Raw genomic sequence first — 279,448 nt, 5'->3', positions numbered from 1 at the left:
TATATTTTAATGAATAAATTTTGTTCATTTGCTTTTGGGGAAGTTTGTGGTTTGGAGCCACACCTGGTGCTGCTCAGGGCTTACTTCTGGTTCTGCACTCAGGTCATTCCTACTGGGACTCAGGGGACCATAAGGAATGCCAGAGATCAAACCTAGGTCAGTTGCATGCAAGGCTAATGCCTTGACCCCTGTCTTCCCACACCAACACATTTATTTGGTGTCTAATTAGGACTACTTGGAAGTTTCCTCAAGGGAACTCAAATTTTACAGGCAAAGAATGAATACTTCATCACATATCGGTTCCAATAGTAAGTACAATCCATGCCAAAGAGTTGCTGCTGGCTGTGCACTAAGATGAATAAGTTGAAATGCAGAGTTTACAAACTTACTTCATGGGCCTGAAGAGAAAGCTTAAAGAGCTGATTACATTCATTGCAGATGATTTTGATCTTTAGCACCACCTGAAGAAGTATCAGTGAGTAAACTGAAGTTGCATAAGCCACAATGTAGACAACCAGAGATGAGCTCATTTCCCACCAGCAAGTTGTAAAAGCAAGGGTGAGGGCAATAGTACAGCAGGGAGGGGATTTATCTGGGTCTGATCCTGGCATCCCATGTGATTTCCTTTGCTGGCCAGGAGTCATCCCCTGGGCACCACAGCATGTGGCCCAAAGACAAAACAAAAAGAAAAAAGAAAGTTGAAAAATCAGGAAGAATTTGAGTTCAGATCTAGTCAACCAGAAACCATTTTTGGATATGGGGTAGAATAAGACCTGAGAAAAATTGTGTCTTGGAAAATGAGCACCTATATGAGGCAAATTAAATTATTATTGTTTGAATTAGAGCTGTCCACACAATAAAATAAAAAGGAAAAATCCACTTTCCTTGCAGAAAAGGCCTGACTACTCCACCAAGCTCCAAAAGAAAATAATGGACACTGATCCTTCTCAGGTTGCCCAATCCAGGCTGATACCTCTGTGACATCCTCAGAAAGGAGGAAGGCAAATTCCTCTTTTTGCATTAACTATAACAGCAACACCTCACCCTACTCAACAGAAATAGCCAAGTTCTGTGACTGAAATCAAATAATATGAACAACTAAATGCTCTCAAGTGAGATCAGATGACAGGGTTGAAAACTTTAGGACTTTCTTTTTGGAAGAGGATTGGGCAGAGCACCTCTTCCCAACCCATTCTACCAACAGACAACCCAGCAGCCCCATCCACAGCTGCCATCATCCTGACAAAAAAAACAACAACAAAAACCCAAAAACAAACAAATAAAAAAAAAACAACAGCTCAGCCCCTCAACCAAGCTCCAAAAGAAAAATAATGTCCACCAATATTTCCCAAGTAGCGCATTTCGAGCTGATAGCTCTGTGGTCTTCTCAGAAAAGGGTGGGGGGGCAGATTCTCCTTTCTACATGTACTACAGAAGCCCAATGCCACACACCATAACCTCCAACATAAATGGTTCATCTCTGCCACTTAACCTTACCTTCCAAGCCAGCAAATTTGTTTCAGATCTATACTTTCTGAGCTGTGTTGCCTCACAACAGCCACATGCACCTCAATATTTTATAGTAGTATTTGCCCAGCAGTTATCATAAAAAAAAATCTGATGGGAAAGTTACATTCAAATCTATCAATCTTAGTGAGTCTAAACAGTATCACAGAAGATTTAATCAGTACCAATCACAGTCCAGTAAATTCATAGATACTGAGTTTAGTAACACCATGGAGGAATATATTTTAAATTGACCTAATATTTTTATAATTCCATGTGTCTTTGTGTTATAACAAACAATATGAAGCAAATTTGTTCATGCCTACATGGAAGCACCCTATGGTGAGTGAGAAACTGGGAACGCTGGTGAAGGAAAGTTCCCACTGGTGGTGAGACTGGGTTTTGCACATTTAATGCCTCAAACAAATGTATATGAACAACTTTGTAAATCAAATTATTATAAAAAAAAAGTAGGAGGGAAAAAGATGTAATTTAAAAAAACAATAAATAAATAAAAGAAAAACCTTAGAACAATTCACCAAAACCCCAGAAAGGATGTTAATAGGTGTTACAGTGATTGGCACCTTCCTAATCCTTGGGGTATATGAGGTCTAGAAATGGAACAACAATGTCTTGAAATTCAACTTCAAAATCACCAGAGGAAGAAGACGCATTCCCAGAACCGATGTGAGCCTTGAAACCTCAATACCAAATGTGAGACACAAAAGAGAACATAGACTATCAATTCCACTTCTAAGAAATATTCAGAATAGACAAATAGAGGCAGAAATGAGATGTGTGGTTGTTGTCTAGCACTTGGAATGCATGAGGTAGTGGCAACTAACATGTGCCTTCAGTGGAGAGAGGTTATCTGATGAAAATCTCTCAAAGGGTTTCTCTCTGTGATGACAAGAGTGTTCCAGAACAAGACTTTGATGATCATCGAAGCTCACTGAATTGAGCATGTTAAGTGACTAGACCATATGTGCGCAAATGCACTTCTGTGGAGTTGTTAAAGAGGTTCTTGTATAAAGTGGCTGCAGGAGCAGACACTATGGGGGAATGAGGGTGAGAGAGAGAAAGTCTATTGGGGACTGGAAGGTACAGAATGAAGTAGAGGAACTTAAATGAATCTAGAAGAAAGGTAGAATTCCTACACTTTCCTACACCCTTCACAAGCATGGCTATTCTGCCAGAAGAGTCACAACTCCCAAATCAGGAGAAGCAGGAGAGGCCCATATGAAGTGCCCAGTGAGGGTTTCAGGTCAAATCCAACAGGAGTGAAGAGTGGAATTTCCTGTGAGCACAGGGAAGGCAGTGGGCATGAGGAAGCTTCCCAGTCTAGGACTGGCAGGGGGATCCTCATGAGCATTCTCACTAGGTATTCACAAAACACCCAGATCTCCACCAGATCTATACCTGGCAACATATGACACAGGCTGGCATATGAAGCCATGGGGACGAGGTGCTTCTGATTCAGAACTAGGCCAGAAATGGTTATGAAATTCTTCTTTTGGAAGGGCCATAGATTATAAAGTATTATAAAGCTGCAGATAGAATCCTAGAGTCCCATATCCTGGGCATAGCCTCTATTTTCTATGACAATTAAGTTATTCGCTACCAGTTGTGAGACCTAAAACCGCATGTGTGACAAGGTCACTCTCATTCTCCAGCTTTCACCACTTGTCCCTCTTCTCCTATTCCAGTACAGCCTATCCTAACCTCTCTCTCTTACAGAAATTGTTGTAACAATATCACTGAAATATAGTTTACATTTATTCGCCCATAGTCAATTCATCCTTCCTAATAGGTTTGTGTACCTTTAAGGATATACTGTCACCTCCACTAGAGATGATAAAAAAAAATCTACTTTGCCTTCCTCAAAGTGTCTAACAAATAAAAATACATCGTAAATTGGCAAGTTCTGGGACTATGTTGTACATAAGATGAATGAGTTACACAACATGTTTACAATATCTACAAGGAGGAATAACCCAAATGTCTGTCAACAAAGCCACGAAAAACCAAATGAGTCTATAGATAATAATGGAATAAAACTAAATTTAATGAGGAATAGAATTTTGGCCAGGGAGACAATGACTGAGATTGGAGTGCCTGGCTGATATTTGGAGCCATTTCCAGATGTCACCAGGCATGGGTAGAATCCAGCTTGTCAGGGTAGCCTCATTATAACCAGCCTGAACATTTAACCACATAGAATACAGCCTGCACAACCAGATTGAGTTTTACCAGCAATGCTTTTAGGCACCTAGAACACTACCTGGAGACCCACAGGAAGGAATAAGCTGCTGCTACCTGCCATCACATAATATGTCATAGATGAACTTTAATAGCATGCTGTAGAAACCAATAGTGTAGAATACACTTAAATTCAGACAGAGATGAGAAGACTTTTTTTGTTTTTTGTTTGCTAGGAAGGAGTGAGAAAGACTCAGTGACACACAGGGGTCCTTAGCCTTGAGAGAGGGCCCAATTCCACTCTTGGTTTCTGTTGCCTCTGGGCATTTGTTGTTCCTCTAGCATGTTTCTTTATCTCCCACATATTAAAGAGATCATTTTATGTTTGTGCAAAGTCCTTTGGAAAGAGAGCAAGCTAGCAAGCCTGACAGCCACAGTCAATAGACAGATTTTCCCTAATGATCCAGCCAGGAATTTAATCAGGAGGTGTCCTAAAAAACTGTGAGGAAAAGAGGCCCAGAAGGATCAGGGTAGGGTCCTTAATATCCCAATTCTAATAGACCCTCTTGTAAAAATTTCAATATGGGAGGTGGTATGGAGAGGCCTGGGTACCATACTGTCATTCTGTGGGGCCCTACTTCTTCCTCTGTGAAATGGAAATCTCCAGGAGGATTTCTAGGCTGTTCTGTAGGTTTGTGTGGCCTGTTGAGCATTTGAGATTTGATGGATCACAGCCAGGTTCTTCTGTCTCAGAGCAGAGGCTAACCCCACCCCAACCAGACTTCAGCCACCTTCTCCCCATTCTCCTGCCTAGTCCTGTCCCCACAGTTGGAGGCTGCCCTGTCTGTGAATAGTGACCTCTGACACTATCTTCTGAAGTATGGGTCCTAGGACTTGGAGACAAAAGACCTGTTTGTATCTGGGGATACACAGAAAATGCCCATAAAGTTTGAAGGTTGCTTAGCCTCCCCTTGTGGCCAGCAGAGGGAGCAGTTCTTTTCACCTCACGAGCCTACCATTTTTGTGGAAATTTCTGCAGGCCTGGCTAGACTCCAGAAGTTGATAGGTTCAGGCCTTCACAGTGCTAGCACTACTCACAGGGACCTTGCACACACCCCACCACATGAATGAACCTGAGATAACTTATTCAAGGAGGGCAAAACTTGGGTCCAAAGCCTAGAACTCCAGACCTCCACCCCTCCTTGCTCTCCCAAAGGGTATTTGAGGAGCCAGTCCCTCCACCAGGCCTGATGCCCCTTTCAGTCAGGCCTCAGCATGTGCTGTCCACTGTGTGGGCAAGACCCTGAAAGTATGCCTACTGGAAGTCTGTGCAGTGTGATTGGGGAGAAGGGCTTCCACCTCTAGCCTTCCTCTTTATACCTACAATTCCAGAGTGAGAAATTCTTTTTTTTGCTTCTTTACTTCACAGAACATTTCCTCTTGCTGTTCCCAGGAGACAGAGATGGAGCTGGGGTTAAATTCAGAAAGGCCTTTTCTCAAGAGTGAAACTTGGGGAAGAGAGAAGGCCTGGGCCCTGTAGAGGATCAGAAATTGCTGGAAAGAAATCAGGGGCACACAGAGGGTTTCCTCCTCTTCCTCACAATGAGTATGGGGGTTCCTTTAGATCTGGAGAGGGAAAGATAAACCACTATTGTCCTTTTGTGTTAGGAAATGAACAGAGTGCTTAAAAAAAGACTTGAGTGCTGACTTGGTGATGACCTGGCTCTGTCACCAGCTCAGCTGGATTCAGACATGACTTCACAGTGCCCACTGCAAGGTTTCCCTTCTATAAAAACACATATTGAAAAGGGGGTATTGTCAGGAGGCAATTCAAGGCACCTAGTCCAGTAGTTGAAATTATTATAGGTGCCTTCCCAGTGGTCTTGGAACACACCTAGGAATATCTGACTTGGTGGTTTGTTCCACACCTAGTGGTGCTTGGAGGCCATGGCCTCATGGTGCCAAGGTTTATACCTGTGACCTTGAGCATGTAAATTATGTACTCTAACTTCTCCAGATTCCTACCTGGCCTGGCCTGGCCTGCACATACTTGTTGGTCTGCACCAAGAGCTGCAGAAATTGTCCTTTGGTTGAAAGCAAGAGACGCTGACTGGGGCTTATTAATGGAGCAGAAATGCATTAGGAATTTCTTGGTGATTTAGCTCTGCTAAAGAAACAAGTCTAGAAAAAGAAATGGTCTATCAGGCAAGGAAGAGAATCCAGAAGCTCTGTCATTGGGGGAAAGGAACTGACATTAGAGACGTTGCCCACCTGCCCTCTTGCTAGGTGTTTCTTATAGGAGATTTCAAGTAAGATATTGGACAGACTGGGAATCACAGTCTCCCTCTGGGGCCCTGAAAGGGACAGTTTGTTCAGGGCTTTTGTACAGGGAAGCAGAAATTCCCCAAAGGGAAACAGAACTAAGAGACATTGGATGGTTAAGAAAAACTCAGCTTAGGTGGGAATGCTGTCTAGTTCAACCTTTATGGAAAGCGATATGGAGATTCCTCCAAAAACTGGAAATCGAGCTCCCATACGATCCAGCTATACCACTCCTAGGAATATACCCTAGGAACACAAAAATACAATACAAAAACCCCTTCCTTACACCTATATTCATTGCAGCTCTATTTACCATAGCAAGACTCTGGAAACAACCAAGATGCCCTTCAACAGATGAATGGCTAAAGAAACTGTGGTACATATACACAATGGAATATTATGCAGCTGTCAGGAGAGATGAAGTCATGAAATTTTCCTATACATGGATGTACATGGAATCTATTATGCTGAGTGAAATAAGTCAGAGAGAGAGAGAAAAACGCAGAATGGTCTCACTCATCTATGGGTTTTAAGAAAAATGAAAGACACCCTTGTAATAATAATTTTCAGACACAAAAGAGAAAAGAGCTGGAAGTTCCAGCTCACCTCAGGAAGCTCACCACAAAGAGTGATGAGTTTAGTTAGAGAAATAACTACATTTTGAACTGTCCTAATATTGAGAATGTATGAGGGAAATGTAGAGCCTGTTTAGGGTACAGGCAGGGGTTGGGTGGGGAGGAGGGTGATTTGGGACTTGGGTGATGGGAATGTTGCACTGGTGATGGGTGGTGTTCCTTTTATGACTGAAACCCAAACACAATCATGTATGTAATCAAGGTGTTTAAATAAAAAAAAAATTAAAAAAAAAAAAAAAAAAAAAAAAAAAGAAAAACTCAGCTTAGTCTCCAGATGGAATTTCCCACACAGATGAAGATCAGCCGTAGAATTTATTTTTGCATTTCAGACACAGGAAAAACTCCAGTATTAGAAGGCCAAGAGAAAGCCCAGGTTTCCATTTGCTCTGTCTTGTATCCCCAGGCCTGGCTGGCATGGGAAGTTGCAAAGCCACAGACAGTTCATAGATGGGCAGTCACAAAGTTCAAATCCCAACTCTGGCTGTTTTCACTTTAAACTTCACTCACTACTTCTGCAAAACAGTGCTCATTCTCCCATACCTGAAATTCAGTGAAAACAGATATAGATGATTTTGCTACTGCTTTTGCAAGGGTTCACTTATGGCTTGCTAAAACATAAATGAAATCTGGGCATGGGATCATGTGTAACCCAGTCAACATTACTGATCTACAGTCCAGAATGCAAGTCACATAGCCATCAGGACACTGCACCCTAGGCCTGACCTCCCACAAGTACTTTACAGAGACTCATGATGACTAAGGAGCTAGCATACTATTCTAACTCTGGCTCCTGCTGGTTCTAAGCTAGGGTTTCAGTAGGGTGGGGGACTTCCATGACTGCTTCCTGAAGGGCACCAGTGTTATCAGATGTAAGACCATATATAGATGAGTTTTTGCTGCAAGTTGTGCCTTTCTTTTGAGAATTTGATGAGTCTATGGCACTGGCTGCTTGCACAGACATGGGTGAAGACTCTTAATCATGGGTGTGGTTGTTGGGATTTCTGGAAGTACAGAAGTCAGGTGAGACATCCTGCCCAATACATTTTTAAGTTTAAAATATAAAAAAAATGTGTTGGAGCAATAGCTTAGTGGGGAAGGTGTTTTCCTTGCAAGCAGCCATCCCGGGTTTGATTCCCATATGGTCCCCCGAGTCAGCTAGTAGTTATTTCTGAGTGCAGAGCCAAGAGTAACCCCTGAGCGCCACTGGATATAACCCCCCCTCAACTTTTTAAATTTAAAATCTACATACACATGTACATATATGTATATGTAAACATATTTCTAGCATTTTATTTACTTAAAAACAAAACCTAAAATATCCTTGCCTTTAATTTATTCTTTGTTTTGTTTTGTTTTTGTTTTTTTTTAAGTCTCATCCAGCAGCTCAGAAATAGCTCCTGGCAGGCTCAGGGGACCATACAGGATGCCGGATTCAAAGCACCGTCCTTCTGCATGCAAGGCAAACGCCCTACCTCCATGCTATCTCTCCGGCCCCACCTTTAACTTATTCTTTTTTTTTTTTTTTTTTTTTGGTTTTTGGGCCACACCCAGCGGTGCTCAGGGGTTACTCCTGGCTATCTGCTCAGAAATAGCTCCTGGCAGGCACGAGGGACCATATAGGACACCTTCGAACCAACCACCTTTGGTCCTGGATTGGCTGCTTGCAAGGCAAACGCCGCTGTGCTATCTCTCCGGACCAAACTTATTCTTAAAGCTTTGAAGCAGAAAGACTTTTCCAGTTGAACCAAATCTCTATGTTCTTCTTTCCCTCTCTCCCATTTCATACTTCAGTTCCAAGGGGAAACATGATGCTTTATTATTTATTGACATAAATCATAGATTTATCATAGTAGCCACATAAACTCAGCAAACAAAACCAACAACAGAATGCTCAACTAGCAATATACAGCTTATCAGACCTTCTCTTCAAACAATGATATAACAATCTCATTGAGAGATATGACAACTTTCACAAATTTCTTTGAATTAAATTTTTGTTTTGTTTTGTTTTGGGTCACACCCTGCAGCACTCAGAGATTACTCCTGGCTCTATGCTCAGAAATCGCTCCTGGCAGGCTCCGGGGACCATATGGGATGCCAGGATTCAAACTGCTGTCCTTCTTCTTGCAAGACAAATGCCTTGCCGTTGTGCTATCTCTCTGGCCCCTGAATTAAATTTTTGCCAATAATTCCGTTGCCATTTAGATGGACCAAGTAATATTAAGTAAATTATTCATGCCTGCCACATGCCAAATGGCAGGCTTTGGGGAGTTTGAAAAACTAGTGACAAGGGTGGAGGTAATGCTACAATGGGATGAGATTAGTGTTGGAATATTGCATGCCAGTAGTAACTGTTTTATAAAAAACTCTGTAAACCACAATGACTAAAAGAAAAAACTAATTAAAAATGTATTATAATTTATATACCATGTTACAATACTGTTAATGTTTATGGTTTTTTACATTCAACTTTTGCACCTTCATCACCACCAAAGTGCCCCAGACCTCTGACCACTCTCTAGTGTCACTTTCAGTTTACCTCTTTCTTCTCCTCCAATCTCTTTCCCTACTGAAAAAGGTTTATTTTTTTTTTACAAAGAAGCATACTTCTAACTTTTTGTGTGGTGTGGCCCCCACTTAGTCATTTAGTGAATCATATGGTCTTATCTTAGAATAACATTTTACTATATAAACTAAAATAAAGGCGATGAAGAGGAAATCAATTCTATATAATGATAAACACTCACAAAAATATTTCTTGAGAAAAGAATATGTAATAGTAATTTGTTTGCTTACCGACACTTTCTGAATAACAGAACCTTGTAGGAACCAGAAATTTGAAGTGATATTGAGAAAAATCATATTTTGAGATACCTGTAAGAACTTACGATGTGATAAAATAGTTATTAGTAGCACAGTCATAGAAAAATAATACCACCAAAATGTATCTCTGAATTCATAACTGAAGGGAACATTAAGTTTAAAACAGGGACCAGGAATAAGAAATACATAAGCAGTGCTTGGGACCCAAACCTTTAAGATTTTATGTTTTCTCCTTAGTGTCTGGAAAAATAACATAGGGGTACTTATTCTACTAAAGGTCAAATGACTGATATATCCTCTTTGCCAAGGGTTCCGAATCTAACCTGTCTCTATCTCACTGTCCCTCAGTGATGGCCTGGGATGACCCTGGGTCCCAAAATGTTTAAATGCTTTTCTTGCCATTTTTTCCCTAAAGCAGAGGCATTTCCCTCTTGGTGTCACTGGAAAGTTCCTTAGAGCTTTGTTAACTGCCTCTCTGCCTGATGAATTCTAAGTCAGAAAACAATCTCAAACAAGGACTTGGCCACTCTGACTGCCTCCCCAGCTGGTCTGAGCAGTTTCCCAGGCTCCCAGATTCTTCAGTGTAGGGAAGGGCATTGGGTATGGAGTGAGGGTTCTCAGTGCCTTGCCTACCTCGTTGCTATGAACAGTACTTCATGTTGCTGAAATCCTTAGGGCAACCCAGGTGAGTGGAAAGATTTGGGTATGAGGCAAGATTTTTGCAGAATTACAAGAGTATCCCAGGGACCTCAGCAATAGAAACTGAAGAGAAAGGCAGAATTCAGATTTTGGATTCAGCAGGTTGGGTTTGTTTCATTTTATTTACTTATTAGTTTTTTATATTTAGCCTTCCATATATGAATACCGTTAAGCAGTATTTGTTTTTCTTTATCTGACTGATTTCATTTACATAAAAACCCTCTAGGTCCATCCATGTTGTTGCAAAGGCAGAATTTCATCTTTCTAAAGGCTGGACAGTGTCCCACTGTATTTTTATATTATGTCTTCTGTGTTCACTCATCAGTGGTAGACTCTAGATTGTTTCTAACTCTGTAGATTTTGAATAATGCTATGATGAATAGCAGATAGCTCTCAAAACTGGGGAAGAGTATTGCGGGGGAGGTTGGTTTTTGGTTCACAACCAGTGGCACTCAGAGTTTACTCCTGGCTCTGTGCTCAGAAATTGCTCCTGGCAGGCACGGGGGACCATATGGGATGCTGGGATTCGAACCACTGTCCGTCCTGGGTTGGCTGCGTGCAAGGCAAATGCCCTACTGTTGTGCTATCTCTCCAGCCCCAGAACTGGGGTCTTTGTATTCTTTGGGTAACTATGTGGAAGTAGAATAACTGGATCTTATGAAATTTCTGTTTTTAACTTTTTGAAAAATAGTTTTCTTAATGGCTGTATCAACTTTCATTTCCACTAAAAAGGACAGTCTTATCAATATCTTTTTCACTTATGCCTTTCGTTTGTTTGAGGCTAACAGTACTCAGGGCTCACTCCTGGGGGTCCTTGGGTGGCCATAAATATTTACAAAGATTGAACCCCAGTTGGAATCATACAAGGTAAGTGCCTTATTGGCTGTACTATCTTTCTGGATGCCCGCTGTTGTTTCTTCTCTGTCTGATAATAGATATTTTCACAGGTTGAGATATGACTCACTCTGATTTGCATTTCCCTGATAATAAGAGTTGATGAACATTATTTTGGTGGCGGGTTGTCACACCCATTGCCACTCAGAGGTTACTCCTGGCTCTGTGCTCAGAAATCGCTCCTGGCAGGTTAAGAGAACCCTTATGGGACGCCAGGATTCAAACCACTGCCCATTCTGGGTTGGCTGCATGCCAGGCAAACATTCTACCACTATGCTATTGCTCCGGCCCCTAATTAACATCTTTTTATGTACCTGTTGGTCATTTTATGTCTTCTTTTGGAAAGTGTCTAGTCAGATCCTCTGCAAATTTACTAAATTGTGTTAGCTATTTCCTGATCAATTATAAGAGGTACTTAAATCCTTTGGATGTTAACCCTTTGCCAAAAACATGACTTGGAACTATATTCCACTCAGCAAGCTTGTCCAATCTTGCTTTGACAGTAGTTTTTGTTACGGTGGATAAAACTTTTCTCTCCCTGTCCCCTGTATTTGAATACACAGAAACATCCTCAAGTCAGGCACAAAACATATCTGTTTTCTTTCCTGTAATTTTATGATTTTAAACATTATACTTAAGTCTTTTATGCATTTTGGATCATTTTTGTGCCTGGTGTTGAATAAAAGTCTGGTTTCATTATTTTATATCACCTTTTACTGAAGAAACTTTCCTTAATCCATTGTACGCTCTTTCTCCTTCTACAGATTCAAATTCTGGCTCAGCCATTTACCATGGTGAGCCAGGTGAAAAATGGTTTAATAATTCCTCTGAGTCTTTAGTTTCTTATCACAACTCGTCTCCTTAATAACAGGCTGTTGGGAACTGGAAGAGGGAGGTAGTTGAAGGATCCAGTTGGAAACTGGATCAGCTCAGTTGGAAACTTCAAACTCTAGTAGTATTGCTGAAAGTGCCATATCTAAAGAGTAAAGGAATAGGCTCCAATGAGAGCACATGCCTCATGTGCATGATGCCAGATCTCCACCCCTGCACTGCCAGGAGCAGTAAGAACAGAGAGTAAAATCAACCAAGATATCTGCCAAGTAGTCTTGGGCTGGATAGCCACAAATGAGCTAGGTGGACATCAACCATTTTTTGGCACAAGGAATGAGGGCTAAAAGCTAGAAATCCCATCCTCCTCTCCTGAGATGTTGCCTTCCAATCTCTCATTTCCCTGCATGTATGTGGATATGTCCTCTTACTAGCCACAAATTCCCAGGAATGAGTCTAAATCCTGGTTATAGGAATCTCCCTCTTGTTTTTGTTGCAAGAGATACAGATTTGACAATCACGGCTGACTGAAAGAGAACTCACTATGTAATAGTCAAAAGGTCAAAGGTCCATTTTTTTTTTGTTTTTGGGCCACACCCATTTGATGCTCAGGGGTTACTCCTGGCTAAGTGCTCAGAAATTGCCCCTGGCTTGGGAGGACCATATGGGACGCCGGGGTTCGAACCTTGGTCCTTCCTTGGCTAGTGCTTGCAAGGCAGACACCTTACCTCTAGTGCTACCTCGCCAGCCTCCAAAGGTGCATTCTTTTTTTTTTTTTTTTTTTTTTTTTGGTTTTTGGGCCACACCCGTTTGATGCTCAGGGGTTACTCCTGGCTAAGCGCTCAGAAATCGCCCCTGGCTTGGGGGGACCATATGGGACGCCGGGGGATCGAACCGCGGTCCTTCCTTGGCTAGCGCTTGCAAGGCAGACACCTTACCTCCAGCGCCACCTACCCGGCCCCCAAAGGTGCATTCTTAAAGGAAAAATTATACTCAGCAAATGACTGTGTGCTTGCTGAAATAGATGGAAATATTAGTGATGGAAATATTAGCTGAGGTTTCTCAAAAATATATGCACATATACACACTTAGATATACTGGGTATATGCTCAAATTACCTTCTTCTTCATGTATTAATGTATTTTCCAGTGAATGTGTAGTATATTTACAATAAGTAACTAAATTGAGTTGAGCAAACATTTTCCCTTCTATGATGATATCAAGGTTATTGTTGGCAGGTGGAATAAGACTTTTTGAGAAGCACAGAATACCTGGCCCATGCTCCTTGTTCATTCTTGTCCTGTAAGTCTGTGGGCTGTTCAAGTCCCTTTGAACCCATTTTAGACAATCCAATTCTATTGGAAAGTCCTCAACATTTCCTGAATACTGTGTAGACACACAGTATTGACTCTCAGAGGCTGGGAGGGGGAGTTAGACTGAAGTCAGGTCACTCACCATGCTTGGGCAGTTTTAAAGGGAGAAGATAAATCAATGCTGCTACTGTTTTCCATTCAAAGGATCAAATTTTCTGACAAAAGAGCAGAAAAGCAACTTCTCCGGCTAGTTGGTGGGTCCTCACAGCTATCCCAGGACCTCCATTTCCCCAAGTTTGTCAAGGCTTGCTGTACCTAGGTGCTTTGGGGTTTCTGGTATCAGAGACGACTCTCCAAGTAGAATACTCCTTCTCTTCTCTGTCTATTCTGAGACATTTATATTGGCCTCTTGAAAATGAACATGTGGTGAGCAGCAACTGGATAAGGCTCGTCAGACTCTCTGCACAGCTTTCTTGGGGCTTTATGGCCATATTGGCCCAGAAGAGCTGCTTCTTGCCTGCCCAGAGGCAGAGGAAAGTAGCTGTCCTTGGGCCTCAAAGAGAAGCACTCTTGGAGACTAAATTGGACACATCAAATCTGCCCTTACTTGTCCTCACCTGTCCTCATCTGTCCTTGCCTATTCTTACTTATCCTTTCCTAGTCTTACCCAACCTCACCTGTCCTTACCTGTCCACATCTGTTCTTATATGTCGTGCTCACTTGTCCTTTCTACCCAGGATCAGAGCTGACTCCCAACAAGAATCTCAGGTGAGCCCCAGCTCATCTACCCAGTCTCTGTAAATTTTGGTACCTAGTATGTGCCAGTTGGAGAAAAGTTGTTTGTGTGGAGGACAGACTGCCAGCAGTGCTCAAGAGGCAGGACCACTCCTAGAAGTACTCTGCTTGACTGTGCAGTTCAATGTGCAGTACCAAGGTGCTGAAGGCAACCACCATTTCCCTAGAGTGCTAAGGACATTCAGTGCATTTCCATCTGTCCTGGCCCCTTTCAACTATATTCCTAGTTCCAATATACTCTTCGGGGTTTGTTTTAAATGTTTTGAGCCCACCTGGCAGGGCTTGGAGTCTTCAGTGATTAGAGTATCATATGGTGCCAGATTTCTATCTTTCCAGCATGCAAAGTCTTGCTCCACTCTCCTGGGTCACCTTCAGGCCCTTCCTTCCTTCCTCCCTCCCTCCCTCCCTCCCTCCCTCCCTCCCTCCCTTCCTTCCTTCCTTCTTTCCTTCCTTCCTTCCTTCCTTCCTTCCTTCCTTCCTTCCTTCCTTCCTCCCTTTCTTTCTCTCTTCCTTCCTTCATTCCTTTCTTTCTTCCCCCTCCCTCCCTCCCTCCCTTCCTTCCCCCTCCCTCCCTTCCTTCCTTCCCCCTCCCTCCCTCTCTTTCTCCCTTTCTTCCTTCCTTCCTTCCCCCTCCCTCCCTTCCTTTCTTCCTTCCCCCTCCCCCTCCCTCCCTTCCTTCCCCTTCCCTCCTTCCCTTCTTTCCTTCCTTCCTTCCCCTTCCCTCCCTCCCTCCCTTCTTTCCTTCCTTCCTTCCTTCCCCTTCCCTCCCTCCCTCCCTTCTTTCCTTCCTTCCTTCCCCTTCCCTCCCTTCCTTCATTCCCCATCCCTCCCTTCCTTCCTTCCTTTCTTCCTTCCTTCTTCCTTCCCCTCCTTCCTCCCTTCCTTCTTCCCCTCCTTCCTCCCTTCCTTCTTCCCCTCCTTCCTCCCTTCCTTCTTCTCCTCCTTTCCTCCTTCCTTTCCTCCCTCCTTCCCTTTCCCCCTCTCCCTCCCCTCCTCCCTTCCTTCCTCCCTTCCTCCAATAAGCACATAGCTTCATGGCTACTTGACTATTTGACAATACAGGCACTAAGGTCATACACTTAGGCAGAGCCAAATCTTACACTTCAGTGACCTAGTGACCTAGCTGTCCAGTTTATGAGCAACACAGAGAACCCAGAGCCTTATTTCTCCCCCAGACAGAACTGGAACCCAGTTTGCCAGCAAAGGCACCAAAAGAAAGCATTTTCCCACCACTGCCACCTACTGTCCTTTCCCCCACCCTATGGTATAAAAGAGAAAGCCCTGGATGCTTGCCCCTGGAGGCCAGGTACTCCAGGATCCTGAGGAGCAGGAAATCCAACACTCACACTCTCCTTCCAGATAAGATCAAGGCTTTATTTTATTCTTGTCAGGAATAGAATCGACTTTGCCAGGTGCCAAAAATGCTAATGAGATCCTCAAGAACTAGCCCTGCCTAGTGCAGCATACAGAATGAGGCTCACTGATACCTGGAAGGGTAAGTGCACAAATCAAGTCACAGTAGAGCCTGGCTGTGGAGGGCTGCTGGAAAGATGGCGAGGCAACACTGCACAACTTAAGGCCTTCCAGAGACAAGAATGACCTAGTGACAAATAAAAACAAGCCAGGAAAAGATGAGCACAGTCCAGGGAGATAGCTGAGGGCAATGCCCCACAGTGTTTGGTGCCTGCTCTGGGTGAGAGGATTATGTCTGTCTTATATTTGGTTCCTTTTTTACATTTTCTACTTTATGGCACATGTGTCTAATGCTGTAAAGCAGATCAGCCCCAAACTTACAGCTTGTAGCAGGAATGGGTCCTGACACAGCTCTGCAGGCCAGCTACAAAGTGACTGAACACTAACCCAGGGTGGGTGTGACTGGACTTCTCTGTCTCAGGTGTGGGACACTGCAGTTTGGGGCTGCCCCACAAACTATATTCTGAGCTCTTGTGTAAAGACCAGCATATATCCAGGGCCTTCTTCTCCTAGAGTCTAAGATACAAAATGAGTAATATAAACACATGGAATACCTCTGCTCACATCACTTCATTAATTTGTCATTGACTAGGACAAGTCCCATGTTATCACACTCCATATCAGTGGGGTACTAAAGTCAATACCACCTCACTGGTAGGAGGGAAGCTACTAAAGAACACCTCACATCAATTATTTTTCCTTTTAGGATAAGTTCAGCATAATATGCTTTGTGAGTTTTCATATTACCTATTAGAGAGACCAGAAGATCTCATGCTCTGCAAACAGGAAATCCAGTTCCATCCTCAGCACTGAATGCTCCCCTGAGTACAGAGTCAGGGGTCTAGGTGGGGGGGCAAAATGGGTTTAATCCTTGCACCACATAGTCACTGAACACTGCACAGGAGCAACCTCTGAACACAAAACTAGGAGTAGAAAATGGAAAACCTTTCCATCTGACTTGCTGGCTTTACATTTTTTAAACATTCTGACTAATTCCACCCGGGTCAGCTTTTCAACTGTAACCCATGGACCAATTCTCAGTGTCTGTCTATGTGTGTGCTGAGGGTATGTCTTGGCACCTCAATGTCTGTCTAATGTCTGTCTGTAATACACATAATATCTGTCTATGTTGTATCTTGTCCTTCTCCCTGTGATATAGAACCCCTCTCCCCATCTGCTTACCACCTTACAAATCATTTTCTTTTTTATTCTTTTTTCCTTTTTTTTTGTTTTTGGGTCACACCCAACAGTGCTCAGAGGTTCTGGCTCTATGCTCAGAAATCACCCCTGGCAGGCTCAGAGGACCATATGGGATGCTGGGATTCGAACCACCATCCTTACCTCCATGCTATCTCTCCGGCCCCGAGATCACAATTTTTTTTTGTTGTTTTTTGGACCACACCCGGCACTGTTCAGGGGTTACTCCTGGCTGTCTGCTCAGAAATAGCTCCTGACAGGCTCAGGGGGCCATATGGGACACCGGGATTCGAACCAACCACCTTTGGTCCTGGATCGGCTGCTTGCAAGGCAAACACCGCTGTGCTATCTCTCTGGGCCCGAGATCACAATTTTTAATAAAATTAAATTAAATAAGAAAGACCTGGGGTCAGAGAGATAGCACGGATATAAAGCATTTGCCTTGCATCCAGAAGGACGGTGGTTTGAATCCCGGCATCCCATATGGTTCCCCGAGCCTGCCAGGAGCGATTTCTGAGCATAGAACCAACCAGGAGTAATCCCTGAGTGCTGCTGGGTGTGACCCAAAAACAAAAAAAAAATAAAGAGAAAAAGAAAGAAAGGAAGGAAGGAAGGAAGGAAGGAAGGAAGGAAGGAAGGAAGGAAGGAAGGAAGGAAGGGAGGAAGGGAGGGAGGGAGGGAGGGAGGGAGGGAGGGAGGGAGGGAGGGAGGGAGGAAGGAAGGAAGGAAGGAAGGAAGGAAGGAAGGAAGGAAGGAAGGAAGGAAGGAAGGAAGGAAGGAAGGAAGGAAGGAAGGAAGGAAGGAAGGAAGGAAGGAAGGAAGGAAAGAGAGAGGAAAGAAAGAAAGAAAGAAAGAAAGAAAGAAAGAAAGAAAGAAAGAAAGAAAGAAAGAAAGAAAGAAAGAAAGAAAGAAAGAAAGAAAGAAAAAGAAAGAAAGAGATAAAGAAAGGAAAAGAAAGAAAGAAAGAGAGAGAGAGAAAGAAAGAAAGAATGTAAGAAAGAAAGAAAGAAAGAAAGAAAGAAAGAAAGAAAGAAAGAAAGAAAGAAAGAAGGAAGGAAGGAAGGAAGGAAGGAAGGAAGGAAGGAAGGAAGGAAGGAAGGAAGGAAGGAAGGAAGGAAGGAAGGAAGGAAGGAAGGAAGGAAGGAAGGAAGGAAGGAAGGAAGGAAGGAAGGAAGGAAGGAAGGAAGAAGGAAGAAAGAAAGAAAGAAAGGAAAGAAAGAAAGAAAGAAAGAAAGAAAGAAAGAAAGAAAGAAAGAAAGAAAGAAAGAAAGAAAGAAAGAAAGAAAGAAAGAAAGAAAGAAAGAAAGAAAGAAAGAAAGACCTCCATGGAGTCCAATCTAAGTGTCTATCTGGTCACCTATGCTTCTACCCACTCAAAGAGACTAGAAATGATTATGCTCATCCTCAGAGGTGCCAAAACTTATTCGGCCTATTTCTCCTTTTTTACAAAAAAAAAAAAAAAGAAAAAAAAGAAAGAAAGAAAAAAAAAAGAAATCACTCAATAGAGCCCTGGAAACTTTATATAAACAAACACATGGAAACTGGCCCCTAATTGTACAGAAAGCTGCTATTCCCATTTAGGCATATCTATTTAGTGTTCCTTGACCTCAAAGGAGGGGTTCAATGGTCTTATACTGTATGTCTGGAAATAGGAGAAATGGCATATTAAAGTTTTACTAGACGGACAATAATATAGTCTACTTTCCCAAAGCAGACATGAGAAAATGTGAACTTAAAAAACACACCACTAAGAATAATTACTTTTTTGTTTTGTTTGTTTTGTTTTTGGGCCACCCCCGGTGATGCTCAGGGGTTACTCCTGGCTGTCTGCTCAGAAATAGCTCCTGGCAGGCACGGGGGGTGTGGGGGGGTGTGGGGGGGTGTGGGGGGGCATATGGGACACAGGGATTTGAACCAACCACCTTAGGTCCTGGATTGGCTACTTGCAAGGCAAACACCGCTGTGCTATCTCTCCGGGCCCAGGATAATTACTTTTACTATCAAAAACATGTACTCAACCCCCACTCTGTCTGGTCTGAAGCTAGAAGAAAAGGAAGTAAATCCTGTATTCAAATGCCTTTAGAAAGGAAATTCTCTGTGCCGTAAGTATAACATTTGATTCACTTTGTAGAAAAAGTCTGTTTGAACAGCTTTTCAGGAAGTGTGCCCTTTCTGCACTTCAGGGCTCCTTTATTATCTGTAGATAACTTAGCATTTCATTCATTTGGGTTACAAATTCTGCAAAGCACAAAATGTAGATGAGTATTGTTGTAGAGAGAATTGTTTAGACCTTGGGCAATGGAAAACTTAAAATGCAGAGGCAGGTATAAAAACACATCTGAAGGTTTATTCTCATGAAAGAATACTCCAAGACTTCCTTATACATGGCATGTCTGGGGATGGGGAATGAATAGTAGCCAGAGGAAACATAAAGCTCTCCGCAATCAGGGTGAGGGTCAACACCTGAAAGGAAGCAAATGAGGGGAGATGGTGGGGGGGGGGGTTTACATGGTAGCTACGGACCAAATCAGGCGTGAGAATTGGGCACAGTTGTGGAGCATAGGCCTTGCACACACAAGACCCTAGGTTCATCAGTGAAACAAAAATATATTAAAAGTATTTGTTTGGGGCCAGAGAGATAGCACAGCAGTAGGGTGTTTGCTTTGCATTCAGCTGACCCAGGAGGGACCCGATTCGATTCCAGGCATCCATATGGTCCCCCAGCCTTCCAGGGGGAGATTTCTGAGTACAGAGCCAGGAGTAACCCCTGAGCACTGCAGGATGTGGCCCAAAAACCAATAAATAAATAAATAAAGTTTAAAAAATATTTATTTGTGTTTTATTGTTGGTTAGGTAAAATGTTTCCAATATTGTTAATGTATGTGACTTTGACAAACATTATTTTTTTTGTTTTGTTTTTTTTTGTTTTTTTTTTTGGGGGGTGGGTGGCCTACACCCAGCGGTGCTCAGGCGTTACTCCTGGCTGTCTGCTCAGAAATAGCTCTTGGCAAGCACGGGGGACCATATGGGACACCGGGATTCGAACCAACCACCTTTGGTCCTGGATCGGCTGCTTGCAAGGCAAACGCCACTGTGCTATCTCTCCGGCCCGACAAACATTATTACACCTCTACCATCACCAAAGTATCCAAGACCTTCCACCCTCATCACTATCTGTCATCCCTCCTCTACCATCTTTCTCTGCTTTTTAATATATTCTTTTTTTTCGGCCACACCCATTGACGTTCAGGGATTACTCCGGGCTATGTGCTCCTGGCTTGGGGGACTATATGGGATCTTGGGGAATTGAACCGCGGTCTGTCCTAGGCTAGCATGAGTAAGGCAGACTCCTAAAGCCCTGCGCCACTGCTCTGACTCCTAATATATTCTTTATAGGCACTGTGATTTACACAACTGGTCATAATTGAGCTTTCACATTCAATATTCCAATTTCAGTGTCACCACCAGTATCCCTCTGCCAATATCCCCAGGTTCCCTCCAAACCTCCATCCCACCTCCTAAATAGACTTAGTTAAAAATTTAATTATGTAGTTTGGGTCCTAAGCTAACAGAAGAAATTGGTTCCAGAGTGGTTATGATATATACATTTACTTGCTTCTACATCAATTTCCTGTCCAAGGTTCCTAACCATTGCCCCTATGTTACCTCCAATCTGCCTCTTTTTCACTCCCTTCTCCATTTCTCTCCTTCCTTGGCATTTTCATGCCTGTAACCTAGAACCAAGCGTTTGTCTGCTGTTGAATCAAATAAATAACGATGGGGCTGGATGGAAGTGGATGCCATCCTAGGCCACGTGGCTCCGCAACCCCCATCCAGCCGGCGGGTCCCAGGCCTAGGTGAATGGCGGAATCAGACTCATCCAGAGACAGGCATCAGGAAGCATCAACTTTATTCATCCCTATCCACCACATGTGTGGCCTCTATCCTAACCTTTCAAGCACAGCCATTCTTAGGCAGCCCTGCATCTTAACTCCTTTCAGCCATCTTTCCTTTAACCTCCATCCTGGTCAAAGACCAAAAGAGGCAAAGACCCAAAAGCCAGAGAGCCCAGCAGGGCAGACCCCCTAATCCTCTCTCAAAGGCTATCTACCTTTTCCAAGACCCCTCCCAGGACTGCATGGGGTCTTGCATGTAAGGTCACACATAATATCTGGTTCCCAAAACCCCTCCCAGAAATGGGTCTCAGGTAGCTACACCTAAATCCAGGGTCTCAGATAGGTACACCTACAGTCTGCATTTGAAACTTTTCATCCTTTGCCTTACTATTTTGTAAATGAGAATATTCTTTGGACTTCACTTAGCATGAGATCATCCAATTCCAAGTTTCCCTGAATTGCAAATTTTATGATTTAATTCTTCCTTGTGGCTGCATGGTATTTATTGCATGTGTAAGACACAATTTCATTAATCACTCATATGTCACTGGACATCTAGATTGTTTCCTAGCTACTGTAGTAAGTGCTGTGATGAAAAATGATGCAAAATTTATATTTTCAAATAAATGTTTTTATATAAATAAAATTTATATTTTCAAATAAATGCAAAAAATTATACCTTCAAATAAATGTTTTCATGTTTTGGGAGTAGATACCAAGACCTGGAATTTCTGGGTCATAAAAGAGCTCTAGGAAATAAATCTTTAGAAATAAATCTCCAAACTTTTGATTTTGAAAATAAATATCCACTGTCTATAGGGGCTAAAGCAGACAACATTTTCACCAGCAATGACTAATAGTTGTTTGTTTGTTTGTTTGTTTGTTTTGCTACCTACCTACAAATACCGCTTGCTTGTTTTAAGTCTTTTATATATTCCATTCTCAGTGATGTGAGTCTGTCATCTTTACTTGGATTTCCCTGATAATAAGTGGTTGATGAGAACTTTTCCATATGTCTACTGGCCATCCTTCTGTCCTGTTTAAGAATGTCATTCATCTCCTCTCCATTTTTTGATAAGGTTATTAGATTTTGTTGTTGATCTCTGTGAGTGCCTTAAATACCTTGCCCACCCCATCACCATCACTCCCTGCAATACTCTAGGGATCACAGATTCTTGGTGTGCTCTCTTCTGTGTTTCCCCTTTCTTCCTATATTCTTTCCATAAATTCTGGCCTTTGTGTTACCAAGTACACATCTACCTGGTGTATCATTTACTCCCTCACTCTCCTGGAGAACTGCTTTTTTTTCTGGCCCATTTTTTTTTTTCTTGCTACAAGCTTCACTACTACAAGCTTCACTCCCTTTCTTTGTCCAGTCACTGTGACTAGAAAATAGTAATGTCAATATCTAAAAACTTAGTCATGGTTGGTTGTAAAAATAAAATTAAAACCATGAGAAAAGCACTTTGTGTAGATCTGTATGTATGAGTATTACTGTTGGCTGTAAGAATGTGCCCAACAGACACTATTCTGTGGCTAGAAAATGCCTAGAGTTTGAAATTCAGTGAGGCAGTGTGGAAAGACCAGTGGTCTCAGAGGCGGGGTTTCTCTGCAACTGGTATATTCCTCTGGGTCTTATTTTTCTCCTTTTGTGGGTGTGATCTCCAGGATCCCCAGACTGTGGTCTGACTCAGAAGCCTTGAGCTTTCTGGTTTCACAGGAGCTCCAGGACCCCTCCAGAGCTCTAAGCTGGACAGCTCCCTGGTACTTTGGAGACAGTGAAGGCTGCCAGTTCTCAGCATCTGGACAGCAACTCAGGGTGGTAGGTTGAAGATTTCAGGGACTAGACTTGAGCTTCCAGGGGAAAGATGGGAAAGTGGGACTCTCTTCTGGAGAATGTGGAAGGGTGCAGGGAACAGCAGTAGTAAAGAAGTAGTCTAGGAAGATCCCAGTTCCTAATCCAGGAATCAAGAGTCTGCATTTTAGAGAATCTACTTGCAATTGTAAAGGTCAACATTTAGGCCCCTAATGCCTAATTGCCTCAAATCCAGGTCAACATTTAGGCCCTGAATGCCTAATTGCCTCAAATCCTCAAATCCATGCCTCAAAATTTAAGATTCTCATATGATGCAATAGAAAAATTTTCTATTATAACTAATCATAATCTTATTGTCAAAGGTTTGAATACCCCATACAGCAGAATTATATATAATGTGGGTCCTTGGGTTTGTCTGACAATAATTGACAGTTAATTTTAAGAGTTGGCCTTTCGGGGCCAGTGAGGTGGTGCTAGAGGTAAGGTGTCTGCCTTGCAAGTGCTAGCCAAGGAAAGACCACGGTTCGATCCCCCGGTGTCCCATATGGTCCCCTCAAGCTAGAGGAAATTTCTGAGCAGCTTAGCCAGGAGTAACCCCTGAGCATCAAACGGGTGTGGCCCCAAAAACCAAAAAAAAAAAAAAAAGAGTTGGCCTTTCCATTGTGCTTCACAACTTCTCATTGAATTACCTTGTTTGTTTGTGTTTTTTTTTTTTTGTGGTTTTTGGGTCACACCCGTTTGATGCTCAGGGGTTACTCCCAGCTCCAGGCTCAGAAATTGCTCCTGGCAGGCACGGGGGACCATATGGGACACCGGGATTCAAACTGATGACCTCCTGCATGAAAGGCAAACGCCTTACCTCCATGCTATCTCTCTGGCCCCAAATTACCTTGTTTATTGCTTTACTAGTACCCCAAAGATAGCATGTTACATTAAAATGCTAAAGCTGCACTTCTTTCAACAGATTCTACATTTTTTATATTTCTATGCCTTTCATCATTTGTGAATGCATCAAGTATCTCCCTAGTGTCTCTATATGTCTACATTTCAACACCTACCATATACTTGAGGTCTTATAGTAACCCCTAGAAAGCAGAGATGGTTATTACCTGTTTAGAAATTAAGGAAATACCACACAGAGAAATTCGGTAGCTTGCCCCAAGGATATATATGTAAGTAAGTAAACCAGGATTTTAGCTTAGGATACAAAAACACCTCATTACATCACACTGGCTGCTTCTCACTTCCCAAGATCCTCTCATCCTTATTATAGTTCATATACCAGGTCCACTACAATTTGAGGCCGAGCAAATAGTGAAAGTAAATACTAATGAGTAAAGAATTACATTTTAGAATGATTTTATCCACTGTGGATTATTTTCATGTACCTATTTGGTGGGAGGCACTTCTGATAGTGTTCAAGGATGAGGGCTGGAGAGATAGCTCACTGCTGGAGGGCACACATTTTATTTTTTATTTTTTTAAACTAATAACTTTATTTAAGCACCATGATTACAAACATGTTTGGGTTTCAAACATGTTGATAACTGAAACAATTGGGTTTCAATTAACCAGTTCAGTGCCTGCCTTGCCTGCGCTAGCCTTGGACGGACCGCGGTTCGATCCCCCGGCGTCCCATATTGTCCAAGAGTGACTTCTGAGCACATAGCCAGGAGTAACCCCTGAGCGTCAACGGGTGTGGCCCAAAAACCAAAAAAAAGCAAAAAACAAAAAACATTCCCACCACCAATGTACCAGTATTTGAGACAGACATCATATCTCTCTCACTTATTAAAATTGTTATGATAGTTCTTAGTGTACTTATTTCTCTAGCTACACTCACCACTCTATTTGGTAATCTTCACATCATGGGCCGGTCCTTCTGACCCTCATCTCTATTGTCTCTGTGTATTATTAAAATAATGTCTTTTATTTTTCTTAAAACCCATAGATGAGTGAGACTATTCTGTGTCTATCTCTCTCCCTCTGACTTATTTCAGTCAGCATAATAATTCCCATGTCCAGCCATGTTTAGAAAATTTTCATGACTTCATTTTTCCTGATGGCTGCATAGTATTCCATTGTGTAGATGGGTACATAGTATTCCATTGTATAGCTGTACCACAATTCCTTTAGCAACTCATCTATTTTCAGGCATCTGAGTTATTTCCTGATTCTGGCTATGTAAATAGCATTTCAGTGAATATAGGTGTGAGGAAGGCATTTTTGTATTTTGTTTTGGTGTTCCTAGGGTAATCCCTAGGAGTGGTATAGCTGGATCATATGGGAGCTCAATTTCCAGTTTTATGAGGAATTGCCATATTGTTTTCCATGGTCTGGACTAGATAGCATTTCCACCAGCAGTAAATGAGAGTTCTTTTCTATCCCCATTCCCACCAGCACCGATTATTCTTGTTCTTTGCGATGTGTGCCAGTCTACATGGTGATAGTACCTCATTGTTATTTTGATTTGCATTTCCCTGATGGTTAGTGATGTGGAGCATTTTTTTCATGTGCCTTCTTGCCATTTACATTTGTTCTTTGAGGAAGTGTTTGTTTATTTCTTCTCCCCAGTTTTCTAAGGGGTTAGAATTTTTTCTTGTTAAGATCTTTCAGTACCTTGTATATCTTAGATAATTGCCCTTCATCTAATGGGTATATGGTGAATAGTTTCTCCCATTCTGTAGGTGGCCTTGGTATCCTCATCACTATTTCCTTTGAGGCATTGAAGCTTCTTGGCTTAATATAGTCCCATCTGTTTACCTCCTCTTCCACTTGTTTGGAGAGTGCTGTTTCCTCCTTGAAGATGCCTTTAATCTCAGTGTCATGGAGTGTTTATCTATGTGTTCTTCTATACATCTTATGGTTCTGGTATGATATCACAATCTTTAATCCATTTGGATTTGACCTTTGTGCATGGTGTTAGGTGGAGGTCCGAGTTCACATTTTTTGCATGTGGCTAACCAGTTGTCCCAACACCACATGTTGAAGAGGCTTTCCTTGCTCCATTTTTAATTTATAGCTCCTTTATCAATGATTAATTGATTGTATGTCTGGGGAACATTGTCTATATACTCAAGTCTATTCCATGATCTGAGGGTCTATCTTTATTCCAATACCATGGTGTTTTAATGACTAGTGCTTTGTAGTACAATTTAAAGTTGGGGAAAATGATGCCTCCCATCTTCTTTTTTTCTTAGGGTTGCTTTAACTATTTGTGAATGTTTATTGTTCCAAATGAATTACAGGAGTGTTTGATCCACTTCTATGAAGAATGTCATGGATATCCTTAGAGGAATTGCATTAAATCTGTACAATGCTTTGGAGAGTATTGCCATTTTAATTATGTTAATTTTCCCAACCCATGAACAGGGTATGTGCCTCCATTTCCTTATGTCCTTTTTAATTTCTTAAAGCAGGGCTTTGTAGTTTTCTTTGTATAGGTCCTTCACCTCTTTAGTTAAGTTGACTAAAAGGTAATTGAGTTTGTGTGGCACTGATGTGAATGGGAATTTTTTGTTTGTTTTTGGGTCACACTCGGCAGTGCTTAGGGGTTACTCCTGACTCTACACTCAGAAATTGCTCCTGGCAGGCTCAGGCGACCATATGGGATGCCGGGATTCGAACCACCATCCTTCTGCATGCAAGGCAAACGCTCTACCTCCATGCTATCTCTCCAGCCCCGGGATTGTATTTTAATGTCCATTACTTCTCTATCATTATTTGTGCATAAGAAAGCCAAAAATAACAACAATAAAAAGAACATTTTTCCTTTAATTTAAAATATACTTCAGGGCTAAAGAGGTAGATCCCTAAGCTAAGCACATACTTACATCTAGGTTGTTTGATCACCGCACTGCAAGGTTGAGGGAGAACCCAGAGAACAGAGCCAGGAGTACTCCTAGCACTACTAAATAATAATAATAATGATGATGATGATGATGATGATGATGGTGATGATGATGATGATGATGAAAATAAACATACTACCAGTGGTCCTCAAACTATGGCCCGCGGGCCACATATTGTATTTACATCTGTTTTGTTTCTTCATTGCAAAATAAGATATATGCAGTGTGCATAAGAATTTGTTCATAAGTTTTGTTTTTACTATAGTCAGACCCTCCAGTGGTCTGAGGGACAGTGAACTGGCCCCCTGTTTAAAAAGTTTGAGGACCCCTGCATAGATATTTAAAGGGTAATTAGACTACTTTAAGAAACTCTATGCCACAAAACATGAGAGCCTGGAAGAAATGAATAAATTCTTGAACTTTTATCATTTTTCACAGTTGAATCAGGATTATCTAGCATATCTAAACAGACTCTACTATAGAAGAAGTTAAAATAGTAATCAAAAGTCTTCCCAAATACAAAAGCCTAGGCCCAGATGAATTCACTAACAATTTCTTTCAAACCTTTCAATAGAAACTACTACTTTTCAGGCTCTGTTAGGTAATTGAAGAAACAGGAACATTCCCAGATAGTTTTTATGAAGATAAAATTACCCTGATATTAAAACCAGATAGAGATGCTATAAAAATACCAAACAAATAAAAAACTACAGACCAATATCCCTGATGAACACATATGCAAAGATCCTCAACAAAATCCTAGTAAATAGGATCCAATGCCTCCTCAAGAAGATCATACAGCATGACCAAGTGGGTTTCATTCCAAGAATACAAAGATAGTTTATCATATTTTAAATCAATGAACATAATACAGTATATAAAAACAGAAAAATAAAATCCATATGATCATATCAATAGATGTAAAGAAAAGATTCTATAAGGTTCAACACTCACTCATGAAAAACTCTCAACAAGATGGTAATGGAAGAAACTTTTGTCAATATAGTCAAGGCATTCTACCATAAGCCAATGGCAAATATTATTCTCAACGAAATAAAATAAAAAAAATAAAATAAAAAATAAATAGCCTTTCCTCTAAAGACATGTTTCAAGCCAGGAGCGATTTCTGAGCGCATAGTCAGGAGTAACCCCTGAGCGTCAAACAGGTGTGCCCCCCCCCCAAAAAAAAGAAATAAAAGAGGATACAAGGAAATGGAGGCACATACCCTGTTCATAGATTGGGAGGATTAACATCATTAAAATGTCAATACTCCCCAAAGCATTGTACAGATTTAATGAAATTTCTTTAAGAATCCCATGACATTCTTCAAAGAAGTGGATCAAACACTCCTGAAATTCATTTTAAACAATAAACACCCACAAATAAGTAGAGCAATAGCCATTAAAACAGCATGGTATTTGAATAAAGACCGACACTCAAATCAATGAAATAGACTTAAATAAAGTCTTCCAGACATATAGTCATATAATCAGTTAATCGTTGATAAAGGGGTAAGAAACACAAAATGAAGCAAGGAAAACTTCTTAAACAAGTGTTGTTGGGACAACTGGTCAGCCACATGCAAAAAAAGTGAACTCAAATCTCCATCTAACACCATGCACAAATGTCAAAACCAAATGGATTAAAGACAATGATATCAGACCTGGAATCATAAGGTATACCAAAAAAGAACACGTAGGTAAAAACGCTCCATGACATTGACACTAAAGGCATCTTCAAAGAAGATACATCTTTATCCAAAAAAAAAAATAGAAGAGATAAACAGATGGAATATATTAAGCTGAGAAGCTTCTGCACCTCAAAAGAAATAGTGACTAGGATCAAAGGCCACCTACAGAATGGGAGAAACTATTCACCCAATACCCATCAGATAAGGAGCTCATATCTAAGATATCTAAGATATTATCTAAGTACTGAAAAATCTTTTTTTTTTTTTTTTTTTTTTTTTTTTGGGCCACACCCGTTTGACGCTCAGGGGTTACTCCTGGCTATGCGCTCAGAAATCGCTCCTGGCTTGGGGGGACCATATGGGACACCGGGGGATCGAACCGCGGTCCGTCCTACGCTAGCGCTTGCAAGGCAGACACCTTAACTCTAGCGCCACCTTCCCGGCCCCAGTACTGAAAAATCTTAACAAGAAAAATATCTAGCCCCTTAAAAACTTGGAAGAATAAATGAACAGACACTTCCTCAAAGAAGAAATGAAAATGGCAGGAAGGCACAATGAAAAATGTTCCACATCACTAATAACCAGGGAGATGCAAATCAAAATAGCAAGGAGGTACTATCACCATAGAGACTGGCACACATCACAAAGAACAAGAACAATCAGTGCTGGTAGGAATGTAGATAGAAAGAAACTCTTATTCACTACTGGTGGGAATGCCATCTAGTCCAGACTATGGAAAACAATATGGAGATTTCTCATAAAACTGGAACTTGAGATCCCATACGATCCAGCTATACCACTTCGAGGGATTACCCTAGGAACACAAAAATAAAATACAAAAATGCCTTCCTCATACCTATATTCACTGTGGTGCTATTTACAATAGCCAGAATCAGGAAACAACCTAGATGCCTGAAAACGGATGAGTGGCTAAAGGAACTGTGGTACAGGTACACAATGGAATACTATGCAGCCATAAGAAAAAATGAAGTCATGAAAATTTTCTAAACATGGCTGGACATGGAAATATTATGCTGATTGAAATAAGTCAGAGGGAGAGAGAGACACAGAATAGTCTCACTCATCTATGGGTTTTAAGAAAAATAAAAGACATTATTTTAATAATAAACAGAGACAATAGAGATGAGGGCCAGAAGGACTGGCCCATGATATAAAGCTTACCAAAAAGAGTAGTGAGTGCAGCTAGAGAAATAAGTACACTAACAACTATCACCACAATGATAGTAATTGAGAGAAATAGAATGCCTATCACGAAAATAGGCACGGGCTAGATAAGGAGGGACATAGGGGATATTGGTGTTAGGAATGTTGCACTGGTGAAGGCAGTGTTCTTTTTTTTTTTTTTTTTTTTGTGGTTTTTGGGTCACACCTGGCAGTGCTCAGGGGTTATTCCTGGCTCCAGACTCAGAAATTGCTCCTGGCAGGCACGGGGGACCATATGGGGCGCCGGGATTCGAACCGATTACCTCCTGCATGAAAGGCAAATGCCCTACCTCCATGCTATCTCTCCGCCCCCCTGCAGTGTTCTTTTTTATAACTGAAACCCAACTACAAACATGTTTTTAATCGTGGTGCTTAAATAAAGATATTATTTTAAAAAAATAAAATAAACAAAAAAGATATTATTAAAATACCAATAACATTTGGAAATGATCATTCTGGAAAAGAACTGAGTGCTGAAAGGAAATTAAGTGATATTCAGTAACAATATTACAAAGCTCAATGTCTAAAAGGAAACAAAAATGACTAGGTAAAAAGAGAGAGAAAGGAAACAATAAAGAAGAGAGAGAAAGAGAGTGAGTAAATGTCTGTCCCAGAAGAAGGTAGGTGAAAGAGTAAGGGTGGTAAGAGTAAACTGAAGCCATTGGTGGAGGGACTGTCTACTGGTGAAGGGTGTTGTACATTATATGGCTGAAGCTCAATTATGAACAACTTTGTAACTATGAGACAAAATGTGATCACACACATATGTGCACAAGAAATTACTTTGGGATGCTTTGTGGATCATATAGGATGCTGTAGATTGAACTTGGGTCATCCATATGCAAGACAACTACCCTCCCGCTTCCACTGTACTATCACTCAGGGCCCAAAGACACTCTTGGTTCAATCCTAATGTTTTTCCCCCTTGGGTTAGAGAGCGGGAGAGGGGGAGGGAGAGAGAGGAAGGGAGAGAGGAAGGGAAGGAGTGAGAGGGAGAGGGGAGGGAGAGGGGGAGGGAGAGAGAGGGGGAAAGAGTGAAAGGGGGAAAGAGAGGGGGAGGGAGAGAGAGGGGGAAAGAGTGAAAGGGGGAAAGAGAGGGGGAGGGGGAGGGGAAGAGGGAGGGAGGGGGAACAGAGAGGGAAAGGGGGAAGAAGAGAATGGGAGAGGGGGAGGGAAGGAGGGGGAAAGGAAGAGAGAAGAGAGGAAGAAGGAGAGGGAGAGAGTAGGGAAAGAAGGGGAGGGAGCTAGAGGGAGTGAGACAATCTTAATGTTTTTATTGTAAATAACAGGAAGCTGAATCTAAATAAAGACAGTGAAATAATTTATAAACCCAACAAAAATGTAATAGTAACGTAATGTTACCCCTCCCCAAAGCCAAATGCTAAACTTACCCGGGTGGTAAGACCCTCCCACAGCTGGGAGGAGTATGTGGTTGGTCATTAAGAGTGGCCTGTGGGGAGGGAAAGGGCAGACGCAGCAAAGAAGGAGGTCAGAGACACAGGTTGGATATAGAATCCTTTGCCAGCCTGCCAACAGCTCCAAAAAGCATGAGCCCACTAGCCAATTGCAGAAAAGACCTTGACTTCCTAGCTCATTCCCTCTTTATTCGGATCTGAACAGCGCCCCCCCACCTGGAAGGTCGTAGGTGGGAAAGCAGGCAGGGAAACAAATACCGAAGAGAAATACTATGAAAACCTCTATATACTTAACATGTAAGTACAGTAATATCAAAGGAAATCTTATGGGAAAGGTTCCTAGATATTTACTAAACTCAGTGAGCCTAAACAGTAAAACAAACAATTCAACTTGCACCAATCTAAATTCTTAGACACTGACTTTAGTGACGTTACGGAGAGGCATAACATTCCTTTCAAATTGACCCATTTTGTACTAAGTTTTGATAATTCTATATGTCTTTGTTATAACAAGCAATATAAAGTAATCTTGTTTGTGTTTATGGACACATAGCATGAAGGCTATCATAGTGAATGGGAAATTGGGGACACTGATGTAGCAAAGGTCAGATTGTCTAAAATAATTATATTATGAACAAGTTGGTAAATCACAGTGTTATAATAAAAAACTAGGAAAAAAACCTGCTGAGGCCAGAGAAATTAAGAGAGGTAGGGTGCCTGCCTTGTACACAGCTAGCTTGGCGTGATATCCAGCACCACCTATGATCCCGAGCCCCTGCCAGGAATAATCCCTGAGCACCATCAAGTATCCCCTCGAACAAAACAAAAACAAGGGACCGGAAAGATAGCACAATGGTGTTTGCCTTGCAAGCAGCCGATCCAGGACCTAAGGTGGTTGGTTCGAATCCTGGCGTCCTATATGGTCCCCCGTGCCTGACAGGAGATGTGCTTTTGGGAGCAATTTCTGAGCAGACAGCCAGGAGTAACCCCTGAGCACCACCGGTGTGGCCCAAAAACCAAACCAAAACAAACAAAAAAAAGACAGAACAACAAATTGCTGTCAGAAACTGATTTCTAACTTAAAGTGTATTTACAGAAGAATTAATCATTGACTGACTCATTCAGGATGACCAATGAGAAAACATATCTCAGATTCATGTCACACATTGTGACTAGGGACCAATTTCCTAAAGGACAATAAAATACAGAGAAGGAGTCCAATTACTCTTTTATTAAATTTTTTAAACTTTATTTTATTGATTGGTTTTTGGGCCACACCCAGTGGCTCTCTAGGGTCACTCCTGGCTCTGCACTCAGAAATTGCTCCCAAAAGCACATCTCCTGTCTCACTCTTTTTATCTTTCTTTGGAAGTCTCTTTAAAAGATTATTGTTATTTTCTCCCCTTCCCTTTGTTGTTGAGGTAATGGATTTTAGGGTTACACATTTAGCTGCAGTGACAGATCTGATCCTGCAGTGCCAAGGATGTGCTCTGGAGCCTGGATATGACTTAGTTTCATAAATGCAAGGCAGCTGCTTGCCACTGAGCCACATCCCTGAATTCCAGTAAAATTCTTCTTAAAATTGTTGCAGTATGGGGCCGGAGAGATAGCATAGTGGTAGGGCTTTTGCCTTGCAAGCGGCTGACCCAGGACCAATGGTGGTTCGAATCCCGACACTCCCGTGTCCACCAGGAGTGATTTCTGAGCAGAGAGCCGGGGTAATCCCTGAGCCCGCCAGGTGTGGCCCCAAAACAAAATCAAACCAAAAGTCAAATTCAAAATGTAAAAATGTGTTGACAATGTGCTAGCTAGGGCACATCTCAACACAAGGGTTACTCTCCTGGAGTAGGTGGTACCACTACATTTCGATGAGCAAATTCTTAGGAAATAAGTGTAGACCACCCATATCTTGAACCTCTCTCCCTGGTCACAGTGAGACTTTGTATTCTTGGCTTATGAAATCAATCAGGCATATATTTGATCACTGCCTTGCTACTTCCCAGATGGTGACCTGTACCTAATCACTTCTGGACTATAGTCTTAGTGTCCTTATCTGTTTAAGACAGAGAAAACACCTACTGAGTAGTTGGTAGAGGATACAACATGCAAATGAAAAGTTCAACACAGGACCTAAGTATGTTGGTTGTTCTCAGAAAATAGTAATACCTTCCCTTGGCCAACTGCTAATCATTTGAAAATATTCAGGTTTAAAAGAAAAGACACCTCAAATGAATCTTTAACTCAGCTTTACAGGTGATTTCTGGGGTGCGGTGGGAGGACAGATATCTCCTTTAAAAAGTAAGATTAAAAGTCAGAGTGATAGCACAGCGATAGGGTGTTTGCCTTGCATGAGGCTGATCCAGAATGGATCTGGGTTTGATCCCCGGCATCCCACATGGTCCCCCTGAGCCTTCCAGGAGCAATTTCTGAGAGCTCAGAGCCAGGAATAACCCCTGAGCATCATCAGGCGTGGCCCCAAAACAAAGATAATAAATAAATAAATAAATAAATAAAAAGTAAGATTAAAAGTAAGAGAAGCTTACTCCTCTCTCAGTAACTTGACATTCCACAATCACATTTATAATATCCTGTTTTCTACTTATTTTGTAATATTCTTCCTCCTGCCAGACTCTAATAAATCTTTTCATGGATATGGAATCTGAGCGCTCCTTCTTTCTATTTATTTTTGTTTTCCCCAAGTCTCAGTGGCTGATACCCAACGCAATCAGAAAAGGAGGGGAGTTTCCTTTTCTGGCAACAGGCAATTAAAAATAATGATGTATTGAGTGTTGGCTCTGCACCACGCAAATTGGCTCTGCACCTTGTTGTATGTACTTTCATCTTAACAATAATCTTGTGAATGGAGTTTATTAACTCTGATTTAGAGAACCCTATAGGGTTGTTTAAATCTGAGAACATCAAGAGTCGATAGATGCTAATTATTATTATTATTATTACCACATCATGTTTTGGTGAGGAAAGGTGGATCAGGTTAGTTTAGATCCTCCTGAAGTCACCTAGCTAGAAGCACGAAGAACTCTTGGTCTTGCCCATCAATATCAGATAACCATAATATTTCATAACCTTTTGTATAAAGATAGTTATAAAACTATTTGTATAAAAATAGTTATCAGTTTAAGCCTTAGCAATAAAGGCCAGAGTGACACTACAGCAGATAGGGCACTTGCCTTGCATGTTGTCAATCTGGGTTCAATCTCTGGGAGAGCATATGGCCCCCTGAGCTCTACTGAGGGCAGAGCCAGGAGAAATCCCTGAGTATTACTAGCTGTGAACACCAAAACTAAAAAAAAAATTAAACATTAGCAATAATCTTAACTATCTTAACTCTTTTGTTGTAATATTTTGGGGAATTCCCCTGCAGTAGAAGGCATTAACCCAATGGTACTTTAGAAGGTTTTTTGATGCTTTTTTGAATCCAGGGTCCTATGGATGCCAGTTATGTGCTCCCATTGTTTGATATGATTTTATAGTATTTAGGGCTTTTCCAAGGTGGAACTCTGAGGGCCCAGAGCTGAGCTTAGGCTCAATGTAAAAGTCTGAAGATATAGCATATCTCTGGTCTCAGCTGTTCTCCAGCACCTCCTAAACTGAATTTTTATTTCACCATGGGGGCTGCTCAGAGGCCTCCAATGCCACACTCAATTGTATTCAGGGGACAAGGCAATCAGTTGAACCTGGTTGGTTGCCTAGCATGTTCCTTATCTACCATACTATTTCCATATGTACTCTTTTATTTTTCTTCTCTTTATTATCATTAGTTTTGGGTTTTTGGGTCACATTAGAAGTGCTCATGTTTTACTCTTGGTGTTGTGCTCAGGAATGACTCCTGCTCAGTCTCAGTGAACCATATAAGATACCAAGATCAGGCCCATGTGAGGCTAGTTACCTACCTGCTAGTCCATATCTTAGGCCCATGTTATTCCTTTTTCAGTGGTGGGAATAGTAGGATGTACAACTTGGCATATCATATCTTGCATAGAGGAGGAAATCTAGTCTCTAGAGAAACCCATGGAAAAAGAGGAGTAAAGAAGCAAGAGCATTTTTATGAAGTGCATGAAACCTCAGTTTGTTCCCTGCTTTCCCCACCCAAACCCTGACTTTTGTGTATTCAACTCCTTTGGAGATTCCTTTTTTTTTTTTTTTTTCTTCACCACTTGAGAATTTTTAATTATTTGTATACAGAAAAATCAAGTATGTTTTGTTTTAGTTCTTTGAATCATGCCCAGTAGTGCTTAGGGACTACTCTTGGCTCCATGCTAAGGAATCACTCCTGGAAATTCTTTTTTTTTTTTTTTCTCTTTGATAATATCTTTATTTAAGCACCATGATTACATGATTGTACAAACATGATTGTAGTTGGATTTCAGTTATAATACAAACACCCTCTTCATCAGTGCAACATTCCCACCACCAATGCCCTCCTCATCTCCCTCCTTCCCCACCCCCTGCCTGTATTCGAGACAGGCATTCTACTTCTCTCACTCATTAACATTGTCATAGTTGTTCTTTGGTTGTTCAGAGTTATTCATAGGTAGTTGTCAGTGTAGTCATTTCTCTAACTGCACTCACCACTCTTAGTAGTGAGCTTCATATCATGAACCAGCCCTTCCAGTTCTTATCTCTATTATCTCTGGGCATTATTACAATAATGTCTTTTTTTTTTTTTTTTTTTTTTTGGATCACACCAGGCAATGCTCAAGAGTCACTCCTGGCTCTACATTCAGAAATCGCTCCTGGCAGGCTCGGGGGACCATACAGGATGCCGGGATTCGAACCACCAACCTTCTGCATGCAAGGCAAATGCCTTACCTCCATGCTATCTCTCCAGCCCCTTCTTTTATTTTTCTTAAAGCCCACAGATAAGTGAGACTATTCTGCATTTAACTATCTCTTTCTGACTTATTTCACTCAGCATAATAATTTCCATGTCAATCTATGTATAGGAAATCTTTCTTGATGGCTGCATACTATTCCACTGTGTATATATACCACAATTTCTTTAGCCATTCATCTATTGGGGGGCATCTTGGTTGTTTCCAGATTCTGGCTATTGTTAATAGCACTGCAATGAATATAGGTGTAAAGAAGGGATTTTTGTATTGTGTTTTTGTGTTCCTAGGGTATATCCCTAGAAGTAGTATAGCTGGATCATATGGGAGCTCAATTTCCAGTTTTTTGAGGAATCCCTTTTGGAGATTCCTTGAGTTAATTTTAAATTTTGCCTCAGCAAGTTCAAGCTGTTTTTTGAAACCAAGAATCCTAGATAAGCTTAACATGGCATAGCCATGGCTAATGAAAGCCTGCTGCTCCTGAGTGCATCTTCTACATGCATTTCCATTTCCAAAGAACAAAAGTCTCCAATTCAATCTTTCTTTTCAAATTAATTTTATTATTTATTTATTTATTTATTTATTTTTGTTTTGGGGCCACACTTGGCTGTGCTCAGAAGTTACTCCTGCAAGCTCCAAGAACTACATGAGTTATGGAGAACTGAACACAGGTGCAAGGCAAGAGTTCCTACCCACTGTACTATCACTCTGGGCCCCACAACTCACTCTTTTTTCATTCATTTATTTATTTATTTATTTATTTATTTATTTATTTATTTATTTATTTATTTATTTATTTATTTATTTATTTTGGTTTTTGGGTCACACCCAGCAGAGCTCAGGGTTACTCCTGGCTCTACACTCAGATAATTGCTCCTGGCAGGTTTGGGGGACCATATGGGATGCTGGCATTCAAACCACCGTCCTTCTGCATGCAAGGCAGAAGGTAGCCCTACATGCTATCTTTCCGGCCCCACAACTCACTCTTTAAGCCAGGGGTCTCAAACTCGCGGCCCGCGGGCCATTTGCGGCCCTCCGTACAACATTTTGTGGCCCGTGGCCGACCTTCAAATATTGCAGTATTCGCGATTATTCGCTTACCGAATAATCACAATAAAAATCGCATTAGTAAGAAAAAATTACATTAAACCTTCGCATACCCCGAGCAGTTCCGTTCGGGGTATGCAAATGTTTAATGCTATTTTTTGCGATTTTTTTCTTACTAATGCGATTTTTTATTGCAAATATTCGGTAAGCGAAATCCCTTATGCGGCTCTGCCTCACCCCGACTTTGCCTCCTGCGGCCCCCAGGTAAATTGAGTTTGAGACCCCTGCTTTAAGCCCATCTGCCTATGAACTAACCCTGATCAAACCTGATGGAATTAAATTACTCTCTAAACTCCTTGAGTCTTTAAGAGTCCTAAGTCTTCTTTTTTGGCTGTGAAAATTCTTAGAAGTATTCCTAGCTTTGTGGTTGGATTTCACACCCAGTAGTGCTCAGGAGAATAAAACAGTCATTTCCATGCAAGGCAAGTGTCTCAATTTCTGACTATTCCTTTAGCCTCTAGTTATTGTATACTCAAAACTTTCTAACCTGTATTACTAGTGTTTAAATATACAATCTCTCTATTGTTTGTTCTAGAATAAAAATATACCTGTTCCTCTTGTCCCCATAGTCCTAACACAATGTGTTACATTTGGAACACTATGTAAATCTTAACTCCCATCTTTTACTTCTCCTCATTTTAGGTAATTTTCTCCAACAGTTTATTTTCTCCAAAACATCAATATTCATTTCCTGATTCTGAATGAGAAAATAATTTGTGTATCTTCTCCGGGTAGTTATATTTTGATAAATAACACCAACACACTAGCAGTTAGTTTTGGAAACTGCTTCTTTGGTTATATTGTCTTGGTATTTATGGTATTTCACTTGGAATATGTATTTCCTTTGAGATCTCTATAAAGTTTATTTTAGCAAAAAGACTCGATTTCCAAAAATATAAATAGGTTCTACCTGTCAATCCTGTAATCCTATTTTTAGCATTCCTGCTTCCCTCCAGACATCTTTGGCAAGGGATGGAAAATAGTTTAGATAGTAGAGCATATATGAGGCCCTGAGTTTGATCCTTGGTACTGCCAAGTGTGACCTTAGTGGCCCCCATTATTTTTAGAGGCTTTTCCAGATATGAATTATTTATTAGTGAGAAATGAGGTAATAAATGTTTTCTCATATGTAGAAGCTAAACAAAAAATTCTAGGTAATTTTTGTGTTTGGAGATTGGTATTTTGGTAGTATATTATCAGAAACTGTATTTATTTTATTATTATAACCAGCCGTAAGATTTTTTCTCTTAAATTCTATCACTAAAATAAAGTCCTCTCTGTCCATATTATCAGATTATCTTCTACTTTTTTTTTTGAGTATTTGAGATTTTATTTCTGTACCTTCTTTGTGCTGGCAGCATATTGCATTATATTGATTTCATACTTTAACTGTAGTATTTAAATGGGCATTCTCTGGAAGATAATGCATCTACTAAAGAACTATCATGTATCTATACATATCAAATTATAAGCTCCTTGCCCTTTTATAGTATCCTATTTCTCTACAAGGTAGGATAGACAATTTTAAGAAGTTGGGTGCTTAACTTTACATGTTTGTTCATTCAATCAATAAGAAAATATAAAGTCTATATCTACATTGTTGTTAATTTAGTTATCTTTTAATGACTATCTCAATCTTTTAAAAAATATCTTTATTTAAACACCATGATTAAAAACATGTTTGTAGTTGGGCTCAGTCATAGAAAAAAACACCCCCCTTCACCAGTGCAAATTCCCACCACCAATGCCACCCTTCTTTCTCCCTCTTCCCCCAGCCCCTGCCTGTATTCAAGACAGGCATTCTACTTCTCTCACTCAACATTGTCATGTTAGGTTTTAGTATAGTCATTTCTCTAACTGCATTCACCATTCTTTGTGGTGAGCTTCTTATCATGATCCAGTCCTTTGGCCCTCATCTCTATTGTCTCTGGGCATTATTACAATTATGTCTTTTACTTTTCTTTTCTTTTTTTCCCATTTCTTCCAGGATCTCATGTTTTGTGGCACAGAGTTTCTCGAAGTAGTCTCTGATTACTTTGTATATCTGTATTATCTGTAGTGATTCCCCCCTTTTCATTTCTAATCTGGTTTATTGTTTCTCTTTATCCCTTTCTTTGTGAGTTTTGCTAGTGGTTTTTCAATCTTGTTTATTTTTTCAAAGAACCAACTTTTGCTTTCATTGGTCTTTCAGATTGTCCTTTGGGTTTCCACTTTATTAATTTCTGCTCTAAGCTTTGTTATTTTCTTCTGCCTACTTATTTTGGGTTCATTTTGTTGATCTTTTTCTAATTTTATAAGCTGTGTCATTAAGCTATTTATGTAGGCCACTTATTCCTTCCTGATGTGTGCCTGCAACTTTGATTTTGAGTCTGTTTGTTCTGACTATTCAGATGTGGTTCTTGTAGGCAGAAAAGCAGTGGCACAAGCAGTAGGGTGTCTGCCTTGCATGCACTAACCTAGGATGGACTGCAGTTTGAACCCTGGCGTCCCATATGGTCTCCCAAGCCAGGAGCAATTTCTGAGCGCATAGCCAGGAATAAGTCCTGAGTATCACTGGGTGTGGCCCAAAAATCCAAAAAAAAATAATAAGATATCAATGATTTCCCCCTCTATTAGTTCCATCTTTCTTCAAAACTAATGAATATATATATTTATATAAAATGATCACATCAAGGACTGTTCCTTATGGCTTAGGAGTATGTTTTGTTACAAGAAGTTGAATTCACAATTCACAAAAGAGAAATTTGTAAAGATATTTTGGAGTTGATTTATGAATCACTCTTATTGAAATAGGCTGGGTTCTCATTATGTGCGTGAATCTAACCTTCCCCCTAAGAAGCCTTTCAGCTCTGGGTTTTTCTCTTTTCTCCCACCACTCCCTAATCATCTGCCACCTCCTCTCATGGCATTATTATAAGTGATTCTATTCCTGTTCTCCTACTCTTAGACCAGAAGTTCATTGAGAGCAGGGAAATTATGGCTTAGTCTTGCTTAATTTAGTAATGTGTTGCACAAGTGCCTGATATATGATGGACATTAAGCTAAGATCTGTTCCATGAATGAAAGATTAAACACACCTCCACTTTTATACAATGTTCAAGATTACAAAGTAATTTCCTGCGACTTCCAAGATACTGGAGGCAGGCAAAACCATTATCACCCCTATTAGCCAACTCAGAAAAGGTGGTGTGTGTCTAAATTCAGGGCAAACAAGGCTGTGATTTCAGGGAATCTCTTTTCTGAAAAGATCAAAACTGTAGATTCTTGCTCTGTAATTCTTTCCTGAATATCAGAGTTGTCTGCTTCCAAGTGCAATAAAACAAACAAATTGATTCTTTCAAATTTTGTCTTTTTAAAATCAAGAACAATAACAACAACAACAACAACAAACTGTTATGATGGGTCTCAGGGGTAATTCCCTATGGTGTTTGAGCCTAGTGGAGTTGGACAGGGTCACCAGGACCTCACCTAATACAGGGTATTATTGGCAGGCCATGAGTGTTGGAAGTCAGACTCAAGGCATAGCATAGATATTCTGCCATGCAGGCATATGCTCAGTATCCTGAATCATTGTGTGTTTTTCCCTGTCTTACTTTCACCCTTTATTCCTTTGTTGAATTCCTTCATATTTGGTAGTCTTAATTTTTATTTAGGGGTGATATATTTATCACATGCTGATGAAAAAAAACTATTACCATTTAAAAAATTTTAATTTAAACACCGTGTTTTCAAGGTTGTTCATAATATAGTTTTATTTTCCACAGATAAAGTTGTTCATGATTGAGTTACAGTCATACAATGTACAATAACCTTCATCAGTGCTCATTTCCTTCCACCATTGTCCTCAGTTTCCCTCTGACCCCTCCCTAATACCTTCTTCCCTCCCACACACACCACTTACCTGTCTAGGGCAGATGCTTTACTTTACTCTCTCTCTCTCTTCTCTCTCTCTCTCTCTCTCTCTCTCTCTCTCTCTCTCTCTCTCACACACACACACACACACACACACACACACCTCTTTTTTGACACTGTGGTTTGCACTACTGTTAATGAAGCTGTGCTGTACATAACATTTTATCCCCTTTTCAGCACCCAGTTCTTGTCCAGAGTGATCAGTTCAACTATCACTTTCACAGTAGACTCTTCTATACTTTTTTTTTGGGGGGGGAGTCACACCTGGCAGTGCTTAGGGGTTACTCCTGGCTCTGAGCTCAGAAATCACCTCTAGCTGGCTCTGGAACCATATAGGATGCTAGGAATCGAACCACTATCCATCTTGGGTTGGCTTCGTTCAAGGCAAATGCCCTATCACTGTGCTATCTCTCCAGTCTGACCCTTCCCTAATCTACCTGCACTCTTTGTTCTTTATGGCAAACTTCCTACCATGAACTGCTCCTACCATGGACAGTGGTGTTTCTCCTTGAAAATATCTTTAGTCTCAATGTCTTTGAGTGTTTTGTCTATGTTTTCCTCTTTGGACTTTATGGCTTCAGGTCTGATGTCAAGGCTTTAATCCATTTTGATTTGACCTTTGTTCATGTTGTTAAAGTGATGTTTGAGTTCACTTTTTTGCATGTAGTTGATCCGTCTTCTCACAGAGGATTTCCTTGCTCTGTTGGAACACCTGCTTTTACCAAAAACAAAGGCATCCCCAGCTTCTTCTTTTTTAAAGTTGGGGAAAATTGATAACTATAGGCCAATATCCTTGATTGAACAAAGATCCTCAACAAAATACTAGCAAATAGTATCCAATGGTTCATCAAAAAGGTCATACACCATGACTAAGTAGGGTTCATTCCAGAGATGCAACAATGGTTTAACATATGCAAGTCAATCAATGTAATACACTATGTCAACAAAAGTAAAAATCAAAATCACATGATCATCTCAATAGAGGCAGAGAAAATATTTGACAAGGTTTAAACCCATTCGTGATACAAATTCTTAACAAAATGGGAATGGAAGGAACTTTTCTCAATATAGCCAAAGTCACAGCAAATATTATACTCAACAGGAAAAACTGAAAGTCTTTCCTCTAAAATCTGGCACAATACTTGCCTGTGCGCTAGCCTTGGACGGACCGTGGTTAGATCCCCCAGCGACCCATATGGTCCCCCAAGCCAGTTGCAACTTCTGAGCGCATAGCCAGGAGTAACCCCTGAGCGTTACCGGGTGTGCCCCCCCCCCCCAAAAAAATCTGGCACAATACAAGGTTGTCCCCTCTTTCGCCACTCCTATTCTACATAGTACTGAAAGTACTTGCCATAGCTATTAGGCAAGAAAAATATATCAAGGGCATCCAGATAAGAAAGGAAGGAGTTAAGATCTCACTATTTGCGGCTGACAGATTATTATATTTAGAAAATCCCTTAGGGGCCGGAGAGATAGCATGGAGGTAAGGCGTTTGCCTTTCATGCAGGAGGTCATCAGTTTGAATCCCGGTGTCCCATATGGTCCCCCGTGCCTGCCAGGAGCAATTTCTGAGCCTGGAGCCAGGAATAACCCCTGAGCACTGCCGGGTGTGACCCAAAAACCAGAAACCAAAAAAAAAAAAAAGAAAATCCCAAAGACACTAACAAAAAGTTTCTACAAACAATAGATTTGTATAATAAAGTGGCAAAAATGCTTCTAGAAACAATAGATTTGTATAGTAAAGTGTCAGGCTACAAAAAAATCCACGAAAATCCATGATGTTTTTATATACAGATAATGAAAGAAAAGAAAGCGACATTAAAAAAACAATCTCATTCACAATTGTGCCTTTTAAAATTAAGTACCTTGGAGTCAACTTAACTAAAGAGGTGAAAGACCTATACAAAGAAAACTACAAAACACTGCTTCAGGAAATAAAATAGGACAAAAAGAAATGAAGACATACATATCCTGCTCATGGATTGGGAGGATTAATATAATTAAAATGGCAATACTTTCTCAAGCATTATACAGATTTAATGTAATTCCTCTAAGGATGACCATGACTTTTTCTTTTTCTATTTTTGGTTTTTGGGCTATAACCAGTGACACTTAGAGGTTACTCCTGGATCTGCACTCAGAAATGGTACTTGGGGGACCATATGGGATGCTCAGAATTGAACCCACATCCATCCTGGGTCAGCTGTATGCAAGGCAAATGCCCTACTGCTGTGCTATCTCTCTGGCCCCACTCATGATATTTTTCAAAGAAGTGTATGAAACACTCCTGAAATTCATTTCAAACAATAAACCCACAAATAGCTAAAACAATCCTTGGGGAAAGAAGATGGAAGGCATAAATAAATTACCATTTTTGGTTGGTTCTTCAGCTGTTTTCACAGAGATGAACCATCTTGAGATGCGTGGGGCAAACTCTAATTTGGTGGAGTGATCATATTGTGCTGCTCAAGACATTAACAAGGCAAAGGCTAGGACACCTCAGGCCTGTCCATTAAATTCCACCACTTCTTTTGCTTCATCATTCATCTCCAGGGCACTCTGAATGAAATGAACAGAGAGACTAGAGGAATGGTGTTTATGAGAATGCTCAGTAGACATTGAATTAGGTATTACCGAGTGTTTAGGGAAGGGCTGGTGTGGTCCTTGTGAGGGTGGAAAGGAACCAGATTTCTTGCTGACATTACAGCGTTTGACAATTATATGCAATTGGACTCAATTGTTTTCAATTCCTTCCATTTATCTCTGAGGATGGAAACTAAAGAGAACTCATAGAAGGAAATCTCTGAATGGAAATCTGAGTCCCTTTTCATCTGAATGGAAAAGCTGAGTCCTTTTTCTGAAAGAGACTGAACAAAAACAGTAGTTTCATAAATCTATATATAAAAAAAAAGAACGGGGGCCGGAGAGATAGCATGGAGGTAGTGCATTTGCCTTGCATGCAGAAGGACAGTGGCTCGAATCCCAGCATCCAATAACGTCCCCCGAGCCTGCCAGGAGCGATTTCTGAGCATAGAGCCAGGAGTAACCACTGAGCACTGCCAGGTGTGATAAAAAAAAAAAAAAAGAATGTCACAGGTGCCTGAATCATCAGCAAATTAAAAGGTAGTTCGTTAGCACCAAGATAGCTAGTTAGCTATGTCTCAGCTTCACACACTAGTCCAGATCATAAAGCACTGGCAACAATGACATCATCCCCTACTGATGACATCTACCTACTTCCTCACATATTGTTACTGTAGATACACACGTTGCATGTTGAAACTTAAAAGTAACACACATAATAAGGCGTGCCATTAAGTAAAGTGCCAGGAGTTTTATACATATTTTGCTCCTGGGAAATCTTGTGAGATGCCCAAGATCCTATGCTTGATAAATGGGTTTCCAGAACTTTCCCCTAGGATAGTGAAACGGTTGGTAATGAACTAAAATAACTCGGGCTACGCGCTTTACATATAGTCAATTTAAGAGCAGCCAGGCATTCTCTCTCTGCTCTCCCATGCTTTCTTAAAGGAGGACACATGTCTTTCCTCCTAGGTTCCCAGTTAAGACTGTTGGAGGGCAAGAACCACACCTACTTTAGCTCCATGTCCTCGGGTAACTGATGCTCATGGGACTTTTCCACAAAGAACAGCAGGAAGATGGTTAGCATGAAGAACTACAGGGAAAGGTGCAGATGGAAATAGGGCGGAGTGCTCATTCATTGCTAATACATGTTAGGCATGTAACACATGTAGCAGAGGCTACAACTTGTCCTTGGAGGGCAACTGACTGATTGAGGGGACTGACTATTTATTTATTTGCTTTTACTGTGATAGGCTGGCTACTGTTGACTTACAATCTACCTCCCAGGGGTACCCCCCCCCCCCCAGTAGAGCACAGACAGAGGACCTGCTGGGGGGTCAGGAGTCACCAGTGAGTGAGATGTAAGCAGGTTCAAGAAGGGCTTTCTTGAGATTGAACTGGACCGCCAAAACCCGGGGCTGGCAGGTGTGCAAACAGATAAGAGCAAAGAGCTGGAGTGGGAAGATAAAGTGGGGTGTGGCCTAGCACAGGCCTAGGCCCTAGAGTCTCAATCCACCAGCTCTGGGACTCTCAAAGGCAGCACCCATGAAACATGGGGGAGGGCCTGACCCCTTAAGTTCCCATTGTGAAACACCACCCATTTCTGCATGCATCACAGGCGGAGGTTCGAGTCCCCCCATTCCCAGCGACACCCCTTTTTTCCCCGCCCTCACCTGCACCCCAATTCCCTTTCCCCTTCCCGCCCCGTCTCTGCACCGTCTCCAAGTCACTCTCACTCTCCTCTTCTCCAGCCCCTCCCCGGGCGGGTCTGGCCGGGCTCTGGGAGGCGGGGCTGAGCGCTCCAAACCGCGCGAGACTTCCACCCAAGTCCCGCGAGACTCCCGCCACGGCTGCCACCGCCTCTTGACGTCTTTCCCTTTGACAAGTCGCCGCCGCTGCAGCAGCGGCAGCAGCAGCAGCAGCAGCAGTAGCAGCAGAGACATAAAGGACGCGCGGCCGCCGCAGCGGGCTGGCTGCGTGCGAACGGGCGCGGCGGGGTGATCGGGCCGCGCCCCAGCTCCCGGCTTGCCGTCTACACAAGTAGGTTCCCCCTCTGCACCCCGCAGGCTGCCCTGGGCCCGCTGCGCCGCTCCCGCCGGGGTCCGGGTGGGCGACGGGGGAGGCCTGGCCTAAGGGTGGCTCCTTCTGTGATGTGCGGCCCCCGGGGCCTCCGGGCTCCTGCGACTCGCCCCTCGGCGCTTGCAGACCTACCTCGCTGCCCGGGGACCCTCTCAGGGCTGGGCCTGGGGTCCCCTTGTCCCCCCACCCCTTGAGGCCAGAGTGGGAGGGGACTGTCCCTATTGGGGACCCGTCCTCGGTTATTGTCCTTCTCCCCACCCCAGCTTGCAGGGCCCCATCAGAGCATCCGAACACACGCTGCCCTCGGTGGGGGAAAAACTGGGGCATTGTTCATCCAGGGTGGACGGCGATGGTAAGGGGCAGCACTGACCCAGGAGATGGGGCAGGAGCCAACCTGGACCCACCGGGCCCGGGAGGCACTGTGACAAGCAGGGACCGAAGTCTCCACACCAGAGGACTTGGGGATCGGCTGGGATCACTGCCCCCCCACCCCCAGGGCACCTGACAGATAGGGACTCCTCTTTCTCCTCTCCCCAATGGATAGGCCAGGATCAACACTCCTAGGGGACTATGAGACAGGTGGGACTACCTGTACCTCTCAGGGGACACGGGGTTTGGCTGGGACTGTAGCTCTCCCGGGACATGGGCTCTCAGGCTGGGCCACAGTGCCCAAGAAAGATCTGTAGGACACAGTAGCTGTGTGACAGGTTTGGTGGATTCTGCTAAAAGGTATAGTGAAGTCTGTACCAAAGGACATGTGGGGGGCCCTAGAAGCCAAGTAGGATCTGCTAAAAGGTATAGCGAAGTCTGTACCAAAGGAAATGTGGAGCCCTAGAAGGCAGAGTAAGTAGCACAGCCGACCTTCGAACTCATCCTTGAGAGTCTCTAGAGACAGCATGTGGTGGCTCATAATGGACAGTATCTCCTAACACAATGTTTTTTTCCCCCTCTTCAAATTGTGCTTGATCCCAGTCTCTCTGTATATGATATATGTATATGATATAATGTATATGTATATTTATATGTATATAAAATTCATTTTATTTGTATATATATGTATATGATATAATACATATATGTATATGATATATGTATATGATATAATGTATATGTATATAAAATTCATTTTATTTGAGCTACATCTTCGACCTGCTGTATTAAAGCTGGTTTACTTGTTCGTTACTCTAGCTTGTGCCCTGTTGTATTGGTATTCTCACTTTCAGTGGGCCTTCTTCCAAAATGATTGTTTAGGAAAATTGGAAGATTTTGGAAGATGGCTAAAATGGCCTTAAAAGAAATCAAGTTAAAATAAAAATTCTCTTAGGATTTAGTACACAGGTGTTTTTCATTTTTATTTTTTCACAGTTCAGCTTTTAGTAATTTCGGAAAAGGATCAATATTTGTGGAAAACATTGTGATTATTCATAGTGAGAAGAAACCTATTTACCTCAGTGTTTCATGAAATTGGTATTTTCTACTAGTGAGTTTTAGATCAGGGACTCTAATCTAATCCAGGATCTCCTGAGCCATTTCCCTTGGCCACACATTTAAAGAAAAATTTGCAAAGCTTGTAAAGTTTTATTAGTGAGCCAGATGTTTATCCTACTGCTTTTGGAGTCTGAAATGAGGTGGACATAAGCCTTTGAGTATGCTGGTTTCTTTTAATTGGGGGGCTACACTGGGGGTACTCCTGGCTGTGCACTCAGGATCTCTTCCTGATGGTAACTGTGGAGACCATATGAAATGAAGGCGGTCAAATCTGGGTCAGTGGTGAACCATATGTAAGACAAGTGTCCTGAACCCATTGTACTACTATTTCCAGCCTCGAGTATGTTGGTTTGTATAGTGTGTGTATAAAATGCAATAAAAAATAGAGCCATGATGTCTAAATGCATGTGCATATACATGTATTATGTATCTGCACACCTTCACGTATATTAAAAATGAAGTAAAATGCTTTTTACAGTATTTGCAAAGAGTATTAAGGCCACACAATGTAAGACTGCATTCTTCATGAGCATGAGAACCTGGGTTGAGCTTCTGAACTGTAGGTCTGGGGGAAGGTTTAGGTTGTGTAAAGAATTGTAATAGTTCCTTCAGATCACATGGCTACATTTTATGGCAGTATGAGACATCTTGGGCGGATAGAAATCTGGACGCTTTTAAAATGGGATAAATTATTATCAGTCTGAGGTTGTAATTAAGATGCATTAAATGGTCTGTGAAGGCTTCTTATTCTAAACTTTTTTTGCTAAACTTCTATGCTCAGGGTTTACTCCTAGCTCTGAACTCAGGAACTATTCCTGGCAGTACTTGGGGAGACTATATGGGATTGGGAAGGATCAGACTTGTTTGACTATATGCATGGCAAATGCCCTCTCTGTTGTACTATCACTTCTGCTCCTTCTCTGTTTAAACTTTCAGTAATTTTGCTTTCCCTTTGGTTCTTATCATTCTGCTTCTTGAATTTATAGTCATGTCGTTTGCATGTAGCATTTTCCCATTTATATTTCCCATTTATATTTCCCAATTATATTTCCCATTTATATTTCATTCCTAATGCTGTGGTATGTGGAGGGGGAAGCAGAGGTAAATGCATTGCTTAATCTGCTTGTTAATATAGGTACCCGAAATTTGTTTGATAAAGGAATTTCAAAGACCCTTGTTGATTGAACCAGACTTGTCAATAGAGGAATTAAATTTAAATAGAATGTAATTCTAATGGCACAATTTTTTCTAAGAATAAGTTGCTTCTTAACATTTGAAAATTTAAAAAGGCACATTGAGGGCTAGAAGGATAGTACAGAGGTAGGGCATTTGTCTTGCACACAGCTGACCCAGGACAGACCCAGGTTCAATTCCCAGCATCCCATATGGTCCCCGGAGCCTGACAGGAGTGATTTCTGACTGCAGAGCCAGGAATAACACCTGAGTGCTACTGGGTGTGGCCCAAACAAACAAACAAACAAACAAAAAACCAGATAAAAAGGCACTGAACAACTGATCTTTTACAATCAGGCCTTTTAAATTCAAAAAATAATAATGTTGTGATAGGAGGTATATGAAATTTTTTTCTAAAAATGGGACAACTATAAGTAAAAAAATCACTACAATTTGTTAAAATAATTTCTATACTTTTTGGTTTGGGGCCATACTTGGAAATTCTTAGGGGTTACTCCTGGCAGTGCTCTGGAAGGCATATGGGATGCCAGGGGATTGAATCTGGGTAGACCACATGCAAAGCAAGCACACTGCCTGCTCCGACACCTAAAATATTATTTAAGGTAAATAAAGCTGACTTAACAAGTTAAATGTATTACTACAAATTTATTCTACAGGCTATCATTTCAGAACAAAAATTGGTTATGTCATTAAAAACTTACTAATTTTGGTCTACTAAGCAGGAGATCTGAGTGACACTTAGCTACTCTTGGTGCTACTTGTCCTATCTCTGTGGTCTAGATGGTTCAGCGATATGATCCAGTAGTGCCTGTAGTCACCAGGACTACCTCAATGATGTTTTGAGGCCACCATGGAAGATCACATTTGGGTGGTATTTGGGAGAGCTACCAAGGCTATGAAATGCTATCTTTCTATCCTAGCATGTTGTCTGGGTTCCCACATTATGTGTCATGATGTCTTCTTGTTCTCCTCCAGACTGTCCTAGTTCCTCAGTTTTCTTGTCTTTCATGGCCTTTTGATGAGTACTGTTCAACAAGGGGGTTGTGATGGGAAGCCCAGATTTTGTCCCCAGCATCTCAAGTCACCTGAACACAGCTGGGAATGACCTCCAAGTACAAAACAGGGAGTAGGCCCCAATACTATTGGGGAAGCCGCTTAATCAGTGTAGTTTGAAATATTTTTCTCATTTTGTTTTTTTTCGCAACTTTTAAACAATTAAATCAATTATATATATGTTTGTAAGTTATCCAGCAAAATAACCTGGCGCTCTCAGTGCATTACATGAGGAGGTGATGTTTCCAGTTGATTGCTTTCTTAAACTGGCCCTGCTGGATACTCCATTGTAAGATACTTTGAAACTATGCAGAATGATTTTCTTCTGACAGTTTCTTCCACTGATGGTAGACATTGTGTGCAATGGTTATTACTGTGGGCATCCTTGCATTTGCCTTTTTTTTTTTAACATTTATTATTGGAATTAAGGAATACTTCATCCCTTCTATAATGTATTACATAAATATGATCTCATAAGCTTTTATTTTGTGTATGAGTTATAATTGAATAACATTGTGCTAAAGCTCTGAATCCTTAGCTCTGGCTCTTAGAGCTCAGCTCTTTTAGACTGGCCCCCACTCTGTGGGGGGCACTTAATTTTGGCACTGCTGGTGAGGTTATATTCATTTTGTACATTTGTTTTTTTTCAGTCTTGGAATCAGCAACTTCTCCAGGGAGTTGTGTTTCTTTATATTAAGTAATAAAATTTAGATCAAGATGTGGGTGCCCAGTATGCTCAGAAGTTGATGGTAGCAAGTATATAGACACATACCTTTGTGTGAACATAAACTCATTCAGTTCCATGTTTGATTATGTTTTTGATGAGCTATGCACTCAAATTGTTATCTTTTACTGCTGTCTGATATCACAGTCTTCATTATTGCTTTTCCTCTTATTTATAATTTTCTTTCTGACAAGGAAAAACCTAGGTCTAGTTACTTTGTTTTTTCATTTTTAAGATAAACATTTAATAGGTACACATAGCTATCCATGTCTTTATGAAAAACATATTTGACAATTCAGTAACGTATTTGTATAGGATTTTTAGTTTTTAGCATTACATATCTAGTCAAATATTACTTTTTCCAGAATTGCTCATTCTTTTCTTCCCCATAACCTTAGTTGTTACTTGTCTGTAATGCAGTTTCTTGTCTTGCTCTTTGTATTCAGTTTGGATCTCCCAACTCTGGCTGATTTCATTCGTTTATTTTTGGGTTTTCCCAGTAGTGCTCAGTAACTGGAGGCCACATTAGGTGTCAGCTTTGCAGGTCTGATGGCTCTATTTTGGAGCCAGTAGTAAACTGCTGCTTGGGATCAGTTGTTCTGAAGTAAGCAGGACTGGTGGTGTCCTGAGACTGTGCAGTGCTATTTGATCAAACTCAAGAATTTCACATGCAAGGTATGTGCTCCGCTCTTTGAACAATCTCCTTGCCCCTGTTGGTTAGTTTTTATTATCTGTGTATTTTTAAATGTTTTATGAATTGTTACTATTACCAGGTATTACTACTACTAAAATGATATTATCAGAAAATGTCACTCCTTACCCTTACTACCCTTTTCCCAAGTCTGTTTGATTTTTAGTCTATCAGTTTATATATTTTTTCTTGTTTTTCATTAGATATATTACATGTATATATAAATATATTTTTAGCTTTTTGGGTCACATCAGGCTGCACTCAGGGGTTACTCCTGGCAGGCACAGGGGACCACATGGGATGCCAGGATTCGAACCACCGTCCATCCTGAATGGGCTTCTTGCGAGGCAAGCGCCTTACTGCTGTGCAATCTCTCCAGCCCATTCTGTTTATATTTTTTGATATAAATGAACTGGTTGTGAGGTTAGAGAGATATAGTACAGTTGGTGAAATACTTGCCTCGTATCCAGCTAACCTGAGTTCGTTCTCCAACATCACATATGATCCCATAAGCTAGCAATAAGGCCAGAACACAGCGAGGTGTGGTCACCAAACAAAACAAATTTTCAGTTTGTGCTTATTCTCTTTATTTATTTTCCTCAAAATTTTTATTGTCACATAAATCATATTCTCTATTCCAAATCTCTATTGTAGTTTGTACTAAAATTGTACTAATTGTATAAGGTTGTGTAGTCATTACCATTTTTCCTTATCACCCTAAAAATAAACCTGTATCCATAAAATGTCACTTATTTTCTCTTTCTCTACCTTAGTAAACATTTTTTTTTTACTTTCTATATGAGTTTCTGTATTCAGGGCATTTCATGAAATAGGATCATATAATAAAAAGAATTATATTAAATGAACTTTTGTATTTATTTTACTTTGCACAACCTTTTTTCAAGAGTCATCCATCTTTTTTTTAAAAAATCAAATCCCCATGAAATAGAATTAAGAAGTTGTTGATAGTTGAGTTTTAGTCATACAATGTTCTACACCCATCCCTTCACCAGTGTTCATTTTTCACCACTGATTTCTCCAGTTTCCTTCTTATCTCCCACTCCCAGCCTGCCTCTATGACAAACACTTTTCTCCTCTCTTTCTTCCTTTCTCTATCCCTCTTTTTTTTCTTTTAGGCACTGTGATTTGCAATACTGTTACTGAAGGAGCATGATACATATCACTTTACTTCTTTTCACTTCCCAGTTCTTGTCTAGAGTGATCATTTCCAACTATTATTGTCATAGTGATCCATTCTCTTTCCTAACTGCACTCCCCACCCCATCATTGCTATTGTCTTTGGGTATTATACTCACACTATTTTTTTGAATTCTGCAGATGAGTATCATTTGCAGATAAATTCTGACTCATTTCACTTAGTATGATACTTTCCATGTCTATTCATGTATAAGAACATTTCATAACTACATTTTCCTAACAGCTACATATTCCATTGTGTAGAAGTACCATAGATTCTTTATCCACTCATCTGTTCTTGTCACTTGGGTTGTTACAGAGTTTTGGTAATGTGAATAGTGCTGCAATGAACATAGCAGTGCAGATAATTTTTCTCCATAATGATTTTGACACCTAGGGCATATTTCCAGGTATTGCATGGAAGCTCAATTTCTTGTTTTTTGAGGAATGTTCATGCTGTTTTCCAACAAGACTGAACCAGTTAACAGTGAATGAGAGTCTCTTTCTCCCTACATCCATGCCAGCACTGGTTGTTCTTGTTCCTTTTGATGTGTGCCAGTCTCTGGTCTGAGATGATATCTCATGGTTTTGATTTCTATCTCCCTGATGATTAATAATGTGGAGCATTTATTCATCTTTCTTCGGCCATTTGTATTTCTTTTTGAGAAAGTTTCTTTTTATCTCTTCCACTTTTTTCTAATGGAGTTAGATTTTTTTCTTGTTAAGCTCTATCAGCTTTACTTTAGATATTAACCCCTTATCAGATGAGTATTGGGTGAATAGTTTCTCCCACTTCATGGGCTGTTCTTTGTATTTTGGTTATTGATTCCTTTGAGATACAGATTTAATGCAGCCCCATTTATTTATCTTTGCTTCATCTCTGGGCAGAATCCAACTTGGTCATGGTGTACATTACCTCTCTGATGTATTGTTGGTTTCTATTAGGTAGTATTTTGTTGAGGACCTTTACATCTGTGTTCATCAGGTATATTGGCCTATAATTCTCTCTATCTCTTACTCTTTTGGTGGTGTCTATCTGCTTTGGGTAACAGGATGATTGATGTTAGCTGCATAGATTCATAGGAATATTTGAGGGTGTTTTCTGTTTCTTCATTTTTCTAGAAGAGCCTAAGAAGGATTGGCGGTAGGTTCCTCTTTAAAGGTTTGAAAGAATTCACTGATGAATCCATTGTGGGCTTGGTCTTTTGTTTTGAAGACTTTAGATGATCATTTTAGTTTTTTCAATAGTGAGAAAAACTAAAATGTAAAAGAGCAAGCAATCAGTACATTCCAGGCATTGATTAAGTCTTGAATAAAGTCCCTAGAGCAGGAAGGAAGGAGTACATGCAAAAGAATATAACAAGATTCTATATAAGCAAAAACAGAACAGGGCTAGGGGGACTTGTAGCTCAACAGTAATATCCTAAGCACCACTATGTGTAGTCCCCCAACAAAAAAACCCCAAACTTTATTATGTGAGTATTTAACAATGAGAATTATAATTGACATCTTGTACTACTATACTGAAAAATTGACTTTTAAGGAAGTACAGTGTGTTTATAATTTTAAGTGTCGTAGGTGTGTATTCTGATTTAAATCTAAAGTCTTTTTTTGTTTTGTTTTGTTTTGTTTTTGGGCCACGCCTAGTGATGTTCAGAGGTTACTCCTGGCTCTGCTCTCAAAAAATGCTCCTGGCGGGCCTGGAGAGATAGCACAGCGGCGTTTGCCTTGTAAGCAGCCAATCCAGGACCAAAGGTGGTTGGTTCGAATCCCGGTGTCCCATATGGTCCCCCGAGCCTGCCAGGAGCTATTTCTGAGCAGACAGCCAGGAGTAACCCCTGAGCACCGCCGAGTGTGACCCAAAAAACAAAACAAACAAACAAACAAAAAAATGCTCCTGGCAGGCTCGGGGGACCATATGCTATTCTGGGAATTGAACCCGGGTCTGTCCTTGGTCGACCATGTGCAAAGTAAACACCCTATCACTGTGTTATCTCTTTGTCTCCAAATCTAAAGTCTTGAGAAGCATAATCTGGAATTTAAAAAAACCAACATTTTGGGGCTAATATAGCAAGTACGGCACTTCCTTTGCATGCTGCTGACCTGGGTTTCATCATTAGCAATATATATAGTAACCCTAGCCTGCAAGGAGTGATTCCCTAATGCAGAGCCAGGAATAAGCCCCAAGTACTGCTGGGTGTGACCCAAGAACACCCCTACTCACCCATCAGTATTTTAATTAAAACCTAGCATGCTGCAGTAATACTGATGTTCTCTTAGTTGTATTATAGATTAACGGGGGATGGGGCTTACTCTTGGAGTCTAGAATGTCTATTGGCTTCTATAAAAACTGATATAAAATATGGTAGTAGTAAAATGTAGATGCACATTTAACATGTCACTTGTCCCTGGTTCATTTTAAAAACAGTTTGAATTGCTTTATTTAGTTGAGACATAAAGAGTGACTTAAAACTCTTAAGGGATTCCCTATAGAGAAATAAAGTTAAACATAAATTTATAGAATCAGTTTAATGATAATTGTCAGAATATGATGTTATTTTGTGAAAAATCTATGTATTTAAAATTTTTGGTATATTTCAATTGTTTAATCCCATCCCCACCCCCCAACACACTGTTGCTCTCTTGTAACTGCCTTTTTTTTTTTATCATTTCTTTCTTGCTTGCTCTTGCTTGCTCTCTTGCTTTCACTCTCTCTCTCTGTCCATCTGCTGGTTTGGCATATTTTTTATTTTGGAGTTGAAAGGCAGGAATGGGCTTTTGTATACAAGATAAAATTCCTAGTGGCAGGCACTCCTAGTGTCTTTAATAAGCTGGAGTGCTTATGTGCTAAATCTGCTGATGATAAATTCTGGAAGTACCATAAATCCACAGGGCTAGCTATAAAGATAGCAGTGATTGTAATATTATTTACATAATTTTATACTATGACTTACTGTATCTAATAAATTAAAAAATCATACCCAAAATACTTTTTTTAAATGGAAAGTCATAATTGATTAGATATTGTAAGTAAGAGTAAATCAGGAAGAGTTTAGCTTGTTGAGTACTGGTATTCCTGTCAATGATTTCCTGTAGTACTCTTAAATATAATCCCACAATGGTGTTTTTACATTTTCTTATGCCAGACTTTACTTTGGTCTCTTGTGAGATTATTAGAGACTGTTAAATTCTAGGCACGTAATTCAATTCATGAAAGTATCTTTATATTACAAAATATTATGAATATTATTAATGGGCAAGTAGAGAGAATATAATCATGTTGTTTTATAGAGACATGTTCTGAAGAATTCTGTTGGGTAATTTTGTTGTATGAATGACAGTATGTGGCAATTTTTTTTAACCATCTTAGAAAATCTTGACATTGACAAATGTCTTTGTGTGTGTGTGTGTGTGTGTGTGTGTGTGTGTGAGAGAGAGAGAGAGAGAGAGAGAGAGAGAGAGAGAGAGAGAGAGAGAGAGAGAGAGAGAGAGAGAGAGAGAGGAAGGGATTTAGGGGCCACACCTGCTGTTGCTCAGGAAATACTCCCAGCTCTGTATTTATGGATTACTCTTGGTGGTGCTCAGGGGACCATGTGATGCTGAGGACTAAACCTGATCTCCTGCTTGCAAAGAGCATGCTCTCAGTCTATTGCATCCCAGGAACAAATTTGCTTAGTATCTACTCCCAGATGCCACTCTTACAGTCTTTTATGACACCAAGCTGAATTCCCTTTAAAAAATGTTACAACACCCATCTCTTCTCCAATGTTCATTTCCCACCACCAGTTTCCCCAGTTACCTTTCTGTTGTCCCACCCCACCCTCACTCCCATCCTGCTGCCTCTTGCAGAGAGTTCTTGATAGAGCCATAGCTATTGTGATTCTTACAGAATTGTACCCGTTCCTTCTGAGTGTCTTCCTGAATTGTAGCAGTATCCTAAGCAAAGATCTTTTAGATAGATGCCTTAAGGATTTCTACAGTTGCTTATCAATTGGTTGGAGCAAAAATGTGGTGTGGAAAGTGGAGATAGATAGGGAAAATCCACCTTGATATTGGATAAAGAGAAGAGTACCTGGGGTCCAGAGAGATAGCATGGAAGTAAGGCATTTGCCTTGCATGCAGAAGGACAGTGGTTCGAATCCCGGCATCCCATATGGTCTCCTGAGCCTGCCAGGAATGATTTCTGAGCACGGCCAGGTGTGAACCAAAAACCAAAAAAAAAAAAAAAAAAAAAAAAGGGAGATTTGGGACATTGGTGATGGGAATGTTGCACTGGTGAAAGGGGGTGTTCTTTACATGACTGAAACCCAACTACAATCATATTTGTAATCAAGGTGTTTAAATGAAGATATTAATTAAAAAAATAATAAACAGGAGAAAGAAAAAAAAAAAGAAGAGTACCTGAGAGCATTATAACAGTAAGCCAAATTTTGAAAGGTGTTTTGTTCTCTTAAGTAATGCTCTCTCTCATCTGGTAGATCAATTTAGGAGGATATCCTGGAAGAGCCGAGCGCTGTGCCATCTTGACTTCTTGGGGACCCAATAGCAATCTGCAGCTTGTTGATATGCTTGAAGGCATTAATTTGTAGCCTGCAGCACTAGTTCCTATACTGTTCCTCAAAACCCTTAAAGCCTGACATTGACTTGGTTTCTCTGTGGATGAAAGCCCTTTCAGACATTAATTTCCAAATAAAATTATTTCAATTATGGGCCCAGAGATAGCACAGCGGCGTTTGCCTTGCAAGCAGCGATCCAGGACCAAAGGTGGTTGGTTTGAATCCCGGTGTCCCATATGGTCCTCCGTGCCTGCCAGGAGCTATTTCTGAGCAGACAGCCAGGAGTAACCCCTGAGCACCGCTGGGTGTGACCCAAAAACCAAAAACCAAAAAAAAAAAAAATTTTATTTCAATTATGACATGTAAATTCAGCATTAGAGTCATGTCCTGCCTTTTCTTTCAGCTCAAAAACAAAACAAAAAAAGAACTCATTAGTTGTAAAATAAAAAAATAAATTTTCACTAGTTGGTGAGACTACCCCAGGTATCTTGTTTCTAATGCCTAGGCAGATGGGTCTGATGAAGCAGGGTAGCAGCGGAGAATTAAATCCAAGCCAGGCAAAAGGTTCACTGGAGTTCACCTACTTTTAGTTCATGGCCTCTCTTTGCCGTGTGCTGCTTATCTGCCATGTGCACATTCTCCCCTCCCCCCAGCACTCCTTTCTTTATTCAAACCAACTCCTCAAATCCCAAGTGGGGGAAGGTCAAGTCAGATACAAAAGCAACTGTCCTGTGGGTTTTTAAATCTCAAAGGAAGAGGTTAGGGGAAAATGGAAGTTGTTTTGGTTAGGTTTTTACCTAAATTCTTTTTTATATACATATATATATGTATATGTACATATATATTTATATTATATATTATATATAATACTTATTCTTCAAAATTACAAACCTGTTTGCAGTTTGGATCTCTGTCACAAAAAAACAACCTCCTTCAGCTGTGCAACATTCCCACCACCAAAGCTCCCATCTCCCTCTTACCCCCAAGCCCTGCCTGTATTCAAGACAGGTATTGTACCTCTTTCACTCATTACCATTGTTATGACAGTTTTTAGTGTTGTTATTTCTCTAACTGCACTCACCACCCTTTGTGGTAAACTTCATATCATGAGCCAGTCCTTTCAGCCCTCATCTCTATTATCTCTGGGTATTATTACAATAATGTCTTTTGTTTTTCTTAAAACCCATAAATGAGGGAAACTATTCTGTATCTATCTCTCTCCCTCTGACTTATTTCACTCAGCATAATAGTTTCCATGTCCTTTCATGAATAGGAAATTTTCATAACTTCATTTTTTCTCATGGCTATATAGTATTTCATTGTGTAGATGTACCACAGTTTCTTTAGCCACACTTCTGTTATTGGGCATCTGGGCTATTTCCAGATTCTGGCTATTGTAAGTAGCACTGCAATGAATATAGGTATGCAGAGGCATTTTTGTATTTTTGTATTTTTTTTTTTTTTTTTTTTTTTGGTTTTTGGTTTTTGGGTCACACCCGGCAGTGCTCAGGGGTTACTCCTGGCTGTCTGCTCAGAAATAGCTCCTGGCAGGCACGGGGGACCATATGGGATACCGGGATTTGAACCAACCACCTTTGGTCCTGGATCGGCTGCTTGCAAGGCAAACGCCACTGTGCTATCTCTCCGGGCTCTATTTTTGTATTTTGTTTTTGTGTTCCTAGGATATATCCCTAAGAGTGATATAGCTGGATCATATAGGAACTCAATGTCCAGTTTTTTGAGCATCTCCATATTGTTTTTCATGAAGGCTAGACTAGGCAGCATTCCCTAGATTCTAGATTTCTAGATTCGTTGTACAACTAGTGAACTCATCTGAACCAGGACTTTTGTTCTTGGGGGAGATTCACCTAGTGATGCTCAGGAGTTAATCCTGACTGTGTACTCAGAAATCACTCCTGGCTTAGGGGACCATATGGGATGCTGGGGATCAAACCCACGTCTGTCCTGAGTCAGCTACGTGCAAGACAAACGTCCTATAGCTGCACTGTCGCTACGGCCTCTTTGGAGAGTCTTTATTGTTTCAATTTCCTTAGTTGTAATTGGCCTGTTTAGGCCTCCTATTTCACCTTATTTAGCTTTGGAGATGATAAAACTCTGAGAGTCTTTTTATTTCTTTAAGGTTCTCCAGCTTAAGAACTTAAAGTTGTTCATAGTAGCTCCTCATCATTATATTTTGAATTACTGAAGTGTCCTATGTAATTTCTCCCCTTTCAGCTCTGATTTGATTTATTTGAACATTTTCTCTTTTCTTCTCTCATGATTCTAGCTAAAGTATATCTATCATTCTTTATTGTTTTGAATGAACAATAGATTAGTTTCAAAGAATATTTTAATTTCTTCCTTGATTTCATTTTCTTGATCAAGGAGGAAATATTTAGCAGTGTTTTGCTCAGCTTCTACATGCTGGAAGTTTTCTAATGCTTGTTTTATGCTTAATTTCTACCCCCATGGCATTATAGTCAGAGAAGGAACTATTGTCTACTTTCTATATCTTTAAATTTAGCTATATTGGAGTTATGCCTTCATATGTTATTTGTCCTGGAGAACATTTAAGGTACACTAGAAAAGAATGTGTATTCTTGTTTTGTGTTTGTGTCCAATAATCCCAGTTTTTTTAATAATTTTTATTGTGACCAAAGCGAATTACGAATCTTTCACAGTAATATTTAAGTTAATAGTGACAATGAATCAGGGTCATTCCCACCACCAGTGTTGTCCTCCCTACACCCCTATCTCCCTCCTTTGCCCCCTGGACTGCTAGTGTAATTGGTCCCCTCTGTGTATAGCTTGTTGTAGATTGGGTATCTATTCTGTTGTTGTTGACTTTGGGTTTGGTGTTTAAGTCTGATCATTTTTTATTTCTTCTCAGTGTTCATATGACTGTTTGGTCCTGGTACCATCCATTTCTCCCCTCCCCTCAATTTATGAGGCAGAACAAGATGATTCAAGTATGTGGTTCTGTTTGAAAAAATAGAAAAGAAAAAAAAAACCAGGAGGAGTTCACCTAAAGGTTATACATATCAATTTAAAAAAAAAAGAAAGAGAAAAGGGGCTAGAGAGGTGGCATAGAGGTGGGGCATTTGCCTTGCATGCAGAAGGATGGTGGTTCAAATCCCAGCATCCCATATGGTCCCCTGAGCCTGCCAGGGGTGATTTCTGAGCGCTTAGCCAGGAGTAACCCCTGAGCATCAAACAGGTATGGCCCAAGAAACCAAAAAAAAAAAAAAAGACTTTTCTTGTAGGTTTTTGTACCAAGCAGAACCAAAACAGGTGAAGTTAAAGGGAAAAAATATATTATATATAATGATATATCAAATATATATCATTATATATCAAATATATCAAACAGAAATCGCTCCTGGCAGGCTCGGGGGACCTTATGGGATGCCAGGATTTGAACCATCATCCTTCTAAGGCAAACGCCCTACCACTGTGCAATCTCTCCGGCCCCCAGTACTCCTTTTAATTTTAGACTCTCTTTCCTTAATTTTTTTTAATTTTGGGGTGCCCCACCCGGTAGTGTTCAGGGGTTACTCTGCACTCAGAAATTGTTCCTAGGCAGGCTCAGAGGACTATATGAAATCAAACCCTGGTCTATCCTTGGTTGGCTGTGGACAGGACAAATGCCTTACTGCTGTGTTCTGACTTTGGCCCGTTCATTTCTTTTTTAATTTCCTTAATTATTTTTCTTAAACCAGATTGTGTTCCCTGAGAAATTTGCCCCTGGATCTCGGTACTGTTGAATCACATTATTGTGATTACACATAAATCAGCAGTTCTGAATTTCTTGTAAATGGATAGATTTTTCAGGGTGAGCAGAGAGTAAAATATCTCATGAGTGGCTTAAGTTCCCTCAGGAGTTTTCTAAATCTTGTTATCTCTCTAGAGTTACTAATTATTGATCTTTGGTTAGACTTACTCATCAAGGATAACAAAATGGCAATTCTTTAGTTCCATCTTCCTATGTTAAATATGTTTTTTGTTTGTTTTTTTTTTGTTTGACTGGAGTTAGTCCATTTTTTTTTAGGTGGGGACTTGTTGCCATTGTATTTGGTTTGGTTACTTGGTCGCCTTTGTACTCTTAGTCATGGCATGGGGGATCAGTGCAGCAGTACTACATGATTGCACTAAACACTGGGAAGGTACCAATGGTCTAATTTGCTGTCTCACTCCTGTAAGGCAGGCGCTCATCCTCTGAGCTCTGTATGCCATAGGCCCTGGTATTATATTTTCACAGAAGCAGCATTAAAAAGGGCCCTAGGACTGAGAGATGCTTAGAGGGCTGGACCATATACCTGACATGTGGGAGTCTGGTCTGATCTCTGGCCCCTTACGGATCTGAGCATTGCTAGAAGTGACCCTTGAGCAGTTATATGTGATTTAAAAAGAGAGACTTGAGTCAGATAACACTATTTGCCAAACACTTCATTTTTTTTTTTACATATACTACGTAATTTGTTTCATCTTTACAGTAGTGTTATGTAATAGTTACCATGTTATTCTATCAGCTGTGGAAATGGAGAGGCATATAGCATACATATATTGTTGACAGTGATATTGCTGAGTTGGTGACACAGCAGAGCCAGGATTTGAACTTGCCTCTAGTTTTCGCTTACATAACTACTCTGGAACACTGTAAGATATGACTATGGGGCTTTGAAATGTGTTTGGAGGGAACAGACATGTTTTCTTTAACTTTCAGGTAATCCAGTCTCTCAGAGAAGAATGCGAAGACCAACTGTCTGGTGAAGATAGAAAAAGGATGGCATCCCAGGAACTATTTCCATAATAAGGTGCTACTCCCATACACACACATTGGTTGCAGGTAGAAGACTAAGTAAGGGAGCACTGTTACTATCTGATTTTTAGGGTTAGAAGGGAATTGGAGTTCACATCATGTGATCCACTTTTTTATACTTGCAATTTGATGTTATTATAATAGTAATCATAGCTGACAATATGTATTGCATTCAAGCACTTCTACATGAATTATTATTTGATTTTCTAAACCAGTCTTTCTCAACTTTTTCTCACAATGGCCCCTTCTGAATTTATTTCCTTTCAATAATTCCTATCCTACCCATTGACTCCTTAGGCTTAATCTTGTGCTATAATGCCTCTTATTTATGATTGTTACTCTCACCTTATTGGAGTATCTTGGGGATGACTGAGAAAAGTGAGAAATGCTCCTCTAACCCTACAAACAATATAAGTAGTTCTTTAATCTGACCTGTGTTCATGGATCTTGCACTTACCTGCACTCTACCGTAATCTCTTGGGGGTGGTGGGGTAGGTGTTACACTTTGGCTTTGCACTCAGAGATCACTCCTAGCAGCCTCAGGGAACTGTATGGGGTGCTGGTTGGCCATATGCAAGACATGCACCCTGCCCACTGGACTGTTGCTCTGTCCCCTTTTCTTATTTCTTGGTGACTAGTACATTGGAGAAAGTAGAGTATGCTTTTGTAATGAGATATGATTTAGACCAGGAAGAAAAGCTGCATTTTAACAAGTGGACAAAACTCCCTCTTAACTATGAAAATAGACACTATTGTAAAAAATATTATTTTAGACATTATAGGGAAAACTAAAGAGAAAAGGGAAAACTGTTACAGAGCCCTACCATGTAGAGTAACTATTCAAACTCTAATATGCAGTTCTCACGGTTTCTTTTAGAGCTACTAGAAATTCCACCTACACACCCCCCCCCCCCAAGATTTCTGTGTGTCTTGTTTCATGACCAGAGATCCTGGATTTTGGAACACTTTCTGGGGAAGTTAGGTTGGAACATACCTGGTGTTCAGTCATACTTCTGTTTAGTCCTGTTTTGGGGGTGTAGCTCCTGATAGCACTGGGGATTGACTCAGGGTCAACCACATGCAAGGTAACTGCTGTAATCTCTGACCCCAGAAAAACTATATATATATATATATATTACATAAAACAAATATATATATGTATATATAGATATACATAGATATACATATATATATTTGTTTTATGTAATATTTTAAAAATTAAAGTATTTTAAATTACATTAATTAAATACCATGGTTACAAGGTTCTCATAATACAGTTGGTTTCTTCTTTTCTTAAAAGAGAATATTGAGGGCTGGAGAAACTGCTCAGAGGTCTGGGAAAATGCCTTGCTTTCACAGGGACCCAAGTTAAGCTCCCAGCTCCCCTCCCACCCTCCCCAGTGTAGCCTGGGTGATCCCCAGCACAGCTCTGCCCAAGTAGGATCACATTGCTGGCTAGAACATTGAGCTCTGGGGACCAATTCATAAGCAATGACTAGTGTAAAGTTTCATTTTATTGTATTCTGTAGAATTTGGCATCATTGATAGTTTGTAGTTTGATAACAAAAACTTAATTTCACATTGTACTGGATTAGAAGACTTATTCAAATACAATAAAAATTAAGAATAGAAGTATCATTCTTTTATAGCACTCTGTATGTGGACTTTTATAGTGTGCTTGTGTGACTACCTTGTTTATCCCATCATTGGGTGATGGGAAGTGAAAAGACCTATTATATTATGCTGTTATGGCTGTTATACTTGTAGTTAATTCTTATTAGATACTACTTCCTGGTTTATTGCCATATAATAATATTTTTGGTTAATTGTTATTTTTGTCCAAAGAGAGGATGTTCATATGTTTAGGATTAAATTTTCAGAGGTGAGCGCTCAGTGCTCAGGAGGCCTACGTGCTCCTCTCAGGGATTCTGGGCTCAGCAGGCCTTAGGTGGTACCAGGTGGTCTTCAGGACCCATGTGGTAACAGGAACTGAACCATGGTTGGACATGTCCTAACACTTGTACTATTTTCCTAGCCTCCCCCTTTTTAAAAATTGGCTCTGATTTGATGATTTTTCCTTTATTAATTCCTTTCCCTTTACTTCTAAGTTTACAAGTAAGTTTGCTCTAATGACAAAAAAAAATCCTTTCTTGAATTTTGATAGGGATTGCATTAAGTCTAAAGGTCAACTTAGACATGTCTTTTTTTTTTTTTTTTGGCCACACCCAGCGGTGCTCAGGGGTTACTCCTGGCTGTCTGCTCAGAAATAGCTCCTGGCAGGCACAGGGGACCATATGGGACACCAGGATTCGAACCAACCACCTGTGGGCCTGGATCCGCTGCTTGTAAGGCAAACGCTGCTGTGCTATCTCTCCGGGCCCAACTTAGACGTGTCTTTTAGGAAAGTATGACATTATATTAAGTCTTCCAAACTAGGTATAATTAGGTTATAAATATGTTCAGAGAAGTGTACATCTAATATATGTTATTCATCTTGCTTAATATTCAGGAATGAAGCTACTTTCAAATTCTATTTTCTGCCAACCTGAAAGATTTTTGTGAGATAAAGGAAACCAAAAAACCCTTGTAGTTTCCTCCTGCATTCAAATTTTATAGTATGACTTCATTGTTTATTTAAGATTTCCAAGATGGGGCTGGAGAGAGAACTCAGTGAACTTTGCCTGTAGAAGGCTGGGATTTGATGCGAGGCACTCTATGGTCCCATTGGCCACACCATCTCCTGAACACTGCTGGATTTGGCCCAAAACTTAAAAAGAATCCTAAGTATGGACAAAATCATTCAGTTTGCCATGGCACAGATGGAACTAGTGGATTTCATGCTGTGTGAAGTCAGACAGAAGGAAAGGAATAGATACAAAATTAACCCTTTTCATATGTGGGACTTAAATTACACAGCACGTGAGTAACAAAGGGCCTAAGGCAAGTGAATTGGAAAGTTGACCCATAGAAGTGTGTTTGCAGAAGTGAATTTTGGTTGAAAGGGAGGGCTTTGGGGAACTTGGGGGAAAGTGGTTGGTACTCTGGTGAAAGGTGTGATGTTGGAACTATGTACACATGAACTATCACTAACAGTATTGTAACTCAGAGTACTTCAATTAAAGACATTATAATAAACATATTACAGTACAAAACTTTTTTCCAGTAATATCTCATTATATTATTATAGACATTTGCCTAAATGTTTTTTGCTTCAGGAATTTCTATTATATTACAACAATGAAGATATGGGTTGAACATTTTAGTTTTTTTTTCACTGTTGTCTATCTCAAGCTATTCCCTTCCCTTTATCTTCTTTCTGTGTAGCTTATACAAAACACAAACTTATGTAAGCTTGTTATCTTTTTTTTTTTTTTTTGTGTGTGTGTGTGTGTGTGTTTTTTGGTCACATCCGGCAGTGCTCAGGGGTGACTCCTGGCTCCATGCTCAGAAATTGCTCCTGGCAGGCACGGGGGACCATATGGGATGCCGGGTTTCGAACCAATGACCTTCTGCATGAAAGGCAAACACCTTTACCTCCATGCTATCTCCAGCCCCAAGCTTGTCATCTTGATCTCTGGCTTTTATCTTTCTATTAGGAGGAGTAGGCAACTCATTGCCTTTGTTTATGGGAACAATATTTTTCTGCCAGCTTGTGTGTGTGTGTGTGTGTGTGTGTGTGTGTGTGTGTGTGTGTGTGTGTGTGTGTGTGTGTGTGCCACACCAGGGTTACTCAGGGGTTACTCTTGTCTCTGCACACAGAAGTCACTCCTGGCAGGCATGGGGGACCATATAGGATGCCAGTGATCAAATCCAGGTCTGTCCTAGGTCAGTTGCATGTAAGGCAAATGCTCTACTGCTGTACTATTGCTCCGGCCCACTGCCAGCTTTTTTTGAGTAAGACTTTTAAGTGTGTTATTAGAGATGACATCATGTAATTGTTTAATGAAAAATGGTTATGTTGCAAGGAAATTAAAAGTGAGCTTTGTGGGGCTGAAGAGATTGCACAGTGGCATTTGCCTTGCAAGCAGTTGATCCAGGACCTAAGGTGGTTAGTTTGAATCCCGGTGTTCCATATGGTCCCCCGTGCCTGCCAGGAGCTATTTCTGAGCAGACAGCCAGGAGTAACCCCTGAACACCGCTGGGTGTGGCCCAAAAACAAAAACAAAACAAAACAAAACAAAAGTGAGCTTTGCTAAATATGGATAATCCTGGGAATAAATGAGCTTATTACTATAATTCCTTAGGAAGAATATGAGTAGCAATGGAAAATCTATCTAATGCCTATACCTATTTCATTGAAAAATATAATTTTTTCTTTTATTTTTCCTTTGTGTCAGTAGGGTTCAACTTGTGCCTGATCTAGCTATTTCTGCCCTTTTCCCCAGGCTTTATTTTGAATTTTTTTCAGACTGATAGAAAAATTGAATATTACAGTCAGCATTCATGTACTGTTTTACTAGATCACAATTCATAGCATTTTGCTGTAGTTGTTTATTTTCTTTTCTCCAAACATACATTTTACTTTTGTATATAAATGCACTTGCATCTTTTGCTTTAAGTTTGAGAGTAGATTGTACTCACATAGTTCTGTTGCCCCTCCCTCAACACTTTGGATGTAGATTTCCTAAAAAATGTACATTCTTTTTCTTTTTTTGGTTTATTTTTGGGCCACACCCAGCGGTGCTCAGGGGTTACTCCTGGCTGTCTGCTCAGAAATAGCTCCTGGCAGGCACGGGGGACCATATGGGACACCGGGATTCGAACCAACCACCTTTGGTCCTGGATCGGCTGCTTGCAAGGCAACCGCCGCTGTGCTATCTCTCTGGGCCCAAAAATGTACATTCTTTTTTTAAAATACTTTTAAATAATATCTTTATTTGAGCACCATGATTACAAACGTTTGTAGTTGAGTTTTAGTCATAAAATGTACATACCACTTCACCAGTGCAATATTTCCGCCATCTCCCTTCTCTCCCATCCCCTGCCTGTTTTCAAGACAAATATTCTATTTCTCTTACTCATTATCGTTGTCATGACAATTGTTAGTATAGTTATTTCTTAACTGCACTCATCACTCTTTGTGATAAGCTTCATATCATGGGCTGGTCGTTCTGGCCCTCATCTCTATCATCTTTGAATATTATTACCATACTGTCTTTTATTTTTCCTGAATCCCACTGATGAGTGAGACTGTTCTGTCTGTCTCTCCCCCTCTGACTTATTTCACTCAGTATAATAGTTTCCATGTCCTTCCAAATATAGGAAAATTAGATGACTTCAAAAAAGTGGACATTCTTCAGCATAGTAAGCATGTCTATCATAGGATGGGAAATAAAATAAATAAATTATCAACTAATATGTAGTATATATGATTAAAATTTGTCTCCTAATATCTTTCATAGTTTATTTGTTTTTGATACAGGATAAATTACATTTCCTTACTGGTTTTGGATTTAATGTCTGTTTGATTTTTTATCTAAAACAATTAGATTTTATCTAAAATGACTTTTTGTTTGTTTGTTTTTGTGCCATACCCAGTGATGCTCAGGGGTTACTTCTGGCTATGCACTCAGAAATCACTCCTGACTTGGGGAACCATATGGGATACCGGGGATTGAACCGAGTGCCGTCCTGGATCAGCAGTGTGAAAGGCAAATGCCCTATCAATGTGCTATTGCTCTGGCCCCACTAAAACAATTTTTAATTAAAAAAAGATGAGGGGTGAAGAGATAGCATGGAGGTAGGGCATTTGCCTTGCATGCAGAAGGATGGTGGGTTTGAATCCAGGCATCCCATATGTTCCCTCTAGCCTGCCAGGAGCAATTTCTGAGTGTTGAGCCAGGAATAACCCCTGAGCACTGCAGGTGTGATCCAAAAACAACAACAACAACAACAACAACAACAAAAGATGGGGGTATTGGTGGTGGGAAGGTTGCACTGGTGAAAGGGGTGTTCTTTTTTATAACTGAAACCCAACTACAAATATATTTGTAATCATGGTGCTTAAAGGTATTACAAATAAAAAAAAAAAGGAAATGTGCACTCTTGAAGGAATGGGTGTAGGACATTTTATAACAGAAACTCAGTCATGAACCAGTGTAACTGTATCATGGTGATTCAGTTAAAAATTATTAATTAAAAAGAAAAGTAAAAAATTGATGTTAACTTAAACAATCTGGGCCATCTGTTTTTTCTTTTTTTTCTGCCCTACGTCGAAACTTTGCTATTGTTTAAGATGATATATTCAAGTTAATAAATATTTAGTTCAGATATCTTGTGTCACCCCAAAGACTCTTGGACATTGTACTTTTCTATTGGTGAGGCTCAGTTGCATCACTGGTTTAAGGTGGTACCTGTTAATAGACCATTGTCAATGCATATTTTATCCCTTTTGTCATTTATTTAAGGGTGATGTTTTATTTTATAGAGTCACTTCCTGTGATGCTTTTGTTTGTTTTTGAGGCCTGGTCTCTGCACTCAGAAATTATTCCTGGCAGGTTTGGGGAACCATATGGGACGCCAGGGATCAAACCCAGGTCAGCTGTATACAAGGCAAACAGCTTACTTGCTGTACTCTCATTCTGGGCCCTCTATGGTACTTTATTTTTGAACTGTTTATTGAGACCATTGTGAATTACAAGTCCTTTATAGTTATATTTCAGATATACAGTGACAGTGAATTAGGGCCATTCTCATCACCAGTGTTGACCTCCCTCTAGTGGAGTTCTCAGCATGCATCCCAAACCCTTAGTCTACCATTATAACAGGTCCATTTTATATTTATATTGTTAAAATTTGGGTCTCTTGATTTTATTGTCGTTGACTTTGGCTTAGGTATTTAATTCTGACCTCTTTTTTCCCCCCTACCCAATGCACCTGAGACCACTTGGCATCTGGGCCCCATCTACTTCTTTTTTTTTTTTTCAATTTGTAGAAAGATGCAGAAATTTGTGGTAAAACAAAGTGATTTATGTCCCATGGTTCTATGAAAAAGGCAGGAAATCCTATCTAGAAGATAGAAGTAAAATAAAATTATGAGGGTATGTGTGTGTGGCCTTTTTTTGTTTGTTTTATGAGTTTTTTGTTTGTTTGTTTGTTTGTTTTGCACAGGCACAGTAAACATGGGGAAATTAGACACAATATACATTTGGCCTAAAAACACAGGGTATCTCTATTCATGAAGCACATATTGTCATAAGACTGACTATAAGCTCCATGCATACTAATTGCCAACCCCAAGGTTGTCCCAGGAAAAGTCTTACTCAATCATGGTTGTTGTAGTAAGGCTTCTCTTAGTAGAGATCTGGGTTTTTTTTCCACAAATACAGTATTAAATTCGGTATGTCACAGAGTGTCTTCTGATTTTATCGGACTGTTAGGTGGGAAATCAGAGAAACCAGCTCTTTGAGCAAGTTATTGCTGTTTTCTTGTTGGGGTGTCATATAAACCTTTCCTGGAACAAGTTAGTGCCAGAGCAGCGGCATTATGGCCTCCCTTGTGGGAAGTTTGATTCCTAGTGTGGTTGCAGAAAATCGTGCAGGATCCAAGGAGGGTATCCAAGATGGTGTTGGACAGTTGATGTCCGACCAATTGAAGCCTAAGTCAAGTCCCCATGACAAATGTTCAGGGTGAAAGGCTTCCCTGCAGTATAAAATTTATGGATTCATATCCCTATTAGATCAGAACTTCTTTTTTATACATAAGATTTCCCCATTTTAGTGTGCCTATACAAAAAGAAATAATGTCATAGGATACTCATGTTGCATATGGAGGAAAAAATAACAAGCTAAACAATTTCTATAACCTGTTTTTAACCTGACTGCAGATCCCAGGAAGACTTTTTTTTACTAGAATTTCCTACTAAGCAGATAAAAAAAAAAGGGATGGGGGAAGCTACCTGTACATATGGAAATAAACACTAAGAATGATAAATATTAAGGAAATTTGTCTACAGAAATATACAAAGGAAATATAGATACCTCCTTTAAATCTTTTTTTTTTTGTTTGTTTTTTTTTGGCCACACCCGGCGTTGCTCAGGGGTTACTCCTGGCTGTCTGCTCAGAAATAGCTCCTGGCAGGCACGGGGGACCATATGGGACACCAGGATTCGAACCAACCACCTTTGGTCCTGGATCGGCTGCTTGCAAGACAAACGCCGCTGTGCTATCTTTCTTTTTTTTTTTTTTATGTTCTTAACATTTATATTTTATTTATTTATTTATTTATTTATTTTTATCTTTATTTAAACACCGTGATTACAAACATGATTATAGTTGTATGATTACAGTCATGTAAAGAGCACCCCCCTTCACCGGTGCAACATTCCCACCACCAATTTCCCAGATCTCCCTCCTCCCTACCCCCCTACACCTGTACTCGAGACAGGCTTTCTACTTCCCTCATTCATTCACATTTTATGATAGTTTTCAGTGTAGTCATCTCTGCAACTGCACTCATCACTCTATGTGATGAGCTGCATGTCCTGAGCTGCACCTACCAGCCCTCATCTCTCTTGTCTCTGAGATACTGTTAAAAATGTCCTTCATTTTTCTTAAAGCCCATAGATGAGTGAAACCATTCTGCGTCTTTCTCTCTTTCCGGGCCCAGTAAATCTTGTGAGATAGTCTAGGTGGGAGGGATAAAAAGTTTCATCCCACTACGTGATCTAGTGGAGTTTGAGAAATGGTTTGCAGAAGTGAGGGATCAGGAGTCCTCTAGCTGAGGATCTCTTCAGAGCTGAATTGGTAGCAAGCAACTGTTCACAGTGAGGGAAGGTGGGAGAAAAAGGGCTGCATAGAATGAGTCAGCAGGAGCAGTGGCTGCAGCTTCTTCCCAGGGGCAACACATGGCAGGCTGGGAGGGTGTCCTTTCACTTTGTTAAACAGCTGGCAGTTTGCAGGGGGAGGGGGAAGTTTCAGGTTCCTGAGAAGTTAAGAGCTGAGGGTATAGAGGGTTAAATAGGGAGAGATAACAGATCAGGGTTGAGAGGATGAGAGGATAGAAGAGGATTTGTGAGGTGGTAAGCAGGGAGAGGGCTCCTTTGTCAAATATTAGTTGACTGTATTTATTCTTGGGGCTATAACTGACATTGAAACTAAAGGTATCTTCAGTGAAGAAACAGCATTATCTAAACAAGTGGAAGCAGAGATAAACAGATGAGACTATATTAAGCCGAGAAGCTTCTGCACCTCAAAGGAAATAATGCCTAAGATACAAAAGCCACCCACAGAATGGGAAAAACTATTCACCCAATACCCATCAGATAAGAGACTAATATGAAAAATATACAAGGTGCTGACAGAACTTAAAATGAAAAAAATAACCCCATCAAAAAATGGGGAGAAGAAATGAACAGACACTTTGTCAAAGAAGAAATACAAATGGCCAAAAGGCACATGGAAAAATGTTCCACATCACTAATCATCAGGGAGATGTAAATCAAAACTACAATGAGGTACCATCTCACAACACAGAGAATGGCACACATCACAAAGAATAAGAACAATCAGTGCTGGTGGGGATGTGGAGAGAAAGGAATTCTTATTCTCTGCTGGTGGGAATGACATCTAGTCCAGCCTTAATGGAAAACAATATGGAGATTTCTCCAAAAACTGGAAATTGAGTTCCCATTTGATTCAGCTATTCCACTCCTAGGGATATACCCTAGGAACATAAAAATACAATACAAAAATTCTTTCCTCACACCTTTATTCATTACAGTGCTATTTACAATAGCCAGTCTCTGGAAACAACCAAGATGCCCTTCAACAGATGAATGGCTAAAGAAACTGTGGTACATATACACAATGGAATATTATGCAGTCATCAGGAAAGATGAAGTCATGAAATTTTCCTGTACGTGGATGTACATGGAATCTATCATGCTGAGTGAAATAAGTCAGAGAGAGATAGACATAGAATAGTCTCACTCATCTATGAATTTTTAGAAAAATTAACGACATTACTGTAATAAGGCTTAGAGACAATAGAATTAAGGGCTGGAAGGGTCAGAAGGGCTAGCTCACAATTTGAAGCTCATACAAAGAGTGGTGATTGCTATTAGGAAATAACTACACTAACAACTAGCATGACAATGTTAAAGAGTGAAAGTAGAATGCCTGTCTTGAGTACAGGTAGGGTCAGGGGAGGGGGGGCATTGGTGGTAGGAATGTTGCACTGGTGAAGGTAGATATTCTGTTTATGACTGAAACCCAACTACAAACATGCTTGTAATCATGGTGCTTAAATAAAAATTTATATATATATATAAATAAAACCACAATTATTAATAGAAATATGACAGAAAATATAGAAAAAAGTCAACTTATGAAAGTTATGAAACATCAGTGTATGTTTATGATATCACTTTAATTGAGTCTAAGGTTCAGTGGTAGTAACTTTTCTCTGAATGTTAGATAGAATTTACCTGTAAAACCCTGGTCCTAGACTTTTATTGTGGAGTTTCTTAATTACTGTTTCAATTTCCTTAGTTTTGATTGACCTGTTTAGGCCAAGTTAGTTTTCTACATCCTCCTTATTAAGTATCGAAAGATGATATTTTTTTTTTTTAGAAATCTGTCCATTTCTTCTGTATTCTTTAGCTTAACTGTGTACAGAGCTTACATAATAAGCCCTCCTGATGTCTTGGATTTAGTGGGGTTCTGTTGTAATCTCTCCACTTTCATTTCTGATCAGATTTTTTGAGTGATTCTTCCTTATTTTCAGTCTTGCCAGCCATTTGTTTACCTAGTTTATTCTTTCACAAACCCAGCACCTGGTCTCATTAATTCTTTGTATTGTTTTTATTTTTATGCTATTTCTTTCTGCTCTGGTTTTTATTATTTTTCTTCAGTTTATGTTTGGGTTTCTTTGCTGTTGGTTTTCCTGATATTTAAGGTATCCTTTTAAATTGTTGATTTTGTCTTTTTCTTTTTTCCTAATTTAGGCCTATATTGCTATGAGTTTTTCCCTAATTACTACTTTTTCTGTGTCCCAGAGATTTTGGCAATTTATTTCTTCATTGTCATTCTTCTCAAGAAATATTTTTATTTCTTCCTTGATTTCCTCTTTGATCCAGCTGTTGTTGAGTAGCATGTTGTTTAGATGTTAACAGTTAACATCTCCAGGTGTTAGATTTTCTACACATCTTTTTTTTTTTTTCCGGTTTTTGAGTCACACGTGGTCACACTCAGGGGTTACTCCTGGCTATGCACTCAGAAATCGCTCCTGGCTTCGGGGACCATATGGAATGCTGGGGGATCGAACCACAGTCTGTCCTAGGTCAGCATGTGCAAGGCAAATGCTCGACCGCTTGCACCACTGCTCTGGCCTCAGTCAGTCGTGATCTCTATTGCATTCTGGTCTGATGGGATGCTTGGTATAATTCTTATATTTGTGATTTTATATAATTTAGACTTTTGTCCTAAAACATGGTCTCTAAAATGTACACTTGAGAAATATGTGTATTCAGCTTTTTGAGGATGAAAGGCCCTATAGAGATTCATTAGTTCTAGTTTCTCATTTAGGGCTCTTATGTCTTTGATAGCTTTCTGCCTAGTGGATCTGACTAGTGGTGATAATGGCATGTTGAAATATCCCACCACCTTTCACATTTCTGTCTATATGTTTTTCTGGATTAGTGAGCAAAAGCCTTACATATTTTGTTGGCTTTACATTTGCTGCATAAATGTTAATCAAGTGGCTAGAGCACTAGCACAGCAGTAGAGCGTTTGCCTTGCACGCAGTCGATCCAGGAATGATGATGGTTTTATTCCTGGTGTTCCATATTGTCCCCCAAGCCAAGAGAGATTTCTGAGCCCATAGCCTGAGTGTCACTGGTTGTGGCCCAAAAAACAAATAAAAAATAAATATATAAATAAATATTAATTAGCATTACTATTACTTGGTCTAATAAAAAAATAGTGTCTAGGGCCGAAGAGATGGCATGGAGGTAAGGCATTTGCCTTGCATGCATAAGGTCGGTGGTTTGAATCCCGGCATCCCACATGGTCCCCAGGCCTGCCAGGAGCAATTTCTGAGCATAGAGCCAGGAGTAACCCCTGAGCACTGCCAGGTGTGACACCCCCCACCCCCCCCAAAAAAAAGTAGTGTCTATCTTTGTCTCCGAGGACTTCCTTGAGTTTCAGTGCAATTTGGCCTCATATAAGTATGGCTGTCTCAGCCTTTTATTGTTTTCCAGCGGCATGTATGATTATCTTTATCCTTTTACTCTAAGCCTGTGTCTATCCTGAACTTTTAAGTGTGTTTCCTGCAGGCAGCAGATATCTGGGTTGGTTTTGTTTCCTGATTCAACCTTCTACTCTGTGCCTTTGATGGGAGAGTCTAGTCCATTGACATTTAAGGAAATTATTGACAGAGAGGGCTGTTGTGCTGTTATATTGTGTATGTTTGTTGTTAGAATTGGGTGCTTGATTTGTGTAATTGATCTCTGAGTAGTTCATTTAGTCAGTTTGGTTAGTACAAATATTGTGAGTTCTTTTTTATCTGAGAATGTTTCTCACTCTCCTTTCCATGCTGGGTAATGGTCTCTAAAACTATAAAACTCTTGAAAGTTTCTTTCATTCAGTAGTTTAAATATATCATTCCACTCTTTTCTTGCCCAAGTTGTTTCAAATGGAAGATCTAGTTTGATTCTTACATTTCTTTTCTTTGAACTTGAGTTTTTTCTTCTCCCTTACTGCTTAAAGAGTTCTCTTCTCTCTCTCTCTCTCTCTCTCTCTCTCTCTCTCTCTCTCTCTCTCTCTCTCTCTCTCTCTCTCTCTTTCTTTCTCTCTCTCTCTCTCTCTCCCCCTCCCCTCTTTCTCTCTCTCGTCATTTGGATTATTCTATGTCTTGGTGTTGTTCTGTTAGGTCTATTTTGGTTGGCACTCTTTTTGCCTCTTGGATTTGTACAATAGCCTTTTTTTCAGAGAGTGGAAAAGTTTTCTTCTATTATCTCCCTCACTACTTGTTCTTCCCCTTTCCCCCCCTTTTTTTTTTTATCCTCTTCTGCTATTTCTATAAATCATAGATTATTTCTTTTGTCTTTGTTCATTTTCTTACATTTTCTTCCAGTGTTTTGTCTCTCATTTCTTTTGACTTCTTTGTTGTTGCTTGCTTGTATTTTGATACTATGAGCTTTTAGATACTTCATAAGAATTTGTTTTCTCCTCTAATTATATTCATATATTTTTATTTGGAAATTTGTATGAGAAGCTTGCCATAATACCTGTATCCAACCATTTTAACATTTCTCCACTTTCTGTTTTATGGAGCCATATAATAATTCTTTTTTTTTTTCATCATTTCAGAACATGTTTATTCTTTTTCTTTTTAATTTATGGCACAAGTTTATTTCACTGTTATCAGTTCTTAGGAATCCGTGAACATATAATAATTCTTAAAGTACAATTTGGAACTGTTATAGGGCATCTAGTGAGGTATAGTTTAACAATAAAGAATATAATTACCAGGATTCAGGTTTTTATGGAGATGCTACATGGCTCTGCACTCAGTAATTACTCATGGCAGACTCTGAGTACCATATGTATTGCCCGGGATCAAACCTGGGTTAGCTGCATGCAAGGCAAACTCCCTACCCTGCTGTGCTATTGCTCTGGACCCAGGATTCAGGCTTTAATGCACATAGATTAATGGCTCTAATGGAGGGAAGGAGATTCTCTTTACAAACATTTTAAGATCATTTGCTTCTTCATGCTTTCAGAAAATCTGCTTTTGTTGATTACAGAATGTGTTTTTAGATTACAGAATGTGTTTTTTGGATGGTTGCCATGACTTTAGCAGCTACAAATGAAGACATCTGTACATTCCTGGACTCACTGTATTCATTTGCATTGTTAATTGTTAAACTTGCCCAGTTGGTTACTTGCTTTACTCTTATTCCTAGGTACTGGTTTAGTAGGTTGAGACTAGTCATTGTTTTGCGTCACATTACTTTGAATAAAAATGATAAATGTTATATTTGCATATAGTGATCATATACTTTTGCGTTAGAACTTTTTTTTTTTTTTTTTTTTTTTTTTTGGTTTTTGGGTCACTCCCAGCAGTTCTCAGGAGTTACTCCTGGCTATACACTCAGAAATTGCCTCTGGCAGGCTGGGGGACCATATGGGATGCCGGATTCCAACCACTGTCCTTCTGCATGCAAGGCAAATGCCTTACTGCTGTGCTATCTCTCTGGCCCCTGCATTAGAACTTTTTTTTTTTTTTTTTTTGGCTTTTGGGTCACACCCGACAATGCTCAGGGGTTACTCCTGGATCTACACTCAGAAATCTCTCCTGGCAGGCTTGGGGGACCATATGGGGATGCCAGGATTTGAACCATCCACCTTCTGCATGTGAGGCAAATGCCTTACGTCCATGCTATCTCTCTGGCCCCTGCATTAGAACTTTTTATTGAAAGATATTTAAAGAAATGTGAGGATGGGGAGAGGAAAGAGAGGGAAGAGAGAGAAAGAAAATAGTGAAGAGAGAAGAGAAATTGAAAGAAATGTAAGCATGGGGAGAGAAGAGAGAAAAAAAGTGAAGAGAGGAGAGAGAGAGAGGTTTCTCAAGAGTAGAAAAAGTCTGCATTGGAGCACTTAGTAGATTTTTTTCCTGTTTTGGGGTGTGTGTGTGTGTGTGTGTGTGTGTGTGTGTGTGTGTGAGAGAGAGAGAGAGAGAGAGAGAGAGAGAGAGAGAGAGAGAGAGAGAGAGAGAGAGAGAGAGAGAGAGAAGAGAGAAAGGAGAGACAGATATAGAGCTAAGTGACCATGTTTTGCTGAAATCAAAGAAAGCAGTTATTTCCTTTGCTTAGAGCTTGCCCTCTAGGCTTCTTAGCCACTCCCTGACCCCACTTCCTGTAGTTCTCATCATGCACTAACTTTGGCCTAAAATATTGAAGAAGGAACTCAGAACAACTCAAGTACTGAAGTTATTTTCTTTTGGGAACTCTGTGGTAAATAAGAGACCATACAGTAGGATTCTTATTTTAGTTTTACTGTTTTCACAGTGCTTTCCTTCAAGCCATGGGAAATCCAATATCGGGAATATATTTTAAATTAAGGTTATTAGACATGGGAGTAGATGTGGAGTATAGAATCTGAATGGGTCCCTAAGGGAATTGTTGGATTTGTTTGATGGAGAAAAGTTTTGGGTATATTGGGGTCAGCAGCAGAAGTAAGAACATAGAGGCAGGAGGAAACCAACCTTGTGATGGTAGAGAGGGCTAAGGCTGTCTGGCTGTCTGACTGGGACAGAAGACTGTGAGGGGTATTGTGTGGATTGGTGTTATAGATTGAAGGGGATGAATTTGTACCTTGGGAAGGAGAACAAGGAGTTTTAACCTGGCACCTATATCACTCAGTGTCCCAGTAGGAAATAATGGACTAGATAGAGGTTAAGGAAAACAAGCAGGTACATTGCTAGTGAAGCCAATGATATTTTCAAGCCAGAAGGGACAGCAAAACACTTAACACTATTGAAAGCTGGAGCAGTAGGCAATCTCATGACCTTAACAGAAAGAGTCTGAAGTACAGAGGGATCCATTAAAATAAATATTCTAATTTCTTTGCTTTTGGCTCATATCAGGCAAGGCTCAGAGAGTTAATAAGCTCTATCTCTGCTCAAGGATCATACCTGGTGGGGCTCAGGGGACCAACCATATAGGGATCAAACCCAGGTTAGCTGCATGCCTGGCAAGAAACCTGTCTGTTGTCCTAATCTTTCTGGCCCCTCTTTATCTTATACTTTGATTTCCTGCAAGTGCTGTTTATTCACTTTTCTCACCTGGAGAGCAGAAGGGAACTTGGTAGGTCTTGCTCTTAAGATCAGTCTCCAAGAACACAAAGCAAGAGGATAGAAGGCTAGAGAATTAGTAATAAGTTTGGACTGCATATCCGGGGGTCAGATAGAAGATGCTTTTCCCACTTTAAATAAATTTGTTTATTGTTATAAGGTGGATGGTGCTAGGGGGTTATTTCTGGCTCTGTTCTCGGATCACTGCTTGTGGTGCTAAAGAGACTGTGTGGTGCCTGAGGTTGAAACTTATATATCTGCCATGAAAAGAATGTGCTTAGCCTCTTGAGCTATCTCTAAATTAAAGAAAAGTCATATTAAAAATTCCTTTGTATCTAGCCCTTTTTGATTCCTACATCATAAAAAAAAAAGGCAAGGGAGAGAGGAGGAAGGAAGAAAGAAAAATGCTCTTGTTGGAATATTTAGTTTGGTAGATTTTGAAGGTCTTCTTTAAATTAATTCTCTCTCTTGGGCCAGTGAGGTAGCATGGAGGTAAGGCATTTGCCTTCCATGCAGAAGGATGGTGGTTCGAATCCCGGCATCTCATATGGTCCCCCGTGCCTGCCAGGGGCAGTTTCTGAGCTTAGAGCCAGGAGTAACGCCTGAGCACTGCTGAGTGTGACCCAAAAGCCAAAAAATAAATAAATAAAAATTCTCTCTTGCCAACTTTCAATTTATAGCAAGATTTATGGAATGCAGTCGATTATTTAGTTTATTCTTGTTGTTGTTGTTGTTTTGTTTTGGGCCATACATGGTGGTGCTCAGAGGTTACTCCTGCCTCTCTGCTCAGAAATTGCTCCTGGCAGGCACTGGGGACCATATGGGATGCCTGGATTCAAACCACCGTTGGTCCTGGATCAGCTGCTCGCAAGGCAAACAACCTACTGCTGTGCTATTCTCTGTCCCCTAGTTTTTCTTATAGTCTTTATTGACACTGTAGTTTTTAAATCATCTCTGTATTTTGTAGAGCAGAATTCATCTATTCAAGGTAGCTTCTGAGCCCCTGAAGTAAAAAAGGTTTGATGACGGTGCCATAAAAGGACAAAAGAAAGTATAGAAAATTTTGAAGGCTTTGAAAAACTCTCATTTGGTTGCAGAGTAGATCCATAGTAGTAATGAAGACAAATACACAAATAATAATAAATGAGTCAGTATGATAAATGTTGTAAAATGTAGAAGTAAAGGTGTTTTGTGAGCTTAGAGGAGCAAGTGGACACATCTGTACTGGTAAGTATAGAACAATGGTCTTCAGCCCCTGGCTGAAAAGACATTCAAGATATGCTGCAAGTATAAAAGGGCTGAAAATCATGGTTTACCACCTTGGTTGTAACTGCTGTTCCATAAACTGGGATCAGGGCAGGTGCCAGTGCAACTGTCAAAAGGTTGAAAAAACATTGTTATAGTGTGATTAAAACTCAGAGGCAGTGACTACAAGAATTTGAAAGGTAAACTATTTTGAAGGGGACTGTTTGGGCCACACTTGGAGATGCTCACTCCTTTGTCTGTGCTTAGAAATTACTTCTGGCAGATTCTGGGGACCATATGGTATGCTGGGGATCGAACTTGGGTCAGCTGCATGCAAGGCAAATGGGCTAAGCCCTGTGCTATCACTCAGGCCCCTGAAAGGTAGCTGAGAACCAGTGGTCCTCAAACTATGGCTCACAGGCCACATATTGTATTTGTTCCTGTTTTGTTTCTTCACTTCAAAATAAGATATGCAGTGTGCATAGGAATTTGTTTATAGTGTTTGTTTCTACTGTAGTCCAACCTTCCAATGGTCTGAGGGACAGTGAACTGATCCCCTGTTTAAAAAGTTTGAGGATTACTGGGTGAGAGATGAATCTGGAGGCAGCTTTGGCTCCCTTAATGCACTTAAAATCTATAGTAATGGAGTTAATATTCAATTTCATGGAAATAGAGAGCTGTATTATAATTGGGAAGTTATATAATTAGAGTTGAACTTTCAGAAGATGAATTTAACAGAAGGTAGTTAGAATGCTCTTGAAGGACTTTTTGGGAATCTGCTGTAGTTTCCCAGAGCAGGTTAGTTTTTATTTATTTGTTTATTTATTATTTACTTTGGGTTTTGTGCCATACCCAGCAGCGCTCTGAGGTTACTCCTGGCTCTGCACTCTGAAGTCACTCCTGGCAGGCTTGGGAGCCCAGGTTGTCTGTGTTCAAGGCAAATGCCCTACTGCGGTTCTATCTCTCCCATCCCAGAACAGGTTTTATTGGGTTGAAACTCTGTGTGTGTGTATGAGGGAGGGAGGAAGTGGAGGGTACAGTGAGACTGTGAAGGAGGAGCTTAAACAAAAGGCCAGAGTCCAAGGGCATCGGCATTTTGACCCTGGATATTTGAGTGATGACCAGGAGGAGTTGGTTTTGTGAGGCTGCAGGAAGCAGGAAGAGGGAATATGGAAAAGATGATGAAGTTATTTTGGAGATGATGTGTTGAGAATAAGAAGCATTGTTGTGGTGACATCTAAACATTTAGAGAAAAGACTTCTGCAGAGATGCTGACATTATAAGTTTGCAATATAATCTGGATGTTGATAACATGTTAGTATGCTTTAGCAGTGAACAGGAACAATTGATGTAAAAACACAAACGTGATATCCAGAACCTTTGGGAATACCAACATTAAGTGGTCAAGCAGAGGCAAGCAGGCTGCAAGGTTTATTTTAATTTTTTGGTTTGTATTTGATCAGCTTTAAAGATCTATATTTAATGTACCATAAAATAAGTGGACAGGGACAATGGGTAGGGCTCTTGCCTTGCATGCGATTGACTTGTGCTAGATATCCAGCATTTCATAAGGGGCCTGAGCCCCACCAAGAGTGATTCCTGAGCTCAGAGCCAGGAGTAACTTCTCAGCATTCCTGGATGTGGCCGTTCCCCCCCCCAAAAGATGAACATTTTGATCATTTGAAAAATCTGTATAGTCATATAATTACCAATACAGTTTTACATGGACTATTTTTATCACCATCAGAAAGTTCCCCTGTATGTGAAGTTCCCCTGCTTCTCCCAAGAGAGGAGGATGGAACTGATATAGGGACACTTTGGGTGGTTTGGTGGTAGTGAAGGTGCTGCAGAGACTTGTACATTGAACCCAAATATTAAAATTGTTGCAGCCATGCTAAACTACAGTTAGCAAAAAAGATAGGGGGGGGCTGGAGAGATAACACAGCGATAGGGCGTTTGCTTTGCATGCAGTCGATTTAAGACAGATGGTGGTTTGAATCCTGGCATCCCATATGGTCCTCTGAGCCTTCCAGGAGCGATTTCTGAGCACAGAGCCAGGAGTAACCCCTGAGCTCAGCCAGGTGTGACCTAAAAACCACCCCCCCCCAAAAAAAAAGGTAGGGGCTGAGATAGCACACCAGGTAGGGTGCTTGCCTTTCGTGCAATTAACCCAGATTTTATCTCTGATACATGGTTCCCTGAGCCCATAACAGTGGTTGCTCCGTACAGAGCCCAGAGTTTCCCTGGGCACTGCTGAATGTGCCTCAGACCACCACCACCCCCAAAATGCAAAAATCTAAAAAAAATGACTTCTATTTCTTAGCTGTTGTTAAATGAACATACAGGCTAACATTATGATTTTGCTTCTAAAATGTTGTATGGATAGTACAGCAGGTAAAACGCTTGCATTACACGAGGCGGACTTAAGTTGGATCCTAGATCGGAATGGATCTCCAGCATCCCATATGGTCGGTCCTCTGAACCTGCTAGGAGCGATTTCTGAGTGAAGAGCCAGGAGTAATGCTGCCGAGTGTGACCCAAAAACAAAACAACAAAAAAGTGCTTTTTGAAGAGCAAAAATGTAAAGGTCTGTTAAATTCTAGTGTATCAAATCTAGTGTATCAAATTCTAGTGTATCAAAATTTTTTTGGTTTTTGGGCCACACCCAGTGACGCTCAGGGGTTACTCCTGGCTCTGTGCTCAGAAATTGCTCCTGGCTTGGGGGACCATATGGTATGCCGGGGGATCGAACCACGGTCCATCCTAGCTAACGCGTGCAAGGCAGACGCCTTACCCCCCCTTTTTTTTTTATTTTTGGGCCACACCCAGTGACTCTCAAGGGTTACTCCTGGCTATGCGCTCAGAAATTGCTCCTGAGTTGGGGGACCATATGAAACACCGGGGGATTGAACCGCGGTCCATCCTAGATTAGCATATGCAAGGCAGACGCCTTACGTCCTGTGCCACTGCTTCGGCACCCCCAGTATATCAATTTTTTAAGACCTTTTTAAGAAATTCTTTTTTAAACTTAAGTTGCTAAGATTTTATCTGTATTTTTTTTCTTCAGAGATTAAAAAAAGTTTTAGCTTCTGTATTTAGTCCTATGAAATCATTTTCATTGATATTTATTTATGGTAGAAAGTTAGTATTGAGCTCAAAACATGGAGTTATCCCTGGGTACAGCCAGGTGTGACTTTCCCAAGATGAACAAAAAATTTAAAGTGATATAGAACATAGTCTCCTCTGCCCCCTTTGGTTTTAGGGCCACACCCAGCAGGTTCAAACCTGGATAGGCTTCATACAAGGTAATCATCCTCCCTGCTGTACTGTTTCCCGTCTCAAGAAACTATCTTCTTACCGTTAGTTGTGATCCACTAGTGTTTTAAAAGAACTGTAATTTTTTTAAAACTTTGGTTTAAAATAAAATTATGATTTATTATCATAAAATATGTTTAATTTGAAAACTTATTTTTATGTACAGATAAACCTGGAATTAAAAATCATTTAAGAATGTCTCAGGTGAAAGGGGTTCATAAATGGAAACAGTGTAAGAAGCCAGACTTAGGGCTGGAGTGATATGGTACAGCAGGTAGGGCATCTTAGGCATTCCTTATAGTTGTCTGAGCACCACCAGGAGTAATTCCTGAGTGAAGAGCCAGGTATAAACCCTGAGCATCGCTGGGCGTGGCTCTAAAACAAACAAATAGACAAAAAAGAAGAAGCCATGTTGATAGACAAGATCTATAAAAAAAGGAGCATTTAGTGGATAAGAAGTTGCATGTGTGATTGTTGTTTTGCCTTCTTACTATGTCAATTATCGGCAATATGGCTGGAGGGATACTAATGAGCCTCCCTTTTCTGGCAAATGAAAATCATGAGCACCTATTTTAAAAGTTACTTTGAGATTAAAGAAGTTAACATATGGGCCCGGAGAGATAGCACAGTGGTGTTTGCCTTGCAAGCAGCAGATCCAGGACCACAGGTGGTTGGTTCGAATCCCGGTGTCCCATATGGTCCCCCGTGCCTGCCAGGAGCTATTTCTGAGCAGACAGCCAGGAGTAACCCCTGAGCACCGCTGGTTGTGGCCCAAAAACCAAAAAAAAAAAAAGAAAGAAAGAAAGAAAAGAAGTTAACATATATAAAGACTTTGACACATTTCTTGCCACATAGAAAGTGCTCAATAATACTGGCTAGTGTTTTCTAGAGATGTTAAGGAAACTTTAGAATTTGATAAATTCAGGTTGGTAAACTTACCAAATACTAAGTGTATCCCTGTGCTCAAATCTTTAAATCTTGTTTTAGAGATATTTAATTCTTTTTGTGAATTTGATAGTTTATATATATATATATATTTTTTGATAGTTTATATATTTTTAATTCAGTTTGGATTTGTGTATTGAACCACGAGTGTAAAAAGACTTTTGAAGACTTTGAATCAGTAATCTAAAGAAAACAAACAAGGGAGGGAGAGGTTAGAGTAGTAGTACAATGGATAGGATCATTACCTTGCACATGGCCGACTCAGGTTCCATCCATACCCTAATATGGTCCTCTGAGCATTGTAAGAAGTAATCCTTGGATTGCAGAACCAGGAGTGAACCCTGTGGCCCAAGCTCTCCCACCAAATAAATAAAAATAGACAAAGGAGAAGATACATTCATTATTGTATGTCGGAATTTAGCTAGTTTACTAGTGTTGTGAATTGATGTTCTTAAATAGAAGTGAAAAATCCATTAGTTTGACTCAATTTTGTCTGCAGTTCTTTACTTGCTGAATAAACAAATTGGCTTCCAGAATTGTTGACTAGTTCTCTTTATTGATGTAACAGAACAATGAATTCTCATCGCAAACTCAGCAAATGTTTTCCTTTATAAACCTCACAATATAAATTGGAATAACAAAAGAAAATTTTTTCATCAGCCTTTCAGCAGTATATATATTGTATACATATTGTATATAATGGGTAAGAGTATTGAAACAGACTGAGGGAATACAAGAATTTAAAGGGTGGATACCTAGATCACCCTTGGCCAGAGTTTAGGGAGGAGAAGGAAAGAAATAGAGTGGATGGGTGGGGAAGAAAGACAGATAAGAAGTAATAGGGCTAAGGGTTCATGGGACACAGGTACATCAATGGTATTAAGGAAATGACAAAACTAAATATCCAAATCTTTGCATGAGCAAGGACCAGCGGTAGAAAGGAACACAGTGCCCTGTTGAATTGAACATTTTGGGCTTAACTAAATATATGGGTAGCAAGGGGGAGTCACTGGTTTCAAAAGTAAAACTATTAAAGAATTCTGAAAGTTCTAAAAGTTTCCTTCATTAAAGCCGGCCCTAATTAAATTTTTTTTTTTTTTTTTTGGTTTTTGGGTCATACCCAGCAGCACTCAGGGGTTACTCCTGGCTCCATGTTCAGAAATCGCTCCTAGCAGGCTCGGGGGACCATATGGGGTGCCGGGATTCGAACCATCGTCCTTTTGCATGAAAGGCAAACGCCTTACCTCCATGCTATCTCTCTGGCCTCAATTTTTAATATATAATCAAATGTTAAAATAAATACTTTTTAAATACAATTTCAACAATTATTAAATAGTTATTGATAACTTGTGGGTTATTGTTTTATTTATATCCATTTATATATATGTTTATTTATTTATATATGTCCATGTCCACTTTGAGGCACATTCCTCATCTGTTCAACATTATTTCTGATATAAAATTTATGTGTTTTTTTCCTTTATACCAGCTAATTCTTTAACTTTCCAGCAATAACTGGATATATTATGATTGACCCCGTTCTAGCACTGATTATTCAGGGTCTCTACATACCTCACAGGCACAGTCTCACACAGCTGTCCTCACTCCAGTTATTACTTGCAAGTCCCAGGATACCACTTGTATTACTGGCCAACAGGCTCCAAACTGGGAATTCCCATTACCTTCACTTTCATCCCACCCTTTCCCTCATGTTTGATAATATCTAGAAAAGCTCATCAGGCTTGGAATTACTTCATGTGCATTTGCTAATCTGTTAGTAAGTACAGCTAAGAAATGCTCATGGCAAAGATGCAGAGTACAAGGTGTTGTGGGTCACGGTGTTAGACCTTCTATGCCTTTTGGGGGCACACAAAAGTTCTGTAGACCCATAATTTGGTCGTTTTTATGGAGATTCTGTTACTCCAGGATGATTAAAGCTTTGGCCATGACTCAGTCTCCACCCCCTACGATAGCAGTCCTAATCGGAGCATTATCTTTCTGCTGACTTGTCTGTCCTGAAGCTCTGTAGGGCCACCTAGTCAGCAGTCAATTCTTTAGCATAAAAGATATACTGTGTTCACATCAATAATTCTAGGGCTTCTCAGAACTAAATACTGGAGTCAGACAAACACCAGATATCTATTTCCTATCACACACAAACTAAACTCACGTTCACTTTTCTTGTATTTTATAGTGTTTTGAAGTAACTCTTGGCTCTCATATGCCAGATTTTAAGGCAACTGAGGGGCACAGTTTTTCTTGTTTGTTTGTTTTGTTTTTTAAAGAAGCACTGTTGTGGCTCAGGAGGAAGATAAGGATGCTGGTAATTGTTTAGATGCTAAGGGATCCAGAAGAGAAGTGATTATGGCTTGGATGAGGATTGAACATGGAGATAAAATGGATTATGTTTGAGAGCTGTTTAGGGTAAGTATATGCAAGTGCAAGCGTATGGATGGTGAGATGGTGTGAAAATTCCATGATGAGAAAGAATAGATCTTGTTTATAGTAAGAGAAACAAACAGATCATGAGGGTGGTTAGCTGGTGTTAAGTGAGAAAGAGTGGCTATTTGGATATTTTTCATGTTTTTTCATTGCTGATTTTCTTCAACCCTTAAACTTGACTGTAGCACTGCTTTACTGCTTTCTCTGATATACTGCTTCCTAAGCTGGGAATGGACAGCTCCTCTTAGCACTTACTTACTTTATTTGTATAGCTTATTTCTTTTTATTTTTTTTTTCGGGCCACACCCATTTGATGCTCAGGGGTTACTCCTGGCTAAGCGCTCAGAAATCGCCCCTGGCTTAGGGGGACCATATGGGACGCCGGGGGATTGAACCGCGGTTCTTCCTTGGGTAGCCCTTGCAAGGCAGTCATCTTACCTCTAGCGCCACCTCTCTGGCCCCATATAGCTTATTTCTTTACCAGAGGCGACCAGTGTTGTTACTCTTAATTATTGGAATGCTTAAGTACTTAATTACATTTTTATAGTAAATTTTATTGGGACCAATGAGAATTACAAGTCTTTCACAGTTTTATTTAAGGTACATTGTGACAATGAATTAGGGCCATTCCCACCACTAGTATTGTCCTCCCTCCACCCCTGTTCCCAGCATGCATCACATACCACCTCCTGGACTGCTAGTGTAACAGTTCCCCTTTGTGGATAGCTTGTTGTAGATTGGGTTGTCTTGATTCTGTTGTCATTCACTTTGAGTTTGATGTGTAGGTCTGATCAATTTTTTATTTCTTTTTTTTTTTTTGGTTTTTGGGCCACACCCGGCGATGCTCAGGGGTTATTCCTGGCTGTCTGCTCAGAAATAGCTCCTGGCAGGCACGGGGGACCATATGGGACACCGGGATTCGAACCAACCACCTTTGGTCCTGATCGGCTGCTTGCAAGGCAAACGCCACTGTGCTATCTCTCCGGGCCCCAATTTTTTATTTCCACTCAATGTTCATGCAATTGTTTGCTCCTGGTACCATCCACTTGTTTTTTCCCCTCAATTTTTGAGGCAGAACAAGATGATTTCTGTGGTTCTATTGGGAAAAAAAAAGAAGCTAGGAGGAACCCATCTAGAACTATACATAGGGATTTGAAAGAAGAAAGAAAAAGAAATAAAAAACAAACTAAGCAATGACAAAAAATACAACAACTAAAAAAAAAAAAAAGCCAAACAGCAACAAAACAACACCACCAAAAGGAAGAAAAAAAAAAAGGAAAGGAGGCTGGTTTGGCAAGGTGGTGTTTTTGTTTGTTTGTTTGTTTGCTTGCTTGCATAGGCACAGTAAGTATTGGGAAAATTGGAAAGGGAATACATTCTCTTGGCCTAGGAGAATACAGGGTTTCTCTCCCCATCGAAGCACACTATCATGGGAACAACTACAGGCTCCAGACATGCTCATTGTTGAATCTCAAGGTATTTTTTTAATGCCAGGAAACGTTCTGCTCAGGGTGGCTGTCAAAATCAGTCCACTGTAATTAGAGATCCTGGTATTTGCACAGTTCATAGGATGAAGTCTAGGATAGAGTCTTTCTTTATGGATCCAGAAGTTCTGCTCCATCGGGGTTGTTGTAGTAATTCTTCTGTAATCAGTGATTAATTACATTTTTTGATTGTCTGGGCCACAAGTCAGTGTCATGACTTTACAACGTATATATATATATATATATATATATATATATATATATATATATATGTGTGTGTGTGTGTGTGTGTGTGTGTCTTCCCATGTAATCTAAACCCCCTTTAAATTTCAGAGTTTATTACAGTAAAATATTATACAATTTACACCCAAAAACCTGTTATAACTATACTTCAGTGATAGTATTGTATTGAACTCATATAGTTCAGTCATTACCAATGTCCAGTACCTTAACTTTGAATCGTATAAAACTGGAGCCCTGTTCCCATTAAGCAACAACTTTTCCTTTACTTTTACAACTATAATTCTACTTTCAGGGTGTATGATTTTTGACTAGAATCATGGGTATTTGTCTTTTTTGTGATTGATGTATTTCACATAAAATAATATGCTGAGTCTTTTGGGGGGCATATAGGAAGGTTCCTGCTCAGGTGATCCAGGGACCCCACTGGTGATTCTCATCCCATCTGGCTGGTGGTTCAGTGCAAAACCCAGAACGTATTGCTACTGGGGGTTGAAAGGCCACCCCAGCATGCTGAGGGTCTTCAGGGCCACGCCTTTGGGGCTGGAGGGACCTTGGGTCCTCACCAATCCCAGTGTCCTGGTTCTAAGGACTTTATGTCTGAATTCCCTTATTTTTGAATAATATTTTCATACATTTTTACTGTGTTATTTATTGTTTGCCTGTTGGTATACCTGCATGATTTCATCTTTTAGCTATAGTGAATACTGCTGTTATGAACATGTATGAACACCTTAGGAACAAATATTTTTCAAGATTCTGCTTTCAGTGTTTCTGGATATCGTCCCAGAAATTGCTAGATCTTTTGGCAATTCTATTTTTAATTTCTTGATCCTAAAATTCATATAGAATTCAAGGTCTCCCAAATAGGTAAAGTAAAATCTAATTTTGCTTCTTTCCAGTTTAATTTTCTACCCCCCCCCCCTTCCCAATTATTCTGACTTAGAATGTCCAGAGTATTTAGTAGAAGTAGCAAAAGTAGGCATCTATGCCTTGTTTCTGATCTTAGAGGAAAAACTTACAGTCTTCATCATGGAATCTGTTCCCTATTCTTCTATGACTTATATTGAGGTAGTTGCATTCTAGTCATAGTTTGCCGACAGTTATTCAACAGTGTTATATTTTGTCTGATGCTTTTTCTATGTCAATTAAGATGATCAGGTAGTTTACTACACAGTCCCAAACCTTAGCTGAGGATTCATAACAACTTCTGTAATCTAACAGAGGTCTCTGATCTCTACTTGCTTCTCTGAATTTTTTTGTCTTCCTTATAGCTATCATTATGACTTAAGGACTTGCCGTTATTTTGTGGTATTTTGTTGTTTCATCACCGTCCATTTCTTACCCTCTCTTACATTCCAGTCTCCCTTGGTTTCAAAATTTCTACTTCCTCAATAAATCTAGCTTTTCTTACTTGTAGACTTCCTAATATGAATGTTATATGAGGGGAACCAATGTCTCATTTGTGGATACTTTGTAACTCAGTTTCTGAGATGATTTTATTTAGTCCTGCTCTGTGTTAAATAAGCTCTTTTCCTTTGCATTCTTCTCTTTTCTTTCTTTTTTAGTTTTTTTTTTTTGTTTTGTTTTTGTTTTCTTTTTGTTTTTTGGTTTTTGGGCCACACCCCGCGGTGCTCAGGGGTTACTCCTGGCTATCTGCTCAGAAATAGCTCCTGGCAGGCACGGGGGACCATATGGGACACCGGGATTCGAACCAACCACCTTTGGTCCTGGATCGGCTGTTTGCAAGGCAAACACCGCTGTGCTATCTCTCCGGGCCCTCTTTTTTAGTTTTTGAATCTCTCTCCTCCCTCCCTCCTTCCCCATCCCTCCCTCCCTTCCTCCCTATCGCTCCCTCCCTCCCTCCCCATCCCTCCCTCCCTCCCTCCCTCCCTCCCTCCCTCCCTCCCTCCCTCCCTCCCTCCCTCCCTCCCTCCCTTCCTTCCTTCCTTCCTTCCTTCCTTCCTTCCTTCCTTCCTTCCTTCCTTCCTTCCTTCCTTCCTTCCTTCCTTCCTTCCTTCCTTCTGGTTTTTGGGCCCACCCTGAGGCATTTAGGGATTACTCCTGACTGCACTCAGAAATCACTTCTGGAGGTCTCGGGGGTGGGGGACCATATGCAATGTCATGGGTTGAACCCAGATCAGTTACATGCAAGGTGGCTGACAAGCACTATCACTGTACTATTGCTTCATTTCCATCTTTGTTTTGTTTTATTTTGGTTTTGGTTTTTGGGTCACACCCGGCAGCGCTCAGGTGTTCCTCCTGGCTCTATGCTCAGAAATAGCTCCTGGCAGGCTCAGGGAGCCATATGGGATGCCGGGATTTGAACCACTGACCTGCATGCAAGGCAAACACTTTACCTCCATGCTATCTCTCCGGCCCCAGTTCCATCTTTTTTCTTACTCTCTGGGAAGATATTTAGGAAGATATTTATACAACTACCATTAACTTTTTGTTGTTGTTTTTTTACTTTCTATTTTGATAGTCCTAGAATACGTACTAATAATAATTATCCATTTACGTTGAGAGAACGTTGAAATTGAGAATTTATTTAAATTTTATATATCTTTAAAAGACTCATGGTAATAAAGAAACCCTAGGGTCTGAAACAATAGTACAGTGGGTAGGGCATTTGCTTTACACAAAGATGGCTGATCTGGATTTGCTTCCTGCCAACCCACATGGTTCTCACGAATTCCCCAGAGTAATTCTAGAGTGTAGAGACAGGAGTAACCCCTGAGCATCTCTGTTATACCCTCTCCCAAATAGAAATTCTAAAAATATAAATGAGGACTGTATAGAATCTAGAAATCCTATGATTTTTGGAATGGAGTGCTCTCTCAATTAAGAATGGAAAAGCAGAAACTGTATAGGAAATGTGTGTATGGGAAAGATACATTTAGAATAATTATTTGCAGATTGAGGCAGACAGTGACAAGACACAAAGTAACACCAGGAAGACATGAAAGAGAAGAAACACTTTCTACTAATATGTTTCCAAGTGACCATGAATAAAACTTTTTCAAGATATCTTACAGGGCTGGAGCCTAAAGGGAAGATATTGAGCACATGAGCAGTGGGTCATCCGACCCTCTAGCCAGCAGAGGCCCCTGGGCCCTTCATGCACCATTTGGGAGGCCCCTCTTTGAAAAATAAAGACATTCTGACATCTTCAAATGTACTACTAACAAGAGAAGTTCAACTCAGAGCAACAACACATTCCTTTAAAGCAGTCAGAGTAACAAAATTAAAAAGAGCAGTTTTGGGGCTGGAGAGATGGCATGGAGGGCGTTTGCCTTGCATGCAAAAGGACAGTGGTTCAAATCCCAGCATGCAGTGCATGAAGGGCCCAGGGGCCTGCTGGCTATAGGGGTCGGATGACCCACTGCTTAGGTGCAGTGATGCAGTGACACTAGGAACCAGGGGTACAAAGACATTTAGCAGGGCATTGGACAAGGCTCAATATCTTCCCTTTAGGCTCCAGCCCTGTAAGATATCTTGAAAAAGTTTTATTCATGGTCACAGAGGTAGGCTATTTGCCTTGCAGGCAGTCAATCCAGGACAGACGGTGGTTCAAGTCCCGGCATCCCATATGGTCCCCCATGCCTGCCTGGAGTGATTTCTGAGCACAGAGCCAGGAGTAACCCCTGAGTGCCACCGGGTTTGAGCCCCCCCAAAAATAGAGGATTGCAGAGATAGTAAGCAGGCAGGGCACTTGCCTTGCATGTGGCCAATCCAGATCTATCACCAGCACTCCATATGGTAACCAGATCTCTGTGAGAAGTGATCCTTGAGCACCATTAAGAGTGACCCAAACCAAAACTGAAACAAAACAAATTTCAAATAAAAATATTTCAAAAGGAACAGACACGTATTATTCATTGACCACTGAACTTCTGCCATTAATTTTATCATATACCTGGCCTCACATATAAATGCATGCACATTGATACTTTATTTAATTTATCTTTTAGCATTTAAAAATTAAGTTAGCAAATGTCTTTTTAATCTGGCATTATTTTCAACTCAGGAGGCTCCCTCAAGTGTCTCTAGGAACATTCATGCCCTCACTATCTAGGGAAAATACTTTTATTCTTTAATTAATTAATTAATTAATTAATTAATTGTAAAAGACATCTAGAATTTCTCAGGACTTACTCTTGGCTCTGTGTTCCAGGATCAGTTCTGGAGGGGCTTAAGGAATCATAGGTAGTGCAGGGATAGACATGGGTTGACTGTGTATAAGACTAGTGTCTTACTTGCTGGTCTATCTCTCTGACTCTCTTTAATGAATTTTTAAAAATATATTGAAGCACCATGAAGATAAACATGTTAGTACTTGGGTTTCAGTCACAAAAAGTATATCCCCCTTCATCAGTATAACCTTCCTGCCACCAGTGCCCCCCATGTCCCTCCTCCCTATCCCCCTGCCTGTCTTTGAGACAGGCATTCTATTTCTCTCACTCACTACTGTCATGATAGTTGTCAGTGTAGTTATTTCTCTAACTGAACTCACCACTTTTTGTGGTAAGCTTCATACTGTGGGCCAGTTCTTCCGTCCCTCATCTCTGTTGTCTCTAGGTATTATTGCCATACTGTCTTTTATTTTTCTTAACTCCCACAGATGAGTGAGACTATCCTGTGTCTTTCTCTTCCTCTGACTTATTTTACTTAGCCTAATAGTTTCCATGTCCATCCATGATGTATAGGAAAATTTTATGACTTCATTTTTCTGGATGGCTGCATAGTATTCCATTGTATATATGTACCACGAAAAAGCTCCTTTAATTCCTAGGAGATAGGTTAAAGAGTTGAAGCATGTATTTTGTATGTGATAGGTTCTAGATTTAATCCCTGGCATAGGAAGGTCATTCAGTGTGGCACCCAAAAGAAAATATAAGAAAGAGGAATACTTAATGGATTGGGGTTTTGGCATTGGGTAGGTGAAAACTGGTTGGATTTTTGGATATATTTGATGGAATTTAGAATGTAAAAGAGGGAAAAATCAAACTTTATCAAAGAAACAAGAACTGCTATTTACTGAAACAAGTTTGGATAATGGTAGATCAGGACTTGACTTTTGAATATGTTTAAGATGCCTGTTAGATAGTTATTTAGATGGGGTGGTCAGGGGGATAATTGTGTATGTATATGTTTAGAGTGCAGAGCAGTGGTCTAGGTTCGAGGTATGAATTACCAGAATGTTGAACTCAGTTATACTGATAAATGACCAGAACCTTGAGAGGAAAGTTATTTAAATCATAAAAATAAAATTTAAACTTTGGGTATAATTTTAGATTGATAAGAATCTTGAAGAGATTGCAGAGTGTTTTTATGTTCTCTTCATCCACTTCTTCCCAATTTAATATCTTACATCTAACCATGATCTGATTACCAAAGCTCTTCTTGCATCTAGTCCATGATCTGCTTATCCAAACTAAAATACTAGCACTGGTTATGTTCATTTTAACTAAAATCTAGTCTTCTTACTGTCACTAGCTTAAACTATTTAAAACATAATTTTGGAGGTTTTTTTTTTTTTTTTAAGTTTAAAAGTATTGTGAACCAGCTATAAAATATCTGCTTTTTTATTCTTTCTGTATAGAACTAATGGCCGATGATTAAGTCAACATGGCAACTATGATTCCACCAGTGAAACTGAAATGGCTTGAACACCTGAATAGCACATGGATCACAGAGGACAGCGAATCCATTGCCACAAGGGAGGGAGTTTCAGTGCTGTATTCCAAGTTAGTTAGCAATAAGGAAGTAATACCTTTGCCCCAACAAGTTTTGTGCCTCAAAGGACCACAATTGCCAGACTTTGAACGCGAGTCTCTTTCAAGCGATGAGCAGGACCACTATTTGGATGCTCTTCTTAGCAGCCAGTTAGCATTAGCAAAGATGGTATGTTCCGATTCCCCGTTTGCTGGAGCACTTCGAAAAAGACTACTTGTCCTCCAACGTGTCTTTTATGCACTTTCTAATAAATATCATGACAAGGGAAAAGTGAAACAACAACAGCATTCTCCAGAGAGCAGCTGTGGTTCAGCAGATGTCCATTCCGTTAGTGAACGGCCCCGCTCCAGCACTGATGCACTTATAGAAATGGGTGTTCGAACTGGTCTGAGCTTATTATTTGCACTTCTAAGGCAAAGCTGGATGATGCCTGTGTCAGGATCTGGTCTCAGTCTTTGCAACGATGTTATTCACACTGCAATTGAAGTTGTGAGCTCTTTGCCACCACTGTCTTTGGCAAATGAAAGCAAGATTCCACCAATGGGCTTGGACTGCTTATCACAAGTAACAACCTTTCTTAAAGGAGTAACTATTCCCAACTCAGGGGCTGACACTTTAGGTCGTAGATTAGCTTCCGAGTTGCTGCTTGGTTTAGCAGCTCAGCGAGGCTCTTTACGGTATCTTCTTGAGTGGATAGAAATGGCTTTGGGGGCTTCAGCAGTTGTCAATTCTATGGAGAAAAGCAAACTACTATCAAGCCAGGAAGGAATGATCAGCTTTGACTGCTTCATGACTATATTAATGCAGATGCGGCGTTCTTTGGTATGTATTGTAAATCTCAACTTGCAACTTACTTGACATTTTGGGAAAAGTCTGTATAGATTTTAAAGAATTGGTGATCATGGTGAATGATACAAATGATTTTTTGTACAGGCCATACATGTAGATAAAAATATGTAATTTAAAGATAGGTTAATTGGTGCAGTATTAAGATCACTGAATCATGGATCAATAAACCCATGTATAATATGAGAAGAGTCATCTAAGGATTGTGAAAGCCTTTTGAAAACAATGACTTTCAAAACATATACTCAGTTTTTATTAAGCATTAACAAATGCTATATCTTTTTCTAGACCCAGGGGATACAGCAAAGAGTTCATTTTTGCCCCATGAAACTAGCAGCCTATCCTGGAGTCAGATACTAAATTTAATTCAGATATTTTTTATTTAATTCAGTGAACTCTAAGATTTAAAACAAGGAAAAGAGAACAAAAAAGTAATTTATTTAATTAATATTTAATTCAGAGAATTAAAAGAAGGAGGTAAAAGAAAACAAGAAATAATATTATAAGGGCAGAGATTGGAAAGGGGAAAGTTAGCTAGTTTAGTTACTGTTATTAAAGCAGGCATCTTATTTATGACATGGAAGCAAGCATAAATGGTGTCCTGAATTAGCTGGAAATTTATAGAAAGACTTTGTTACTGAAGGAAATTGATTACTTACATATCATAATGAACTAAAGCTACCATTTTAAAGGATGAATGGTAAAATAAAGTTCAGTATAATACATTTAAAGCCTTATTTGGGGACAGAGATTGTATTAGAGGAGAAGGGTTACCCACTTACCCACTCTGATTTGATCCCCAGTACCTGATATGTCCCCTGACACTGCCAGGAGTGATTCCTGAGCACAGAGCCAGGAATCACTGACCACAGTTAGGTGAAGCTCAAAACAAATTAATCAACAACAACAAAAAGAAGTAGTAAGTCTTAAATGTAATGTCTTTGTGAAAACCAAGAACAGAAATTTCAAGAAGTTGAGATTAAGAAGATGAGTCAAAGAAGTTAATGCTTTACATGTGAGAGGCCTAGGTTCAATTCCTGCATTACATGGTACCCTGAGCAATGCCACTTCATTCAAGTAAGAAGATAAATTTAGGGAACGGGGGTTGGCTCAGACATTTAAAGCCTGGCAAAAATGAGGCCCTGTGTTCAAACCGTGGTGCTGTCCAGATTTATTTAAGCAGATCTAACAGTTCTGCTCTTTAGATCCCTGGAGGGCAAAGGGCCAGAGATAACTCATTGCCTCCAGAAGCTCTGATGGTACTAAAGAGATAGTACAGGGGGTCAAGGTGCTTGCCTTGCATGCCGCTAACTCAGCATCATATATGGTTCCTTGACCTGTGGTCACTCTAGAGCACAGAGTCAGAAATAGTGGTAAAGTAAATCAACCCCCACCTCCTTTCAAAAAAAAAAAACAACAAAAAAACCCAAACCTCCCATGGTTAGTGTTAGGCTGTTGGTGCACTCACCAATCTTGAAAGCCCGAATATATATATATATATACACACACATATACATAATGACATTAAAAACTGATTTAATTTTATTTGAGTTTCATTGGTGATTTTTGCATCCTTTATGAAATGCCTGTCAATCTACTTAAAATAACCAAAAATGCCACTTGTAAATTATTTGTGTGTCTTTTTTCTTTTTCCTTTTGATCAAGTGTAGAACACTATTGATATGTCTATTGTATTAAAAAAAAAAAACCAGTTAACTTGAATTTATTTTCAAACTAGTGCATATTCTCCTGGGGTTTGTTTTGTATTTGCAAACTGAATGATATATGCTTGTCAAATTTTTTGCAACTGATTTTATTATAAAAATACTTGGAGATGGGCCGGGCGGTGGCGCAAGAGGTAAGGTGCCTGCCTTGCCTGCGCTAGCCTTGGACGGACCGCGGTTCGATCCCCCGGCGTCCCATATGGTCCCCCAAGCCAGGAGCAACTTCTGAGCGCATAGCCAGGAGTAATCCCTGAGCGTCAAAGGGTGTGGCCCAAAAACCAAAAAAAAAAAAAAATACTTGGAGATTTTTTTTTATAATAATATTTGAAATTTTGAACTTCTTAATGTTAATAAAATTAAGCCCAGAGCCAAGCAAACAAATATGCAGGTTTTTATTTGCTCACAATATATAATTTTGGTAAGAGAACAGAGATCTATATACTTTGGGTATATTTTGGAATCCTCCTTGAAATGAAAACTAGACCTATAAAAGAACTACAGTGATTTGAGTAAGACTGGTGTGAGGGAACAACTGTGAAAGACATTTAGGCCTCTTTGTGTTTTCTCACTTAATATTAACCTACTCACTTTCATATACACTTATGTAATTTTACTGTCTTATTCTCAATGCATTAAGGTAACATTTTCTAAATATGCACTATTTTCAAATATGTAATGTCATTTAATGACCTCAAACTATGCATTTATGGTCACAGAAGCTATATTATTTTTCATTTTAGAATCTATTTTGTTTTGAAAAGATTTATTGTACAATATAGTTATGTGTTTATATACTTGCCTGTGACTTATTTCCTTTTTTTTCCCCTCAGTGCTGGCAAATGCACCCCAGGGTTTCATATATGCATGACAGGTCCTCTACTACTGAGCTATATCCCAACTTTTAATTTCTGTCTTAAACAAAATGCTAATTACCTTAAATCAAAAACCTTGTTCCCTCTAAATTCTAAATATTGCTCCTTAATGAGAAGGAAACTAGATTGCTTTCCTTAGATTGCTTTCCTTGCTTTTCTTATTCTAGAGAAAGCTCTGAGGACTGGAGGGCCTTTTGGAGTAAGCAGTGCCAGGAGTTTTACCCCATCCTCTCCCTCATAGCACTTCTGGGCATGTTCCCCAAATAAAATATTCACAGTAAATATGAATATATTGACTTTTTGGTATAGTGTGTTTAATCTTTTTCAAACACTTTGTTAACTAATCCTCATCATCTTGAGTCTATCTGCAAGGTCCTTTCTTCGTTCCTTCATTTCTTTGATTGCTCTGCCCCTTCCTTCCTTCCTTCCTTCCTTCCTTCCTTCCTTCCTTCCTTCCTTCCTTCCTTCCTTCCTTCCTTCCTCCCTCCCTCCCTCCCTCCCTCCCTCTCTCTCTTTTCTTTCTTTCTCTCTTTTCTTTCTTTCTTTCTTTCTTTCTTTCTTTCTTTCTTTCTTTCTTTCTTTCTTTCTTTCTTTCTTTCTTTCTTTCTTTCTTTCTTTCTTTCTTTCTTTCTTTCTTTCTTTCTTTCTTTCTTTCTTTTCTTTTCTTTCTTTCTTCTCTCTGCCTTTCTTGCTTGCTTTCTTCTTGCTTTCTTGCTTTCTTGCTTTCTTTGCTTTCTCTCTCTCTTCTTTCTTTCTTTCTTTCTTCTTTCTTTCTTTATTCTTTCTTTCTTTCTTTCTTTCTTTCTTTCTTTCTTTCTTTCTTTCTTTCTTCCTTTTTCTTTCTTTCTTTCTTTCTTCTTTCTATTCTTTCTTTCTTTTTCTTTCTTTCTTTCCTCTTTCTTTCTTTCTTTCTCTTTCTTTTTCTCTTTCTTTCTCTCTTTCCTTTCTTTCTCTCTTTCTTTCTCTCTTTCTTTCTTCTCTCTCTCTCTCTCTCTTTCTTCTTTCTTTCTTTCTTTTCTTTCTTTCTCTCTTCTTTCTTTCTTTCTTTCTTTCTTTCTTTCTTTCTTTCTTTTTCTTTCTTTCTCTTTCTTTCTTTCTTCCTTCCTTCCTTCCTTCCTTCCTTCCTTTCTTTCTTTCTTTCTTTCTTTCCTTCCCTTCCCTTCCCTTCCCTCCCCTCCTTCCCCTCCCTCCTTCCTTCCTTCCTTCCTTCCTCCCTTCCTTCCTTCCTTCCTTCCTTCCTTCCTCCCTTTCTCCCTTCCTTCCTTCCTTCCTTTCTTTCTTTCTTTCTTTCTTTCTTTCTTTCTTTCTTTCTTTCTTTCTTTCTTTCTTTCTTTCTTTCTTTCTTTCTTTCTTTCTCTTTCCTCCCTCCGTCCCTCTCTCCCTCCCTCTCTCCCTCCCTCCATCCCTCCCTTCCTCCCTCCCTCCCTCCCTCCCTCCCTCCCTCCCTTTCTCCCTTTCTCCCTTTCTCCCTTCCTTCCTTCCTTCCTTCCTTCCTTCCTTCCTTCCTTCCTTCCTTCCTTCCTTCCTTCCTTCCTTCCTTCCTTCCTTCCTTCCTTCCTTCCTTCCTTCCTTCCTTCCCCTTTTTGTTTATGGGCCATACTGGTTTTGCTTAGAGCTTATTTCTGGCTCTGTACTCAGGAATCACTCCTAGCAGCTCAGGGACCATATGGGATGCTGGGGGTTTAACAGGATGGGTTGCATGCAAGGCAAATGCCCTACCTTTTGTTCTCTTACTCTGGCCCCAGAAATGCCTCCTCTTAACCACTGCCATCACTCATATCTTTTAAATGTGTTTGAGTAAAAGCATACTAGATACTCATTCACTTTTCTTTAAATAAAGAGGAGTATGCCAGAATACATCTTTGAATTCTCTTTATTTTTGATCAGTATTTATTATTATTTATTTTGAGGCTACTCCCTGTGGTGTTAGGGACTATTCCTCTCTGTGCTCAGGAGTGACAGCTGGTGGTGCTTGAGAGATCAAATGTATGGAGAATTATACATAAATATGCTGCATTCAAGGCAGCACCTTAACTCTGTACTTTCAGGTAACTATTAACCTCTAGATTAAAAAGATGAATAAGCTTTGTAGTGTTCCTTTGTAGTGTTCTTGACCTCAGCATGGACTTCAAATTAATGATAAATGTCTGATAGAGATCTGTATAGGGAGGAGGTAATGGATACTGGTAGAGGGTGGAGGGGAAGGGACAAGAAATGCCACATTGAAGAATGATCTCTGATCTTAGATGAAAAGTAGAACACATTTTCAATGGTTTAGCTGAGTTGGAGCGATAGCACCGTAGGTATGTTTTTTGTTTTGTTTTGTTTTGTTTTGTTGTTTTTTGGGGGCCACACCCGGTCACACTCAGGGATTACTCCTGCTTATGTGCTCAGAAATTGCTCCTGACTTGGGGGACCATATGGGATGCCGGGGGATCGAACCACGATTTATCCTAGGCTAGCGCATGCAAGGCAGACGCCTTACGCCCTGAGCCACCGCTTCAGCCCAGCACTGTGAATATGGTGTTTGCCTTGCATGTGGTTCAATCCCTGGCATTCCATATAGTTCCCCCAAACCTGCCAAAGTGATTTCTGAGTGCAGAGCCATGAGTAACATCTGAGTGCCACTAAGCGCAGCCCCAAAACAAACAAAAAAGAAAAGTTAATAGTTGAGATGACCATAATTCACAAGATGTTGAAATATGGGAAAACAAGCCCCGGGATCTATGGAGTAGAGTAAGATGAAGCTACCAAGCTGTCTTCATTGCTGAGGTGTTTGGGGACTGAGTCCTATGGACAGTGGCAGTCATTGCAACAGTTTTTGTTTTGTTCTTGGACCTCATATGGTTTAGATTTGGTGCTAGGCATTGAATCTGGGCCTCTTACATGCACTGCAGCTGTTTGAACTTTTACATCACATGTGTTCCTCTCAGCCTCATCAGGGGTGTCTTGTGAACACAGAGCCAGGAATAAGCTCTGAGCACCACTGGGTGTGTGACCCAATAATAAAAACAAAATAGACAACATAAATTAGGACTATAGAATTGCATTTTCACCTGGGTGTGTTACCCAGCTTATAATGGAATTTGAGGAGTCAAAGTATTTGACACTGCAGCACTTTCTATGTCTGGACCCAGTTAATGCTCAGCTTCCAGTGTGATTTTAGACATGCAAGTTACCTTTGTTTTTTTTTTTGTTTTTTGTTTTTTGGGCCACACCCTGTGACGCTCAGGGGTTACTCCTGGCTATGCGCTCAGAAGTTGCTCCTGGCTTCTTGGGGGACCATATGGGACGCCGGGGGATCGAACCGAGGTCCGTCCTAGTCTAGCGCCGGCAAGGCAGGCACCTTACCTCCAGCGCCACCGCCCGGCCCCGCAAGTTACCTTTGTAAATCTTACTTAAATCTTATGATTCCATGTCAGAGCCCCAAACAAAAGCATTGGCAGCTCTTGGAAGCTGTTAGAAATGCAAAATCGGGCCCGGAGAGATAGCACAGCGGCGTTTGCCTTGCAAGCAGCCCATCCAGGACCAAAGGTGGTTGGTTCGAATCCCGGTGTCCCATATGGTCCCCCGTGCCTGCCAGGAGCTATTTCTGAGCAGACAGCGAGGAGTAACCCCTGAGCACCGCCGGGTGTGGCCCAAAAAACCAAAAAAAAAAAAAAAAAAAAAAAAAAAAAAAAAAGAAATGCAAAATCTCAGGCCCCCACCACTATTTCCTGAGTGAAAGTCTGTATTTTTAAGGTAATCATCAGATAATACATGTGTCCATGTTAATTTCTGAAAAGTATTACTCTAAATAAAGGAAAAGAAAATGTGATGTGTCAGCAGCAAATTAGCACTTGATTCAACAATAAATCAAATAGCTAACATATGCCTCTCTTTACAGTAAATCTACTTTATTTCATTGGTGTCATTGGAAGCCTCAACTTTGAGCAATTGGTTTTACCAATTTACAAAATGTGCTATTGATATAAATAGTACTTGAGTTCCTATGACTTATTTCTAGTCGTAAAAAAATCACTAAGTTTCTAAGATCCCAAGACCTCATTATAGTTACTAAAATATTTGTATTCATTTGCCTTCCATACTGCTTATTTCAATTTAGTGTGTCTAATGCCTGTGCAGCTCAAGGCTGGCTGGCCCCAGCACTAGAGGATTCCCTTCAATCACACAGAGTGATTAGTCACTGATTAGGACAGTTCAAAACTGGTGGCCCACCTTGGGGATGGAGGAGGAAGCTGCAATACCCAGAGAAAACTCATGTAGACAGGAAGAGACTGTGCCAATGACTCTGACATGGGCCAAGCTGGGAGTTGATTATTTTTATTAACAGTTGTAATAAATAGTAGTTGAGTGAAATGATTTTTTTGAAGACCTGTTATTAATCAGTATTATGTTAATGGAAATTAGTTGAACTTTTAAAAATCACAATTTTAGAGTTAAATGGAATTGTAAAGGGCAGCTAGATTAATCTTTCCACCATTATGAAGGGCATATTTTTTATGCTTATCTGTCTTTTTATGTCATCTACAAAAATTTTAGATGCCATAACTTTTGAAATAAAGTCAGGATTTTAGGATTATAAATCCATAATAGAGCTGACTTAAGATATAGAAATTTGAACTGGAGAGATACTACTGCTACTTGTCTTTTATGTGGGTTACTCTGATTCAATCACTAGCATGCCATATGATTCCCCCAAGTAGTGCCATGAGTGATTCCTGAGCACAGAACCAGAAGTAGCCCCTAAGTACAGCTGGATGTGGCTCTATACCCCCATCTGACTCCAAAATACACAAGAAAACAAATTTGAGAGAGCATTGAGATCAAATTCATGTTCTGATTTGTTGGGTTTTTTTTCAGTGAGAATAAGATTTCTGGTAATAGATATTGAATCTTACAAAGTCTTAGTCTGAAGAGCTGCTGTAGTTCTTTGCTCTGCTTGGAAAGAGATGCTTGACTGACTTATGGGCAATTGGTAGTAAGATGTTCGCTGTCCTGTGCAGGGATGCTACTCAAGCTGCCTAGGTTCAAGTGCCTGTATTCTTGTGAGCAGGTGGCAGGGCAGCCCTAGTGCAGGAGACTATTTTCTGGGACTCCATTAATGAATATCGGCCACCCATAGAATGTGTCATTGGCAATATTCTATCTCCTAATCTGTTTCTGAAACCCTGTGACTCTTTCAGTCATAATAAAGTAGTTACTGAGGAATCTATCTCTTAAATTACTAATTTATGCTAAAGTTTTTTATTATGCTTTGTAAAAGTTGGTATTGTAACCTGTTAATTTTAATTAAATTTAATTAAAATTTTAATTTTAATTAAATTTAATGTCTATAATCATATAGACAGTTTCTTATATATTTTTGTGAACTAATTAAGTGATGATAATCCATGTATCTGTTTCCCAAATGCTACCGGAATGTTTTAAATCTAGGGTTCATCTGCTGATCGAAGTCAGTGGAGGGAACCTACAAGAACATCTGATGGCCTGTGTTCACTCTATGAGGCAGCTTTATGTCTCTTTGAAGAGGTATGTCTTTTATGTTTTCTTAAAATACCATAGCATGTATTTATCCTTTAAAATAATCTGCACAGTTTCTGGGAAGAATGCAAGCTGAAAATCACTTTCTACAAGAAAATGACTTCTAGAAAGATGCTAAGGTGTCTGTATTCAGGGGTAGGAATGAGACATACTCTTTAATCATTTTGAATTTTGTTATGTGCTAGCAACTTGAATTAAAATTATTTTTCATTAAATGGAACAGATTAAAAGCATATGGCTTACAAATTATTATTCGATAGCAGACCTGAGTTCAGTCTTTGGCATCCCATATGGTCCCACTGAGCACTGACAAGAGTGACCCCTGGGGCCCGGAGAGATAGCACAGCGGCGTTTGCCTTGCAAGCAGCCGATCCAGGACCAAAGGTGGTTGGTTTCGTAATCCCGGGTGTCCCATATGGTCCCCCGTGCCTGCCAGGAGCTATTTCTGAGCAGACAGCCAGGAGTAACCCCTGAGCACTGCCGGGTGTGGCCCCAAAACAAACAAACAAACAAAAAAAAAAAGAGTGACCCCTGAGCACTACTGGGTGTTACTCAGGAAAAAAAAAACCCAAAAAACCAAAAAAGGGACATTCCCATCAGCTTGATATTTGACATTCCCAGTTGACATTCCCACCAGCAATAAGTGAGGGCCCTTGTTCCATACTAACACAGGTAGTGGTTCTTTACGATGCCTACCAGTCTCTCTAGTATGAGGTATAGCTCATTGTTGTTTAATTTGCCATAATGATGCAGAACTTTTTTTTTTTTTTTTTTCAGATTCTCTTTGGTCATTTGTATTTCCTTTTTGAGCAAGTGTCTGTTCATCTCTTCTCTCCATTTTTTTGGGGGGTCACACCTGGCAGCGCTCAGGGGTTACTCATGGCTCTATGCTCAGAAATTGCTCCTGGCAGGCTCAGGGGACCATATGGGATGCAGGGATTCGAACCACGGACCTTCTGCATGAAAGGCAAACACCTTACCTCCATGCTATCTCTCCAGCCCCTTCTCTCCATATTTTGATGGGACTGCTGTTGTTTCTTGTATTTTGACCAGTACTTTATATATCTTGGATATTAACCTTTTATCAACTGAATTATGGGCATTTATTTTCTCCCTCTCTGGGTGTCATTGATTTTTGGTCATCATTTCCTTTGGGATGCAGGAGCTTCTAATTTAATTTATTTATCTTTGCTTCTCCTTGCTTGCTCATTGATGTTAACTCCTTAAACACGTGTCTAGTTTTAATGTCATGGAAAGTTTTATGTTTTCTTCAGTGTAACAGATTAATGTAGGTCTGAGATTGAGGAATTAATCTGTTTTCATTTGACTTTTGTATATGGTATTAGAAATTGGTCTGAATTCATTTATTTGTATGTGACTGATCAGTTTTTCCACCACTAGTTGAAGAGGTTTTCTTTACTCCACTTAATACTTTTTGGTCCTTTATCTAAGAAGCAAGTAATATGAAATAAACTTGTTTGTGTCTACCAAGGAGGCAGAGCAGCAAACTTGGGGTGGGAGGGTACCTGAGGTGGTAGGATTAGCAAAAGAAAAAAAAAAACTAACACATGCTTTAAGTCCTAATAAATAGGCAAAAGATAGTGTGGTATACAAATAGTTGGAAATCTTTAGTTGTGCTTATAGGGTATATGAAGTTAAAATAGCTTTTCTCTTTACTTAATTTTTTATGTCCAAAAAATTGAAATATAATGCCTGTTATTGGTATGGATACATTTGGAGGGTATTTTCATATAGAGCTGTTTCTTGGTTTTGGCTGCTGGAATGGCTTTCTTAAATCCTGTGCTTGGGGCTATTGAATGACATGAGAAGCTTGGATTTTTAAAAAGCAGTATTTAGTGCTGGGGAAATAGTGCATAGTGGTAAAGAACACTATCTAATATGTGTGAGGCCATACATTCCATCTCTGACACCTGTTCTCTTTTCCCCAGCACTCCTGGGTATTCACCACCCAGACTATTAAGAAAGGGGTCATTTTCCACATTATATCCACAATAAATGCAAATTAGACAGGATTTTTATGACTGTGTGTGTATGTATGGGTATGGAATTGATGGGAATTTCTACTATTTGAAGGGACAGTCTTTTGTATTTACCAGTGACAAAATTTATGGGAACACTGTTCTTTAAATCATAATATTATCATCATTTTGAAGGATATTTGTCCACTTTTGAGGTTCTTTTTTTACTAGAGAAGTAATAATATAATAGCCACTATATTCTTGAAAATGTCTTATGATGTGCCTTATGATGACTCAAAGGACTGGAGTGCAATCAGGGTCCCCATCTTCTATCACTGGTACCACATGGTTACCTAATTATTGCTGGGAGTGGCATCTGAGCTCTTAGAGAGTAGTAGCCATCAGGCCCATTTGTGCCCATCATCCCGACATATATAACAAGTAGGAAGAATCTAAATGTCCTCTTAAAGAAATGTGGTTAAGTGAATTGTAGTTTTTACATTAGATGGAATGTTACCTCTTCAAAGATAAAGAGTAAGTAGACTTGTCGAAAACTTTTCAAAGCATTTTGTATTGTATTTTATGTACCAATTGTGGTTATTTTAAATGGCATGTAAATAAAAAATCAGTGATGCTTTGTGTAGGCTCACTTTTTCTGTACTTTTACAATCATAAAATTAAGAAAATTTTGGTTGTGTGCCCCTCCCCCAATTTTGCCACTTTTATTTGTATCTTTTAGGGGTTAATTTTGCAGAAGTAAATAGTGGGGAGGAGAGAGATTTGGTACATTGGTGGTGGGAATGTTACGCTGATGAAGGGGGGTATACTCTACATGACTGAAACCCAACTACAATCATATTTGTAATCAAGGTGTTTAAAAATATTGATAAAAAAGAAGTAAATAGTCTATCAAATTTAGATTACATACATACATACATACATACACACACACACAAACACACACATATATATACCTATGTAGACTAAGGATGTCATGGACAGTTATATGTGTTTGATCCTAATAGGTTTGCAGAATGGCTTCTGATTACTCAAGAACATGTGCTAGCCCTGAGAGCATTCAGACTGGTGATGCTCCCCTTGTCTCAGAGACCTGTGAGGTCTATGTTTGGGGGAGCAACAGCAGTCATCAGCTGGTGGAAGGCACACAAGAGAAGATATTACAGCCCAAATTGGCTCCTAGTTTCTCTGACGCTCAGACGGTGAGTTCTTTTTCTCTTTATGAGTTGTTCAATGACAGGTCTTGCTCTAAATAATATTGTGTTAAAAAATGTAGGTGGTATAATTCACAATAGTGTTAAATTAATGTTTCAGGAATATACCACACCTACCACAAGAGTACCAGAATCTGTCACTATTGTCCTTAGGTCCGTCCCCCTTTTCTGCTCTTTGCAACATCCCCTCACTTGTTTTGATAAACCCAGACCCTCAGGGTCTTTCTTCTATAATTGGCCATTGTTTATTCCCTTCCTGTATTTCTCTATATCTTTATATCTACATGTGCATGGGATCATTTAGTATTGTCTTCCTCTATTCAACTCACTTTTCTTAGTATGTTACTGTCCAGTTTATCCTAGTTGTAATGTTACAGTATTTCATATTTTCTTAGAGTGGTATTTCATGTGCACATATATATAACATACTTTTCCTCCTCTCTTCTTAGGCTCTTGGGTTGCTTCCAGATCTTGGCTATTTTGGGGGTTAGTTCAGTAGTATCTAGGGTCTGCTCCTGGCTTTTTGCTCAGGGATCACCGCTGGCAGTGCTTGGGAGACCCTGTATGGTGCCAGAGAGCCAAACTGAGATGATTATAAGCAGGCTAGTAGTAGCCTATTTTTATTTTGGACCACACCCAGTGTTGTTCAGGTGTTACTCCCGGCCAATCGCTCAGAAATCACTCCTGGCTTGGGGGACCATATAAGACACTAGGGTATTGAACCCAGGTCTGTCTTCTGTCAGCCACGTGCAAGGCAAATGCCCTATCACTGCACCATTGCTCTGGCCCCTGAAAAGAGTTTTTAAAAGTGACTGGAAACTCTTGCTCATGTATTTTTTGTTTTGTTTTTGGACCACACCCATTTGATGCTCAGAGGTTACTCCTGGCTAAGCGCTCAGAAATTGCCCCTGGCTTGGGGGGACCATATGGGACGCTGGGGGATCAAACCGCGGTCCTTCCTTGGCTAGCGCTTGCAAGGCAGACACCTTACCTCTAGCGCTACCTCGCCGGCCCTGCTCGTGTATTTCTTATCTGTATTGTTTCTTAATACAGTGTATTGGTTGTTAATACTGGAAAAAAAAGTATTTTAGTCCTCCATTCTCTAAAAGTGTTTGTTTTGTTTTGTTTATTTTGTTTTTTTGCCTTCACCTGGTTCCCAAGAACTCAGATTGTGCAGTGGTCTGGAATCATCAATACAGGTTCGCAGATGCAATGGCAGATGCCCTCCCCTCTAGGCTGTCATCCATACCACCCTCCCTGGCAGCCCCACTCCCAACCACCCAGCCCCCCATCTCACTAGGACAGACACATTGTCAGAATCCTCTTGGGCCCAACAGGTGCTGCCGCCAGCATTGAGGCCTGATCATATAAGAAAAATACTACAGGCTAATATAAGGGCTGCAGAAAGGTCCAGGGGTGCCTGTCTGTTCACACCTGTGCATCAATCCCACCAGATTGGTCCTAGCCCTGCTCACTACCACCCGCCTAGAGGCCAAGGTGTCAGCCTCTGGTCTGCGAAGTATTTTTGTTTCAAAATATTAAATTGGTGTCTGGATTTTTAAAAATGAATTATGGTCACAAACTTACCTTCATATTAAACACAAATAGTAAATGAGACTAAGAATGAAATTGTCCTTTCATTGGATTAGCATATTGGTTTCATGATCTCTTTCATGTTTATCTAATAGCCCAACTAGAACTTTGTATTTGATTGTGATTTTTATTATAGCAACTTTTTCAAATGAATTTAAAAGGTATCGATATGCTTATTATTACTATAATGGACACTAGAGAATTTATACTCCTATAAACATCCTATGTTTTGCTTCAAAAGACTTTTTGAGTCTCTGATAAAACCAGCATTATTATACTTTGATTCCCACAGAAGCATTTCATATTTGTCGTTTTGTTTGCTTACAGATTGAAGCTGGACAATACTGCACTTTTGTCATTTCTACAGATGGCTCTGTGAGAGCTTGCGGTAAAGGCAGCTATGGTAGACTGGGCCTTGGAGATTCTAATAATCAATCTACTTTGAAAAAATTAACATTTGAGCCTCATAGGTCCATTAAAAAGGTTTCATCTTCTAAAGGATCGGATGGTCATACTTTAGCTTTTACAACAGAAGGAGAAGTCTTCAGTTGGGGAGATGGTGATTATGGGAAACTGGGACATGGAAATAGTTCAACACAGAAATATCCCAAGCTTATTCAAGGTCCTCTTCAGGGAAAGGTATGTGCTCTCTTTTTGGATTTGAAAATAACTAGAAGCACTGGTGCTATAATTCAATAGCTTTTCATTATTGTTTTCTTCTAATGTCTTCCTTCCATCTGCTTTAAAAATTCATTATTTACAAAAGAATTTTATATCATTTAATTTTGATTCTTATAGCAACCTTGTTAAAGGAGTTACTATCCTATTTTCACAGATAATGAAACATTACCATCTTTCAACAAGTATTTATTTAGCAACTTTCAAAAAGCCAGGCTGAATTTTAGCATTACTGAAAGTAGAGAACAAAACATAGAGGATCCTTGCTTATGGATCTTTATTTATTTATCTGTGAGATAATAAACACATGAATAATTTAATAGAAAATTTGAGTAATGTGATGGAAACTAACTTGATGAGGTCAGATATTAGCTATTGAGGTCAGAGGGGTCTGGAAATGAAATTTTAATAGTAATCTAAATATTTTTAGAGAAGCTAGTTAACTTGTCTTGCTCTTGATCACAAATAACAATCAGCATCACTAGAAGTAGACCTCAATCCTTTTTATTTCTATTTTCCTTTTTTGTAAGTGAAGTTACATTCTAAACTTAAAATTTATAAGTAATCAGATGAATTTTCATTGTAATCATGCATTTTAAAAATTGATTTTAAATATAAATATTTTAATCTTAAATTGAATATATTTTAATGTTATGTAAGAATTGCAAATTGGACAACATTCTTTCATTGCAAGTTATCCAATAGGGTTGACCATCAAATGAGTTAGACTTTATTACAACTTCAGTAATTTAATGGTCAGTGACTTCAAAGCAATGAACCTTGAAACACTGAGCTTTAGAACCTCAGGATATACTAAAATATAAAGATGGGGCTCTAAGAAATTTGAGACAAATACAGTTTAATGTTGTTTTTTCTAAACTTTTTGTCACCTTTGTTTTTTTTTATTCTGAATTAAAATTTCCATTATTTCTGTTTCTTTTATTATTTACATATTTATTTATTTATTTCAGTTTTGGGGCCATGCTTGACAGTGCTCTGGGCTTATTCCTGGCTCTGCACTCAGGGAATCTCTACTACTGGGGTTTAAGAGACCATATGGGATGCCAGGAATCAAACCTGGGTCTGCCACATGCAAGGCAAATGCTCTACGTGATATATTATCTCTCTGGCCCCTATTTCTGTTCCTTTTCATGTTTCATTTAAAATGGAAGCATTGCGAATTAAAAATATTTAACAGATACAAATTTCTTGATTTTGATTTTAAGTTTTGGATAATACCTAGCAGTGCTTGGGCCTTATTTCTGATTCTGTGTTCAGGGATCATTGAAGGGACCCTGTGTAGTTCGAGGAAAGAAACCAGTTTTGGCCACATGCAAGTCAAGTATCATAACCCCTGTAATATCTTCCTGGCTCAAAACTGTGTGTGTGTGTGTGTGTGTGTGTGTGTGTGTGTGTATAGCAAGAAGTGTGTGTTCAAAAGAGAACATAAGCTTCTCCAAAGTAGAAACAGGCAACTAAGAAAACTGACAAGCAAGTGAAGTATGTTCTATTCAAAAGAGAATAGGGCTTGAAGAACAAGTGACCCCTGATGCTTAATATTTTTAATTGAATCTAAATTTAAAAATTTTAAGTTGGGGCCAGAGAGATAGCATGGAGGTAAGGCGTTTGCCTTTCATGCAGGAGGTCATCAGTTCAAATCCCGGCGTCCCATATGGTCCCCCGTATCTGCCAGGAGCAATTTCTGAGCTTGGAGCCAGGAATAACCCCTAAGCACTGCCGGGTGTGACCCAAAAACCACAAAAAAATTTTTTTTAAGTTATATATATTTATATAAGTATATAAATATATTTATATAAGCATAAATATATTTATATAAGTATATAAATATTTATATTTAACATTTTAAGTTAAATTAAGTATATTTTGTGTATTAAAAAGTTACTAGCTCAGGGGACGGGCAGTGGCGCTAGAGGTAAGGTGCCTGCCTTGCCTGCGCTAGCCTTGGACGGACCACGGTTCGATCCCCCAGCGTCCCATATGGTCCTCCAAGCCAAGAGCGACTTCTGAGCGCATAGCCAGGAGTAACCCCTGAGTGTCACTGGGTGTGGCCCAAAAACCAAAAAAAAAAAAAAAAAGAAGAAAAAGTTACTAGCTCATATTTTTTGTGTGTTTTTTCAGTTATTGATTTTGATCAGGTATGCATGATCTTCAAATTGTGTTCCAATATATCCTTATTTCTCATATAATAATGATATACTTAGAGGTTAAAGATATATTAGGAGGGGCAGGAGCAATGGCGCAGCGGTAGGGCGTTTGCCTTGCCCACGGCTGACCTAGGATGGACCTCGGTTCAATCCCCTGGTGTCCCATATGGTCCCCCAAGCCAGGAGCTATTTCTGAGCTCATAGCTAGGAGTAACTCTTGAATGTCACTGAGTGTGGCCCAAAAATAAAAAAAAAAAAAAGAAATATTAGGAGTTTAATAAGCTTACGTTTATTGCTTAGATATTTAGTATTATTTTTTGAGCATTATCTCAATTATGTAATATTTTTGATAAGAGAATTTATATTCATATATTTAATAAATTTTTTGTTCCATTTATGTTTAACCCTCTCCTATACTGACTAAAGACTTGATGAGTATAGTCTTCTTAGAAATGTTTAGGCTCTTCTACATAGGACACCTGTAGACTTAAAGCTATGTGAGTGAAGAAAGTAATGTTCTCTGACTTGTGAAGCAGATTATAAATTATATTTCACATAATTTTTACCCATTGACCAAATACTCTTACTCTGGGCACAAACTCAACAACTATAGTTGACAATTCCTAATTCAATTATAAGTATTAGAGTCTGTATTATCTGTATCAAGTGTCAGGTGTTACATATTGTAGTTGGTGTTTAACAAATCCATTTTCTATGCAATGTAGGTAGTTGTTTGTGTGTCAGCTGGATACAGACATAGTGCTGCTGTCACAGAGGATGGTGAATTATACACATGGGGAGAAGGAGACTTTGGCAGATTGGGTAAGTTTTCTTAAAAAATTGAAGTCATTCTTGGGGTTGGAGTGATAGTACTGCAGAAAGGGCTTTTGCTTTGCATGCAGCTGACAGCCCATATGATTCCCTAAGCACTTCCTAACAAAACAAAGTTGAAGTTATTCTTATAGAAATGACAATGATGGGCCCGGAGAGATAGCACAGCGGCGTTTGCCTTGCAAGCAGCTGATCCAGGACCAAAGGTGGTTGGTTCGAATCCCAGTGTCCCTGCCTGCCAGGAGCTATTTCTGAGCAGACAGCCGGTTGAGCACCGCTGGGTGTGGCCCAAAAACCAAAAAAAAAAAAAAAAAAAAAAAAAAAGAAATGACAATGATTACTGAGAAGCACTAGGAATGTAACAGACAGTTTTATCAGAGAAAGTTTAATCAGCTTTATCAGAGGAAGATCATTTTATGGAGATATTAGTTAGATTCTCTTGCTGTCATTTAAGATGTAAATTTAGCCAGTATATACCAAAGGTCTTCTCTAAGCAAGCAATGCAAGATTTCAGGGAAGGAATGATGCCCATGTGGTCTTGAAGTATATAAGGTAGTAAATTGGGAAACAAGTTGATATGAGAATGCCAGACAGTATTGAGTGAATATTGTGAGAATGGCAAACCAAAATGGTTGAATTGTTTGTGGAAGGGCTGGATATCTTATCTAGGAATAGCCTAGATGACTGGTTGAGGAAAATATTAGACATTGCTGTCTTCCATATTAATGGCTCTCGTGAAATACCTTAATCTTAATATCAACTTTTAAGTATATTCTATTTATGAAGTAATAGTCTAAAGAAAGATTAAAAAACATTGTTATTTTGTGTTTTATTCAAGGTCATGGTGACAGTAATAGTCGAAACATTCCAACTTTAGTAAAAGACATTAGCAATGTAGGAGAGGTCTCCTGTGGCAGTTCACACACTATTGCTTTATCTAAAGATGGAAGAACTGTGTGGTCTTTTGGAGGAGGAGATAATGGTATGTAAAAACATCTTTGGAAACTTTGGCCTTTTTTAAAAAATTATATTTTCGAATTACAGAAAATCCTAGTATAGATGATCAGAAATTAAAAGTGTTAAAATGAGGATTGGAGTTACAGATGTGGCCTTGTAAGTAGCCAAGCCTAGTTTAATGGCTGATATTGCCTATGGTCCCCTGAATACTGCTATGTGTGGCCCAAAAGCCCAAAGAAGAAAAAGGAACAGTTTTTCTGTTCCATATGTTATTATTATAATTGTTAAAATACTTGTAGGTATATATATATAAAAGCAGTACATGTATATAAATATGTTTATGTATTTTTATGTAGATGTATTAAAAAAAACAATATAGCGGGGCTGGAGAGATAGCACAGCAGTAGGACATTTATCTTGCACGCAGCCAACCCAGGATGGACAGTGCTTCGAATACTAGCACCCCATATGGTCCCTCAAGCCAGCCAGGATGGATTTCTGAGTGCAAAGCTCAGAAACCCTAAGTAACCCCTGAGTGCCACCAGGTGTGGACCCCCCCCCCAAAAAAAACACCAAAAAACCCATAAATACATATTTTATCATCTTTATCTGAAAATAATTTATGAACGTCATTCATGTTATTACAGCAAAACTTACAAAAATAGTTTTTTGTTGGGTATCTGGATAATTTATATCTCATTCAGCATTGGAAATAATACATTTTGTTTGAATTAAATTTCTCCTCTCAGTCGCTCTCTGAACTCTGAAGATTGCTTGCTTCCCTTATTTCTCAACAACACTGGTATTAACATTAGATCATATCAAAAATAATTTAAGTAGTAAAAATCTTATCACTTAATTGTTTTTTTTTTTTTTTTTTTTTTTGTTTTTTGGGCCACACTCGGTAACGCTCAGGGGTTACTCCTGGCTATGCGCTCAGAAGTTGCTCCTGGCTTGGGGGACCATATGGGACACCGGGGGGATCGAACCGTGGTCCGTTCAAGGCTAGCGCAGGCAAGGCAGGCGCACCTTACCTTTAGCGCCACCGCCCGGCCCCTCTTAATTGTTTTTAATGTATCTTTAGTGAGGATAAATTTATATATTCTTGCCCATTTTGTTTTTTTGCAATGATTTGCTAAATTTTTTATATAATAAATTAGAGACTTATCTTAAAAATGAAAAATATATGCACACACTCCACTTGTGTAGGAGTTATATATTATTTATAATTTTATTATATATTATATATTATAATTTTTATATATAATTTTATTTTGAAATATGGCCATTACAGAGGGAAGAAATTATTTTCAATGTTTTTTAAACTGGTTATAATTTGCTTGAAAATGAGATGTACAAGGTGACTCTTACTTGTTACTTTCTTATAACAAAACACCTGCCTCAGAGTAGTTCTGGGAAGATTAGTGATTATCAACTTGAATAATTAGGCATAGAGATATATTAAAATAACTAGTTTGTTTAACTTGAATGTTTTTATAGGCAAACTTGGCCACGGAGATACCAACAGAGTTTATAAACCTAAAGTTATTGAAGCTTTACAAGGAATGTTTATTCGCAAAGTTTGTGCTGGGAGCCAATCTTCACTTGCTTTGACATCAACAGGGCAGGTAGGTCCTAGGGATAAGGATAAAAACTGAGGGAACTGCAGAGGACTGTAACATAAAAGCAATAATGGTTGTCAGGATGTAGCTTAATGGGTGGTATACACATTTGGCATTCTCAAGGTCTGAGTTTTGTCCCTCGCACTGTCTGGCTCTGAGCATCTGCCTGTGTCCTACTGATTGCAGGAAAACATAACGTTGCATCACAGTGCCTGGCACTGAAGTTTCATGTCAGGCTCTTAATCTGAGTTTAGCAGGGCATAGGATCTGGACCCTAGGGAAAGACCCTATTTTGAAAATGTGCAAAAATTTGGTCAGAGATTTGACTCTATGGCAGTTTACATGCCTTGCATGTGAGCCCTCTGCATGGTACCCCTGAGTGTATTGAGTGTGTTTTTTACTCAGTCTATCTCAGTTTTAACTCCTCATTGTATTAAGTATGAATTGGAAAATATGTTTTTATTTTTTTCACACAAAATGGTACCTCAATGCAAGTGAAGTATTTCTACATTTTGCTGCTCATCTGGAAGGATAGCACAAGAACAAATTTCTTCTGCCTAGATTCTTAATGAATGTTAAGTAGTATTTGTACTTTATAAATAATTTAGGAAATTTTCTGTAATAACTTTGACTTTGTAATTTTTCAGCTTTTTTTGTTATTTTTCTAATCCCTCATAAAATGAACATTTTATATTTTGTTGCATTCTGTAGTTAAGAAATTGATGTCATTTAAAAAAAAAGAATTACTTAGAAATCTTTCCTGAAATAATCTCAAAATACATTTTTTTAAATCCAAGCTAACATAAGGATTAGAATATATATGCTATTACCAAAACTCACTGCAGGAAAAAGATAGTATCCAGTTTGCTGATTGTTGTGATTTCAAATTGCCAAATTGACAATATTAGGTCTTCCAATTTAGGACCTTAAATCAGTGTTTTGGCCTTTTAATTAGTAAGAAAAGATGTTTTGAATACCATGGATTCAGGGGCTCATTTACATCCCTAACACCAGAGAACTATTTTGAGTATTGTTTCACAAGGGCCTTCTTTTGCAAATTCTTTTTATTTATCTCATTAAATCACCGTGAAATACACAGCTACAAAATTGTTCATAGTTGAGTTTCAGCTATGTGATGTTCTCACACTGTCCTTTTACCAACGTGCATTTCCTGTCATCAATGTTCCCAGACTCCTTGCCTATCTCCAATCTTCTTCCTCTGTGGCAGATACTTCTCTCTTCTCTCTGTCATTTTTCCCTTTTTTCTTTTTTAGGCATGGTTTTCAATACTGTTACTGAAAGGGTATCATGCTTATCACTTTACCTTCTTTCGGCATTCAGTTTTTCTCCCAAAGTGATCATTTCCAACTATCATCATAGTGGTCCCTCTCTTCCTAACTGCAACCCTCCCTTTGCTTTGTGGCAGGCTTCCCACCATGAGGTCATGAAATTTGCTTATACATGCATAGACATGGAGAGTATTATGTTGAGTGAGTAAAAGGAGTCAAAGAGAGAAGGGGAGACTTAATGATCATACTTTGTTTATGGGACATAATAAAACATAGTCTGAGAAAAGTACCCAAAGACAGTAGAATGAAGGCCAGGAGGACTGGGCTGTGGTAAGAAGCTTGCCACGTGTGTCCTCTTTATGAATGATAATTAAAATTATTAGAAGAGTGGAATAGCGGAGCTGGAGCAGTGATGCTAGAGGTAAGGCATCTGCCTCGCAAGCGCTAGCCTAGGACGGACCGCAGTTCGATCCCCCGGCATTCCATATGGTCCCCCCAAGCCTGGAGCGATTTCTGAGCGCATAGCCAGGAGTAACCCCTGAGCATCAACAGGTGTGGCCCAAAAATCGAAAGGAAAAAGAAAAAATGAAGAGTGAAATAGCAATTTTAATAGATTAAATAATTTATTTATTTAAATAATTATTTTAAGTAATTTATTAATTTTTTGTTTATTATGATCACAATTTGGTCTATTAAGCTAAGAAATATTTGTTGAGACTTGTCCAGCAAAAACTTTGTAAAGGAAAAGTTTCAAAATACTATTAGCGTTCCAAAATAAGATTTGAGTAAATATTACATAATGTAAGACAATTTGAATTTTATAAGAAATTTTCAGAGGGGCTGGTGAGGTAGCACTAGAGGTAAGGTGTCTGCCTTGCAAGCCTTAGCCAAGGAAGGACCAAAGTTCAATCCCCCGGCGTCCCATATGGTCCCCCCAAGCCAAGGGCAATTTCTGAGCACTTAGCCAGGAGTAACCCCTGAGCATCAAACAGGTGTGGCCCAAAAAAACAAAAAAAAATTTTTTTTCAGAAAAATATTTTTATTTTTTTACATGGATAATTATTTTTTCTTTTCAATGTAACAGTATGTTTGTCTCTATAATGAACCTTTAAAATAGCAAAATTGAGGGGCTGGAGAGATAGCATGGAGGTAAGGTGTTTGCCTTGCAATGCAGAAGGATGGTGGTTCGAATCTCGGCATCCCATATGGTCCCCTGAGCACTGCCAAAATATATATATATATATATATATATATATATATATATATATATATATATATATATATATATATATATCAAAATTGAGTCAGAGAAATAGTAAAAGGGAAAAGGTATTTGATTTGCCTGTGACCAACTCTGTTCAATCCCCAACAACATATATCAAGCATAGAGCCAGAGGTAATACCTGAATAAATGTTATATATGTTCCCCCAAAACCAAAAAAGGATTAAATAAAAATAGCAAAATTAGTTTGTATGAATGTCTTCTAAAAGATTTTTATGGGAAGGGCGAGTGATAGTATAGTGGGTAGGGCACATCCTTGTATGTGACTGACCCAGCTTCAATCTCTGTCATTTTATATGTTACCCTAAGCCTACCAAGTATGGTTCCTGAGCACAGAGCCAGGAATAAGCCCTGAGAGCAGTCAGATATAGCCCATAAATGGAAAAGTAATTTTATTATTTAGTGAAGCTAATAAATAGAAATTGATAGAAATTGAGGTAAAAGAGAGAACATGGACCTCCTTAGAGGGAAAATGTGAAAATCTTAAATAATAAAATATATATATATATATATATTTTTTTTTTGTTTTGTTTTGTTTTTTGTTTTTGGTTTTTGGGCCACACCCAGTGGTGCTCAGGGGTTACTCCTGGCTGTCTGCTCAGAAATAGCTCCTGGCAGGCACAGGGGACCATATGGGACACCGGGATTTGAACCAACCACCTTTGGTCCTGGATCGGCTGCTTGCAAGGCAAACACCGCTGTGCTATCTCTCCGGGCCCATAAAATAATATTTTAACCACAAAAATTCATTACTCTTTTGCTCAATAGATATTATTTATTCCTAAAAAACTAACTTCAAACTGAAATATCAGGATATTGTATGTGATATATTTCTGTTTGATTTTAGGTCTATGCTTGGGGCTGTGGAGCTTGTTTAGGTTGTGGCTCTTCAGAAGCGACTGCTTTGAGACCCAAGCTTATTGAAGAACTGGCTGCCACAAGAATAGTTGATATTTCTATTGGAGATAGTCATTGTTTGGCTCTTTCACATGGTAAGGTTATTTTTTTTTTTGCAAAGAATAGTATTAAACTGTTACTTTCCGTAAGTAGATTACATTTTAAATTGACTTTTGTTTTCCATGTTTTGTTTTTTTTTAAGATAATGAAGTATATGCATGGGGTAATAACTCCATGGGGCAGTGTGGCCAAGGAAATTCCACTGGTCCCATTACTAAACCAAAAAAAGTTAGTGGTTTGGATGGTATAGCTATTCAGCAGATCTCAGCTGGAACATCCCATAGTCTTGCATGGACTGCTCTTCCTAGAGACAGGTAAGAAAGCTTGTGTTTTGAAAATTTGACAGTGTGGATCAGAATGATAGTACAGAAAGTTAGGATACTTGCCTTGCATGTGGCCAACCGAGTTTGATCTTCGGCATCCTGTATGGTCTTCTGAGCACCGTCAGGTGTAATTCCTGATTGCAGAGCTTGGTATGGCTTCCCCACAACCTGCAAAACAATTTCTGATAGTGTGGAGCTGGAGAGATAATTCTTTTTTTTTTTTTTTTTTTGGTTTTTTGGGTCACACCCGGCAGTGCTCAGGGATTACTCCTGGCTCCATGCTCAGAAATTGCTCCTGGCAGGCACGGGGGACCATATGGGACGCCGGGATTCAAACCGATGACCTTCTGCATGAAAGTGGAGAGATAATTCTAAGGGCTGATTCATGCTTTGCATATAGATGGCCCAGGTTCAGTTCTCAGCACCACCTGGTCCCCTGAGTGGGAGCAACATAGGTGGGCACAACTCTTTATCCCCACAGGATGTTTTTCAAAACAAAAACAAAAACAAAAAAAGCAATATTCTTACATTTTGGGCTAAGAAAATAGGTCAGAGGACTTGCTGAGTCCATATGCTGAAGCTCAGAATCTGTCTCTTTGGTCTTCTGGACTTGCTAGAATCAAGAATCTTGTTTATATCTTGTTGAAATCTTTTAGCCTTAGTAATTTTTAAGCTTTTGAGTTTGATTATGGGTCAATATTTTTTTATGCTTTCTTCCAGACAAGTTGTTGCATGGCACCGACCTTATTGTGTAGATCTTGAAGAGAGTACCTTCTCACACCTCCGTTCTTTTCTTGAGAGATACTGTGATAAAATAAACAGTGAGGTTCCTCCACTCCCTTTCCCTTCATCAAGGTACATTTTATGTTTGTGTGCATACTATTGATTACTTTGACTTTTGACTCTTTTTTTAGTTCTATTCCCCCCCACCCTCGCTGCTGTTAAATAACATTTCTTAATAATCTAAAGAGTTAAACTTAGGTCCTTATTGATGACAAACTTTAGAAACATTTTCCAAAATTTCACAATTTATGCTCCAAAAATACAGACATTTTTATTTGGTTTCAGGGAACACCACAGTTTCCTCAAGCTGTGCCTGAAGCTGCTTTCAAATCATCTTGCTCTTGCACTTGCTGGAGGAGTAGCTACCAGCATTCTTGGGAGACAAGCAGGTCCACTTAGAAATTTGCTCTTCAGACTGATGGACTCAACTGTCCCTGATGAAATCCAGGAGGTAAGAATAGAAAACAATTCAAGCCACATCTTTCCTTGAGGTTGTATATTACATATCTGATTATTAGAATGCTTCAGTGAGATATTTTCCTGTTTTCTTTGTGTAAATAAATGTAACATCCTTTAGAACAAAGCTGTAATGTCTTTGGAATCTTTCATCCTCTTTGTCCTTCCAGGCAAATTTTCTCTGCTTATATGTTCATCATATACATTGTGTTGTATTTATCTGTAGATAGACATATTTCTCTCTTCTACTAAATGAATATAGTAAGTATAGGATGCAGTACTTTTTTTTTTTTTTTTTTTTTGGTTTTTGGGCCAGTGACACTCAGGGGTTACTACTGGCTATGCACTCAGAAATCGCTCCCGGTTGGGGGGGGGGTCATAGGGATGGCTGGGAATCAAACCGGGTTCTTTCCTACAGTAGCCATGTGCAAGGCAAACACCCTACCACTTGTGCCACCACTTCGCCTCCAGGACCCAGTACTTTTTAAAATTAAATCAGAGTCAGAGTTACCAAGTTTCTGATAGTTGTTTCAGTCATATAATATTTTAACATCCCCCATCTCTTGACCAGTATTTATTTTCAGCCCCCACTTTTCCCCATTTCCCCCATGTCTCATTCCCAGTCTGCCTTTTATGTTGTCACTAGTCTCACTAGTCTCTCTCTTTTTTTTTTTTCTTCTGGGCACCATGATTTTGTAGTACTGTTCTGATATCACTTTATTTATTTTCAGCAACTAGTTCTTGTCCAGAGTGATCATTTCCAATGATTGTTGGAAACTGTTGGTTCTTTCTGTCCTAACTGCATTTCACTCCATCATTTCTATTATCTTTGAATATCATTCTCATACTATCTTTATATCTCAGAGATGAGTGCAATTATTTTGTTTCTGTCCTCTCACTCATCTCACCTAGCATGATACTAAACATGTCTATATATAAGAAGTTTCATGACTTTAGTTTATCTATCAACTGCATGGTATTCCATTTTGTAGATGTACCAGTCATCTGTTCATTCATCTCTTTGTGTAGATGTACCAGTCATTTTTTATGCAGTCATTGTTCTTGGGAACTTGGATTTCCATATTCTGGCTATTGTGAATAGTGTTGCAATGAACATAGGAGTGCAGATGTTTTTTTCTGTATTGTGGTTTTGGGCCCTTCAGGTATATTCCCAGGAGAGGTGTTGCTGGGTCAAATGGAAGTTCAATTTCTAGTATGTTAAGAACAGTGTTCATATTGTTTTCAAAAAAAAAAGCTGGACCAGCCGACAATCCCACTAACAACTAATGAGGATCTGTTTCTAGATGTACCTGCCGAAGCATCAGTTCTTTTTGTTCTTTTTGTTGTGTACCAGTTTCTGTGGTGTGAGATGAAATCTCATTGTCATTTTGATTTGTATCTCTTGATGATTAATGATATGGAACATATTTTCATGTGCCTTTTGACAATCTGTATTTCTTTTTGAGAAAATTTCCATTCATCTCTTCACATTTTTTTTTAAAGAAAACTAGAACAATCTTCATTTTTTAAGTATGTTTTAAAAAGTTATCAGTGATAGGGGCCAGAGCAATAGTAGAGCATTTGCCGAGCAAGCAGCTGACCCAGGATGGAACTTGGTTCGATCTCCAATGTCCCATATGTCTCCCAAGCCAGAAGCGATTTCTGAGTGCATAGACAGGAGTAACCTCTGAGTTTTGGGTGTGACCCAAAAACAAAACAAACAAAAAAAATTATCAATGATAAAAATATGGTTTAGATTGAGAAGTCAGGTCAAAGTGAATATATACCAAGAACATTTATAGTCTTTATGTTATATCAAATACTTAAATAGTATCTTTTTGTGTGTGTATGCTTTGTGGTCTCTTTTTTTTTTTTTGGGCCACACCCAGCGATGCTCAGGGGTTACTCCTGGCTATCTGCTCAGAAATAGCTCCTGGCAGGCACGGGGACCATATGGGACACCGGGATTTGAACCAACCACCTTTGGTCCTGGATCGCTGCTTGCAAGGCAAATGCCGCTGTGCTATCTCTCCGGGCCCTGTGGTCTCTTTCTTTTTCCCCCCACAGTTACAAAGTTGTTCATGATTGAGTTTCACTCATTCAGTGTTCGACACCCTTAACCAGTGTACATTTCTGACCACCAATGTCCCCATTTTCCCTTTTTCTCTTTCCCATGTCCTCTCCCCTGCCTATGTCTGTGGTGGACATTTTCCTTCTCTCTCTTTCCCCTTTTTTCTTTTTTTTCCTTTTTTGGTTTTTGGGTCACACCCGGCAGCGCTCAGGAGTTACTCAGGCTCGGGATACCATATGGGATGCCGGGATTCAAACCACTGTCCTGCATGCAAGGCAAACACCTTACCACTGTGCTATCTCTCCGGCTCCCCTTTTTTCTTTTAGACATTGTAGTTTGCAATATTGCTACTGAAGGGGTATCATGCATATCACTTTATCTCCTTTCAATACCTAATTCTTGTCCAGAGTGATCATTTCTTATAGTGGTTCCTTCTCTGCCCTAATTGTACTCCCCTGCTATTTCTCACAAGCTCTGGCCCTCGTCTTTACTGTGCCTGAATATTATTACCATACTGTCTTTTTCTTAATATCCCACAAATGAGTTCGAACCTTCTATATCTATCCCTCTCCTTCTGACTTATTTTGCTCAGCATAATATTCTCCATGACCATACATATATAAACAAATTTCATATCTTCATGTTTCTAACAGCTGAATAGCATTCTTTTGTATAGATGTACCACCATTTCTTTAGCCACTTATTTGTTCTTGGACATTTGGATTATCTCCAGTTTCTGGCTATTGTGAATAGTGTTACATTGAATATAGGTTTTTCTGCCTTTTCCCCATTTTTTGATGGTTTTGGGTGCTTTTTTCTTAGTAATATTTATCAGTGCTTTATACATTTTATATTAATTTCTTATATGATGGATATTGCATGAATAATTTCTCCCACTCAATGAGTCATCTTTATAGTCTCATCTTCGTTTCTTTTGAGATGGAGAAGCTTCTTAATTTTGTTTTTGTTTTTGTTTTTGTTTTTGGGCCACACCCGGCAGTGCTCAGGGGTTACTCCTGGCTGTCTGCTCAGAAATAGCTCCTGGCAGGCACGGGGAACCATATGGGACACCGGGATTTGAACCAACCACCTTTGGTCCTGGATCGGCTGCTTGCAAGGCAAACGCCGCTGTGCTATCTCTCCGGGCCCAAAGCTTCTTAATTTAATGTAGTCCCATTTGTTAATGTTTGCTTCCACTTGCTTGGTCTTTCTTTTATGTATCTTATGGCTTCAGATCTGATATCAAGGTCTTTAATCTTTTTAATTTGGCTTTTGCACATTAAAGAGAGGTCTGAGTTAATTTTCTTGTATGTAACTGACCACTTTTCTTCATTCTCATTTGTTTCCAGAAATCTTTTGGTTTCCTCTTTGATTTCGTCTTTGACCTACTGGTTGTTCATCAGTAAGATGTTTGATTCCCAGATGTTAAAGTTGTTTCTCCATTTCTGTTTGTAACTCACTTCTATTTTGAGTTTATCATGGTCAGAGAAGATAGTTGATACAATTTCTATTCTCTTGACTATGGAGGCTTGTTTTATGGCCCAGCATGTGATCTATCTTGGAGTATGCCCCATGTGCATTGGAGAAGAAAGTGTATTAAACATCTTGGGGATGGAAAGTCCTCTATGTCTGTATATATGTATATCTATCTATATATACATATGCATATATATCTGTCTATATTTATTTATAGATAGGTAGATACTAAGCCACTCTCTTCCATTTTTTTTCCTTTAAAGCCATTATATCTATCAGAAAGTGACAGGGCAGTGTTAAAACCTCCCATTAATACTGTGTTGCTATTGATGACTTTCTTCAAATCCATTGACAGTTGCTTTACGTATTTTGCTGGTTCCTCATTGGGTGCATATATATGTTTAGGAGTGTGATTTCTTCCCTTGATTCTTAAGAAATTACCCCTCCTTTTTTTTTTTTTTGACCGTCTGTCTCTTGTAACCCATTTAATCCTGAAGTCTGTGTCATCTAATAATAGCATGATCACCCCAACTTTTTTATTTTTTGGTTTTTGGGCCACATTAGTGACATTCAGGGGTTACTCCTAGCTATGTGCTCAGAAATTGTCCTGGGTTGGGGAACCATATGGGATACCAGGGAATTGAACTGTGGTCTGTTAGGTTAGCTTGATCAAGGCAAACAACCTACTGCTTGCACCACCACTCCAGCTCCAGACCCCAACCTTTTTAAGGGAATAGTTTGCTTGAAGGATTGGCTTCCAACCTTTGATTTTGAGTCTGTTTGCTCTGACTTTTCAAATGTGTTTTTTGCAGGTAGCTAAGTATTGGATTCAATTTTCTGATCAATTTTGCTATTCTATATCTCTTAACTAGTGCATTTAGTCCATTAACATTGACAGAGATAATTGTCATGGGATTGTGCACCATTTTTTTTTTGTAGAAGTTTGATATGATGAGTTTATCATGTCTTAAAGTAGACCCTTTGGTTCTTTTAATATTGGTTTTAAGTCTATAAATTTGAACTCTTGTTTATATGTGAAGCAGTGTATTCTTTCTTCAAACCTGAATGAAAGTCTGGCTGGGTGAAGTATTCATGGTGAGGAATTTATTTCATTGAGTTGGTTTTTGTTTATTTTTGTTTTGTTTTGTTTTTTCGGGCCACACCCGTTTGATGCTCAGGGGTTACTCCTGGCTAAGCGCTCATAAATCGCCCTTGGCTTGGGGGGACCATATGGTCCTTTAGTTGGTCATTTTCCGGGTTAAGTGGTTCTTAAGTTGTGCAGAAAAGTTACTTTTTGTTGACTGCTTACATGCTGTAAATCTTAAGGATGCTCCTTTGAATGTAATTCCCCTTTTTGATCTTGCCTCTTTCAGTATTCTATCCCTATATGTAGCATTTATCATTGTGACTAGGATGTGTCTTGAGGTGCTTTTCTTCGGGTCTCTTTCAGTTGCTATTCTTCGGGCATGCAGGATTTGACTGCATGCAGTCTTTAGCTCTGGGAGTTTCTGTATAATGATGTCCTGGACTGTTGATTCTTCCTGGGGATTTTCTTCCTGGGTCTCTGGGACTCAATGATTCTTATGTTGTTTCTGTTGAGTCATCTGTTCACATTCTTGGAGGATTTTTTCCATTCTCTGATCATTTGCTTTACATTTCCTTTCCAATCTCTTCTATATGGAGTTGTTCTGCATCTCATCCTCCAGCTCACTGATTCTGTTCTCAGCCACTGCCATTCTGTTTGAAGTGGCTTTCCGTTGAGGCCTTCACCTCATCTTTCAATCCTGTGACTTCAGCTTGGAGTTTTCTGATGTCCATCTTTGTGGTCAGTTCAGCTTCATCTATGCTTCCCTTGAATTCTCTGAACATCCTCCATATTCTACTCTAAACTCCCTATCTGAGGGGTTAACCAGGTGGTTGGTACTTTTTGGGTCATTAGAGCTGCCATCATCATTCTTTATGCATGCTGTTGTTCTGCATTGTTTCCTCATTGCCACGCTTGTAGTGTGATTTTTACTATGTGTTGTAGTGGGGTTCATGTGCTAGAAAATGCATGTGGCCACGCTCTTCTGGCTCCACCCTTACTGGGCAGAGCTAGTTTACTGTGTGCTGGACCCTGAAGAGATTATGTTCTCTGTTGTCTTCTTGGCTGCCTCACACAGGGAAGCAGGAAAGCAGCTTAATCATTCTTAAGTATTTGAAATTTTCTGTCAAGTAATTAAAAAAAATTTTGAGATGTCAAGTATTCTAGAAAGCACTATGAAGTCATTCATTAACTAAGATCCAAGAACCTGTGAGAACTAAGATAGTATACTATTCTTTTTCTTTTTAACTTGATTGATTGATTGATTGATTGATTGGTTTTTGGGCCACATTCAGTGGTTCTGCACATCCTGGTTTCTGCACTCAGAAATCGCCCCTGGCAGGCTGGGGGACCATATGGTATGCCAGGAATCAAACCAGGTCCTTCCTAGGTCAGCCGCATGCAAGCAAACTCCCTACTGCTGTGCTATCTCTCCAGCCCCAGTACAGCTATTCTTTATGTTATCACCACTACCAGACCTTGCTTATTTTAAATTTTATTTAATCATCTTTCTGTCTAATTTTTATCTAATAAGGGTCCAGCCCATTGGTGGTGATGAGAGCATGAGGACTCAGGGCAGTAATTAACTTGGTGATGGGGCCTTTGGGTATTTGCTTAGGCCTGATGGAATAGGGCTTCTTGGGCTCAGTAACTACCAGCCTCAATAACTACCAGGCCTATGTCTAATTCTTTGATATTAGAGTTTATCAACTTAGGGCCTCATGTTTGCAAAGCATGAACTTCATGCCTTTGAGTTATTTCCCTGGGTCCTTTTAAATTTTTAACCTAAATCTGTAATCCTCAGGAATACAGTAAGCACATAGGTTTATGAATCGCTGTGTGAATATGAATCACTCAAATTTTCATTTCCTTTTATTTTCCTGATGTAGTCCACATTTTTTTTTTGTGGGGCTAAAGGGGAGATCTCAGAAAGTGCTCAGGAGCCTAGGAGACCACTCAGCAGTTCAATACAAGGATCTGGTTCTGAAGATGCAATACTAGCAAGACCCTGCAATACCAGAGACCACCAGGACCATCTGGGCAGTGCTCAGGCACCATGTGGTGGTGGGATTTAAATCAGGATCTGTTTTCCCCTGTACTCTTTACTTACACTTTCTTATAAGTTCAGGTTTCTCTTTTTCATTAGACCGTATACTCATAAAAGTAGAATTTTTGCCTTTCTTGTTCTTTTCTGCATCCATAGTACTTTTACATTGCGCAGTCTTACCAGCAGTACTAAATATTTATTGGGTGGTGATTAGATATTTAAGTGGCAAATATATTGTAGTCCCTTGAAGGATATCTGAAGATAAATTTGTGCTCTTTCTTTTTTCATTGCCTTCCATAGACTTCTTTGATTCTATAAATGAATTTACTTTTTTTTTTTTAATATAAATTTTTATTTTGATCATAGTGGCTTACATATTGTTGACAATAATATTTTAGGTACATATTTACATAAAATCAGGGGGGATTCCCATCGCCAAATTGTCATCCCTACGCCTCCGTTTCTATCCTACCTCCCTTTTCCTTTTCCCTCACCCCAGGGCGGCTAGAATATGTGGTCCCCTCTGTATCTAACCCACTACTTAGTAGTCTTGCACCTGTTTGGTCCTGATGCCTCCCTTATTTCCCCCTCTATCTGGAGTCAGGACTAGCTAGTTCAAGTTGCGTGGTTTTGTTTGAAGGAGAAAAAAGCAATAAACTGGGGTAAGAGTCTAATACCCCGAAAATGGGCGGAGTCCTTCTAAAGGCTCTCATCATCAATCTGGGAGATGGAGAAAAAGTAGGTGAAACACTCCACTAGTACCAAAAGAAGTGTCAAATATCCAGTGAGGGCTCCAGCTATATCGATAAGCACCACACAGAGCAGACAAAACAAACAAACAAACAAGTAGAAAAAAAAATAAAACAAAAACAGACAAACAAAAATCACGCCATGGTCTTGAATTAAGAAACATGGCATAGCACATAACGAAAGAGAAGAAAGGAAGAGAAAAAATAAATAAATAAATAAATAAAAAAAAATAAGTATAATTGGGGACTACACTTTTTATGTGTTTCATGTTCACTGAAAATATAAGAAGCAGTCCAGTAAGTCCATTCTTCTTGTTTCTTTTTTGATATTAGGTGGTAATTGAAACTCTGTCAGTGGGAGCAACTATGCTCTTACCTCCATTACGAGAGCGAATGGAATTACTTCATTCTCTTCTACCACAAGGACCAGATAGATGGGAGAGCTTATCTAAAGGACAGGTGAGCTTTTGTACAATATCTGCATAAACCAATAATTTTTCTATCTCTCTCTGTTTCTCTCTCTCTTCATTCATACTCACAAACAGAGTAAAGCTAATAAGTTGTCATGTATTTAATCAACTATACCTAATTTGGTATATCTAGCCAATCTTGATATCTAATGTAATGTGATAGAGATTTCCCAGATTTCTGATGAGTTGAAGCAATGCTATCTTACTAAATTATTAAAATTGTTACTAATTTAAGCATTGTAATCTTAACACTACCAAATGTGAGACATTTTCTTTTATTTGTAGTTAGTGTGCTGAGTTGAAATCAAGAGTATGTACTACTATTAGTTTCATACATGGAACTTGTTTAGAATTGCTTATATAAAAAGAAAAAAAAGACTGTTGATTATTGTGGGAGGGGAAAGAAAGAAGTAAGAAGCAGATTAGAGGTGATATTGGAACAGTGGTGGAGGCTCTTGGACACTTTGGTGGTGCTGGAGTGCAATAATTTTATAAATTAGCATCACAGATAGTTACAGTATTGTAACCTAAACTATAAATTAGTAAAGTTTTTTTTTTTTTTTTTTTGGTTTTTGGGCCACACCCAGTAACGCTCAGGGGTTACTCCTGGCTATGTGCTCAGAAGTTGCTCCTGGCTTGGGGAACCATATGGGACACCGGGGGATCAAACCGCGGTCCATCCAAGGCTAGCGCAGGCAAGGCAGGCACCTTACCTTTAGCACCACCACCCGGCCCCGTAAAGTTTTTTTTTTAAGATGGCTATATGAAAAACTATTTGATGATATGGTTCTGCCTTATCTACAGATTGTCCTCCCTGAGTATTTGCATTAGTGTAGACTTTCAATGATGTTAACCTTAGGATAAATAGTTGTTGGTAATTCTGTAGAAGAATGTACAGTATAATATATCTATTGGCACATCCTCCTGTTTTCTTTTAAAGTGCTAAAATAATTAGGCAGAAAATACTATTAAAGGCTAGCATTTTAGGCATTATGGTAAAAAATGGAATAAATACTGTTAAGTTGATACTGCAAATAATAACAGGATAGCTTTTCTTTTAATTATATACTCCATAAAAATTTTATAGGATAAAATTTGAATTGTTTATTAGTATACTAAGTATATTAGTTTGCTTTGTTAGTATAGGTTTTTTTTTTCTTTCTATTTTTGTAGGACATTTAAACTTGTCATGCATTTGACTTGTTTTTAGTCACTTTATGAATGACTTTCTACTTATTTTCTTCAGAGAATGCAGCTTGATATCATTCTGACAAGTCTTCAGGATCACACTCATGTAGCCTCCCTGCTTGGCTACAGCTCACCCTCTGATGCTGCTGACCTTGCTTCAGTGTGTGCCAGCTATGGAAACATGTCAGATCAACCCTATGGCACACAGAGCTGCCACCCAGACACACATCTGGCTGAAATTCTGATGAAGACTCTCTTAAGAAATTTAGGGTTTTATACAGTAAGTTGATCTTTTATTGGGGTGGAGGGCACACCCTATAGTGTTCAGGGATTACTCTGGTTCTGCACTCAGAAATTACTCCTGGTGGACTCAGGGGACCATATGGGAAGCCAGGGACTGAGTCCTAGTCGGCCACTTGCAAAGCAAATACTCCAATCTTTTATTTTTGTAGTGAAAAATTAACAAAGACTTGGATTTCACTTTTTTAATATTCTTTTTTTGTAGAGGTGGAGTTGTGCATCATTTTAATAAACTTATTTTTCTGTTTACATGTTAGGTTACACCTTATTTTACCTAAAACAAAGATCATCCCTGGTTTCTTTATATGTTTGTTTACAACTTAGGTTTACCCCCAAACAGATTATCTTACTTGTAAACCTGAGTGGGTTTACTCCCCTCAAGGGGTGGTACTCAATAAAAACGGTAGTTCTGGCAGGCAGGCAGGAGGAGGTCCATACTAGGTAAAAGACTGCCAGACTACACATGTTTCACCCTCAGCCTGGCCTGGATTATTTTGTGTGCGACCCTGATTCAGGTCTTCCGAAAATTACCCGAGGGCATATTCTTATTAAGAACTCCCAAGACTTATTTTAGAATTTTACCATTTGTTCAGATATTCATATAGAAGAATTGATACTTAAAAACAATCATTTGCAAGAGAAGAATTATGAGGAAAGGATTAAGTGATGAGATTGGCAGTGGCCGAGAATAGACTGCTAAAGAGAAAAGATGACAGTGGGCCCCTATAGTCTTCCTAGTTTCAGTGGCTTTTCTTAAAATATCAATTTTTTTGAGGGGGGGATTTTGGGACCACACTTGGTGATGCTCGGGGGTTATTCCTGGCTATGTGCTCAGAAATCGCATCTGGCTTGGGACCATATGGGACACTGGGGGATGGAACCAGTTCATCCTGGGTCAGCAGTGTGCAAGGCAAACGCCCTACCCTGACATCATCGCTCTGACCCCAGAATATCAGTTTTAAATTCCTTTATTTATTTATTTATTTATTTATTTATTTATTTATTTATTTATTTATTTATTTATTTATTTATTTATTTATGGTTTTTGGGCCATACCTGGTGACGCTCAGGGGTTACTTCTGGTTATGCACTCAGAAATCACTCCTGGCAGTGGTGGCACAGCAGTATGGGGTAGGGCATTTGCCTTGCACGCAGTTGACCTAGGACAGACTGAGGTTAGATCCCCCGCATCCCATATGGTGTTCCCCAAGCCAGGAGCAATTTCTGAGTGCAGAACCAAGAGTAATCGCTGAGTGTCATCAGTTGTGGCCCAAAAATCCAAAAAGAAAGAAAAAGAAAAAAAGAAATCGCTCCTGGCTTGGATTGTTTGGGATTTTTTTGTTTGTTTGTTTTTTGATTTCTGGGTCACACCTGGCAGTGCTCAGGGGTTCCTCCTGACTCTATGCTCAGAAATTGCCCCTGGCAGGCTCAGGGGACCATATGGATGCCGGGATTTGAATCACTGACCTTCGGCATGAAAGGCATATGCTTTACCTCCATGCTATCTCTCCAGCCCCTGGATTGTTTGTATATGACTTCAGGTTATCTTCCATACCTCTTCAGGGTCAAATCTTGTTATGCTTTTTCTTCTGCACAAATCTCAAGTTTGCTTTGTTCTATTCATATTAGTTGTTGACTTAGAACAGCAGTTTTATCTATAAAGTTATTTTCTTTTGGAGTTAAAACTTAGACTTGATGTGTTGTTCAATTGAAAATGGATTTGAGGGCCAGAGTGACAATACAGCAGTAGGGTGTTTGCCTTGCACACGGCTGACCCAGGACGGACCTGGGTTTGATCCCTAGCGTCCCAGATGGCCCCCCAGCCAGGAGTGATTTCTGACTGCAAAGCCAGGAGTAACCCCTGAGCATCATCTGATATGGCCCAAAAAAAAAAAAAAATTGGGTGTGGGTTTGAAACTGTTATTTTTTTTCTTCTTTTTTTTATTTTATTTTTTTTTTTATTTTTATTTTTTTATTTAAACACCTTGATTACATACATGATTGTTTTTGGGTTTCAGTCATGTAAAGAACACCACCCATCACCAGTGCAACATTCCCATCACCAATGTCCAAGTCTCCCTCCTACCCACCCAACCCCCGCCTGTAATCTAAACAGGCTCTCCATTTCCCTCATACATTCTCATTATAAGGAAAAATCAAAATGTAGTTATTTCTCTAACTAAACTCATCACTCTTTGTGGTGAGCTTCCTATGGTGAGCTGGAACATCCAGCTCTTTTCACTTTTGTGTCTGGAAATTATTATTGCAAGAATGTCTTTCATTTCTCTTAAAACCCATAGATGAGTGAGACCATTCTGCGTTTTTCTCTCTCTCTCTGACTTATTTCACTCAGCATAATAGATTCCGTATACATCCATGTATAGGAAAATTTCATGACTTCATCTCTCCTGACAGCTGCATAATATTCCATTGTGTATATGTACCACAGTTTCTTTAGCCATTCATCTGTTGAAGGGCATCTTGGTTGTTTCCAGAGTCTTGCTATGGTAAATAGTGCTGCAATGAATATAGGTGTAAGGAAGGGGTTTTTGTACTGTATTTTTGTGTTCCTGGGTGTGGGTTTGAATTGGGTGTGGGTTTGAAACTGTTATTTTTTTTCTTGAAAAAAATTTTCAATGTCGGGTTCAGAGAAATAGCATGGAGGTACGGCATTTGCCTTGCATGCAGAAGGAAGGTGGTTCAAATCCCGGCATCCTCATATGGTCCTCTAAGCCTGCCAGGAGCGATTTCTTAGTGTAGAGCCAGGAGTAACCCCTGAGCATCACTGTGTGTGGCCCCAAACAAACAAAAAAACATTAACCTTTATCACCACAAAAATTTAAAGATTAACAATGTGAGGTAAAAAACTGTGGCTCAGAATCATTTGTATAGGACATTGCTCTCTTTTTCAAATCTTTCAAACATAATCTTCATGTGTATATCATTTTAGGATCAAGCATTTGGAGAGCTAGAAAAGAATAGTGATAAATTTTTACTTGGGACGTCGTCTTCGGAGAATAGTCAGCCTGCTCATCTTCATGAACTTCTGTGTTCACTGCAGAAACAGCTTCTGGCCTTTTGCCATATCAATAACATTAGTGAGGTATGTATTTCTTTGTCTTTTTCAGTGATCTCTCAGGATCTTGAAACTCAAGACACTTGGGTAAGCCATGATATTTTTGTTACGTTAACTATTTCAAAGTAGTAATTTAGGAACTTTTTCCCCTCAGAACTCAAGCAGTGTGGCATTACTTCATAAACACCTTCAGCTCTTGTTGCCTCATGCCACAGATATTTATTCACGTTCTGCAAATTTGCTCAAAGAAAGTCCTTGGAATGGCAGCGTTGGAGAAAAATTAAGAGGTGTGTTTGGTACTAGATTTCAGTTTAAGCAGTGGTTTAAAGCAGAAATCCTTACTTGGCTTTCCAAAACCCTTCAGAGGACCTGAAACCTTTGAGTGGAAGACGAATGATTTTGAATCTTTTCCTATTAACTTGGGTTTATGTTGATGGTTAATAGCAATGGTATATTGCTAATGATTGTCTGGTTCATCTTAAAAGTTTCTTATTGACATGAAGCAAGTCAGACTTACTGAGAGCGGATGATGTTTGAATTTAGTATGAAGTGTTATTTCTTTACCTTTCTTTCTTAAGCATTTTCCAGTGTTTTCTCTCTCCTTGAAATGCATATATTTTCTCCCCTCACTTCTGTGTTGTGACAATCATATTTCTATTTCTCTTGACTGCTCTTTTAGAACCATTTTACATAAGTATATCTTCCTTCAACATGTTTAGGATTCTTTGAATTTTGGCCTCAATCCTCCTTTCTCCTTGATGATCTAATGTGGTTCTTAACCATCCGGTGTATATTACTCCCATAGCTTCATCTTGCTGAGAAAGTGCTTCCTGAGCACTCCAGCATTTCTCTGGTTTCCTAGAGCATCTTCTTTTGGTTTTCACAAAACTAACTAAAACTCAATGTTTCTCTGTAACCAAGTCATCTTTGAAGTTCAAGAAGTGAGATGCTAAAACTGTTTCTTATTGTTACTTACATTTTGTTTTTCCAAAGCCAGCTACAATGTAATCTTCAAACTGAGTTAATCTCTCAATGAGTCTTCCCTGTTCTAAAGTACAGTAAAATATTGAAACAAAATTGATTTTTTTTGGGGGGAGGGTCACACTTAGTGATGCTCAGGGTTTATTCCGGAATGCACTCAGGAATCACTAATAGTGCTCAGGGATACCATATGGGATGCCAAAAATTGAATTTCGGCCAGCTACATGCAAGCTAAGTCCTTACCTGCTGTATTATCTCTTTGCTCCGCAAAATTGATTTAAAACCAATACAGTTAATAAAAAGACATACTTTGATGTGACCTTTTTTTTTTTTTTAAAACTAGACTTTGTTTTAAACACATAGATTCCCTTGTTGGAATGCATACACAACAGCAGGAATCCCTTTGCTTGGATAGTATCTGTTATGTTGTAGGTACTCAGTAAACACTGTTGTAAGCCCTAGGAATGTATGGAGTGGATGGAGAGGCCTATCTCAGCCCAGCCCCGCGCCTGCAGCCCCTTCAGCCTGGCAGGTCTGTAGGTATCAGGGTGAGAGTGAAGAGATGATCCACAGGTAGTCAGATGAAATTTTAGGAGACATCAGCTTTATTACAAGGCCCTAACCACCATGTGCATATTTTCCCCATGATCTCTAAGCTAAGCTTTTTAAGCAGTCTCCTCCAGCTACCCTCCATCCATCTTGCTGCCTCTGCATCCATGCTGTCTCTGCTCTTCCTTGCCCCTCCCTTTTCCCCTTAGGCCACTCTTATTTACCAACCACAGACCCCTTCCAGCTGTGGGAGGGTCTCCCTTTCCAGGTGAGATAGGCAGGAAGTTGGGGGAGGGCTAACAAATACTTCTTGAGTAAGCCTAAAGCTGAGGGTAACTGTGGATGTGAAGGAATTCCTAATGCATTTTAATGGACACCACTGTGTACTTGTCAGTATCTTGGTACAAGGACAGTTTTAATTGCTTTCAAAGTGTGGTGGCACCTTTTGAAAATGAGTAAATACGAATTCTTCACTTGATTGCGTGTTAAATTACTGAGTTAGCTTACTCTAGTTCTAAGCTTAAAACAATTATTGGTCAGGTTTTCTCAAACCGTTGAAAGTCTATCCATGTTGGATTTCTTACCCTTCATAGATGTGATATACGTCTCTGCAGCAGGCAGCATGCTCTGCCAGATCGTTAACTCCCTACTGTTGCTCCCCGTTTCCGTGGCTCGGCCTCTGCTGAGTTACCTCCTCGACTTGCTGCCACCTCTGGATTGCCTTAATAGACTCCTCCCAGCTGCCGCTCTTCTAGAAGACCAAGAGTTACAGTGGCCTCTTCATGGTAAGCACAGTGAGGAAGAGAGCCAAAAATGCTTTTGAGAAAAGTTGGTAAATCATATTCTATGTGATGAGAAAAATAGAAAAATAAGATTGTTCTTGTCTAAGAGTTTACAAACTAAACTGGGCAAATGAGATTGGGCATTTTAAAAAGTTCACTTATATAAGTGTTATGAATGGGATCATTCATCATCAATTACATTAGTATTTTTTTCCTTAACTACAAAGTTTTTTAGTTTTTGCTCTTTCTCTGCTGACAGTAAAATGTGTGACATTTGGTTCATAATATAGATGACTAATGAATATAAAAAGTGAAAATTGGAAATCTGCCTTTTGTTGTTTTATGTTTTTTATAGGATATAGCATTCTTATTTTAGGCATAATATTTAATTTAACTTCACTTACAAAATATTGATAATTCTATTTGGTTGAAAATTAGCTTCAGACATATTTAAAAAGATCAGTGTGTTTTTCCATTGAAATGTATTCAAGGAGTTTTCATTACTGAATTTTTTTAGGGGTGGGGACACACCTGGCAGTGCTCAGAGCTTATTCCTGACTCCGATCTCAAGATCACTTCTGATGAGGCTCTAGTATTCAGATTGGGTGCCAGGGATTTAATTTGGATCATGTGCAAGGGCATATAGCCTTACCTGCTATACTGTCTCTCCCACTCTTATTACTGAAATATTAAAATCATCCCAATTTTATATAAGTCCATTTGTTTTATTGGAAATAATTTTAAATGTATTATAAAATGACCTATATTTTAGTCTTGGCAAGTCACTTATAACTTCTTTTTTTTTTTGGTTTTTTGGGCCACACCCTGTGACGCTCAGGAGTTACTCCTGGCTATGCGCTCAGAAGTTGCTCCTGGCTTCTTGGGGGACCATATGGGACGCCGGGGGATCGAACTGCGGTCCCGCCTAGGCTAGCGCAGGCAAGGCAGGCACCTTACCTCCAGCGCCACCGCCCGGCCCCCACTTATAACTTCTTAAATCTATATAATATGGAAAGATTAGTTGGATAAGGTGATCTTGAAGCTACTTTTTCAACACTATGCTTTTTTTTGTTTGTTTGTTTGGTTTTTGGGTCACACCCGGCAGCACTTAGGGGTTACTCCTGGCTCTGCACTCAGAAATTGCCCCTGGCAGGCACGGGGGACCATATGGGATGTAGGGATTTGAACCACCGACCTTCTGCATGAAAGGCAAACGCCTTACCTCCATGCTATCTCTCCGGCTCCCAACACTATGCTTTTGTCACAGAGAATTTTGATAAAGGCATATTAGAGTTATAATAGTATCATAGTACTATTATAAAGTCTCATAAAGGTATTCTTATGCCATATATTGTTTCAATATTTATTTTAAACTTAGTAACTTTATAAAGGAAGTTCATTCCTCTCTCTTTTTTTAGTTTTTAATGAAATCTGTTTAATGTTTACATTAAACTAATTGCTAATAAATTAAATCAATAAACACATTTCTTTTTTTCTGGTGCCTAAAATTTTTTTCTCATCTATATATAATTTTAATTTTTATTGTGGTCAAAGTGAATTACAATTATTTCACAGAGATACTTAAGGTGTCTAGTGACAATGATTGAGGTGCATTCCCACCATCAGTGTCTTCTCTCTACTCAGTTCCCAGAATGCCTCCCAAATCCTTCTTTTTCTTTTTTTTTTGCTCTCACAATGCTGGGAATTGAATCTTTTTCCATATGCAAGCATGCTCTTTACGCAGAGCCAAATCCTTGACTCTTTACTTCTTTACTTAGGAAATTTTTATTTGATAATAGGACTTATTTCAATATTTTTAAATTAGCCTAGTGAATAGAAATATAATTTGTGTTTCATAGTAAAAAATAATTTGCTTAAGTATCTTATTTCAGGGCAGTTGAAATGAGAAAGCATGATAATCAATAGCAGTGGTTTTGTTTACAGGAGGTCCAGAATTGATTGATCCTGCTGGCTTGTCATTACCTCAACCAGCCCAGTCCTGGGTATGGCTTGTTGATCTGGAAAGAACCATTGCTCTCCTCATTGGGCGGTGTCTTGGCGGCATGCTTCTGGGCTCCCCTGTGTCCCCAGAGGAACAAGATACTGCATATTGGTTGAAAACACCACTTTTTAGTGATGGTGTAGAAATGGACATCCCTCAGTTAGGTAATATGGTTTTCTTCTTTTAAATACATGCTTCAATGAAGAGTCCCCTTATTCTTGTTTGCTGTGTTATAGAAAAAAGATGCAGTGGTAGCAGGGCTGAGAATATGAGACTAAGTTAGAAAACAGTTAAATCCTGCAGCATTGTATACTGAAAATAATACCTAGTACTCTGCCATTATGGTAAGTCATCAAATTCATAAAGAGGAGAATATTCTTGGTCATTGGAGGTGCTTCATGGAATGTGAACTCTGCATGAGAACTCACTGTCTTGTTTTTATTTTGGGGGGGTCATCTTGGCAATGATCAAGGGTTATCCCTAGCTCTGCAATCAGGAATAATTCCTGGTGGTACTCAGAGGACCATATGGGATGCTGGGGATTGAATGGGTCGGCTGTGAAACAAGGTAAATGTCCTCCTCCCTGTACTATTTCTCTGTTCCCTGAAACTTACTATCTTACCAGTGCTTTGTTTTCTGACACTTCTTCACTGAAAGTGGTGGTCCTTTCTGTTTTTTAGCCTATTTTGTTTACATGTTGTTGTCATGTCATAGGATGCCTCATTTATGCTGCCTTTTGCAGTTTTTTCCTCTCTGTCTCATCTCCCTTTTGCTCATTTTGGTAGTAGGCCTGCTCTCTGACTGAACATAAAATTTTTATAGTTCTTTTTTTTTTTTTTTTTTTTTTTTTTTTTTTGGTTTTTGGGCCACACCCGGCTTTGCTCAGGGGTTACTCCTGGCTGTCTGCTCAGAAATAGCTCCTGGCAGGCATGGGGGACCATATGGGACACCGGGATTCGAACCAACCACCTTTGGTCCTGGATCGGCTGTTTGCAAGGCAAACACCACTGTGCTATCTCTCCGGGCCCGAAAATTTTTATAGTTCTTGAAGAGATGATCTAGTTGTTTCATCTGGTCTGTTTCTTTAGTCTTTGATTGGGCCTTTAATTTCTTTAGTCTTTTAATTGGGCCTTTAATGTCAGAAAAACAATGACTTAGACTGGAGTGTCTAAAATTTATTGCTTATTAGAGGAAATAAACCCAGAAAGTGTCCAAGAGGGAATTTTGAGAGAAATTTTTGAGAAAGAAAAGAGAATTGGGGAACTAGAAAAAGTTGGGGCTATATGATATGTACAGCTGGTAGGACATTTGTCTTGCACACAACTGATCCAGGTTTGTTCCCCAGGATTCTATATGGTCCTCGAGCTCACCCGTATGATTCCTAAGTGTAGAATAAGAAATAACCCCTGAACACCTCCAGGTGTGGACCCAAAATCATAAAACAAACAAACAAACAAACAAAAAAACACAGCTATATTCTGCTTTGGGGATTGGATATTGGAATCTAAGAGAGATGTTTAAGATTTCTGTCTATTTTCAAATGGGAGTATAAATTGAATTGCATTTATGGACCAGATCTGATTCTGACATTGGCTGAAGATTGTGAGACTGAGACTTGTACTTATGCTATACCTGTGCCAAAAAAGGTCAAATAGGGGCCAGGGTGGTGGCGCTAGAGGTAAGGTGTCTGCCTTGCCAGCGCTAGCCTAGGACGGACCATGGTTCGATCCCCCGGCGTCCCATATGGTCTCCCAAGCCAGGAGCAACTTCTGAGCGCATAGCCAGGAGTAACCCCTGAGCGTTACCGGGTGTGGCCCCCCCCCAAAAAAAGGTCAAATAATTTTTTACTCCCTAAGGGAACCATCATAAAGATGATTCCAGTGATCTCAGCACTGAACTATGTATGAGATAGACCCAAATGACCAAACAAGGACAAACATCTCTCTTTTCCTCTTATAATTCTGTAATATTTACTTTAGTTTACTGGTCTTTATTATTAAAAAAATCAATTTTTGCTTTGTTTTGTTTTTTGAGTCACAGCTAACAATACTTGGGTCATTCCCCACTTAGTGCTCAGGGGACTATGTAGTACTAAAGATTAAACCTTGACCTTATACAAGATTAAACCTGGGCCTCTAACCAGGGAGTTATATCTCTGGCTCTTCAATTATTAAAATTACTTTTAAATGTTTAAATAATAAAATCTTGAAATTATTATTATTATTATTATTTTTTTTTGTGGTTTTTTGGGTCACACCCGGCAGTGCTCAGGGGTTATTTCTGGCTTCAGGCTCAGAAATTGACCCTGGCAGGCACAGGGGACCATATGGGGTGCCCGGATTTGAACCGATGACCTCCTGCATGAAAGGCAAACGCCTTACCTCCATGCTATCTCTCCGGCCCCAAATCTTGAAATTATTAAATAAATTTATTTTTAAATGCTTGAATAGATTACAGAAGGTTATTTTTATAAAATTGTACATAATGATAATTTATATTATGGTTAAATTGACTCTTGATATTAGCCCAAGAGCCATCGTTTGGAAAATTGTTTGGGTTTTGTTTTTTGTTCATTGGTGCCCAAGGAGGCCTCTCAGTGGTGTTTTTTGTTTTGTTTTGTTTTGTCTTTTATTTTTGGGCTACACCCGGTGCTGCTCAGGGATTACTCCTGGCTTTGTGCTCAGAAATCACTTTTGGCTGGCTTGGGGGGATGATATGGAATACCAGAGACTGAACTGGGGTCAGCCGCATGCAAGGCAAATGCCCTACCTGCTGTGTTATCATTCTGGCCCTGCCCAGTGATTCTTGACTAAACAGGTCTACAGGTGAAGCTTGAGGATGCAGTGATATTTGGGCCCTCTTCCTGGGGTTGTTTGAGTCAATCTAGCAGTACTTGGGCACTTCCCAGATCATACCTGGCAATTTTTGGAATCACATGTGCCAGGGATCAGAACCAGGGTTGGCTTTATGCAAGGATGTACCATAACCCATCAACTCTCCTCCAAGAACTGTTTAAGTAGAAAATTAATTCTGAATGCCAAATGTCCTTTGAAGTGTTAATTGAAAATAGAGGTTTTTATTTGCTTTGGGGTTATTATACCCTGGGTGTTTAAGGGCCGTTCCTGTCAATATATGGAAGCCATATAATGCAGAAGATCAAACTTTTGGTTCCTGTATGCAAACCATGTATTCTAGGCTTTGAGTCATCTCCCCAATCTTCAATTAGGAAGTTGTTGACATTATCTTTGCTTTTTCTTAAATCATATGTAACTGGTTATTTTTCTTTAAATAAGGTAAAAGAATTTCTTGTCTCTTTTCCACTAGTCTCGTGTTTGTTGACAAGAATATAATTTCAGTTAGTACTAAAATCTGTTGTGCTTCCATATGCAGGGCACTTTGTATTCCTGGCCTTTGTCTACCCAAAGGCCAGAATTTCTTTCTGGATTTTCACATTGGGCTGTACAACCTGCTGCAGGGGGAACAAGGAATGATGCTACTTTTAGCTGAGGAACAGTAAAAGGCATTATTAGCTTAAAAGCAACAAATGAAGTGGTTTGAAATATTTCTTTTCTAATGATTTAAATAAAATGTATGAGGTTTAAAATTGATAGCTTGAGTGAACAGGGAAATAAACCAGTGGATGTAACCAAAGGGAAAAAAGACAAAAAATAAAATAAAAAACAAACAAAAGTAAAAATAACCCGGATAATTTGAATACTTTTTTTATAGATAAGTGCATGAGTTGCTTACTAGAAGTAGCTCTTTCTGGAAATGAGGAGCAGAAGCCTTTCGATTACAAGTTGCGGCCAGAAATTGCTGTCTATGTAGACTTGGCATTGGGTTGCTTCAAAGAACCTGCACGGAGCCTTTGGATCAGCATGCAGGATTATGCTGTCAGTAAAGGTAAGAAGAAAGCGCTAAAGAGGATAAATACGAACTTAGATCCTAATGCTGACTAGTGTGCTTGTAATCTCGTAATAGAAATCACAGGGGTTTCCAATCTATTTGTTTTATAGAAACATTTTGCAAATAAGTTAGTTTTGATTTTTTTCTTTTTACTGTTCTCCCTTTTGTTTTTCTAGATATTTAAATATATATATATATACATTGTATCCTACTTGAAGCAAACCTGCAAACCTATGGGGAAATTGAAATTTATGGAAAAGATAAATTTAGAAGCATTTTGTGGAAGGATTTTTTTTTTGTGGAAGGATTTTTTTCAGTGTAAATTAAACTAGTATAAGATTCTGTTTAATTGGGCCCGGAGAGAGCACAGCGGCGTTTGCCTTGCAAGCAGCCGATCCAGGACCAAAGGTGGTTGGTTCAAATCCCGGTGTCCCATATGGTCCCCCGTGCCTGCCAGGAGCTATATCTGAGCAGATAGCCAGGAGTAACCCCTGAGCAATGCCGGATGTGGCCCAAAAACAAAAAGAAAAAACAAAAAGAAAAAAGATTCTGTTTAATTAGATTTTGGGGGCTCAGCTTTCTGAGTGCTTTGTATATTCTAGATATCAGCTCTTTATCTGACGTGTTGAGTGCAAAGATTTTTTTCCCATTCCGTTAACTGTGTTCTAGTATTAAGTAGGGTTTCTTTCGCCATGCAGAAACTTTTTAGTTTGATGTAGTCCCATTTGTTTATGTTTGATGCTAAAGTTCTTGCCATTGATGCTCCATCCACGAAAACTTTTTTGACATATAGGTCTTCGAGTGTTCTGCCTATTTTTTACTCAATAAACTTTATAGATTCCCGTCTGATTTCAAGGTCTTTAATCCATTTTGAGTTGACTTTTGTATAAGGAGTGAGGTATGGGTCAATTTTCAGTCTCTTACAGGTGGTTTTCCAGTTGTACCAACACCATTTGTTGAAGAGACTTTCTTTGTTCCTTTTCAAGTTCTTGGCTCTTTGGTGATGGAGTGTTTCACTGACATGTTCTATATACCTTATGGTTTGGGGTCTGATATCAAGGTCTATAATCCATTTGGATTTGACCTTTGTGCATAATGTTTGGTGGAGGGTAATTTCCCTTTTTGATCTTGCTGCTTTCAGTATTTCATCCCTATCTATGTGGTTCATAATTGTGACGAGGATATATTTTTGGATGCTTTTCTTTGGATCTCTTTTGGTTGGTACTCTTTGGTTATGTAGGATTTAGTTCTGTGTACTCTTTACCTCTAAGAGTTTTTCTGCAATGATGTCTCTGATTGTTAATACTTCTTGGGGATTTTCTTCCTGTCTCTTTGGGACTCCAGTGATTCTTATGTTGTTTCTTTTGAGTTTATCAAAACTTCTGTTTTTATCTGGTCACATTCTTTGAGGTCTTTTCCCATTGTCCAATTGTTTTGAGGCTCTTTTTCAATCTCTTCTGTTGTATGGAGTTGTTATGCATCTCATCTTCCAGCTCACTGATTCTGTCTTCAGCTGCTGTTATTATGTTGGATAGGCTTTCCAGTGAGGCTTTCATTTTGCCTACCAAGTTTTTTAGCCCTTTTATTTCAGTTTGAAGTTTTCTTATTTCTACTTTTATATCCTCTTGATTCTTACTGTGGCTCATTTAGTTTGTTCCATTCTTTCTTTGAGTTCTGTGAACATTCCATATTTCTTCCCTAAAGTCCTTATCTGAGAGGTTAAATAGATGGCTGGTACTTTCTGGGTCATCCAAGCTACCATCTTTATTCTTTAAACATGGTAGAGGCCGCCTTGTTTCCCCATTGACACTATTGAAGTGTGGTGTTTTCTATGTCTCATGCTGGCATTCCTTAATTAGGAGGAACACAGGGCCTCAGCACAGAGTGTAGCAGCTCTCTTATCTCTTTGTCTTGGATTTTGTCCCTCACCTGGGCACCACCAACATGGCTTCTTCCCTCTCATTTTCATGCATGCAAACTTTTCAGCCACCAGTCATACTACTCTCCTAACACCCACCTCAGCACCATTTTTTCTGAGGAAACATTATTTTATTTAGGGGCTTCTACTCCTAATTCCTTTAGCTTCCTGCAAATATAGCCTTATTTGTGACCCTCCAGAACCAGCTCATATAAATCAGTAATCCCATACTTACTAAGCTCCTTGTACTTCGTACCATGTTTTATTTTTCTCCATATTATGAATGACATAACTGATGTCATAGTCTGCCATTAATATGTTTATAAATATGTTATAAATACATTCTTTAATTGAATCATCGTGAGGTACACTGTTACAAGTTGATTATGATTGTGATGATTGAGTTGTAGTCATACGATGATCAGACTCTTCGCCAGTGCACATTTCCATCACCAATGTCCCCAGTTTCCCTCCTGCCCTCCCTCTGCCTGCCTTTTTAACAGATATTTGTCTTTCTATTCTTTTCTTTTTTATTTTAAACACTGTGATTTTCAATATTGCTAATGAATGAATATCACACATGTACTTTATCTCTTTCAGCACCCAATTCTTGCCCAGAGTGATCATTTCTGTTATTGTCATACTGCCCTATCTCCACTCCCCAGCTATTTGTGGCAAGTTTCTTATTCTCCCGGCCCTTGGATCTATTGTTTTTGGATGTTATTACCTTACTGTCTATTTTTAAATATTTATATATGTACACATATATGTCACAAATGAGTATGATCATTCTTTGTCTATCTCTGTCCCTCTGTCTCGTTTTGCTTAGCATAATTCCATGTCCATCCTTGTATAAGTGAATTTCATAACTACAGTTTTCCTAACGATTGTATGTCATTGTATAGATGTGCCAGTTTCTTTTTCCACTCATCTTTTCTTTGCTATTTGGGTTGTTTCTAGATTCTAGCTATTATGAATAGTGCTGCAATGAACATAGGAGTTCAGAGGGCTTTTCTGCATTGTGTTTCTGGACCCCCAGGATTTTTTCCTAGAAGTAGAAATGCTAAGTCATATGGACGTTTACTTTCTATTTCTTTTTTTGAGAAATATTCATGTTGTTTTCCAAAAAGGCTGGACCCATCTACATTCCCACCAGTGTTGAATGAGAGAGCCCTTTTCTCCCATCATTTATGCCCACACTGTTTTTATTCTTTTTGATCTGTGCCACATCTCTGTAGTGTGAGATGATATCTTGTTGTTTAGATTTGCATCTCCCTGATGGTCATTAATGTTTTTATTTGCTGCTTCCCTATAAATCTAGAATATAAACTCTGTGGCATCAGAGACTTAGTGTTGTTCACTACTGTATCCCTAGCATGCTGGACAACTGTGGGATGCAAGTACTTATTAAATAACTACTTAGGAAAATGATAACATTCAGTTGTTGAGTTATTAAAATCACAAAAAGCTCTTTACTTTTCTGTGCCCTTATAAATATCACTTCATTATCTTTATTTTCAGATTGGGACAGTGCAACTTTAAGTAACGAGTCACTCTTGGACACTGTGTCTAGATTTGTTCTTGCAGCTCTTCTGAAACACACAAATTTACTCAGTCAAGCATGTGGAGAAAGCCGGCAAGTAATTTAAAACTATTTTCAAGAAATACATTAGCTTTATGATGTTAGAAATAAGGTGACTTTTACATTTTGATTTTTTTATCTTAGATATCAACCTGGCAAAAGCTTATCAGAAGTGTATCGTTGTGTGTATAAAGTTCGAAGTCGTTTGCTTGCTTGCAAGAATCTTGAACTTATTCAGACCAGATCATCTTCACGAGATAGATGGGTAAAGTTGGAAATCATATGACTTCTACCTATTTCTGCAAACAAGGATAGCGCCTTCTATATTGTTTATGTTTTTTTAAAAAAATGGTGCGTTGATTACAACTTAGCCACATTTTGATCAAGTGTGGGATGGCTAGTCATGTCTTCTTAGGCAATGCTAAAAGTGACTTCTGAGTATAGAGCCAGGAGTAACCCCTGAGCATTGCCAGGTATAGCCCAAACATCAAAAAATAAAGAATAAAAAATGGCTTAGGATTATTTTTTGAAACAAAAAAAATGTTATAATTTCTCAAATTCTTGAGAATTCTTATAACATGGTCCTGTTTTATCTGTACAAAATTGTTAATTCATCATTTCTGAAATGCTTACTTTGAGCTTCATATAATATTGCATACTTGGTACTCCATTTTTTAGAGCTTGAATTTTGAAACCATACTTTATATTTGTATCATAGCATTCTTTTGGCATATATTGATTATTTGGAGATATGTTTGTTAAATTACCTTGAAAATCCATTAAATGTATTAATATGCCATTTTGTTGAGGCTCACATTTAAAATTCATATAATGGAAATAAATATCTGTTAATATCCTGTTATCTTTGAAGCACTTAATTATGTAATAGTCATAGATCACAAAATAACCTTTATTATACATCTGTGTGTATACTTATAAATTTTTATTTGTGCTTTATGCTGAAAGCTGTAGAGGAAAAAAGAATATTGCTAAACTATGACTTATATAAGAACTCTTTTCTCTAAATGGCTGATAGTTACCATAGTTATTGTAATAAATAAATTAGTTTTCTTGCTAAATCTCTGAGTTTCTGCAGTGGCAAACAGAACAAAAATTTCAGTACTACTTGTATTATTAAAATTTACTAAGAGTAGCACTTAAATATGATTAATACAAAAAGGTTAAAAATACTTTAAAATCAGAATTATTGATTTATATAGTTTATACAGAGTAATCTTGACCTACCCAATTTGAAGGAAACTAGAATAAAAATCTATGTTCATAGCAGGTGAAACATTTGTCTGACCTATATTCAATCCCCAATATATGGTGTCCCTAGCCCCATCAGAAGTGATAGCCCCATCAGAAGTCATCCCTGAATACATTACAAGAGTAAGACCTGAGTACCACTGATTGTGACCTCCAAACTATAATAAAAAAAAATGCATGTTCATTATTTACTATTTATACTTGAAGTCATACCCAATTATTTTAAGTTATAATTCACTAGAATTTTATAACTGAAAATAGTATAAATATAAATCAATTTCTAGAATAACATCATAATCAAAATCTCCAAAATGAGTGAATATTTAAATGTCTCTATGTCTTATATGTATACACATATATTTTTCTTTTTATATTTATCCAGTATAGCTTTTGGAATGTTTGAAAATAGGGCCCTTTCTTGTTTTCTAAAAAATGCTTGCTTTGCTGTGAATTTTCTTCTCAAAACCACTTTTTCTGTGTTCTCTGTCTTCTGGTAGCTCCTATCTTTATTTTCCTTTGTTTTCAGGAATCTTCTTTTTTCCTTATTCTTTAACCCACTTGTTCAGTTGTGAGTTGGTGATGTCTAAGTGTTTAAGTTTTTTCCTCATTTTTGTTTATGATTAGCTTCCATTTCCATCATGATCTGAGAGGATAATTGATACAATTTCTTTCTCCTTGATTTTATGAAGGTATGCTTTGTGACCTAGCATGTGGGTCTGTCTTGGAGAATGTTCCATGTGTACACGAGAAGGATGTGTATTTGACTTTTTGAGAATGAAGGATCACCCCCTTCTATCTATTTATCTATCCATCCATGAAACCTCTTTCTTTTATTTTTTCTTTAAAAACTAATGTTTCCCTATTGAGTGTTATTCTAGTTGATCTACCCAGTGATATGATAAATGGTGTTAAAGATTCCAGTCACTATTGTAGTGATTTATATATCTTTATTCATGTCTGTTAGCAATTGTTTTAAATGTTTTGATGCTCCATCACTACATGCATAAATATTTAGGAGTTTTTCATGGTTTATATATTACTTGGTTATTAGCAAAATGACCATCTCTATCTCATAACTTCTCTAACTTGAATTCTATGTTGTCTGATGAAAGTATGGCCACTATGAACTTTTTCGTTTGTTTCTGGGTCACATTTGTGCCTATCTGGTGGTGCCCAGAGAACCATATAAGATGCTGGGGATTGAACCCAGGTAGGCCATGTGCAAGGTAAGCACCCTACCCACTCTATTGTTGTTTATTTGAAATATTGTTTTCAACCTTTGCATTGAGATCTTGCTTTCCCTGACTATTCAGATGTATATAACAAGTAGGCAGCAGAAAGTTGGGTTCAGTTTTCTGATCCATTCTACCTATCTGTGTCTCTGATTGGTGCCATTGATATTGAGCTTATTTACATGAAGGAATATTTTACCACCATTCTGTAGAAGTTATATGTATCTGTGAAGCTTGTGTTATCTTAAAAAAGCCCTTCCCTTCAGTGCTTCTTGTAAAGTTGGCTTCAAGGCGATGCAGTTTCTGAGCATTTGCTCACCTGTGGAGCTCCATATATTTCTCAAACCTAAATGATAGTGTAGCCGGGTCAAGTGTACTTAGTGATCTTTGTTTTCATATTCTCTCTTTGGCTTTCATCATTCTGATGTGTCTTGGAGTATTTTTTGGGAAGGGGTCTCCTTTGGTTGGTATCTTCGGGCCTCTTGAATTTGGGTACTTGCAGTCCTCAATTCTGGGAACATTTTAGTTATGTTTCTTTGACCAAAATTCTTTGTCAAAATCATCAACCTCTTCACAGACTCTAATAATTCCTTTATTGCTCATCTTGAGCTTACCTCATTGTTTTCTCATATTCTATTTATTTTGATACTTTTTTTTTTTTGGTCTTTGGGTTACACCCAGAAGTTATACGTTATACCAGGGTTATATGTGGCTCTACATTCAGGAATCACTCCTGTGGGCTCGGGGGACATGTAAGATGCTAGCGATCAAATCCAGATCAACCACTTGTAAGACATACACCCTACCCATTGTACTATTGCTCCAATCTGAGACATTTTTTAATTTGGGTGATGCTCAGGGGTTCTGGCTCTGTGCGCAAGGATCACTCCTGGCAGCACTGGTGGGACCATTTGGGGTGTTGGAGATAAAACTTGGGCCAGCTGGATGCAAGGCAAGTGTCTTGCCCTCTGTACTATTAAAACATCTCCTCTTCTTAGGTTGTTTTCTTCAGCTTTCCTGAATGTCTTTTTGAAGCTTTTTCTTTTTCTTTCTTTTTTGTTTTGTTTTGTTTCTTTGGGCCACACTGGTGATGCTCAGCGGTTACTCCTGGATATGTGCTTAGATATTGCTCCTGGCTTGGGAGACCATATGGGATGCTGGGGATCAAACTGAGCTCTGTCCTGTGTCAGCCTCATGCAAGGCAAAAGTCCTACCACTGGGCTATCGCTATGGCCCTGTGAAGAACATTTTTTAGCTCCTCAAATGCTGTTTCTCTCTTGTCAAGTTCTTCCATTGAGTCTTATTTCACCTATCAAACTTTTCAATTATCATTCTTCTGATTTTTTTTTCTCATTTGACCTCATGCTTTTTTTTTTAACCTGTACCACTGTTCTTTGAACTCATGCAAATCCATAACATGTTATCTCTAACATCATTATATGAGAGATTATAGAGCCAGTTAGTACTGATTGAGTTTTTCAGGACCACAACCTTTGCTCATAAGTATAGTGGCATTCTATGTTGCTTCGTCATTGCATCTATTGCAAGTTGGGGGTATGACTTTCTAATTTACCATCTATACCAGAGAGAGCTTTCAGGGATTCACACAAGGACTCGTCCTTCCTTACTAAAGCTATATCTTTTGGGATATTTTTGAACCACAACTAGCATTGCATAAAGCCTACTCTTGGTCTGTGCTCGAGAGCCACTTTTAGTGTGGCAGGGTTCTGTGGACTAAGAATAGAATCAAATTTTCTTTCTCTCTCTCTCTCTCTCCCTCTCTCTCTCTCTCTCTCTCTCTCTCTCTCTCTTTTCAGTTTTTGGGCCACACTCAGTGATTACTCCTGGCTATGCATTCAGAAAGTGTTCCTGGCTTTGGGGGACCATATGGGATGCTGGGGATCAAACTAAACTGGGTCAGCCATGTATAAGACAAACACCTTACCACTGTGCTATTGCTCCTGCCCCAAAATTTATCTCTTTGAATGTTGTCTTAACCTTTTTTGGTGATTTTATTTTTACAAATTCATGCTTTGCTTTTCATGTAGAAAAAGTTTCTTTTAATAAATTTTTTCAAAAAATTTTTGAAATGAGGCTGGAATGATAGCACAGTGGTAGGGCTTTTGCTCTGCACACGGCGAACCCGGGATGACCCTGGGTTTGATCCCTGGCATCCTGTATGGTCCCCTGAGCCTGCCAGGAGCGATTGCTGATCAGTGTGGAGCCAGGAGTAACTCCTAAGTGCTGCTGGGTGTGGCCCAAAAACCAAAAAAATAAAAAAATTTTTGTTTTAAATTACACTGAGCATAACTTTTATCATTTTTTTTAAGATCTCAGAAAACCAGGACTCTGCAGATGTTGACCCTCAGGAGCATTCATTCACTCGAACCATTGATGAAGAAGCTGAAATGGAGGAGCAGGCTGAGCGAGACCGGGAAGAGGGACACCCAGAGCCAGAGGATGATGAGGAAGAACGGGAGCATGAAGTGATGACAGCTGGCAGTGAGTCCTCTTCTTACTACACACACACATTCATACACAGACACGGACACACATCTACATAGGATGGATATACAAACACTCTCAGGTACACACACACCTGGTAGCCAACACGTTCATATTCACTTACAGACACACACCCACACACACTAACAGAGTCATATAACATGACACACTCACATTTACACACTGAAACACTGACAGACACACACCCAAAAATGCAAACTCATATATATGCATATTCACTCCACATATGCATATACTCATAGCCACAGATGCACCGACTTTGTTTTGGGGTGGAGTTGGAGAACTGACTAGAAGGGATAAGGCAAAAGATTTTCTGCCAGTAGGATCTGATACTCTGCTGGTGATCTTAGTGGATAATAAGTTAATTTTTCTGCTTTCTAGCTGTGCTCAGATTCCAGTAGATTTGATTCCACATGGGCATGGAAAGCTCTGGAAGCAAGCCTTTGGAAATAATGCTTATTCTGCTTAGTTTTGTGAAGGAAATGATAGAAATCAGTAGATAAAATTGTTCAGAATTGTCTTCTGAGATGAAATTAATTTTGGGGGGCCGCGAGGTGGCGCTAGAGGTAAGGTGTCTGCCTTGCAAGTGCTAGCTAAGGAAGGACCACGGTCCGATCCCCCGGCCTCCCACATGGTCCCCCCAAGCCAGGGGCAATTTCTGAGTGCTTAGCCAGGAGTAACCCCTGAGCATCAAATGGGAGTGGCCCGAAAAACCAAAAACCAAAACAACACAAAACAAAAAACCAAAAAGCAAAACAAAAAACTCATGGTCCTACACATCATCTGATAAAATTGACAAAAAAAAAAAAAAAGAAAGAAATCAATTTTTGGAATTAAGATGATGAACAAAACTTTTTGTGTTTGAATATTCCATAGCTTCATATAGTTGATATAGTGTGTTTGACTGGGCCCTCACTTTATATCTACATCTATATCTGTATCTTTATTTATCTATATACACACACACACACACACACACACACACACACACACACACATATACATGAAGTATGTGCTCTTCTGCTGAACTATATGCTCGAATCTCAGATAATTTAAGATATAATTATTATGAAGTTTAGAGTGATTGTAAAGTGTTTGAAATTATTGTCCATTTTTTGAGGAAATTGGTTATTTAAAGTATATTTTTTTATATATGCCTATTCTGCATTTGTTACTAGGAATGTTTGTATATTCATTTTATTCATTTATATTTGCATATTTATTTTTATTTGTATATTTATATTCACATATTCATTTACATTCTAATACTAATTTTATTGCCAGTATTTTTTTTATTTTTTAACTTCAAAAATGATTTTGAAGTGACTCAAAGAAGATAGTTTTTAAGAGAAAAAAAGCTCATCTGAGTAAAAGGTGTTTGGAGATGGGGAGGGAGGGAGAATTGTATTTTTACAGCATGCACCGATACTGCTGTGGCTGAACTTAAAACTTAGGTTCAGAAATTTTTGAGCACAAAGACCAAATGGGAAAAGTCAGCATAATAAAGAATAGAAAATTATAACCATCAATTATAGTAAAAAAAGCAATGCAGTCATAGTGACTATTTTTTAGTGCCTATTATATGCTGTACATTGCATCAAATACAATAATCACTTGAGGTGGATTAAGCGCATTATGAAAATGGGCAAAGTTAGGTTTAAGGAAGAAGAATTTATATCTTGGTTACAGTAATTCATAGCTGCAAGAATTGGGTCCAGGTCTACCCAGAACACTCTCCTAATTACATTTCATAATTTCTAGCTCTGTGCCCTGAATTTGTTTCTTTTGATTTTTTATATAAATAAAAAACTTTTAACAGCATAATGAAATCACCACAATAATTTTATAAAATAAAGTTATTATTTAAAAGTTTATTGGCTTTCTGCTTCTACTCTTCACTCCAAATTTTAGCAAAATATTAATTCTTTTTGTGAAATGTATATTATTTGAGAACTACTTCTTCTTCTTCTTCTTCTTCTTCTTTTTTTTTTTTTTTTTTTTTTTTGGTGTTTGAGTCACACTCGGCTCAGGGGTTACTCCTGGCTCTGTGCTTAGAAATCGCTCCTGGCAGGCACGGGAGATCATATGGGATGCCAGGAATCGAACTAGAATCTGTCCTGCATTGGTCGTATGCAAGGCCAATGCCCTACCGCTGTCCTATCTCTCTGGCTCCTACTTGAGAACTTTTTTGAACTTATGCTTCCTCTTTCTTTTTTGTCCTTCTTCCACAATCCTTGCTTTTTACCATTGTAATTGTGAAGGGCTAAGGGCTGGCATCAAATGGAGATCTCTTGTGATATCCTCAATTCTATAAGCATATTAAACACTTACTATAATTGTTCTCTTTCACCAAATTTTTTCAGCAGTTGTAATTACTTAATGTTTAAGATATTATAACCTGTAGATTAGGATTTATATGGAATTTGGAAGGGTCTAAAGACGGGAGTTTTTTGTCGTAACTAATGTCACTTTAAATTTTTCTTTTTATAATTCTCATTTCTCAACCAGAGTCATTAAAACTTCTGAAATAGTTATTTTAGCTGACCTACTTTTTCACACTGTTGTGAACTTCAGAATCAATCAGAGAAACACAGAGTGAAGTATTTCTGATGCAACAAGTCTTGTTCAGGGCACATTATTTTGTATTTCTAAAAAGTACCCAAATATTATTGATGTTGTTAGTCTGATATCACTTAAATATTACTTAAGTGATATCTCTTGGGGTCGGCGAGGTGGCGCTAGAGGTAAGGTGTCTGCCTTGCAAGCGCTAGCCAAGGAAGGACTGCGGACCATAGTTCGATCCCCCGGCGTCCCATATGGTCCCCCCAAGCCAGGGGCAATATCTGAGTGCTTAGCCAGGAGTAACCCCTGAGCATCAAACAGGTGTGGCTAAAAAACCAAAAAAAAAAAAAAGTGATATCTCTTAAATATCAGTGACCTAACTTATTAATAAGAGTAGATATAGAACAAATGAAATTCTATAATTCTATGTGTATTTTAATTGTAATTTCTATGAAAGTTTAATAATGTTTGAGAAGTAAATGTATCTTTACTGTACTTAAAGTCTAAAAATAAATTTTTCCCTTTTCAGTAAGTTTTGGATTCAAATTTTTTTGACTATTTTTATTGTTATTTTCTTTGCTCTTCTCTCCCCATGTGTTAAGACCTTGTTCTTGTGTTGCATGTTACAGAAATCTTTCAGTGTTTCCTCTCAGCCCGTGAAGTAGCACGTAGCCGGGATCGAGATAGAATGAACAGTGGGGCAGGGTCTGGGGCTCGAGTTGATGATCCACTTCCTCAGTCTCAGCAAGAGCGAAGGGTCAGCACAGACCTTCCTGAAGGTCAGGATGTCTACACCGCTGCCTGCAATTCCGTGATCCATCGGTGTGCCCTTTTAATATTAGGAGTAAGTCCTGTGATTGATGAGCTGCACAAGCGAAGGGAAGAAGGCCAATCACAGCAGCCTTCGACAAGCACCTCTGAAGGGGGTGGACTCATGACCAGGTGGGACTGATTGGACACTTAGCCCATTACTCTCCTCCTTTACCTAACTTGCACTGCAATGGTTTATTCTCAGTTACAATATTCTTCTGAAATGAACAGAATTGTCTGATTAATGAGAAAGCACAATTTTTCTTACATAAATGTAATATTTGAAAGGCATAAAATTATTTATATATCAGTAGTTTAGTGGCATAACAGATTGTTTTGATATTAATTGAGAATTTTAGTGTTGAAACAAAAGTCAGTATCTCCCCTGGACAGAAGAAACAATTCCTCCTCACTCTGCAAATGAGCTCTATGCTACTAGTTTCATTCACTTTCATATTCACTAACATTCCCAAATCAAAAAATCTTTTCTTTGTGCACATGAGGCAGGAGTGAAAGTCTTACTGCAGAGAGCCGGCTAGTCCATGCAAGTCCAAATTATAAACTTATCAAATCAAGGAGTGAATCTGATCTGTCTCAGCCTGAATCAGATGAAGAGAGTTACGTACTGGTAAGTAAATTCAGATTCAGTAAAACAGGAGTTCTGTCAATGTATAAGAACATAAGACTTAGTTTATAGTAAGCATATATATGAAAGTAAATGTAATACACAATATAATACATACATGTTATATATAATTTATATAAATTTTTTAAGTAAAAAATATAGCTGTAGTGCATATTTGCTACCTCTATGTTAATGATGCTCAGATTTCTGTCTTTAGCTCTGATTTCTTCCTAGACCTTAAATTCCAAAGTCTGATCCTTGTTGGATATATCACCTTCATGGGTCATCTTAACCTGTCTAAATATATATATGTTCCTCTCCCTTCTTCCTTATCAGTTGTTGCTATAGTAAGTACTAATACAAACACCTAGATTGGAAATGTGTTTGTCATTTAGTCTATTTTTCCTTATTCCCTCATTCCCCACAATCTGTGCTCAATCCCCTTACAGTCTCTTTATTCTGTGCACAGTGATCACTTCTGGTAGGGCTTCAGGGACCATATGGGATGCTAGGGGTTGAACCCAGGTCAACCATGTGCAAGGCAAATCTATTAGCTGTACTATTTGTTCAACCCCAGGAATAGAATAATATATTTAAACTACAAGTATCTCTATATCTCCTTTACTCCAAGTTGGTTTGTTGCTCTCAGTTACTATCAGAAACACATAGAAAGGGGTGACAGACTTGTAAGGGAAAAAAATCTACAGGTGGGATAATGATTTATAATAGAAGTAGAAAGGCAAGCTATAAGTTAAGGCAGATAAGATTACAGAGAGAAAACTATGAAGGATATTTTTATTTGAATTGCTTTTTACTTGAAGTTATGGTAGGTTTTCATTTTGATATTTTTCTGCTTTATATGTGAACCTATATGTGTTATTTCACCATTCTGTACCATAGTATTTTGTCTGTATTTATTGTGTTTATGGCAGTGTGTCAGACTAGGCTTCTGGCCCCTGATTTTGCTGAAGAACTGTGAGAATTTGGTCATGTCACATGACAGGTTCAATAGAAACTCAGGTGATCTCTCTATAAGCTTCATTTTTATTTGTGAAGTTTTTATATTGTTTGACTTGGTGGTAATGAATATAAAAATATGTTTGAAAAGATTTGGGTTTGATTTCTATCAAGGCATATTCCCCCCGGCACTACCAGGGGCTCGTACACACCCCCAAGGGTCAAGATTAGACCCTTAAATATTGGAATGTGGCCCCCAAACCAAAATATCTTATATGGATTTGATCCCTGATGCCCCATATGCTCCTCCAGTCAGTACCAGGAATAATCCTTGAGTGCAAAACCAGGAATTAAGTCCTGAGCACAGTAAAATATGGCCTAACCTCCCTCCAATCAGGTAAATATGATGAAAAACATTATTGCCTGATCATCTTTTCTTTTTTTTTTTTTGGTTTTTGGGCCACACCTGGCAGTGCTCAGGGGTTACTCCTGGCTGTCTGCTCAGAAATAGCTCCTGGCAGGCACGGGGGACCATATGGGACACCGGGATTCGAACCAACCACCTTTGGTCCTGGATCGGCTGCTTGCAAGGCAAACGCCGCTGTGCTATCTCTCCGGGCCCTCTTATTTTAAAAAATTGAAAAGAGTGTCATAAAGTTTTGAAAAAGTCAAAAACAAGAGATATCATATTATTTTGCAAATAAAGGGAGGCCTGGGCTGAGCCTTTGGTTTTGAAAAGTCTTATATAAAGTATGAACAGTGGCGACAGATTGAGTTTTTCTTCTTGAATGACTGAAATACTCTTCTTTTTTTTAGTTTTTGGTTTTTGGGTCACACCCGGCAGCACTCAGGGGCTACTCCTGGCTCTATGCCCAGAAATTGTTCCTGTCAGGCTCAGGGAACCATATAGGATGCTGGGATTCGAACTATCGTCCTTCAGCATGCAAGGCAAACACCCCACCTCCATGCTATCTCTCTGAAATACTCTTCTTTACGAAGTTATTTAATTTGTTTCTGCGCATGATATCTAATAGGACTTGGTTTATTCATAATTGCTAGTGAGAGAAATACTTAAAATAATTTATAATTACCAGTTTTATGTTGAAAAAAATCTTCATTTTAATCTTTTTTCAGAAAAAAAGTCGTCAATAAAATCTAAGTTTGATTATTAACAGTTGTTGCACTTACTATGCACTCTATTTTATTTCATTTTTTTTTTTTTTTTTTTGGTTTTTGGTTTTTGGGTCACACCCAGCAGTGCTCAGGGGTTACTCCTAGCTCTATGATCTGAAATCACTCCTGGCAGGCTCTGGGGACCATATGGGATGCTGGGATTTGAACCACCGTCCTTCTGCATGCAAGGCAAATGCTCTACCTCCATGCTATATCTCCAGGCCCTACCATGCATTCTAGATCTGTACTTTATTTTTATGGATGATTTTTTTAGTGTATAAAAGCAGATACTTTATAAAAGGATAAGTTATATAAATGAATCAGAACTAAGAGAAGTGAGAAAGGAAATAAAATCCTTATAAGAGAGAGTGGAGAATGAAGGGAGTGAAGGAAGTAGAAGAGTTAGATTTTATCCTTTGGTGATTTCTGCAGCTTTTAATATTAGCACCATTTTTTTTTAGTTATGTGATAGAACACAACTGAAATTGTAGTCTAAACATAAAGTCTCTATGGTTTGTACATGGCTGGCTATATATTTGTAGGTAGAGAGTTTTCTACATTGCATTTTTCTTCAATAAACCATCTAGTCACTTGAAATAAACTTTTTTTTCTGAAACCTTTCACTCATTAAACACTGCAGTTTCATCAATTTGGTAATTCTTTATGTAATAGCTAATAAAAATACTTTAAGGTTCTGTCAGAGAGCTTAGGACTAGGTTGTTTTTTCATTTGTGAGAATTTGGTTTTTTCCATCTGAGCATCTCTTTTTTATTTTTATTTTTTTGTTTTTGGGCCACACCCAGTGGTGCTCAGGGGTTACTCCTGACTGTCTGCTCAGAAATAGCTCCTGGCAGGCAGGGGGGACCATATGGGACACCGGGATTTGAACCAACCACCTTTGGTCCTGGATTGGCTGCTTGCAAGGCAAACGCCGCTGTGCTATCTCTCCGGGCCCCCATCTGAGCATCTCTACAGGCCAGTTAGTAGTTTTGGAAAAATGGGGGTAGAGGTGAAGGAAGGGTTGATTGTGTGAAATAGGACTATGGCATCAGCAGAGACCCAAACATCAGTAAGGTATTACTAGGATCATACTGTGAAAGATCAAAAACAGGTTATTGTAATTCAGGAAAGGTGACAATGACTTTTGTTTTAGTATAATTAATATACACTTCAACTTTGTATTTTAGTATTTCACAGCTTCATGATTATCCCCTGTCCACTCCACCCCCCCACATTAGCTATATTTAAATGGCCTCTGAAAATGTTTTTTGGACTCATAATGTATTTTATATACTAATACACTATTAAAGCTTTTTACAACTAAATTTCATTGTCTATTTTAACTTTTTAATAGAGTGGAAGGCGAAATGTTGATTTGGATTTATCATCATCCCATAGAAAGAGAGGTAAGTGTTAAATAGTAAATATCTGATAAAGTCATTATATTTTTATATCTGTTGTAATTAGATCTGAAGATCTGATTGTCACTGAAATATTAATGCAAAATTACTAGACACATTTATCAGAGAGAGAAGAAAGATTGTCTTCTTTAAAATATATATTCTCTTAAAATCTGGGGACTTTTAAGAATTAATAATAAGTTCTATTTATTATATTTATATATATATATATTCTAAATATTTCTAATATATCCTGTGCTTGACTTTTAAAAAGTATATGCTTTGCTTGGGTTGTAGCTCATTGATAAAGTACTTGCTTCGGACAAGTGCTAAGCAGTTGTTTAACCCCTAGCACACCAAAAATAAAAGTTCTTTGGAATCCCAGAGTAGTGATGTATAGTTATTGTATAGTATGTGTAGAATTTGCTATATTTTAGCTTATTTCTAGTTGGTATAGTTTAAACATATGACTTGGAGGACTCTTTACATCATTCATCACTTATGTATACATATATACATATTTTGAAGTTGAAAAATTCTAGGTGTTTTTCCTTGCTACCCCTTAAAATAAAACTTATGAGATGACCTAGTATTCTTCTTAAAAATGTGAAGTGTATGGGGCTGGAGAGATAGCACAGCAGTAGAGCAATTGCCTTGCAAGCGACCGACCCAGGACCGATGGTGATTTGAATTCCGGCATCCCATATGGTTCCCAGTGCCTGCCTGCCAGAAGTGATTTCTCAGCACAGAACCAGGAGTAACCCTTGAGTGCTGCTGGGTGTGGCCCTAAAACATAATAAAACAAAACAAACAAAAGTGAGGAGTAATTTTGGAGTGTTACCAAGAGTTCCGTTTGTTTATTAGAACCTCTAGCATATGAATTTTTTTTTTTTTTTTGGTTTTTGGGCCGCTCCCGGTGGTGCTCAGGGGTTATTCCTGGCTGGCAGGCACAGGGGACCATATGGGACACCGGGATTCGAACCAAGCACCTTAGGTCCTGGATCGGCTGCTTGCAAGGCAAACGCTGCTGTGCTATCTCTCTAGCCCCACATAGGGAATATTTAACGTTTGACCATATGTACCAATTGTTTTCCAAATAGTTGAAAAGACTAGCAGTTGTTGATAAGTTCAAGGATATTGAAAAACTTTTGAAATATTATAATCCATGGTTTATGTGCCATGGTTAAACATTTGAGGTGTTAAAAATTTCCATTTAAAAATTGCTACCATCAGCAGTTTTCTAATGATTAGAAAAAATGTTTCCATGTAGTGTATTTTTTGGACTTGATACAATAAATCTTTATTAGCTAGATTTCAGTTTTCCCCTCTTTGGAAAAATCAGAAATGAGGAAACTGAGAACTGAGAGATGAGAGGAAGAATCATACAAAAAATGTTTTCATTTTGTATTTATAATTTACAAAGAAGGAAGACTTCCGTCATCTCTAGATTTAGACTTCAGACATCTCTTAACTATACTATGGCAATATTTTATTTTTTAAAGTAAAATACAAATGATTTTTCTGAAATACTAGGAAAAATTGAGATTAAAACTGATGTTTTCTTCATTGAAATGTTTTTTTGAAACTACAGTTTTATCAAAGCTATTGAGATTTAAAGAAAAATATAAGTATCAAATTAAGTGATATTAATTAAGTACAATGTAGTGTGTGATATGTTTTATTATTTTCTGATTCTTTGAAAATGGGCAGTTCATGTGCCACAATTTGTAGTGTGTCTTAATAACTTGATTTTAAGGAAGCAAATTAAAATTTTGAACAGTAGCTGCAGAGATAATATAGAAGATAAGTCATTATCTGCATTGCATTGCGTGCAGTTGACTCAGGTTCGATTCCCAGCACCGCAGGTGATCTCACAAACATTGTTGAGTGGTAACTGAATGTAGAGCTAGGTGTAAACCCTGAGCATGGCTTAGTATGGACCAAACTAAACAAAATAAAAACTGGGGACATACTTGTTTCCTGAATTTTAACTAACTTAGGTGAATGTTGTTGATAAGTTTTCCGTTGAATAAATGAACGTATATCGTTTAATGCTGTGGATAAATGGCTCCATACGTACTAAGTATCTTAAAGGGTCAGACATGTTTTTTACAGTTGCTTACATATTAGTTGTATAATAGTCCATTGGCTTCCATTCATTTCTTTCAAATCTTTATCATATTTACATGAATATAAATTATAGATTTATTTGTTAATTGTGTCAACATATGATGTAGCATCTTTATTTCTGAATTAAGAATAACTCTTAGGGTCCGAACAATAGCATAGTGGGTAGGACATTTACCTTGCATGCAGCTGACCTGAGTTCAATCCCTGGCATCCCATATTGCACCCTCAAGCCTGCCAGCAGTGATTTCTGAGCACTGAACCAGAAGTGAAACTCTGAGCACCACCAGATGTGGCCCAAAACAAACAGAAATAATAACCTGGAATTAGAATATAAATTACATAGAAGGAATTAATATACCATCTTATACTTACTTTCTTAGATTTGCTCTCTTAGAAAATTTTAATTATCCTATAATTTGATGTGGATTGTCTATATTATTAGATCTGAGTAGATATAAGTGAATTAATCATCTAATCCAAATTTTATTTCAAAATGAACCAAACTTATTAAATTGTTTCAAATTAGCTTTTTTTTTTTTTTTGGCTGAAAACTAGAAAATAAATGACTTTGTGGTATAAATTTTCTTTCTAAATCCCCCTTTTAGGAAGTTATAATAGAAAGAAAATTAATGTTACAAGTTTTTAATTTTCATGATACCATTTAATGTAGTAAAAATTTCTTCTGTTGACAATTAGAATTTAATAGGACTAAAGAAAAATTGCATGGCTTTATTCCTAGAGACTAGTGACTGGAATGTATAATTATTTTAGGAAGAGCAATAAAAATAGTTATTTTCAGTCTTATCCTACAGCTTGTAAACTAAGTGAAGTGTTCACTTATTATTTTTGTTATAGTGGATTTTCTTCTTTAAAATAAATCAGCATTGAAAGACATCTAGTGTATGATTATAATATAATTATTGTAACCATAAAAACTATTGTAACTATATTATTCTAAACAGAAACGATAAGAAAAATTTAAGGCCAGAGAGATAATTACAGTGAATTTAGGTACATACCTTGCACACAACTAACCCTTGTTCCAATCCTCAGTACCACATAATCCCTCAAGTATTAGGAGAGACTCCTGACCACAGACCAGGAGTGTCCCTTTTTTTTTTTTGGTTTTTGGGCCACACCCAGTGACGCTCAGGGTCTACTCCCGGCTATGTGCTCAGAAATTATTCCTGGCTTGGGGGACCATATGTGATGCTGGGGATTGAACCACATTTTATCCTAGGCCAGCCATGTGCAAGCAAACGCCCTACTGCTGCACCACCACTCCAGCCCCAAGGAGTAATCTCTTATGCAACCTAATGTCATCCCAAACTATGTAATGTTTATTTTTATAAAGAAGGGAAATACATTAAGGTAATATTAAAAATATTTAAAGAAAATAGAAAATATTTGTTTATCAAAAAATATTATTGTCATGCAAAGAAACACTGGTGAAGGGAGGGTGTTCTTTTTATGACTGAAACCCAACTAGAATCATGCTTGTAATTATGGTGCTTAAATAAAAATAGAATGGAGGTAGAGCATTTGCCTTGCATGTTCAAGGACAGTGGTTCGAATCCTGGCATCCCATATGGTCCCCTGAGCCTGCCAGGAGCAATTTCTGAGCATAGAGCCGGGAGTAAGCCCTGAGCACAGCCGGGTGTGACCCAAAAAACAAAAAAAAAAAATTTTTTTTTTCAAACATTTCCCCCTCATAGACCTTTTACCTTTATTTGGATTTCAAGTTTTTAAAAGCCTGGTAACAGAAATTTGGTAGAGATATTAATGTTTATGGACTTCTTATGGCACTAAATGATTATAATAATTATAGTTAGTAATTGTATAAACTGTTTTTATTATGCCTCTAAAGAAGTTTTCCTAAGTGGACCTGAAGTCCCTATTGCTTACTAGTTTGGTATTTAGCATTGGACATACTATAGTTCATGCTTTTAGGCTTTACCTGTTACTACTCCTCTCATTCCAGTTAAAGTCTCATAATTGATCAATCTCTTGGTCCAAGAAAGTAAATATGCTATCAAGGAGTAGAGCAGAATGAACAAATAATTGCTCAGCCAGTTGTATAAGTTTTTAGAGATATTAAAATCCTGATTTCATAAATTTATGAATCACCTTAAAAAAGAGATATATGAGGCATATTTCTGCCTACTATATTGGGGCATCATAAAGATGATATATCTATTTATGATATGTTTATAAATAGATAAATATATGATGTACTTATGGTATATTTATAAATATGAATTTCTATTCTTATAAGATTACAAACTGTTTTGTATATGTACTGAACATTAGTGTAAATCCTTAAACATTTTTGTATATAACAGCCATTTGATATAAGCTCTTTAATTCTCATACTAGTTTGTCAAAACTGTTAAAAAAATCTTCCAAATACATTGGGATTTTGTTTCTTTGGTAAATATTTAAAAGATTTGTTTTACTTGTATAAAATAGAATATGTAGAGATATTTAGAGATATTTTTTCCAAATATTTAGTTTTATATTTAAACGGCAGCTGATAGAGGAACAAATGGTATCTATACAAAAACAACCATTTAAGTAGCAGTATCAAGAATCTTTTTAGTTATAATTTTGTGCAATTGGTTTTTTACTTCCTTAGGTCTTTAAATATGGTATGTATGGGAACATGAAAGTGTCTTTCATGGTAATAGCATGTACAGTGAAATTCTGTTTTACTTTGTGCACTTCAAATGATTTTATATAAAGAAGCACAAATGTAAATGTTGTCTCCTGTATCAAACTTCTCCTTTTGTCTTCTGATTTTCATATGGTAGTGTATTTACTCCTTTTTGGCCAGTTGAGCCCCAGAAAAAAGAAGAGCTTCAAGCAAGTACATGATGGCATGTTTAAATTTTGTTCCCTTTTAACTTGCCTCCATATTTTATGATTTATAAAGTATGTATTGCAGTTCTGCCATGTTCATTTTAAAAATTCCATTTGAGAACTGAGGTTGTGATAAGGACAAGTAAACAATCCCAAACATTTCTTTTGGGCCTTAAATTTTCCTTACATAGTAGATAACTCAAATAATACTATGCAAGATTTGGGGTTGATTACAATAACTCTATGGGAACAATTGATAGCTTTTCAGATATATCTTTTATTTCTTTTTTCTTTTTTTTTCTTTTTTCCTTTTTGTTTGTTTTTGGGCCATACCCGGCAGTGCTCAGGAGTTACCCCTGGCTCTGCATTCAGAAGTCACTCCTGGAAGGCTCGGGAGACCATATGGGATGCTGGGGATCGAATCTGGGTCTGTCCCAGGTTGTCCACATGCAAGGCAAATGCCCTTCCACTGTGCTATTACTCCACCCCTCAGTTATATCATTTTTATATCCAAACAAAATAATAAAAACAAAAACAAAACTATTAGGCTGTTAACTGTTTTAAAGAATTGAAGTTTGTTTATCTCATTTTCATACTATATTAAATTTTGTTTTTCAAAGTAACACTTTGCTCACAGTCATCCTAATACTTATAGTTTTTTTCCTTTTTTTGTCTTCTTTTTAAAAAATAATTTATTCAGAGTTTATGTTAAACAATAGTAATTTGTATCCTTTACACTATGGGTCGCAGCTATCGGTAGTGGTCTAAACTGGACCTGTTGCCCTTTTTATTTATTTTTTATTATTTATTGTTGTTGTTGTTTTTGTTTTTTGGGCCACACCTGTTTGATGCTCAGGGGTTACTCCTGGCTATGTGCTCAGAAATCACAGCTCTGGCCCCAAGGAGGCATGCACATTTGTGTTTGTTTGTTTATTTTTGTTTTTGGGTTACACCCAGTGACGCTCAGGAGTTACTCCTGGCTCTGCGCTCAGAAATCGCCCCTGGCAGCCTCGGGGACCGTATGGGATGCCAGAACTCAAACCACCATTGGTCATAGGTGGGCCGCTTGCAAGGCAAAGGCCCTACCACTTTACTATCTCTCCGGCTCTAACCTGCTACCCCATTTAAGACTCTGCTACACTGACATATTTTTGTGTAGTATAACATAACATAACATAACATAACATAACATAACATAACATAACATAACATAACATAACATAACATAACATAACATAACATAACATAACATAACATAACATAACATAACAACAACACAACAGCAGAGTTGAGTTGAGAATAGTTCATATGACATGTAAAAAACCTCAAGTACGGGGCCGGGTAGGTGGCGCTGGAGGTAAGGTGTCTGCCTTGCAAGCGCTAGCCAAGGAAGGACCGCGGTTCGATCCCCCGGCGTCCCATATGGTCCCCCCAAGCCAGGGGCGATTTCTGAGCACATAGCCAGGAGTAACCCCTGAGCATCAAACGGGTGTGGCCCAAAAACCAAAAAAAAAAAAAAAAACCTCAAGTACTTACTATCTAGAGACCCAAGACTTTCAAGATGTCTTGAAAGGCATTATGCATACTTTGCACTCAGGATAGCTGGGTTCCAGCACAAGCATTGTCATGGTCACTTAGGTGTTGAGCCAAGAATTGCTTCTAAGGTTTGGAGATGTGGCAATACATCCAAATCCACCAAAAATATAACAAATTGCCATCTGTCTCAGAATAGAAGAGTCTGCTGATTTCTTTTTTAATTTGTAGAGATTTTATTTTTCAGTTGGCCTCCCATTCCAGACATTACTTTTGCAATCTTTTAAGGAAAATTGGTATTTGTAGATTCTTCAAATTAGGACATTGTATAGATTGGCCATTGAAATATCCATGAATAAATGATTTGTGGGTTCATTAACACTGGGGTATTACAGCACCATCTCTCATAAAGTTACAGAATTACTATTGTTCATCATAATAATTTGTTTTAGTAGTTTTTGTTTCTCAGTTCAATTAGACCGGATAATGTTTTATCTTTTTGATTTTAGAAATAGCCTTATTATACATTTTATTTTAAAAATTAATTGTGAAGTATTACTTAACTCATTTTTTTTAAATGAAACTTGAGCTAGAGATGTAATACATTGGGTATGGTGCTTGTCTTGCACACAGCCAACCTGGGTTTGATCCCCAGCATCCTGAGGAAATAGCCAGGAATAATTATTGAGTTATTAATAATTAATTAATTATTAATAATTGAGTTATTCAAAGTGCATTAAAAAACAAGCAAACATAAAACTTGAGGGGAAACATACTTAATGTAGAGTATAAAACTATTGTTTATAGTTAAGATTAAATCCAGGTTTAGCCTCATTTTAAATTTAATATATACTTGTGATTTATTCCTTTGATTTTACTCCTTCCTATTGTGTTTGGAATAACATTCAGCTTTATATTTAAAAGAGACTTCAGATTTGTTATTTTTCATATTTAGTGAAACTGAAAATTCAACGTTTTTCACTTATTATGGGATTCAAGAAATAATACAGTGTATAAGTTACTTGCCTTGCACGTAGCCAGCACTCTTCAATCTCTTGCACCACATGGTCTGCTGCAAACTGCCAGGAATGACCCTGAGCACAAAACCAGTAGCAAAGCAAGAACCAACAAGAGTGACCTAGTCTTCCCTCAAAAAGAAAAAGAATTTTAATTTTTTTTCTATTTTAGATTATTATAGTAGAATACATTATATTATCATATGTGCTTAATAATGCTAGATTCCTATAATGAACTTAAATTTCCCCTTAAAGTTCTGAGATTTGAATGATAGCAATGTGATGATAAAAATAAAATTTGCACTAAGTATCACGTTAGTTTATATTTCCTGTGGGCATCAGTTTTCCCATATTAGTTCTGACATTTCTTCTTCCAAATCTCTCCACATGATGCAACAAATATAAATTTTGTAAAGTGTATTTTTTATTGAATACCTTAAGATGCATTCCTGATCCAGAAATTTTGTGGAGGGGCTAGAGTGATGGCACAGTGACTAGGGGCTCTGACCTTGTATATTTGAAGATCAGGTTCGATCTCTAACACCATACATTACCTCTCAAACATCTCCAGGAATAATTCCTGAGCCCAACTGAGTATGGCCCATAAAAGGTGGGGGTGGAGGGAGAAAATTGGTATATTTACATACTAGTTGTATAAGCAATCCCAACAAATGAACTGTGATTGCATGATGTCATGTGAATGAATATTAGCCGTATCATATGAACAGAAAAGAGTATATGCAAAAGATTATATGAACCGAGTCCAAAAATGCCTAAATTAATTATTACTTGTTTTATAACATATAAAAAGAGAAAACAGTATTTAACAAAGGAATAATAAACTCAGTCTTGGGATAATGAAAGCCTAAAAGCTGGAAGAGAGAAGGAGAGAAAAATTGGAGGAGGAGCAATAAATTTTGTTTTCAAGGTTCTCTGTTCTCATTTATTATATATAAATGTAAATACATGTACATTTTATTGATAAAAATATACATAGGGTGGGGCTAGAGAGAGAGTTCAATAGGTAAAGATTGCACATGGCTGACCTGGGTTTAATCCCTGGCTTCCCATATAGTCCCCTGAGCCTGCCAGGAGAGATTCCTGACTGTGAAGCCAGGAGTAAGTCCTGAGCACTATTGGATGTGGTCCCCAAATCATTAAAAAACAAAACCACAAAACTCAAAAGTTTATAAAGGGCTAAGGATGATGATGATGATGATGAATCAATTTATGTGCCCCATATAAATGAAATAAAAAGTTTTAAAAATCAGTCATGTATGTATCTCTTTAGATCTAATATTGGCAATATGCCTTGGAAAGTTGCTATTGTGTTCAAACATTTTTAATATCTAATGTAAGGATAGTATTCTCAGGCCAGAGTGGTGGTGCAAGCCATAAGGCCTCTGCCTTGCATGTGCTAGCCTAGGATGGACTGCATTTCAATCCCCTAGCATCCCATCTGGTCCCCCAAGCCAGGAGCGATTTCTGAACACATAGCCAGGAGTAACCCCTGAGTGTCACTGGGTGTGGATGAAAAACCAAAAAAAAAAAAAAAAAAAAAAAAAGAATAGTATTCTCTAGGTTTGGCTAGAGAATGTCTCCTGGCAAAACTAATGATATTTTAACCAATTATGGCACTACTTGGTAATTTTATATAGAAATAATTTTACTGTAAATCTTGATATCTTTGTCACTGAAACTTTTGCTTCTATGAAGAAAAATCATAAATCGTAACATGAGCATATAACAAAGTGAAAATATTCCTTATATTAATAAAACTCAAAAGTGTGATTTGTCTCATAAGTTTACTTGCCCTTCTGTATTCAATTTTTGGTAATATTTCATTCCATATGATGTTACTTTGCTAAATCTTACTCTTTGCAATAATAAAGAACTTGTAGATCTGACTAGCAGTGGCCTAAATGCTAGTTCCTTTTTGTTCATAAATGATAGTCTGATTTATTAGTGTAGATCATTACTAGCTAAGCATTTTGACAGCAGCTTCTGCCTTTTTTTCTTTTGACAGTGTGTCTCTTAGATCTTGTTATAGAGACACTGATACATCCAACAGGGCTTTTCTTTTATTTTTTTACATTGCTCTAGTTATTTTGTTGGTTCGTTTATTTTAAGCAAAGTATTTTGCTGCAATTCACATCTAATGCATGCATGTGTTCAAACATGAGTATCCATTTCTCACTAGTTGGTGTGTTAGCATTACTCAGCCCTCATCTACTTTCAGAGCTGGTGCTCTCCTTGATCACTGTTGATGTGTATTTGTTATTTTTGTATGTAGGCCATATACACAGTCCATTGGAATCCCTGAGTGACTCCTGGGCCCGCCTGAAACATAGCCGAGACTGGTTGTACAACTCTTCTTGCTCATTTGAATCTGATTTTGATCTTACCAAGTCTTTGGGAGTTCATTCTTTGATTGAAAATGTTGTGAGCTTTGTGAGTGGAGATGTGGGAAATGCCCCCGGTTTTAAAGAGCCAGAGGAAGGCATGTCTACAAGTCCTCAAGCTTCCATCATTGCAATGGAACAACAGCAGTTAAGGGCAGAAGTAAGTCACTTTTATTCCAATTTAAATGTATTCCTCTCAAGGGGCTATCGCAACTTAAATTGAATCACTAGATAAAAACTCACATAACAAACTTTTCCTTTTTTTCTCCCTATCCCTGCCTCTAGCTTTTTTATATCACTTTATTAACTAAAACACATTTTGTTTGAATTGAACAAGAGTGCATTTTTAATTGCTATCTCAGCATATGGTACTCTAACTGTGGTCCCTGCTTATCTAGAATTTAAAGTGAAACTCAATTAGCATAGTTTTTCAGACTTCATTTTCACCCTTTGACTTCATTGATAGGTGTTCTATTAGAGTTCAGCAGTAATAATACTGATTGCTAAAGTAAGTGACCAAAACTTTGAGACCAAGTATCTCCTTCAAAATATTCATTAGTGTAGATTAAACATGTCTGTAAATTCATTGATACTCCTCCCTTAAGGAAAAAGCCTTAATTCTCGTCTATTTGACGGTAAACTGGGCTGTCTTAGGAAAGGGGGGGTATGGAGTAAAATTACATTGAAGAGGCATAATAGCCAGTGATCAAAATTAACTTCACCAGTAGTCTAAGTGATATAATGTATCATTGATAATAATATGAAAAGAAGATTTTATAGTACTTCTTTTTCATCAAGTTTTTATGTTAGGCATCATGATTTACAGTGCTGTTAATGATAGGGTTTCATGCAGAAAATTTCTGCATCATATCCTCTACCAGAATTTCCCCTTCCCTATGCCCTTGTCTCAGTGTTGTCCTGTCCTCCATTCCCCCTGTGGTAAGCTTTCTATTGAAAAACATTTCTCAATTTCTGTTGCTTTTGGACACACATTTAGTATGTCCTTACTATGTTTCTTTATAAAGCACACATATGGAAGATCATTGTGCCTCTTCCTCCAACTAACTTCACTCAGCATGATACCTTGCAAATCCATCCATGTAGCAGCAGATTGCATGATTTTACATTTTCTTATAGCCATATAATATTCCAGTGTACATATTTACATAGTTTCTTTATCCAGTCATCTATTCTTGGAAATTTGAATTGTTTCCAGATTTTGACTTTTGATATTAGTGCTTCAATGAATATAGAAGTGCAAATGTCTCTTCAAAATAAACTTTTTGGGCTCCAGAAGTAGAATTGTTGGGGGTCATATAGAAGCTCAGTTCCTAGTTTTTCTGAGACAATGTCCATGTTGTTTGCAAAAAATTTGGAACCGGTTGAAATTCTGACCAGCAGTGAATAAGTTTTCAGTTTATAGTATTCTTTATGGTCTGACTCAATAATTCTAGATTATTTATTAGGAAAACTCAAGTTGAGATTCATTCTATAAAATAAAGGAAAACTCTTACAAAATAACAAGGTCATGACAAAGAAGAAAGGACCGACATTGCAGATGAAAGCAATTGCCTACACAAATGTAAATGATTTCAAAACAAAACATTTAGGCTGACAGCATAGCTTGGTGGTAGAGCATATACTGCAAAATAAAAAGTTGAGAGGCTGGAGAGAGAGACTACAATAGGTAGGCCTTGCAAGCAGCTGACCTAGGTTCGATCCCTGATATACCATATGGACCCCTGAGAGCTTTCAAAAGTGATTCCTTTGCACAGAACCAAGAATAATACATGAGTATTGCTGGGCATGACCTAAAATAAAAAATAACTAAAAGTTCATTTAAAGAAAAGAGAGACTAACTACATTAACAAGTTTTGGCTCTCTAAGGAAGATAGAACAGGACGTTCAAGGGAACACAGAGAACCATTCAGAAGTATTTCTTATATTTGTTGAACTAATGTATTCATTGTTCATAATTATATTATAAGTAAATGAAGGCATGACAATACAACTTCACATTTGAAAACCTTAACTTGTATTTTCTCTTGAGAATCACAGTACCTCTGAATAGATTAAATGCTATGTATGAGCCTCATTTTATACCTGAAGAAACATCCTTAGGGAGCAAGTTTCTTAAAACCACATAGTAGGTGAAAAAATACGTTTATAAAACTAGCTCTTACATGCAAATCTGCCCTCTCTCTTTGTGCTATACAAACTCTTCACTGAAATACACCTGCAATTACGCAAAGATTTTTATTTTAAATAAAAGGGACTAATAGGATTGTTCCGTGAGTCAGAAGGCACAGACTTTGCATGCAGAATGTCTGGGTTTGGTCTCTGGCATCACTTGGTTCTCTGAGCACCTTGAGGAGTGCCACTCCCTCTCTGGACACTAATAGGTAAGCCCCCAAACTTGAAAAAGCCGCAATACTAAATTCTTAATACTAAGAAGTGTCAAAAAATTTTTTGTGTGTGTGTGTGTTAAATTCACTGTCATAGTTCCATTATGTTTTAATTCAGTGAGGAACCTAAAATATGTTTGTTTTATTTTTTTTTTTAAGCTTCGATTAGAGGCACTTCATCAGATCCTCATTCTTCTATCTGGGATGGAGGAGAAAGGTAGTGTTTCTCTGGCAGGAAGCAGGTTGAGCCCCGGATTCCAGTCCTCCACACTGCTTACATCTGTGAGATTGCAGTTCCTAGCAGGGTGTTTTGGTTTAGGGACTGTGGGACACACAGGAACCAAAGGAGAATGTGGCCGTTTTCATCACTATCAGGTGGGTAAATGGGTCCTTTATTAGAGGGACTCCTGACAGGATATTGGAATTTTTAAAATATCTTTGAAAGGGGCCGGAGAAGGACGGTGGTTCAAATCTAGCATCCCATATGGTCCCCCGAGCCTGCCAGGAGCAGTTTCTGATTATAGAACCAGGAGTAATCCCTGAGTGCTGCCGGGTGTGGCCCCAAAACAAAACAAAACAAAACAAAACAAAATCTTTGAAAAAAGTTTATTAGTGTAGAGCTTTTTAATGTTTAAGATTGATGTGTAAAAATAAAGATTTCTGAATAACTCAAAAATAACAGCATTGACTTGCTTTTCATACCACGAACTCCCTTGACCACTTGTCAGTCTCTCACCAAAACAAAGCAAAACAAAAAACAACACCTCATATTGATGTAGATTCCTGAATAATAGTAGAGTAGTTGGGACTAGATGAAGTCTGATACTGTTAAACTTTTAGGGTTTGTTTTGTTTTGTTTTGTTTTGTTTTTTCTGGAATCCTTTTTGTTAGCTCTTAGCCAAATGAGATAGATATATATACAAGTGAGGATTGGGTAGGTTATTTCGGAGGATGGGTTTCAAGAATTTGCGATTTTTATTTGATTATTTTACCTGTTTTCTGATGGCTTGGGAAAAAAATTTATACGGTGTTGTCTTTATCCAGTTAGGAATTACCAAAGGAGGGAAGATGAGTGTTAAATGGGACAAATGGGGGTCTCAGAGATAGTACAGCAGGCAGTACAGCAGGCAAGTCACTTGCTCTGCACATGCCTGACTCATGTTCAATCCCTGCCACTTCATAAGGTCTCATGAACCCACCAGGAGTAAGCCTTGTGTGCTGCCAGGTGTGCCCCCACCCAAAAAAAAAAAGAAGACAAATACATCATAAAGGAAAGATTGGATTTTTATAACTACACTAATAACTAGTATGACAGTGTTAAAGAATGAGAAAGGTTGAATACCTGTCATGATATAGAAAGGAAGGGGGGCGTTGGTGGTGGGAACGTTGCACTGGTGAAGGGAGGTTATTTTGTATATGACTGAAACCCAACTACGAAAATCCTTGTAATCATGGTGCTTAAAGATTTATATTTAAAAAAAGATTGGATTTTTACTGAAGAACTTAATGTAGCATATAATCACATTGAATTTCAGTGGCACAGAACTAAAATATAATGTTATGTTAGTTTGAAAAGGAAGTAGGGATGAATCTTGACTATATGTCCCATGTTTGGAGAGGAAATTATTTTATGGACAAGGAGGAAGATGAGACAGACTCAAGAACTAACAAGCATTCAAAAATAAACTTGTTGTGCAGGATGGGTAGAGAGACTCAAAAAGTAATAAAAATGTGTTGTAAAACTTAAAATAACTAAAATCATCATAATGCTCTAGCAGGGGTCCTCAAACTTTTTAAACAGGGGGCCAATTCACTGTCCCTCAGACCATTGGAGGGTCTGACTATAGTAAAAACAGAACTTATGAACGAATTCTTATGCACACTGCATATATCTTATTTTGCTATGAAGAAACAAAACAGATACAAATACAAGATGTGGCCCGCGGGCCATAGTTTGAGGACCACTGCCTAGAGTAAACTAAGAAAGTATTATTAATTTTATTTGACATGGAAGTACTATTGTGCTAATAAAATAAGTAATTCAAGATGTGTATAATTCAGGATGGCATCAGAGCAGCCAAAAGAAATATTCAGATTGAAATCCAGCTAGCTGTGCATAAGATCTACCAACAATTGTCTGCCACCTTGGAGAGAGCCCTGCAAGCAAACAAGCATCACATTGGTGAGTATTTGCCCCACAGATGACAGATGCATGTGGTATCTTCTGACCAGAGGTAATGCTAGAGTGTCAACATTCAGTTCTCATATTTAATATTAACTAATCAACCTGGGATGTAACTTTGTGTTAACTTTGTGTAACTTTGTGCTTACCTTACCTACTATAAGGTTTTAGCTTTGATCTCTATCATGCTCCCCCTCCCCCCAAAATAAATTAGTGTCTTCTATTACTTTTGTATTTTGGGGTATACTTTATTTTAGTAAATGCTTAGTTTAATTCAAAGAAGTTTCTCAACTTTTTATTTTGTAGAAGCACAGCAGCGTCTCCTCTTGGTGACTGTTTTCGCATTGAGTGTCCACTATCAGCCTGTGGATGTCTCCTTGGCAATTTCCACTGGGCTACTGAATGTATTGTCACAGTTATGTGGTACAGACGCCATGCTAGGGCAGCCCCTGCAGCTGTTGCCAAAGACAGGCGTCTCCCAGCTCAGTACAGCTTTAAAGGTGGCTAGTACAAGGTTGCTCCAGATTCTTGCCATCACCACGGGGTAAGCATTATATTTGTTTTGGTGAACTGCTTTCTTTCACATTTAAATGATTCTCATGTCCCCTTCATTTCCCTCTTGTGTTTGATCACGTTTTGCCCTTCAATTTCATTACCCCTATGTTTCCCTTTGATTTCATGTAGGACATATGCGGATAAACTGAGCCCCAAGGTGGTCCAATCCCTGCTTGATCTCCTCTGTAGTCAGTTAAAGAACTTACTATCCCAGGCTGGTGTTCTGCTTATGGCCTCTTTTGGAGAAGGGGAAGGAGAAAATAGTGAAGAAGAAAAAAAAGCTGATTCAAGTGGAGAAACTGAGAAGAAAGATTTCAGAGGTATCTAACACCTTTTTCTGTCATTAGTTATAATGAAAAAAAATTTTTTTGTGGGGGGAGGGTTTATTGGTTGAATCATACCAAGCCATTGCTCATGGCTTACTTCTGGTTCTGCACTCAGGGATCACTTCTGGTGGACCAGGGATGAAACCCAGGTCAGCCATATGCAAGATCTCTACCCAATGTACTATCAATTTGACCCTATTATTCATAATTATCTCTATTGTGTGCATAGCAAAATAGATATTTTTATTGTAAAACATGAAAGAATTTTTTATTTTTTCATTTAAAACTGCTTTTTCCTCCAAATCAATGATATAAATGTGCTTCTGATTGAATTCCTCAATTAGTCTATTAACACTGATAAGGTGACCACACTAGTGGCCCACACTCTTGATTCAACCTCTCCTTGGCTGTTCTTGCTCTAGAATCTATAGATTCTAGGTGATTAGGAGTGGTATTGCTGGATCATATGGGAGCTCAATTTCTAGGTTTTTGTTTTTAGGAATCTCCATATTGTTTTCCATAAAGGCTGGACTAGATGGCAACCAAGATGCCCTTCAACAGATGAATGGCTAAACAAACTGTGGTACATATACACAATGGAATATTATGCAGCCAACAGGAAAGATGAAGTCATGAAATTTTCCTATATGTGGATGTACATGTAATCTATTATGCTGAGTGAAATAAGTCAAAGGGAGAGAGATAGACACAGAATAGTCTCACTCCTCTATGGGTTTTAAGAAAAATTAAGGACATTATTATAATAATGCCCAGAGGTAATAGAGATGAGGGCCAGAAGGACCGTATTTTATATATATATATATATATATATATATAAATAAAATAAGTAACAATATGAAGCTCACCACAAAGAGTAGTGAGTGCAGTTAGGGAAATAACTACACTAACAACTATCATGACTGTCTTAATGAGTGAGGGAAGTAAAATGCCTGTCTCGAATACAGGCAGGGGTTGGGAAGAGAGTGATGGGAATTTGCACTGGTGAAGGGGTGTGCTGTTTATGACTGAAACCCAACTACAATCATGCTTGTAATCATGGTGCTTAAATAAAGATTTTGTATATTAAAAAGTTATATGCTGGGCCCGGAGAGATAGCACAGCGGTGTTTGCCTTGCAAGCAGACGATCCAGGACCAAAGGTGGTTGGTTCGAATCCCGGTGTCCCATATGGTCCCCCGTGCCTGCCAGGAGCTATTTCTGAGCAGACAGCCAGGAGTAACCCCTGAGCACTGCCGGGTGTGGCCCAAAAATCAAAAAAAAAAAAAAAGTTATATGCTTAAATAATTTTATGCTATTATATGCTTAAATAATGCTTATGAAATATGTATGATGAAAAGCTTCAAAAATAAAGTACATGAAAAGATTAAATAAAGTACTTTATTAGAAGTTAAAAATGGTGGGCCCGGAGAGATAGCACAGCGGCGTTTGCCTTGCAAGCAGCAGATCCAGGACCAAAGGTGGTTGGTTCAAATCCTGGTGTCCCATATGGTCCCCCGTGCCTGCCAGGAGCTATTTCTGAGCAGACAGCCAGGAGTAACCCCTGAGCACTGCCGGGTGTGGCCCAAAAACCAAAAGGAAAAAAAAGAAGTTAAGAATGGGGCCGGAGATATAGCATGGAGGTAAGGCGTTTGCCTCTCATGCAGAAGGTCAGTGGTTCGAATCCCGGTGTCCCATATGGTCCCCTGAGCCTGCCAGGAGCGATTTCTGAGCGTAGAGCCAGGAGTAACCCCTGAGTATTGACCCCCCCCCAAAAAAAAAAAAAGTTAAATAATGAAGTAGATGTAGTACAGAGGAAATATAAAGGAATTGTTAGCTTTTGTTGTTGTTGTTGGTGTTGGTAGTGGTGGTGGTGAGTTTTTTTTTATCTCTGACACTTTAGGTCTGTCTTAGACTACTAGCACATTCAAAGGGTCAAAATGGTAGCACAATGGTAGGGTGTTTGCCTTGCACGCAGCTGACCCAGAATGGATTCAGTTCCATCCCATATGCACCACCACCCCCAGCTGGCCAGGAGACACTTCTGAGCACAGAGCCAGGAGTAACAGCTGAGTGCTGCCAGGTGTGGCCAAAACAAACAACAAACAAAAGAGACTAGCATATTTATTGCAGCAGAGTGAAAGTTCTCCAGGGAGCTAGACTTCTGTGCTGATGTAACTGGTCATTTAAACATGTGTCTTTTAGGTAGGGGAAGTGGGGGCCACGGGGAGTTATTGTTGTACAAATGAGCTGAGATGCCAGGATCTCCCTAGAAAAAAGTGCTGTATTATATATATATATATATATATCTGTTTTTAGTTGAAATGAATGAAATCCACGTCTTTGGTGCTTTTGGCAATTAATGTTCTGGACAGCTACTTACACACTTCTTCCCCCTTGCTCTACTGGGACTTCACCAGACCTAGGGAACATGGAAGGTAGATGTGGAATATGAAAACTTCGCATGTTATAGGAATTATAGGAAAAGCAGAATTAAAATATTCAGAGTGGAGAAAAAAGCCAGGAGAGGGTTAAGAAGAGTGAAAGAAGGTAGTGCTAATGCTGGTGGGGAACTGAGAACAATAATTAGGACAAATTCATTCCAGAGTTTTAGTTTATAGAATTTAAGCTCGGGAAAACCAGATTCAGGCTTCGAGGTTTGTTTCTTTGTAGAATTGGAAAAAAAAAAAAGTTGTATGTAAATATGAGTTTCAGTTTGAGCCAAAGGGGAATAGTCTTTCATATAGCTTTAGGGGTTCCTAGACAATGTCCTTCAAATTCTATCCAGTGAAACGCTCTGTGAAGACCAGAGAGAGAGTACAGTGATTAAGACACTTGCCTTGTACACAGCTCACCTGGGTTCAATACCCAGCACAGCGTAACATAGCCAAGCCCTGAGTATAGAACAAGGGAATAAGCTCAAAGCAAAGCAGGATATTATGGACCCCAAACCAAAACCAAACGAAAACAAAATCCTCTGTACTTGGGTAGAGAGCTTGTGTTCTTTAAAATGACAAAGGTAAGGGGTTTGAATAGAACCATGGTCTTACAGTTTATTTAACAAGTTCACTTTTATTCTATACATCTATTCTACTTTTATTCTTTACACTTATAGATATAAAAATGTTTTCAATTTGATGGCTTTCTGACCTTTTCATTAGTGTTTAAGAACTTGGCAACTTATGAATTAAATTTCTCTTGTGATAGTTTGCATGTTTCTAGTTGTCTTTTGATTGTAATATAAACTTGTTTCTTCTTTCTTTAGCTGCTCTTCGGAAACAGCATATAGCTGAACTGCATCTGGGGGATTTTTTAGTTTTTCTTCGTAGAGTTGTGTCTTCAAAAGCAATTCAATCAAAAATGGCTTCCCCAAAGTGGACAGAGGTCCTTTTAAATATAGCATCTCAGAAATGTTCTTCAGGTACATAACCTTTGCTTTTATTTTAGATTATTTTTCAACATCACTGTGTATTATTTAGATAATGCCAAATTTAAATAAGATAAAGAGCACTGAAAAAGGCCATGAATTTAATCTAGAAATTCATATTTATTCATGTTAAATAAAATATAGTTAAAAATCAGTTTCATTTGATAATTTAATCGATTATTGACATCACTTCTTGTATTCTCATAGAGCAGGTTATGATTTGTTCACTAATAATGATAGGACTTCTGTTATCTTTAGAAGCTTCCAATTGTGATGAAAATTATATACAATAAATTTACTTCCTTATTCTTAGCCTAAAAGTCTGGTCTGTGTACATAAGTTATTTCAGTCAGGTTTTGTCTTTTTGTTTAATTATGGTGAAATATGCATAGAAAAAATGTACAATTCAAAGCAAATGCCTTGCATGTATAAGACCCTGGGTTCCATCCCAGGAGACCTTTTGTTTTGTTTTTGTTTTGTTTTTTAGTCACACACATTAGTATCAGGAATACTCTTTGCTATACTCTTTATACTTTTTGCTCAGGGATCTTTACTCTATACTCTTTGCTCAGGAATTCTCCTGGTTGGGCTTAGGGGACCATATGGGACACTGGGGATCAAATCCCAGCTCGCTTTATGCAGGGCAGTTCCTCTATCTGCTGTACTATCACTCAAGCTATCCTCCCCCTTTACACACACCCTGCCCTGGAACCCTTTTGAATGTGACCTTGGTGCTGTATTCTACCTCAAATAACTCCAGATCTGACCCTCACATAAATATCAACAAAAATTTATTATTTGAACGATTTCAATGTATAGCTCAGTTATACTGAGTATGTTCATAATATTTAACTGTCATTGTACTCCATTAATTAAATTATGAATATAATCTCTATATAGTTTCAAAGTTCTTTAGTTTATGACTAATATAACTTACAATAATTTTTTCTCTTAATTTAGTAAGATGGGACTTATATTAATAAGGTCTTAGAGCATGAAAATTATTTTTAGCTGATTTTATTTTTCATTTTCCCCCTTTTTGAGTGGGTTGTTTTGTTTTGTTTTTGGCAGTGCTCAGGGATTTTCCCTTGCTCTGCATTCAGGAATCATTTGGTGGGGCTTAGGGGATTGTATGGATGCTGGGAATCAGTCATATACAAGGCAAGTGCCCTACCCAATGTACTATCACTCCAACTGGTTGTCTTGTAATCCATAAAAAACGAAAAAGGAACATCAATCTTCAGTCTTCATCTTTGTTTACTTAAGAAAAGTACAGGGCCAGGAGAGATAGCACAGCGGCGTTTGCCTTGCAAACAGCCGATCCAGGACCTAAGGTGGTTGGTTTGAATCCCGGTGTCCCATATGGTCCCCCGTGCCTGACAGGAGCTATTTCTGAGCAGACAGCCAGGAGTAAGCCCTGAGCACCGCTGGGTATGGCCCCCCCAAAAAAGTACATACTGGGGCCGGAGTGGTAGGGCATTTGCCGTGCATATGGCTGACCAGTGATGGACCGAGGTTCTATTTCCGGCATCCCATATGGTCCCCCGAGCCTTCCAGGAGCGATTTTTGAGCATAGAGCCAGATTAACCCCTGAGTGCTGCTGGATGTGGCTGAACCCCCCTCCCCCCCCAAAAAGAAAGGAAAAAGAAAAGTACAAACTGCTTACCTGCACTAACCTTAATGATTTTTGTAAGTCAGGCAAAGCATAACAGAGAGGTCATAATGGCTAAGTCAGCTTTAGAATTTAAAATTTTAGTTATGTGTTATATGACTTTGAGTTACCTAACTGAGCCTCATTTTTCTCTTTCATAAAGAAGATATAATACAGAGCTTTTGAGGATTAGTGGGTTAATATGTATAAGATTTTTAGAATAATACCTGATATATACAGCTATTCTAGCCCTTTTCCTTTTATACATGATGAAAGTGAGACATAATTATGAATATAATGGAATGGGTTCAGAATTCCTGTGATACTAGATTGGCATAAATGCCATAATTCTATTTATAAGTGCTTATAAATTGTATTCAAGAAGTTAGAGAACATTTACACAATGACATGATAATCAGCAAATGTCTTTTCCCTCCCAGGTATCCCTTTAGTTGGTAACTTGAGAACAAGGCTCCTTGCACTTCATGTCCTTGAGGCTGTGCTACCAGCTTGCGAATCTGGTGTAGAAGATGATCAAATGGCCCAGGTTTCTGTTTTAAAAGTTATCTGGGGATCGTTTTATATCTGCAACATGAGTCACCACAGAGCTAAATTTATAGCTTTGTCAATGTGTCATGTCTTCAGTAGCAAAATTTTCATTTCTGAGATTGCTTTCTTCATTACATCTCCAACCAAAGAGAGAGGGAAATTGAGTTAGAGGCTGTGAGGAGTAGGGAAAATATTTGCAAGGTCAGAAATAAGGGAGGAAAAGGGCTTTCGTTTAGTATATTTGGGCCTTGGGAGAGAGAAACGGATGAAGTTATGGCCTAATCAGATGACTATAAATTAAGACAGCATGAGGGCCATGATCTTACTAATGAGTGATAGTATAATTAGACAGCCTCAAGTAGCCACTGGTCGTTGCTATATCCAAACTTATATATAACTTAATATTAATTATAGCTTACATTATTTTTCTAAGTTATTTCAGGCTGCTGTCTAAAATTATTATTAATTCTTCTTCAATAAAACAGGTTGTAGAATGTTTGTTTTCCCTTCTGTCGGATTGTATGTGGGAGACACCCATTGCTCAGGCCAAGCATGCTATTCAAGTAAAGGAAAAGGAACAGGAAATAAAATTACAGGTAATGAATTCTTTCTAAAAGCCATTTTATTATTTATTTATTGAGGGTGGGACTTGGGCCACACCTGGAGGTACTCAGGTTTATTTCTGGTCATGGTACTCAGGAATTGAACTGAGGTCTGTCACATGCAAGGCAAGCCCTTAACAATTTCCGTAACCATCAAAATTAATATTTTGTCATCTGTTTCTGGATCCTCCACCTCTGAGGAATGTTATGCCTTTAATACTGTTTCTTGGGTCAGAATGATAGTTCAGTGGATAGGGTGTTTTTACTTTGCACACGACAGTCCAGGTTTGATATCTGACACCATATGATCCCCTGATCCATCAGGAGTAATTCTGAGTGCACCATTTGACCCTAAAATCAAAACATACATGCACAACCCCCTCAAAAAAATTGTTTTCTGTCTTATGTTATCCCTCTCTCCATCATTGCTGTCTTCTTCAGTCCTATAAGTCCTTATGGGATTCTGAGTGATTTTTATAATTGAGAATATGGTGTTCTCCTTCTTTGAAGGGTCTTTAGAGATACTCTAAAGATGTGTTTCTCATTACTTGTAATAAAATATTGAACTCTATTTTCTCCCCTTGCTTATGACAGAAAGAACTTGTCTTCTTTCTAATTCTTAGACCACTATACTTATATGTTTAAGTTTTTAGCTTTGCAGTGGCTCTTTGTATCTGAATACTTCCTGCAGATTAAGTTTCTCAAGAATCAACTTCCCATCAGTCAGGTCTCAGCCCTATCTCTTCCAAGAGTTCTTTCCTAAGCAGTCAGTCTACCGTTAATTTTCACACATTGTTACATCACCTGTTTTATTTTTAATGTATTTTTAATTTTGGGGAGGGAGTCACACTCAGCAGTGTTCAGGGGTTACTCCTGGCTCTGCACTAAGAAATCATTCTTGACAGGCTCAGAAGACCGTACTGGATGCTGTGGTCCCATATGAACCCAGGTTGGCCACATGAAAGACCTTGCCTTCTCTTTGGCCCCTACGTCACCTTTTTTAAATTTTAGCATAGGACTTGATGAATATGTTCCTGTTGTTCGACTTTCTCTTCCAAGATATAATTGTCGATCTCTGGCCTCCTATATGGACCTCTGAGCCTACCAGGAATGATTCATGAGGACAGAGCACCTGAGCCTCTCTAGGTGCAGCCCAAAAACAAAACAAAACAAAACAAAACAAAACAAAACAAAAAAAGGAAGAAAGAAGAAAACTAAAAATATATAAAATGTGCAAGCAGAGACCCTGTAATGCTGAAATACAGGACATGGAGCAACTGACACCTTATCAGTGTTTTATAAATACTTATTAAATGAATCAGTGACAGTGAATTCTTTTTTATTTGGGGGGGGTGTCACACCCAGCAGCGCTCAGGGGCTCTTGGCACTATGATCAGAAATCGCTCTTGGTAGGCTCTGGGGACCATACGGGATGGTGGGATTTGAACCTCTGTCCTTCTGCATGCAAAGCAAACGCCTTAGCTCTGTGCTATCTCTCGAAGTGAATTCTTGTCCTCAGTGTTTCTTAATTGATAAACTCCTGACTGATCTCTTTGCCTTCACTTTACATGCTGGTAAATGTTTCTAAAACAAGATCTGATCAGAGATACTCTATATCAGTCCTTCTCTGTGATGTGTGTGTGTGTGTGTGTGTGTGTGTGTGTGTGTGTGATATTTTTGGTTGAGGGGTACTTCAAATCAGTGCCCAAGGAGCACAGGAGCTGCTCCTAGCAGTGACAGACAGCTGAGCTGGTGTCCATGCTGGCCCCTGAGAATGCAGATTTTGCTCAGGCCCTGTCCTGTCAGAGAACCACCAAGGCCATAGCTGACAATGCTCAGGGATCTCTAGGGTCTCAGGTGGTACCAGGGATTAAATCAAGATTGGCTCAGACCCTTAACCCTAAACATCTCCCCCTAACCTAAATCATTTTATATCGATGCCATATATATATATATATATAGATAGATAGATAGATAGATAGATAGATATAGAGAGAGAGAGAAAGAGAGAGAGAGAGAGAGAGAGAGAGAGAGAGAGAGAGAGAGAGAGAGAGAGAGAGAGAAAGAGAGAGAAAAGTTTTAACAACATGCATTTAAACCTTTCCTGATTTTGTTTCCTCTGTTTCTGGGTTTCTTTTCTGTTGACCCTGTCTTCTTGGCATTCCCTACTATCTGAAAGGACATCAATTCATTCTAGTATCCCACTGTCTCTGGACATGATGGACACAGTGTTTTGATTTTCTCCTGTGTTCAGCTGCCTCATGCCTTACTTAGTACCTAGCTCAGATGAAATCTTCTTTTGTTGTTGCTCTTGTATTTGGCTACATTGGGCAGTGCTTACTCTAAGATCTACACTCAGCAATCACTCCTGGTGGGCATGGGGGTTCATATGGGATTCCAGGGACTGAACCCTGGTTGACTATGTGCAAGACAAGTACCTTACCCTCTGTATTATCACTCTAGCCCCTTTGTAGCATGGTTATATACATCTTTTTCTTTTCTTTTTTTTTTGGGGGGGGGGGGAGAAGAGGTAGGTATAACACAGACAGTGGTCAACAACATTCCCAACTCAGACTGAGAACAATCATGATATTACTCAGGGAACTCTGTAAAGCTGGGTATCAAACTTAGGGCTTTTATATGCAAAGTATACTTTTATACTATCTCCCATACCCTGAATACTAAGTTTTTATGTTTTTACTTTGCCTGTCGTACAACTTCTTTTATTCTCTCACTAGAATATTGGTGTTATTTATTTGTCTCCCTTCTCTAATTAGATCATAAGCTCTTTATGGACACATATCATGTATGTAATTGTGTTCCCATTGCCAGTTGTAGGACATGTTATAGGACAATAAATATGGATGAAATCAAATCATAGTTCCAGAAGTGTATTAACAGAAAAAGGCTAATCCAACTTCCTTTCTGCTAGAAGCAGGGAGAATTGGAAGAAGAAGATGAGAATCTCCCTATACAAGAAATCTCATTTGACCCAGAGAAAGCTCAGTGTTGCCTGGTAGAAAATGGGCAGATTTTAACTCATGGCAGTGGAGGAAAAGGATATGGACTGGCATCAACTGGAATCACTTCTGGATGCTACCAGTGGAAGGTATGTGGCTTTTCAAAGAATGAAGCTGGTGGGACCCCAGATAACTTATTGGGCAGAGATAGGCATTAGCCTCAAGAGGAATTCTAACACTCACTTTATCCACATCTGCCACCTTGCACTGGCTAGAAAGATATAGGACTGTGAGCCTTGTAGGAAGGAAAAATAAGTATAGACCTTACCCAGGCCTTCTAAAAAAGAACTTTTTCTCAAAGAAGAACATCAAGAGATGAGCAGTGAAGTAAAAACAGATTTTAATTTATAAATTCTAAGGGGAGGGAGGGAGGGAGGGAGGGAGAGAGAGAGAGAGAGAGAGAGAGAGAGAGAGAGAGAGAGAGAGAGAGAGAGAGAGAGAGAGAGAGAGAGAGAGAGAGAGAGAATGAGTAACATCTTCAAGGGAGAGCACAGACTTCTCTAAAAGTGGAGAGAGATCCAGTACATAACTCATTAAAGATGAAAGTAAGCATCACATAAGGGGAGATGCAGGTGACATGTGTATGGAGCCACCATGTACATGGACTTACAACACACATGTGCATGCCTCCTTTTTCTCAAGTTAGTTCATAAAGGTTTTCTCCCAATCTTCCCAACCTAGGTCTGCTGCTAGGGTGATAGCCAGGAGGAAGAGTTGAAGGGTAGTTAATGGTCTTCTTTGATATTCCCTCCCTCGCCTTGGTTCCTGCTGGAGCTCTTTTGGGGTTGGGGGTGGAAGGATCTAGCCTTCTGGGGATGACAGGTAAAGTTCTTATCAGGCCTCTATCTACAAATAGGTCCTGACTTTAATGCTGTGAACATCTTAAGGCTAGTAAAAGGGCAACTCCTTCAAAAGCCAAGAACTTTCATTATGTTCCATGAATTAAAAAAAAAAACATGAATCTATCCAGAACATATGCTCTCTGGGCCCATAGACGTTGCCCATATCTCTCTTCTTGAGATGTGTACTTTCATGTTTTTCCTACTTTAATTCTGGGACATGTACTAGGGTTCTCTCTAGTAATGTTCTAATTCTGCCTTTGGAGAAACACATGTTCTGTCTTTCTTATCTTCTCCTTACCTTTCTATGAAATTACAAACTCCTATTTTTACTTCCAAAATAATGGAAACTTTCCATTAATAGTTTTCTGAAAGATACATTTTTCTTTAATAATAAAGATGTGGGCTAATAAAATAATTTCAATTTGTATGAGGATTATTTTAAAAGTTAAGAAAAAGGTTAAATTATTTTAAAAATCTTCACCAAAATTATTTGTGTGTTTTCTCAGGTTAAAAAGAAACTTTACAGTTTAACCAGAAATGAATAACTGTTGTTAATGCACATATTCCCTAAGATTAGTTTATGTTGTTAGTAGTATATAAAGAGGGTTTTAAATTTTAATATTAATTTGAATATTAGTGAACGTTGCTGCTTTTATTTCAGTTTTACATTGTGAAGGAAAACAGAGGGAATGAAGGCACATGTGTTGGAGTTTCTCGCTGGCCAGTGCATGACTTTAATCACCGTACTACCTCAGATATGTGGCTGTATCGAGCTTATAGTGGTAATCTCTACCACAATGGAGAGCAGACTCTAACTTTGTCCAGCTTTACTCAAGGAGATTTTATTACCTGTGTATTAGACATGGAAGCCAGGACTATTTCTTTTGGAAAGAATGGAGAGGTACTGAAACTTTCATAAGCATTGCTATTTCCTTCATTTTAATACTGATCTAACTTGTTTCAAGAAGTCTGATCTTCTCTTCTCTACTTTTCTCCACTACCTTTTCTTCATACAGGAATGTCAACACTAAAAAAGTAAAATCTCATTAAGATTACTTAAGCAGTTGAGCAAATTAGGGTCATTTATTATATATAGAATTTCCTTGGTTAGCAAGGTTAATAGAGATTTGATTATAATAATTTTATTCTGTTTCATAAGTTCTTTGAATTGTTTTTTTTATATTGCATATGATCAATTTTTAAAAATAACTCTTGTTTTCTTTTATTTTCATCCTTCCTTCTAGGAACCCAAATTAGCTTTTGAAGATGTGGATGCATCAGAATTATACCCATGTATAATGTTCTATAGTAGCAACCCAGGGGAAAAGGTACTGAAACCTTAAGCCTTTGTACTTAGACATTTGTCACTTTTATTAATATTTGAATATCAGAATTTATAATAATAATAAGCTAGTAAAATACCAGCTCTGATAATTTACTAGAAACTTCTAGAAAAAGGTTAAATACTTTTAGAAAGTTTTTATAAACTGCGGGAGAATAACAAAGGCCCAAAAGCAACAGAAACTAAGACCTTGAACACTGATCTTCAGTAGAAAGTTTACAAGTGGAGTGGAGTTGTGGAGTGTTTATTCTCCATAAACCTTCAGGTATATATTTAAGAGACATCCTCATTTTAAAAACATTTCCCCTTCTCATCTAAAACCTGCAGCACTGCAATAGTGGTAGAAGGTTGGGGGGAACAGTGGCACTTGAAGGGGGAAACCATTCCTATTAGTAACAGTATTGAAACCACAGTGCCTAACAGGAAGAAAAATACAAAGTACATGTCGTAGAGGCAGGCTGGTGAGTAGGAGGAAAACTGAAGACACTGCTAGAAGGAAGTGAACACTGGTGAAGGAACATCAGGTATTGGAACATCAGAAACTCAGTCACGAATAACTTTGTAAATTATGGTGCCTCAATAAACTTTTTTTACTTTTGTGAAAAATAGAAATTATCTTTATATTAAGGCACTATTTGATATTTTGGCAATTTTAATAGAATGAGTCAACTTTGAAACATCTATAGTTATAAAAATAGAAGCAATATTTCTTATCAATTATGCATAGATCAACAAATAACTTTAAATGTAATCAGTTATCAGTAGCTGAATAACAAGTTACATTTATGATAAGGAGCTAGCTGCTTTCACTCATTCAGTCAAGAGGTTCTCGGAACTTAAAGAGTAATTTAAACCCTAAACCTTCAAATTTATATATATATACTTGAGAGAATATATAATGAAGCATATATATTGAAGAGATTCACCAAAAACATTTCCCCTCCTCATCTCACTCCTGGAAAAACTAAATGATTTAAAATGACTTCTTGTGCCGATACATTTAATTTTATACCCAATTCTGTCTCAAGGATTCAGTGTAGTCTAGAATAGGTCTCCAAAGTTTCTATTTTTTTTTTTGGTTTTTGGGCCACACCCAGTAACACTCAGGGGTTACTCCTGGCTATGTGCTCAGAAGTTGCTCCTGGCTTGGGGGACCATATGGGACACCGGGGGATCGAACCGCGGTCCGTCCAAGGTTAGCGCAGGCAAGGCAGGCACCTTACCTTTAGCGCCACCGCCCGGCCCCATTTTTTTTTTTTTTGGTTTTTGGGCCACACCCAGTAACACTCAGGGGTTACTCCTGGCTATGTGCTCAGAAGTTGCTCCTGGCTTGGGGGACCATATGGGACACCGGGGGATCGAACCGCGGTCCGTCCAAGGTTAGCGCAGGCAAGGCAGGCACCTTACCTTTAGCGCCACCGCCCGGCCCCAAAGTTTCTATTTTTGTATGGAATAGTTTTGTGCTATTCACACAATTCTTTAGTGGAAATGCTAGACTTGATCAATTTTAGCCATGAAACTTATCCTGCATTTTTAAAATATAAATATTTGCTTATTTTTATATGTTGTATGGAGGAGTTTGAGCCATATCTGGTGGTGGCTTGGGTTCTGCACTCAGGCATCAGTTCTGGTGGTACTTGGGAGACCATATGCAGTGTCAGGGATGAACCTAGAGGTTGGCTGCATTCAGTGCAAGTCTCTTAACTCATATGTTATCTTTCTAGCTCTTAATATACTTTTAAAAATATCAAGGAGCTATAATTTTATTCATGAGACAGGGGAACTGCATTTTGAATAGGTAGCTAACAAAACTGCTATGGAGATGAAACCAAGAGGCCACCTACACTACCTGCTATCCTCCCTTACTTTGTGCTGCTCTTGTACCTCCCATAGGCTCTACCAAATTTTTTTTTATTGGTAAGAAAGCTCATTTGTTGGTCCCCAATATCAGTGGGCCATTACAAAATTCATTCAATGCCCAGACTGTGTTCATCAATCTATTTTACCCAAAAATCTTTTCTTAAAAGTTTTAGAATCTCTGACAAACACAAGACTAGTAGTAAAGTCCTTTTCTCTTTTTCTCTCTTTGTTTGTTGCCATTTACTGTGTATCTGGCACTATTCTAATTAATAATTACTTTATATGCATATTCTCATTTAATTTTTAAAGTAACCCTAAATTTTGTGACCTTGAATTTCTGGTGATATTTTTTTAAATATGCAGAACCTGGAGCTTAGCAAGATGAAGTAATCTTCAAGATTATTGAAGTTAAGATTTTAACCCAGGACTGGAGTGATAGCACAGTGGTAGGGCATTTGTCTTGCATGCGGCCAATCCGGATGAACTCAGGTTCGATTCCCAGCATCCTATATGGTCCCCTGAGCCTGCCAGGAGTGATTTCTGAGCATAGAGCCAGGAGGAACCCCTGAGTGGAGCCAGGTATGGGCCAAAATCCAAAAATATAAAACAAACAAAAAAGCTTTTAACCCAGGTTTTGCTCTTCCTTTAAGCACTGCATCTTATTTGAAATGTGTGTATAATTTGAGAATATATCAGATATCTTGATTTATGGTTTTATATTTGTTCTTTGAACAATACGAGATGACTTCAGCTCTTTTTAAAGAGGCTCAGTATAATAGTGACTAGATTCACAGTTTAGGTTGGAGACTAATTTAGATCAGTCATATAGACCTTGGGTATATGTCCATCTTCCAGATAACCACAAGATCTCTGATATTCATCAGTTTGCAGGATGTTTAAAGGAAAAGGCTTCTTATTTCAGAGGATGGTACTTTTTCTAATGCCAATTTATCAGCAGTATTTTCTCATTCCTGTGGTGTGAGAGTCCAGTGGTGAAATATAATTATATTGGAGGTTATTGAGTTATATGTGTTACAAATGATCATAACTAGTAGTTTATTGATTTTTCCATTTAATTTTATAGGTGAAAATTTGTGACATGCAGATGCGTGGCACACCACGAGACTTGCTTCCAGGAGACCCCATTTGTAGTCCAGTAGCAGCAGTGTTGGCAGAGGCCACCATTCAGCTCATCCGTATCCTTCATCGGACAGACCGCTGGACTTACTGCATTAACAAAAAAATGATGGAAAGACTACACAAAATTAAGATATGTATTAAAGAGTCAGGTCAGAAGCTAAAAAAAAGCCACTCGGTTCAAAGCCGAGAGGAAAATGAACTGAGAGAGGAGAAAGAGAGCAAAGAGGAAGATAAAGGTAAACATAATAGACATGGCCTTGCTGACCTCTCCGAACTGCAGCTGAGGACCCTGTGCGTAGAGGTGTGGCCTGTGTTGGCAGTGATAGGAGGAGTCGATGCTGGCCTTAGAGTTGGAGGTCGTTGTGTTCACAAACAAACTGGGCGCCATGCCACACTGCTTGGAGTGGTGAAAGAGGGCAGCACATCTGCCAAGGTCCAGTGGGATGAAGCAGAAATTACCATCAGGTATGATGTGTTGAGTTACATTTTTAGTAAGTAAGTCTTTCATGGTGACATGGGCCATGGCCCATGAATAGTGAGTAGTGGTGTATTTTGGGCAAGTTGCTAGTTAACAAGTTTCTTCTTCATTTTTTTTTTTTGTTACATACTTTTTCACATAGCTGAATTCTCAAACTTGTGTTCGTGTTCCTTGGAATTGTAGTAGTTAGTAAAATCTATCACTTCGTTTTGTGAAAGAATGGTAAGCTAGCCAGTTGACTTTTTAGTTGAGATTCTTTTCCAAATTTTACTTGGTTTTATCATTTCCATTATATACTCTAGAAAATATTGTCAGCAGATATGTCAATTATATTTTGTATGTGTATGAAGACTTTGAATATCCAATAGGATCCTATGTAACTATAATTAGGTTTTCAGTTTTCTGTGATTTATTTTGTTTGTTTGTTTTTTGGGTTACAGCTGGTGGCACTCAAGGGTTACTTCTGGCTCTGTGCTCAGAAATTACTCCTGGCAGGCTCATGGTACCATATAGGATGCTGGGGATCAAATCCAAATCAGATGGTTGCAAGGCAAATACTCTGCCCACTGTCAAACCCAAATCAGGCATGTGCCCACTATTAAAATCAAGTAAGGCAAGGCAAATGCTCTGCCCACAAATGCTCTGCTGTGCTGGTGCTCCAGCCCCAGTTACCTTGATTTTTGTCTGGCTTTTCTTTGATTATTATCCTTGCCCTACTTTTTTTTTTTTTTAACTGCACTATTAATTTTTTTGTTGTTGGGAAGGAATGCCTCCAACATAGTGTTTGGGTACCACTTGACTTACTTGGCCAGTTGATCAGTGCTATGACCTAACAGTGCAATCCTGCTTGGACTCAGAGTTGCTGGGGAGCCCACTAGGGCCATACCTACTGCTGTAAAAGGGGTCCACATGGTGTTAGGAATGGAATTCAGATCCTTGTGCAGGCCCCTCTAAGCGCTGACCTCTCTTTGGAGCTCCTTTGTCTTTTAAAGCACAATGTGCTATAATATTATAGTCAAATAATACTTATTTGACTCATTATATTTTTAGAAGCAATTAGATGTAGGCCAGAGGACAGTACAGGAGACAAGGTAGATGCCTGGCATACCACTATGGCATTTAAGATCCTTGTTCAAATCCTCAGCACCACATAATGGTCTTCTGAGTACCACAAGGTATAGCCCTTCAAAAAAAACCATACAAAAAAGATAATTGTGTTTGAAGTTGAATATAATAGAAATTCTGATATTTAATATGTATATATTAGGCTTTTTCATTGATAAGGAAACTCAATGAAATTGGTATTATTATAATTTGAAAATATGAATTTTTGATAAATACTATGCTTCCTAAAGAAATTCTTTTATAATATTTTAATATTATAAGATGGAACAATATTTTAAAACAGTGATTCTTAAATATTTTGAGCCTATATTCTGTTTTAGAACTTACGGGCCATCTTAGTTGAAAAATAAGCATTCACAAAGTTTGTGCTCAATATTAGGACATATGGATTCAACCTTCTCCTGCTCCAAAAAACCGTAGAAACAAATTGAAATAAAAAATGTTTCATTGAAAGTATCTACTTTTTTAAAAAATGTTTTGCCTTATTTCAGAAAGGATTTGTAATCTGTAGTAAGCTGAACACAGGAAAGTTAATTAATAAGGTTAATTAAAACAATTAAAAATGAAGCCATGGAAGGCTAAAATAGAATAGAGATTTAGGTTAGTACACCAACAAATACATCTTTAACTACATAGCAGTTACATTTAATTTAATTGTAACATTTAAACTTTTAAAGGAAATCATACCAGATAATAAAAAATATATGTTTAGCGATTAATTGGAAGCATTAATTAAAGACTACAAAATAAATTTTTTAATGAAACAGTCTTCTACTTATAACCTTTCCCTAAGTTATAAACGACCATAATTTAGCAATTTATTGTACAAACTTTCCAAATAGCTTACATCAGGAACTAGCAAACTAGCCTTTGTTAACTGACTTTACGGCCATATTGGAATTTGCTAAGGTGTAGCAATGGCTGCTTTCCTTCTTAAGTAGTGATGTCATAAAGTTCTAAAAACAGTTGGGTAATCTGCAGGATCTGAAATATCATAATTTATAGAAAGGGCTCTATAAAATGTTTGCCAATTTCTGGCTCAGGTAACATAGAACCGTCCTACCTGAAAGCATAAGCACGTCTCATTGCATTTGCATCTCCCCATCACATCACCTCATTTTCTCACAGTTTGTAATGACTTCTGTAGTTTGTGTAAATTATTCTCTACCGTACACATGATGCATCTTATTATGTCTACATTTGTTCTGTACCTTCCTCCTGTCTATCCCTCACTTGCTTCTTCCTGTGTCATTCTGATCTTTATTAAAGCTTCCCAACTTTTTGGTCGCCTAGCGATACTCCACTGTATAATCTGGAGCCCTGTGAACCACTGCCTTTTGATGTGGCACGATTCCGAGGCCTGACAGCATCTTTGCTGCTGGACCTCACCTATCTGACTGGCATTCATGAAGATATGAGCAAGCAGAGCACCAAACGCCATGAAAAGAAACACCGGCATGAGTCTGAGGACAAAGGGGAAGTCGAGCAGAAAAGCGAGAGTGAACCTCCTTTCGATATAAGAACAAGCTTCATATCTGATGATGCAAAAGGCCAGAGTGCCACAAGCTCCAAATCATCAGAAAGTGAAATCGTTTTATTTCCTTTAGATTCAGCACTGCCAGGGCTTGAATCCCAACATCAGATAACAGAAGGAAAAAGAAAAAGTCATGAACATATGTCCAAAAACCATGACATAGCTCAGACAGAAACCAGAGCAGTCCAGCTGTCTTACCTCTACCTCGGGGCAATGAAATCACTTAGTGCTCTTCTTGGCTGCAGTAAATATGCTGAACTGTTGCTCATCCCCAAAGTCTTGGCTGAGAATGGGCACAACTCCGACTGTGCGAGCTCCCCCGTTGTTCAGGAGGACGTCGACCTGCGAGCCGCCCTCCAGCTCCTCATGCGCCACATGGTGAAGCGTGCAGTCATGCGGTCGCCCATCAAGCGAGCATTGGGACTGGCTGATCTTGAGCGAGCACAAGCTATGATCTATAAACTAGTAGTCCACGGGCTTTTGGAAGACCAGTTTGGGGGCAAAATTAAACAAGGTATGTTTGTAATACATGTATTTTGTTTTTGTGCTGTCAAAATTCTGATCGTCAAAAGTTACATGTTGTAAAAATGGTTGACAAAACAATTTTCACATTTTTTTCCTTTGGAGGTCAAGCAGTATTTTTTTTTTCCTTTAGATTAACAATCTACTCTCTATCTATATTTTTCTCTTCTATTTTATAAGCATTAGAACTTAAAAGCTGAAATGCAACTCAAGCCACAGAAGGTACTCATTTATTAGTCTAAATACATGGTATTCTGAGTACCAAGTCTGAAATTACTTCTCAGGCATCATTTAGGTTCCTGTTGTGGTAGTTTAGTTTTTTTTTTGTTTTTGTTTTTGTTTTTTAAGCTTGGCTCTTCCCAATTCTATACTTGGCATCACTCCTAGCATTATACAGAATCCTGTAGTACCATGTTTTGATCCTGTGGGACACATGCTTCGTGCACGTAAGCCTGAACTCAGCCTCTTTAGCTGGCTCCCAACCTCAGACAATTTTATAGATAATGTAGCTTTGTAAAACTACTACTTTATCTTCCATACTCATACTTACTAAATCAAGATGGCAATATGAGTCCTAGATAAAAATAAGATTTGTTCAGTAAATATATACTGAAGGCCTACTATGTACCAGACACACTACATCTGGGAAGTTAGTAGTGAGTAGAAAAATCCCTTGCTTTAATGAAGCTTACATTCGATTTTTGTTCTTCCTCCTTTTCTTGGTTTACACAGTAAGATAAGGAAGGAACCTGATTTGAAGTAGGAGTGTGATGATTATAAAGGGAAGTAGCCATTTATAAGGTTTCTTAGCTTTGTATAGTACCTGTTATCTAGATTGACTTCATTTGTAGACTCCTTTCAGCAAAGAAAAATATATAAATATAATTTAGACTTTCAAACATTTTAATTCTTTGTTTAACATCCTACGTTCAGGGTTTGAAGTATGTGTGTGTGTGTGTGTGTGTGTGTGTGTGTGTGTGTGTTTGTATGTGTGTGCATGCATGCACTTACTTGTGTGCTTTGAATAACCTAGTTTATTATTTTTTTGCGTTTGGGGCCATACCCATTGATGCTCAGGTTTTACTCCAGTTCTATACTCATCACTCCTGGTTGTACTCAGGGTACCATATGGAGTACAGGGAATCAAACCGGGATCCACCACATGCAAAGCAAGTGTCTTACCAGCTGTACTGTCTCTTCAACTTCAATTTTGTCTATTTTAGAACATGGACTTTTCATCTTTTTATTTTACTTGTATTTACTTGTCTTTGATCTTTGACTTTGGATAATTAAAATCAAAGTGCTAAAAAAACACAGTTTGAATAATCATATCACCCAAAGGGAACTAATCAAATCATAAAATCAAAATAAAGCTATATATTTCTCCTTCTTTTACAAAAATTGACTGGTTAAAAGACACTATTATTTTGTTTACTGTTGAGTCTATAAGAACAGTACATACAGAATATATACATTTAAGAACTTTTTCTCTAACTCTTCTGTAGAAACTGGCACATAAGAAATATGTTTAGGGCTGGAGCAATAGCACAGCGGTAGGGCAGTTTGCCTTGCACACTGTCTACCAGGGATGGACCCAGGTTCAATTCCCAGACATCCCATATGGTCCTTCTAGCCTTCCCCAAAAACAAAATAAATAATTATGTTTAGTAACATTCCAAATTAAAACTTTGACCTTTCTCATGGCCCTATCACTTTTTTTTTCTTTCAAAAAACCCCCCAAAAAACAGGTGATCAAAGCAGGGTCCATCCCGGGTTGGCTGCATGCAAGATAAATGCCCTACTGTTGTGCTATCATTCCAGCCTCTGGCCCTATCACTTTTGAAGCCAAATTCCTAACTATTTTTTTTTCCTAACTATTTTCTTAACCTTTACTTGGTTTATAGAGTTTGAGCAGCAAGCTGAAGATAGTGACCAAGCCCAGCAGGCCCAGACCCCTGTGACCACTAGTCCATCAGCTTCAAGTACCACTTCCTTTATGAGCAGTTCCTTGGAGGACACCACAACTGCCACCACTCCTGTCACAGACACAGAGACTGTGCCTGCATCTGAGTCCCCAGGTGTCATGCCGCTGAGTCTTCTCAGGTAAGGAAGCACATTTGTTGTCTGCATCTCAGGCTTATGTTTTGAAATATGGCTGCTCTTTGAGAAAAATGTGTACAAGTGCCCAAGAATTATAAAGAGCTTAAGGATCATAACGAACAAACCCATTTTACCAGAGTTGAAAATGTCCTTCCAAAATTCAAGAAATTGTTCAGTTTCACAGCCAGTTTTTGCATTTTGAGTTTTGGAGATAAAGATTAGAGCTATTTGGGGCTGGAGCGATAGCACAGTGGTAGGGCATGTATGTGCCTTGCACACGGCCAACCCAGGATAGACCTGGGTTTGATCACAGCATCCCATGTGGTCCCCCACGCCTACCAGGAGCAATTTCTGAGCACAGAGTTACGAGTAACCCCTGCCCTTGAGCACTGATGGGTGTGGCTCCAAAATCAACATATATATAAATATATATAATCTTAGAGCTTTCTTACAAAGATTAGAGCTCTCTTTCACTCTTAATAAAATAAAGTGCAGTAGTTAAGCTTATTTGTTTTTTTGTTTGTCTGTTTTTCTCCCCTCTTCTGTTAGTTGATAGTTTAGTTTTGTTTTTTTGTTTTGGGGGCTGGACCCGGTGATACTCAGGGGTTACTCCTGGGTATGCGCTAAGATATTGCTCCTGGCTTGGGGGACCATCTGGATGCAGGAGGATCGAACTGTAATCCATCCTAGGCTAGAGCGGGCAAGGTAGATGCCTTACTGCTTGCACCACTGCTCCGGCCCCTAGTTGATAGTTTATTGCTGTTCTCAACTTGTAGTTGAATATAGAAGAGAATATGACTTACTATTATTGAGTTTCATTTTTTGGCATGCCCAAAAGACACCTTGTTTAGAATTGTATTCTCCCCAAAATCTTGAAGAGTAGTTCTGATGGGACATATAGTTGGTTTTTGATTAATTTCTTTAGTAGTTCTGAATCATGGTTTTCTGTTCACATATTAAGGGTGATTGCTTTCATCTTGAGCAGGAGTGTTCATTTTAGCACTGCTGATAACTAACATTGCCCAGTCCTTATACATCTACTGCCTCTATCTCTCTTGTTTAAATAATACATTTTAAGAATTACTTCTATTTAAGAAAAGGGAAAAGAGGCTATATTAATATAGCTTTTAGTATTTGAGCTAACAGATGAAGGCACCTGTTTAGTATTGTATAGTGTGACTCCATAGTGCCTTCAAAGCTCTGTAGTAGGAAATGCTCTATTGTAAATGTTTCCTTGGTGGTATTTGCTAGGCCCTGTAACTCCTTACTGCTAGACCTCATTTCCCTGCTCTTTGATTGTGCTTCATTGGAGCTATAGTTATCTCTACCTGACTAGAAATTATTTAATGAAAGACAAAAAAAAAAAAGACAATGCTCCATGTGTACATGCCATTATGTCAGCTATTTGGATTGGATAGGAAATGGCTTTGTGTTGTTATTTTGCTTTTGTTTGTTTTTGTCAATTCCTAGTTATATTGGAGGGGAAGTGTTATGGTACTGGCAATCTAACCCAGGGCTTTTCACACACATAAAAATGCCATAAGTCACTTATATCCCATCCTCAACTCCTAGACAGTCTGGGAATGCTATTACTGTTCATTTATTTAGAAAATTTCTTGAGTATGCTCAGACCCCAAAAATAAATTTTTCCAGATGTACCCTCTTATAGCCAGGGAAACTAATACTATATAGAAGAAAAATCTCTATACAGACAGGAGCTTGTTTGTGTCTATTTTATTAACAACTGTATTCTCTCCCTACCATGTTCTTGGCACTTGACTAAACAAATGATCAAGTTTCTTTTACAGCATAATTACCCTATGGAATAATGATGTTTAAAACTGAATTTTTTTTCTAACTTGAACACCAGTCCAGGCTTTTTATTCAATAGAAGATTGGGATGGATGTATCATTTTAGAACTCACCATTGTTGTTCTCTTAAAGGCAAATGTTCTCTAGTTATCCAACTACCACTGTACTTCCAACACGGCGTGCACAAACTCCTCCAATATCTTCCCTTCCAACCTCCCCTTCTGATGAAGTTGGAAGAAGGCAAAGCTTAACATCTCCCGATTCACAGTCAGCAAGACCAGCTAACCGCACAGGTATGTGTGTTTGCTATCATGCATGGTGATACCCAGATCTCTCCAAATTACTAGTGCTTGATGAAGAGGGCATTGTGTTTTGGTTTTATTGAAGGTAAATCCTTGATTTATATTAAGGTATCACCTGCTTCATCAAACTCAGTTGTCTTTTCTAAAGTTAAAGATGAAGCATAGCTTATTAAGAGAGAAATTATATATATATATATATATATATATATATATATGTATATCAGTCATATTAGACCTTTCATTTTTTTTTCTGATATGGGCATTTTTTAAATTTAAGCCATGTGTTTAACAAAGTTACTCATAGTTGGGTTTTAGATATACAGTGTTTCAGGACCAATCTCACCACCAGTGTCAATCTCCCTTCACCTATATTCCCAGAGTCCATCCCATACCACCACCTCCTGCCCCAGCCTTCCAGCATAACAGGCACCTTAAAGTTTGGTTATTAAATGATTTCATTGTTGTTGACTCTGTCTTGGATATTTACTTCAGTCCTTTCTTAATTTCAACAAGGCCCCTGAGACCTCTGAGACCCTGTCTTCTGTCATTTCATGTATGTCTCTTCCCCCACTAAATTTCTTTTCTTCTCGCTATATTCTGGGGCCTAGAGAGTTCTCGACAACCCCCATTTAAGACATTTTATTTCTTCATGTAGTTATTCCACATACCACATATAATTTATATCATCTTGAGATACTGGCATTTTAAATATTATGAATATCCTAAGTCTTGTTCTTTTTGTAACCTACACAGATGCCTTTTTATTTTCATTCAATTTAAAGTACTAATAGTTGACTGTTGATCTGTGGTGAATATTACATTATTTAGTTTCTAAATAGGATCTTTTCGGCTATCTTCCTGTTACTGACACCTAATTTAATTTTATTGTCATTTAAGAAAATTCCTTTTATAATTTGAGTTCTTTAGAAATTTGATATTTTAATTTGAGATTTATCTCCTGTCAAAACTATCCCTACTTTGTTATTTCATGCAAGTGTTCCAGAAAGGCTATCAATGTCATTGACTTTGCTACTATGCCCATCTGTAATTTAGGATTCTAGGACTTCTTACAACCATAGTTATCTGTGAGTTTTTGTGGGAACAGATTTCAGAGCTACAATTAAGTAGGTAAAGTGTACTTGAAGATACCCAAGCTACTCTAGACTAAGTTCAGTTTAAGATTCCAATATGTGTTTTCCATGAGATAATATGATAGGATGTATCATGTGGCCTTAGCACTTTAGAAATCTAGCAGATACATACTATGCCAGGCTAGTATGACTTGGGTGACCTAGGGGTGGAGGTGATGGTGTATAGGCAGAACTCCCTAGTCCCAAGGAGAGAGAGAACTAAAATGAGTTCTCTCATCTATGGGATATAAAGAAATAATCTAGAGGAATACCAAATGACCAAAGATACCACAACCTAAGAACTGATCTTTGATATGTAGTACCTCTGCCATAGGGAAGTAGTGGAAGGATGAAAACATTGGGACAGAGGAAAGTGGACACTGGGGGATGGTGTTGTGCTTTATTGTGTCATGCTTGAAACCCTATATAAACTGTATTAATAGTAAGCCACAATGTATTATAAAAAAAAAAACAATGTGTTGCCAAGGGGGCAGGCTGGGAGACAAGAAGTAAGTATTGGTGTTAGAACATTGAAACTGAAATTCAATTATGTCTTTAAGTCACCTCAATAAAAGAATTCTAAAAATAAAATTTAAGACTGTTTTAGGATCTCAGTATGAACTGTTTGATAACTGTTTACTTAGGAAAACTATATTATTGAGTAGAATGTTGTATAAATTGTTAGTCTAGCCAGATTGATTGATAATGTCTGTCTTTACATACTGAATTTTTGTTATTATGTTACTGTTACAATTTTTCTTTTCCTCTAGTTGTTTTTATGATTATTTTTTGGTTTATCACTGGATTTAAGCAGCTAGACTATCATCTGCTATGATCTAAAGACCCAAACATTAAAATTTTTGAAGAAAAGTCTTAGGTTTATGGATTTATGGTTGCCAAAATTCCATAGATGATTTTTCAGTTTTGAGTTAGGGCCAGGCCTGGCAGTCTTTAGGGACCACCTCATGCTGGGAATTGAATCCAGGCTCCCACATGCAAATCATTTGCTCTGACTTTATCCATGACTGTTTAAAATATTTTCCTGATCTACCTCTTATATTTCAGTCTCCAGTTACATGTATATTAAAATGTATAAAGTTGCTCACATATTATTTATTTGTGGTTGTGCAGGAGATTGAACCAAGGTCCCATACAAGACAAGTGCTCAGCTGAGAACAAAAGCTCACCTTCCCCCTTTTCTATGATGGGGGGCTTCTCTTCCTTTTTCTCTGAGTTTTATTTTTATGTAGAAATTTATTTAAAACAAATAAAACATGAAATGGACTGAGAGGCCAAAGTAAAAAAATGTTTTAAGCCAAACAAGCCATGGCCTGAGAGAGTGAGAGAGAGAGAGTGAGAGAGAGAGAGAGAGAGAGAGAGAGAGAGAGAGAGAGAGAGAGAGAGAGAGAGAAAGGAGAGTGAGAGAATGAGAGTGAAGTAGTGAGAGGAGAGAGGGAGGGAGGTAGGGAGGGAGACAGAGGAGAGAATAAGGGAGGAGAGAGGAGAGCAGAGAGAAGGAAAGAAAGGAGAGAGGGAGATAGACAAATAGAATGAAGAAAAGGAGAGGAGAGAGGAAGGGAGGAAGGAGAGAGAAAGGAGAATCCTGAGTTTTAATTTAAGTGATTTTGTTGGTTTGCTTGTTATTCTGTAATTGTTCCCTCCTCTTTTTTATATTTTTTTTGGCTTTTGGGTCACACCTGGCAGCGCTCAGGGGTTACTCCTGGCTCTACGCTTAGAAATCGCTCCTGGCAGGCTCGGGGAAACCATATGGGATGCCAGGATTTGAACCACTGTCCTTCTGCATGCAAGGCAAACACCCTACCTCCATGCTATCTCTTTGCCCCGTTATTCTGTAATTGTTGTAGCGTCTGGTCATTTATCTTTTCTTCTGCCATGTTTTTTTTTTCTTTTATTTAAACACCATGGTTACAAAGTTGTTCATGATTGAATTTCAGTCTTACTGCAATGTAATAACCACTCTTATTCATTTCACATTTCACACCACCAATGTCCCCACTTTTCCTCCCACTCTCCCCACTGCCTGTCTCTGGGTAGGCATTTTATTTCTTTCTTTCCCTTTTAACACAGTGATTTGCACTAATTTTAATAAAGTGGTACCATATCTATCACTTTATCTTTGTTCAGCGCTCAGTTCCTGTGAAACATGATCAGTTCCAACTATCATTGTCAGAGTGGTTCCTTCTTTACGCTAACCGCACTGCTCCACTATTTGTAGCAGCTTCTTACCTTGGACTGGTCCTACTGGCCCTCGTCTCTATTGTCTCCATATTACTACCATACTATCTTTTTTTACCTTACATCCCACAAATGAGTATGATTAGTCTATGTCTATCCCTCTCCCTCTGACTCATTTCACTCAGCATAATAATCTTCATATGTGTTTTTAGTCCCATCCAGTATACTTCTTCTTTCCAATATACTACTTTTCATCTGCAGAAGTTCAGTTTCTTTTTTCTGGGGGAGGAGCACACCCTGTTATGCTCGGGGTCACTGCTGGCTATGTGCTCTGAAATCACTTCTGGCTTGGGGAACCATATGGGACTCAGGAGGATGGAACTGAGGTCTGTCCTGGGTCAGCCATGTGCAAAGCAAACGCCCTCCCGCTACAATATCACTCTGGCTCCAGAATTCAGTTTCTTTATCTTATTGAATATAGGTAATAAAAGTCAATTTTCTTTGTTAGAGCAATTAGGAGAGCTCATCAGAGCTCACAGAATATAGTTGTTTGCACTATGAGTGCTGATTTAGTGAAAACTAAATCATTGCTCCCAAGGAAAATACAGGGTTGGTTGTTAGTATTGTGGACTTTGGAGGTATCAGCAGCCACATACATGAACACACATTTACAGCCCCAGGAACTGTAGATCTGGGCCAGTTCTCACCCACCCTCTCCTGATAAAGTCCCAGAGTTTTCAGTCCCAGAAACTGGTGTTCATATGTGTTTTACTGATTTGATGCCTCTTCAGAGTTATGAAGATGGGCTGTTTACCTGGAAGAATCTGTGGGATGTGGGTGCTTGTTCAATATTTTTTGGGGGGGTCACACCCGGCAGCACTCAGGGGTTACTTCTGGCTCCACACTCAGAAATTGCTCCTGGCAGGCTCGGGGACCATATGGGATGCCGGAATTTGAATCAATGACCTTCTGCATGAAAGGCAAACGCCTTACCTTCATGCTATCTCTCCAGCCCTGCTTGTTCATTTTTTAATTGGATATAAAATTTATTTTAATTGTGAATTATATCTTGTTTAGCATGGAATATTTTTTAATTATTTGTTCTAGTATATGACTGTGTAACTAATATATAATTTGACTTTTTTTTTTTTTAAGAGGGGCCATGCCAAGCAGTGACCACAATCTACTATTGGGTATCTGACAGGGCCTAACTCACAAGTGGCCTACGTACCTCGTAAGCCCTTCCAAACCCCCAATTTAATTTTTTTTTCACTGAAAACCATACTTTTATTAATAGTTTAGAATCAGTAGACAACAAAAAACAATCCAAAACAATAGGAATATAAAACTAGAAGGCAGATTAGTATTCTTCATCCTCCTCCTCCCCATCAGCACTATCTGCTCCAACCTCTTCGTAATCCTTCTCAAGGGCAGCCATGTCCTCACGAGCCTCAGAGAACTCTCCCTCCTCCATGCCTTCACCCACATAACAGTGAACAAAGGCACGCTTGGCATACATCAGGTCAAACTTGTGGTTGAGGCGAGACCAGGCCTCAGCAATGGCTGTGGGGTTGCTCAGCAAGCAAACAGCTCGCTGTACTTTGGCCATTGTCCCCCCCAGGAACCACAGTGGTTTAAGCCTACAGCACCCGGTATTCCCAGGCGGTCTCCCATCCAAGTACTAATCAGGCCCAACCCTGCTTAGCTTCCGAGATCAGACGAGATTGGGCATGTTCAGGGTGGTATGGCCGTAGACCAATTTGATTTTTTAAGGCCTGCTTTTAAACTTTGTTAAGTAGCATGAGGACAGCTTTTAGTTTAGCATCAGTTTTTCTCCTCCTCTGACTTTGCCAACTTATTTATACTTAGAATTGTTTTGTCTGATAATTGATTGTTTTTCTAGTTTTGTGTAGTTAGCGAATTAGCATCCATTGTAGACCTAGTGCTAATAATTTGGCATAGTACATGCTTTGTGTATGTGTTACCATGGTTTCTATCTCTACTATAGATAATAAAACAAAACTAAAGAGAAGGCTTAAAGAAAAGGAGGTCCCTTTCTACATCTTTGGAATAATCTTTCTGCATATTTCTCTTTTTTCAAACAACACACTCCTTTCTTAGTATTCAACCTTGTAGAATTATATTTATTGCGATCTTTCTGTATTCTCCACTGTTTTCTGAGCACAGAGAGATCAACAAGTTTAGTTTGGTTTCACTCATCCTTCATTGGAGCTTGAAAAATATCTTTCCAGTTCAACTAAGGCAATACAAGTCTCTTCATTTGTTCTGTGGAATTATTTTCTTGTACTGTCTATGATCTAATATCTTTAGGTTGTAATTTGCTCTATTTCATCTGTTTTTAAGTTGTTTGTAGTGAGAGTGAATCTAGCATCTCTTAACTCCATCATGGCTAAAAGTACAAGTCCATAAGATTTACTAAAACTCTAAATGCTACAGCAGTAGCTGTAATAGTTGTTTGCTTGTTTTTTTCTGTCATTCTTGGTGATAATCAGGGCTTACTCCTGGCTTTGTGCTCAGGGATTACTCTTGACAGACTTGGGGAACCCTATGAGGTGCCAAAGATCAAGCCTGATTCAGCCATCTGCAGGCAAATGTCCTATGTGCTGTACTATTTCTTGTAGTAATTGAAAGTGGGGTAGATAATCTAGTTTGGGCTGGCCCTGTCTGTATTCAGGGCTTATTCCTGACTCTGCACTCAGGGATCACTTCTGATAGATTTTAGGGATCATATGGAGCCCTGGACTAACCCTGGTTGCAAGGAAAATGCCTTTCCTGCTGTACTATTTCTTTTCTTTTCTTTTCTTTTCTTTTTTTTTTTTAAGTTTTTGGGTCACACCCAGCAGTGCTCAGGGGTTACTCCTGGCTGTCTGCTCAGAAATAGCTCCTGGCAGGCATGGGGGACCATATGGGACACTGGGATTCAAACCAACTACCTTTGGTCCTGGATTGGCTGCTTGCAAGGCAAATGCCGCTGTGCTAACTCTCTGGGCCCGCTGCTGTACTATTTCTTTAACCCCTTGTAGTATTTTTATTTTACTTTTGTAGTAACATTTTTAAGGAAAAGTGTTATAGTTTTTTTCCCCTCCTTTCTTTTTTCCCTTCTTCCCTCTATAACATTAGATGAGGCCTAATCAGCAGTTCAAAATCTTTTTATTTATATATAAATCTTTATTTAAGCACCATGATTACAAGCATGTTTATAGTTGGGTTTCAGTCATAAATAGAATACCCCCTTCATCAGTACAACATTCCCACCACCAATGCCCCCCTCCTCCCCCACCTCTGCCTGTATTCTCAACAGGCATTCTACTTCTTTCATTCTTTAACATTGCCATGCTAGTTGTTAGTGTAGTTATTTCCCTAACAGCATTCACCACTCTTTGTGGTGAGATTCAAATTGTGAGTCTGTCCTTCTGGCTCTTCCAGCCCTTAACTCTGTAAGCATTTCAGAATCATACAAGCATTTATGCTAGCAGAGTTTAGGAAGCAGATAGCATGACCATTCAGACTAGGATATCAGTATAAGATTGGGGTTAGAAAGTGTCATTGTGGAACTAACCTGACAAATGATTGAAGTCAAAGTTTATTAAGGACCCAGCATAGCAGATCAGAGTGAAGGGACATTGACTAGTTTTGTCCACTGAGTGAACCTGAAAGTGAACTAGTTCAGTCAAAGTGAAAATAAATAAGATCTTTTCTTCTTCTAAACACCATTCTCTATTAAAGGAATCTTGCAGAAGAAATGGCAAAGAGATGAGATGAGCCTGGAGTAATTTGTACTTAGAAATGATATACAGTGCTTAGAGGATGCTTAGCACTGACCCTAAGTGAAAAACAACTAGATGGGAGTTTTCACTGGCCAATCCTGGGAGATTTAGTGTGTCAAAATGTACTAATAAGGAAAGGAAAAGGAATATACTAATAAAGAGTGAATTGTCAGCTGATTGATCTAAAACCAGTGATGAAATTAGATAATCATTATCAATCACCAGGATAATTTCAGCCAGAAGCATAACTGGATGCTAGTAAGTGAAGCTTTGATATAAGTTTTGAATAGTTTGATTATATTATAAATTATTACCACAAATATTAGCATTTAAAAGGTACCTTTATGGTAATCTATGGCAGTTATAAAATTCATGTAATCAAAGTTAACTAGTAGTAATGGGGAAGATTGAAATCAGGTATCATATAATCAAGGAATTAAGTATAGTATAGGAAAGTATAGTAAAGGAATTAAGGAATTTGCCATGCATGTGACTGACCCCATTTTAAAACCTGGTATTATATGCACATATAGTCTTCCAGACACCAACTATGATTTCTCAAGCCACAGGTCATTCCTAGGCACAGAGTCAGGAATAACCTCTGAGTGACTTTGGGTAGGGCTCAAACCTCCTTCCATACCCTGCCCCTCCAAAATAAAAGAAGAAAGGAATAAAGTAAGGAAGAAGAAGGGGGAGGGAAGGAAGGGATTGATGAAAAAGAAGGAGAGAAGGAAGGACCATCTAGGAGCATGCAATGAGAAGTAGGTATCACATTTTGGTGCTCTTGCCTAAAAAGCACAGTTTAAATCTAATCATAAGGAAACATCAAAAGAAAGCCCAGATTGGGGCCAGAAGTTTAGTGCAGTAAGTGGGTAGAGTGTTTACCTTGCACGTGACTGCCTGAGATAGATCCCCAGCATCCCATATGTAAGGGCCCCAAACCCACCAAAAGAAATACCTGAGTACAGAGCCAGTAATAACCCCCTAATCACCACCTGATGTGGTACAAAAACAAAAGCCCAGATTGAATGACATCCTACTGTAATCTTCAAAGTATCAAAAAGCTCTAAGGACACTGAAGAGATATGAACAATGCATACTCAGATGATCCTAGATTGGATCTTTTTTGGGGGGGACCCACATTTGGTGGCCCACATCCTGGCTCTGCGCTCAGAAATTACTCCTGGCCGGCTCAGGGGACCATATGAGAAGTCAGGGAATGAACCTGAATTGGCCACATTTAAGGCAAATATCCTCCCTGCTGTGCTGTAGGGGCTCTTAATCACTTTATTTAGTCAGTCTCTTAGTGAAATTAGCATGGAACTTTAGATATCAGTATGGTTCATTTCCTGACTCTAATAGTTATGTGTTAATGGTAGATATAATGGTAATGTCTAATGTTTGATAGAGAGCATCATACTTGCATGTATGCTCCATTTATTTGGGGAAAAAAATTTTGTTTATTTTTGTAAGCTTTCATTAAGTTTGAAAATTTTCTAAGTAGGAGGCAATTTCAGAACAGGAGGAAAGTGTTTAAATTTTTCCCAGTAAATTTATACTTAAAAGAGATATCACTAAGTAAATAAATAAAGAATATTACATTTGTTACGTATTTGGGAAATTTAGTACTAACTTCACCGATTGTGATTTGATATAATATAAAAAGGGATAATTAAATGCCAACTTTCTAAATCATGTCTTTGAAAAATATTGTGACATTTAGTGATATTTTTTAATAGAACAAAATTACATTAGAAGTAGAAAGTATTGGGCCCGGAGAGATAGCACAGTGGCGTTTGCCTTGCAAGCAGCCGATCCAGGACCAAAGGTGGTTGGTTCGAATCCCAGTGTCCCATATGGTCCCCCGTGCCTGCCAGGAGCTATTTCTGAGCAGACAGCTAGGAGTCACCCCTGAGCACCGCTGGGTGTGGCCCAAAAACCAAAAAAAAAAAAAAAAAAAAAGAAGTAGAAAGTATTGGGGAATTAGAAATGCATTATAATAAGAATATTTTTTTACTCATATTGATATTTAGGGCTTTCTCTCTTCCTCTCTTTTTATGGTCTCAGCCTTGTCAGACCCAAGTAGCAGACTTTCAACTTCTCCTCCTCCTCCAGCAATTGCTGTGCCCTTGTTGGAGATGGGATTTTCTCTCCGGCAGATTGCCAAAGCAATGGAAGCCACAGGTATAGTGAACTTTTATGTACTTGTAAATGGTAAATATGTATGTAAAATTTTATGTATTTGCAAAAACCTGATCATATATATATTTTATATATATTGTGCATATATTTTAAGAGGACATTACTAGTTCCTAAGATTTTATTTTTAGTTCCTAAGATTTTTAACATGATTTGGTTACAGAACAGTGCACTGTAAAAAGCAATAGCATGTGGAGGCCGGAGAGATAGCATGGAGGTAGGGCATTTGCCTTGCATGCAGAAGGACGGTGGTTTGAATCTCGGCATCCCCTATGGTCCCCCGAGCCTGCCAGGAGCGATTTCTGAATGTACAGCCAGGAGTAACCCCTGAACGCTTGCCGGGTGTGACTGACCCAAAAATAAAAAATAAAATAAACAGAAAAAACAATAGCATGAGTACCCAATTTTTGCTCAAAAGCAATATCAAAACTTGTCCCCTGATTCAGGTACCCAAGGAGAAGCTGATGCCCAGAACATCACTGTCCTTGCCATGTGGATGATTGAACACCCTGGGCATGAAGATGAAGAAGAGGCCCCCTCTGGGAGCACTGCTGATTCCAGACATGGAGCTGGAGTTCTGGGCAGTGGTGGGAAGTCAAACGATCCCTGTCACTTGCAGTCACCAGGAGACATACCATCAGCTGATGCTGCTGAAGTGGAGGAAGGCTTCAGTGAGAGGTGGGGCTCTATTCTATAACTGTAGATTTCACATGTTGGTATAAAAAAAAGGCCCCATTTTTTCCCATTATAGCTGCCGCTTTCGAGATCCCTTTATACATGTATATTGTTAATAGTGATTCTTGGGAAGATAAGCATTCCAAGTTAGCTGTCTGCGAATGGTGACAGTGGTAAGGTTTTGCTTAGAGGCTGTTTGCATGACAAGAAGAAAGTCAAGATGGGAGCCAGGGATATTGGTGCATTAGTAGAGAAGAATGAGAGGAGAGGGGCTGGGAAGGTGGCGCTAGAGGTAAGGTGTCTGCCTTGCAAGTGCTAGCGTAGGACGGACAGCAGTTCGATCCCCCGGTGTCCCATATGGTCCCCCCAAGCCAGGGGCGATTTCTGAGCGCATAGCCAGGAGTAACCCCTGAGTGTCAAATGGGTGTGGCCCAAAAAAAAAAAAAGAATGAGAGGAGAGGAGAGGAAAGGGGAGGGGAAGAGAAGGGAGGAGTAGGAGAAGGGCAGAGAGGAAAGGGGAAAGGAAGTGGTGCATACATGCTTTGTACTTAGAAGCCACCCATATCTGAACCCCAGAACTGCACAAGACCTTGAGTGCCAGAAGCAGACCTTAGTACTCTCCACCAAAATGATAAAAATAATACAATTTAGAGGAAATTAAAAATTAAAATAAGTGTATCCTGAGATTAAAAGTCAACATGCTGATAAACCAGTTTTATCCTGTGATACAGAGTAGAATGTTTGTTTTTATATTTAATTGACTAAATTGACTTTAATGCTCAAGATAGAAATGACTTTTATATCTTCTCTGTCTCATGGGGCCCTAGTGATAGTATGATGGCCAGGGCCTCTCCTTGCATGTGACCAACCCTGGCTCAGGTTCTATCCCTCACACCCTCTATCTGGTCCTCTAAACCCCATCAGGACTGATTCCTGAGTTCAGGGCCAGGAATAAGCCCTGAGCACTGCCAGTTGCACCTCCCTACAAAAATAAACATTTACTGCCTCAGTATATATTTATGTTTTTCATTTTTTAAGATCAGTAGAGATATATCCCTTTTTATTTTTTAAAAAGAAATTCCTACTAGGGATATTACTTTGTGGCACAGCATTGCTATGCTTATGTGAATCCCAGGATGTGATCCCATTATGAAAGAGGTTATTCCCCAAAGCCGCTGCCTTCAGCATAACCATGCACAAAACAGAAACTCTTGCAATGCCAGAAACCATGTTCCAAAATCTTAGTTGATTCCCAGTTAAATTTTTCGTTAAGTATTTTAAAGTTTTCAGGACCAGAGAGATAGCACAGTGGGTAGGGCATTTGCATTGCATGCGGCTGACCCAGGACGAACCCAGATTCTGTCCCTAGCATTCCATATGGTCCTCAGAGCGATTTCTGAGCACAGAGCCTGGAGTAACGCGAGTGCTGCCAGGTGAAGCCCAAAAACCAAAAAAAGGGGGAAAAAAGTATTTTAAAGTATTTAATCAGTTAGAATTTAGGTAAAGTCAGATATCTCATTCAAGTTTGAACACACAATAACAGATGAGTGGATACAGAGGTTGCAATATATATATATATATATATATATATATATATATATATATATATATATATATATATTTATACACCTGATGGGGTACTATGCATCTATAAGAAAAGATTAACTCTTACAGTTTGTTCTAATTTGAATGAAACTGGAGGGCATCATGCTCAATGATATAAGTCAGAGAGAGAAGGACAGATACTGTAATCTCATCTGTGGTATGTAGAAAAACAAAACAAAAACAAAACAGTGGACAATGTCTAACAATGATAAATCTTTGGCCTTGGAATTCCAAGCAATGGGGAAAATATAATGGGGAAGGAAGAAGCAGAGTAGAAATAAGAAAGTTAAAGAAATAAGAAATAAGGTTAGTTGAAAACAAAAAAAAGAAAGGTTAGTTGGGTAGTATCTTGGGCATTTTAGTTATGGTGAGAAACAGTAATGCTGTACATCAAAATCATAAACTTGCATGCTACTGTAATCATGTTACCCATATTATAATAATAATAAAATCAAATAACTGAATACACTAAACAGTTTATTTTATTATAATTTTATTGACATAATTTGAGGCCAGTTAAAATTATTGCTCAGGACAATATGACATTTATAATTTAGGATCTTTACCTAATAGCCTAATAGAAATGATTTTTGTATTTTTATTTTATTTTTTTTTATTTTTTTATTTTTGGGTCAGAGCCATCGATGCTAAGGGCTTACTCCTGGCTCTGCAATCAATCAGGAATCACTTCTGACGAATGTCAGGCGACCACATGGGATGTTGAGAATCAAACCCAGGTTGGCCACATGCAAGACAAGTGCCTTATCCATTTTACCCTCACTCTGGCCGAGAAAAGATACATTTTAAAAGTTCTCTTGCAAACATTTGATTCTTGTTAATATTTGTAGCAAAAATAACAATATGAGTAAACTTGCACCTATGCTATTTTTTTTTGTCTTTGGGTCACACCCAGTGGTGCTCAGGGGTTATTCCTGGCTTTATGCTCAGAAGTCGTTCCTGGCAGGCCCAGGGACCATATGAGATGCCAAGGATCAAACTCAGGTCCATCCTGTGTAGGCTGTGTGCAAGGCAAATGCCCTACTCCTGTGCTATCACTCCAGCCTCTGTACCTATGTTTTCTAATAAAGATGTTGTATTTTTGTTCGTTTTTGTTTTGGCTTAATCTTAGTTCTTTACTCGGGACCAGTCCTTGTGTCTAACTTGTGGTACCGTATGGGGTGTCAGGCAAGCACTGTACTATCTTTACAGCCCTCAAGGTATATTTTTTAAATGTATATTGCTTTAAACTTGCACCTGTAGCCCTGATAATCTGGACCATACAGAAAATGCAGCATCTGGAAGTGGTCCACCAGCAAGAGGTCGCTCAGCAGTCACAAGGAGACACAAATTTGATCTGGCTGCTCGCACATTGCTAGCAAGAGCAGGTAATTATATTTTACATTCCTCCCTGAAAGTCTGATATAGTTTATGTTTTAAAGACAATATAAATGCCATTAAGGAAGATGTAGACCAATAATACTAAGTAATCTTCACACTAATAAAGCAACTATTTGTATATTATTTTCTTTGCATAAATGTAAATCACAGCACACATCTATTTTTAAGTTCCTGCCCTGGCTGCAGAAGGCAATACTGGTCATTGTAAATAATTTTTTTAGATATTGACATTTTGTAAATGTTCTTTGCCCCCAAAAGAAGAACTTATAAGATGTGAAGATAACATGTTTAGAATTTAATATCAGTGAGTGGTGGTGCAAGCGGTAGTGCATCTGCCTTGCATGCGCTAACTTAGGATGGACCTTGGTTCGGCTCCCTGGCATTCTATATGGTCTCCTAAGCCAGGATCGATTTCTGAGTGCATAGCCAGGAGTAACCCCTGAGCATCACTGGGTGTGACCCAAAAAACAACAACAAAAAAATTAGTATCAGCAGGAAAGAGATAAAAAAAAAAAGGTACTGTGCCAAAGAAATAGGCACTGAGTCTTTTTTTTTTTTATCTTTCTCATTTTAGACAATAGAAAAGTTTACCAAAAAGTAAGTAGAAAATGGGGCTAGGATGTTTGCCTTGCACACAGCCAACCTGTGTTCTATCTTGAGCAGCCCTTGTGGTCCCACGAGCTTGCCAGAAATAATTTCTGAGCACAGTGCCAGGAGTGTCACTGGGCACAGCCCTCCCCACCCCCCCAAATAAGAAAGTAGCAGAAAAGGAAACGTCCTGGCAGGAAAGGAACTTAGTATTATGCCTATGTTCAACTCTGACTTTTCTGATGTACTCTTTGGACCTTAAGACTTTATTAATTAATAAAGCCCTAGATAAACAAAAATAGGATTATTTCTAGGATTATGTTCAGCATATGAAGTATATGTTATAGGGATTATATTTTCCAAACCAAAATCTAGGGTAAATTATTTGTTCAAGTAGTTTTATCTTTAAAATATTAAAACTTGGGCCCAGAGAGATAGCACAGCGGCGTTTGCCTTGCAAGCAGCTGATTCAGGACCAAAGGTGGTTGGTTTGAATCCCGGTGTCCCATATGGTTTCCCGTGCCTGCCAGGAACTATTTCTGAGCAGACAGCCAGGAGTAACCCCTGAGCACCGCCGGGTGTGGCCCAAAAAAAAAAAATTAAAACTTAGGGGCCAAAGAGAGTAAATCACATGATCACTGGCATCCCAATGGTCATGTTAACCCTGGAGTTATTTCTGAGTACAGAGCAAGGAGTAAGGCCTGAGCACCACCAGGTGTGGCAAAACAACATAAATATTAAAAACCTACAGGTAAAATTTTGGAAGCAGAGAAATTGACAATATTGAATCTATATTTAACATATAACGGGGGGGCAGGAGAGATAGTACAGAGGTAGGGAGTTTGTCTTGTAAGTGGCTAACCCAGGACCAACATTTGTTTGAATTCCCGGCATCCCATATGGTCCCCCAAGCCTGCCCAGAGCGACTTCTGAGCACCGCCACATGTGACCCAAAAACATACCAAAAAAAAAAAAAGTGCCCTTTTAAAAAAAAATAATAATAATAACAATCCTAGGTCTGAAAAGATAGTCCAACAGTTAAGGCACTTGCTTTGCATGAAGTTGTTGTAGGTTTCATGCAGGTTCCTTCCAAGTCCTACCTATGGTCCTCAAATAGTGCCAGAAGTGACCACTATGGAAAAAGTACCTCCCAGCATTACCTGCTGTGACCAGTTCGCTCCCCCACCCTAAATTAAGCAAACAAAAAACCTAAAAGAATAATAACCTTTATATTTGTTTGTTGTTTGTTTGGAGGCCACATCTGGTGGTACCCAGGAGTTATTCCTGGCTCTTTATTCAGGAATTACACCTGGCAGGCTTCAGGGACCATCTGGGATGCCAGGGATCAAACCCAAGTAGGCCACATGCAGGACAAATGCCCCTACTCACTGTATTATCCCTCCAAATTCTATGTTTGTCAAGGATTTTTCTATATGACAATATAGACAATATATACTTTATCATTTATAAAGTATTTTTAGAAAGAAAACATTTAATGATAGTAGCAACTTTTGCTTGTGATCTAAAGTTCAGCTTTGACAGACTTCCATTTATATGTATAAAACAGCTAAGAACTGGTAGAATATTAGAAATACTTCATACATGCAAATAAAATCTGTTTTTGTTTTGTTCTGAGCGGGGCTGTACCGCTCTGTGCAGGCCCACAGAAATCAGAGTCGGAGAGAAGGAATGTCTCTGCAGCAAGATCCAGGGGCGTTGTATGACTTTAATTTAGATGAGGAGTTGGAAATCGATCTTGATGATGAAGCCATGGAAGCCATGTTTGGACAAGACCTGGCCAATGACAATGATATTCTGGGAATGTGGATCCCAGAGGTACTGGATTGGCCTACCTGGGTGTGTGTGAGGGCAGCGGGGGCTGCTCTGACTTACTTTCCTGCTTTCCTTCTAGCTTTGCCTAATATTATTACTGTCTGAAAAACCATACACCTCATCTTCATCTTTCAGGCTCTAATGCTTGAGATTATGTTGCTACCTATAACTACAACTCAACTAAACTCTAACTAAATTGAATTTATTAGCAAAGTCTCTTATTGTTACTCTGTGTGGTTGTGTTACTTCTCTCCCCATCCTCCTTACATGAGACTTATGTTGTGATATTGATCCTAATAGCAAAGGTTATAAATAGGTATCAGCTTCCAGTAAACATAAGGGTTTACAACATGGCTCTGTGCTCACCTGGCATCTGAATGCTTGCTTTTCCTCTCAGGTTCTGTTTCATCACTCTAATGCTTTATTGTAGGAACAAGTTCTCTCCTTGCTCTTGTAAGAGTAGCTTTCTTTAGGGTGTCTGGTGTGTTTCTGTGTTTGCATTGCTTAGCATTATGCTTTTTAAACCAGAGACAGACAAGTTCATAGGTTTAAGTTCAGCAGAGAAGTTAGTGAGATAACTAAATCCTAATGTCATCATACAAATTCAGTCTATAGACCTGGATGTTATGACCAAGAGCAAAATAATTTCATTGGAGGGATTGAAAGAAAAATATTTAAGATGAGGTGTATTGTTAAGTAAACTCTTTTCTTGCTCAGTTTCTGTCATTGTAATTTAGAGCACTGTTTCTCAATCTTTCTGATCTTCGACCCTTCCAACCTTTTTTCCTTCCTATGGCCCCCTTATTCTACCAGTTGGCTCCTGGTCTTGTGTTGTATTGCCTTATTGACATGATTTTCAACTGTGGCCTCCTTGTAATATCCTGGGGGCCAATAGGGGGGCTAGGGGGCATATAGTCCCCAGTTGAAAAATGCTAATTTAAATTAGGGACAGGCAAAGAAGGCTTCAAATTGGATTACTAAGTTCTGATTTGAAATAAATTTGTTGTGTAATATTAATAAATACCTTCAACTAGTCCAAATTTGTAAATAAAATAGTTAATTTAATTATCCTAGTCTTGATTGCCTGGTCTTAATTTTATGTGAAATTGATCATGTATTATGAAATCATTCTTTGCAGCATGTTTGTGAGTCTGAAGACAGGGAAGAAGTGGTGGTGTGTGAACTGTGTGAATGCAGTGTCATCAGCTTCAACCAACACATGAAGAGAAATCACCCAGGCTGTGGGCGCAGTGCCAACCGGCAGGGCTATCGCAGCAATGGCTCCTATGTGGATGGCTGGTTTGGTGGGGAATGTGGCAGTGGAAATCCTTACTATCTACTCTGTGGCAGCTGCAGGGAAAAATACTTAGCACTGAAGACCAAATCTAAGACATCAAGTTCAGAAAGGTATCTTGAAATTACAATCCCTCTGAATGAAGAGTACAAAAATACCCCATTTTCACAAGGGCCTGGGTGGCTTTTAACTTTCCAGGGTCAGGAAGGATGGAGGAGGTGGAGGGTTTCATGTGCTTGCTAGAGCAGGGAACATAGAATATAGGAATAGCCATTGGCAGTCCTATTTCACTTGACTCCATTTATCTTTGGCTTCAGGAAGCCAAATGGAATTTTTTTCACTTATTATCTCACCAAATTTTGACAATTTAATTAAGATTTTTTTTCTGAATGTTCTTTAAAAACAGACTTATTTTAATTTTACTTAAGATCTTTTTCTTAACTTTCTTTAAAAAATAGACTTTATTTTTTAAATGATACCTTTAAACACCATAATTAAAACATGTTTGTCTTATTTTATTATAAAAAATAGATTAAATGAGGCTGCAGAAATAGTTCAGTGGGTAGGGGGCTCACCTTTCACACAGTTGACCTGAACTCAATTCGAAGCACCCAATAGGATTCCCTAGGCCCTGTCAAGAGTGATACCTGAGTGTAGAAATAAGAGTAAGGCTTGAGTACCACCAAAGGTGGCATACAAAACAAAAATATCTTCCATTAATATATCTTACATCCTTAAATTGCAATCACTCTCTAGTGTAAACGATTTTGGTTCTTACTGTTAACTACTAAAATTTTAAGGCAGGATGCTATTTAGGTCCTATACCTGAATCTGTGTACTCTGGGTTGGATTCTTTTACATGAAATAAATGCCCTTTACCCATTAAAAAAAAAAAAGTCAAGGGCCCAGAGAGATAGCACAGCGGTATTTGCCTTGCAAGCAGCTGATCCAGGACCAAAGGTGGTTGGTTCGAATCCCCGTTTCCCATATGGTCCCCGTGCCTGCCAGGAGCTATTTCTGAGCAGACAGCCAGGAGTAACCCCTGAGCACTGCCGGATGTGGCCCAAAAACCAAAAAAAAAAAAAAAAAAAAAAAAAAATCAAGATATTTTGGAATATAAGCAATTATAGGTGACCTGGCAATGTGCCCAGTAATTAGGAAAATAGCTATTGATTTTATTAAGCATATCTATATAACCTACATACCTTTTTATTACATTAGGTTATAATATAAAACAGTTTTTAATTTTATGTTGCTTTATTAATGAATTTTAAAACATTCTAATGATTTAATTTGCTTCTTGAGCACTAATTTTCATATAAAAACACAATGTTCTTCATGTTTGGTGCAGGTACAAGGGACAAGCTCCAGATCTAATTGGCAAGCAGGACAGTGTGTATGAAGGTAGATGTTTTGAGAGCTACTTTGTTTTGTTTGTATTTTTGTATACACTGCTTAATATCTGCTACTAAAATTCAGCTTTATGTGTGTCAATATTTATGTATATATTAAACTTTCCTTTAAAAGTCTAAGGAAAGCTGGATAACCATAGCGCGAGTTTTAAAAATCAGTTGAAAAGTGGGCTGGAGTGGTAGTGCAGCAGTAGGGCATTTGCCTTGTGCATAGCTGACCTAGGATGGACCTCAGTTCGATCCCTAGTGTCTCATATGGTCCCCCAAGCCAAGAGCAATTTCTGAGTGTATAGTCAGGAGTAACCCCTGAGCATCACTGGGTGTGGCCCAAAAGCCAAAAAGAAAAAAACAAAAGAAAAAAAATCAGTGAAAAGGATCCTGATTGTAAGCTCTAGATTTATCACACACACACACACACACACACACACACACACACACACACACAATTTTTTTGTAAGTAGAAGGAAAATGTAGTATATTTTAAGCTTATGTCTTAACTGGAAGAAGTAAAAAGTAAAAAACAATTGAGTCATTTTATCTGGAGCATTTAGTTTCTCGAAAAAAATCATTCCCTAATAATTATGAACATAGTTAAAAACTCCTTGTTGGGGGCTAAGAGATAGTAGAGCAGTAGGGCATTTCTCTTGCACGCAGCTGATGTGGTACAGACCTATGGTCCCGAGCCTGTCAGGAGCAATTTCTGAGCACAGAGCTAGAAGTAAACCCTGAGCAGTGCCAAATGTGGCCCAAAAACAAACAAACAAGCAGAACCCTCCTTGTTGGCTCCCTGATGGTATTGTTTACCAGCTGAAGTTTCCATCACCAGTTACAACATTTATGTTCCTTTATGGTCTTGCCGCACTTGTTCTCTTTTGATAACTCAGGAGTGCAGTTTGGCTAGGTCACCAGGAGATGGCGGTGGTGTCCATTTTTTAGGGCTTCTAGTCATTTTGTTTCCTAGCCATACATCTCTGTTATAACTAGTTATGCCATATTTATATTCATGGACTATATGTTTATTTACATTTCAGAGGATTGGGACATGTTGGATGTTGATGAAGATGAAAAGCTAACAGGTGAAGAAGAATTTGAATTACTTGCTGGACCACTTGGTTTAAATGATCGACGCATTGTGCCAGAACCAGTTCAGTTCCCGGACAGTGATCCATTAGGAGCCTCAGTGGCAATGGTGACAGCCACCAACAGTATGGAAGAAACTCTGATGCAAATAGGTAAACTCAAATGCTGATCTGCATTGATTTTAACAAGCCTATTTCTCAGGTACATAATTAAGCATCTGACATTACCCTCGCCCTATCGAGTATTTGCAGGCACTGTGTCATCATGCTTTGATTGTTGTTATTTTTATGACATAAAGTGATTTTTGGAACTGAGAAAAATCTCAAAGGGCTAGATCACATGCCTGTCATGGTCAAGGATCAGAGAGGCCCTGAGTTTGACCTCCACTATCAGACCACCTACTCCTATACCCTGCCAGATGTACCTCTGGTAGCTTCCACCTCCCCAAAATATTTCTTCTCAGGAATTTTCTGGATGTCAAAGTCATAGAGAAGTAAAACATATGGCTGAAACACAATCTGAATTTTAATCTTGAATTTTCTTTAAGCTGAATCCTGGATAAAATGGAAAAAATAGTTCTAATTGTCTAGACTTTTTTTTTCTTACCTGAGATTTAAACAAAACCTTCCATGTTCCAGGGTGCCACGGCTCTGTTGAAAAGAGTTCCTCTGGAAGAATCACATTAGGTGAGCAGGCAGCTGCTTTGGCAAACCCTCATGACCGAGTGGTGGCTCTGAGAAGACTGACTGCTGCTGCCCAGGTCCTTCTGGCCAGAACAATGGTCATGAGAGCACTGTCCCTCCTGTCAGTCAGGTGAGTGGCCCTTGGTCTGAATAAAACTCAGTTATGACTAGCATATACTAAGAACTTGGTATTATTTGGGAGGCAGAGATGGAATTTTACAAATTTGCAAATTTCTCATTTTACAAATGAGAAAGTTAAACATACTCATCATCACTCATTCATTTAATACTTGGCTTTTTAAGGTAGAAGACAGTGCCATTATTATAACTGAGTAAATAATAATAATTCTAACTTTACATTTTATTTTTTTATTCTTTTAACATTAATTCACCAAGTTCATAATACAGTTGTCAGGCATTACATGTTCCAACACTATTTTCACCATCACTCTGACCTTTTCCTCCATCATGTCCCCACTTTCCCACCTACCACCTCAGCCTTATTCGAAGTAGGTACAAATTGTATCGTGAAACATAAAGGTAGTTGAATCATCTGAACTTAGATCAGTAAAAATCAATTTGTGATGATTATATCTTTCCATGGTGTTCCTAAAGTCAGTGAGGATTTACCGTGCTGGTTGGTGCTAGTTGAGTCTTCTGTACAACTTTCTTATTGGATTTGCTATGATCCTGTTGGGCTTATCGTAGTAAAACCTGTAGGTGTCACATGGACAGATGTGGTTCAAGAGCAATCAAGCTGGAACAATTTGGTGGCATGGCAATTTGTTGAGATTCAGTTGTGGGATTGGGCCATATGTATGTCAGAGGGTGACAGGTGTGTTTGTGGACCACTGTGCCTTCAGGCAGAAAAGGGGATCTACCCACCCATATTCTGAGAAGCCCCCATATTTGTCATATTGGATATGATATGGGAATATTTAGCAGCATGATGTTATTTTTTGTGATAGTTGTAGATCTGGATATTTTCTCTGCCAGCAAGATGGATAAGACAAGATTTTTTATTTTTTTTACCCAGAATAGGAAAGGAAGATTCCTGGTCCATTTAATACAATGTTAAATTAAAGGTTGTATGAGTTTTTCTGCAGAGTTCACCAAGTTTTCATAACTGACAGTTCTTACCATGTTCTTACTGTGGATTTTAATGTGAAAGAAAGAAAAGAAGCAAGGGGGTCTCTCTATGTCTCAAGATCAGAGTATATGGTATGCTTATATCGGGTCCTAGACTTGATTCCTGACACTAAAATAAATAAATGAAAATTAAAAAAGAAAATGAGCCAAGAATACTTAAAAGTCATTCATCTGAAAAATAATTACACCTGGTTATTTAATAGCTAATTAGGAAATCCAGAGGATCCTGAAAGAAAAACTTAAAATAAATTTAGGTAAAAGTGTATGCTTCAGGGACCAGAGTGATAGTGGTAGGGCGTTTGCCTTGCACACGGCTGATTCAGGACAGACCTTGGTTTGATCCCCGGTGTTACATATGGTCCCCCAAGCCAGGAGCAATTTCTGAGTGCATAGTCAGTAGTAACCTCTGAGCGTCACCAGGTATGGCCCAACCCCTCTCAAAGTGTGTGGTTCAAAAATTTTCCAAAATATATAAATATGCATTTCATTTATAGCAGAATTATGACAATAGATTATATTGAAGAGAAGTGAAAGAAAAGTTAAACTTTCAGGGGCTGGAGTAATAGCACAGTGGTAGGGCATTTGCCTTGCACGTGGCAGACCCGGGACTGACCTGGGTTCGATTCTCAGCATTGCATGATCCTCTGAGCCTGCCAGGAAAGATTTCTGAGCACAGAGCCAGGAGTAACTCCTGAGTACTGCCAGGTGTGGCCACAAATAAAGAAAATAAAAAAGCTAATCTTTCAGTCATTTGGACAAGGTCAGGTGCTTTACTCACATAATAAAAAAGTTGAGTCTTCTCTCAACTCTTCGCACTGTACAAAACAATTATTTCCAAGTAGTTGAAAGATAAATCAATAGTTTCTATAAAGTAATAAGAGGAATTTATTCTTTTTTGAAGGGAGGACTGTTTCCGGCCACACATGGCAGTGCTCAGGTCTTAATTTTAGGCTCTTTGCTCAGAGTTCACTCTTGGTGGACTCAGAGTGCGAGGAATTGAGCCTTTATCAGACACACTATATTATCTCTCTGGCCAGTAATTAATTCTTGATTCTGAAGCTTGTACAAATTTCTTATTATTTTTAATTATTTTTCTTTTTTCTTTGTGTGTGTGCTTTCTTTTTGCAATTTCATTTCTTTTTTGTAGAAAAAAAATTCTTTTTTGAATTTTGGGCCACACCCAGTGATGCTCAGGAGTTATTCCTGGCGATGTGCTCAGAAATCTCCCCTGGCTTGGAGGAACATATGGGATGCCAGGGGATCGAACCATGGCCCATCCTAGGTCAGCCACGTGCAAGGGAAACACCTTACTGCTGCGCCACCGCTCTGGCCCCTGTAGAAATTTCTTAAGTAAATCACAAAAGGGGGCTGGAGATATAGGACTGTGGGTAGGATGCTTATCTTGCACATGACTGACCTGGGTTTGATCCCCACAACTCTATAGTAACCTTCAAATATGCCAGGAACTGACCATGTTTGCAGAGCAAGATTAAGCCCAGAAAACCAGCAGGTGTGGCCCCAAAAGCAACAACAGCACCAAAAAAATAAGTAAGAAAATAACAAAAGACAGTTATTATGAAAGAAAAGATTATGAATAACAGAAGACAGTTATTATGAAAGAAAAGACTTAGTTACATTTTATAAACTTTTTCCAGTATGACATTTTTACGAAAATTTAAAAACCAAAATTAAAAAAAATAAGTAAATAGGATTGCATGGGAGAAAATAAGAAAAAATATAACCAAGCATACAACTAATTTCTGTAACTTGATTAAAAAATATGGACATCCTGGGGCCGGAGAGATAGCATGGAGGTAAGACATTTGCTTTGCACGCACAAGGATGGTGGTTTGAATCCCAGCATCCCATATGGTCCCCCGAGCCTGCCAGGAGTTATTTCTGAGCATAGAGCCAGGAGTAGCCCCTGAGTGCTGCCGGGTGTGACACAAAATCAAAAAAAAAAAAAAAAAAATCCTTTTTGGACTGAGCAAAGCACAAATAATGCCCCAAAATGTAAGCTCCAAGTAGGGCTTAAACATGAAAATAAAAGTATTCAACCTCCTTATTCTTCAGAGGCATGGAAATGACAGTCAACTGAAATTCTACTATGCACCTGTTAAAAGGGCTAAGATTAAAAACACTTGAAGGGTAAGGAAAGCACATGGTGAGAAATACTGAAATACCGAGAGCACTGTGAAGATATAGTGCCTCACTAATAACAGACTCTTAAGTACTTAGTATTTAGTTTTGTTGCAGTGTATGGCAATATTAATTCAAACAAAAATAATTCCAGTAAGTTTTCCAATTATATTATTTTTTGGCCTCTCTTAGGATATGTGTTACTAATGATATTCAGTTTGTCTTTTATTCTGGTTATTGATACTACAAATGATATTATTTGGTGCTTCAAATTAAGAAATGGATTCTTAAACATCTGAACTTTTCCAACAGTGGTTCCAGTTGTAGCCTTGCTGCTGGTCTTGAATCTCTGGGCCTCACAGATATTCGGACACTAGTTAGATTAATGTGCTTGGCTGCAGCAGGGAGAGCTGGCCTCTCCACCAGCCCCTCAGCCACAGCAAATACCTCAGAGCGCTCTCGCGGCGGGCACAGCAAGGCCAGCAAGCCCATTTCTTGCCTGGCCTACCTGAGCACAGCAGTGGGCTGTCTGGCCTCCAACACCCCCAGTGCAGCCAAGCTCCTGGTGCAGCTGTGTACACAGGTGAGTTGGTTCTAATGCTTGTCTCACAGATAGCTGATTTTCAGCTCATTCTCTGAGAAACTCTTGAAATGATATCTTTTTGTTTGAAAATAATAGGGCAAAACTGGTGCTGGAGTAATAGCGTAGCGGTAGGGTTTTTGCCTTGCACATGGCTCACCCAGGACCTTGGTTTGATTCCCGGTGTCACATATGGTCCCCCAAGCCAGGAGTGATTTCTGAGTGCATATCCAGGAGTAATCCCTGAGCATCACGGGGTGTGGCACAAAAACAAAAAGAAAAAAGAAAGAAAGAAAATAATATGGCAAAATTAAATATTTTTGTCCAACTTATCTCTTCAGAATTTGATTTCTGCTGCAACGGGTGTAAACCTAACTACTGTTGATGATCCAATTCAGCGCAAGTTTCTACCCAGCTTTCTCCGAGGAATTGCTGAGGAAAATAAGCTTGTAACTTCCCCAAACTTCGTTGTCACTCAGGCACTTGTAGCTTTACTAGCAGACAAAGGGGCCAAATTGAGACCTAACTATGATAAGTCAGAAGTTGAAAAGAAAGGTAAGCTTCATATCACTTAAATATTGTCTTCTAGTCAGTTTGATTTAAGTTTTTAAATGTATTTTGCATTGTTTTATGTGATGAATTATATAGCAATACAAATAAGATGACTTGCATAATATCTTTAAGTTTATTCCATTATAAAAGAAGTGCATGGATTCTTTTTCTTTTTTTCTTTTTTCTTTTTTTTGCCAAAAATAGTTGTTAGATAGTATAACAAATTTGGTTTGGTTATTTTATTAGAGTTGAGTCATCATAGAGGTTGTCATAACTGTAGTAGGTTTTCTTGGTAAACTTTAGATAAAGGATGGGGCCGGAGAGATAGCATGGAGGTAAGGCGTTTGCCTTGCATGCAGAAGGATGGTGGTTTGAATCCCAGCATCCCATATGGTCCCCCAAGGCTGCCAGGAGTGATTTCTGAGCATAGAGCCAGGAGTAAGCCCTGAGCACTGCCGGGTGTAACCTCCACTCCCACCCCCCAAAAAAAGACTTTAGATAAAGGTAAGGCTGTTTCCCTCTTTGCTTAATACAATCACATTTTGAAGGTCTCCGTCACTGTGTCTAAGACTATTTGACTAAGAGAAAGGAGATAAACATTTAGATTTTTCAGCTCATTCATTTTGACTCGGTATTGAGATCACTCTTAAACATCAAAAGTAAAAACTCTTATTCTTTAGGGCAAGTATAGGGGAACCTTTTCTTGCCAAGGGCCATTTGAAAATTTATAGCAACATTTTCTGGCCCTATATTGAAAGCATATGGGCAGTAATTAGCCAAAAGAAGCACATGGGTCTGTTCCACAGGTACTCCCAGGACCAGCAACATGTTAAAGTATTTTGGACCAGAGGCCAAAATAGTACAACAGATAGAGCTGTGTAGGCACACAACTAAGGTTTAATAATCCCCAACATCCTATATAGTTCCTTAAGCAATGCCAGGAGTAATTCCTGAGTGCAGAGCCAGGAATAATACCTAAGCATCACTGGATGTGGCCCAGAAAGGCCAAATAAGGTTTTTCAGACCTTCTGTCTCACTGGCCGGAAGTTCCCCACTCTAAGGGATACTCTGCTCTGACCTCAAAATTAGTTCTGCAGCAAGCTCAGTCATTTAGAGGAAGGCTTAAATGTTTATAAAGAGAGCTTAAACATTATATATGCATATGTGCATATATATATTTATAAAAACATATAACTCACAATCCCCTTTCTGCCTGAAAAATGCAGCTTTGGGTGAATGCTACCAGATATACCTTAGATACATGATACTGTTGAATTTGAATCAATTTTGATCATTGCTCATTAGAAACCCTTTCACTGTTGCAAGTTTATTTGCAACCCCCACATTCATTTACACAATTATGTGACCTAATTTGGGGGTTTGGCCTACTTTTTAAGAAACTAGTATTTAGAGTAGTTAGAGAGAATACAGCAGGTAGGGCATTTGCCCTGCACACAGCCTACCTGGGTTCAATCCCTGGTATCCCATACAGTCCTCCAAGCATGGCCAGGGTGATCCCTAGGTGCAGAGCCAGAGTAAGCTCTAAGCATAGCCAGGTGTAACCAAAAAAAAAAGAAAGAAAGAAAGAACAACTGCAACTGATAGGTGTATATAAATATACAGTCAGCACTGAATTCAGATTTGTTACAGAAATTGATGTGAATTAAATACTTTATACCTTATATGCATATTTTAGTTAAAAGAAATGCTTGCTAAAGTGCTAAGTCTTAGAAAATATGGGTTAGCCCATGTTTGTTTGTTCATCATTGATTCTCACCCAGGCATCATTTCATTGTTTTGTCTAAGCAGGTTTAGTTGCCCAATTGTTTGCCCATCCTTCCTATGATCCTTCTGCTGTAGGCCCTCTGGAGCTGGCCAATGCCCTGGCAGCTTGCTGCCTTTCCTCCAGGCTGTCTTCACAGCACAGGCAATGGGCTGCTCAGCAACTTGTGCGCACTCTTGCTGCACATGATCGAGACAACCAAGCAGCTCCACAGACGCTCGCTGATATGGGAGGAGACCTCAGAAAATGCTCCTTTATCAAATTGGAGGCACATCAGAACCGAGTATGTATTTTGAGCTCCAAATTGTGTTGCTTACCTTATGTAAGAACTAAGTGACTTTGCTCTTCTCGAAAAGCTTAAAATTTATCTAGACGTCTCTCATTCCCTCATCTCTGTCTCTGTCTCTGTCTCTGTATCTCTCTCTCTCTCTCTAATTCAGGTATACACACAGCTTTTCAATATTTATTCATTAACTACAACCCTATTCTCTGCATTGGGAGGATGTAGTGAACAGAGTGAGTATAGGGCTCTGGGCTGTCCACAGGTCCCAAGTTCTTTGATATTTTCAAGACTGAAAAGATGCTTAGACTTAGAGTCAAAAAGAAAGAAATGTTTATTGGAAAACAGAAAAGAAACTTCCCAACTGAGGAGGAACTAAGTTAAAGTATGGCTCAGTTTTCTAGGAAAGTCTTTGTGCATCTTATCAAGTGATTGGGCCTCCTGAAATTTCCCATAGATGTTTTGTTAACTGAGACCTTTTCCTTTGTTAAAATAATCCCAAAATTCCCATAGTCTCACTCACACCAGCTGTCACCTCTCTTAGACTGTTTGGCTCTTAAAGGCACCTTTGCCTCTTGGTTCCTGGACAGCCTTTTGCTACAATCAGCCCTCCCTTTGAGGCAGCCCAAGGCCAGGGGCATGATTGAACCCACTCTTCTCGATATCTGGCATTGGTGAACTACAGACTCCATTTCAGAGAGAAGCTGGGATACTGTAGGGATGTTCAGAATATAGAATGAGGACAGCTGAAATGTAGCCTTTTGATAGCTGCCAGGGAGAAAAACTGAGATTTCCTCTATTAGTATGAGAAAAACAAAGGAATAGCCTCATGAAAGATGACATCTCCATGCTAGAGCAAAAATAATTAGCCTCATTATTTTCACCCAATCCTCTGGATTCCTGAGCAGAAGGGCATTTAGGAAATGAAAACTGACCTTTAATCTTCAAGTAACTTATTTGTCATTTATTTTAGAGCATATTTAAATATGTTGATGTACTTATTCTCAATGAATTAAACAAAAATTTTAACTTAATAAATATGTTGTATAAAGATTCTAACAGATCCCAAATAAATGAATTTGAATGATGTATGTTCAAGTTCTACTTCAAGGTCAGAGAGACTGTACAAAGGCTAAGGCACTTGCTTCTCATGCTGTTGTTGCCATGACCCTGGTTTGCTTCCCACTTATGCATATGGTGCCCAGTATGGCCAGGTGTGTCTCCTGAGCACAACCAGTTGTGACCCAAAAAATGAAAATAAAGCTACTAAATATATATTTATAAGCCACTTAGAGAACAGTGAGACCATACAAGTGAGTCATATCCTGGATACTTCCATTTTTTTTTAATTGAAGTAGCAGTGTTATGTATCTTTGGGGGTACAATTTTATTCCTCTTCAAATGTGGATTACTAGGCCAAAGCCAGGTGGTACTACATTGGGCTAAAATGGATGCTTTGATACATTCCTAGATACATTCAGATCTGTAGAACTTCATAGTCCTTCTAACAAACCCCTCCCAGAGCCACTCTGAACTGACCTGAGAGTAACCCCTGAGCACAACTGAAAATAACTTCTTAGTTATTTGGACCACTGGAAATGGTCCCAAACATAGCAACATCAAACAAACAAATAAATATTACCTTAAAACACATAGATGAGTGAGACTATTCTGTGTCTATCTCTCTTCCTCTGACTTATTTCACTCAGAATAATGGTTTTTCATGTTCATCCATGTATAGGAAAATTTCGTGACTTCATCTCTTTTAACAGCTGTATGATATTCCATTGTGTATATGTACCACAGTTTCTTTAGCCATTCATCTGTTGCAGGGCATCTTGATTGTTTTCAGATTCTGGCTATTGTAAATAGTGCTGCGATTAATATAGATGTGAGGAGGGCATTTTTGAATTATATTTTTGTGTTCCTAGGGCATATCCCTAGAAATGGTATAGCTGGATCATATGGGAGCTAAATATCCTGCTTTTTGAGGAATATCCATATTGTTTTCTATAAAGGCTGGACTAGCTGACATTCCCACCAGCAGTGAATGAGAGTTCCTTTCTCTCCACATCCTTGCCAGCACTGATTGTTCTTGTTCTTTGTGATGTGTGCCACTTTCTGTGGCGTGAGATGGTACTTCATTGTTGTTTTGATTTGCATCTCCCTGATGACTAATGATGTGGAGCATTTCATTATGTACCTTTTGGCCATTTGTATTTCTTCTTTGAGGAATTGTGTCTTCATTTCTTCTTTCCAATTTTTGATGGGGTTAGATTTTTTTTCTTTTTAAGTTCTGTCAGTACCTGGTAGATCTTCAATATTAGTCCCTTATCTGATGGGTATTGGGGGAATAGTTTCTCCCATTCTGTGGGTGGCTTTTGTATTCTAGGCATTATTTCCTTTGAGATGCAGAAGCTTCTCAGCTTAATATAGTCAAGTGCTTCTCAATTATTTTCTCTCATGACCCCTAGGAAGAAGAAAACATTTTTGTGCCCCCCCCCCGCATGACTGTAAATAGTATCTTTATTTAAAAAAACTTTAACCTGCAAAACAAAAATATATAAAATAATTTGAGCTTTTTAATCAGAGATGATGTCTGGATTAATGGCTACAATGAGCATGTTTTGCAATGCATAGCTTTTCGAAGCGGGGTTGGAAGCAAGACACAGCGACTCTCAGCTCCAGAGACATACAGAGGCATGAACACAGGGCTTAGCTTGTTATGACAGTGTTTGCCGAGGTCAAACATGCCCCCCCCCCCGCTTTATGGAGCCTCACGCACCCCCCTGGGGGGCACCCCACTATTTGAGAACCACTGATATAGTCTCATATATTTATCTCTGCTTTCATTTGCTTGGACAATGCTGTTTCCTCCTTGAAGATGCTTTTAGTCTCAATGTCATGGACTGTTTTACCTATGTACTATATACCTTATGATTTCAGGCCTGATATCGAAGTCTTTAATCCATTTGTATTTGACGTTTGTGCATGGTGTTAGATGGAGGTCTGAGTTCCTTTTTTGCAAGTGGCTGACCAGTTGTGCCAAAACCACTTGTTGAAGAGGCTTTTCTCGCTCCATTTTGCATTTCTTGCCCCTTTATCAATGAATATTATATGTCTGGGAAACGTTCTCTGAATACTCAAGTCTATTCCACTGATCTGAGGGTCTGTCTGCATTCAAATGCCAGGCTATTTTAATGACTATAGCTTTGTAATACAACTTAAAGTTGGGGAAAGTGATGCCTCCCATTTTCCTTTTTCCAAGGGTTTCTTTAGCTACTTGCAGGTGTTTATTGTTCCAAATGAATTTCAAGAGTGTTTGATCCACTTCTTTGAAGAAGTGGAAAATTGATAGGATTAACATAATTAAAATGGCAATATTCCCCAAAGCATTGTACAGATTTAATGTAGTACCTCTAAAGATACCCAGGACATTCTTTAAAGAAGTGGATCAAACACTCCTGAAATTTATTTAAAGATTTAATAACATTGTTTTAAATGATTTGATCAAATCCTACTGGTGAACTTTTTTCTTTACCTTTTCTAGGTTATGACTTGTGTTTGGTGTAATAAGAAAGGTCTCTTGGCTACAAGTGGCAACGATGGCACCATCCGGGTGTGGAGTGTTACTAAAAAGCAATATTCACTGCAGCAGACCTGCGTATTCAACCGATTGTGAGTGCTATCATTAGCTCCTGTATGGAGAGAAATTTATTAAATACAGTCTTTAATTCTCAGTGTTTGTATGAAGAATTGAATCAAGATAAATATTCAATTCTATAAAAAAAAAAAGCAGGTGAATTTTTTGTAGTTTTACAAGAAGTTAAAATAATGAAGGGCAGAGAGATAGCACTGTGGTAGAGCATTTGCCTTGCATATGGCCAACCCAGGATGAACCCAGTTCAATTCCAGACATCTCATATGGTCCCCCAAGCTTGCCAGGAGCAGTTTCTGAGCACAGAGCCAGGAGTACCCCCTGAGCGTTGCCAAGTGTGGCCCCAAAAGCAATAAATAAATAAATAAATAAAAAAGTAATGATGTCTTCAGTGATTGAATGTACTGTTTTTATAATTTTATAACTTGGATGTTTTTTCTAGCATTTTCTTTCTTCCTTCCTTTCTTTTCTTTATTTCCTTCTCTTTATTCTTTCTTTTTCTATTTTTTTTTTTTTTTGGTTTTTTTTTGGGCCACACCCGGTGACGCTCAGGGGTTACTCCTGGGTATGCGCTCAGAAGTCGCTCCTGGCTTGGGGGACCATATGGGACGCCGGGGGATCGAACCGCGGTCCGTCCTAGGCTAGCGCAGGCAAGGCAGACACCTTACCTCTAGCGCCACCACCCGGCCCCTATTCTTTCTTTTTCATGGTGCCAGGGATCAAAGCCAGGTCTCATGTATGCATGGCAAGTGATGATTTCTGAGCCACATTCCCTGGCTAAAGTTATATTTTTCCTAATAATCTCTAAAGATGTTGCAAATAAGAATCACTGTGTTCTGAGTAATGACCATTGTGTACTATATTAAGTAATGAAGAAATGAAGCGTCCTTAATTCTTATAATGTTATAATTTTTTACATCATAACAAGTAACCAGCATAAATATTATTGTTAAATACTGTTGGTCAAGCTTTTAAAATGTAAGAATATGGTTTGTATTCTAGTATGTATGAAACCTTGATTTGAGGATATGTGTTTTAATGTGACTGTAATTCAGACATACATGTCATGTTCTAGGGAAGGGGACATTGAAGAAAGCCTGGGGTCACCCAGCGATCCAAGTTTCTCACCAGTTTCCTGGAGTATCAGTGGCAAATACCTGGCTGGAGCTTTGGAAAAGATGGTGAATATCTGGCAAGTTAATGGTAAGAGCCATGTAAATATTAATAAACTATTGCAGCCATCCTCTTGGCTTTCTGTCTCTCAGTCTGCTTGACCTGTGTGAACTGTATATTCAGGGGTCCTCAAACTTTTTAAACAGGGGGCCAGTTCACTGTTCCTCAGACCATTGGAGGGTCTGACTATAGTAAAAACAAAACTTATGAACGAATTCTTATGCACACTGCATATATCTTATTTTGCAATGAAGAAACAAAACAGATACAAATACAATATGTGGCCCGCGGGCCATAGTTTGAGGACCACTGGTAGTATGTTTATTTTCTTCATCATCATCATCATCATCATCATCATCATCATCATCATCATCATCATTATTATTATTATTTAGTAGTGCTAGGAGTACCCCTGGCTCTGTTCTCTGGGTTCTCCCTCAATCTTGCAGTGCGGTGATCAAACAACCTAGATGTAAGTATGTGCTTAGCTTAGGGATCTACCTCTTCAGCCCTGAAGCATATTTTAAATTAAAGGAAAAATGTTCTTTTTATTGTTGTTATTTTTGGTTTGGGGACCATACCCAGTGGTGCTCAAGATTAACTCCTGGCTCTGCATTCAGGAATTGCTCCTGATAGTGCTCAGAGGATCATATGGGATACCAGGGATTGAACCCAGGGCGGCCATATCTAAGGCAAACCCTCTGTCACTCTTGCTCACAAGTGTTCATGTTTTAATTTTTCTTTATAGGAGCTTCAGCTAATCTGGTAATTGTAAATTCAAAATTCTGTTCCTATACCACTGGTGTTCATGATATGCCTTGAGTAGAGGTAGCAACTCAATTATATATTATGAATTTTAATTTCTGTATTTTTATGAATCACTTGAAGTTACTTTTGTTTGTTTTACAGGTTGGGTAATCTTTTTAATTTCTTGCATATTTGAAAAACTACCATTATATTTCATATATCTGAAGGAGCTTGTAGGGTAAACTAAATTTTTCATTTATTTTGTTTGGGGGCCACAATTGGTAATGTTGAAGAGCTTATTTCTGGCTTTGTGCTCAGGAGTGATGATCCCTTGCTTTGCATGGGTACTGTATGTGGTATCAATGATTTGAACTAGGACAAGCTCCTGAATATGCAAGACTCCTTACCTCCTATATGTTGGAAAAATGTTTTCATTTTTCTTTCCTTTTTTTGGTTTTTGGGTCACACCCGGCAGTGCTCAGGGGGTTAATCCTGTCTCTACGCTCAGAAATTGCTCTTGGCAGGCTCGGGGGACCATATGGGATGCTGGGATTCGAACCACCATCCTTCTGCATAAAAGGCAAACACCCTACCTTCATGCTATCTCTCTGGCCCTCTTTCTTTCTTTTATTTTGTTTTTGTTTTTGTTTTTGGGCCACACCTGGTGATGCACAGGTTTACTCCTGGCTATAAGCTCACAAATAAATCCTGACTTGGGGAACTATTTATAGGATGCTGGGGATCAAACCAAGGTCTGTCTTGGGTCAGCCGCAGGTAAAGCAAATGCCCTACCTCTGCACTAGTACTCTGGCCCTGATTTCATTTTTCCACTGGAAATTTCTCATTGGAAAAATGTTTTCAACATACAGAATATTTTATGTTAATTTGGTTTTTGATTATTATGAGGAGAAAATGTGTCAGACATTTGTCTACTGAGTATTTTTTTTTCATTCTTTCCTTTTAAGGATGCTCTAGAACTCTTTATATTTGATCATCTTATCTGGTTTATAAGTAAAAGGTATGGTCTTGCCGTCCTACTCACTAGTAGGTTATTAAAACATTAGAAATGGCCTTGAGTACACTTTAAAACTAAGTAACATTTATTTTATTATTTTTTAAAGAGTTAAGTAACAACTAGTTAACTTTTTTCCCCCTACAGGAGGAAAAGGATTAGTAGATATTCAGCCTCATTGGGTTTCTGCCCTGGCTTGGCCAGAAGAGGGTCCAGCTCTAGCTTGGTCAGGAGAGTCTCCAGAGTTACTATTGGTAGGACGGATGGATGGATCCCTAGGATTGATTGAAGTGGTTGATGTATCCACCATGCACCGCAGGGAACTAGAGCACTGCTACCGAAAGGATGGTATGTAACTGGAGTTACAAAGTATTTCTTCCCATCAGATATGTTTAGCTATTGGAGCACTTGCTATTTTAAATCTTGAGAGAACGTGGCTTTTGCTTTTGCTTTCTCAGTTCTTCAATTTTATTCTAATTAGTAACCAAGTTGAAAGTTTTTCTCCTCACCCCTGTCATACATCTCTGCCAGGAAATCTCTGTATATAAAGCATTGGTGATTCATCTTCATTGTAACTGAATACCAAGAGCAGATTCAAAGTTAGGAATGTCTCAAGATAAAAAAAGAGTAGTCTTGGGGCCGGAGAGATAGCATGGAGGTAAGGCGTTTGCCTTTCATGCAGGAGGTCATCGGTTCGAATCCCGGTGTCCCATATGGTCCCCCGTGCCTGCCAGGAGCAATTTCTGAGCCTGGAGGCAGGAATAACCCCTGAGCACTGCCAGGTGTGACCCAAAAACCACAAAAAAAAAAAAAAAAAGAGTAGTCTTTGGTAGAGATGAAATTATTAAATAAAAAAATGGAGGCAATAAGAGAAGTTAAGAATTCCTTGATCTGACAAGGAATAATGCAAAATCTGTTCTCTTATATTTTTCACTTTTCTTTGGCTAGGTAAGTATTTTGCCATAGTTTTTGTTACTTTTGGAGAGTGGGCTATTTCAGAGATTACAGTCTCAGCTTACTTAGTTCTCTATCAAAAGACTAGATTTTTTAATTGCTTACTTTTGAATGGGTTCCATAATTTTAAAGATTTAAAGTATACAATGTCTGGATTGTGCTCAGTAGTAGAGCACATTTTTATATATAATAATAATTAATATAGGAATATGATTATGAGAATTATCTGATGGTGGTGATAATAGAAATAAGATGGACTAGGAAGATAGCTCTACAGGCTGAACTTAGTATTTTTCATACAGATTCAATACCTGGAAATCCTGTGTGGTTTCCAGAGTACTGCCAACAAACATATAGTCACATCTAGGTGGAAGTGTATGTATATGTATAGAGCAAACCTTTCTTCCATCTGCTTATTTCCCATGTCCCCAACTGCCACAGACAAATATTTCTTTTTTACTTCTTTTGTAACCGTCCAATTTTATATATACTCAAAGAAGCAAATACAATTGTATATTGTTAAAATGGACATTTTTGTTAGAATATAGTGATACACTAAGTAGGGATATTAAACAAAAGTAAAAGTTAACATTTTTGCTATGAGTTAATTTGTTTTGCTTTTTTTCCCCCCAGTTTTATTATAGCTTCTGGGCCAAAAGAAAAGAAAGAGGTCCGAGTTCACTGACTTTAAAACTGTTAATGAAGCCAAGGAGATGACTTAGGACTGGAGCATATGTTTTACCAGTCCTTAAACACTGCCTAAAGCAGCTCCTGGTAGCTGTGGTATAGCCCTCCCCATCCCTGCGAAATTTCCAGAAGGCAGTGAGGGATTATTTCTGTATCTCTTTTTTCACTATTGCCAGAAAAAGAATGAATGACTAAAAATAAGGTAGTTCTTGTCACTTCTTGAAAAAATAGTTTATGAGGTCAGAGGTGTAATACAAAAATTAAGGCTCTTGCCTTGTCTGTGGCCAACCCTGCTTCTCTCCCCCACTACTGTCTATGGTCTCTCTAGCAGTGCCAGTAGTGATTTCTGAACACAGAACAAAGTGGCAGCCCTGAGTTCAACCAAGTGTGACCCCAAAACAATATAGCATTAGCAAAAGAAAAAACAGTCTTTAAATTAGATCATATGGAATCCCTTTATTTGTTCAGGCTGCATTTTTACTAGATACACTAATCAGATGGTTAGAAACTTATTACCATTGTTGGCAGTTCTCTGTCTTTTATGATGGATAATTACATATAAATATGTTTTACTTAATCTAAACATTTAAATTTTATTTCTAACATGCTAGTGTCTGTAACCTGCATTGCTTGGTTCAGTGAAGAAAAACCATTTGCAGTGGGATATTTTGATGGGAAACTGTTACTGGGAACAAAGGAAGCACTTGATAAAGGAGGCATGGTTCTCATTGATGCACATAAGGTAACAACTGTGAAAGGCTGCTTTCTCTTCCTTTTCTCCATCTCTTTCTTTTCTCTGTAGTATTACTTGCTAATAGTTTCTGTAATAGTTTTTGTTTTTATAACAGTCAATTTGTTGTTAGTCTTTGGCCAGGAAGAAGTCTGAAAGCCACCTGTGGCCAGAGCTAATAGCCCAAATGATAGAGTACATGGAAGGCCTTGAGTGTGATACCTCACTGCTTGGTATATCACTTTTTTTTTTAAGTTGGAAAAAGAAGAAAAAAGAGAGAAGAAAGCCATCAAGTCAAGAAAATAGAACCATCACAGTAAACATTAATACTTTTGAAACAATCCATATCACAGTAATTCCCACAAATGTCCAAAGTTTCATCTTTGAAAAAGATTCTTTCAATTTAAGTAGAGGTTCCAAGTTTAGGTGCTTATAGGATTATTTGGGCAAATATCATAAAAACATCAATCTAGGAGCTGGAGAATATAAAAGAAAGCTTAAAAAGCAAGAATACAATGATGATAACAATGTAAACACAAAGTATAAACAAACCAAATTCTTATAAACTCTTTTTTGGTATAAGGAAAACTTCATAGTTTCTTTCCATATTTTAATCATTGCCATTCATTGACAGTAACTGTAAAAATACTTAGAAAGGGGGCTGGAGGTAGGACGTTTGCCTTGCATGCGGCTGACCCAAGACAGACCTCGGTTCGATCCCTGGCATCCCATATGGTTCCCCAAGCCAGGAGTGATTTCTGAATATGTAGTCAGGAGTAACCTCTAAGCATCACTGGGTATGGCCCCTCAAAAAAAATTTAATTAAAAGAAATACTAAGAAAGGGGACCAGGTTGTAGAGCACTTGTCTTGTACACAGCACTGAGAATTTCATCCTCAACTTCCCATATTGTCACCCAAGCCAGAAGTAATTCCTTAGTACAGAGCCAGGTTGACCCTTGAGTATCACTGAATGTGACCCAAAAACAAAACAAAAATACTAAACAAGGGAGTCAGAAAACCACTGTGTTGTCAATGGCACATGCCTTCAGTGCACAGAAACAGAGTTCTTTCCTCATAGCCGCTTGTTCCTTGTCACTCAAATGACTCAAGGCCCAAAACACCACTGGAGTGGGTCTGATGTCCCGACCACTGCCAGCCCATGCATTGAACCTTCAAGCCTGGTTAACTGAGTATTGCTGGGCACTACTAAGAAAATTCCCTACCTCCATGCCAAAAAAAAAAGAATGGAAGATAATATTCACTGAATTAGGACTTTATAATTCATATATTTTAACTTCATTGCAGTGGATACATACATATATAATGTAAACTAATAAAGGATAAAATATTCTTTGGGGTGACTATAATAATTGGAAGTATAATGACAGTATTTTTGACTTACATGATAAGTTGATTTTAAAATAACTGATCAAGAGAAAGATAAGTTGAATTTAAAGTGTTGATGAAGGAAGCATTACTCTGATCTTTTATCTCCTCTTCCATTTTAAGGATACCCTTGTTAGTATGAAATGGGACCCAATGGGTCATCTTCTTATGACTTGTGCCAAAGAAGAAAATGTGAAAATCTGGGGACCTGTTTCAGGATGCTGGCGCTGTCTCCATGCACTCTGTCATCCATCTATTGTCAATGGCATTGCTTGGTGCAGCCTCTCAGGAAAAGGAGCTGAACTGAATTTACTCATGGCTACGTATGTTGTAAATTTGTGTCTGTTTTTATTTTTAATAGTTTAAACTGTTATTTGCATTAAGTATAACATTTCAGCAATCTTAAACTGTCAGTTGGTATTCTAAGGATACCTTAGAGGTGCTGGAGAAAAAGCATAGTGGGATAGTGGGGTGTGGCACTTGAATTGCATACAGCTGACCCAGGTTCAATTTCTGACCACCTCTAGAAGTGATCCCTGAGCACAAAGCCAGAAGTAAGCCAAGAGCACAGTGGTCTATAACCACTCACCCAACCATCACCCCACCCCCCAAAATAATAATCAGCATCTTAGAAAATTAAAGTGCCATTTTCAAATGTGAAGCCTGATATATAATCTCCTTAGCTATATCACTTCTAGTTATAGTTTTTATAAAATATTATAGCAGGGACAGAGAGATGGCTCAGGTGGCTGGCTAGTGCACATTTTGCATTAAGAGATCTCGGCTTGATCCCCAGTAACTTATGATCCTCCTGCACCATCAGGAGAGACCCATGAGCATTGAGCTGAGTGTAACTCACCACCACCTGGTGAGGCCCAACCCCCTCTTCAAATAAAAAATTATACAGATAAATTTTAAAAATAATATTTCGTCATGTTCTCAGTCCTTAATAAATATTATTAAGTATTTTTACTTCTGCATGTTGATATTTTGGTTTCTGTAATCGATTTTGTTTTCAAGTGGTTGTCAAAGTGGTTTAGTGTGTGTTTGGCGTATTCCACAAGATACAACACAAACCAGTATGATTGGTTCAGAAGGATGGTGGGAACCAGAACCAAATGGCCAGGTAAATATTTCGGCATTTTGGAAGAGCTTATTTATTTATTTATTTATTTATTTATTTATTTATTTATTTAATATCTTTATTTAAGCACCATGATTACAAACATATTTGCAGTTGGGTTTCAGTTATTAAAAAAGGAACACCCCTCCCCTTCACCAGTGCAACCTTCACAAATGACCCCATCTCTCTTCTCTTTCACCCTTTGCTTATATTCAATACAGGCATTCTACTTCTCTCACTCAATACCATTGTCGTGATAATTGTTAGTCTAGATATTTCTCTAACTGCACTCACCATTCTTTGTGGTAAGCTTCATGTCGTGGGCCAGTCCTTCTAGCCCTCATCTTTATTGTCTCTGGGTATTATTAACATGCTGTCTTTTATTTTTCTTAAATCCCATAGATGAGTGAAACTATTCTGTCTATCTCCCTCTGACTTATTTCACTAAGAATAATCGTTTCCATGTCCATCAATGTATAGGAAAATTTCATGACTTTATTATTTGATGGCTTCATAATATTCCATTGTGTATATGTACCAGTTTCTTTAGCCAGTTGTCTGTTGTTGAGCATCTGGGTTGTTTCCAGATTCTGGAACTTCATGGTCCTTCTAACAAACCCCTCCCAGAGCCACTCTGAACTGAACTTTCAATTGTCTCTGAGCACAACTGGAAATAACTTCTTTATTATTTGGACTACTGGAAATGGTCCCAAATGTAATAACAACAAACAAGCAAATAGATACTACCTTTATGCCCCCTCTAGTCTTTTTCAGTTTCATAGTATATTTTTAAAGATTAATTTTTTCTTTTCCTTTTTTTATCTTTCTTTATGTACCTTGATTACAAACATAATTATAGTTGAGTTTCAGACACAAAAGAATACCCCTCTTCACCAGTGCAACATTCCCATCACCAATGTTCCCAATCCCCCTCCCTTACAACCTCTTGTATTTGAGACAAGCATCCTATTTCTCTCACTCATTGACATTGTCATCATAGTTGTCAGTGTAGTTATTTCTCTAACTGCACTCACCACTCTTTGTGGTGAGCTTCATATCATGAGCTGGTCCTTCCAGCCCTCATCTCTATTGTCTCTGGGCATTATTACAATGTCTTTTATTTTTCTTAAAACACATAGATAAGTGAGACTATTCTGTGTCTATCTCTCTCCCTCTGACTTATTTCACTCAGCATAATGGTTTTTATCATATATAGGAAAATTTCATGACTTCATCTCTCCTAACGGCTGCATAATATTCCATTGTGTATATGTACCAGAGTTTCTTTACCCATTCATCTGCTGAAGGGCATCTTGGTTGTTTCCAGATTCTGGCTATTGTAAATAGCGCTGCAATGAATATAGGTGTGAAGAAGGCATTTTTATATAATGTTTTGTGTTCCTAGGGTACATCCCTAGGAGTGGTATAGCTGGATCATATGGGATTGGAAGAACTTATTTAAAATCACAAATTGTTGGGGCCGGGCGGTGGTGCTAAAGGTAAGGTGTGCCTGCCTTGCCTGCGCTAGCCTTGGACGGACCGCGGTTCGATCCCCCGGTGTCCCATATGGTCCCCCAAGCCAGGAGCAACTTCTGAGCGCATAGCCAGGAGTAACCCCTGAGCATTACTGGGTGTGGCCCAAAAAAACAAAAAAAAAAATCACAAATTGTTTAAGTTTTCAAAGTAATTCTTTCTTGATTACCAGATCTCAAAAGGCTAGATCAATTGAAAAATGTGGGAGCCAGTGAGGTGGTGCTAGAGGTAAGGCGTCTGCCTTGCAAGCGCTAGCCAAGGAAGGATCACGGTTCAATCCCCTGGCGTCCCATATGGTCCCCTCAAGCCAGGGGAAATTTCTGAGCACTTAGCCAGGAGTAACCCCTGAGCATCAAATGGGTGTGGCCGGAAAAAAAAAAAAGAAAAATGTGATTATCATCTTTTTTAGCCCTGCCCCTCTTTTTTTATCATCTTTTTTATGCTCTCAAAAAAAGCTTAAGTTGGAGCTTTTATAATTCCTTGCTAAGAAAAGATAAGTATTGAGTAGTGGTTATGTGTGTAATGGATATAATAGACCCTAGAGAACAGTCCTAAGTGTAGTCTGTGCTGCAGTGACATAGAACCACCAGAGAACCCTAGCCAAAATTGCCTCCCATTGACCCAGAGCCTCACCTTTGAAGAATGATTCTTCTACCATAAATAGAGGTCACAAGTTTAGATATCATACTTATTAGGCCATCTGAGCAAGTATTGTAAAATCATGAAGTTGGGCATTAGGAAGTGTGGAGAGAAACAGAAACCAAAATCTAGCGCCTTGTGTAAAATCTTCCACTATTCAGGATTCACATCCAATTTAAAAGTTTGTTAGATATTGAGCTACGAATCCAATCACATTCCTTACCTATGAGCTTGCAGCTTTTGTTCCTGATATAAATTCCTTTGGAAGGGTGCTCAATTGGGCAGCACATATATTAGAACTTAACGGTACAGAAATCACCATGTCCCTTGTGCATGTGAGTGATTCATGGCTCATTGTGGAACAGTAATGAGACTTTCCATCATAGGAGGGGAAAATGTCCATATCATCTTGGGTAAATGAGTCCCACCGATACTGTATACTGGAATAATGAAAAGGAAGATGGAGCTTCAAGGCAGGAGAAAGGAGGGCAATAGAAGGGGTAGATAGTTTTATAATAAGGAGAAATTTCACAGAAGTAGAGGTAGGAACATTACAAGTCAATTGAGTTTGCTCTTTATGCTAGAGAGTAGCACTTTTTACAGGTCTTTTATTAATATCACTTCACTTCAAAAGCCTGCAAAACATGGGAGAGAGAGATAAGACAGGATTAATATTGTACCTTGCTTGCAGCCAGCTCCATGTACCACATGTTCTTCTGAACTTTGCTGGGCACATTTTTTTGAGCCCCCCTGGAGTACTGCCAACGTCATCCTGGCAAACACAGAGCACAGGAAATAGGCCCTTGTGTTGAATTGCTGGCCTGGCTGGTCAAGGATCATCAGGAAGGACCCTGGGGTATTTGCCTTGCACATGGCTAACGTGGGTTTGAATCCTAGTTCCCTATATCATCCCTGAGCATTGCCAGGCATAATTCCTGAATGCAGTTCCAGGAGTAAACTGAGCACTGCCTGATGTGGCCTGAAAAAACAGACAATAATAAAAGAAAAGTAAAACCTACCTAGCAGAACTTTAAGCTAGACACCAAAGATCCTTGGCATGTATAAATCAGAATGTTTGAGGACTAAAATGAAAAATTTAAACTTAAATTTTAAAATTGAGGCACATTCAAATAAAAGTAGGATTTTCCTAACTTGTACTTTATGAGGAACAGAAGAAAAAATTAGAGATTTAGTAATTTCTGCCAGCTTGAAGAGTAGGAAAATACAAAATAAGACTTACCTCCTGTAAAAGAGAACCTGATAAATATTTTATTATTCTCTCAATCAGGCTACTAACTCTTACAAGTTGTTTTTCTTTTCCTCAGTTTTGTACTAAATATAAAATTGCTAAGAATAAAATGTTAATTTTGAGTCATAAGGTATTTAAATATTAATTTGTTAAAAATGTAAATGAATTGCAGGATAGATATCGAAAATCAGCTGGAGCCAAGTGTGTTTATCAACTTAGGGGTCATATCACCCCTGTCCGGACAGTTGCCTTTAGTTCTGACGGGCTGGCCCTGGTATCCGGTGGATTGGGTGGACTTATGAACATCTGGTCTCTAAGGGTAAGACTGAGGTTATTGCTTTTGTCTTTAAAAATACTTGCTTTTATTTTAAGACATATTTTAGCATATATGATAAATTAATGTAACCAATCCTAGAAATAGGACACAATAACAGTAGTAGTCATAATGCTGTCTTTAATACCAAAGAAATAATATTTGGAATCCTGTTATTAATATATACTTAAAGTAAGTTAGAAAAGTGATCTACCTCACATTTTGTAGAAGGTATGAGATTGGGTAAAGTATAGACTTTAGAGTATGCTCCTGTCAGTTTGAATTCTAAATTTTTAGTTTAAGAAATTGCTAAGGTTAAGTAGAGTATTTTAATAAACTTATTTCTTTTTAGGATGGTTCAGTGTTACAAACTGTTGTCATAGGCTCAGGAGCTATTCAGACCACAGTATGGATTCCAGATGTCGGAGTAGCTGCTTGCTCCAATAGATCAAAGGTACAATGCAGTTTTATCAAATCAGAGATATAAATCTGCAAGATACTTCAAAATCATCTTGTTCTATGTATTACTTGCCTGTGACAATATAACAATTCAGTGACAGAGGGAAAACTTCTGGCAGAACCCAGATTTATAATCTAGCACTTTACTTGTATTGAAAATACTTATTTGCAACAACCAAAATTTCCATTTAAAAGTTATTTTTTATTTTCTGCCGTGATTTTTTTTTTTTGATTTTTTGAATAGCACTATACTGTCTCAAAGGAATTTTCCTTGAAAATAAGGATCATTCAAGACATTTAACTCACACATGCAAACTATATTTTGGATTTTAGTTATATTTCTTAGTGAAAAATACTAGTCCCCAACTGTGAAATGGTTTTATGGTGTAACCTCATTATGTTGCATTTTATACTGCTTTGGGTTTGGTTTAGTTTGGCTTTTCTTGTTGTTTTGGGTAACACCCAGCAGGGCTCAGAACTTACTCCTGGCTCTGTGATATATGACTCAGGGATCATTTCTGGCAGGCTCAGGGAACCATAAGGAATACTGGAAATTAAACCGGGTTGGCTAAGTAAAAGGCAAGTGTCCTACACCACTGTACTATTGCTTTAACTTTTGTGTTGCTTTATGTCTCTGTGATTAAAACATTAAAGTTGGAGTACGGGGAAGGGGTAGCTTAGATAGGATATCTACTTTGCATGTGTTAGGCCAAGAGTTCAATCCCTAGCATCACCCTACATCATTAAGTGTGAAGCCCAGTAAATGCTGGCATGATTCCAGCACCATGACTAGTGCAAACCCTGGTGTAATGCAGCCAACTGTGCAATTCCTGGACATTACAACAATAAAGAGAAGGAAAGAGTCATTGAGGTGAGGGACGTGTATAAAGCTTTAAAAAAATTAATTAATGGTCCAGAGAGATAGTGTAGTGGGTATGTTGTTTGCCTTACACACATTTGACCCAGTTTTAATTGCTGATACTACCTATGGTCCCCAAAACCCATCAGGAGAGATCCCTGGGTACAGAAGTCAAGAGTAAGCTCTGAGTACTGCTGGGAGAAAGAGAGCGAGAGAGAGAGCAAGAGAGAGGAGAGAGAGAGGAGAGAGAGAAGAGAGAGGGAGGGAGGGAGAGAGATAAGGGGGAAGAGAAGGAAAAAAAGAAACATTAACATAGAGCTGACAACCTTCATGATTAGTCCTACTCAAAATAGAATTAATACCAAAACACAAGGCACTAGTGACCTTTGTAGAATAAGCTGTACTGTATTGTCACTGTAGAGCAGTGTTACTCCTTTTGCAGCTGTATCTCAGCAGAATAAACTTATGGTATCCTTCTGGCCATATCAGACTTTTAAAATAGACCACTTTTCCTTACTTATTTTATACTTTAGTCTTTTATTATATAACAAACTTTTTTTTTTTCATTTTTATTGTGGTCAAAGTGAATTATGGAGGAGGGGCATTCCCACCACTAGTGTTGTCTTCCCTCCACCCCTGTTCCCAGCATGCATCCATATCTCCCTCCTTTACCCCCCATAATGCTAGTGTAACTGTCCCTCACTTGCACAGCTTTATAACACTATTGATAGTGTCTCCTTAACAATGAACAAATATTAGGGCTAGAGCAATAGCACAGCAGTAAGGCATTTGCCTTGCACTGAGTCAACACAGGACAGACCCGGTTTGAATTCTGGCATCCCATATGGTCCCCTCAAGCCTGCCAGAAGCGATTTCTAAGTGCAGAGCAAGGAATAACCCCAGTGCTGCCGAGTGTGACCCAAAACAAACAAACCAACAAAAATGAACAAATCTGGGAAGAAACTAACAAATTTGAGGGAAGCCGACACTCCAGTGGAAGGTGTCCTGTAGGAATTCTCATTACATGAAGCCCTATTATTATCAATAGTGGTAGGAAGGGTTCTGCCTTGCATGTGGCCAACCCAGGTTCAATCCCAGCATTCTACATGATCCCCTGAGAACCACTAGGAGTGATTGTTGAGCATTGCCAGCCTCTAAACAAATCAGCTAATCCAAGATAACTAACACATTTTATGTTTTGGAGGGGTTTTGGTTTTGCTTTGTTTTGCAATGACACCTGGCAGTACTTCTGGCTCTGCACTCAGCAATCACTCCTGATGGTGGTCATGGGAGCATATGGGATTCTGAGATGCCAGGTTATCTCTGGCCATATCTATGTAAGTGAGGAACGTATATAAAGCTTAAAAAAATTAATTAATGGTCCAGAGAGATAGTATTTTCTTGTTGTTACTTAGATAACATTATTTATCTTAGATAGCATTAAGGGGGGGGTACAGGAGGGAGACATGTGATGCATGCTGGGAAAAGGGTGGAGGGAAGACAGCACTAGTGGTGAGAATGCCCCTCCTTCATTGTCACTATGTGCCTTAAATATTTCTGTGAAATAATTGTAATTCACCAATTCACTTTGACCACAATAAAAATGAAAAAAAAAAGTTATAATAAAAGACTAAAGTATAAAATAAGTAAGAAAAAGTGGTCCATTTGCAAGGCAAATTCCCTTCCTGCTTCTGTCTTTCTGGCCCCACATTTTATGATTGTTTTTTATTTTCTTGTTACTTAGATAAAATTTAGGATATTTTAAAGTTCATAAGCTTAATGTACAACATAAAATGTCCAAAAATAAAAGTATTTAAATGTAATCATTGAAAGGAACTTTATAGAAATTATTAGTGAAACAATTATCTTTATATAAACAAACATGTCACCTAGCATGATTTACTTTTTATCAGGATGTTTTGGTTGTGAATTGTACATCAGAATGGGCAGCAGCCAATCATGTTTTAGCAACCTGTAGGACAGCATTGAAACAACAGGGTGTTCTTGGATTAAATATGGCCCCCTGCATGAGAGCCTTTTTGGAGCGACTACCCATGATGCTTCAGGAGCAATATGCCTATGAAAAGGTAACACTTACTCTCACCCCTGCAAAAATGAAGGTTCCTGATATTTTGATATTTTGAATTTTGGATCTAAATTTATCTGATAAGAGTTTGACATCTAACAGAAATACATGGGGGTAATTTTGGAATTAATAAAAATAAGTCAGGCCTGTAGTAATTATTCTGTTATTGTAAACTTCTTAACTTTATTTAGTGAGAGTAAAATTTTTAAATAACCTGAGATTTGTATAGTGTTTGTATCATTCTTTTTATATTATTTTCTCTTACATGTCTTAAAATATCCATGGCATATCTTTTCATTTTCATTTATCCGTTTCCATATCTTCAATGCTAATCAGTCTTCTTCCCTTTTCTCTCAGCCCCATGTGGTTTGTGGGGACCAGCTCGTTCACAGCCCTTACATGCAGTGTCTCGCTTCTCTGGCTGTGGGACTTCATCTGGACCAATTACTGTGTAACCCTCCAGTGCCTCCACACCACCGGAAATGCCTCCCTGATCCCGCTTCTTGGAATCCAAACGAATGGTCGTGGTTAGAGTGCTTCTCAACAACTATCAAAGCTGCTGAAGCACTAACCAATGGAGCACAGTTCCCAGAATCTTTCACGGTTCCTGATCTGGAGCCTGTTCCAGAGGATGAACTTACATTCCTAATGGTCAGTATAACACATGCTCCAAGATTATATCATGAATGTCAATTAGAAACTCTCAAGAAAGATTTATGATCTTGAATGCCTTTGAAATATACACCACAGAACTCTAAAATATTTTCCTTTCATTAGTCACTTGCAACATGATAGTAGGTGTCTGTGATGACAAAAATTGTGTGGGAACTGTGGAACTATTGTCAATTTATTGGTTGTCAGTGATATACATAGTTCTGTTCTTTTCCCCACATTTTTTTTTACCATAACTGCCTTGTTTGCATATATGTTAATATCTTTCCAATCATCTTGTGACATTTGTTCCACATACAGTTTTTTAGTAAATTGATGCTTTATTTATATTTTAATCAGTATAAAATAGAGATGGTATAAAGAGATGTAAAGAATAAGAGTATTTTAGTTGCTTAGTTACTTAAGATCTGTATGCCACGACCAAGAAAGTGGAGCAACAATAAATAAATGAGACTACATTAAATTAAGAAGCTTTGGCACTTCAAAGGAAATGATGACCAGGATACAAAGAACACCTGTGGAATGGTAGAAATTATTTACCTAATACTCATTGGATAAGGGTTTAATAGCTAAAATATAGAAGGCACTGCTAGAGCTTACCAAAAAATAGGTCCAACCCTATCAAAAACTGGGGAGCAAAGATGAACAGAAACTTTCTCAAAGAAGATATACAGATGACCAAAGGACATAGAAAAATGTAATCAACAATGCAATATCACCTTCACCACAAGACTGACACACATCAAGAAGAACAAGAAGAACTAGTGCTGGCATTGATGCAGGAAGATGATGTTGGAAATGTCAACTGGTCCAGCCTTTTTGGAAAACAATATGGACATTCCTCAAAACACTAGAAATTGAGCTTTACTTTGACCTTGTAGTGTCTGTCTGGGGAATATATCTTAAGGGCCTGAAAACACAATTGCACAAAAGGCATCTTTAACTCCTATATTCTCTGCAGCACTATTCGCAATAGCCAGAAGCTGGAAATGCCCAAGAACAGATGAATGGATACAGACACTGTGGTGCATCTATATAGTGGAATATTCCATAGCAGTTAGGAAAAATGAAGTCATGAAATTGGCTTATACATGGAAAGATAGAGTATTAATAAAATAAGTCAAGAGAGAAAGGGATGGACATAGAATGATTGTACTCATCTATGGGATAGTAAAAAATGTAGTATGAGAATAACACCCAAAGTCAATAAAAATGTTTTTTTCTGGGTGCTGGAAAGAGCATTTAAGACCTAGAAAGAAGCAATATGACAATAATATATGTAAATTGTCACTCTGGAAAAAAAACTGGGAATTGAAAGGAAGTAAAGTGATATGCATGATGATTCTTTGGTATTGTAAACCATAGCACCTGAAAAGATAAAAAAGAAAAGGGAGAAAAGAAAAGTGTCTGCCATAGGTGAAGGCCAGAGTTAGAATGATGGAGGGTTAACTGGGGAAATTTGTCATAGGAAATGAACACTAGATAAGGAATGGGTGTTAGAACATTCTATGATCCAAATTCAACCATCAACAACTTTTTAGCTCTATCTCATGGTAATTTAATCTTTTTAAAGATTCATAAATGTGAATGCAATATAAAATGAATTAAAGTATATTATTTAAATATAAAATATTTTAGTTTAGAAAGTATTATTTTGTGCCCATTTGCTTCAAAGTTGTCATTTTGATGATGAGCACAGTGAAACTCAAGAAGACAAAGTGACCTGCTAAAAGCTCTGCAGCTAGTTCATGGAGGTGGGGAGGGACTGCTCCATGTGACTCTGTGTACTTGTGGGTACCAGGATGTGAATGGTTGGTTTTGATCCACCAAGAGTGGATAGTGTGAAAGTGTAGATAGCCAAGGGAAATGTAAATGATGCAAAAATTATATGTGGAGTGATTATAAAATTGTTCTTCATTTTTGAGATTATTAATCCGCTCTTGTTTAAGACTTGCAATCGTTTAAACTAGTCAGTTTTGATAATGCTAGATTGATCTTGATGGTCTTCCCTGTCTTGCAGGATAATAGTAAATGGATAAATGGAATGGATGAACAAATTATGTCTTGGGCAACTTCCAGACCTGAGGTCAGTAAAGATAAAGACAACCTTATGTTGGTTTTCAGTCAGTATTCTGGTTCTAGATACTCTCTGGGTCTCCTTAGAGGCCAGCACACCTTGAGGAACCAGCACATTATTGTATGAGGAGACAGTAGATCCAATTCTGAGATGATTGTGCTTTTTTAGGACTGGCACCTGGGAGGTAAATGCGATGTCTACTTGTGGGGTGCTGGCAGGCATGGACAACTGGCAGAAGCAGGAAGAAATGTGATGGTTCCAGCAGCTGCTCCATCATTCTCACAGGCCCAACAAGTAAGTCTAGGGAAAAGTAATGAAGTACTGCCAGTGCTCTTTTTCTAGCTATCAATAGCATAAAAAAAAGCATAGAATAGATTTTTCCGGGGCCCGGAGAGATAGCACAGCGGTGTTTGCCTTGCAAGCAGCCAATTCAGAACCTAAGGTGGTTGGTTCGAATCCCGGTGTCCCATATGGTCCCCTGTGCCTGCCAGGAGCTATTTCTAAGCAGACAGCCAGGAGTAACCCCTGAGCACCGCCAGGTGTGACCCAAAAACCAAAAAAAAAAAAAAAAAAAAAAAAAAAAAGAATAGATTTTTCCACTTTATAGTCTATTTATTTTAAAGAATCACTAAAGTAAGTAATGATGTATAAGCTTCTAAATAAATTTTCTCATTTTTTTAAAATCAGGCTTACATTTGGTTAGCATGTTTCTAAATATTTTCTTGCTTTTTGTTTTATTTTATTTTCATTCATTTTTATTTGGGGCCAAGCCCAGCAGTACTCAGGACTTCTTCTCATTCTGCATTCACAATTCACTGGTGAGCTGCGTAACCCAATGGAGTGCCTGGGTTTGAGTTTAGGTTGGCCATGTAAAGACAGGTTGTTTTTACCTGTTGTCCTATTGCCTTGGCCCCTATTTTCTTGCTTTTAACTACTGATGTTAATCATTATAGTTAAAAGATCTAGTCACTATATTTTTTGAAATAAAAAATAAAAATATGTAAATTTTAGAGGTTAATATATTCCTAATTGGGGGCCAACCTGGTCCAATCCTAGGCATCATGGGAACTCTATCAGAGGTCAGTCCAGAGCCAGGAATATTCCCTGAGCACCACGAGGTGTGACTCATACATCTACTATCCCTATTCCCCCATTCAAGAAAAGATACTCCTAAGGCTAGATGCATGCTTTTTGTATGTGAAAGTCCTGGGTATAGTTCCCAGCACTCTATGACCCCCAAGTACCAAGTTAGATGTAGATTCTCTTTCCCCCCCCAAAAAAGATGTTTCTGTTTATTGATTCTTTAAGGCCATATATCATTAGCCAGATTTCATTGATGCTCTTTCCCTCCTCATATTTGTGGCACTGTACTTCAAAATTAATCTTTTTGTGTGGGGAAATGGACACTCTCTGAAATGCTCAGGGGGTTACTTCTGACTCTCCACTCAGGAATTACTCCCTGTATGTGTGGGGGAGGGGTGAACAGGTGCAGTATATAGGATGCCAGGAATTGAACCCTGGTTGGTTACTTGCAAGGCAAATATCCTACCACTGTACTACTCCAGACCTTCCATGTAATTCTTGAGGCTAGTCCTTTCTCATTGAGCACTTGTTTATTTTTAATTGGCTTTATTTTGTTGCCGCTGTTGTTTGGTTTTATTTGACAGTTCAGGGAGAAAGCCAGGACCTCACACATGTGAGGCATATGCTGGAGCAGTATAGCAACTATGCTAGCTACTATATGCTCTACTACACTACCCTGTGTAGCCTCCATTTTTCTGCTCCTTGTTAACCTTTAGCCACCTTTATATTCCACCGAACCTTTCTTCTTCTTTCATCTGATTTGTTAACGTTGTTAAATTCTGTGTACTGGAATCTCTGTAGTATTATGGTTCTAAAACATAGTTTAAGGTCAGACATGCCTCATCTCTCTTGTCTACTGTTTTACAATAATCAAGGACATAGGAATTTTATATTTTTTCAGTCCTTTTCCTTCAGTGAAAGAATAAAGGAATTAATAAATGTATCTTATATAAATATATTGATAATTATAAGTTAATGTTAAACTTACATTATAAAGGGTAATGTCTGTATTTCTATGTTAGGTCATATGTGGCCAGAATTGCACCTTTGTCATCCAGGCCAATGGCACAGTATTGGCTTGTGGGGAAGGAAGTTATGGAAGATTAGGACAAGGAAATTCAGATGATCTTCATGTGCTAACAGTTATTTCAGCCTTACAAGGTAAAATTATCTTCAATTGAAGGTGATCAGAAACTGTAACCTGACTGTAGAAATGTTTGCTTATGTTGAAACTCAGATTAAACTTTGAAAAATACATTTCACTTATATTTAATACTTATTTAGGCATGTGAAGTTTTCGTTTCCATAATTTAAGCAAAATTATTTTGCAGTTCATTTTCCATGGCAGTGTTATATGCCATAAATAACTTTGAAACCATAGAAGATAGCTAACAATTTCATAAAAATTGTAAAATTCACAGTAAATGGTATTAATGGTGTCATAAATATATTTCATTAGAATACATTCATGGATGAAGAGAGAGCTCTATGATCTGAGTCATAGTTTGCATGCAGGCAGGTTCTAGCCTCATATAGGCCCCTGATCAGCTCTGGAAGCACCCCGAGGACACAGAGCTGGGAGTAGCTCCTGAGCCCCACCAGGTAGGGCTCCAAAACAAAACAATTCATATGAAACATCAAACAAACTGAAGCCTCTGAAGCATGTCCCGTCAGAGTTCTCATTGGTTAGAAGAAAAATTCCTGCAGAAGTTGCTGGTATGTTCCCTAAGTTAAATTTGCTGGTCCTGAAAACAAATCAAAGAGGATTTATAGTATAGCAGGAACACTAAGTGCAGGTACAATTCCTCAGCAGCTCTCAGTCCTTTCTTTCTTTCTTTCTTTCTTTTTTTTTTTTTTGCGGAGTGAAGGGCACACTCAGCAGTGCTTAGGGGCTACTCTCCTGGCTCAGAAATTACTCCTGGCAGGTTTGGGGAACTATAATGGGATGCTGGGGATCAAACCTGAGTTGGCTGTGTAAAAGGCAAATGCCCTTCCCATCATGCTATCTCTCTGGCCCCATCAGTATTCTTTCTTATGTTCTGAATATAAAGGTACAGTTTGCAGGTTGGAAGATGAGCTTACTAACCAGCTTCCCTGTATCCTGTCTCTGGAACTTAACAATAACTCTAACCATTTGTGACTTAGTTTCCTTAATTTGTTTTGTTTCATTTTGTTTTGTATTGTTTGGGGCACACACTGGCAGTGCTCAGGGGTTACTTCTGGCATGCTGGGGGACCATATGGGATGCCAAGAATCAAACCCAGGTCCATCCTAGGTTTGCTATCTGCAAGGCAAATGCCCTACCACAGTGCTATTGCTCCGGCCTCAGTTTCCTTGATTTTAAAAAACTTCCTTTACACATTCTTGTTTATGGATCCTTGTAGGATCTGTAAAACTTGATCTTAGATGATTCACATTTACTAGAACATGGTCCTTAATGACTGACTTTCGTCACCCTCCACTTTCTCCTCCTGATTACTATTTAACTGTCTTCAATTTACTAGGTTATGAATATTGATTTGGTATAAAATGGAAACTTGTTTTTATTTTGAGGATATTCTATAGCAGCTGCAACTAGAGAGGTGAATTTCAACATTCAGTGACTCTTGTTGGATTTCTGCTTTGTTCTAGGCTTTGTGGTGACCCAACTGGTGACTTCCTGTGGCTCTGATGGGCACTCAATGGCCCTGACTGAAAGTGGTGAGGTCTTTAGCTGGGGAGATGGTGATTATGGCAAACTAGGCCATGGCAACAGTGACAGGCAGCGACGGCCCAGGCAGATTGAGGCCTTACAAGGAGAAGAAGTGGTGCAGGTCAGCCTTTCCTTTATAAACACATTTGGTGAACTTTGAATGGACTTTGATGTTAGAATCAATTTCTTTTTGCTGAACCAGTAAATTGTTTTAGGACCTAGGCAGAAATACTCTATACTTTAGTTCCTACCACATTTATTATTCTTTTATGTGTATTGTGTGTGCGTGTGTGTGTGTGTGTGTGTGTGTGTGTGTGTGTGTGTGTGTGTGTGTTTACCTCATGCCTAGTGTGACTCACAGAGCCAGATTACTCCTGGCTCTGTGCCGGGGGTTCTCTGGGCAAGAGGGACCATGTGTGGTGCTAGGAACTGAACCTGGGTCAGCTGTGTGCAAAGTAGCCAAACCCATTGTGTTCTCTCCAGCCCCACCTCTTGATACACTGGTAAGTATAAAACGCTTTGCTTTAACTTATCATTATTGTTATCAAAGCTGAATTCTTATACATTTACTAGAAAACCATAATATAAAATCACCCGTACCTGTGTGTTTATCAAGAAATTTTCCACTCATTTTTGTTGTTGTTGTTGTTGTTTTTAGTTTTTGGGTTTCACCCAGCATAACTCAGGGGTTACTCTTGGCTCTACGCTCAGAAATCGTTCCTGGCAGGCTCAGGGGACCATATGGGATGCCGGGATTTGAACCAATGTCCTTCCGCATGCAAGGCAAATGCCTTATCTCCATGCTATCTCTCTGGCCCCCACCATTTTCTTATGTTATCTAGATCAGAATTTCTTTGCTGGGTACAGTATGGCCCCATGCACCCCCTCAAGATAATCCACAGAAGCTACAGGAGAAACTCATGTCAATGGAAGTCAAGACACAAGACGAGGAGACCAACCTCTAGGGGGTGGGGGGTGCCACAGAGGAAAACAATGATTAGTCATGGTCTCAGAAAAGCTGAGAAACGTGCTATAGATCCTCAATACAGATCTGAAGGCAGCTTCAGTTCTTCCAGGGTCTATTTCTCTTCCTCTCTTCCTCTTCCTGGGATAAGGATGAGGGACAGATCTGAGGGTGCAGGAAAGCCACTTTAGCAGATAGAGGGCATGTACTGATCAGAGGATACTGAATAATTTAGGATTCTTTCAAAACATTTTACCATGTTGGTAGCAAGAATTGTTGTCTTTCTTTTTGAGTGTTCCCTCCTCTGAAAACATATCTTTCTCCTTGACTTTATGTAGATGTCCTGTGGATTCAAGCACTCAGCAGTGGTGACTTCAGATGGCAAACTCTTCACCTTTGGGAATGGGGACTATGGTCGTCTGGGTCTTGGAAATACCTCAAACAAAAAGCTCCCAGAAAGAGTGACGGCACTGGAGGGTTATCAGATCGGACAGGCAAGTAATAGACAAGACTCATAGTCTCATTTTCTCTGTATACACAAATTTTTTAGGAGTACCAGTCATCAGTTATACTTAACCTCTCATTTATTTTGTTTACAGTCTTAATTTTTCATGATTTTCTCCTAATGGGAAAATTTATCACTGAAATCAACTTAAATTTTTCTATCATATTTGCCCAAAGTACAGAATGTGAAAGTTCTAGTATGACTTGGCTACTAACATAACAGTATAACTTTTACATAATAAAGACTTCTGAAATGGAGATAGCTGAACTACAGAGAGTCAGATTTCACCTCTCATTCTGTGTTCAATGGAACTATTTCAGCAGGAAAAGAGCAATGAATTATTAACCTTTTTCTGTAGCATTCCTAAGAGTGCCTTGTGTGAAATACCAGGTTTTTTTTTTTTTTATTTTTATGTCCATTTGTGCACTCAGAGTTAGAAGGTTGTTGATTTTGGACACTAGAAATCATTTCTTGTTGACACATTTTTGTTAACATGTCTAGAAGGCCACAAAGCCAATAAAAACTTGGAGACATGGCCAAGTTTTTCACTGAAGCAGAAAAAAAGACATGTGTTTAGAATGTGATTTGTCATATAATGCCTGTTCTTTCTACAGGTAGCCTGTGGCTTAAACCACACGTTGGCAGTATCAGCAGATGGCTCCATGGTATGGGCTTTTGGAGATGGCGATTATGGGAAACTGGGCTTAGGAAATTCTACTGCCAAGTCTTCACCTCAGGTCAGTGTTGTCAACTGTAAGTTTGGTTTGGAGGCTACAAACTTTGATATTCAGGGTTACCCCATGACTCAGTGCTCAGCTTTGTTCTTTGCAGTTCTTCGGGGACCATTTAGTACTGGGAATCAGTCAGACTGCCCTCATGCTTGGAGCTCTCTCTCCAGCCCCATATTGTCTTTACTCTTTGGTTTCAGACAGCACAGTTTTTATTCTCTTTAATGGAAAATAATCAAAATCTTATTTTTTAAAATTATTTATAATGAGGCTTGACAACTTCTGAGGACAGGGAAATGACTCAAGTGGTAGAACACAGCCCTTGTATATGCAAGGCCCTGGCTTTGATCCCCATCACACTATGGAAAGTAGATTCTCTCACCTCACCTATAAAAGGCTTCTGTGTTATTAAGTGACATTTAGTTTAATAGCTAAACTAAATGTAAATATTCTAAAAGGATACGCAGAACATTATAATGTACAGGATATCTAATGAGCAAACATGGGTAACCTTTTGTGTTCAACTTGCAGCTGCCATTTCATCTAATTTTTATCAATGAGTTAGAGAGATATATATCTCCTTTTATAAAATAATAGGAAATCCAAATGCATAATTAAAGCTTTCTTGTCTCTGAAGACCTATGCAATTCACTTGAGGCTTCCTAACATATTTAACAAAGCAGTATGATTGACAAAAACTAAACTTAAATTTAGCTTCAGATTCACCAGTATATGCAGAATCATGTTGTAGCTAAGCTGGTGAAAACTCAGCTAGAGATGCCAGAAGCCAGGATGCCCTCTCTGGGGAACATACAAAGCAGTTATAGTTACTTCCTCAAGCAGAAATCATTACGACTGAGAGCAGTATATGGGTTTTCTCACAGTCTTGTAGTTTCTTTAAGAGGACAGAGAACTCTGTTACATGTGAGATCCTGAAAATGCACCTGCCCCTGTGTAGTTCGTAGCTTAGATAAGAAGCATGGTAAGAAAACACCAAATAGGAATGTGTATTATATGAAACAGGTAAATATCTCAGTATTTCCATTAGAAGAATCCCTACATAATACTGGCCTATAAAAGTACATTCAAGAAATTTTTTTAAGAGTGAGAGAGAGAGCTCATTAGTGAAGGTTGTTGTACATCGTATAACTGTAATTTGATCATGAACATCTTTACCTGTGGAAAATAACTGTAGATGAACAATCTTGTAAGAATGGTGTTTACATTTAAAAAATGTTTTACTTTAATAAAAGAGTTTTTTTCATTTTTAAAGTATATGCCTTATATTTTTATTTTGTAGAAAGTTGATGTGCTCTGTGGAATTGGAATTAAAAAAGTTGCTTGTGGAACTCAGTTCTCTGTTGCCTTGACTAAAGATGGTCATGTGTATACCTTTGGGCAAGGTAAGGTAATTTCCAAGCACTTGTTTATTACTTGTTTCATGTATACTTATATTTTACTTTCTAGACAGTCATCTTATTTTTCTAGTGATGAGTGAACAATATGACCTTCATTGCTTAGCTGTGTGTTTCTGCTTCTCTCATAACTTTTTTTCATTAGGGCACTTTTTTCTCCTATAAGGCCCCCCTTTGCCAGAGCCTTCATCACTCTTACTAAAGGAGTTTCTAATAAAGCTCTTCCTTCTTCCCCTCTGCAGCTGCCTCTGTGGTCCTACAGACATTCCTTAGCTAGTCTTAGCTAGTCCTCTGAGTTTTCCCTCACTTCCAGACCCCAGAGACTCAGGAATATATAGATATGTAGGGTTTATATCTTGAGTGGGTTCATGCCTCTTGACATGTAATAGTAACTAAGGTGTGGCTAAAGCTAATGTGAAGGAAAGAAAGAAGCAAGCTCTGACTTAAGTTGTAGTTTCTAGCCTTAAAAGAACATTGATGACACTGACTGATGATAATTGTTGGCTTGCGGAGACAAGTTAGAAGCATAGTTTCAGTTGTTTTCAATTGAATTCACATATTTCAAATACATATCTGAAGTTACCGAGATCTGAATATGTAACTTCAGAGTCAGTTATATAGAGGTACACATTTGTACAGGCTCGTAAAGTCAGACTCTTGGCTATTTGAGGAGAGAGTATAAACTGAAAGGAGGAGAGGAGGATCAAATTCAGGGTGGTGGGGGGATGCTGGTGAGCATATGTATGGAAGAACTGGCTGAGAGGAACAGGAAAGAAGAAGTCTTATAGATGAAGATGCTGAAGAGTCTGAAGCCAGAAAGCTTAGCCATGTCATCAGAAGGTCCCATGAGCTCTTTAGAGAGTGGGGGGAAATTAAGCTGCAGAAGACAGTTGAGCCAAACAGGAGGCAGAGACCAATGGGAGCAAAAGTCAGAGTCAGGGGAGAGGTTAACTGGAAATGTGATGTCAAGATGGACTGAAGGATGTTTGTTCTTAGACCTGAAGAACTTCAGAATGAAAAAAATTTTTTTCAGAATGCTAGAGGTCACTCTTGATTTGAAATAAGCTATAATTTTAGGTTCAATCTTATTTACTTTTGTGAATAAGGAGACTGAGATTTTGAAAAAAAAAATTTTTTCCCATGGAGCCAGAGTGTTAGTGGGTAGGGCATTTGCCTTGCATGTGGCTGACCCAGGTTAGATGAGGGTTTGATCCCCAGCATCCCATATGGTCCCCCGAGCCTGCTAGGAGCGATTTCTGACCCAGGAAATAGACCCAGGAGTAATCCCTGAGTGCCACCAAGTGTTGCCGAAAACCACAACAAAAATTTTTCCAAATCTTGGTTTACTTGCTCCGACTCTAGTATGTCACTCAGTGTCTTATGCATGCTATTTTCATTCTATCATGGAAGTGAAGGTACTATCGAAAAATATCACAGAGCTGTATACTACCCATCTATCTCCTGCCATTTTTCCAGATCGTTTGATAGGCTTGCCAGAGGGACGAGCTCGCAATCACAATCGTCCCCAACAAATCCCTGTCTTATCTGGAGTGATCATTGAAGATGTGGCTGTTGGAGCTGAACACACACTTGCTTTATCATCAAATGGAGATGTATATGCCTGGGGGAGCAATTCAGAAGGGCAGGTAAATATTTACCCTTTTGCTGCTAAAATCAGCACTCCTCATTTGGGAAAAGGTTAAGTGTAAAATCACCCCATGTGCAGTATCTCCAACCCCAGGTTAATGAGTCTGAGACAGGGTCATGCATGAAATAATCCAAATCAGGTGGGTGTGAAACATGTTTAGTTTGGCAGTCTTCTGCCTTGTATCTTCACTCAGCTGCCTGCCAGAACTGCTGTTTTTTAGTATTAGAGACCACCCTTGGGTGGGGCAGTAAGAACAGGCTATCCTGAGCCAGTCCTACCCAGGTTTACAAGGAAGACAATCTCTGTTTTGGGGTAAATCCAAGTTTTAAACAAACATACAAAGGAACCAGGGATGATCTCTGTTTAGGTAAAATAAGGTGTAACCTAACAGTTAAACTAGGAGGCTCAGACTCTATCACAAAGCCTCATCACTTGGCCTTTGGAATAATGGTTTTTCATCTCCCACTTGAAGATGACCAAATAAGTCTTATATTGTGCTTTTAAGAAGCACTTCTTACTGATAACAAATCAGTGATTACCAAAGAAAAAGAGTGTTGAGGTGGATAAAATGAGTAAAGGGATGAATTGTACGGTTGGAAATCTTAGAAACTAGAGATGGCATAGTTTAAGTCATCTGGTAGATTTAAATGACTTTGTTGCAAAAATATTTAGGAGACATTTGAAATATGAGGGCCTTCTTAGGAGAAAATTAGAAGTAGTCTCATTACTTTTGTAATTTTTATGTAGATATTATCTTATCTACCACCATCTAAGGCAGATTTCATCTCTGGTCTTCTCACTTCTCTCTAATTGAATCTGTTCATTTGTCATTTGTATTCAGCTTGGCCTGGGCCACACCAACCATGTTCGAGAACCAACCCTGATAACAGTCCTACAAGGGAAAAACATTCGTCAGATCTCAGCTGGCCGCTGCCACAGCGCTGCCTGGACTGCACCACCCGTGCCACCCCGAACCCCAGGTGAGTGATGAAGTCATGCTCCTGCAGTATCTCCCACAGCCTGAAGTCTAGTCGGAAATAAACAGTACCTTTTGCACCCCCAAAAGAAGAATATACTTGCAAAAAAGTAACTGTTTTAATGTACTAGCAACAGTACATTGTGCAGCCAACTCAGTTTAATCCCTAACACCCCATATAATCCCCTGATCTGCTCCAGGAGTAAGTCCTGAGAACCATTGTACAGGACCCATTACTAAGTCCCCCCCTCCCCATTTTATTCTTCAAGAATTTTAAAGTGATGAAAGCTGGGGCCAGAGCAGTGACGCAAGCGGTAGGGCGTTTGCCTTGCATGCACTAAGCTAGGACAGACCACAATTCGATCCCCTGGCATCCCATATGATCCCCCAAGCCAAGAGTGATTTCTGAGCGCATAGCCAGGAGTAACCCCTGGATGTCACCAGGTGTGACCCAAAAACAAAACAAACAAATAAAAACAAATAAAGTGATGAAAGCTTTATTTGGGGGTAGGGAGGGATCCACTCAGCTGTGCTTAGATTTTATTCCTGGCTCTGAACTCAGGAATCACTCCTGGCAGTGCTGGGGCACCATATGGGATACTGGAGACTGAACCAGGGTCGACAATGTACAAGGCAAAGCACCTTACCCACTATACAATCTTTCCAGCCCTCACTGATGGGAACTCTCTAATCGTTCAGATATTACATTTTCCATTTTTAACTTCTAGAGGAGTGTTACCAGAAATGCTGGGAGTTAACAGTATCACATTCAGTGGTTCAGGGCTGAAACTCACAATACTAGACCTATGTTCTACCAAATGAACTCTCTCTCCAACCCTCTTTTGTAGTTTTCTAGTGCCTTATGTTGGGAATAAAGAAAAATAAAAATCTCAGATATAAATTCTCAACTCCAGTTAACAGTTTGTAAAATGATGTGTGTGTTGGCATACTCTCTCTCTCTCTCTCTCTCTCTCTCTCTCTCTCTCTCTCTCTCTCTCTCTCTCTCTCTCTTTAACAGTTTGTAAAATGATGTGTGTGTTGGCATACTCTCTCTCTCTCTCTCTCTCTCTCTCTCTCTCTCTCTCTCTCTCTCTCTCTCGCCAGCTAGAATAATGCTGGTTCCTTTCTACCTTTTTGTTTGCTTTTTATTGGTGGTAAAAGTCTTATACATCTACAAAAATATTTAAAAGAAAATGCTTATTTATAAACCATAGACTTAACTGTACTCGATTGGATCTGTCTCTGTGCCTCACAAATGCATCCATTGCTTTAGGTGTGGCATTGAACATTCTTATGCCTTTTTGCCTAGTTGGTTTGTTCATTGCCAGGCACTAAGCTCTTTCTTTTCTTTTCTTTTTTTTTTTTTTTTTTTTTTTTTCCGTTTTTGGGGGTTACTCCTGGCTGTCTGCTCAGAAATAGCTCCTGGCAGGCACGGGGGACCATATGGGACACCGGGATTCGAACCAACCACCTTTGGTCCTGGATCGGCTGCTTGCAAGGCAAACACCGCTGTGCTATCTCTCTGGGCCCGGCACTAAGCTCTTTCATTGTACCATTCTCCCAGGTTTCTATGGCACTGGGTTTTCTTTTTTTTTTTTTTTTCTTTTTTAAATCTTTATTTAAGAACCATGATTACAAGCATGATTATAGTTGGATTTCAGTCATAAACAGAATACCCCCTTTCACCAGTGCAACATTCCCATCACCAATGCCCCCTCCTCCTCCCTCACCTCTACCTGTATTCGAGGCAGGCATTCTATTTCTCTCTTTAATTTTTCTTAAAACCCATAGAAGATGGGGCTGGCGAGGTGGCACTAGAGGTAAGGTGTCTGCCTTGCAAGCGCTAGCCAAGGAAGGGCCACGGTTCGATCCCCCCCCGGCATCCCATATGGTCCCCCCAAGCCAGGGGCAATTTCTGAGCACTTAGCCAGGAGTAACCCCTGAGCATCAAATGGTTGTGGCCCGAAAAACAAAAAACAAACAAACAAAAAAAACCCCATAGATGAGTGAGATACTAGGTTTTTTTTTTTTTTAAGGAAACCTTATATCTGAAAGCTCACCATTCTCTCCCCCGTTTGCTCACTCTTCACTTCCTAGACACAGATCCTTGGATAAGGCACCCTATGGAGTTTTGGGAGTTGAGAATAGGAGAGTGGCTGACGGGTCACATCCAGTGAAGCTTAGGGTTCAATCTTACCTCTACACTTTACTCCTGGCCAGACTCAGCACTATATAAAGAGTCAGAGATGAAACCCAGGTCAGCCACATGCAAGTCAAACATCCTATCCAATGTACTATTTCTCTACCTACTATGGAGATATAATTTGTCTTATACAGATAATACTAAAAAAGCAATAGATTTCAAACAAGCAGAAAATGGTTTTGGTTACCAGACTCCAGAATAGGACTAGGATTTAAAGCACAGATCATGAATGTGACTGACCTGGTTCTATCCTGGGCCCTGTATGTTAGTGCCCCCAACTCTCACTCAACACTGCTAAGTGTGGTCCCCAAATTTTATTATATCTCTGTAGATATAATATGTTCTGTTGACTAAGAATCTCTGGGTGAGCTTTCAGTGCCTCCTACACTGGCATGAAAACCAGTCCTATCATTTTAGATAGAATACTAGAACCCAGAATGATCAATGCTGCCCACATATAAACTCCGCTGTTTAAAGGAATTATACTTCCTCTTAAGAACAGTATAAGGATCAAGGCTTCTACTTTGAACTGCTTTGCCTGGCTCTTCTGCATGATGAGCTCAGTATCTTAGTGGTCAGTGTACTTTTTCTTTTAAAACAAGGATAGTAATACTGCCTGGGTAAGGAGCTGTATGAATAAATGAACCAATTCCTATGAAGCCCTTGGAATAGTGCCAATACATAAAAATCTCTATAAAAGTTGACTTTTTTGTGTATTCATAGTGCAAAATACCTCTGAGAATTAATGTGTATTTTAAGGAACTCCATACTCAAGTTTACACTCCTGGCTCTGTACTCAGGAATCACTGCAGTGCTCAGGGGGACCATATGGGATGTTGGGAATCAAATCCCAGTCTGCCGTATATAAAGCAAACATATTATTCGCTGTACTATGACTCTGGCCCCACCTTTGTATATTTTTATAAGAGGGTAACCATGGTTTATCTTCCTTTCTCTCACAGAGTTTTTATTCTTATTCTTGCAATAATTTTTTTCACTGTCACTGTCATTTTCTGTCAGATATCTAGTGACTAAAATAGTTGCTCTGCTTAACTATGCATTTCCATTTTCCTGAAGTGCCTACATGTCTTCAACCCACATACCTTGTCATCTTCCTATGAAGATGACAGTTTTTTAATATGAAAGAAAGAATTGAGGGGTTGGAGTTGGATAGAGTACTCAAGTTGTAGATCATCTTGTTATCATGTGGGAAGCTCTGTATTTGATCCTCAGCACTTTATGGTTTGTAGTACCATAGGACTGGGTCTGAAACCCAAACCTTCAGACCTGCAAATCTGGACTGAGTAACACCAGGTAAACGTTTTGCACACCCATCTCCCACAGCATCAGTGAAAGTAGTTCCTATTAAAAAAAAAAAAAAAAAAAGAATTTGGGGCCAGAGAGATGCACAGTAGTGAAGGCACTTGCCTTGTATAGAGCCAAGCTTTGCTTGATTCTCTCCACCTCATATTTTCCCTGAAGCACATGGGTCTTTCCCAAGAGTAAGAGTAAGAACGGGCCCGGAGAGATAGCACAGCGGCATTTGCCTTGCAAGCAGCCGATACAGGACCAAAGGTGCTTGGTTGGAATCCCAGTGTCCCATATGGTCCCCCGTGCCTGCCAGGAGCTATTTCTGAGCAGACAGCCAGGAGTAACCACTGAGCACCGCCGGGTGTGGCCCAAAAACCAAAAAAAAAAAAAGAGTAAGAAATAGCTCCTGAGGGTCTGGGTATAGATCACCCAAAGGAAAATTAGAAGAAGAATTTAATTCTTTTTGTCTTTGGTAAAGAACTTCTTAGATCTCATAATTAAATGGAAGACTAAAGGAAGAAGTTTTCCATATGAGTTATAAAAAATATTTAAAATTCATAACAGGTGCACCAGAAAATTAAGGTGAATCCATAAGATAAATCCAGCTACAGAAATTGATAAATATGTGATAAAGTTTTTGCTGCTAGATGTTGGTTTTAGAATATAGGGTTGCACCATCAGTTCATTTGATCTGCATTATAAATTTTCTGATCTTTGAGTAAAACCAACTGTATAGTGCATCTTCCCTGAAAGGGTCTTTTCTCTGTGCACAGGTGTGTCGGTGCCCCTGCAGCTGGGCCTGCCTGACGCCGTACCCCCACAGTATGGAGCACTGCGGGAGGTGAGCATCCACACAGCAAGGGCCCGCCTCCGCCTGCTCTACCACTTCTCTGACCTCATGTACTCATCCTGGCGCCTCCTGAATCTCAGCCCCAATAACCAGGTACATAAGAGCAGTGCCTGCTGGGCTTTCTCTCAGCCATCGGAAAACTCTGCTATAAAAACAATAATGGAGCCAGAAGGGGGGTCTTAGTTGTAGTTGACCTGGATTCGATCTCTGGCATTCATCCTTTGAGTCTTCCAGAAGTGATTCCTTAGGACAGCCAGGAGTAAGTTCTCAGCATTGCCGAGTGTGGCCCAAAATCCAAAAAAAGAAGAAAAAACAGCAATTCTGTTTCCATTTTTAAGTCTAGGCGGGGATAGTGTTAGTTTTGGTAGTCATGTTGCTGGACATGATGAGGCCTTAACAGCTGTGTTTTGATTTGTTCAAAGCATAAGAAAGCAGGAGTGGGTAAGTATGTGTTTTATATATGATTTAAAATTTTAAGTACACAAAACAGTTATAATTACAAAGTTATTATATGAGTTTGAGACTTAGGAAACTTCCTTTACTTACAAATGAACATATTATTTTTTTAATTTTTTATTTTTAATTATGAGAACAAAGATACAAAGAAAGAGGACAAGGTAAAGTTACAGTGGAAGGACAAGCACCCATAATGAACATATTCTTATTCCCTCCTCTGGAGAGACAGGCAGGGAAGACAATCAAATCTGAGTGACTTAAGTATCTTTATTGAACAATATTATCAGCAGGAAGCAAACTGATAATCCCTGTATAGGGGTGTGTGCCAGATGCCATCAATCAGTCTGGAAAGTGTTAGTCAGCAAGTCCTGCAGATAACCAGCCGTGGGCATTTACAGGTCTGACCAACCACTGTTAGAGAGAACCTGCTTAGTAGCAGAGTACTGTGTAGCACTGAACAAAGTTTCAGTAAACTGTGTATAACTAGTAGAAGAAATAGAGATGACAGAGGTAAATGAGAAAAACATTGGAAGAGTTCAGTGTTGTCCCAGTAATAGAAAAATGAATGGCTTTACATTCAGAGGAAATGGAAAGGCCTGTGAGATTATGGACAATTTTCATTTCTTTGTTCATGTGTGTTGTTTTCTATATTTTTCAAATTTAAAAAAGTTATTAACAGAAGAAATTCATAATAGTTACTAATAACCAGGTCTTAACTTTTACAAACTGCATTTCCAAAATAAACAAATAAATAAATAAATAAAAAAGAAAAATTTGGTTTTCCATTGAGTCCTTACATGAAACCACTTCTAATAAACTTACTCTCTGTCACAGAATAGTACATCTCATTATAATGCTGGAACATGGGGTATTGTTCAGGGCCAACTCCGGCCCTTGCTTGCTCCAAGAGTCTACACTCTCCCCATGGTGCGCTCCATAGGAAAGACCATGGTTCAAGGCAAAAACTACGGACCTCAGATTACTGTGAAGAGGATCTCAACCAGGTTAGCAGATAATTTTTTTTACATTACAACTCATTTGTACATTTTTTGAGCCAAACCTAGTGTTGTTCAGGGCTTACTTCTGGTCCTGTGCTCAGGGATCACTCCTGGTAGGACTCTAGGACCATTCATGGGCCTGAGGATTAAGCCAGGATTGGCATCATGCAAGACAAGCGCCCTGCCCTCTGTACTATCTCTCACTGCCACTGCCAATTTTTAGATGATTGTTGTCACTGGCTAATCTCTTCAATCCTCAGGTTCTTCATTATATCCTAGTGTAAAGTAAGGTAGGAATAGTTCTTACACTGGACCTGGCATTGTTTGGCCTCTTCATTCACTGATAGGATATCTTCAAAGGACCTTTGTGTGAATTCGGAAAAGGGAATGTCAGTCATATTTCATCTGCTTTCCCTTTCTCTTAAAGGGGACGTAAGTGTAAGCCCATCTTTGTCCAGATAGCAAGACAAGTTGTTAAACTGAATGCTTCAGATCTTCGTCTGCCTTCCCGAGCGTGGAAGGTTAAGCTGGTTGGAGAAGGAGCCGATGATGCCGGAGGAGTATTTGATGACACTATCACAGAGATGTGCCAGGTATGTTCATGCAGTGTTTTCTCCAGAGCTTGGTGGTCATTTCCCTGTTGGCAGGGCCTCTTCTGACGGGCATGTATCCAAGTCACAGTGTGGGCTTGTGAGTGATTTAGGTAGGGGCTTATGAAATACTAGTGAAGATACCTTACTGACAAAATGTCGGTGCTGGCCAGCCTACCACTGACTCGCCATCTGTTGTGCTATAATTTGACAGAGAAAACAATGATCTGTTGTGCTATAATTTGACAGAGAAAACAATGACGTATTTACATTCATGTAACAGATAAACAGGCCCACCCACATGCACCAATTTATTTTGGTGCTTGTCAAACAAAGCAGAGCTGCTAATTTCCAGGGAAATGAGAACAAGTCTCAAGAGTCTAAACCAATTTTTGGGGGGGATTTTGGGCCACACCCAGTGGTGCTCAGGGGTTACTCCTGCTCTGCACTCAGAAATCACTCCTTTCTGGCTCGGGGGACCATATGGGATGCCCAGGTTCAAACCTGAGTTGGCTGCGTGCAAGGCAAACAGCTCTCCCCACTGTGCTATCACTCACTCTGGCCCTTAAACCAATACTTTTTTCTTTTTCTTTTGTTTGTTTATTTATTTATTTATTTGATTTTTGGTCCACACCCAGTGACACTTAGGGGTTATTCTGGCTATGTGATCAGAAATCACTCCTGGCTTGGGGGACCATCTGGGACGCTGTGGGATGGAACCACGGTCTATCCTAGGCTAGCGCGGGCAAGGCAGACATTTTACCATTTGCACCGTCGCTCCAGCCCGTAAACCAATTCTTATTTTAAGCTCAAGAGAGAACTCTCTCTGCTTCAAGATCAAATCTGACCTTCTGGTTTTGCCTCATATCAGAATTTTTCTCAGAAATCCTGTGACTAATCTAGTTCTAGGCTCTCATTTATTGGTTCTATTTGGGTATATCTATACTATGTTCACACTCACTCCAGTTTCTTGCTGAAGCTAACTCTTTTAATCTCCATTATTTTTTCTGAAAAGTATTTTCTGAATAGGGAAGCTACAAGTTTTATTTTATATCAAACCTATAAATTCCTCAAAATATTTTCTTTTCAATGTGATTTTGTCTTATCTTCTTTATGCATTTGATTATCATCGCTAAAAATATTATTTTTGCTCTACAGGAACTTGAAACTGGTGTTGTTGACCTTCTTATACCATCTCCCAATGCCACTGCAGAAGTGGGTTACAATAGGGACAGGTAAGGCAGCCCATTGATAATGACAAAGGCCATGATGGCAAGTTTTCTGAGTGCTTACTCCACCCAGGCAGTTTTCTCTATGTTTGACATGTGTTAGACCATAGAATCCTTATTCTAACACCAAGGAATTGTATTTTATCCCCTTTCATAAGATAAAGAAACTTGGGCACTTTTTTTTCTGTCTTTTGTTGTTGTTGTTGTTGTTTTTTTTTTTTTTTTTTTTTGGACCACACCCAGTTGTGCTCAAGACTTAATCCTGGCTCTGTATTCAGGGATCTCTCTAGCTTCTCCTGGAACCTATATGGGGTGTTAGAGATCAAACTTAAGTCAAGAAGACGAACTCCCTACCCCACTGTATTCTAGCCCCTTTTCAAGATTTGATATTTACAGTGAACCAACTCAGAGTTATAATTGAGAAGTCTAGGAAACTCATGATTAATCATGAATCCTGACCTCTTTTGTGCTTCTTAGGACCCCAGGTGGCCGTCCCTCATATCATATGGTCATTAAAATCATATCAGAGTTTGTTGTCAAGTCATAGCACTTAGTATCTTCAGTTATGATTGATCCCATATTTTTTGGAAATTTTAATTTATGTCATGAACTTCATTTAACTTATGTCATGATCTCTTGAAGAATAATTCTTGAGAGTAGAGCCAATAGTAACCCCTGAGCATCACCAAGTGTTGCCCAAAAGCAAAAAGAAAAAAAAAAAGAAAAGAAAAGCATGTCCTTTATGAAACAAAGCATCCTGAATCAAGTAGCTTAAGAAATAAAAGAACGGGGCTGGAGAGATAGCATGGAGGTAAGGCGTTTGCCTTTCATGCAAGAGGTCATTGGTTCGAATCCCAGCGTCCCATATGGTCCCCCGTGCCTGCCAGGAGCAATTTCTGAGCATGGAGCCAGGAGTAACCCCTGAGCACTGCCGGGTGTGACCCAAAAACCACAAAAAAAAAAAAAAAAAAAAAATTAAAAAAAAAAAAAAAAAAAAAAAAAAAAAAAAAGAAATAAAAGAACATTCCTTGGCTCTTTTATAGTTCTTTTCAGAAAAAATTCGGTTATACCTGTGCTGTTTAAAACACTAGGCAAAGCCCATTGGTGGACTGCTGTTCATTTGAGCTGTGGTTTGAAAAGCTGATACTCTTAACTTTTTATGTTACTAAACTGATTTAAATCAATGTCAAAAGCAGGACTATCCTACCCATAAAGTGAGACTTACTGGTGTTGTACCAATAAGAACTTGCTCATTCCATGGGAGGCTTTCATCTTTGCAGGTGTGTGTAGCCTTTGCACTGATGGGTGCTCTGTTCAGAGACATTTTAGTATCTGGGACAATTAGGCTTGTAATATGGGAATTTCCAGCTCACTGGCACTTTGTAGAGGCAGCAATATCTTTGGCAGGAATCGTCTCTTCTGTCTCTTAGCCAAGAGGGCCTCCTCTAGATCTTGAATCCATGTTCATATCCTTCCCTGTAGTCATCTGTGACTAGTGACTATCATATTGGGCAATGCAGGTTTGGACTCATGTAGTTGTTTCTGATAGAGATGAGACCATTTTCTTTCAAACAGTTCCTTTAATTCTGCAGGTTCCTTTTTAACCCCTCTGCCTGCCTCGATGAGCACTTAATGCAGTTTAAGTTCTTGGGAATTTTAATGGGGGTTGCTATTCGCACCAAGAAGCCTCTGGACCTTCACTTGGCCCCACTGGTATGGAAGCAGCTGTGCTGTGTCCCGCTCACTCTGGAAGACCTGGAGGAGGTGGACCTGCTGTATGTGCAGACCCTCAACAGCATTCTTCACATTGAAGACAGTGGCATCACTGAGGAGAATTTCCATGAGGTAAGTACTGCTGGTACCACGTGTCTCTGGTGTTGAGTAGAACTTTTCTGGGGAAAAAAAAAACAAAACCTGAAATATCAGCCAATACCTTCCATCTGGCTGGATGGCTCAGGCTGTATTCCATCTCTTGTTTTTTACTGCTCAGTTCCAGCAGCTCAAAGTGCTGCAGAGATAGTGTCAACTCTGACACCTAGCTTCCACTCTCTCCCCTGGAATTTAGTTCTACCCCACTAGCGTTACCAAAGTGGAGAGGGAGTCCTAGGATCAGCAGTGCTCATCAGCGCAGGCTTGTGCTGGAGAGACTTAACATCAGTCTAACCACAGTCACGTGGGACAGCATGTTCCTGGGCTTTAGCACTAGTGTCATCCCACACAGTTAACAAGAAGTTAGGATCCTAATGATTGGCTATATTTGTATGTAATGTGGTTCCTTTTTTTTTTTTTTCTATTTTAGATGATTCCTCTTGATTCTTTTGTTGGCCAGAGTGCTGATGGCAAAATGGTTCCCATAATCCCTGGTGGAAATAGCATCCCACTCACATTTTCCAACAGGAAGGAGTATGTGGAGAGAGCCATCGAATATCGGCTTCACGAGATGGACCGACAGGTGAGAGGGAATGCCCCGTGCATGTAAAGGCTTGTATGCACTTCTAAACAAGAGCCAATTGCATACTGCCAGATTTACTGCAATGATTCATTGATTATCTACATTTCAGACCCTCTGAGGTGACTTTCCAGGTACATCTCTGGGTCGCCTGTTTCCCTAGTCAAGGCCTTAGGTATTTATGAATTGGTCAGAGGTTCGGCTGAGACCCAGCTCTCAGCTTTTGATTCCTGCCTTCTCATTCCTCAGTACCAGCTTTCTTCCATCTTCCATCATCCATTGTCCCCGGCCTCTGTAAATCAGCTCCTAAAGACTGCTCTTGTATTCACACCAGAGCCCTCTTTGCCCCTTTGCATAATCTTTCAGGTCCAGTTGAGAAAAGTCTCTGCATATCCACTGTGGTCCAACTTATTTTGTCACTAAGAAATTCTTCAGGATATCATGTACTTATATGGTGAAAATTACGCTATAGAATTTTGATCTTGTGGCTTCAGTCAATTTGTAAAACAATTAGTAAATGCCTTTCCTTTTACTTACTTATCCTTATCCTTACCCTTATTCAGTAAATTTACTAAACACTTTAGTAAATGATGAATGTATGAGTGACCATCGAAGCAGATTCAAACATGAATTTTCCTCCATAGTCCTTGGTGTTCTATAATGCCTTATTTGCAGGATACTGCGTGGTCTTCTCAAGATTTGTTTTTGGGCTCTGAAGCTCTTTGGTAATTTAAAGCTTATAAATTTGGCACTCTCATTCCTAGTTTTTCTAACTTTGACTTTGTACTTCATCTTGTCAGAAAGCTGTATCCCTTGTCCGAGATAAGTTCTGGCAACAGTACTCATTATCTAGCCAAGACCTAGATTAAGTCAACACTTCCAGAATGTTTAATCCTCCATTAGCAGCTTGTTAGAAGTAGAAATATACTGATTGCTCCTGTGAACCAAGTTCAGCACTGGCACCCTCCTGTGCTGCCTCCACTGTTATTCTCTGTGGGGAGGAGTACGGCCACGCATCAGATGAAAGCTCTGTCTGAGGGAAATGAAGTGGTTGCCTCAGGTGGAGTCACACACCATAGCAAGCATCTCCCCAGGGCCTGGGCTCTGTAGGAAGCAAACCAACCCCTCCACCTACTGCAGGCGCCAGCTGTTGTACTGCCTCTTTACTCTTTCTCTTCTACCTAGTCTTTAGAACCCACATTTCTTCTCATTATTGTCCCATTGGTCTCCCACACTACAGTAGCTTTTATTTTTTTATTCTATCCAGTGTGGTACTATTTTGTTAGCAGTTTGTGATTCTGATCTTCTCTTTGATGTCAGTGAAAACTGTCCCCACTGCCAGTCCCACTTCTGAGCCCCTGGGCAGAACCACCACTGTGTGCTCATCACAGCCCCCACTTAGGACTCCTGTCAAATCTTTAGGTTTATTTGGTTTTCCATCAAAGAAGAACTATTTCTGAAGTAAATACTGAACAGTGATCAGTCTGTGTGGGGTCTGCACAGCTGTACATTTCTAAATGTACATTTAGGGATATTTTGTTCTATTTTTAAAAAATTGATTGAAATTCTGTGGTTTATACTATTATTATTGGTTTCTATGCACATAATTCTAGTACCACCCACATCACTAATATACTCACCTCCTTCCCCCAAAGTTCCTCCCTTTCAGCCATCCCTCGACAACTTAATTCAGTGGATCAGTTCTCTTGTTGACCAGTTCATCTTTGACCCTTGTTTCTCCCTTACTGTCTATCTTAAAAATTCCATGTAAGAGAGATCATTCTGTATCAGTCCCTTTCTTTCTACTGATTCATTGGACATGGTATCATCTAGTTTCATCCATGTTGTATTCAATTGCTTGATTTTGTTCTTTCTTAGAGTTGTATAGTCTTCTATTGTGTATATCTATTTATCTGTAGAAATGCATGCCATTACTTCCTGATCTATTCATCTGAAATTGGACTTTTGAATTGTTTCCATATCTACATTTTGGAACATTTGGAACGTTTTCTTAAATGGTGGTCTGCAAATTTTTGCAGCTCCCACTGTGGCTCCCCACCCTGGCCCATTCTTAGCTCTTTGCTAAGATAGCAAGAGCTGAGCAACTGCTTGTCATGTGTGCCTTCACATGGTTACAGATGTCAGAATAGATACCCCATAATCCTGTAATGAGAAGATTTTAGTGTTGAGGGTCACAGCAGGCATGACATTTGTCTGGCCTGTAGCTGACCCAAATTCAATCCCTGGCATCCCATATGGTCTTCTAGGCCTGCCAGGAGTCATCCCTGAGTGTATAATCAGAAATAAGCCCATGCCACACTGTGATCTAAAATCAAACAAAAAGAAAGCTTTCTGAGCATACCACCTCAGTGACGGAGAGAGGAAAAGGGGGTGTTGGCACTGGGCACTCTGCTGACTTGACTGGGAGCTGGGAGAGGCTGTGCTAGAGCTGAAAGCTAGGAGGATGGCCTTGTTCAAGGCACACATGTCCAGAGGTACAGTAGTGATGCTAGCCCTGTGTATGGCTCCTGGAGTGACTTCCTCTGCCTGGAGCAGGTCGCTGCAGTCCGAGAAGGGATGTCATGGATTGTCCCTGTGCCACTGCTGTCCTTGCTGACCGCCAAACAGCTGGAGCAGATGGTGTGCGGGATGCCCGAGATCTCTGTGGAGGTCCTGAAGAAAGTAGTGCGGTACCGGGAGGTGGATGAACAACATCAGCTGGTCCAGTGGTTCTGGCAAACCTTGGAGGAGTTTTCCAATGAGGAGCGTGTGCTTTTCATGAGGTTTGTGTCTGGAAGATCTCGATTGCCAGCCAACACTGCTGATATTTCTCAGAGATTTCAGATCATGAAGGTTGATCGGGTAAGTAAGCTCTTGATTCTCTCTTGGTAATCACAATCTAATTGTGCTCAATGTTTCCTTGTTGTTTGCTTGTTAGGAAAAAAAAACTGTCACTGCTACATCAGCTTGTCAGTGCTTCCTTAAAGCTAGAAATTCTAGAAATATTTGTTTTGTTTTGGTGTCATACCTGGCAGTGCACAGGGGACCATATGGTGTGCCAGGGATAAAACCCAGGTTGGCGGCAGCAAAAGTGTGCCCTGTACACTTTTTTTTAAATCTCTTCAGCCCAAGTTTCCAGATTGAAAAAAATATCTAGCAGAAAACTTGTTCCAAAACTTCAGGTCCCATCAGTGGAGATAAACCAGATGTGGCTGTTGGAAGCTGTCCAGGGCCGAAGGCCCTTTATCCCTGAGTGAAGGTGAGATGAGTGCAGGGCTCCCTGTATGGTTGGCTCTGACCTTCTCTCTTTTCTGCCTTTTCTTCATGAGATAGTCTTGTTCAGACCAGAGAGTAACTCAATGGGCTGAACTCATACAAAGGGAACCTGGCAGGTTCTATCTCTAACCACATAGTTTCCTGAGCACTGCCAGGAGCGGTCCCCAAGAACAGAGCTGGGAGAAGTCCCTGAGAGTAGTTACCAGATATGACCCAAAACCCATCGAGGTGTAGGGAATCTAAACACAAACTGTTAGTGCATCTGCTTAAGAGAGGCTTGGAAAACAAGGAAGCAGCTCTGTTGCTGGTAGGGGAGCAGCACTGAGCAGAACCCAGGAGTGGGGTGCCTGCACAACTAGTACAACTGTTAGTTGACACTGGCACTAGAGCAAGGCTCACATTCCCTCAAGGCTTTTAATGGATAAATGCCTCTGGCCTGAGCACCCCAGACGCAGCCTGCCTGTCACCCCACATCCTGGTGACTCTAATATATTCAAGATAATGTCTCCAGAGAGAACACACTCTTTCAGTCCTTTGTCTTTGGTTCAACAATTCCCTCTGCTTTCATAACATCCTGGACAACCTTCTTCACCTATGTCTGGCAGGCACCCATCCTTGGTCTGCCATTCGTGTCTTCTCCTCAAGGAAGACCTACTACTTTCCTGGTCCCCTAACAGTTCATTCGGGCACCTTCAGGCCTGTCCCCAGCCATATCCTAGGTGCTTGGACCTAGGTCTACTCCTTGGACCCAACTTCAAGGCTTTGTGTTTCCTGCATCCCAGACAAGCCCTAGTTCATCTCTGTGTGGTATTTATTTGGGAATCAGCACAGATCTCTTCAAACAAGCTCTTCCTGCCTGGTTTGGCTTTCCTGAGGTTTCTGTGGTGGCTGCTCTTGGAGGTGGTTGTGGCAGAACTGTCTCTCTGTACCACCTCCTGGACTACTGCCTGGTCTCAGCTTGGAGAAGCTGAGCACAGGGCAGGCTCTGAAAAGACTGTCCACTAAGTCTCAGTATGACTTCCTAGAAACAGTCAGAAATCTGTTGTGTTCCTTTAGAGAGTGGTGGAGAGGAGAAAGGATGGGCCTCTGTTCCCTGAAAAATATCCTTCTCTCTATCCAGGCTATCCTTCCCTCCTAGGAGTGAACACCAGTAATTCCCTGCCAGGAAGTATCCAGCCTCTGTGCTCTCCAGGGTAACTTTCAGACTCCTTCCCAAACCAGAGCCAAGTTGTCTAAGCTGACATCCACTTAAACAACCTTTTGACTGGTTTAGATTCTGCTTTTGAAGTTTTCACTGGCCTTCCACAATTAGGCTCTTGGGCCCTATCTCTAAATAGAATGGAGCTGAGCAAACAAAGGCAGACTCTTCTTAATCTATTTGTATTTATCTATAAAAAAACAAAAACCAATATATCAGTAGTACTATTGCTCTAAATTATTTAAGGATGTGCACAGAGGGAGATACTAAAATTTCCATGATTCAGGGCCTGAGTGATAGCATAGCGGATTAGGCATTTGCCTTGCATGCAACCAAGCCAGGTTCTCTCCCAATATCCCATATGGTCCCCTGAGCCTGCCAGGAATAACTCCTCAGCATTGCTGGGTAAGGCCCAAGAACAAAAATCCAAAACTAACAACAACAAGAAACCGGAGAAATTGAGCTCCCATATGACCCAGTAACACCACTCCTAGGAATTTATCCTAAAGACCCAAAAACACAATGTAGAAAAGACCTCTGCACTCCTATGTTCATTGTATTGCATATCACAATAGTCAGATTCTGGAAACAAGTGCCTGAAAACTGTTAAGTGGATAAACTGTAGTGTATCTACACACTGGAATACTATGCAGCTATTAGGAAAAATGAAGTCATGAAATTTGCTTATACATGAATGGATATGAAGAGATTTATGCTAAGCTTAAAATTAGTCAGGATAGGGGCCAGAGTGGTGGCACAGTGGTAGGGCATTTGCCTTGCATGCGGCTGACCTAGGATGGACCACAGTTTGATTCCCCAGCATCTCATATGGTCCCCCAAGCCAGGAGCAATTTCTGAGCGCAGAGCCAGGAGTAGCCCCTGAGTATGATCAGGGGTGGCCCAAAAACCAAAAACCAAAATAGAAAAAAAAAAAAAGAGTCAGGATATTTTTATTTTTATTTTAGTTTTTGGGCCACACCCGGTAACGCTCAGGGGTTACTCCTGGCTATGCGCTCAGAAGTTGCTCCTGGCTTGGGGGACCATATGGGACACCGGGGGGGATCGAACGGCTGTCCGTCCTAGGCTAGCACTGGCAAGGCAGGCACCTTACCTCTAGCGCCACCATGCTAGCCCCAAGAGTCAGGATAAAGATAGACATAGAATGAGTGCATTCATTTGTGGGATGCTGAATGGGCATAACATGATATGCAAGTAACAATATTGCAAACCACAGTAAAAAGAAAAAAGGTCTGGGAGAGAATGTTTACCATAGAGGAAAGCAGGGAGAGGGCAGTAGGGAAACTGGGGACATTGGTGGTGGGAAATGTACACTGCTAAAGGGATGGTGTTTGAACATTTCATTACTGAAACTCAATCATGAACTACTTGGTGACTGTCTATCTCATGGTGATTCAATTAAAACAGATTTATTAAAAACAAAGAGAATCACCCAAGTCAGAAGCATGTGATAACCCCTCACTGCTGTCCTATCTCCTGGTCCCTGTTTTTTTTTTTTTTTTCCAATACATTTCCCTGTTATATATGAAAACATTTCCATAAGATTATCATCTCTGCCTGATGTCCCACCTACTACCTTCCAGGTGAGGGCGCTGTTGAGAGCCTAATAAATAGTTTAGGAGCGAGGTGCTAGGGATCTTTTGGAGCAGTTTACTTACTAGTTGGCTGGAGCTTTTTTGGAGCTGGTGGTAGACTGACAAAGGACTTGACATCCGACCTTCTTACCCTTTTACCCTCCTGTCTGTGTGAGTTATTTGCCGCAGATAAATATTACCAAGATCTCTTCCCCCTCCAAGGGGATAGGGGAATGGGAATCAATTTTTCATTCTGGGAGCTCTTTGAGGATCCATCAATCACCAGTCAAGGAGTAAACAGGAGCCAACATTTCCCCATTAAATTTCAAATATACATCTAACATAAAATCAAAGGGTGAGACAGCACAGAGATCAGGAACACATGCTGTGTGCCCAGGCTCTCGTTCAAGGGTAGTATTGCATGGCCCCTGACCATCCCAGAGCTCTCCAAGCACTTTAACAGATGTGGCCCCATTGAACCCTACCACCAAGGGAGTCAAATTCATTATGCATCCTCAGGCCCTAGCACCAAACTATTCAGCATCTGTGGTCAGTATCACAAGTACCCTGGAGCACCTGAGCATTGCTTTGGAGATGCTCTTCAAATTAACTCAAGGAGAAAGGATGTGACTCAAGTGGTAGAGAACACAACTTGCATGTGTCCGGCTCTGGAATGAATCCCTCATTCAAATCATGCTAGGTTTGAACCTGGTAGCCCCAGAACCACAATAAAATTAAAGCAGGAGGTACACCCTACTAATGAAAATAAAGGTAAGGACTGAAACAGTACAGTGCATTACAGTGCATAGAGCACTTGCCTTGCCCAAGTTGCCAAGTTCAATCCCTGTCATCTCATGGAGTCCCCTGAACTCCACTAGAAGTAACCCCTAAGCACACTGGGTGTGGCCCCCAAACTAAACATATACAGAAAATAATGGTAAAATATAATAACCAGAAATAATTAAACTGTTCAATTTTTGTGTGTGTGTGGTTTTTGGGTCACACCCAGTAGTGCTCAGGGGTTACTCCTGGCTCCATGCTCAGAAATTGCTCCTGGCAGGCACGGGGGACCATATGGGACGCCGGGATTCGAACCAATGACCTTCTGCATGAAAGGCAAACGCCTTACCTCTATGCTATCTCTCAGGCCCCATAAACTGTTCAATTTATTTTAAGAAAAAGGTTCCAGGGCCAGAGTGATGGCACAGTGGGAAGGGCATTTGCCTTGCATGCAGCCAAACCTGGGCTCTATCCCTGACATTCCATATGGTCCCCTGAGACATAATCACTCCCCAGGAGTGATTTCTGAATGCAGAGCCAGGAGTAACCCCTGAGCACCGCTGGTGTGGCCCAAAAACAAAACAAAATAACAAAAAAGAACTTCTGTGATCCTCTCTCCTGGTACTTTCCCCCTGCAGCTCTATTTTGGTTTCAGGCATGCATATGTCTCCATGAAGTATCTAGTGTTTATTTTCCATTTTTTCTCTAGACACTTTGCTGTTTGCTACTGGTCACCATAATTGTCCTTTTTAGTTTTGGCTTTGGGGACACGGCTGATGATACTTAGATCCTCTTCCGGCTCTCTTGTGTACAGTGCCTGCATCCAACCATCGGCACTATCACCCAATCTGTAATTCTCTTTAGAAATGATTACAGTACTGTGGCCTGGCCTGAGGTGTAGCTGCCATTTTGGGGGGAGTAAAAGATAGACACATACTAGGATACAAGGGAGGATCCTTGCAATTCCCACACCATTGTTTCTTCCCTTTCCCCAATACAGGAGATTGGGGTGAATATGAAGGTGGGAGGTGGGGAGTGACATTGCAGGATCCCCCTGCCTGCAGAGCGAGTGCTCATCTTTCCGGGGACAGTGGGAAGAAGAGGAAGAGGCCTCATGGCCACAGGACAGGGCACATATACCAATCTCTCAAAGCTCTTTCTGCCCTGCCTGGTGCAGTGACACTCTCTCACTCTCTCCACACAGCCTTACGACAGTCTGCCTACCTCACAGACTTGCTTCTTCCAGCTGCGGCTGCCCCCCTACTCCAGCCAGCTGGTCATGGCTGAGCGCCTGCGCTACGCCATCAACAACTGCCGCTCCATTGACATGGATAATTATATGCTCTCGAGAAACGTGGACAACACTGAGGGCTCTGACACCGACTACTGACCCTCCAACAGCGTTCACTTCCAGTTTCATGTTGACACACGTAACTACATAGATGTTTTAGGGCATAAACCAATATTATAAACAGTGGCCACATTTAGTTACTCTAAATGTAACAAAGACAGTAGATGTTTTTATTTTTCTGTGATTGTACAAAATAATTGCTCTCAGTCAGGTGTATTCTTCCATATTTTTGGTCACTTTTGATAAGTTTGCATGGAGCCATTTTGGTGTATTTTTAGTTGGGAATGGTACATTTTTGTAAACCCACTCAGTGAACATGGAATTGTACATTGTGTATAATTGTTCATTAGAAAGGACAGTTTTACATGAATATTCATATATTTATTTTTGGTTTAATTTGAATTGCCTGTGCAGGGTTCCTTATGCAGAGAAATAAAGCCAATTCAGGAATCCATGCTTGCACTGCTTTTTATCGCCTTCTGTGAGCTCTGACAGCTTCCAGGCCAACCTTGCTCTTGGCTTTTTGACCCATTCACAGATCTGCTCTCAAGGAAGAGTGAGCTTTGCTTGGAAATGACAAAGCAGAAGACCCAAGGGCACCACACCCCCTGGTGTAGAAAGTCCACAGTTTCATTTGTTCTGTAGTTGGCTGGTGTGATGCAGTTCCTAAAGTCTTTTCACAGTGGCCAGTTCAGGGCAGCTTGGCAAAAAGCATGATGGGTCTACAAAGCTAGACAGGCTGTGCAGGTGATGACACACCACTAGAACTGAGGCAGCATCACAGTCTTGAAGAATGGAAGGATGGCATCAAATGGGGCTGGGAACAGGGCATAAGAGGACGTGTGTGATGCTGGATGAAAGAGCTGTGTGGAAGCATCTGTAGAGACGGAAGCTGCCAACTCAAGAGAGATGCCCACTCAAGAGAGAGCCATGTGAGCAGTTGTCACACGAGAAAAGTGAAGGTGTGTTTTCCAAAGAGAAATTGAAAAGAAAATAGGCTTTTGTTGACTAAGATAATGTGACCCTCAGATCTTCCCAAATTGAGAATGTGTAATACTGTGTAGAACAATGACATCTTAGTTTCATCAAAAGAAACTCAGTGGTGGCATGCATAATTCACATGTATGATACTCTGGGTTAAATCCCTAAAACTGTAACACACACAAACAGGATTTAATTAAAATAGGGCTTCAGGGACCAGAGCAATAGTACAGAGGGTAGGGTGCTTGCCTTGCTCATGGCTGACCCAGGTTGGATGTCCAGGATCCCAGATGGTCTCCAACCAGGAGTGGTATCTGAAAGCAGAGCCAAGTGTAAGACCTAACACATCCAGGAGTATCTCCAAATCTTAATAAAGTGAGTATACTTGTAGTATATGAAAAAGTTTCCATAAGATTATTCTTGGAATTGTTGTATATAAAAGTATTTCCTTAGGATTGTTCTGTGACTATTGCCCCACCTAGCCCTTCCAGGTGGGGTGCTGTGGAGTTGGCAATAAATAGCTTGATGGACAGGGGAGAGGGGTCCTTTTGCGAAAGCTGCCGGCTGCAGGAGAATTCTCTCGCTCTCTTTGCCCAATCTTTTACACCCTATCCTTCTTGTCTGTGTGGATTATTATTTGCTGCGGATAAATATTACCAAGGTCTCCCCCCAAAAGGGGACAAGGGGATGGGAAGTAATTTCTCATTCTGGGGACTGTTCTTGGATGCACAAATACCCAACAAAGGATTTAACAGCGAAGATAACTTACATATACTCTTGTTTCTCTTCAGATCACATAAGTCTTTTGCCTTTAACTAAAGATTTTCATGGAGAGGAACAATTCTGAATTTTGAACAAATTTTTTGAAGACTTGTTCTTGCAAGGGGATGGATGGATGGATGGATGGATGGATGGATGGATGGATGGATGGATGGATGGATGGATGGATGGGTGGGTGGGTGGGTGGGTGGGTGAGTGGATGGGTGGGTGGATTGATGGATGATGGTAGGTAAAGTGGTGTCCCAGAGGTCAGCCCAACTCTGCAGAACCTCATGAGTTCTGATCAAAGACCAGCTTAGTGTAAGAGTCCATGAGAGAAAGGCGAAGAGCTCTGGGCTCCAAACAATGGACTGGGGGTGCCAGTGTTATCCTGAGCAATACCCAAAAAGAGTAACACAGTACAATTATTGAGGTTCTGAGGGGCTGACACAAAGAGCATGACCCAGGATCAGGATGTCCCCAGACTAATCGTGGCTCTGGACATAGGTAAAGAGGGAGCATGTCCACTGACCTGGGTTCACCAAGGCCAGTCTCAGGGCTTTATGCAGTGGAAAGCAGGCAGGGAGGCTGCTAGTAGCCTAGACATTCCCACCTCAAGTGTCCCTGATGGACCCCATGACCTCCCTTTGTCTCATTTTCAGATTTGCCTCTGCTCTGCTAGCTGTTTGCTAACACTCCAGTCCTGTCTACCTGCAGCTCCTGGTATCAGGGTTTTTGCAGGGGACCTGTTCCCAGCCCTGCTAGCTCCCAGTGCGCATTTCACAGTGCCCTTCTCAGGTACAGGGATCCAATGACCCTTTCCAATGTTACCCCACCTTCCAGGTATCCCCTCATCCCCGCACCCGAGCCCTCACCTCTGCCCCAAAAGCTTGATCTTCACTCAAACCCTTTCGCCCCAATGGAAATAACAATCGCTCCTGCTGCCTTTTCCCTCACTGGGCTCTGCTTTGTGGAACCTGCTGCAGCCTGAAGTCCTAGGAAAAGACTGCCGATAGCTGAGTGGGGTACGGTGGGGGCAGAGAGGGATGACCAGTAGGTCTAAAAGCAACTGAGTGGGTGCAGGACCCTGAAACTAGCATGGCAGGGGCCCACAGGCAAATACCCCGATTTCCACTCCCTCCCCCTCCCCCGGCCTCTCTGGCGCTTTAGCAATAACGAGGCCTCGAGTTTCATTTTTGCACTTTATTTCGGGGTTCTGTGGGGTTCATTTCCTTTTCTGGAAATTTGGGGAGCCAGGCTAACTGCAGCCAGTGACAGGTACAGTTGCAAATTCTCTACAAGCCCCCGAGGGGGAAACAGGTTCAAAGGTCACATGGAGTTGCCCTCCCCCGGGGCGGTCCCGGGACGCAGGGCCCCGCGGGGGGCCGGTCGGGGATGAGGGCGGCGCTGTGGTCCGCGCGCAGGCGCAGATGCGGACACGCGTGGCGCAGGCGCCCGAGGCCGGCGGCGCTGACGTTGCGGCAGAAGTCCACGTGCAGCGTGAGCAACGCGGCCCCGCGCGCCGCCGCCGCCGCCGCCTCCAGCGTGCGATTGGTCACGCGCGCGCAATTGTGCAGGTGCAGAGCGCGCAGGCGCGGGCAGCGGCTCAGCAGCCGGCTGAGACAGTCGTCGGTGACGTGGCCGCATCCGGACAGCGTGACGGACGCCAGGTGGGGACACCTGCGGGGACAAGACAAGGCGAGCGAGCGCTGGGCCGCAGCGGCAGCAGTAGCAGCAGCAGCATGTGGTGTCGGTGCAGGGGACACTCCAGCTCATCTCCCCATCCCCTCCCCGCCTGGGTTCCAGAATGCTTGGACCAAGAAGGGAAGGACCCCGTGGTTGCCCCAGTGATGAACCCATTTACGACCCTAAGCGGTGCAAGAACCATCCACCCACCCACCCAAGTTCTGGCCCCAGTTCTATACCGACTAATAGGGGTGGCGCGGGGGACTCCCAGCCTGGAATATGGTCAGAGGCCTAGAGAGAGCTGAATGAACTCTGCGGGAGATGGGGGCACACAGGGACATAAGTAGTATGTGCACATCGGGGTGCAATATGGGGTGTGCCCGGGCCAGCCACCTGCAAAGCAAGCGAGCAGCCTACCCGCTGTACTGTCTGTCACTCAGTCCCATGCTGTGGGAAATTATTTGAGCAACCTTAGAATCAGTTGCTTTGGGGGCAGGGGTCCTCAAACTTTTTAAACAGGGGGCCAGTTCACTGTCCCTCAGACCATTGGAGGGTCTGACTATAGTAAAAACAAAACTTATAAACGGATTCTTAGGCACACTGCATATATCTTATTTTGCAATGAAGAAACAAAACAGATACAAATACAATATGTGGCCCGCAGGCCATAGTTTGAGGACCACTGCTTGGGGGCTGGAGAAATAGGAGGCACAGCGGTAGGGCATTTGCCTTGCATGTGGCCAATCCCCCGGGGACAGACCCAGATTTGATTCTTTTTTTTTTTTTCATTTTTTTTTATTTTTAATTATGAGAACAAGGGTGCAAAGAAAGAGGACAAGGTAAAGTTACAGTGGAAGGACAATCACCCATAACATAATTCTCAGAAGTCCCCTCGCTGATATCTTAACTTTGAAATTTCAGCCAAAGAACATTAAGATAAATAAGACAGAATCCATGTACAATTGCTTTGTCCCTCAAGTCCCCAGATTGTAACACATTATAATATTTCTTAACAGTACACAAAGCAATGTAAAGCCATAAAACTTACGTAACTCCTTAAACATTACAGGCATAGTATTTTCTTACATTTCCATATACATGCATATTAGCTTACGTTAACCTCAAATTTTAAGTGAGTTCTTTTTAAGGATTAGAGTCAAAGGAGCACAGTAAAAATGGTGTTAGAGTGGCAATTGTTGTTTGCATAGGCCCACCAAAATATGAGGGACATGGAAAGAAATAACCTTGGCCTAAGTACAAAGAGACCCGACCCCTGAAGTTTCCTGGCACAAGACCAAGTCTAGGCTTCAGGCAAGCTAGATCATCCAATCCAATACATTGTCTGTAGTGCCAACACACTTTTATTTTTCACACTGTCTCTGTTGTTGGTATCATGTTTCTGTATTAAAGATCCTGGAATCTGCATATCTTACATTGAAGTCAGGATGTGGAGCATCCTCTCCTTTCACCTCACAATCAGAGGGCAATGCAGGGAGCCCTGTCCTGTAAGCAGGTCATTGTCATTGTTAAGTCTTCTCAATGTTAAGGGAAGTCTCTTTTGAGCAGGTCAAAGTCTGAGCAGTGTAGGTCTTCCGTGGTAGAGGATTGCTTCCAGGTGATGTTATAGACCAGCCTGGATGTTTCGTGGATGGCTTCCCTGGTTCAGGGGAGAATGGATTATGCCCTTTCTTCTGAGGTCTGTGCCAGGTCGTTATGTCAATGTTCAGGGTGTAAGGTCTCTCTGCACTACAAGATTTGTGTGTTCCAATTTCTATTAAATAGGATCTTATTTGTATGTATAGTATTTTCCCATTTTAATGTGCCTATGCAAATACAAAAGCAATGCCACGTGGTGTTATTGGCGCATATGGGGGCCATAAGAACAATTCCAATGATTCCGATGACATGGTTCAATCATAAGCATTAAACTGGGGGACTCTTCCACCAAAATTCCTTGTTAAACAGCTCAAAAAGAGAAGATAAAAAGTGGTTAGAATCATCACTGTATAAGACAAAATTTAGTAAGAATTATAGCTGTCCGAAAAAAACCACAAAATATTCTAAAGAAATACGTGTCCATTTTATGTATCTTGAAATAGTTTGGGGTTGTCACACACAATGGACAGCTTTGGACTGTGATTAGGATTGTACACTACTGAAGTTAAAAAGAGTAATGTAGGTTAGTGATGTTTAGAGAGGGGGTTAGAGAGTTAAGGAGTAAAAAAGAGTTTTGTATGGGTGTGGGAAAGGGTAGAATACAAAGTGAACATTCTATATATGCAAAACATAACATAAGAATAAGAAATATTCTGAAAACATGAAGTATATGAAGTACGCGCGGGGGCATATGCCCCCGCGCGGTTCTGAAGTTTTTGGATGCCTAGGGAGGAATTTCTACCCCCCTCCCCCCAGGGCCCAATTAACCAGGTGTGGCCTTGAAGACCCACCAGGATTGGGGGGACCTTGGTCCCCTGGACTAGGTGTTCAGCCCAGGGGGCCTGTGGCTAGCTGTCCTGCCCAGAGCCCCCAACATACCAGGCAAAGACACCCAGAAATCCTGGCATGCGGAGTACTCTGAGCCCAGCCGAGCCTCTGTAGTTTTTGGATGCCTAGGGAGGAAGTACTCCGCATGCCAGGATTTCTGGGTGTCTTTGCCTGGTATGTTGGGGGCTCTGGGCAGGACAGCTAGCCACAGGCCCCCTGGGCTGAACACCTAGTCCAGGGGACCAAGGTCCCCCCAATCCTGGTGGGTCTTCAAGGCCACACCTGGTTAATTGGGCCCTGGGGGGAGGGGGGCAGAAATTCCTCCCTAGGCATCCAAAAACTACAGAGGCTCGGCTGGGCCCAGATTTGATTCTTGGCATCCCATATGATCCCCCGAGTTTGCCAGAAGCGATTTCTAAGCAGAGCTAGGAGTAACCCCCCACCCCCTGAGCATCACCGGGTGTGGCCCAAAAGCCAATCAGTCAATAAATTGCCTTTTCAAAAAGAATCAGTTGCTTTGATCACGTTGCCTAGTAAGTCTCAGGGGGCATTCCAGGGCCAGCTAGTTGCAGGTGGTTATGAACATTTGATCTTTGCACTATTAGCAACTTCCACGTAAGCTCTGTGATCCACATTTCCGGGCAGCATGTGCTACCTGAATGGACTCGGAGGACTGGCCCCTTTTAGTCGCTATGCCAACAACCTCACAGCTAGCTCTGCTAAGGAATGGATGAGGGTAAGGGCCAAGAACCCACTAATCCTTCCAGATTCATCAAACTGCAGCCACCTGTCAGTTCTCTGCACCACCCCCTTTTTTTTAAGAACACAGACCCAGAAAGCCATAGGCACTTGCCTGCGAGCCTCCATATTTCCCACCTTGCATGAGACATAACGATGTAAACTTAGGGGCACCTGTACTGTGTAGTGTTGCAATGATAAAGTGGCTTGGCCCATTTTACAGAATAAATTTTTGGGTCACAATGGTCACACACGTCTCCGAGCAAGCTCCTTTTATGGACACTAAGGCCCCTTGCCACACAGCTGCTGGAGGTGGGGGCCACATCTTGGGATTTAGTGGATCACAACTGGCTCACTTTTTTTGTTTTGTTTTGTTCTGGGTCCACATCCAGCAGCTCTTTGGGGTTACTCTTGGCTTTTGTGCTCAGAAATCACTCCTGACAGGCTCGGGACCATATGGGATACCAGGAATCAATCCCAAGTCTGTCCCAGGTCAGCCACATGCAAGGCAAATGCCCTACCACTTGCTGTCTGGCCCACAACTGGTTCGCTTTCAAGAACACAACAGCTTATGGGTGGGCTTTTCCATGCCATACACATCACCCTCCACTATGGTTTCTGGACCTGATTAAACTTAAAAGGTTTCTTATCCTACTGCCTTTAAAAAAAAATAAGCCAGTGGGGGGGGGGGGTCGTCTTAAGCCATTTTCATTTGGCTTTTCATTTCATTTTCATATTAAATCTCACAGCAAACTGGTTTAACCCAGTTCAAAATCAAGGGGTGTGTATGGACTGGTGGGCAGACTGCTCACAATAACCACGTGGAAGCTGTGACAGTGGCCAGTCTGGGCTCAGCTTCATGTCCATGGTGAGGTAAACAGCCACTGCAGATCATTTGGGGGACAAGCTTATGCCAAAAAGTTAACCCATTAGATGAAACTCAGAGTTAGTTGAGTGACTAGAATTTATTTATAAACTGAAATATGGCAGTCCAAGACTGGGCAGGTAACATGATCTCTGAAAGCTTAGTTTATTGTGCTAAACTTCCAATCAGGTAGAGAAAACAGTGAGTTCGGGTGCATGCAACCCAGGCCTACCCTGGTACTGCAGCGTATACTTCTATACCTGCCCCCTCCCCGACACAAAAGTTAACCTGCAGCTTAAGGTAGAGTGGAGAGGTAAGTGAGAAAGGGAGTTGAGGTGACTTGCTGGGAACAAAGGGAAAGAGAGGACTGCTGAATGGAGGAATTTAGACATCCAACAGGCCACCTCCAGGTAAGGGCTGCTAAGGAGGGCGAATACTAATAGGATAGCTACAACTAAAGCCCAGGCTTCCTTCTGATACCAGCTGCAGCCCTGGGCCTGCTTCCCTGGGCTGTCTGGTGGACAGACCCGGAGGCTGCCTTGGACTTCAGCCGAAGCTTGAGGGCTGCTTTCTCCACCTCCTGTGAAGCCAGGCAGGTGGCCTACCTGTCTGCCACCTGGAGGAGGAAGTCGCTGACCAGGTTCTCATGACGACTGCAGATGCTCCTCTGCAGGGTGCTCTTGAGCCAGTCTTCAATGTTGCACACACGCACGAGGCTTGAATGCCAGCAGATGGAGAGGCTGCGCAGCGCAGGGCTCAGGAGGAAGTTGTCCTTCTGGAGTTCAGTGAGTGAACTGAAGTGTAAGTGGGGCCAGAGCATGGGGTCCTGAAACACTCTTTGGAGCTTAGAGCAGGTCCTGGCCATATTCTTCCTGCTGTCCTTGTCCAGGAAGGAGAAGAGGTGCAGTAGGCACTCATGATTGAGCTGAGTGAGATGCATGGTGTGCACGGCATCGGCCACCCAAGTGAAACTGTAGCCGAGCCGGCTGACCTGATGCCTGCTCTCCTCCCAACCCTGGACATATATGGTTGAGGAATGGCGTCTATTTTTGGCTAACTGGTGCTGGATCTCTGAGAAGGGGGAAAGCCAAGCCCCTGACATACATGCAGCAGACTGATTAGGCCACAGAAGACCTGGAAATCCTGGTAGAAAAGCTTGAGGTTAGTTTCCTTAGAAGGGATTTATTTTCCTTTTTTTCTGAGTGGCGCTCAGCTGAGTGCTTTGCTGCCCCCCCCCCCCCCCCCCCAGTGACTGACCCCTTCAGGTATGGCAGAAACTCCCCAGTAAATCGTGTTTATTTTTGCACTGGTCATCAGTCTCACTCACTCACTCGTTTTAGGAAGAAGCCAGCTGTCCAGAAGGGTAAAGGGCTTATTACCATTTGTGATTAGACCTCTTGGGAATGCTGTTTTGTGCTGTTATTTTTGCTCAATCATGATGTTTTCCCGGCTTGACTGAAATATTCCATTGCCCTTCACTCGACAGAGGGACTTCCTGGCCTTCTGCCTCTATTTTTACTCTCAGTTGTTTCATAAGATCTAGCTCAAGTGGCTTATGTTTCTGGGGGGGGGGGGAGGGGGTTGTGTGTGAGTGGGGGGGGGTGTTTAAACTTACGGCTTGGTTTTTACTTTTCCCTTATGTGCTGCCTCTGTATCTACAAGTTTAATTATCGTCTACACTGCCCTTTAAGCCACCTCCCCATGAGCACTTTTAATTAAGTCAGGTGTCCATAATTACGTATTAAATTCTCTTCTATTCAGAAAATGTTCTTTTGACTTTTAAAACTGCTTAAGCCTGGGGCTAGCGCAGTGGCGCTAGAGGTAAGGTGCCTGCCTTGCCAGCGCTAGCCTAGAACAGACTGCGGTTCGTTCCCACGGAGTCCCATATGGTCCCCCAAGCCAGGAGCAACCCCTGAGCGTTACCGGGTGTGGCCCAAAAACCAAAACCAAAACCAAACAAAACACCTGCTTAAACCCCAGTTCCATCCAGCAGCTATGCCTGGATGTATTGGTTTGCTGGCTGCAAGCTGAGACTTCACTGTATCTCTGCAGTAGATAAAATGTGGAAGGAGGATTGATTTTTCTTCTAGACCACCACCCTACTGGTTACTTTCATTCCTTTTTCTATTTAATTAGAATGTGAAGGCAGGAGGAGGAGGGGAGAAAAAGCAAAGAATGTGAAGGCAGAAGAGTGTTTACTAGATGTGAGAGAAATGCAAACTGCTGGACTTTTCTTTGAAACTGACTTGGTGTAGCATGGTATAGCTTTGTCTTTTAAAGCAGAATATAAATAGCTTAAATTTAGTGGCATTTCTCAAGAAAAGGATAACTAGCTGGTGCTATTTCAAAATACTTGTTATACTTGAAAGCAACACCAGATTACAGCCAAAAGGACTGGGGCATAGCTCAGAGAGCTGGAGAATGCTTTGCATGCAGACACCTTGGACTCAGTCCCTGAAGCACCAAGCCAAGAGCAGCTCTTGAGCACTGCTGGATGTGGCCAACACCACCACAAAATTACAGCTGATAGCCAAAGCCTCTGGACTCTTAGCTGTACTACTCTGCTCAAAAGTACATTAAGCACCCCATATAGGTCTAACAGAATGTCTCATTTTCTCCACTTTTTCAACTCCCTTTCAAACTGGTATTCTGCAAACTAGGTAGAACCATCAGCTTCTTGAAAGGCAGAGCAGGGCCTAATGAGCTCAATAGACTGATTTTGCATGTAGGAGACCTTAGTTCCATCTGTAGCACTGCAGTCCCCCAGCAGTGCTGGAACCAACCACTGAACAATGGAGGGAGAGCACTGGCCACTTGAAGTCATTTCAGTTGATGGTGATGTCTAGCACCATTAGAGCCTGACCCCCTTAGCTGCGTCTCCAAATGGGTTGCAGAAGTGTCCTAGAATACAGGGTGGGTCCACGTGGTGGACAGGCAACAAGGATGGGTCTGACTCAAGGCCAGAGGAGTAGCGGCACCTAACTTCTCCCAACCAACTGGCCTACAGCCAGCTGCAGTCCTCTAACCTAAACAGTTGCTAAAAGGGAATGTTCTGTGGTACCTGAAGGCTCAGTCATTTGTATAGCAGATTCCTATGTCTTCAGTTCTGTACTGACAGGAACAGGTGGGTAACACTAAAGGACAGGGTGAGGCCACAGGCTGATTCTCATTTTTTCTGCTTACAGAATACATGGAAGCAAACTATGAGGCTCAGTGTGAAACAATACTTAACACGGCACTTACTGACCTGGCTCAGAGCCCCCAAACTGTTCCTTGGGGTGCAGCTGACTGCAGAAAGCAAGCCAAGTTTTCCTAAGCTCCATCATCACAAGAAGGTAGAAGTTTCACTCAGTGCTGGGGAGCTTCCCCAGACATCTCTGCCACTGCTACCTGCCCATTAGTCCTTATGCGGGACAGACCCAGATGGCAAGACTTTGGGAAGAACCTACTACTTGTTAAGTGATAGGACCCAGGGTTTCACTTGGCAACCATGGAAGGTTCTGAGAAATAATAGTCAAAGGGAAAGAGAGACCAGAGCTTTAATGACAGGTTTACAGAACAACGAAGCAGAAAAAGTTGTGGTAATACGTGTAATGGGTCAAATGCTGGCATTACAGCATAGCCAGCTTTGGAGGAAGACCATAGGAGTCCAGCTTTCTCAGACATGAGGATCTGCCCAGTCACTGGAGTAAATCATGACAGCAACACATGCTCACTTTTTCTTGCGGGGGCAATGGTGGGGCAGAGGGAGGGGTCTTTTCCTATGTCTATGTTCTACTATCAGGACCCATGCTCAAGCTTCAGAAAAAGACTGCTTATAAGCTTTCCAGGGCTCAAGTGAAGAAACCATGATACCAGTGTAGGACACATGAGCGTCTAGGGGCTAAGGGGGACAAATATATCTAGATCAGCAGGTACACTAGACCACTGAAGGAAAGGCTTGGCTTTGATAAATAAATGTCCCCACCCCCAGAAACTAAGCTGCTGAGTGAGTTAAACAGGGGAGACATGCTACACATAGCCAGGGCCAAGCTACCTCAATTTTGTTCCATTTGCCATCACTCTATATGGAGAACAGAGTGGCTAAGCAAAGGTTTCTATACCACGGAGACAGAATTGTGTTGCCACAGGCAGTTTCTCATGCACTGTGTAGAGGGCTTCGGAGAAAGTTTTTTTTGTTCCAAGGAATCCAAGTCACTCAAAGCAAGCCTAAGTTTTCTGAGCAAGAAGTCACATACTAGAGACATCATGATATGAGAAATTCCAGAAAAACACAAAAGAACCAGCTTTTAAAATAAGTATAAT

General features: G+C 39.5%; 2 protein-coding genes and 2 non-coding genes across 4 annotated transcripts; 2 read left to right on the top strand and 2 right to left on the bottom strand.

The window, feature by feature from the left end:
- The first annotated feature begins 45,030 nt into the window (after window positions 1-45,030).
- HERC1 (HECT and RLD domain containing E3 ubiquitin protein ligase family member 1) lies at window positions 45,031-268,087 on the top strand. The gene is made up of 79 exons (XM_049783985.1): window positions 45,031-45,069; window positions 60,735-60,825; window positions 91,903-92,858; window positions 100,915-101,010; window positions 104,027-104,221; window positions 106,154-106,465; window positions 109,395-109,491; window positions 110,339-110,482; window positions 111,958-112,085; window positions 115,498-115,642; window positions 115,750-115,921; window positions 116,651-116,785; window positions 116,999-117,164; window positions 124,930-125,055; window positions 126,313-126,534; window positions 129,505-129,657; window positions 129,785-129,917; window positions 131,754-131,945; window positions 133,887-134,108; window positions 137,674-137,847; window positions 141,290-141,404; window positions 141,495-141,615; window positions 146,182-146,353; window positions 149,569-149,881; window positions 150,257-150,377; window positions 153,859-153,910; window positions 163,736-164,004; window positions 166,409-166,624; window positions 168,311-168,431; window positions 168,738-168,975; window positions 169,116-169,306; window positions 172,574-172,729; window positions 174,827-174,933; window positions 175,421-175,531; window positions 178,470-178,646; window positions 180,061-180,300; window positions 180,644-180,727; window positions 183,686-184,206; window positions 186,614-187,392; window positions 189,305-189,503; window positions 191,445-191,605; window positions 200,796-200,912; window positions 201,374-201,605; window positions 204,468-204,592; window positions 206,830-207,050; window positions 208,165-208,433; window positions 209,672-209,724; window positions 210,764-210,964; window positions 211,451-211,625; window positions 215,096-215,366; window positions 215,705-215,918; window positions 217,776-217,981; window positions 221,529-221,656; window positions 222,712-222,839; window positions 224,716-224,916; window positions 226,821-226,951; window positions 228,450-228,649; window positions 229,347-229,452; window positions 233,043-233,189; window positions 233,536-233,637; window positions 236,415-236,588; window positions 236,945-237,238; window positions 239,280-239,345; window positions 239,505-239,630; window positions 241,442-241,580; window positions 243,051-243,232; window positions 244,414-244,569; window positions 245,195-245,317; window positions 246,609-246,711; window positions 248,200-248,369; window positions 249,213-249,351; window positions 253,635-253,804; window positions 255,002-255,171; window positions 255,593-255,758; window positions 256,914-256,990; window positions 258,577-258,829; window positions 259,284-259,436; window positions 261,990-262,295; window positions 267,484-268,087. Exons 3-79 carry the CDS (start codon window positions 91,929-91,931, stop codon window positions 267,667-267,669), a joined length of 14,586 nt encoding a protein of 4,861 aa, XP_049639942.1. The 5' UTR covers window positions 45,031-45,069; window positions 60,735-60,825; window positions 91,903-91,928; the 3' UTR covers window positions 267,670-268,087.
- LOC125996773 (5S ribosomal RNA) lies at window positions 196,578-196,696 on the bottom strand. Its single transcript, XR_007491457.1, has one exon. It is a non-coding gene; the product is annotated as a 5S ribosomal RNA (ribosomal RNA).
- A 1,295-nt stretch (window positions 268,088-269,382) lies between the features above and the next one.
- Window positions 269,383-269,498, top strand: LOC125995694 (U5 spliceosomal RNA). The gene has a single exon (XR_007491155.1). It is a non-coding gene; the product is annotated as a U5 spliceosomal RNA (small nuclear RNA).
- Window positions 269,499-270,692: 1,194 nt separating this feature from the next.
- FBXL22 (F-box and leucine rich repeat protein 22) lies at window positions 270,693-276,083 on the bottom strand. Its single transcript, XM_049789693.1, has 2 exons — window positions 275,749-276,083; window positions 270,693-271,050 (listed from the first exon to the last, which is right to left on the bottom strand). Exons 1-2 carry the CDS (start codon window positions 276,081-276,083, stop codon window positions 270,693-270,695), a joined length of 693 nt encoding a protein of 230 aa, XP_049645650.1.
- Between the last annotated feature and the right edge of the window lie 3,365 nt (window positions 276,084-279,448).

Source organism: Suncus etruscus, chromosome 1, assembly GCF_024139225.1.
Source record: "Suncus etruscus isolate mSunEtr1 chromosome 1, mSunEtr1.pri.cur, whole genome shotgun sequence".
In the NCBI taxonomy this organism is placed as follows: Eukaryota; Metazoa; Chordata; class Mammalia; order Eulipotyphla; family Soricidae; genus Suncus; species Suncus etruscus.
The sequence above is the reverse complement of the archived record's forward strand: the minus strand, read 5'-3'. Positions and strand labels throughout refer to the sequence as shown.

Excerpts from the sequence above, each read along its gene's own strand:
- FBXL22 (XM_049789693.1), bottom strand. The coding sequence starts at position 276,083 with ATGCATCTCACTCAGCTCAATCATGAGTGCCTACTGCACCTCTTCTCC. Across the intron at positions 271,051-275,748 it reads CTCCTCCAGGTGGCAGACAG|GTGTCCCCACCTGGCGTCCG; the intron begins GTAGGCCACCTG and ends TTGTCCCCGCAG.
- HERC1 (XM_049783985.1), top strand. The coding sequence starts at position 91,929 with ATGGCAACTATGATTCCACCAGTGAAACTGAAATGGCTTGAACACCTG. Across the intron at positions 226,952-228,449 it reads TTCTCATTGATGCACATAAG|GATACCCTTGTTAGTATGAA; the intron begins GTAACAACTGTG and ends TTCCATTTTAAG. Across the intron at positions 253,805-255,001 it reads ATCTCAGCCCCAATAACCAG|AATAGTACATCTCATTATAA; the intron begins GTACATAAGAGC and ends TCTCTGTCACAG.